At 40.1% G+C, this 207,829-nt stretch overlaps 5 protein-coding genes across 6 annotated transcripts; 3 read left to right on the plus strand and 2 right to left on the minus strand.

Moving 5' to 3' along the window:
- The first annotated feature begins 31,101 nt into the window (after positions 1-31,101).
- Positions 31,102-114,843, plus strand: doc2d (double C2-like domains, delta). The gene is made up of 11 exons (XM_061745179.1): positions 31,102-31,227; positions 33,832-34,231; positions 34,722-34,801; positions 35,308-35,382; positions 44,118-44,227; positions 62,852-62,978; positions 63,182-63,238; positions 63,853-63,977; positions 97,563-97,644; positions 97,914-98,010; positions 111,881-114,843. Exons 2-11 carry the CDS (start codon positions 33,850-33,852, stop codon positions 112,018-112,020), a joined length of 1,275 nt encoding a protein of 424 aa, XP_061601163.1. The 5' UTR covers positions 31,102-31,227; positions 33,832-33,849; the 3' UTR covers positions 112,021-114,843.
- Positions 114,844-115,416: 573 nt separating this feature from the next.
- serping1 (serpin peptidase inhibitor, clade G (C1 inhibitor), member 1) lies at positions 115,417-125,140 on the minus strand. Its single transcript, XM_061745066.1, has 11 exons — positions 125,017-125,140; positions 124,653-124,700; positions 124,391-124,499; positions 124,137-124,304; positions 123,700-123,999; positions 123,310-123,525; positions 121,395-121,538; positions 121,092-121,295; positions 120,849-120,988; positions 116,939-117,161; positions 115,417-115,880 (listed from the first exon to the last, which is right to left on the minus strand). The coding sequence occupies exons 2-11, from the start codon at positions 124,698-124,700 to the stop codon at positions 115,633-115,635; spliced, it is 1,800 nt and encodes a 599-aa protein (XP_061601050.1). The 5' UTR covers positions 125,017-125,140; the 3' UTR covers positions 115,417-115,632.
- Positions 125,141-129,981: 4,841 nt separating this feature from the next.
- On the plus strand, positions 129,982-138,929 carry tmem134 (transmembrane protein 134). 2 transcript variants are annotated; one of them, XM_061745303.1, is made up of 8 exons: positions 129,982-130,268; positions 131,373-131,632; positions 131,719-131,786; positions 131,873-131,959; positions 132,056-132,132; positions 133,322-133,366; positions 138,436-138,489; positions 138,589-138,929. In XM_061745303.1, the coding sequence occupies exons 2-8, from the start codon at positions 131,426-131,428 to the stop codon at positions 138,669-138,671; spliced, it is 621 nt and encodes a 206-aa protein (XP_061601287.1). In that variant the 5' UTR covers positions 129,982-130,268; positions 131,373-131,425; the 3' UTR covers positions 138,672-138,929. The 2 variants fall into 2 exon arrangements, with proteins under 2 accessions (XP_061601287.1, XP_061601369.1); XM_061745385.1 differs by having other exon boundaries at positions 129,982-130,190.
- A 6,565-nt stretch (positions 138,930-145,494) lies between these two features.
- On the plus strand, positions 145,495-153,850 carry aip (aryl hydrocarbon receptor interacting protein). Its single transcript, XM_061745500.1, has 7 exons — positions 145,495-145,630; positions 147,415-147,597; positions 147,681-147,869; positions 149,279-149,455; positions 149,647-149,788; positions 152,700-152,929; positions 153,029-153,850. The coding sequence occupies exons 1-7, from the start codon at positions 145,532-145,534 to the stop codon at positions 153,032-153,034; spliced, it is 1,026 nt and encodes a 341-aa protein (XP_061601484.1). The 5' UTR covers positions 145,495-145,531; the 3' UTR covers positions 153,035-153,850.
- Positions 153,851-155,741: 1,891 nt separating this feature from the next.
- Positions 155,742-166,385, minus strand: cdk2ap2 (cyclin dependent kinase 2 associated protein 2). Its single transcript, XM_061730029.1, has 5 exons — positions 166,317-166,385; positions 163,101-163,256; positions 159,120-159,211; positions 157,505-157,625; positions 155,742-156,528 (listed from the first exon to the last, which is right to left on the minus strand). Exons 2-5 carry the CDS (start codon positions 163,153-163,155, stop codon positions 156,461-156,463), a joined length of 336 nt encoding a protein of 111 aa, XP_061586013.1. The 5' UTR covers positions 163,156-163,256; positions 166,317-166,385; the 3' UTR covers positions 155,742-156,460.
- Between the last annotated feature and the right edge of the window lie 41,444 nt (positions 166,386-207,829).

The following is a 207,829-nucleotide window of genomic DNA, read 5'->3' on the forward strand; positions in this document are numbered from 1 at the left end:
ATGTTTTAATTGTTTCCCTGCATCAACACACCTGATTCTAATTAACAGTCGTCACCACCTTGTCATCAAAGTCTGGATAGTTCTGTTGATGACCAAGCTCCTTGTATCCCGGTTTGATAAAAAAAGGACACATCTAAAACATGCAGGACGGGAAACATGCAGGATGTTTTATCGTTCTTTCATCGAATCTGTTATCACTTTTTCTTTCATTTGTTGGTTTCAATCCTTGAAGGTCAAAGACAGAAATTTGCTCAATAAGGTTGTCAGTCTAAGCAGTAAAATCATCGGGTCGGCTCATCAAACCTTACAAAAACTTTATGACAAACAGCTAATCAAGAAGGCAAACTCCATGTTGTCTGACTGCTCACATCCCTTACACAAACAGTTTCCGTTTCTACCATCAGGTACACTGCTTAGACTCCCTTTTGCAAAGACTAACAGATACTGTACAAACACTCCTTTGTACTCTCCGCTATTGTTCTTTTAAATGCCGGAAGGAAAAGGTAGTGGGTGAAAAATGCCTTCCCTCTTAAGATTAGGTCTATACTATGATGTGTAACCTATTGTAATTTATTATGTATATTTTATGTATATTTAACATTGTGTGCTTCTCCTGTCGCGAAACTAATCGCCCCCTTGGGGACAAATAAAGTAATTGATTGATTGACACCGGCCCTCCAGGACCGACTTTGGACACCCATGGACTAGAAACAGGGATGGCAGAGACGTTACACGACTACACTATCATGGCATCGGGTTGGATTTAGATTGGGTTTGATTGTATTATGTTTTCCATAATTGCATAAACCATCATATTTTCAATCCTTCTTGACTTCTATCAGAAGTGAAAACACTGACTGATGAAAGCGGGCTCTGTTCAGAACTGTAGACTAGAGCAGTGGTCCTCACTCCTGGTCCTCCAGAGCCGCTGTCCTGCATGTTTTTGATGTTTCCCTGCATCAACACACCTGATTCTAATTAGTGGTCATCACCAATCTTTCCTCCAGGTCTACACAGTTCTGTTGGTGACACAGTCATCTATATCAGGGTTTACTGGAGCAGGGAAACATCAAAAACATGCAGGACAGCGGCTCTCGAGGACCAGGAGTGAGGACTACTGGACTAGAGCAATCCATCATTTCTGGTTGTTGTTCTTTTCTTTCTGGGCAACATCACAGACTAGTGCTGCCTGCATTTATGGGGACGTATTACGCCCCGCGCACGCGTAGAACGTACACTCCACTCGGCATTGGGTTGGTGTGTTTGAGAGTATTTTTTTGACCAATTTGGGCAGACAGGAGCCGAGTTTCAGACGACTGCTTTTCCCATGACGGTCCTGGCCGTAAGATTTCACGGCTGTACTGATATAGTTAACAGTGCTGCTAATAATGTATTGAAAAAGTAATGCCATCACAGAAATATATCAATGTTTGCTGTTGTATAAACCCATTTAAGACTGTCGACCTGGAACAAACAGACATAGATTTTTTTTCCCATTACAATCTGCACTTTTCTTACATTCTCATACGGACATATGGGGACAGATAATTTGTGGTAATTACAAATAATATAATATATTACAAATAATAGCACTGACCAAAACCCCCTGCAGAAATACTGCAGGAATGACATAGCAGCAGTTAAATGCAGCCTTCTGTAAGCTTTAAATATCCACTGGGCTTACATCAAATACATCAAAACACAACAATAAAAAACAGTTTTCTGAACTTATCAATATGATTTTGTCCTTCAAAGGATAAGTAAAATGGATCACTGCAAAAACTCAAAATCTTAACAAGAATATTTGTCTTATTTCTAGTTAAAATGTCTCATTTTAGTAAAAAAATCTCATACACTTAAAACAAGACTCATCACTGAAAAAAAAACAACAATTTTCACCTGTTTCAAGTAGATTTTCACTTGAAATAAGTAGAAAAATCTGCCAGTGGAACAAGATTTTTTTGCTTGTAATAAGAAGATAAATCTTGTCCCACTGGCAGATTTTCCTACTTATTTCAAGTGAAAATTTACTTGAAACAGGTGAAAATTGTCAAATAAGTTATTTTTCTGGCGTTATTTTTCTGGTGATGACTCTAAATGTTGAAATAGCAGTAAAACCACATTCATTGATGAAATGACATAAGGGATGGAAAGGGGGGATGGCAGTTTTACAGGGGGGGATGATTTTGACCGTTTTTATTTCAGGGGGGATGCCATCCCCCCTCATCCCCCCTCAACTCCAGTACTGATTACACCCAATGTGACCTCAGTGATGTGTGTCGCACTATACAGCGCTCCTGAGGGTCCCACAGCCACAGAGCCTGAGGTTGTTCATCTTGCTTTACAGTTCTGAAGCCTCTACTGATTTCCCGAGTATCCCGAGTCAGGTCTTAATGCCAGCAGTAGCCGCAGGCCAGCACGTGCACTGCAGCCATTAAAAAAAAAGGAGAAAAAAAATCCAGAACTGTTCAGGAGGGCTGGTATGTGAGACCGCAAATGTCTGCAACACTTGCTCCTCACTTATTAAGGTTTATCAGTCGGCCAGCTGTCTGCAAAGACTACTTGGAGATCAGGGAGTGCATGCATGTGTGAATGCAGAAGCAGTATGTTGCTTTCCACTTTTCATATCGTTATGAGTGCTACTGATAAACGCGACGCATTCGAGTAGAGAAACACAGTTCTCAATGTGTTGTCAACAAAACATGTCGTAATTAACGTTTGAGGCCCTTCTTTTTGAATTGTGAAGACTCAGAGATTCAACATGGCTGCATGCTGCTGATTAATTAAAAAAAGAAGAGCTTACTTTTTTCCACGGAGTAGAAAAAGCAAGAGATGGAAGAATCGAGGCTATTAGTAGTGTTTCATGGCTAATGATGTGCTCTCTGATTGGCGACTGATAATGTCAAGTCAGGAACTGATTGCCTGTACTCCTGCCTCATTAAACCCAGCATGACTTCCTAGAAGCCAAGTGAACCTCACTACCATCAAAGCTGTCACTACAACCTCAGTCCTACCTCACCTCGGTCCGCCTCGCCTCAGTCCGCCCTCGCCGCCTTCGTCTGCTGCTCATTCTGATGTTTGAAAGTGAAACATTTTCCCTCAAATCATGAAAAACCTTCTGAAAATGTCTGTTTATTGATTTCTTTGCTTTGCCGTACGAATTGCATTGATCTGAACAAGTCCTTGTTCTTTTTTTTTTATATATTCTTATTTTCCGTCAGTTTCTCTCTGTTTTTGATGCATCTTTTGTTTATTCTCTTTTTTACTTATCATTTTCTTTCCTTCATGTAAAACCCCAAACAGCACCGAACCGGTCCTCAGGTGAAAGAAGACAACACGGCTAACACAAAAGACATTTATACTATAGGTGGAGAAGGCGTGGTTTAGACTTGTCCCCTCGTCCAATCCGGTACCAGCATTTCCTGAATGAGAAGAAACTACAACCCCCAGCCTTCCATCTAATTTCACTTGGTCTCCCACATGTTCCTACAGGACTGTTTCAGAAAATTTGAATATTGTGATAAAGTTCTTTATTTTCTGTAATGCAATTAAAGAAACTAAAATGTCATACATTCTGGATTCATTACAAATCAACTGAAATATTGCAAGCCTTTTCTTATTTGAATATTGCTGATTATGGCTTACAGTTTAAGATTAAGATTCCCAGAATATTCTAATTTTTTGAGATAGGATATTTGAGTTTTCTTAAGCTGTAAGCCATGATCAGCAATATTAAAATAATAAAAGGCTTGCAATATTTCAGTTGATTTGTAATGAATCCAGAATGTATGACATTTTTGCATTACAGAAAATAAAGGACTTTATCACAATATTCTAATTTTCTGAGACAGTCCTGTATGTTCCAAACACTTGGTCAACTAAGTGAAGCTAAACAACTGGTTTGTCTACAGTTGTAAAAACGATATTTGACATGAAAAATAAAATCTAGTTTACAATAACATAACAAAGGAAGATAGCTGGCATGAAGTTAGTAATTCTGACCCTAACAGTAGCTGGTCGCTGAATGGGCATCATAGCTACCCGGCCGTCCGGTTGGCACCAGGTTATATTTATTAAAATAATGGCTGCTACCAGAGCGAGTGACCGATGAGCTCCCGGCTGTCCAGCAGGCGGAGAGATGCCTTCAGCTGGGGATAAAAGTAGCCGGCTGCTCCGCCAGAGCCACCTTTCACCTTCCAGGCCGACCCAGAGCCGGTCCGGGCAGCACGGTATAACAACTGACAGAACAAGCCGCACGATTTTTAAAAGTGCTCAGTATTTAAAATTAAATAATTTTAACTAATTAGGTGCATAAAAATTCCCCTTTTGTGCTAAAGTCATATATTGATTCACTTTTGTGTATATTTTCGTAGTTCTATTATCATTCACATCTATTACTAAAAACACTCCCGGATAGAAACACATCCCCTAAAAAGTTTGAAATAAAAAGGCATTTTAGGGCTGATTAGGTAATGAAAAGTAATAATAATGATGTTTTCTTAAGTAGATAAATGATTATCCATTATAATATTAAATACCGTTCTAGCCTTTTCTCATTTATGGCCCCTTTTTCTTTTCAACCCTGTTTCTCTTACCTTTACACTCCTAATATGGAGCAGTTGGTTTATTTATACCCTCCCTTATGGAAAGATGCAATGCTGATGGGGCACTTTACTTATATAGTTATATATATTTCCTTTTAAAATAAATAGAAGCTGCAATCGAAAAAGAGGTAAGATGGTATAAGAGTGGGCCTGTTATTTATCAGCAACTCATCATAGTTCTAAAAGGGAAAGCCATTCATCAAAAGCAGAAAGGAAATCTATTTAAAAAGAAAAAAGGAAAACAAGTGATGCAGAAATTGAAGAGTCAAAAAAGAAAGTATGTATCACAGGATCTATGCAGCGTCTAATTGGGTCAGTGGCAAATAATGCGCCTGCGTTAGTGCTGAGCTTTGCTTCAAAGCTGGAACAGCAGGCTGGTTGGAGATCAGCATCAGCAGGAGAGTAATTCAATCTCACGAGAGATGAAACAAGAAATAAGGTAACCTAGAACCTCCTGAGCTATGTTTCTAGCTCAACTCTGCACAGCAATGTGAAACCCAGAACTGAGACATGAACTGAAACGAAACACCAGTAAGACCCAGTACTCGAGTTGAGGGGGGATGAGGGGGGATGGCATCCCCCCTGAAATAAAAACGGTAAAAATCATCCCCCCTGTAAAACTGCCATCCATCCCTTATGTCATTTCATCAATGATTTTGGTATCACTGCTATTTCAACATTTAGAATCATCACCAGAAAAATAACACCAGAAAAATAACTTATTTGACAATTTTCACCGGTTTCAAGTCAATTTTCACTTGAAATAAGTAGGAAAAATCTGCCAGTGGGACAAGATTTATCTTCTCATTACAAGCAAACAAATCTTGTTCCACATGCAGATTTTTCTACTTATTTTAAGTGAAAATCTACTTGAAACAGGTGAAAATTGTTGTTTTTTCCAGTGATGAGTCTTGTTTTAAGTGTAATGAGATTTTTTTTACTAAAATGAGACATTTTAACTAGAAATAAGAAAAATATTCTTGTTAAGATTTTGAGTTTTTGCAGTGATCCATTTTACTTATCCTGTGAAGGACAGAGTCATATTGATAAGTTCAGAAAACTGTTTTTTAATTGTTGTGTTTTGATGTATTTGATGTAAGCCCAGTGGATATTTAAAGCTTACAGAAGGCTGCATTTAACTGCTGCTATGTCATTCCTGCAGTATTTCTGCAGGTGTTTTGGTCATTGCTATTATTTGTAATATATTATATTATTTGTAATCAGCACAAATTATCTGTCCCCATATGATAAAATCCACCATCCCGCCTGATTTTTTTTTACAACTCGAGTACTGGTAAGACCCATCCTGCATGTTAAGAGAAAAAAAACAAAAAAATCATTTAACTTGAGGGAATATCAGTCTCTCATTGTGTCATTTGTTAGACAGGGGTCACTCTTTCTTTAACATTGCTGGCTGGGCCTGTCAAAAAACATTAGAAAAAAATCCAACTTGTTCTGCCCTCATAGTCCATCGAGTATCAATTAAAGAGCTGTTCTTTTTACTCATGGCCATCCTTGAGTGTTGAGAGTTAGACGATAGGGTTAATGGGATCAGGGTGTGTCAAAACAACTCTCAGGCCAGGGAACAGAGGGGGAGAATGACTGATGAGATGGTGTGGGGGGGTCGATGTTGTCTTAAACTGACTGCAGCAGTAGAAGGGAGAAGTCAGAGCAAATGACAGAAGGACAAAAGAGTGGAATCAGAAGCCATTCAGCACTTTAGGATGGAGATGCAGCACGTGGTTAAAAGGAAAAATGCACCTTGACAGAACAGCATGAGCCACCCATTCCCTCCGCTTGAGGTAGAGTGATGTAAAGCTCAACCAGCACCTGTGACACCAACTGCCAGCCCAGAGGAACATCAACCACTAGCCACCTGTTAAAAAATGTACTAAAAAAACATCAAGCTGCCTTCCTGTAACTGTAACATTGATTTTGGATGTTGTGACTGCCTCTATTTATGATTCAAATGTCAGTCAAACCACTCTCGGACAGTCAAATAAAACATTTATATCTTGTTCTCATCAGGAAACATCCTGTGGCTGCTTCTTTGTAAGAAAATGATATGATGAACAATCCATCCTTTATCAATATCATGGCCAATACATCAAACCCTTACGGCACTCGGACCTTTTAATTTTTGCAAACTTTTTTCATATTATTTCTCTTATTGTAGAACTGCATAGTAATTCCAACAGCACAAACGAGTCCAAGGTAGACAATGCTACTATGTTGAGTGCTCATACAGTTTAGAGCAGCTGTCTTGAGTTACCAACCTATCGGCCAATCAGAAAATAAGATTTCTCAGCCCATCAGAAAATAGATTTTTTTGTTGCCGGGTGAGGTCTGAGTTTTACCTTCAAGCATTCCATGAATTATTTAATATATCATGAATATTGTGAAGAGAAACTACATGATTGTGAGCTGAGTGTTTGTGTGAAATAAGAGTGGAGTTATAATGGAACATTCCCCTACTTAGCACTGGAAAAGCGTAATAATCTTTAATTAGAATAGCCAGCCCAAACTCCAAACCATTTATGGAGAACTATTGAAATACTATTGATACATGAACTGGAACTTGATCCTGAACATGTGTGTAGATGTGAATAGAGACAGCTCTTGTTATTTTGGAGGACCAGATACGTTTACACATTGCTTTATACTTACACACACACAAACTCAACATAATCCCCTGCCAGAGTTCAAAAAACCAACATATCTAACTAGGCTTTCATAGTAGTGCTTTGGTGTTAACTTTCCTATGGGCTGATCTTATGAGGACATAAAACAGACTGAATGTTCTGTATGATTACCTACTTATGATGGGACTAAAACCATTCCAAAATATTTTAAGCACCATCAACAGCAACCCAGCTGATCCTACGACATGCTGCCTGGTTTTAAAGTGCTGAAATTCATGTAATTGAGTCACTTCCCTGTATAGGTAAAGTGAAGGTTAAATCAGTTACAAACTCACAGCTGGTCAGCAGTTTGAAGGAGAACCATTACAACCTGCAAAACAAACTCAAATTTAAGATTTGACTAAATTAAAAACGCGGACGTTATCTCATTAAAAGGTTGAACTCAATGTTCCCTGATTTCTGGAATACCCATCTAAAATTTTGTTTAGATTTCAAACAAAGTATATTTGCGTGGAGAGATTGCTAACAAGAACTCGATATTCCTCATGGGGTTACCAGGGCCAGGCCTGGTGGCTTCAACCATGGAGTCCAGTCAGATTAAGCACAAATGAGCTACATGGGTTCGCCCTCCTGTGGGATCAACACCTGGAGGAAGGTCTGTGCAGTGCATTTTGGGCAGCAGCCAAAAGCTTGGGCCTTTTTCATGCTGACCCCCAGTTTTCCCCAGTAGATACAGGTGATTTCCATGTGCCTTGGAGTCGGGGAATGGGCTCCAACTGTCATTTGTGCTTATGCGCCAAATGACAGTTCAGAGTACCCAGTCTTCTTGGAGTCCCTAGGGGGCGTGATGGAAAGTGTTGTTCTGTTCTTGGACTTCTGTGCTAGTCTCGGTTCGCACACCATGTTGGAAGATCGGAGTCTCCATAAGTGCACGTGGTACAAAGACACTTGGTTGCAGTTTGATGAATCACTTTATAGTTGTATCATCAGATCTACAGTCTTTTGTTCTGGCCAGTTGAGTGAAGAGAGGAGCTGAGCTGTCAATCGATCACTACCTGGTGGTGAGTTGCATCAGATGGGACGATACCAACCAGACATAGCAGCATCAAACATGTAGTGGGGGTTTGCTTGGAATGTCTGGCAGATGGAGCCATCAGAGAGATCGTCAACTTGCACCTCTGACAGAGACTCTTAAGCTTTCGGGTGGGGGAGGACTTCGGTGATGCCATGGAAAGCGACTATACTGGTCGGCTGCAAAGATAATTCTAGCAGTCAAGCAGCCTAGGCGGGGCCTAGTACGGTGAAGATGGGGAGCCGTTGACCTCGATTGGAGATGCCGCCAGGCAGTAGAAGAAATACTTTGAGGAGCTTAATCTCACCAACCAATTTTACATAGAAACAGCCATGTCTGGGGACTCAGATGGAGTCATCTATTACTGCATCTGAGGTCAGGAAAGCTGCATGGTGGCAGGACTCCAGGGAAGGATGAGATCTGCCCTTGTTCCTCAAAGGTCTAGACATTGTAGTGACACCCTGATTGATACATCTGCAACATTGTGTGGACATCCGGGGAAGTACCTCTGGAAGTTTTGTGGAGGAGTTTAAGTATGGAGCTGGACATTGACAGGCAGATTGGTGCAGCATCTGTAGTAATTAAGACCAAGAGTTGAGCCAAAAAGCAAAACTCAGTTTACCGGTCAATCTACGTTCCTACCCCATTTGCTCCATATCCTATGGTTATGAACTGTGGCTACTGACCAAAAGAATGAGATCATGGATACAACGTGACCTGGACTTGAATAAGCGGAAGTTAATGGATTTAAACAAAATTATTTTTTGGGGGAAAAAAAAATAAAAAATCATACCGGTACCTTTGTAAATCTTGCTCTTCTTTTGGGATTATACTGTTCTTTTCCCTTTCCCTAAACAAAAACAAAACCTCGTAATTATCAAAACAATTTAGAATGCTAATTCATAAATAGCAAACAGCGTTTTGCTAAAATCAAAAAAGTTAATTTTATTTGCATTAATGTACACTCAACACCCCAGCTAAAAGTACCCTTTTGAGCGAGTAAAGCCGGTCATTTTCAAATCTCTCCAGAGATGCTCAATTGGGTTTAGGTCAGGGCTCTGGCTGGGCCAGTCAAGAATGGTCCAAGAGTTGTTCCAAAGCTACTCCTTTGTTATTTCAGCTGTGTCCTTAGGGTCATTGTTTTGTTGGAAGATGATCTTTCAGCCCAGTCTGAGGTCCTGAGCACTCTGGAAGAGGTTATCTGCCAGGATATCTCTGTACTTGGCCGCATTCATCTTTCCTTCAATTGCAACCAGTCATCCTGTCCCGTACAGCTGAAAACACCCCCGTAGCATGATGCTGCCACCACCATGTTTCACTGTTGGGATTGTATTAGGCAGGTGATGAGCAGTGCCTGCTTTTGTTCACACATATCTCTTAGAATTAAGGCCAAAAAATTCAATCTTGGTCTCATGTGACCAGAGAATCTTATTTCTCATAGTCTGGGAGTCATTCATGTGTTTTTTTGGCAAACTCTGCAGGCTTTCATATGTCTTGCACTGAGGAAGGGCTTCCGTCGGGCCACTCTGCCTTAAAGCCAAGACTGGTGGAGGGCTGTAGTGATAGTTGACTTTGTGGAACTTTCTCCCGTCTCCCTACTGCATCTCTGGAGCTCAGCCACAGTGATGTGTGGATTCTTCTTTATCTCTCTCCCCAAGGCTAGACGGCCAGGTCTAGGAAGAGTTCTGGTCGTCCCAACCTTCTTCCATTTAAAGATTATGGAGGCCACTGTGCTCTTAGGAACCTCGAGTGCTGCAGACATTCTTCTGTAACCTCGGCCAAATCTGTGCCTTGCCACAATTCTGTCTCTGAGCTCCTTGGGCAGTTCCTTCGACGACATGATTCTCATTTGCTCTGACATGCACTGTGAGCTGTGAGGTCTTATATAGACAGGTGTGTGCCTTTCCTAATCAAGTCCAACCAGTTTCATTAAACACACCTGGACTCCAATGAAGGAGCAGAACCATCTCAAGGAGGATCAGAAGAAATGGACAGCATGTGAGTTAAATATGTGTCACAGCAAAGGGTGTGAACACTTATGACCATGTGCTATTTCAGTCTCTTTTTTAATAAATTTGCAAACATTTCTACATTTCTGTTTTTTGCTGTCAAGATGGGGTGCTGAGTGTACATTAATGAGAAATAAAATCAACTTTTTTTTATTTCAGCAAACGGCTGCAATAAAACAAAGAGAACAAAGATTTTAAAGGAGTTTTAATACTTTCCGTACCCACTGTAACCATTGAAAACATATACTCAAATAATACAACATGAATCTGTATGAACAGTAGAGGCAACTCAACATCTGACATATGCTAAGTATAATCCCTGAGTCACTGACAGTGCTTAGGGTGGTTAATCCAATTTTTCAGACCTATACATAGTTTAAAAGCAAAGCTTTTGTCCTCTTCCTCCCCCATCGGAACACATGCAACACAGTAGGTTTACTGCGATATAGCAGAAAAAATCTATGGTTTTGCCACAATTTACCAGAGGTTCTGATTCTGGGAACTGATAAAAAACCAGATCCAAACGACCTGCGGGGTCTGGAAGGTTCATACTGGGTCAGGAAGTCCCTGGTGTGTTTAGTCCGGGACCAGTCGGATCTTTATAGACCAGCATGAGAACTATAAAGTCTGTCCTCTGATGGACAGACAGCCAGTGTAAAGACCTCCGAGCTGGACTGATGTGGTGGAGGACTGGAGCTGCAGAGTTCTGGATGAGCTGCAGTTGTCTGACTTTTTTGGGTATCACTACACCCAGATTTCTGGCCTGGTTGGTGGTTTTTAGTTGTACAGATTGAAGCTCTGTGGTTTCTCTCTTTTTTTTAAGCTTTTTAAATAAAATAAAATAGGCAAGGCAAGGCAAGGCAAATTTATTTATATAGCACAATTCAACACAAGGTAATTCAAAGTGCTTTACATTGACATTAAAAGCGGCAAGACATAATAACAAATATAAATAAAATAATTTAATCCAGGCTTTCACGAATTCAAATATCCAACTACATGCCAACCCATGAATCAAAAATACTGAATGCTTTTCTTTTTAGAAAAGTATCACTTTTGTGGTCATTGTGGTAAATGACCACGCAGGACACTTACCGACACTGCTTCCCATTCTATATGAAATCCAATAAATATTTGTCATTTTTGTCATATGCACCTTCACGCTGAGAGAAAAACTCCCCGGTACTCCAGCACAAAACTTTTTGGTTCAATGTACTCTGTTGTAAACACACCTCTCCCTGAAGAAAAACACAAAACCAAAACATTAACATGAGCTCCACCATCTGTTAAGCAATGGACCCAATTTGTGGCTGTCTATTCAAGGATATATTTAATGAACAGTCTAAATGAAAGTTTAATCATTAACTACTCTCAACAATGTTAATGAGAAGTCCAGTGTATTTTAAATCCACTAAACACTTTCTTGGACTGTTATTGGAAAAAGCAGAACAGATTAGTGGCAGCCAGTACTAAATAGGAGCAAAACAGCCTCTAAAAAAATTCTCAAAATGGGTGTTAATTGCCAGTAGCCATGTTTCCATGACACTTTTGCAAAAGAAAATCAACTATCTGAAAGTTCAATAAAAGGAAGTGCTGCAGGGGGTCGGTGTTTCCGTTGATTGCTGTTTTTCAAATAAGTCATTCTCGTAACCATCTTGTCCTGCTAGACTTTTCCAAACAACAAAAACAGAAAGTCAACATTGAAGTAAATAGTTGGAATATTTTGTCTTTGAATTGCTGCTTTAGGTTTTCTTGCAACAGTGAGGATTTACAATAAAAACAATGCAAGTGACACTTTTTCAAGTCATCTGCATGTGGGGGCTTCAGGGGACTTACACATGCAGTTCAGAGCCATTATAAAACATTTTCAGGGGCTGTTTTACTTTTCTTACAGGTGGTTGCCATTAGTCTATGCTGTCCAAAGTTCAGAGAAATCCAATATCCCTGATTTAAAATGAACTATTCCTCTTTAATGAAATAAATTACTCTCTGTATAATAGCCTCTGATAATTTCATCTGACTTTATGAGGAACAAACTTATTTTAATTCCTCACTTTTACACTGGCCTACAACTGTAAAGTGATTGCACCAGGAGAAAAACTATAAACTGGATAAAAAAAAAACAAAAAAAAACATACCTTTATGTCAATAAACCTCCCCTCTAGGAAGACTTTATCCTCTCCCCGAATAATAAATTGGACTGCATCCTGGACAGGAGTCTTTCCCCTCCTCCTCTTCCCCTCAGTCATCCTTTCTGTAATAATGCCTATATAATAAAGCAAAAATTCAAATAAGCTTTAATAAACAGCACCTAATAACCTATTTTTCAATACAATACTATCCATCCACACATACACCAGCTCTGCAGGAGAACTGGCTTTGCCTCTCTCAAAAACACATGGCTGATTAACATACAATGGAATAGCATTTAGAGATATTTAAACACACTCTCCACAAGTTTCTCCCATTGTTATCTCGGTAAATAGAACGTTAAGGAAAAAAAATGATGACGAACACAACAACATATCACATTTACAAACTAAAACGTGTTAAACAGCATCATAACATTGCTCTTACATCCAAAATAAAGTCCCAGGAAAATCCAGAACGAGCTGCGCATGCGTGGTAGGAGGCGCTGTCCAGCGAAGGGGGCGTTACCGGCGGCAGCCAATCGGTGAGCAGGAATTCGCTGAAGCGCTCAGCCAATGAAATGTGCTCATTTTGTGTGTGAGCGGCGGGAAAACGTGTATGAATCCAAACGACACATTTTACGACATTTTACCTGTGTATGACTTTGTGTGACACACAAAAATGTCAGGTTTCCGTACTTGTCAGAACACTTCGAGAAGAAGAGGGAGCAGCTTAATTGCAGCCCCCTGAATGCGATTTATGGGGACATTGGTATGTCCTTAGTGTTGCCAACTCCCTGAAAAATAAATAGGGGACACCTCATCGGCAGCCTTCACCTTTCCTGGCGTGGTGAGTTTTTTTAGCCCCTTTTTTTTGTGAGTGAAACGATTTTTGAAGTATTTGCCTCGAAACTGAATTGATGCATATTTTTGAATGCCATGAAGACATGTGAAACAAATTATTATCCAGCAATTTACTTTAATACAAAATAACAAAAGGAACTGAACAAAAATAAATATCTTTCTTAAACAGAAACCTGTCCTGCTTAACTTAAAATTAATATAAAACAATAGAAAGAAAGCAGAACATCCATTCTGTAATAGTGCACATTTTTAGTGCAATAACAAAAGCACAAACAGAAAGTCTGTAGAAAACTCTGTAGTAAAACAGAAAAAAATAACTTGTTAACTCAAAATCTCAATGCCATTTTCCATTGGCATTGGCATTGACTATTTTTTGACTCTCACAGTAATACGGGACAAAGTGCGTCCCTTTTCAGCTCAATACGGGACATGTACTTTAGCTTATAAATACGGGACGATTCCGTTTTTCAAGGGACACACACACACACACACACACACACACACACACACACACACACACACACACACACACACACACACACACACACACACACACACACACACACACACACACACCGTACAAGGGGCTCATTTGGGCTAAATGGGCATACCTGTGAAGTCTCCCATTTTGGCCCTGAAACTACCTATTTCACCCCTCTTTCCCGCCGTCCCCCCATATTAGTATTTTCCCGTAAATTTTCCCGTTTTAAAAAATAATAATTTTTAAAAGGCATTCCTGTGCCTCTCCAAACTGAATTGTAACCGGCCTCGTGAGAACTGCCACTTACTGTAGCCTGGTTCTCGCGAGGTTAGTGGCAACAGCGGGAACAAACTCGGAACAACAACTAAGAGATGGATGGATGTAACCAGAGAGAAGGCATTTCTGCCAAAAAAGCGAAGACTTTATTTAAATATCTCTAAAAATGGGATACCAAATTTACTTCCCTAAGGAGGAGCAGGATGGGGCATAGAGCCACATGAGTTAAAATGACAAATCAAAAGAAAATGTAAATGTTTCACTTGAAGACAATCGATGTGTATAGTAACTGAAAATATACATATAAAAAAAGTGCTTTAATTCCCTTTGGTGTTTTCATTTAGACTCTATTATAGGAATAAGAATGTCAAAAGCATTTCAGTGTCAACAAAGGTAGGGCTGATTCTGAGCTTCTAATTGTAGTTTGTAAGTGGTTGACGGGTAGTTATTTTAGATTTCTTGTAAACCGGTCTTAAAAATGTAAGGGATACTGGACCTCGGTTGGACTGGACGGCTGGCAGTGGCTGACTTATTTTTAAATCCAAAACTTGACAGGTATATAAATGGGGCTTTTGTTATCATTTGTATTTTTTATTACTATTTTACATCACAAAAACAAATTGTTTAATATAGCATGAATGTTGTGAAGACACAATGGCCATTAGAGTAATTTCCTTTGTTGTAGAATCAAACAGTGTACTTATACACTTATACCCCCCAAAAAAACACTCCCTCCATGCATACTTCAAAACTTGAGGGCCCTGCTTTCAGCTATAAAACACAGATTATTAGTGTGACCACAATTTTTTTAATTTATCCTGTTTTAAAGGTTTAATGATCTTGCGAGGCTCCTATGCAAATGTTTTGTCTGTTTATCCCTCTGGTGTTTTAGCATTAGCAGCAGTGTAACCAATCGTACAGTGTAATGTGGACATTAACAGTCCAAACAAGAGTATACACTCCCTGGCCAACACTAGGCGTACCTAATAAGTGGCCTGTGAGTTTATAATCACATCATCTTGGCCATTTGAATTATTTCAATTCATAAAACAAACAAAAAAAAACATTAAGATAATAATTTGCGTAATCTGCTGACTATCCATTAATAATCCATTAATAAAAGAGAGCATTTCTTCTCATGTCAATCACGTTTGGTAAACCTATGAGCACAAGTGTACCAAGTACCCAAAAGTGGACAACCCATGCTAGGGATGGGCATTTTTAGAAATGTACTCTGTCGATCAATTATTGATTCATCTTTATTATTTTATATATAATAAATACTATAGATATTTAGATAAAACAAATTACACTTATATATAAAATAATTTCTATTTATTCTTTATTTTCATGAACAGCTACCAGACATTAACCATTTTGTTTAAACAAAGGGAAACAAACTGAACGAAGACAGCAGAGCAGTGAAAACTAAACCTCGCATGAAGATTATGATGATCCACAACATCTGCTATTTGAGCCTAAAAAAATCAGTATTTCTCTCATGATTTACGGTTTTGAGTAGTCTGTTTTCTTTGATAACTGTGTGTTTTGGGTTCCCAGCTTTGTGTCTCCTTCCCTGCTCTGTTTCTTGGCTCTGTCTGATATCCTGCTGCATTTGTGTCTGTTTGTCTTTTTTCAATAAGGGGCATTATTCCTGCTCCAGTCCTTGTGATCTTCTGTATTTGGCTCCTCCAAACACCTCCTAAACACAAACAGACCGTGATGGTATAAAGCTGCATCAGAGCCCTTGGCAAAGATAATTTATACTTCAGTGCTGGCAAAATTTATGTAAAGAAGAAACACAGAGGTTTTTGAGCAGCATATGCTCCGTCATGATGACGTTCTTTCCAGGGATGTCCTTATTGGGTTAAACTAGGAAGAATGCAAAAACACAGTCGACACACATGACACTCAGGGAAGTTTGAAGCCAGGGATACGCTTGTTGAATAGAACAATTATAGGTATACTGTATAGTCTGGACCATTAGGCACACCGGGTTTTAAGGTGCATGATAAAACATATGTAAAGCAAAACAAAACAGTCTGGTAAGTCGAACTTCAACTCATTCACATTAACTCAGAATATCGTTCAGTTGTAACTAATACAGAAAAATACACACATTTTAAATAATTTGTCTTCCAAAAATCCACCAATAAATATGGAGGAGGTAAGCGTCGAACTACGTCCTGTGATTGGTTTTAGGGGTGTGCAAACAAGGGTACCTCACGATTCGATTCGATTTCGATTATTGGAGCTTCGATTCTTCGATTCTTCGATTATAACGATTGTCGATTCGATTCGATTATTGGTGCCTCGATTCTTCGATTATTGTGATTTTTAATGCTTTTTTCCGTACAAGATTGATTTTGTCTTCATCTGTGGCTACATTTGTAAATAAATAGCCAATCAATTAACTCAGTTCCTCTAACAACACTCATTAAGTAAATAACAAGGTTTTTTGAACATTTGACATGTATTTTTCAAAGACACAAAATCATTTATTTTATGACTATGTAAACATTTGCTCTTTGACTTACTTAACTTTGACCAGGGAAAGCTGCACTTGCATGAGAGCGCCCTCTATTGGCGGAAAATACTGAAAACCGTCAAGCCCTGGATTTAATGAGTTCATTAATTCAAGTAAACTAGATATGTACTTCCATCAAATGTATTTAGTGTAAACATATCTGCCATATTTCAAGGGAACAATAAGAAATGTGCATTCTTGAAAATGAAATGATTCAGCAGCTTATTCAGTCTGGAATCTGGATAGGATAACTAATAATTAATAACTTAATTAATAATAATAACTAATTATTTTTAAGAAATCGATTCCAAATCGTCACGTGACGCATCGCGATGCATTGACACATCGATGAATTGCACCCACCTCTGATTGGTTCATCGTTGCCAACCTAACGTTGGCTTAACGTATACCGTAATTATAGTTAGGTAACATTGACTAGATGTAGGATGATGGTTGCTTGCCAGCACGACATAATCAGTTATTTAACATTGTCTGACGTTGCAACCCGTATCCAACCAAGGACCGACTTTAATACAACGTCCCTGTGTGAGCTGGGAATGGTCCGACAATCAATCAAGCGGAGCGGCTTCGTCGCTACCAAAGTCACACTAAAACATGTTGAAAGAAAGTGCCCGGGATTATAGGGCGCACTGGCGATTTCTGAGAAAAATGAAGGATTTTAGGTACGCCTTAATAGTGCAGAAAATACGGTATATGATAAGGTGAAAGAAAGCATTATGGTGTGGATTAAAATACTCTGTTTTGTGTGTGTTCTTTTTCAAAAGCATCTCCTCCGTTGTCTTAGTTATGTTTCAGTCCTACACAAGCGAGTTTTAGAAATGTAGAATTTGCACTTTCAGATATTATTGAAAATCTATACAATGAAAATAAGTGTTGATCAAAATGGAAATGTAAATTCTAGTTTCACATGAAGCTACAGCACTTACTTTACATTTCATTATGTTAAAAGTAAATCAGAAATTCAAGGTATGTCAGCCCATATACTGTACATCCAAGGGCAAGTTGATCTTTATCAGCAGAAATAATGCAATTTCTTGTTCTATATGGGGCCAAATGTTGAAACATCCAGCATGAACCAGAGCTGCAGTATGTAAATAGAAGTTTACCTAATCTCAGGACTAATAGCAGGCTGAGAGTCAAGAGAGGCTGTGACTTGCACTTAATGGAAAACCTGCTATGCTTTGTGCTTCAGTAATGGGAGGAGATTATCTTGCAATGCAGAGGGGCTGAATGAATACTTCTCCACAAATTGCTCCCAGCCTCGCCATCCTCCTCCCCATCGCTTTCTCACTCATCCTGGATGTTTATTACTTATATTACCCTCATGAACGATGTCACTGTGTTAATCATGCTGACGAGGACGCTGAGGCAGGTTATTTCACTGGGACGCATTTTTACGTGAATAAATATCAATCATTTTAATTAAGAAAAAAAAAACATTTAATTTTTTTCCAAGTTTCTGTTATATGACAGCTTGGTTTCTAATTAGTGGCTCCAATTAGTAACCCTCTATCTTTTTTCCATCATTGCCGTCTTCGGTTGTTGTTGTGTGAGCCTCACTTTTTCTTGCCATTAACTTCCCTTCACGTTTGTGCTAAACACTGAGAAACATCACTGGGTGGAATTGCACGGTTTGAATAGGTTTCTGTGTAAAGTTTCTGTGTAAAGTCTCCTCTTCTCTGAGTGGGTCTTCTAGTTTATGAAAAAAATACATAAATCAAAACAATTAAATAAACAACATGTATATTGGAATGATTGATGATTGTAAATTGACCATAGGAGTGATTATGAACATGTATGCTTTTTTTTGTCTCATCTGTTTCTTGCTTGCAAATTAACTTTTATTTCTTTGTGTGAACCGAAATTTTTTCTTTTCTTTTTTTTCATAGTTAACTTTGTTTAATTTTTTTTTATATATATCCATTTTTGCATTTTGAGGCTGCGACATCCCATATAAATGTGGATAATTTAATACTACAAAAGAATGTGAAGGAAAAAAATGATTATATTAATTCAAATGGGGAGATAACACCTTTTAAATTTGATTAGGACTCAAAAAGAACTCAGGGTGTGTTGGATCCTGCAGCCTGAATGCTCCCCCCCACTGCTCCCTGCTCACTCTGCTGGTATTGGTTAACTTTGTAAACCAGAGAGACACGTGCCACAGCGACAGAGACAATAGGAGGATGTTGCAGGGCTGACCGCGGGGACAGATGCACGGGTTGGGTAGATCTATGGTAAGATTAGAGGACCAGTCTGCAGATGCATGAGCAGAAAATCATTTTGAAGAAAAGGAAAAAAAAAAAAGGAAACTATGAAAGCGCCTGGAATGACAACACCTCCTAAAATGACGGCTAGATGACCGGAAAACCAAATTTATTCCATTTTAAAACAATTTTAACCTGCTGAAAATCCTTAAAAGAATACTATGGAATCCTAAAGTGTAACATGTATACTGGACTGCTACTCATTAAAATCTTCGACTGCCGTCTGCCAGGCACACTCTAAGTTTATTAATAGCGACTATATTGCCTTTTTGCATATTAGGTTTTTGACTTCCACATTTTTTCAAAATGAGTTATTGCTCACTTAGAGGAATAAAAGCGATGCACGTCATCTCTATTTCTGAATCAGTAAATCTACTTTAAAAAGCCAGTAATGCACATGCACCAGCTAAGTTTTACAGCTACAGCGTGTCATCCTGGCTTTGCATTTGGACCAAACTCAGTTGGATATGTTAAGACCCACTTTTCTTCGACATCCAATATTTCTTAATTGTATTTTTGTGCAACAGCCCTCTGAGCAACACTCAGATAAACTAATAACCAAACCAAGACCACGACGACAGGACATTATTAATTTAAAGTCAGAAAAAAGGAGATATTTGCTATAGGCCATGATGGTTTCCTCATCCTAACAACCTTGTTTTAATGCCTAAACCTAAAAGAGTGCATAGGCTTCACCATTATATGTGAAAGGGATGCGTCCCCCCGGACTTGGGTTCAAATAGTGATATTCAAAACAAAAGAAAAAGAAAATAACAATCGCCAAAAGAAAATTTTCTAGTAGTTCCAAACATATTTAGTTTTTTTCTTTTCTTGCTTCCTTTTTATCTCTTGTACAACTTTTTTTCTCTCACTTAAAGCATCCATCACAATTATATACAAATGGTGAATCATGCAAATGAGTTGATCATTTCTTTAGCGACTCCTAGCAACTTTTATGTCAGACAGCCACTGTTAACTGGTAAACTTATTAGTCCACCCAGCACTGTTACACCAAAAGAACACGTTCCACCTGATCGATAAGAGAATATTCAAACCATTAAAAGTCGACTCTGGATTTTCCTTGTTATCTACAATAATCCACCATACGCAAGATTGAAGAGAGGCGGTTTAACCGCCCTTCATCAACCATTTACAACTAAAGTGCACTGCTGTGAACTGCTCAAAGTGGGATGAGGCTACATCAGATCAATTATCATCTCCCAATGTCCAGCTAAAACCATGTTCTTTTGTTACACTTTCTATAAGTTACCCCCTGTTAAATTGAAGCTCTGCGTTGTTTATTTCACATTACTATAATATAGATTATGTTTTTTTGTTTTTTTTTTACTTTGATCACCAGGTTTGTGTAAACAAATGAAGAATTTGATCTGGCAATATTTCACCCAAATTCAGCAATGACATAATGTCGTTGATTTGTTTTGGACAAGAATAAGGCTCCATAAAAGTAGTTGTCTAACACCCTGTTAAAATACACAAAAATGCATTTAACTTCATTAAAAATTGTACGTGGATTGTACGTGTGGCAAACTTCCCCTGGATCTGATGCAGTCATTTTTAAACTATTAAATGTGATCATAGTTTATTTCTTTACTGACTTTACTCATCTATGAAGCATATTTCTCTGTTATTTGTATGTGTCCCAAGACAGATGTGACATTTCTAAAAATGTGTGTAGACATTATAATCCTGTCAGGACACTGCCATGTTAAATTGAGATTTTTTTTAAAAGTGTAACTAATTTTGTTAACCTACTACTACTACTACTACTACTACTACTACTACTACTACTGTCACTTAGCAGACGCTTTTATCCAATGCGACTTACATCTGAGAGAACAACACAAGCACAAAATCACATCAGAGAGTCCAGCATGGATAAGTGCTGGTCAGACTGATGTGAGTCCAGTTGGACACAGCTGCTGCCATGCCAGTACTAGAATATTTTATTTTTTTCGCCCAACCCAACAGTCCCCTTTATACAAGAAAGCTATGTTTAAAACGACACCAAATTGCGATCATTTTGTCATAAGTGCATGCAGCTTACTCAGTGCTGAGTCCTGCAAAGAGCTGGACAAATCTTCTAACTAATTTTAGTTAGAAGTTAGAGAATAAGAGAAGTTTACTAGATGCAGAAATGCTCCTTAACCCTTGTGTTGTCTTCAGGTCAAGGAAGGAAGGGAAAAAAGAAGGAAGGGAGAAAAGAAGGAAGGAAGAAAAGAAGGAAGGAAGGGAGAAAAGAAGGGAGAAAAGAAGGAAGGAAGGAAAGAAGGAAGGAAGGGAGAAAATAAGGGAGAAAAGAAGGAAGGAAGGAAGGAAGGAAGGAAGGAAGGAAGGAAGGAAGGAAGGAAGGAAGGAAGGAAGGAAGAAGGAAGGAAGGAATAAAGAAAGAAAAGAAGGATGGGAGAAAAGAAGGAAGGAAGGAAGAAAGAAAAGAAGGATCGGAGAAAATAAGGAAGGGAGGAAAGAAGGAAGGAAGGAAGAAAAGAAGGGAGAAAAGAAGGAAGGAAGGAAAGAAGGGAGGAAGGAAGGAAGGAGAAAAAGAAGGAAGGAAGGGAGAAAAGAAGGAAGGAATGAAGGAAGGAAGGAAGGAAGGAAGGAAGGAAGGAAGGAAGGAAGGAAGGAAGGAAGGGAGGAAGGGAGGAAGGGGAGAGCAGGAGGAAGTAAAGAAGGAACAGGAGAATTAGGTCATTTTGACCCGAAGACAGTACAAGGGTTAAACAGCTGTGTCTTTAGCTTGCTCCTAAAAGTAGGTACAGACCCTGTAGATCGGACAGAATTTGTTGCCAGCTCATGCGATCTGGACACTCGTCCTTGCCATGACACTCTGAAGCATCTTCCTGCGAGGTAAGACATGAACGAGGTAAGACATGAACCACAGGAGGACAGATCCTGAAATGCCAAGCGTTTAAGAGTGTGGAGAGGAGGATGTGGTGGTTGGACCGTGTCAAAGGCAGCAGACAGGTCAAGCAGTATGAGGACAGAGGATAAGACCAGCAGATCTGGCAGCCCGTAGTGACTCAGTAACTGAGAGAAGGGCAGTTTCAGTTGAGTGGCCCTGCCTAAAGCCAGACTGATGTGGATCATACAGGCAGTTGTTGTGAAGCAACTGAGACATGACTGACGTACGGCTTCGTTCTAAAATGTTAGACATGAATGGGAGGACAGTGAGACTGGCACGGTAGTGTTCAAGCGGGGTAGGGGGTGAGGGGGGGTGTGTCAGAAGGGGGGGACCCGTGCTTGTGGGAAGGCAGAGGGAAAGACGCCAGATTTTAAACCCTTGGCTGTTCACAGGGGCAGAAGGACCCGATGCCTACCTTCTGGCCTCTGCTCTCAGCCTTCTTCCCTTCCTCCTTCCTTCCTTCCTTCCTTCCTTCCTTCCTTCCTTCCTTCCTTCCTTCCTTCCTTCCTTCCTTCCTTCCTTCCTTCCTTCCTTCCTTCCTTCCTTCCTTCCTTCCTTCCTTCCTTGTTTTCTTCCTTCCTTCCTTCCTTCCTTCCTCCTGCTCTCTCCTTCCTTCTTCCCTTCCCTCTTTTCTCCCTCCCTCCCTCCCTTCCTTCCTTCCTTCCTTCCTTCCTTCCTTCCTTCCTTCCCTCCTTCCTTCCTTCCTTCCTTCCTTCCTTCCTTCCTTCCTTCCTTCCTTCCTTCCTTCCTTCCTTCCTTCCTTCCTTCCTTCCTTCCTTCCTTCCTTCCTTGTTTTCTTCCTTCCTTCCTTCCTTTCTCCCTTCCTTCCTTCCTTCCTTCCTTCCTTCCTTCCTTCCTTCCTTCCTTCCTTCCTTCCTTCCTTCCTTCCTTCCTTCCTTCCTTCCTTCCTTCCTTCCTCCTGCTCTCTCCTTCCTTCTTCCCTTCCTCTTTTCTCCCTCCCTCCCTTCCTTCCTTCCTTCCTTCCTTCCTTGTTTTCTCCTTTCCTTCCTTCCTTCCTTCCTTCCTTCCTTCCTTCCTTCCTTCCTTCCTTCCATCCTTCCCTCCAGCCTTCCTTCCTTCCTTCCTTCCTTCCTTCCTTCCCTCCTTCCTTCTTTTTTCCCTTCCTTCCTTCTTTCCTCCTGCTCTCTCCTTCCTTCTTCCCTTCCTCTTTTCTCCCTTCCTTCCTTCCTTCCTTCCTTCCTTCCTTTCTCCCTTCCTTCCTTCCTTCCTTCCTTCCTTCCTTCCTTCCTTCCTTCCTTCTTTCCTCCTGCTCTCTCCTTCCTTCTTCCCTTCCTCTTTTCTTCCTTCCTTCCTTCCTTCCTTCCTTCCTTCCTTCCTTCCTTCCTTCCTTCCTTCCTTCCTTCCTTCCTTCTTCCTTCCTTCCTTCCTTCCTTCCTTCTTTCCTTCCTTCCTTCCTTCCTTCCTTCCTTCCTTCCTTCCTTCCTTCCTACCTTCCTTCCTTCCTTTTCTTCCTTCCTTCCTTCCTTCCATCCTTCTTTTCTCTCTTCCTCCTTCTTTCTTTCCTTCTTTTCATTCTTCCTTCCTTCCTTCTTTCCTCCCTTCTTCTCTTCCTCCTTCCTTGACCCGAAGACAGCACAAGGGTTGAGAGAGGAGTTGGTAATGTGGGTTATTGCAGGTTTGATTAAGGTTTGGTAAAATGCTCTGCAGGATGTCGGTAGGAACAGGATCAAGAGGACAGGTCATTGGTTTTGAGCCGACTTGAAGTTTAGAGACTTCATCCTCATTAAGGAGGAAGGAGCAGAGAGAGGCACCAGTAGCCGGTTGGAGTGGGCTGAAATGGACAGGCTCAGAGAATAGGTTACTGATAGTAGCAGCCTTTTCAGTAAAGTAGGACGCAAACCTTTCTGCAGACAACCCAGTGGGTAGTAACAACGCTTCACCCCTCTGAGTGTGGTGAAATACCTGAAGTCGACTCAGCTGCAATCGCTAGGCTAATTGCGACTGGCTGGAACCGCCTCTTTCTGCTTCCCCCGAGCAGTTACAAAACAGTGGGTGTGGCCCGTGCCAACTACCTTAACTGCAGTCAGAGAGAGCCGCTAATGGCAGAGATTCACACTAGTGGCACTTTTCCACTAGTACCTACTCAGCCCGGCTCGGCTCGGTTTGGTGCTTTTCCACTCGGGGTCGAGGCGTGCCGAGTAGATACTTTTTCTGTAACTACTCTGCTCTCAGCTGAAGAGTGACTCTGACGGCGGCTTCTTGTTCAATTTATTCGAATGGGTGGTGCAGATGTTCATAAACCTGGTGGCTGAGGAGAGAATTAAAAAGGGATCTAGACGGGCGATAAAAAAATGACAAGATCTACCAGGAGCTCTGTCACTTCATAGCTGCTCGCAGCTACTAACAGACTTTTCAGCAGTGCCGAGACAAACTAAAAAAATGTAAAAAGCGTTGCCGTTTGAAGCTTCTCTCACTCTCATTTTTCAACTTGATATCGAACACAAGCCACAGACCCAGCAGCACATATATCATCTCCTCCATGTTCTACATCTTTAGGGTTGTATTCTTTGTTTAGATCACACAATCAAGTATGTCACAGCAGCTTCACTCTAACCCTGCCGACTCCTGCTCTGGGTACTGGATTGTAATGGAAAAGAAACCAGGCCAAGTTGAGTCGAGCTGAGCTGAGATGAGCAGAGCCGAGTAGGTACTAGTGGAAAAGTGCGATAACAAAGGCAATCAAGTGCCCAAAACCAAACCAGAAATTCACGCAGACGATCACCTAAACCTACTGATCACTCGCTAATGAAATCTGTGCTTGTAATCAACAGCAAATCTAGTCCTGTCGATATATATTAGAAGTCTGTACTTTACTGTGAATCATTTATGACATAAACATGTGACACATCTCTCTAGAGTGTCCAGCTACATGAAGAGTGTCTGAGAGTTCTGGAGGCGAGCAGGTCAGCTGTGAGAGCTCTGTAGCTGTCTTATAAATGCTATTTTCAGTGTAGCGAGCACTCATCTGTTAATGTGCATTTTAATATTCAGTAAAAGATGAGCAACTATGGAGAAAAACCTTCCACTAAACCCTGGGAAGACTCATCTCTTGGGCCATGTAAAACAGGCAAAGCTGTCCTTTAGGAGCATTTTTGTACCTATTTCAGACCAAAATAAGCATGCGGACCATGTCAAAAGCACTAATTTACAGTATAGATAGATGGGTTGGCACTAGTAAACCAAGTATTCATCTATCTTTATCTCTTTTCAGCTCATTTAGCCCATACATTGTTTTTGCGAGTGAATGAATTTTATGGTCTGTTAACACAATATTGATGAGGCACTACTGAGCTTAGGGAGAAGAAAATGTACGTGTTTACAAATGGATAAGCACACGAACCCTGCTTCAGTGCCCATTCACAGCTTGTCTATTATTTTAATTGATTAGGTTTGCTGTTGATTACAATTTCTTTTTAACATTGTAAAATTGCCTTGTTCATACGTTGTTTGTCCTTGCTCTTTGTTCTTACAGCTCAGACAAGCTTTTCTTGATGTGAATTTATGCAGGAGGTACCAAACCGAGGGGAATTAAAACCTCTATCTGGTGAGGTCAAGACATTAAAGCTGGGAAAAAGGCAAAGTTTGGGTCAAAACAGAGGATCTTTGCCATCATGGCCACAAGAATGAATGTTACACACACCTCTGTCAGAGTATTTATGATCTTCTATGATTAATTAGCATGTCCCCTTTATCTCTCTGGTGCGCTGTTTCTCTAGTGATTACATAAAGCCAAGTGAGGCAGTGTCCTGGACATCACTTATGTCTTACAGTTAAAATTCAGTAGGTTTTCTCTCCCGCCCACACACAGTCTGACCTCCTGACGACAACATCTTGTTTTCACATATCTTGGGCTTCTTTATTGGGTAAACAACCTGATGTTACATCACTTACGGTACCTTGAAGGGCCGGTTGGGGCCACGTCCAAATGCAAATCAAATCTGTCTCTGTCTCTCTTGCAGAGCCTAGGGTATATTTCTTAGAGAGCTTGTTCGTTTAATGATATCAGGGTTCACATATATGCATGATTAAGAGTAGGGCCATTTTAAATGATGTGTGAGCTATATGGTTGGTAGTCGATGCACGTATTTAGTTCCCTTCTTATTCTGACTTAGATGCAATCACTTAATGCCAAAATACTAAAATATTTTTCTAAAAAACCAATGGGGTCATCATTTTTGTTAATTTGTTCTTAACACTCTCACTTATGAGCATAGCTTCTAAAATGTGAAGAAAGTGTGTTGCTGGCACCATGTTTGCACAAGTGCACTTTGCATAATTAGGCGACATTCAGTGCCATCAGAAAAATTTCCAATGCTTTTATAAGGCTGGGAGGTTGCACTTCAAAGCCAATATGGTTATAAAGGTAATTACACTCATGCTGTTGCAGGAGGCCTGTGAATCAACCTCCTTGTGCCAAACACACACACACACACACACACACACACACACACACACACACACACACACACACACACACACACACACACACACACACACACACACACACACACATGCTTAAAGGGTTAATGATAATATGCGACTGGCTGTGGGTTGGCCTGGAAGAGTCTGAGGACGGGGCTTAGCGAAGCAGCTGACAGATAGTGATAATCACGCCTTGGCTGATTGGAGTGGTCATTTCTGATGTGGCCACTGAAATGACATGTGAATGGGAGGTCCTGCGGCAAATGTTCACCGGCTGCATGTCCTCTAGTGTAGCTTAGCTGAAGGAGCCTCGAGCCACTGTGGATAATTCCAGGACTATTTGAAGTGGAAGTCTGCTAGGACCTGCAGTTTATCAGCCTGCAATGCTGGCTGGCTTTCTTGACTGTCATGGGTCTAAGCCTCGACCGTGAGTCCCTGCAGAGCTCTGCTAGTCCTCATTTCAGCTCTGGCAGCTCTTATTTCAGATGTTGTGTCAGTAGCTACACTTGAAATTAGTCTGTTTGGACAAATCTGAATGTAAAGTAATTTCATTTACCATCATAGGTTAGCATTAGCTGAGCCAGCCAAGCTAAAAGAGCCAACTATGCCTGAACTAAGGTGGTCATGTTGCAGCTTCCCAGATCTACTTGTTATAGCCATTTATATCACAGAAAATGTTTTAGTAATGCTCGTCAAGTTCTTCTTAGTCTTTGGTTATGTTGTTTCACATAAAGTTACCGGCCACAAGAGGATATTGTCACAATTTGAAGCTACTGTTGTATTGTCTCAGGGAACTTCTTAGAGAATATGAAGTTGGTGCAGGGCAAGATGGCTGATTTAGCCTTGCGTAGCTAATACTGATTTATGATGCTAATTAACGTTACCATACATCCATTCTGATCGAGTTTATCTATCCATCCTCGTTTCAGATGCCACTACCAAAACTACATCTGAAACCAGTAGGCCTACTGTTAGACTGTTGTAGGGGACGGGGGAAGGTGGAATCCAAGTACGGACACAGTATTGGTTGAGATTATATAGATTTATTGAAGGAGATGGAGAATGGACGGAGTAGCTAAGCCAGGATGGGGAAGGATTGAAGGTCTGGAACATGAAGGAATGCTACCCAATGAGACAGTAACAGCAGTACTCAGATAGGTGCCGAGCCAGAGAGGGCAGACAGAATGGTCGTCGAACAAACAACTGTGGACAAGACAGGCAAAGGAGAAGGTTGAGCCTGAGAGTGAACGCCAATGGGAAATCAACAATCTGGCGCCCGCCAGGAGATCACTCGAGGCCTAAGTATGATGTGGAACAGGTGTGTGTGGCTCCGTGGTTGAGCCACGCCCCATGGCCTGTTGCAGCCGATGAGTGGAACAGATGTGTGTGTCAATCACAGCGGAGTAAACATTAGCCCTCAACACAGACCTGCATCGAGGATTGGTGGAGCTCCAACCAAGAACCACTGGAATCCTAGCCAGCCCTCAGTTAACCAATGATCTAAAGCTAACTAAAAAGGGCTCCATTAGAGATTTTAGACCCCTCTAGTGACTTTTTTAAAAACTTTTTCCAAAAAAATCAACCTTCAGCAAATTTAGCTACTTTTTTTCAGGTGTTATTGAAGACTTTTGGAGACTAATGTAACAGCTCATATTGTTCTCACTTCGAGTGAACAGCTAGTGCTGTACTGGCCTATTGTCAAACTAACGGAGGAGTTAACTGACTGCAGACTTGGACTCCCTGAAGCTTTATCAGATCTGGGTCTTGGTGAAAGTGCTGCTTCCAGGGCTCTAGGGTCTCTATCTGCGGGGTTAATGTGGACCTTGTGAAAGCATATACAGTAAGTAGCTAGGGGTGTACCTTGACATTAAACTGGACTGGACCAAAGATACTGACACCCTAAACAGGAAATGCCAGAGTCGTCTGTATTTTCTGAGGCAACTGAGGACCTTCAACATCTGCCACACCATGCTGCGGATATTTTATAAGTCCGTGGTGGCCAGTGCCATCCTCTATGCTGTTGTGTGCTGGGGCAGCAGACTGAGGGTTGAAAGACACCGATAGACTTAACAAACTCATCCGAATGCCAGCCCCATTGTGGGAGAGGAGTTGACTCTCTGACAGTAGTGTCGGAGAGCAAGGATGTTGTCTAGAATAAGATCCATACTGGACAACACCTCAAATCCTCTCCATGACCCGCCAAGGAAGCACCTTCAGTAAAAGACTTACTCCACCACGCTGCCCCACAAAGAGTCACAGGAAATCATTCCTGCGAGTGGACATCAAAATTTATAACTCCACACTTCATGTACAATAACCAGCTTGACATTATATTTTATATCTTTATTTTATTTTATGCTTTATGGAGAGTGCAAAAGTGGGTCATTTTGTCATTTACGTTTGTGACTCTTGTTATATATAATCTTTATCTTTGTCATTTGTGCACTGGAGCGCTGTGGTGAGATAATTTCTCGCAAGGGAAAAATAAAGTACAATCTATTATATTTTATTCTATCCTATCGACTGGTTTGCCCTCGAGCAGCGTTTGACTGTGGATGTAGGTGGCTGCTGTTGGCTAAACTTTGTCCTCAGACCCTTACAGTCCTCCTCACAGGCGGTTTCAGCAATCTGTGGGGAGGCCTCTAAGGATAGGTACAATTAACAGCACAAATAAACATATTGTCTTAAAAATAAGAATGATTATTATTACATAAGGTCAGTGCACACTGGTCATGCAATGAACTTCAATTTGTCCTACTTTTGACAAGCGTCAACCGTAGACTATAAAAACAATGGAGGAAACAATAAGTCAAGTGACCCGTGGTTTCTGAAGAGTGGATTTGAAGCCCACTTTCCTTCACACTGAGCCCAGAGTTGTTGCTCGAGAAGCTGACGGGAGCATGGCCACCGTGTGTCAATCAAAGTTAGCTTCGGCTGTCAGCTCTTCAGCTGATCCCCGTCGAAATAAAGCCACTAGCAGAAGTCTACAGTGGAATATCCTTTTTCACGTGTTGACTCGAATGGGGTCATGGGAGCAATGTTTGCTTTCGCCACTGAAACAACATCTGAAATGGAATATTCTGCTGTAAACAAACTCTGGCAGCTCTGCGGTTATTTTGGTGGGGATCGGCTGATGGAGTTGATACCCACAGCTAACTTTGATTTACATACAGTGTGTGTGTTTTTGTTGGCTTACCCAGCAACATGGCGGTGCACAATATGAGGGAAAACAGGCTTTAACACACACATCTCTTCATAAACCAATGGGTCACATGACTGATGCTTCTTCCATTGTATTCATAATTTATGGTTCTTGACAGCTATCAAAACCGGATATTGCAGCATCCAGAAATTGAATTCTGACACATTCCGTATTAGCTGACAGGAAACAGTGGCATGGATTCAGAAGACAGATAATGTTTGTGTTTCTCATAAAATGCCACTCATATCTTGACCTGCAACCTGACATGATGTACCACATTTTCTATAGATAGAGTATTTTGCAAACTTATCTCCTTTCTTCTCACTTTATCAAAGTCATCTCTAATTACCTGTTCCCTCTTCCTCTAGCTCCCAACATTGTTCTCTACTTTCACACGCAACACTTGTGTTTTTATTTGGCATGCCTTGTTTCTAACACACCCCGCTGCTGAACATGGACTAATAAATCCACCAATAAATATGGCAACCTTTTCCTCTGAAGATGGTTTCATTCAGGTATTCACATATGATGACCTAAAATTCATTCCCACATTGTGACTCAAGTTTGGACTTGACAAATGGCAGTCCTGTACAAATCCTTGTTCAACCTCTCTTATGAAACTCAAAAGAAAAAACAGAGTTGAATGGAGTAATTCAGGATTTCTTAGCTGAATAAAAAGTAATGGCAGCACCATTCTCTGAAAGTATTGATTTTAAAAATCGACCGCCTTTGTTGGGGCTCCTCATACCTTTTGAAATCTCTCATGAAAACCAGGGAAAGTCGTTATGTTTTATGTATGTTTTTATCTTTTAATCTCTGAGCAGAACAGCAGGCTTCAACACTTTCTCATCTGGCCATTCTTGCATCCACCAGTGATTTTTTCCCCCTCTGACATCCAACATAAATCCTCTCACATCGATGTGTTGTTGTCTTCTTTGATTCCTTTTTTTTAGTGTGGCAGCTGGCAGTTGTTACTCTGAAGGCTGCTACACTTGGACGGTTGCATGCAGGCAAGCAAATATGCTTGTTGGATATTAGCTGTAGTTATAGCCAGAACAAAGTCATCTGGCAATATGATATATTAGCTGGCAGTGTATTTTGCAGAGCCAAGTCAACGTAACGAATATAATTTCCCCTCTCTGTCCTTCACTTGGTGATTTCTTCTATTATTTTTTTCCTTCTTTTTCCCTGGAGCAATATTTCCAATTGTTCATGTTCAGTGTTGCAACATCTATTCTCCGGCTGATGCATTGCACGAGTCTGCCTCCCCGCGTGTTTGCTGGTGTCGCTCTGCGTTTGTCTGTGCATCTGCATGGTGTTGGTTTATCTCTTAATCTGTCCCCTCTTTCTTATGTTGCCTGTCTGTCTGTCTGTCTGTCCTCCTTTTCTTGCTGTCTCTGTGCGCCTCCCATATGCATCTCATCCACCACAAAATAAAACACATTCACCACATTTTAACCACCCACCCTTTTTTTTCCTGTTTTTCATGGGTTCTCTTGAATGTCCTTAACTGTTGAGAAATTGGGGGACAGTACTACATACTCAGGCTGAAAACAAATGACGGTGTACGTCATAACTACGGAGGGGAGGTACAGAGCCTGGGAGAAGAGGAGAGCAAATGAGAAGCAGAGACAGGGAGGGAAAGAAGGAGAGAGAGTACGGAGGGGTATATTGACTCAAAGCTGGTCTACATGCTCCACAGAGTGTGAGAGACAGAGGAGGTGTGAGCAGGCAAGATGGAGTGCTGGCACAGATGAAGACTGTCCCCGGGTAGGTTTTTGTGGATGGCTCCTATTCGTGCATGGGTGCATGTCTGTTAAGTGTGAGTGCACGTGTGCTGGCATGTTTCCTAATGCTCAGTAAGTTAGTAGGTAACATGCATGTGCTCAAATCCAATCAAGTGATGGATATGGGTGTTCTTACGTAAGAGTGATGGAGTGTCAAAGAGCTGAACAGTTCAGTTTGGGATCTTTTTCTGTTTGTAACACATGTACGTGTGTGTGAATCCCTTAGCTACAGACTACTAAGAAGGTGGAGAGCACTCTTAGAAATACAAGTTTTCAATGGAGTCTGTGCGGTGATGTGTATTTAAAGATTAGCTCAGTTTAGAAAACATACAGATGCAAATGTGTGTGAGAGGGTATGATTCTTTTTTTTTTTTAAGATGAGGTACAGCAAATACTGATGAAACAAGAAGTAATATGACAAATCTTTGCCGTATTTTCAACACTTTAGCGTTTTTGCTCTGTTGCTGACTTGTGCATGGTTTTAAGAGGATCAAGAAAAAAAATGGCATAGCCTGTCAAAAACGACAAGCAGATTGTACAGGCTTTTGGGCTGCTGCGAAAAATAAAAACACAGGTGAAACAACTAATCAGTTTATCCAAGTAGTCGCTCACAGAAAAAACAGAATCAATTTCCGTGATGTATTAATATCGCTAGTCATTTTTTCAAGCAAAAAACACATTTTTCTCTATTTGTAGCTTCTCGGTGTGAGAATTTGCTGACTCTGATTGCTATTGTTTTTTTTTTTTCATTTGTAAATTGATTATTTCTGCTCTACAGACCAGTGAACCAACAAAACAACATATCTATGTGAAGCCAATCTGAGATATAAATGGGCAGAGAAATGGAGCCCCACTTGGGATTGTCCACTGGTTCCATGTTGGCCCCATGTGAATTGGCCACTTGTGTTATATATGTGCTTGTATGGTTGGTTGGCCCAGTGGGGGGGCAAACATTTTGGAGTCATGTCCTTTCATCATCCAGGTACCTGAGCTTAAGGACTGCAGAATTTCCCATGGGACAACATAAACCCCATGGGCCCCACATATATAAATGTTTACTGGTTGTTGGTGCAATATAAGTTGAAATTGCAGAGGGCGTCAAAGAATCATAGGTGATGTAAAGTCGACAGATGTTTTGTCGCTGTGGATTCACAAATTCCCTCAGATGTTGCACAACCACGGTCTTTTGGAAAAGAGCTTGGGGTTTACATGCTGTGTGGAGCCACTTAATATAATAATTGCCTTTTTTACACAGTATAATTATCAGTTTACTTTTGTTTGGTCGGGTTTAGGCAGAAAAACTATTTGGTAAGGATTAGGGAAATGTGGTGGTTTTGGGAAGATGACCTGCAACAGTGAGCGAGTGCGAGAAGAGCGCATGAAATATTAAAGCTTTTCACAAAATTGATGGTGCCCTTATCACTTCCTGAGCAGGACTGATGACTCCATCACCATGGCAACGGAGGAGAAGCTTGTTATTTTTGTGCCTCGCCCACATTATTCAGGCATATTTCTGACACGGGGCCGAGCAACTTCACAACTTCTTACTCTTTCAATTAAACATAAACTCTTTTGGGGTAAAACAGTTCAGGTCTCGACCTGTGGCTTTTATTTGGGAGTTTTCATCCAACATTTTGTTAGTATGAAAAAAAGACAATGGAGTTCCAAGGAGGATGTTACATTTTGTACATACAAGTTGTAAGGAAATATTAATAATTAATTAATAATTAAAATTAATAAGGATCAGAGGCCACCAGTTGCCCAGAGTAATAATGATCTGATGGATAGTCTGTAAAGTCCATATACGGCCCTAATAAGCTACAGTATGACATTTTTAACTGTAAAAATTAAATGTGGGACAGTACCATGACAAACAAATAAAACTATGCTTCAGCTTGAAGAGTTTTTCTTCTTCTTCTTGCCAACACAATCAAACAAGCTTTTGATATATGAAGAAGCGCCCTGGAAGAATATGAGCAAGAACATTTCAAGTCTTTTTTTAATCACCGCAAGGAAAATGGGAAATGATTGCATTTGTTTTAACCATGATGGGGTTTGGTAAGACTTGTTATGCTTCATTTAGAGACAAATATGCAAAGGACTGCGAAAAGCTTCAAATAGTATTATGTAAATATTGCCCGGGGGGGGGGGGGGGGTTGCAAATGAGAGAGGGAGATGCGTGAAAAAGAGTGACAGGAGAGGGATTAGAGTGAAGTGCCGATACAAGTCACATCATTTGTTCGTACTTTACAGCTCTACCTTTGTCACTCAGAGGACAGATTTGGTGTGCCGACACCATGTGTGAGTCACAGTTGAAGTGTTAAAGGTGTTGGCATGTTCTATTTTGGATTTTTAAGAAGTCAGGATTGAATCATGAGATGAAAACAGTTTTGCAGTTTTCTTTTTCCAAAATGTTTCAGATGTGTCATCATTTTGATCACACTGCTGAGAGATGAAATGCCTGATGTTGCAGCTGAACAAACTGACAAAAGAAAAAAGAAGCTACAAACTCAGAGAAACTTGAGAACCTGACTGTGTTGTCTTTTTCTATCTCAACTTTGATCATTCCTTCATTTTCATCTCTCAGTCCAGTTTGACAGTCCAGATGAGTGTCTCCAAGCCACCTCCACCACCCTCTACCTCCCACCTGGCCATCCCCCCTTCCTCCACCTCCACCCCTTCTTCATCAGCGTCCTCCCCCTCGGCGACTCCCCACTCCACAGCTCCTCCACCGCCCTCGCCGGTCAAGATCTCTATGCAGGAGCACTTTGCCATTAATGTGTGCCCGGGCCCCATCCTCCCCATCCCACAGATCTCGGACTTCTTCCCACGTTTCCACGACTACCCCTGCACGCCACCGCCCCCCAGGGAGAAAAAGATCCTGAAAGAGGAGACCTTCAACGGGGAGACGGGATACAAGGATGGGGAGAGAAGAGTGGAGCTTGACGGGGAGAGGGAAGAGGCGGCCGACTCTGATGATGAAGACAGTGAGTTCTGAGGGGCGAGAGCAATGATTGTAGCCTGAAAGTCACTGTCAGTGTTCAAAGTTGCGCATGTTTATTAATATTAAATTATTAAGACGCATAGGATTGAAACCAGACTGCCAATTCTGCAACTTTGGAGTGGAGCGTCATCTCTTCTCGCTCAATTTCAGTTTGTGCGTTTTGCCTCAGAAGCGGTGCACTTGCTCGCAGAGTAATTGCGGAGTCAAGTGTTTTTCCAACACTGTTTGTCACTCCCACTTTATGTGACAAGAAAAAGCAGTTCAGATGATTTATTACACATAGTAGGGCTTTATTTTCTACTCATTCTGAAACAGTAACCAAATGGGACAGATCAATTCATACGCGGCAGCGTCATGTTTGTGAGAAGCCATCTGCTTCAAACATGACTCAGAACTTCCCAGCTTATCTGTGTTTCACTGAATGTGTCTGTGCCTCTAACTGAGAGTAATTTCTGTTCTTTCTTTTCTTTCAGCATACCTGGGAACGCTGGAGTTCACGCTGCTCTTTGATCAGGAGAACAACTGCCTTCATTGTACTATCCACAAGGCAAAGGTGCATAGGTTGTTTGAAATGAAACCCTGAAACCCTTTTTTTCCGTCTGTTGCGCAATCGGCCTCGAAATCCAATTGAAAACGGTTCTTTCACGTGTGCTCAAGACATCACTGCTGTCTCTCAGCTTTCAGAAAGAAATGTGTTCTTCTCACACATAAGCTTGTTGGCTCATAAAGCAGTTATGGCACAATTAAGTGTTAGAAAACATTAGGTCGCTTGCGCAGACACATATGACAACCACTGTTCAAGGACACAAGCCTTCTACTACATATTTCATAACGTTACATTATATTAATTATGTAAATCTTGGTGAAGAGTTCATTTGAGGACAACCCAAAAAAAATTAAGAGAGGTAGTGAAACACCCTGAAGCCAAAAGGAGGAAAAAAAAACCCAGACTAGAAGTCTTCCTGACCCTGCCAGTTGCGTGAAGTGGTTAAAGGCGATGGTGACATCACCTCTGACACTCAACTGTGTGTGTCTGTGTGTGTATCGTTGTGTCTACAGGGTCTGAAAGCCATGGACTCCAATGGGCTGGCCGATCCGTACGTCAAGCTTCATCTTCTGCCCGGGGCTAGCAAGGTCACTGCTCCAACTTTACCTCTATGGCAGTTAATGTTTCCACTGTGGGCTGTCCCACACACCAGCACTCATGATTACAGCAGTCACAACCTCATACACATATCACACTTACTGGTTTCTGTCTCCGTTCAATTTTATGCCAGTATCAGGTTGCAATGTCTTGTTTCCGTACATCCAGTACTCGAGTTGTAAAAAAAAAATCAGGGGGGATGGTGGATTTTATCATATGGGGACAGATAATAGTGCTGATTACAAATAATATAATATATTACCGGTACAAATAATAGCACTGACCAAAACACCTGGAGAAATACTCAGAAATGACATAGCAGCAGTTAAATGCAGCCTTCTGTAAGCTTTAAATATCCACTGGGCTTACATCAAATACATCAAAACACAACAATAAAAAACAGTTCTCTGAACTTATCAATATGACTCTGTCCTTCACAGGATAAGTAAAATGGATCACTGCAAAAACTCAAAATCTTAACAAGAATATTTGTCTTATTTCTAGTTAAAATGTCTCATTTTAGTAAAAAAAAAATCTCATTACACTTAAAACAAGACTCATCACTGGAAAAAACAACAATTTTCACCTGTTTCAAGTAGATTTTCACTTGAAATAAGTAGAAAAATCTGCATGTGGAACAAGATTTTTTAGCTTGTAATGAGAAGATAAATCTTGTCCCACTGGCAGATTTTTCTACTTATTTCAAGTGAAAATTTACTTGAAACAGGTGAAAATTGTCAAATAAGTTATTTTTCTGGTGTTTTTTTTCTGGTGATTACTCTAAATGTTGAAATAGCAGTAATTCCACATTCATTGATGAAATGACATAAGGGATGGAAAGGGGGGATGGCAGTTTTACAGGGGGGATGATTTTGACCGTTTTTATTTCAGAGGGGATGCCATCCCCCCTCATCCCCCCTCAACTCGAGTACTGCGTACATCCTCAGTAAAATCCCTACATGAGGGAATTCAATTATTTCCGGATGGCTGGACACTCAAACACCAACTCGTTGTTGAAGAACCATGTAAATAGAGGTGAAGAAACCTCTAGATGCCCTGCGATAAACTGGCGACCTGTCCAGGGTGTACCCCTGCCTCTCGCCTGTAATTAGCTGGGATAGGATCCAGCAGACCCCCGTAACCCTGCAAAGGATAAAGCGGTTTTAAATGGATGGAAACCTCTAGATGCCAACAGAGTTGGAAGAAAATCAGGAATAGTTGGAGATAAATGGTAGCACTTATAATATAAATTGCAAAAAAAGTCCTCTAGCCCTAAAACAGATTCAGAAGAGTTAAAGGAACTTTCACAATGTTATTATATAACTAGAGCCATCACTCGTTTTATTACCACATTATTACAAAAAAACTTTTTTCTAGGGATTCAGGCCTATTTAGTAGTATTTTTTCGGGATGAGGGATATTTTCCAGGCGGTCCCCTACTTACAAACTGGTACTGTTGCTAGACTGTTCATAAATGTATTTTGTTTGTAAGTCCAGCATTTGTAATGTACTGCTATTGTACATGTGAATAATAGTTTTAGTTTTAGGCAGCTCTAGATTTAGATACATAAAGATTGTTTTGTGGTGGTTTTGATTCAGCATCAAATGAGAGCTGAGAAGGTGCTTACCATTAATGGACGTCAATCGTGTTGGTTTAAGCCGTAGACTGTAAAGTTACCGGACAAACCCACCGTGATGTGACCCACAGGTTCTCTGAAGAGGGATGATTTTTATAGCCACATTTTCCTTATACTGTGCGGCACCGTGTATTAAATGGGGAGGACAGACAGGCCCAGAGGGCTGACTGGAACACACCCACCTTACATCAATCAAACTTTGCCATAACCTGGCGATACATGCCAGTCGCGCTGCAGAAATGCCGGCGAACACAGTGGAATATCCTGTTTCAAATGTTCTTTTTGTGGCAAAATTGAAAATGACCTCTGTTCTTACTAACTGGGTTAGGGCAAACTTTCAATTGCTTCACCAAGTTTCGTAGTATGACCAATGAGGAAGTGGTAATGTCTAGCCATTGGCTAAGCCAAGTGGTAATCAAAAGTTTATGCCCCATATAATAAATACATTATTACTTTATATAGATTTACCTGATGTGGTACAAAAAAAACTACATAAAATCCCTCTACTATTGTCACTGTTGTGACAGCTATGGAGACCATAATCCTTTTTGGACAAGGCTGAAAATATGTTTATTTCAGCTGCAAAGTTGGATATTTTAACATCGGAGTCGAGTTACTTTTGGAGGCAGCCTGCGGTGGTCAGTCAATGAACTGCAGTTTTTTTTACTTTTAGTTTGGCATCAACCGTGACATTAGATCGTTGACACTTGGTTCGAGCTCATGGCGGGTCTTCTGTCCTCATGAGCCTTCCTTTCTCTTAATATTGCAGATAAGATGGTAGAATTGCATAAGCATCATAAAAACAACACCCACCATGTGGCAGACATGCAAATCACACAAATGATCCTTAACAATGCATAAACATTTTGTTTGTATATGTGTGAAAGCTCGCAGCTCAAATGCTTGTAAGTAGGGTAGTATTGACGTTTAAAGAGACTGTACAGACTCACTATCGACAAGGTTATGCAATTGACATGCATGAAGTAGATGAGTTGACTAGTTTCTAATTAGTTAGTTTACTTAATGTTTACGATAGCTTACTCTTGTAGATTTTATAGTTTCTCTACATGAACAACAACCAGATCATCTTCAAAGACCACCTTTAAAGAAGTGGCCTGCAAAGTCATTTAATATTTCACACTTCTGAAAGACTACAGATTGGGGTGAAACAAGGTAACATAAATACAGGGCTGTACTCTATCAAATGCTGGAAAGGGTGTTGAAATATTATATTTCTGCTAGTTTCAGACAGCTGCTTTCATTCAAGTGAATAATGACTATGCAGTCATCATAACAATTAGCTCAAATAAATGCAATTATGTGAATAATTGATCATCACTATAGGTTTTTTCTTTGACTCTTGAATGAATTAAAAAAGATCTGATTCCTCCATATCTGATGAAAAGGTCCCACGATCCTTGCAGAATCAGAATCAGAAAAGGGTTTATTGCCAAGTTTGTTAAACACGCACAAGGAATTTGTTATGGTGATTGGTGCAATACAATACAATACAAATATAAAGCAAATATATAAAGAGATAAAATGTATGAACAGAAATGTACAATATGAGGTTTTTAAAGTGCCGGATATGAGTCTGTACAAAAAGTGACTTAGGATGACTTACGACAGATAAAATGTATAAACAGAAATCATGAATCGTGGCAGCGGCCCATTTAAGTAGTGCATCTTCAAGCCGTGGAGCATTTCCCTCAGCTGCCGCTTAATGCGCCTCATCCAGTCCTCTGCTTTTCCACAGTGTGTTTGTGGTCAGCTCCACCACTCTTGTCTTGTTTTCAGCTCCAGCAGTGAGAAAGATAAATCTCGCCACAACAGCAGAACCCCTCCCCGACGCCTGCAGCAATCAACCTGTTGTCAGCCATTTCGGCTCCGGGCTGACACAAAATGGGGTTACGAGAGGTGTATGTGTGGTGGTGGTGGGGTGGGGGGGGTTGCTGAGTCAACTCAGGTTGAGCAAGGCACATGTCTGAAGTCCGAGGAGCCAACTGTAAACACAGAGGTATTTTTGACCTCATGCCTTCAACTCTTATCAGCCTCCTAGCCCCAATTTTTCACCCTGATCTCCCTCTCTATCGCCACATCTGCCTGTGCCCCTCTCTGACCTTGAAATACCAACAGTGTGGAGAGAGTGAAGGGGGGGGCAACTAGGAGGGAATGGGAGAGGGAGACAGATGAGGGGAGGACAGCAGCAGGTGGTTGTCATGGAAACAGGGACGATTGTTACACGGCTCACGTCAACAGGCAAGTGTTGATGGTGTGGGAGAGGGGTGGTAAAGGTGGTGGTGATGGTTGGGTGGGTGCAGAGGAAGCATCAGCGTGTGGCTACGAGCCCGTGAACCCGTGTTGGCTAAACAGCTCCCTGAACGGGGGGGGACTCGAAAAGTAAGAGAAAAGGGATGACTGACGCACACTCTCACATGAATCTGCTATGGTCCACTCTATATGAGCGTACATTGTGATGACTAATCCAGCAGACAAAAGCTCTCAAGAAATTTCAGCGGCACACGTCTTTGAAGCCCGCGCACATTTTTCCTCCCGCTCTTTAATCAGGACATGGTCAGGACACCGTCTTGTGATGTACAACACACGGTGCAACCCATGCAGCGTATGACCTTGTGTGTCTGCAGACACATGCTAAGGATTTAGTCACAGTCACACAGAGAATCCCCCCTCCTCCGCCCCCCTCCATCCCGTCCCATCCCTCCGTCACAATCCATCACTGCCTCTCTCTTTCTCACACACATTAACATGCAGTGACACAGTAGTTCTTAGCGCGCCGGCAGTCACTCGTATTTTTCATGTACCCTTTTCCAAACTGAGATGCATGGAAGATTCTCTCCCTGCCACAGTCATCACAGCTCTGGGGAGGAGGGACTGATTGAAAGAGGGAGTGTGAGATAAGTAAAAAAAAAAAAGAAGAAAATCTTCCACACAGATGGAAAGAAAAAGAATGTAATGGGCTGTTAGAGATGAAACATTTAGCAGATGCAGAACCGGAGCCGGAGTGTTGGGAGAATAGAGGGATTGAGGGCAGACAGAGGGAAGTGGTGTTTTAAAGGTTTAGGTTTAGGCATGGTCTGTGTTCAGAAAACCAACAGAAAAGCTCTGAGGATGTTTTTGTTCAAGACAGAAGGAAGGGGGGGAGTTGGCACTCGTGGCAATGTGTTATAAGGATGCCAGTTGCGCACGACTCCTCCTTATACATTAATCAATCAGACAAACGACATGAATCGAAACACTTGTTCCCCTGATGGACCGAACTCTGAGAGGACGACTGTGATTGATAAGCACAGAGGACAGAGACGGGAGAGGTGGGAAACAGAGGAAAGGCGGTACTGACCTAAACAATTGGATGAGGGGACAAAAACAGATGGAGAGCAAAAAAAAAGATGGCAGGGAGGGTTCAGCTTCTGGCCCCGAGGCACTGTTGGAGGAGGCTGACGGTGGCAGAGAGGAGAAAAAAGGAGAAAAATAGAAACTGTGACGCTTAAATTGGAAGCTTAAGACACCAGAAGGAGTTATATTAAGAGAGGATGGTACTTTACTCACTGGACTTTCATTGTGAACACTAAATAAACGAGCATGGCGACAGTAGACTTGGTGAAAAATCCTTTACTTAAGTCCAGATTAAAAGTCCATTATTACTAAAAATGAATGCAATTCTCTGGAGCTGGAGGAGGAAGCTTTTTTGTACATGCAGACCCTGATTTTATCGGCTACACCCAAAATGTCATTTATTTTAGCAAGTTTTATTGGGAACTAGTTCATTTGACAGTGAATTTATACCCCTTTTTACTGCTCTTAAGCATACAGTATTTACAGCATGGCAACAGTAGACTTGGTGAAAAATCCTTTACCTAAATCCAGATTAAAAGTCCATTATTACTAAAAACGGATGCACTCTCTGGAGCTGGAGGAGGAAGCTTTTTGTACATGCAGACTCTGATTTTATCGGTTCCACCCAAAATGTCATTTATTTTAGCAAGTCTTATTGGGAACTAGTTCATTTGACAGTGAATTTATACCTGTTTTACTGCTCTTAAAGGTATAGTCCTTGATTTTGGAGAGCTAGCAAGATTTGAAAGTGGCACCTCCTCTAAGCTCCGCCCCCTCCTCCCCCTCCCGTCAGCGCTCCGTCCAAAGCCACGCCCCCACAAACTTTGGGCAACGCGCATTTGCAGGAGTCGAGTTTTCCAGGACATTTTGGACAGCACATTTTCAACAAAACTACCCCATGTCTCATTCACCTGTAAGTGAGAGTTTTAGGGGGGGGCAGGGGTGAGCTGTGCTCACCCAAACGTGCGTCCTGCCCACCCAATCAAAGTTATGGGGATCCTTTATTTTTTTATAATTTTATTTTTTTATAAATATAAAAAAAGGCTGAGTTACACTGGGACAGTCTGAGCCGAGGGAGACCCGTGGGAAGTGGACACGGGGGCTGGAAGCAGAGTGCGCGCATGGGACGGAGGGGGGCGTGGGCGGACTTAAAATGAAGGCATCTGATTGGTTCTTTCCCCCCTGCCAATCCTCTGGTCCTCTTAAAGGCTCAGTTATGCTTCTGCGTCAAAATGGCGCCGTGCCTACGGCGTGTGGTTTGGATCGACGCAGAGGACACGCGGTCACCTGCGCCGTCTCTGACGTGCACCTCCCGAAAATTGTAACTACGCGTCGAGGAGACGCCGACCACACGCAGACCGAGAGGGCTGTGATTGGTTCGTTTGAAAGCGAAGCATTTCCGGTTTCCGGTTTGAATCAGTAGTGAACTTCCAGGGCTCTTTTCTTCGTTTATATGTGATTTTTTTTGTTTTTGTTTTTTGCACAATAGTTGTCCTTATCTCTTTGATTTACTGTGACCGGAAAAAGTCGGATAAACCATTCAGAAAAAGATCGCTAACTAGTGGCCGCGGGGGGTACTGCACCGCGACCAAACGGAGAGACGGAGAAGTCCGAAGGGTTCAGCACGGCGTCACGGCTGCGGCGTGTGCTCTGCGTCGGTGTGACGCAGAACCATAACTGAGCCTTAACAATCCGCAAAAAACAGATTGGTCAGAGTTTTTACAGGATTAAAGCTGTCAGGGAGGTCGGATTTTTTTCTTTCCTTTTTCTGAACACATTATTATTCTACTACTCTCAGGATGGAAGGACCATTTCACCCAGTATAACAATACATTTTTTTTTGAATACGATCACAGACTATACCTTTAAGCATATTTACAGTAAAAAAAATAAAAAATCCCATATGTAAAATAGTTAGCACAGAGTGGCAATGGAGCTACATCTAAATAAATAGTTATTTTAAGCATTTGACAAGCCTCAAAAATATAATTCCTCTGAAATTGTATACAAAAAAAATGCATAATGAAAAAAAAAATGTGCAAGCATCTCCATTCCGATTTCTAACATCCTGTCACGAGTCCACACAATTCAACTAGCAATGTTGCGTAAACTACCGTTAATAGACTTCATTGCCTCTGATTATGTAGAACTGGATCGGTACTTGTATACATTATTTATGACAAAATAGGCAAGTGTTTGAAGCAGAGACAGAAAATGCCCTCCTTTTGTCACTATTGACTATCGTATACGAGACACCGGTTTGGACTTGTAAGAGCTTATAACAAAGTGGCAGCGACTGGGAGACTATAGAAACTGTTTTCATACATTTTGGAAAACATACACAGTTAAATGACCTCTGTTTGTCTATAGGGACCCTGTTCCCACTATCATTTAAGAGTAATGACATTCTGAAGTCTTGTCAGAGGTTTGAAATAGCAATTTATTTTGACGCGCCTTCATCACCCCCTGTGCTAACATAAATTGCCATTTTGTTGTAAACACATATTTCAACCCAACTGCTGTCATTCATGTTGTTTTGGTCCCTAACACAAGTTTAGACTCTTCAGCGTTGATGTCTTTTGATTCACAAAGGATTCTGGTTGTAGTCATGTAAATAGTGACCCTGCATGATCCTCAATCACAAGAAATCCTGGCTCAATAGTCGTTAGATGTGAGAGGTTGTCATACCTTAGTCTGTTAGAGATCGTTGAAAGTTTCTGTAAAGTCAACTTATGTATGACGTCAAACAGACTGTGATTAACTTTAAGCATGCAGGGTGAAGTGATTATAGAATATTGATGAGTGGATGAATTAGTCCTATATTGACACTCTCCTCAAAACATTTCTGGATGAAAATTGCTTGTGCTTTCTTCCATGTATAAATTGTTTTTCTACAGATACTCTGGCTTTTTCCACACAATCCAAATACGTGCATCTTACATTTTTTAGTGAATCTAAATCGTCTTTAGAAGTGTGAGCATGAATGGTTATCTTATTGGTTTCTGTTGGACCCTGTGATGAACCGGGGACCGATTAAGGTGCACCCTGCCTCTCGCTCGATGACAGCTGAGATAGTCTGCAGGCCCCCAGGGGGGGACTCTCAATAGCATAAAATGAGTATAGAAAATAAATGGTTGGATAGTTTTTTCAGAACTCAGCCTGAAGTCTAGAGAGATTATATAATGCGAGTCAATAAAAGTGAAATTCTAGTACGATATATTGATATGCATTAAAACATTGCAGCTGCCAAAGCCTGCAAGTAACTGAAAACTTTATTTATGAATGGCGAAGCTGTTTGGGGCTTTTGGGAATTTCCTCTCCCGGAAAGCTTAAATTTTTCATGCTGATTGTGTCACACGCTTTAATTGGCTGCCGTGCTGTGTGGTGTTTGAAATGCAGTGCTTATTTTGGTGCTCGTGGGCTCTCTTATCATGCTGGAGAGGAGACAGCCGAACAGGTGAGGCGAAACAAGCCTCGTGTCCTCTCACTCTCTAATAGCAGATGTCAGCGATTTCCGGAGGGACAAAGATAAATGATGCTCTCCCACACCCTCTCTTTTGCACTGTCCCCTTTTTTTCTTGATATGTTCTTGCTCATTTTCACTTAACATTCATGATCTTACATTCTCTCTTGAATTCAGATCTGACAAATCTCCTCCCTTGCCAGCTCTTCTTTTATTCTTTAGGTCCTTATTCTTTTAATGACTCTATGCCTCTTTTATTTTTCCCTTACAGGCAAACAAACTACGCACAAAAACCCTGAAGAATACTCTGAACCCAGTGTGGAATGAGACGCTGATATATCACGGCATCACAGGAGCCGACATGACCACCAAAACGCTCAGGTAAGTTCTCGGTGCCGGTGTCGGTGCTTTTTTTTCCCCACCTGCTTTTTTTTACTGGCTCCCCGTACGTGATGAAGTTCCGTCTTGTGATTGGCTTTTGACCGTATGTGATGACGTTCCGCACAGCAGTTACAGCCGCATTTATTTAGTAATTCCTTGTATATGTTTCTTCTCCCTTTTACCTCCACTATGATCTGCTGCTTCTGACTTTACAGAAGTGTATGTCTCTATATGTTCTCATTGTTGAATCTGTAAATGTCTAAGCAAAATAGTCATAATACATTATATAAATATAATTAAGAAAATGTAACGTCAACTAAGCGCTCACTGATTAATCCGCAATTGCCAAAAAAGACGTTTTGAATGTGAAGACATGGTGAAAAACTACCTTCCTAGCTTAACATGGCAAAAAAATACCATTGCGGGGAAAAAATGCACACTTCCGGGGAAAATATTGCAGCCCGATACAATCTGGTACCCACACCGGCTCACTCATTAGCGGCGTGCCCCAGACAGCCAAATGAGCGGTTGATTATGTGGAGTATAAAGATCCACGGTCGTTGCCCTCCAGTGAGTTGCCAGCCGCACACTCCGTGCTCCCGGTGGGCTTCTCCAGGTACCGCGATTCATTATTGCAGCCAAGCGACACCAGCCAACTGCTCCATTTGCCGTTCCTGCAGTAAGCGCTCAGGTGTTGGCGGTGCCCCGAGGCTCCGCCCCCCACTCCCTCCTTCCCACGGCGCTCCCCACGTGGACTGATTGAGGTCAAATGTAGCCATCTTGGCCCAAAAACTCTGATACACTCCTGTCATCCCGCATGGGGTCCGTTGATTCGGAGACAAGGCTTGCACGTGGGTTTTTGGGTTGTGGACGCGTGCGCCGAGTCCAATCAGTGTCAGTTTACCCGGCAGATTCCTAATAGGGTTGGATGTTTATCCTGAGGAAATACAACGCCAATGAATGCACACATGCGCACACAGAAATAGATCTCATCTACTCACACGCACCCACACACACGTCAGGTGTGTGACTTTCCTCTTGTGGGTACGTCAAGGGCAATCACTGGGAGGAAAGAACATGCGTGGCTCCTCCTCCACATGTACGCCGAACCACACATGTCCTTGAACTGCACACGTTTGGAAATAACGTTTTCGATCATCCCCAAATGCGCCAACCAAAAGAAACCCCCTCAGAATAGAGGACACCCACACAACCTCTGCAGTCACACACCAGCGCCGGGGCTCTGGGCTGCCAAAAACGGGCTGCGACCAGTGTCACACACAGGATGAAGAGAGAAAGAGAGCGGCTGCCAAGATCAACAGAGATTCTGGAGGAAAAGCGTGAATGATGTCAAGTGACATAAGGGGGTGGAAGAGGAAACTAGGGAAGCCAAAAGACTTGAGAAGAGGACAGTGTCGAGGGATGGGAAGACTCCAAGGGGTCACTTGAAAGAAAGAAAGAAAGAAAGTGAGTCCCACGTCTCATGCAAAGTGATGAATGGAGAAATTCACTTAGCTGAGATGAAAGAGAGCCTGATGGGGAGGAGTTTACTCACAGAGGAGCCAAAAAAAAAATGAAAGAATGAGGGCAGTGAGAAAAAATGCGAGACAGCGAATGTGTCGGAGTGGATGATGCGCTCGGCGACAGCAGGGAAAAAGGGGGGAAAGCAAGAAACTAGATGGGTTCACCAGCGTTGTACCTCAGCCAGCGAACAGACTTTGTTATCATCACTACTCAGGAAGGAGCAAGAGAAAGAAGAAACCCAGAGGGAGCCGTGTTTACTCGCTGGGTTGTGCCATTGTGCAGCCGACTCGACGGTCTCAGTGGGATGCAGAGGAGGGGATGTTGTACTGTTTGATCCCTGATCTCTGTACACAGGAAGACCCCAAATACCTGGGTAGTTCAAGATCTATCCTATAACTGGACCATAAAGATGTCGGATATTAAAGTCTGCATTATCAAAGATTAGGTCGGCATTGTTAAAGATATACCACCAACCAAGATATTCTACCAACTCTTGAGTAAAAATGTCCAGTTCCGGCCGTTCTTCAGCCAGCCGCTAAATGTGTCAGATTGTTATTTTGTAAGGACCAGATACTGTACAGCTGGTTATTAAATCTTTTTTCCTGCAATCACAGCTTCCAGCTGCAGTTGAAAATTAAGCTCTGGGAGGTGTGAGAATGGATCAATAGTGTCGAAGTGTGAGGTTGCCACCTAAGAAAGTCAGCTGAAACCAACAAAGCTGCATTATTGATGTGATGAGCAGCCATCTTGCCATTTTGGGCAATAATTGTTCATTTGTTCAGTCCTTCTTGTTCCCAGTTCAGCACAAATACAAGAAACACTGTCAAAAATAAATAATTGTCATGTAGGATAAACTGACAACTACAACTCTTTTTCAGGAAAATACTATATTTAGAACAGTTAGCATAAGTTGAGGTCACATCTTTGCCTTCCTTACGTCTCAGCATCCTACTGCATAAATAGAGAAGGAAGCTACTGTAACTAGTGATCTACTACAGCTGTGCTAACTTGAATTCTCTGTGTTTCTCACTGAACTGCTGCTCTGCATAAGCCCTTACAGGTTGGGGAGAAATAACATATCACTTCTGGCACATTTGCATGTTATAATCCTTATTGGTTCATAGGCAAGGCAACGCAAGTTTATTTATATAGCACATTTCAGCAACAAGGCAACTCCTGGTGCTTTACATAATACATTTATGAAAAGTGAATAGGAGAAAAAAAAAGTCACAGTGCAGTGTCAGAATAAAGATACGTTAGACTTGAACTGGATTTACAATTGAGTACTAAAATTAACATTGTTTAAAGTTAAATTCAGAATATTTTAAATACTTCCATCAAAGGCAGCTGTGAATAAATTAGTTTTTAATCTTGATTTGAAAGGAACTGAGGGTTTCATTCCTGTCGTTTTCTGGAAGTTTGTTCGAGATCTGTGGTGCTTAAAAACTGAATTCTGCTTCTCCATGTTTGGTTCTGATTCTGAGAACGCAGAGCACACCTGAACCAGAAGACCTGAAAGGTCTGGATGGTTAATATGGCAGCAACAAGTCCTCAACCATTCAGTGATTTATAAAATAACAGTACAAGTACAAGTATAGGAAGCCAGTGTAAAGATCTCAAAACTGGAGTGATGTGGTTCACTTTCTTAGTCAGGGTGAGAAGCCGGGCAGCAGCATTCTGGATCACAGAACACAATAACTACGTTTACATGCAGTCAAAATTCGGGTTATTGCTAATATTCCGGTTACTGAAACATTTGGAATATTCCGTTTCCATGCGTGAGCAAACAGGGTTATCCCTGTATACATGGTGATTAATCATTCAGGATATCTCCATCAAACCAGCGACGCGCGGAGAATGTGATGACGCAATTACCGTCATTTCCGCTTCTTCTTCCTGTATCCAAATTCAAAACAAATGCTGCTTTGCGCAACTTTTCGCTCAACTTCTTGTAAATCTCGCTATCCCCGTACTTTCTACTGTCTACAAATGCCAAAATGTTCATATCCTTCATTACATTTATAAAATGATTAGTCTCCTCCTCACTCCAAAAGTGTGGGATGGTCTTGCGTTTCTCCGTGTTTATAAGAACTTCCTGGACTCAAAAGACCAGGATTCCTTGCGAACAGAGCATGCGCAGAAAACAAATTCATGTTCCTTTTGATGGGGATATTCCTTTATACATGACCGAATATTCGGGTTAGAAAAGGAGTAACCCAGGGGTCATATTCGGGTTTTTAAAAACCCAAATATGTTTCAGGTTTTTAAAAACCCGAATATGAGCAAATTCGGGTTATTCAAAGGGGTTATTGGTGTTTACATGGCCGTGCAAAACTGGGTTATTGCTAATATTCGGGTTTTAAAAGGGTTATTGACTGCATGTAAAAGAAGTCAATGCTGCGTTTGCAGGAGGAGGAAGAAGAAGAGAAGTCCCCCTTCTAGGGAACGTGCCTGACTCTCGCCGGGTCCATGAGCGTTCAAGCCCGTTATAGACAAAAATGGAGACGTCGGCGGTGGCGACAATCGCCCCCTGTCCCTGCTCCGGGGATGGACCCAGACGCACCTCACTATGTCCCTGATCCCAAGGAGGTCCCGTACGCGCCTCAGCCTCTCCCCCCGTTCCCCTGTCTGCGCCAGGGCCCCTGCCCAGGACTCTGGCAGTGCCAAGCCACACCCCTGCCCAAGCCCCAGCCGATGACACTGCCCACACCACAGCCCAGGCCCCAGCCGAGAGCTCTGCCCAGGCCACAGCTGAGGACTTGGCCCAGAGGCCGGCCCCCTGAACTCTGTGCTGTAGTTGTCTGACTGACTTTTTAGGCAGACCTATGAACACACTAGGCTTGCCACCCGTCCCTTGAAATACGGAATTGTTCCGTATTTGGGAATTAAAAGTTGCGTTTCGTATTGAACCAATACAGACACATATTATGCTCTTATTTATTGATGTCATAATATACAGGTGAAGGTCGGAAAATTTGAATATATTGCAAAACTTCATTCGTAGTAAATTCAATTTAAGGTGAAAGAAATGTATTATTTCCCACTATATGCAAAGTGAGATATTTCAAGCCTTTATTTGTTACAATTTTGGTGATTATGGCTCACAGTTTATGAAAACCCCCCAAAAAAATCTCAAAAAATGTATTATGAAATCAATAAACAATTCAATCATCAAAATTATAACAAATAAAGGCTTAATATATCTTGCTTTGCCTGTAAGACTATGTAATGTACAGTACATGTATTAGTTTCACCTTTTAAGTTGAATTATTGAAATAAACTAACTTTTACACCATATTCTTCACCTCTAGCTATCATAGCATAGCAGCATAGGAGGCTATTTCAGTTGCTAGTATGGTTGGCTGTCTGTTCAGTCATGCAAGTTCAATGCTATTAAAGCACTTTAAACTTTAAATCAAAGCGTTTTGATTTCTTCATATAAAATAAACACATGTATATGCAGTTTAGAAGTTTTGGGGATGTCCCTTTTTTTAGCGCCTGCGCTGCTGAAATCGGGGCATCCCTTATTTCAATTTCTGAAAGGTGGCAACCCTAGAAGACACTGTTGCATTAATCAATTCGACTGAAGATAGTTCTTCAAGGTCCTGCTTTGACATTCGTCCTTTGACCCTGGAGACATTCTTCAGACCGACTGATAGTTAACACCTGAGGCAAACATGTCATCAGTGCCACTTTTATAGTTTAACACAGAGAGCTTTTTTCACTGGATACACTTTAAACCATTTTGACATTTTAATAATGTTTTAAAAAACAAGAAAGACCATAGATTTAATGACAACCTAATGAGTCTGAATTATAATAATCCTTTGAACACACACACACTCTGGATAAGTCAGTCAGACTTCTAAAACACATACTAAATGCTTGTAGTCCTGATTTCACGGTGGTGATTCCACAGACACGAGAACTCATGGGCTGCACTTACATTGATGATGGCCTTGATGGCAGCAAGCCATAAAAACAAGCACTATTTTCAGGAGATGCAGTATAGACCTATTTCCATTAGTACTGCAGTGTAAACGCAGCATTATAGAAATTCACTCTGATCAAACATGAGTTCAGAAGAAAAACAAACCTGGAGGGTAATCAATGGATGTGGTTGAGTTATTTTCACTTCAGCTTGTTAGCTGTCAAAGTGCGCAACAGATGCCAGGTATGCTCGCTTTTACTGGTTATTTGCGTCACAGTTCTGGGTTTATGTCACGGTTTTGGGTTTTTGTAGTTAGGTTCCTGTTTTATTTTGAAACCCCACGTAGAGTTTAAGTTTTGTCTTGACTTCCTTTATTCCCATCTTTCCTGATCGTTTGCATCTGGGTCTCGTCAAGCCTTCTTTGTTCATCTTGTCTTGTCTTTCCCTTTCTCCCTGGTGGTCTGTACTGTTCTTCTTGCCATGAGTTATGTCATGCTTTTGTTGTGTTTTTTTTTTGGGGTCAAGTTTAGACTTGTGTTTTTTGTAATTCGTGCTCAGCACAGCTTGTTGTTTTAAAATAAACCATGTGTCTTTTGAACTCCTGCCTCCTCCATCTCCTGCTTCTGGGTCCTACTCTTCCACACCTTGACAATTTGCTCATACTCAGTGCCAACAAGCATTAATGTTACGAATGTTTGATCAGGCCATGCCCCACAATCATTGGGATGATGGCAAATCAGACACAGAATTCAGGGTGTCCACACGGTCTTAAAAAATCTACAATATAAACGTAGGATTTTAAGCGTCATATGAAAAGTCTTGAATACATGTACAATACATATCTATACATGTAAGATATCAAAGATGTCAATAATCCGGGATCATCATTTCCACCACCCACAGTGGTCTTAAATGCTTGCCACCTCAAAACGAGTGAATAATATTGAGGTTCTTTGTCTCCGTGAGTGAGTTGTGTCTTTCAGAAGTACAATCTCAAAGACCAGCATGACATAGGCTTTCCTTCCTGTTTCAAAGTTGTTTCAGTGTTTACTTCACTGATATGCTCGCTCAGTGAGCGAGCATATCAGTGACGTTTTATTCACTGATATGAATACAACGTCACATTATTCCAACATAATTTATGACACATTCATGTACACACAGTACAACACACCACACAGTCACCATGCTGCACCCATCACTGTCTTGTCTTTTTTTTATTTCCTGTTCTTTCATGTCTTTCTGTTAGTGATTTTAGTCCTCTTTGACAGTATCAGGGTTTTAGGGGTTAATCAAATATGGTAGAATGTCAAAAAGCCTGGAGAAGGAAACGCATTCTCACACACACCCATTCACAAAGGAGAAAAATGCTTATATACAGTACAGACCAAAAGTTTGGACACACCTTCTCATTCAAACAAATGGGGAAGTGTGTCCAAACTTTTGCTCTGTATTGTATATGAATTTAAAGTCTTGTCAAATTTGGTACTAACCTTTAATATGTACATAGTCAGTGGAAATGTGGATAAATGCAAGTTTATGATGTTGGCCTGACAAATGGGCTGACAAAACTTAGTTGAAAGTGTTTGTGGGTAGCAATTAAAGTTGGCAATGATTGGCATAGGTCAGTAAAGTCTAATTCAAAATCCAACAAGTAGTCAATCGCTAGTCTTCAGCAGGCACCAAAAATCTCACCGGACTATTTAGAGAAGTCACCCACCGTTGTATATTGTAATAATTAATTGCGCTTAAAAAAAGGTAACGTTTGTGTATCATTTGGTTCATTGGATTCAATGTACTGTTTGAATCCCCAGCCCTACAACAGTAGTGAAGTTATAGATACGTTGTGTCAATATTCAAACGCAATAAATGTGATATCTTTTGGATCAGATGACTTCATAAAAAAAGACCTTCAAGATCATTTGTGTTATTGTTTGAAAGATTGAAATTAATTGGACATGCACATATATGCATCTCAGTTCAAGAAGACGCCCGATACTTGGAGTTTCAGTTCATGGAGATGTGTTAGCTCACAGTTTACTGAAACAATTGAAAGTAAACATTTTAAATGTGGGCCAAAATGCTTATGTATGAGGCTTTCAGGTTTGCCACATACGGTATTAACAATATATGCAGACAACTGGGGAAAGAAGATAAATAGTGGCATAGCTATAATATATTTAAGATGAGTCTGCTCTAGTCTTGTGTTGTAGCTGCAGCTATGACTATTGCCCCTAACACACTAAAGTTTCGACTAACTATAGGCTTTACTAAACAGAAACGTCTTGTAGATAACGTGGAGCTCGGTTGTTTTTGACTCAATATACAAACAACAGAATTTTGCATTGTAAATTTTACTGGGAGCCAGTGGAGGGAGGCTAACACAAGAGGGTTGTGATCTCTCTTGCTGATTCCTTTCAGCATTCACGCTGCTGCATTAAAAAGAGACAAGGAAAAAAATTTTAATGTGGATCTCACTCTATTTTTTTTTTTTTTTTTCTAGTACCACCTTGACATTGGTCCTACAGTATGTTTCAGTTATGACGGCCTTCAAAAGGTCTGGAAAAGTCTTAAATTTAGTCTTTTTAAACTTGCAGATACCCTGAAAGTAGGACAAGTTGTCCAGCCTTAGATACTATTGTAAGGCAAGGCAAGGTAAGGCAAATGTATTTATATAGCACAATTCAACACAAAGTAATTCAAAGTGCTTTACATTGACATTAAAAGCGGCAAGACATAATAACAAATAGGTAAGAATAAGAAAAGAAGTAAAATAATAAAAAGCACAAGCTGTTAAAAAAAAAAAAAAAAAAAAGGGCAGTAGAGTACAGCAGGTTTAATTTAAGAGTACACTTCAGTAAACAGTAATGTTTTTAACCCTGATTTGAAGGAGTTAGGTGTACCAAAATAACACTCATTTTCTTCTGTGTATATTTTTTTACCATATGCTACCGACAATGACACCGTTTTATTATTGTTTTTTATATATTTAACCCACCAAAGCACTTTGCAATAGCCACGAGCATTAGAAAACGATAAGGGATTTATTTCCTAGCTTTTACAAGATTATTTGGGTCTGGTGTGTTGTACTCCAGGAGAGTTACAGCCAGATGTCTAGAAGATGGTGTAAATTTGAAATATTATTGTTTTTATAGAGAAACAAAACCTAAACAGACATCTTTATTCTAAAATAAAAAGACAAATTGCCCTCTAATTACACTGAAGCCATTGGGATAACTCTGTCTTACATAAAACTGGAGTTGTGTAGTTTATATGTTTGACTGCTCTGTGACATAAATAATGTTCTGTTTAGTAAAGCAAACATCTGTTCTTAATCTGGTGCGGTGGCATTGAAAAACCTGCAGTACGTTCTGTAAAATCCCTTATACCAAGATTGAGCTATTTAATCCAAGGAGGCAGTGAGGCAACTCTATCTGGGGGATATTTGGTAGATTTAAATGGAAAATACCAGTTATAAAGGGTGAAATTGCAATAAAATCTGGAATATATATGAGGGAACATATGAGGCATTAAACATCTCTACTGTGGTGCTCTTTGTGTTGGAGGACAATAGCTGGGAAAATATGAGTTATTTAGTATGTAAAGTGCAGCAAGATGAGAGGTTTTATGCACAAATTATGTTTTTTTCCCCATTCATTTGCATTTATACATATATAAAGCCATCTTTATGATGAACGAAAACAGAAAGAGGGACATCTTAATAGGAGACGGTTATGAAACAGCTGGGAGTTTTAAATAAAAATCTAAGTTTCTTTTATTTAATAATTTGTATTCAAAGACCTCTGTGTGCTTATTTGATCTCTAAGGACTACTGGAAGTCCATTTTGTTATTAGGAATGAAGCAGCTGAGTAAACCAATAACTAATGTCTTCAATCCTGCCTTCACGGTTGGCCTCTTACCGGCTAATCCTTTAATTGGCGCAGCGCGGCTGCCGGAGGTGCTCTAGTCTTGAGTGAAACGTCCTGTGAACTGGAATGCACTGCATCATCTAGATGAATTATTTATATTGTTACCCAATGTTAAAATCATAATTGTTTAAACACATTTGAAATAACTCACGATCATTTAACTTGCACGCATGTTCAGCTATTTTCAAGACAGGCTTTGTAAGATGACACCAATTTCTCTAAATTAGTTTACGCGTGAGAAACTCCGTGGTGAATGTTTTTAACATCTTACTTGTCGACTCTTTGATACGGTTTGATTACAGGCGAGTGCTTGTAATGGACAGATTAGGTCCAAATTGCTTGATCAATTGCTGCATTTCGTCTTTTTTTGGGAAACCAAAACCAAATTCTTTTGAATTTTGAAACCAAATTCCGATTTCACACACAAACACATGGTTGCCATTCGGATATATTAATGCTTACCCTTGGAGAGGGGGTTTCTGGAAAAAGTCAACTTAAAGGTTTCTTGTGACTCCCAGAATGTCACTAAAACTATTAACTGGCTTAAGTAGAAAGATGGAACATGAGGAATGCCGGTATGAGAGGTGGTGTAGAGTAGGCAAGTGTGTTAAAGGAATACAAACATAATCTCAGTGCCAGGTCTAGCCTATCTTCCCTGTATCACTCCATCCTCATATACAGCATCCTAATAGACCCGACTGTCCTCGGCTGAGAGGAGATAGGAACAAATCTGGGACGGGATTTAGTATTGGATGGAGAGCAAGGCTGAGATTGCATGCCCGATGCCTGAGGTGGATTGTAGTCGTGCAGTGATATATCCAGGCAAGGAGCACAAATCTTTACTAGATGTTAGACGATGCATCCGAAGAGTTTTGCTGGAATCGTTTTAAGGATTCCTCGATTTGGTGCTGAAATTAGGTAAAGCTTTGAATTTGCAAAGTGTTAAACATTTCATTTAGTTAAGCTCATCATGGCTTCAGATTTTATATTTTTATTTTAGATTTTACCAGAGGTGTCAAGTAACAAAGTACAAATACTTTGTTACCTTACTTAAGTAGAAATTTTGGTTATCTATACTTCACTGGAGTAATTATTTTTCAGACGACTTTTTACTTTTACTCCTTACATTTTATCTGCAATTATCTGTACATTTTACTCCTTACATTTTAAAAACAGCCTTGTTACTCTATTTCATTTCGGCCTTTAAAAAAAAACTATCCAGTTAAATTGCTCCATCCGGATAGAGTGAATTTGGTTGTGGTTGTTTCAGATGTTCTTGTCCAGTTTTGTTCTTACATCCGTTCCCTCAGATTCCTGCAACTAAACTTGGATGTACATTCCAATAAAGGTTAGGATAAATGATAACATGCCTCTGAAGTTTGACTTTTTGCACCATTACAATACTTATAGGCAACTAGTCATCATATCTCCTGCTCTCTGAAACACATGTTAATGCTCAATAGTACACATATATGGTTCTTTAATATATTTGCATTATACTAAGATGCATTCATTTTCAATGGCTTTTGTCCTTAATGGCTTTTTTCCCCCTTACATTACTTTTACTTTTATACTTTAAGTAGTTTTGAAACCAGTACTTTTATACTTTTACTTGAGTAAAAAACTTGAGTTGATATTTCAACTTCTACAGGAGTATTTTTAAACTCTAGTATCTATACTTCTACCTGAGTAATGAATGTGAATACTTTTGACACCTCTGGATCTTACATACCTTTTCTTGCCGTGTTTCGACAGGACGTTCATTCCTCATCAGAAAAGTCACCTGACGGTGTGGTATGACATGTTTAATCAGCTGGCGTTATTGAGGTGTGCCTGCCCTTTGACTTTTGACAGGACACTCACGCCTCCAGCTGTCCATCCGCTCCTTCGGGATGCTGCTCCAGGTGTGTGACAGCATGGAAGCCCCCTCATCCCGGTTTATTGTCCCCGGGCCTCACTTACCAGAATCAGAATCAGAATCATCTTTATTGGCCAGGTTTGAACATTGTCCAACAAGGAATTTGACTCCGGTTATTTTTACGGACTCCTACTGCCACCATAACCCACCGCTCGCGTGGGTTTTCTCTGGCACGGATGACTTTAGCCTTGTCCCATTCCATAATGTGGTTTTCCTCCTTTGCAATGATCCATTACGGCTGACTAGGGGTTTTCATGTTCTGCCTTTTTTATTTATTGATCGTGTGAAAGGGGCTTGTGTCTGCAGGCCTGGCTTAAGCAGGTGGAGGCACTTCCAGGTTATTAAGTACGGCAGCAGGGTTTGCTGAACAGCAAGTGCCCCATGTAGTGAGAAACGTCATAATATGACATAACATGCCAATGCAGAACAGGGCTGGATCAGCAACAGAACAAAGTGCAACCCCTTACGTCCTCTGTCTCTCCAGGAAATCAGGAAAAGTGATATCGTACCAGATCAAAACATGGTTTAGATACATGTCAGCTTTGTATTTTAAACCTCTTTTCAACTGAATTGTGCTGGGAGAGTGGGAACATCAGCTGTTAAAACTATATGAAAACAACTTTCATGCTACTTCTATCAAAGTACTGAAATCAACCAACAAGATGTGGGGAATAACTTGAGAATAAAGATATTTGTGGTGAATTTAAGAGCAGGGAAACTATGTATTTTGGCCTCAATAGGTGCAGATTTGAAAAGAAAGCTGTCATGCCTTTCTGGGATGGAGAGGAGGTGAACAGATGTCTTGCGTGCATGAGCTACCACCCATGTGGCCTTCCCATTTGCCACTGTCAGCTGCTCAATTATCAGCGTTGGCCTCATTGGCCAGATAAGCGGCCGGATTCGGCCAGTATTTAACCTTCAAAAGTTATGTTTATTCGTTCAAACATGTTAGAAATGTGTAGGAAAGAAATTTTTGTCCATCCTGGCAACCAGCATTTACTCGTGTAGTCAATCGGAGATATAAACGGCCTGAAAAATGTAGGATTGTCCACTGGATCCACATTGGCCCCATGTGAATTATCCACTTGGGTTCAATTATGTTGTCCATCAAAATGGGACGAGCAGTTCACTTGGGTCCACCATCACACTGATGGACAATGCCACATGGGGCCCCATTTTCCACACATTCCCTACAAGTCCAAGTTCGCAGACAAGTCCAGGCAATTACAACAAACTGTTATGTGGGCTGCTATCGGCTCAGAATCTCACACCCTCTTGGAACAATGTTTTAAGTCATCCACACTTAATCTTTAACACCAAATTTTCAGACCACAGTCATCGCTCAGGCTGTACAGTTTACTGTCTATCTCTTACACAGCTATGATACTGTATATTTGATAAAACGAGCCAAGAAAACATCCATATTGATAAGTTTGCTGCATTATTTTGTACTTTAAAGACAAAAAGTTACTGGAAGTTTGGTGGTAAACATGTAACAAAAACACAATCCTCTGCTTTATTAGTCTTCAGCTCTTTTCCATTTCCTCTTAAGATGTACTCTAAATTGAATAGAAGCCAGCCATATCAGTATCTTCCTTTGGTATTGCAACAATACTGCTCCTCTAAAATGAATTTGGAGCGCAGTCTTCTTTCTCTGTCCTCCCTTAAACACCTTATTCCCTCCTTCTCCTCTTCCCGTCCCCTGACATTTGGACATTTGACATGCTGGTTCCAGCCTTTTAGTCATAACTGATGAGTATCTCTAGCAGAAACTTCAGGATAGCTCTGACTCATGACCACGGCTGTCGGATGATTTATTTCCCTTTGCCTTGTCATACAGTACATGCAGGGGAGTCTGTGAGGACTTGGAGGTTGCTGCGAAATGTGAAACCAGCTCTCCCCAAAGTTTCCAATGCTTCTTTGAAAAAGTCACTATATTTCCTGACAAACTCTCCCCCAGTTTTCCAGTTTTAGATTTCCTGCAAAGAAAAAAAAAAAAGAAAAGAGGAGAAAGGCGTTTAAGGAGTCTGTTCACCCTGTGGTGCCAGTTTGTTGACAAAAGCCAGCTCCTGAGTTTCTTTAGGGCTTAGTTGGAGATAAAAAACCTACTTAAACAGTAGGAGAAAACATGACTTTGTTGAAATCAACAATGACTCAGCTGTGATTGTGTTTATTTGTTTGAAAACACCTACAACATCCAAACCACTCACAGGTGAGCGAGTCAATAGTACCCATTATGTAGTTTCCATGGCACCTGCCTGGGAGCTGCTCCGCTGCCAGATAAAGAGGTTGTCATTTTTTACATTTTCAGAAAGCCACATACATGTCATATCAACGTTTGTCAGCTATCAAAACGTGTAATTGTGTGAGGGACTTTGACCAGAGAGCATGTGAAAATGAAAGGAAGAATAAAAAAAACAATGGCCTGACAAACAGGGCAGCATGGTGGCTTGGTGGTTACAACTAGGGGTGGGCAAAAATATTGATACGGCAATATATCGCGATACATAGTCTCCCGATACGATATCGATATTCAATGTATGTATCGCGATATATTGCCGTATCAATATTTTTGCCCACCCCTAGCTGCACTTTATTTTGTGATTTCAGTGTGGGTGAGACACTGCATTTTATTTTTGTCATTTTAAGTCAGGGGCAAGTAGCTGTACTGTATTTTTGTGATTTCAATTTCAGTGTGGGTGAAACACTGCATTTTATTTTGAGTATTTTGTATCTAAGAATAATGCACACACTGCACTTTTCATTGTGTTTCAGTGTGTTTTTTCATGCAAATATGTTGCATAATTAAAATGGAAAGTTTGAATTACATTGTTTTGACTCAGTCTGTCCAATGCATTAACACTATCATGTGATGTACATATATACAACTTGGATTTTAAGATGTGTAATGCATTTTTTTAATTTTTCAGTGAACTATGTACAATATCGCGATATATTGGGATATATCGCATAATCGGGATATCGCAATTTGTATCGTATCGTGGCTCAAGTATCGTGATGCGTATCGTATCGTGAGGTCCTTCCCAATACCCACCCCTAGTTACAACTGTCACCTCACAGCGGTATAGTTTCTGATTCAAATCCCAGCTGGGGTCTTTTTATGTGGAGTTTACATGTCCTCAACTGTGCTTGTGTGGGTTTCACCTGGTGCTCTGGTTTCCTCCCATGGTCCAAAAATGTGTATTAGGCTAAGTGGTGATTTAATGTGTGGTGGTTGAATGACTTTATGTGGTCCTCTGATGGACTGGCGACCCATCCAGGGATAATGGATAGTCTTACGTACCGCTCACACAACAACCCTTCATCATATCATATCAACGAACAATCAAATGTCTTCATTTTCAATCCGCAAATGAGCCGCGTACTTTGAAACTGCCCCCTGTCCAAGTACCATCTCATTGGCTAGCACTTGCTGCGTGGTCACTCGGCACAGCAACACAAGACATCACTCCACTCAAAGTGAACAGACGCTTCTGTCGGGCCTTCTGTCAGGCTGATATGGTGAGGACCCAGATGCAGGAGAGAGAGTGGGAGGCCGGAGTTCTCAAAAAACAAGGATTTATTAACAAAAAGGTAAGAACAAGCGCTGCTTGGCAGGATCAAAAAATAGAAACAGGGATCAAAACCTGGAGCAAAAACAGGAAACATGGAGGGAAGCACAGTACGGAACCACAAGGAGCAAGGGAATGACAAGACCAGATATACACAGGGGATAACGAGACACAACGAGACACAGGTGCAGACAATCAGGGCAGATGGGACTCAGGCGGGGCAAAACAGAAACTCAAAGACTGGGGGGAAGTGTCAAACCCTGACAGCTTCCAGTGCTGCTTCGAAACACAAACAACAGAGCTGCTGGGAAAAGATGTAGCAAATTTTACCTTTGTAGAAATGCTACATTCTTTTCAAGATTCAAGATTAAAAAACAAAACAAAAAAAAATATCTGCACAGCTTGTGCATCCTTTAACATGTGCTACTAATTAATTCCTTATGTACACCTATCAGCTTCATGAACAATTTAACCAAACACCAATTATCAGATATTACATCAGCTATCACCATATATATATATATATATATATATATATATATATATATATATATATATATATATATATATATATATATATACCGTATGTTCTGGACTATAAGCCGCACCTGTATATAAGCCGCATCCGCTCTATTTAAAAAAAAAAATATGCAAGCCACAGATATTTATGTTGTTAGATTAGATATTTACTACATGTACAGAAGGATTTTGAACTGTAAATGATCTACATGTATGTACCTAAATAGATCCTTTCCTAACAGTGTCTTTTAACATGGCAGCAACTTTGCTGATTAAAACGGGACAAAACCAAGAGAAAATAACCAGTATTTATTTATCTATTTATCTGTTTGAAATCTGCTTCTACCTACTTCTATCTGCTAAAGAAGAAGTAGCGTATTCTTCTTTGCATTTATTTTGTCTTAGTTTTGATTCTAAATTCCGGTTAGAGCGCCCCGAGGGGTGGAAGAAAAATCCACAGAATAGCCGCACCTTTGTATAAGCTGCATGGTCGAAAACCTATGAAAAAAGTAGCGGCTTATAGTCCAGAAAATACGGTATATATATATATATATATATATATATATATATATATATATATATATATATATATTAAGGAAGGGATTAAAAGACCCTTCTTTTTGAAAAATCTCTGGTCCATCTGCTGTCACAGCAGCATCAGGGCCTGAGATGTCAGCAGGATAAATAAAGACATCCCTGACAGGAACATTTGCTCAGTTTAGATGTTACTTCAAAGTCACTGACCGACTCAAACTGCTCTGCATCGTGGACGGAGAGAGCGGAGTTCATTCTCCGACAGTTTTATCCTTCAGCTTGCACTACCCGCTGAGTACTGTTCATTAGTAATGTTATCACATTACACAGCCACCTGCAAATAACTTTAATTATCTCCCAACCATTTCGTATCAGTTATTACTTTAACTGTCATTGCAAATTATTTTATAATTGAATTGAACATGCCGTTTTTGTACGCCTTTATCCGTCCATACAGTAAAGGCACTTGATTGGCCTTACAAAATTGAATATGCTTTTACATTAATAAAAAATAAATACCTGGGGCTTCATTTATAAAAGAGTGTGTAGGATCCATACTAAAAGTGTCAGGGTTTGACACTTCCCCCCCAGTCTTTGAGTTTCTGTTTTGCCCCGCCTGTGTCCCATCTGCCCTGATTGTCTGCACCTGTGTCTCGTCGTGTCTCGTTATCCCCTGAGTATATCTGATCTTGTTATTCCCTTGTTCCCTGTCGGTCCGCACTGGTCTGCCCTCCATGTTTCCTGCCACGGTTGTCCTCCAGGTTTGTGATCCCTGTTTCTGTTTTAGATCCTTCTCAGCAGCGCTTTGTTTATGTGGAATAAATCCTTGTTTTTTGAGAACTTCTGCCTCCCGCTCTCTCTCTCCTGCATCTGGGTCCTCACCATACACCAGCCTGACAAAAAGTGCACCTGCACCAAAAAGCAGAAAATGGCGTGCGCACAAAAAAATCCGGATTTATAAAACCGTGTGCACGCACACTTGCACGCAATGTTCGCTTTATGAATCACAGTCCAGCTGGAAGGTTGCGCAGCTGAATTCGCCTCATATCCCGCCATCTACACGCCCAGTTTATACCATAAATGGTCAATGCAAACTGTATTTTCATATGAATGAGCCTGCTGAGCATGCGCAGCGGCTTCCTGCAGCCTGTTTCTGCTGCGCGTCAGGATGAATGAGACGTGTCGAGCCGACCGTGCCACTGAATTTCACGGAGACTGAGATCGAGATGTTGTGGATGAGGTGGAGGCCAGGAAAACCACATTATTTGGTGGTCACAGTAAAAGTATAAATAGTATATAAAGTGAGTGAGTGGCAGCATGCCGTTGCTGCGCTAAACGCAGTGAGTGCCATGGACAGATCTGTGGTAGAAATAAAAAAGAAGTGGTGTGATTTGAAGGTGGAGGCCAAGAGGTACCGAGCCCCTAAAGGGACACAGATTTTTTTTTATATATAATGAGTTTTACCTGCGCGTGTGAAACCTTTAAGGCTGATTTATGGTTCTGCGTCGTTTTAACGCGGTCCTCAGTCACTCTACAGGTTCAAGCCCTGTTTTGTGCGCAAGCAAGCTTTATAAATGAGGCCCCTGGTTTGTACCCTTTGGCTTAGGAATATACATATGATTGAGTTCTGAAAATATAAAGTACCGCTAAAATCCCTGCCGACTGGACCACATTTAAATGACTCAAAACAAAAGAACAAGGGCTACTGGAGCTGAACACAGGTCGACCAGGTAAAGGCTGAAGTAAAACGGAGAGGGATAGTCATTCGTCTAGTAATTTGAGTCCAACTTTAAGACTTCTGTTTTTTTTCTGTCTTGTCTTTACTGTGACCTCTGTCTTTATGTAGATTTTCTTTACTGTAAAATAGTTATATACCAATTCGTTATGCATTAAATTGCATTAAAAACCAATACTTGGTTAAAGGTACTGTATGTAGCAATATAGTGGGACAGAATTTTGTTACAAGACATGGCAGGCCACGCCCACACATGAGTAAAGTACTGTTAGTGTCTTCTTTGTCAAGACAATATATCTACATGCCTCCAAGTGGCCATGACTGGTGTTACTACAAGTGTGGCTTTAAGACTAAGAAAACTTCAAGGTTCAAAGACACAGTAAAATACATGTTCTTACTTAAAACTACAGCAACATTTCTTCCGTTGCCCTGCATCTACTACATTTCTTGAAGGCATGCTCTGGGGCTACACTGTGTGTTCAAAACCCTCCCAGAAAACTGAGAATGTTTAGTTGTTGAAGGCAAAGTACTGGAAGAAATGAGCAAAGGGAGGGGCTTTGCCAAGGGGTGAATTATGATGATGGGAGGGCAACAGAGTCAGGACACCAGCAAGGACGTGCAAAAAATGTGGCTGATCAGTGTAAATATGACAATCCATGAATAATCCATGTAAATATGACATTCAACAATGCCGTTGAATCAACACAGTCAGTTTAACATTCATAGCAAAATAATATCTGGTGTATGTGAAGTAACTGAAATCAGCCGTGAACTCTCTGTCACAGCAATCACAGCCCATCTCATCATTTGAGAGGTTACTCACTAAAAAACCATGCAGTGTTCGCTCGCTCAGATAAGACTCGCTCAGGCGTCTTATATCGCTGGATTCATCAACTTCACTGATCCACCTGCTTCTCTTCCCTATCTGTGTGTGTATGTGCGTGTGTGTTTCTGTATGAAGGCTGTGTGTATGTGACATGGACAGACTCGGAAGAAATGAATTCATCGGCGAGGTCAGAGTGGCTCTGAAGAAGCTCAGAGAGGGCGAGAACAAGCGTTACAACATGGGCCTGGAGAGAATTGCACAGGTATGTGTCGTGTATGTTTGTCCGTGGCTTCTCACTGAGCTTTCCCGGACAAACATATCCTGCGTGTTTGTGTCCTAGATTGATGATTCCCCTGAGACTGTCAGGTTTAAATCTGAAATGCTGCATTTTTATGTGTAACAGTTCTTCGCCTGAAGGCTCGGCCACACTCACCATCTCACAGACTCCTCTCTGTATCTTTTCAGAATAAAGAAGCCAACAATCAAACGGTGGAGCCGGGAGCAGTGGTGGCAGAGGAGGAGGTACAGCGGGCCGTCAGCTTTATCGTCCTTGTCAATCTTATAACATATATCAAGTTAACATGGCGCACAGTAGTTTCCAAATGACTCCTCTTATCTTTTCAGCAGTTCTGATCAGTCATGTCACACCATCTAAAAAAGGGGTGGGGGGGGAAGTTTGATGAAACTTCTTTAAGCTTCGTCTGAGCCATGCATTTTCATACTCTGATGAGCAGTGAATGAACATCAGAAGTGTGTAAATCACATCAGTCTAGTAGCGATTTTTGCCTCTAACTGTTATAATCCCATTTCTTCTCAGAAGCTAAAAAGCTCCTGTCTCTGATTAGATTCAGTTTATGGTTAAACCTGGAGATTAAAGGGCAAACGCAGTGGTTGTCATTTTGCACAGGCCAAGATAAGACCTTTAATTACAAGCTTTAATTTGAAACTTCCAGATACGCACTATGATCTAAATGGTGAAAATACTGTAACAAATCACAAATATTCAGTTTTCAAACATTTTCTTCATTTTGTCTTGTAGCTTATTTTAGTTTTTAAAGGACGTTTTCATGGTGTTCAGTCACTATAAAGGGAAATATCAGGGGTGTTTCTGACGCAGATATGTTTCGTCTGCACAGCGCGGCCGCATCCTGGTGTCGCTGTGTTATAACATGGAGAAGAGCTGCCTGCTGGTGGGGATCATACGCTGCGCCCATCTGGCCGCCATGGACTCCAACGGCTACTCTGACCCCTTCGTCAAAATGTAAGTCACGTTTGGCGTACGGGCACATGTTGTCCTAGTGTGCAGGTTATTTCGTGCTTTTCCTAATTAGTGCAGTGATTGCTGGGATGCTGTTACGAAGCAGCAGAAATATGGAGTGTTGATGTGAGATCAGCGCGTTGGGGTCAGTGGCGTTGTCACTCTTGTAAACATGCGCAGGGAAGCGCAGCATTAACTCAGTCCATGGTCAAACCATCAGCTGCCATTTACAGGACTGTCTCAGAAAATTAGAATATTGTGAAATCCTTTATTTTCTGTAATGCAATTAAAAAAAACTAAAATGTCATACATTCTGGATTCATTACAAATCAACTGAAATATTGCAAGCCTTTTATTATTTTAATATTGCTGATTATGGCTTACAGTTTAAGATTAAGATTCCTAGAATATTCTAATTTTTTGAGATAGGATATTTGAGTTTTCTTAAGCTGTAAGCCATGATCAGCAATATTAAAATAATAAAAGGCTTGCAATATTTCAGTTGATTTTTAATGAATCCAGAGTGTATGACATTTTTGCATTACAGAAAATAAAAAACTTTATCACAATATTCTAATTTTCTGAGACAGTCTTGTAGAGGTTATGAAAAAAAGGAAGATTCGAGAATGTGTTTGTTTTGTTCTTGGTGTCCCCTGTGCCAGTACTGTACTGTAAATACGGGTTACGCATGTATCCGTGCCCACAGATAGCCGGACATGTACAAGCAGCACAAATCCAGTACAATTGGTAAAGTTACTGAAGGTCTAGGAAGTTCCTGATATCAGTCAGGATGATTTATCTGAGTAAACAGCAACGGCTGGCGAAATCCCAGCTTTTGCTGCAGAGTAGAGAGCTGTAATAAAGCCCACGCTCTGTATCTCTGCATATAACCGCCTGGATGCCTGGACATATATGAAAAAATACACAGAAAATTATAATTTTTAAGATGCAAAGTTTTTTTTTTCTTTTTAGATGTTAAAATGTAAAAGTCTTCTAATTAATATTTTTTTGTACCTATATTGATACATTAGGTAATTGTATTTTTCTATTTACTGTACCTCTTTTCTTTTTAGAATTTTTTAAATTGCTTACATTTTTTTTATTACATTTTTTGATTCTGTGGGTTCGTGCAGAAATGTCAAAAAGGTGTATATTTGACATCAGATATCAAGGGGTTAACCATGCATCCTCTGACCCGACAGCACCGGAGACCAACGGTTATGGCATCTAAAATAAATAAAACTGAAAGCAAATAAATAAATTAGTTAACATCTGGCCAACAAATAGAAATACACAGACGGTTTCAGACGAAGAACAGCGAGTCGACTAGATTTACAAAACTTCACCTTTCACATATTGAACATTTCTGAGGACGTTATAGCCGACACAACTTAAAAGGAACCGACGCAGAAAACACTAGTTTCAATACCAGCGCTCTGAAATAAGTCCGTACATTTATGACTGGACTGGAACAGGTTTGTTGACAAAACTGGCAAAGACAGAATTAGAAAGTGGACATCTTTATTGCAGGATCAAAACCAGAAACAAAAGATACTGATACATCACATAAAGTCCAGCAAGAAGATAAGTTCAGAACTGCATTTGTTCTCATAGCTCTCGCAAACAAGTAAAAACCAGTCCAATATCTGTTACCCAGGTCCGCTCCGTTGCTCGGTTGCACTCGTTTTCTCTTTTCCGCTTCCTTTGACACAAAGAGTGAAAGGAGAACAGTGATCCAACTAGTGTTTGTTTGTTTTTAAGCAAAGCAGACTGGATTGTGTTCAATACAACAAACCTCAAGATACTCATTTATTCCGGTAAGATGGAGAGTAAACACTGAAGTACGCCGTATGTATCCCAGGAGGAGGGAAAAGAGAGAAAAACAAAAGATGTACAGCTGAGTCACTGATGCTGGAGTGTGTTATGTTGACTTAATGAGAGGCTGGAAGCCGGCATCACCAGAGGGATCCAGGCCGGTTCAGGCCGGGCTACAAAGTCAGAGAAAAGGATTCCAGGACTTGTTGATGAAAAATGTCGGAAGAAATGAGATTTTTCAATTTTATGGTGGAAAAGTTGTTGCTTTAGAGGCTTATTCAGACTGAAAGCCCAAAAACACTCTTGGACGATCCAGACTGGACCCACATTCAAGGATGAAAGGACACATTTTGCTGGATTTTTGCTAAATGGATTTCAGAGCATCTTGTGGATCACAGAAAATACACTTAGTTTTCACTTTTCTATTTATACTTGCTGGAACTTTTCACAAAAGACAATTTGGTTTTACTCGACTGTCCATGTTGCCGTTATTCAGGGGTAGACTGAGGTGGATGATGAACACGTACGATTCCAGCTGGCAGAACCGTGCACGACTCCAGCTGGTCTTCACCTCATGTTTGACCTTCAGTGTCACTGAATCAAACTGGTGTTGTTGTTGTTGCTGCTGCTAGGAAATATGCTGCAAAAACTCATTTCTAAAGCCTTGTAAGAAGGAAATTAGAAGAATATTTTAGACTATTTTGCTAACTTTTAGGATTCTAGTCAAGAAGATTTTTAAAAACCCCATTGGTAAAGACATAGCTTAAAATAAAACATGTTACCTGTATTTATCCCCAAGGGAAATTCTATGATTAACTAGATTTATGCAATATGAGGCTAATTTTTAGATGGGCTGTTTTTGCACTGTAATAATAATAATGATAATGTAGAGCAGTGGTTCTCAAATGGGGTCCGGGCCCCCCCTGGGGGGGCGCCAGAGATCTCTGAGGGGGCACGAAAGTTTGTCTGCTTTGAAATTATGCAGTTGTAAAAATGATATTTGTGAATGAGTCCTTCATAAGACATTGTTAGGAATAATTTATGAATGTCTTGAATATTTTTTTTGTTTTTTATACACTGGTGACAAACACAGGAAATGATTTCATTCCTTATTATTATATCATTACTCAACATTTAATCTACTCCGACAGGTTGTTAAAGGAAAAATGTTAAAAAATGTTGGTCTCATATTAAAAGAGACATTTTTCAGAAATATTTGTATGTCCTTTTGTGCGTATTTTATACATTGATGACATTGGAGAAAAACAAAGTCATAAAAGGTTGGGAACCACTTAGGGCTGTGTGATTAATCGATTTTAAATCTAAATTCGATTTATTAATCAAGCACTGTTAAAAAAAGGAAAATCGATTTTCCTCTCTCTTTTTCATATAGCTGGAAAAGAAGAAGAGAGCTGTCTGCATTACAGACAGAGCTCGTCTAGTCATCTTTGTTTGGTCAAGAAAATTGTAAATGTTGTCACTTTACTAAACTCAAGGAGGATTTACAGTATCTTTCAATTGCACTTCATTCCCAATAGGGAAATTTGTTTGCTATTTTTCTTTAAAAATAAAGATAAAATATTTGAAACAATTTATTCCATTGTCTTTTGTAGTTTTACCAAAAAAATCAAATCGAAAATCGGGTTTTCAGAGAAAAAAATCGGGATTTTATTTTTGTCCAAAATCGCCCAGCCCTAGAACCACTGATGTAGAGAATGGAAATGTAAATGTGGCACATTGTTCTGCAGGTTGAGCTGATGTGGACACAGGTGAGTTCAGAGGGCTCAGCCTCCTCACTGAATCCGGACTTGCTTCCTTTCACACTTCCTTTGCCTTTTAACCAGCTTAACAGGGTTGAGGGGGCGAAGTCACACGCCCTGCTGTGAAAGCAGCGTGGCACGACACCCACCGGCCCTGAAAAATACACACGCATTATTCGCATTCCTAGATTTCATTGCATAAGGGAAAGGTATGCACTCAGATCAAAACACTTCAGAGCTGCTATTCAGGTTGTAATTGGGTTTCCTCCACGGCAGTCCTCAGCGCGTGAGGAAGGTATTGATCGCGTGGCAGGATGGAAGTGGATGCAGACTCCATGTCCTGATTATTCTGCACTGTTCAGTGTGATTGTATTTATGTCAGATGATGCAGGTCCTCACAGACTAAAACGCGCAGCCATGGAGAGGGAAAGTATCTTTCCCTGCATGCCTGAGCCAGCCTGCCTGTACGGATGGTGAGGGATAGAAAACCCACGCCGCTCCGTCTCTTATCTGGCCGCTATGCTTTAATATCAGCACTGCAGGACGGGAGAGCTCCCACTCAGGACATCCAACTCTGTAAACAATGCCAACTCCAGCGCAGAAGCTGAAACTACTCCCGTGATGATATTTCAAGGGCACTTCTTCTTTTTCTTTTTTTTTCCTGAGCCAGTTTTGACAGGAAGTCAAAACAACCAGTCAGCCAGAGTGACACACGAGCTGCTCGCTGCTTTTCTTCTGAGCTTCTGTTAGTGTCTCTCTGAACTTCTACACCCTCTTCCCCGTAGATCTGTAAGAATCACACAGCTGTGGCGCTCAGCCAGTCTGGATAATTTATTCTGCTCTCACTTTCAGTTGTTGTTCTTACCCTCCTTTTCACTGCTTAGAAGGGTCGGACCGATTAAAGAGGACAGGTACGATTACTGTACCAAAAGAAACGTATAATGGTTTGAAGTATTTTTTTTTAAAACCTTTTCTTGGTGCTATCACCGGTATATGAGGGAAACCAAAACTGTAGACACTCAGATCTTGATTTGTTTATCTCTTTCAAAGGAGATTTGTGTTTGTATTCTTTAAAAGTGGCTACTTTATACCGTCTAAAGTAAACCAGGGGTGTCAAACTCATTTTGCTTGGCGGGCCGGATTTGACCAATTTTTTTCTCGCGGGCCGCACGCTCAAAATAACAAAAACGGTGCGGAAAATTTTTCTCTAATTCTTTTCTTTTTACTATTGTTATCTAATCCAATATCAGTTTAGTTAATTTTAAAGGAAATATGCACTTTGTTTACACTCTAATTATGTAAAATATATTTCTTCAGGATCTTTTCTTGAAATTTCTCGTTTTTTTCAAATTATCTAAGATACTTTTAATATCATTTTACAAAGATAAACAGAAACAAGGATGTTTTTTTATATTTAGCTTTTTTATAGGAAATTAAATTAAAAGCAAAATCGTATTATCTTATTACATCTGTTTCTTTGTGATTTAGAGATTTTTCCAGTACAATTAAGTGTATTTATTTTTAAAAATTGGTGCGGATATTTACGCCAGTGTGCCGAAAAAGTCAGCACTTATTTTTTAACTGTTTTACTTTGTCACTATCCTCGTATTCAAAACTGAAATTCTCCAAATAAATATCTTCTATCATCTTTTTTAGCAGTGATATTTTTCCTGCGAAAATATATAATAGTAGCCAGTTAATAAAAATAAACGACCGTCTACAAAGAAATAAAATCAGCAAATGCATTCTAGAAAACTAAAAACATGTTGAAAACTGCTCTCTTTGTGGAATTACGATGGATTTGTAGAAGAAATATATTATCGGATATGCTGCGATTCATGGCAATCATTCATGCCTTCCTTTTTAGTAAATTAACATTTCGGTTTTTTGCATTGGAAACTTCTCGTGGGCCGCATGAAAACCTCTCTCGGGCCGCATGCAATTCAATTCAATTTTATTTATATAGCGTCTAATACAACAAAAGTTGTCTCTAGATGCTTTCCAGAGACCCATACCCAGAACATGACCCCCGAGCAGTTATTACATAAACAATGGCAGGTAAAAACTCCCCTTTAGGAGGGAAGAAACCTTGAGCAGGACCTGGATCATAAGGGGGGACCCTCCTGCCGAGGGCCAGACTGGTGGGTCAGGGACGGCAGCAGCACAGCAGGCAGGTGGAAGCAGCAACGGGATGACCAGGGGTGGGGACCGCAGGCCAGCACGCAGCTCCCGAAGCTCCGGCCCAATCATCAAGTCCCAGGTTGGGGTGCAGGGTCGGGGAAAGGTTTGAGAAGGGGCAGGGCCAGGGAGAGGAGTCTTCACGGACAAACCTCTCCCCCGCCTGCCCGGGCCGTTACCCTGCCCCTCTCACTCCCACGCTGCAGGTTCCGGTGTCTGGCAAAGGATGCTGCAACATGGACAAAAGAGAGAAAAGGGAGGAGAAGGGGGGGCCAGCACAAGAAACTACAGGAACGACTCTGGCACACTAGAGTTTACACTACCTAGAGATTTATCAACACCAGCTAGAAGATTACTAAACACTAACTATAGGCTTTACTAAACATAAATGTTTTAAGTTTAGTTTTAAAGGTGGAGGTGGTGTCAGCCTCCTTAACCCAGATTGGAAGTTGGTTCCATAGTAATGGTGCCCTCCAAATCTACATTTGGATACTCTAGGAACTACGAGTAAACCTGCACCCTGAGAACGGAGAGCTCTGCCAGGAACATAAGGTACTATCAGGTCTATGATGACTATGCAGCCTGCGGGACGCACATTTGACACCCCTGGTCTAAACTGTTGAACAGAGAAGACAAGGAAAGCACATGTGAAGTGGTCAGACAGCGGTCGGCCCCATCGCCCCCACAGGGCAGTGAGCAGGGAAGGGGGCGAGGGGCGAGAGGCGAGAGGCGATCCCAGCCCCGATCAGGACTGTTAGTCCCCAGATGTGCACGTTCCAGATGTTCATGTCTTCAGTAGAATTTGAAAAATGATTTCTAATGTTACGTTTACTCTGTTGGAGTAAATCTGACTCCCATCCAGGAGAGTTCACCTCCCCTCTCTTCACCTTCTGTTGTAGCTTCCCCTCTCCCTCCATCACCCGCTCCTTTTTCTTTCCCTTCTCTTTCCATCACTCGCTCATCTCTCTTTCCCTTCTCTCTCCATCACTCGCTCATCTCTCTTTCCCTTCTCTCTCCATCACTCGCTCATCTCTCTTCCCCTTCTCTCTTCATCACTGCTCCTTTTATCTTCCCTTCTCTCTCCGCCACCCCCTCCTTTCTCTTTACCTTCCCTCTCAATCACTCACCCTTCTCTTTCCCTTCTCTCTCCATCACTCGCTCATATGTCTTTCCCTTCTCTCTCCACCACTCGCTCCTTTCTCTTTCTCTTCTCTCTCCATCCATCACTCGCTCATGTCTTTCCCTTCTCTCTCCACCACTCGCTCCTTTCTCTATCACTTCTCTCTCAATCACTCGGTCATCTGTCTTTCACTTCTCTCTTCATCACCCGCTCCGTTTCTCTTTCTTTCTCTCTCGACAACTCGCTCCTTTCTCCCTCCCTTCTCTCTTCATCACCCACTCCTTTTATCTTTCCTTCTCTCTCATCACCCACTCTTCTCCTTCCCCTCTCTTTCCATCACCCACTCCTTTCTCTTTCCCTTAACTCTCCATCACCCGCCCTTCTCCTTACCTTCTCCTTTCTTTCTCTTTCTCTGGTCTTTACATCAGTAAGTTCTGCCACATTCTCTCCTTCCAGCAGAATGTTTACAAAGTTTGTTAGTATAAGTTTACATAAACACACACACACACACACACACACACACACACACACACACACACACACACACACACACACACACACACACACACACACACACACACACACACACACAGTGGGGTTGTCATAGATTCATAGTCTCTCTAATCACTTGTTGGCATCTTTCTCCCTCAAGTCCATTTAGATAACTCACAACCTGAAGCAAACACGCCCATCGATTAAGATAAAAGCTTTATGTTTCGATTTTATTCTCATGTTTAAAAGATGTGTCCATATCAGTCATTACTGTTAGAGTCGGAGACTGACAGCAATATTTATGAGTTCAGAACTACTAACATCAGAGTGGCGTATGAAGTCCTCACCTGAAGTCAAACATGCATTATTTTAGTCTAATGTATTGGCAGAGAATGAAACTGGCCTCTAATCAAATCTACATAAAAGAAAACAAATGCTTTGATGATGTCCAGGCATAAGAGAGAGATTTTTAAATCAAAAGTTCTCCTCTCATTACAGTAACTAACTCTCAAAGTAAAACTATAAAATGTTTATGTGTTTCCCTGCATGATGCTAATCTGCTTCTCCGTCTGAGGCTCATTACCTCTGTAACAATATGGGATCGACAAACAAACAAACAAACTAGAACAAGTCACACATAATGCAAACAAGGGACCAATAGTAAATACGAGAGTCTGTTAAATTAATGTACCTTACTTTACTGGCTATAAATCTTCTTCTAGGTTTATTTCCATTTTGCTATTTCATGGACAATTTGCTTGTTTGGTTTTAAAAGATGCATTTAAAGCAAATATCACCACTTAGGTAATTAATACTGTAGGCTGGTGTGTCAACTAAAGATATATTTGTTATATTAAGATCATTTTGGACTCCTTAAGTCAGATGGACTAGATATAATTGGATTATAAATAAAGAAAATCCATCATTACACGTCTCTCTTGACAAAATTAAACTGTTCTCTTCTGGTGTGTTTGCCGTTGAGCTCAGAACTAGAGCTCATGCTGTGAGAGAGTTCCAGCCATCTGCACCACCAACAGTATGTTAATATACAGTCTTCTTTTCTCTGCAAACGGCCTCTTATTTAGAAGTAGTCCTTCTTGTTGTTGGTGCGTTCTTTTTATCTCTGGAAAATGTGACAAGCAGTGTGGTATGAGCATCTAGTGTTAGTTTAGTTTGCTTTGTAACAGTGTTGTGGAAGCCAAATGTGATGTTTTTACGGACGAATGAACTCTTACCCCTTGTCTTCTTTTGAAATATATATATATATATATATATATATAATATAATATACACACAGTATTTTCCGCACTATAAGGCACACCGCATTATAAGGCGCACCTTCAATGAATTACGTATTTTAAAACTTTTTTCCATATATAAGGCGCATTATAAGGCGCTACAGTAGAGGCTGGGGTTACGGTTATGCATCCATTAGATCAAGGGTCAGCAACCCGTGGCTCCGGAGCCTTATACTTATACTTATACTTATACTTTCATCCTTATACTGCGGCTCCGAGTGGCTTGGGAAAATAAATTACAAAAAAAACAACTAAGAATTTAATTGAAGTGTATTTTATTGTGTTAGTTCTTTAATATTTTAGTTCTAAATTGGAAGATTATTGTGATCTTGACATATTAGAATAAATATATTTTATTATTTTTCGTCGCTCAAAATACGTATATATGTCCATGGTTGCGAGACCTGTTGGGGCTCAATATTGATCCATATATAAGGCACATCGGATTATAAGGCGCATGGTCAGCTTTTGAAAAAATTTAAGGCTTTTAGGTGCGCCTTATAGTGCGGGGAAAAAAATATATATATATATATATATATATATATATATATATATATATACACATATAGAGCTGCAATGTGTACATGTATATATATATATATATATATATATATATATATATATATATATATATATATATATATATATATATATATGCAATGTGTACATGTATACACATGTACACATTGCAGCTCATTTGGACATTATAATTAATGTGTAAACTACAATCGTATCTAACGGCTAGGTTCTTCACTGAGATCTTGCTCCATCCTCAGCTGACCTCAGGTCCGACCAGGAAGGAAGATTTCCGAAGCAGAGCGCTTCCAAGATTCTGCTTGATCAGCTGGATCCATGACATAAGGCGCCCAACCAAAGGTTTTGAGCTCACATGAGACTCAACTGTAAGCCAAAATAAACTGTATATGCACCTTTTAGTGGAGCAGAGCAGATTATTACTTCTGGGATGCTCCTAAACTGTGCTGCAGTGCCTCTGCTGGACTCGTTGACTAGAAAGGCTCGGATTCAAAGCATTGATGCAGAGTCTTTCAGTGGCAAAGATGGGGAAGACTTCATCACTCTCAAAGAGTGTAAAGGCACTGATTTCAAATAAGAATTTGTGGCTATCACCATCTGAGGACGAAGACGAATGTCAGTGGAAAAAGTTTGTTGCTGAATCCATACATGTCACCGTGAAAGGAATAAATCAAAACAGCGAAACAGCGAAAAATGGCAGAAGATACTATTATGATAAGATCCAGAAATCCTGCTGCCCTCCCTGTGCTTCAAATCATTTACGATTGGATGAAGCGAAGAGGAAAACTGTTCCGTGGTCTGACACGAGAGAGATTTCTCTTTGAAAATCGTCGCATCCTTCAGGCTAAAGATGAAAGGAAGCAGCTTATAATTAGCCCACAGTTCAAAAGCCGGCATCTTTGATGGTAGTGCTGTGCGTTATTGCATATGGAACATGTAACGTACAGAAATGTTAAGCCTCCATTCATAACTAAAAATCTATGATGGATTTTGAGAAGCTTAAGCTGCCGAGCCGATGGTCAATTTTTTCCGGGAATTTCTTGCTTATTGTACCAAGTCAAGGGCAAACCACATAGTGCATGTGTTGCAACAGCATAGCACTAGAAGTAAAAAATTAAAAGTGCTAAATTGACCCGTCTGCATCCAGATCTGCCGGCTACTGAAAATATTTGGTGCACTGTGAATTTGTTTTTCAAAAATCAATCAAAAAAGCTCTGAACTGTTGATCAGCTAAAATCCATCAAGTGGGAAGATACCCAATATCAGGAGTTAACGTCTTCACTAATTAAGGTCGGTTATATCGGTTGTACAAATTTCAAAAGGGATATCAACTTTTCCACTACATGTCTTTTTCCTCATCCCCATCGTTTCTTTTTGCTTTCTTTCTATCACTAGCAATGTGTCTATAACAGTTTTAGAACAGAATTGAAGTCCTATTTAGAAAAGCTCATAAAACTCAACAATAAAATGACACTGTTTGCATGAAGTCACGTTATGGGACAAAGCTATTTTCACCTGCAACGAACCGTTGCAGGCCAAGCCCATTAGACACGCATCCACCCACTTCTAAGGCTTTTCTGGGAGCTCATTTTCCATGATCTCACGGAGGAGCAGTGGGTTCAACGGCAGGATTGTGCCTGCATGAAAGCAAATCTTTGGGATAATACACCTGTATTCCACCACTTGTCTCTCATGCAATGTAGCAGCCGTCACTGAATATTTAAATACCACACTCACTCGCTCTGCATTTTCTCCAATACTAACTGTTTTTCCTCACTGCTGCAGCCGTCATACTTTCCTGCAGAAAGATGTGCTTAAATGCTGTGTATAATTGCAATAAAAGCTTTTAATAATAATGAAAAGAAATAGGAAAATCTCTTCCTTTTCATTGGCTGACAGAACCGACTCTAGATTCTTCAAAAGGAACCAGAGAATTTTGGTTGGTTTCTCAACTCAGGTTTTGTCAACTCTGAGTTAGTATTTCAACTCGGTTCATCGAACCTCCGTTATGAAATAGGCGTCAGTTCCCACAGAAAAGAAAATGCGAGATGCAAAAAACCTATTTCCATTGCAGTTTTTCAAAATATTCATTCTTCAAATCACCGGAAAAAACATTTCTTGCAAATGTTAAAAGTGAAATATAGGAGTTTTTGCTAAATCAATGAGTTTCCATTAGACATATTTTTATTCACAGTTCCAGTTTGTACAATTTAAATTGGAATGAAAATGCACCTTATGACTGCATCTCTGAATATGCAGCTCCATCCATCCTTCCATTTTCCTCCACTTATCCGAGGTGGCGTCATGGGGGCAGTAGCGGGAGAGCCCAGACTTTCCTCTCCATGTTAGGCTTGTCCAGCTCATCTGAAGAGATCCCGAGGTGTTCCCCGGCCAGCCGAGAGACATAGTCCCTCCAGCGTGCCCTTTTCACTCCTTCTCTAAGGGAGAACCCGGACATCCTGCTGAGGAAACTCATTTCCGCTGCTTGTATCTGTGATCTCGTTCTTTTAGTCCCTTCTGACACCTCGTGACCATAGGTGAGAGTAGAAACTTAGGAAGATCAAGAGCTTCGCCCTTTGTCTCAGCTCATGCAGAATCCACATAACTTCACACGCTACACTGATCCGCATCGATCTACCTCTCCATTCTTCCCTCACTTGTGAACAAGCCCCCAAGATACTTGAACTCCTCCACTTGGGGCAATATCTGATTCCCGACCCTGAGAGGGGGAATCCACCCTTTTCCAACTGAGGACCGGGGCAGGTTCTCAGCTAAAGCTATTTTTCTTATTTTGTCTGTGCACTTGCTTTTGTACGGAAGAGTATTAGGGCCATGCAAGGGAAAAAATGTTTGAGAGGGGAAGATTTTTTTTTTATTGTGCACTTCAAGAGAAAAGTCGAAATGTTGAGAAAAAGTCGAAATGTCGACATTAATGTTTAAATACAATTTCAAGAATAAAGTCGAAATTTCGCCTTTTTTCTCAACATTTCGACTTTTTTCTCGAAATTTTGACTTTTTCCTTGAAATTGTACTTCAACATTAATCTCGACATTTCGACTTTTTTCCCCGAAATTTTGACTTTTTTCTCGAAATTGTATTTCAACATTAATCTCGACATTTCTACTTTTTTCTCAACATCTCGACTTTTTTCTCGAAATGTTGACTTTTTTCTTGAAATTGTACTTCAACATTATTCTCAACATTTTGACTTTTTTCTCGACATTTCGACTTTTTTCTCAACATTTCGACTTTTTTCTTGAAATTTTGACTTTTTTCTCGAAATTGTACTTCAACATTATTCTCAACATTTCGACTTTTTTCTCAACATTTTGACTTTTTTCTCGAAGTGCATAATGAAAAAAAGATCTTCCTCCTCTAAAATATTATTTGTATTTTTCTCCTGCCTGGCCCTAATACTCTTCCGTACTTTTGTTTTCTTCACTGGGGCAGTTATTTCCTCGCAGTCCAGGGTTGGGATATATGGTCAGGAGTAAGGTGTCAGTTTGGTAAAGGTTTAATGTCGGAGTCAGACTGTCTACAATGTAAATGAATGTACATGTATGAGGATAAAAAGAAATGTGGCCAAAGACAGAGCACCTGCACATTGAGATGATGGTAAAGGTGAAAAGTTAACTGTTGAGAAAAGGATGCGTCCCCAGATTCTGATCAGCTGGGCGAGCCGAACGGAGAGTGGACAGGCAAGGCGGTTTACCCAAGGAGACAGATGTAATGACATTAACTTAGGGGGAATCAAAGATTTATTAAACTTCCTGCAACACCAAAATACCACTAATGTTGACAGACCAATCTGGTAATGAATGGGAGGCAGAGCGAGTAGACATCCTGAAGGATTAATGAGGAGATGGCAAGCAGGTGTGCTGGTGCTGCTGCACAGATGGGCAACCGTCCCTGCATCAAACACAGAAAACAAACTTAAGCTCCTTTCAGATGTGCGCTGCTTCATATCAATCTGGTGGAAACTGAACAGGCTGGTGTTATGTCTGACCGACCTCCCGGGTGCTTTTTACATGAGATTTGTGACAAGTTGATGGTTTCGAGAGAGCGTTTTTGTTGTTTACTCGGGGCACTTCACAAGATAGCAACAGCCCAGCTCCAAATCAGGATCTGCTCTACCTGATGATACATCAGAGGCAGCAGCGGGAAAGGATGTCTTTAATCTAATGGACGCAGTTTCACTCGTAAAGAGGCTCACGGAGTCGTCACTGCTAAGGGTTAAAGGAAAAGAGACACGCGCTGCTTTCCTATAAACTGGCTGCAACTGAACCTGCCTGTTTTATGTCTGAATAAACCCTCGGCTGGCTTTTTGTAACATTTTGCATCAGCATTCTGCTAAGGGCTGACCATTTAACTTTATTTCAGCACAACACACGTCTAAACTGCTGCAGTGATATTAACGGACAGGGATGCAGAGCAGCAGTGGATTAATTTAACATGCGATCAACTGTTGACAGGAATCTGAGAGATCACATTATAAAATACATATCCCGTCTGCCACAAATGCTTTTTTTAAAAACACATTGAAGCATGCTTGTTATGGCGAGTTCAGAGGAACAGTGATTGTAGGTAAAAAATATACCCAAATAAGCCAGAAACAGCAATAGAGTGAGAAGAAAAGTGCAGTCATGTTACAAAAATGATAACTCCTGAGATATCTATTGAGTTAGGGTGCTAAGTACCTGGGGCCTCATTTATAAAGCTTGCTTGCGCACAAAACAGGGCTTGAAAGTTGGCAAGCCACCTTCTACGCAAAGGTTGGGATTTAAAAAGAAAAAACTAACCGAAAAATGTGCGTATCTCTATGCCAACCCTGACCCTCCCGTAGGAACAGTCTTAAGATATGGGGAACTGGCGACGCAGGCGGTGAGGTGGTGAAATGAAGCCATATTCATGTCATACTCTTAATAATGTCATCACATATCAGACTTATAATATAATAGCGCTGATTGAGTCCCTCTGTGTTTGAAGCTCAGCGTCAGTCAGGACTCTGGTGCTGCTGCTCCAGCTGCGGTGCCAGGACACGCCGTGAACCTCCTCGTCACCCACCACTTCCAACCGTAGAGTGACTAAGGACAGAACAAATGAGTGCGGGGCCACTCTACGGAGCACCTAAAGGGACACAGATTTTTTTTTATATATAATGAGTTTTACGCGCGCGTGAAACCTTTACGCGCGGGCGTAAGCCTAAATTATGGTTCCGTGTTAAAACGACGCAGAGCCTACGCCGTAGGGTATGCGGCGACGCGCACCTACGCCGTAAGCTCTGCGTTGGTGTAACGCGGAACCATAAATCAGCCTTGAGCAGCACTGAGGGGAGAGGGGAGAGGAGATGGGGGAGCGGGGATGCCGTCCCGTCTTCGCATCGCCTTCTCACAGGGTGTCTTGATGATTTGCAATTACAGCCGTTTTTAAACTGTAAAAAGTGGGGGGGACAAAATCATGATTTTGAAAAGTGGGGGGGACACTGGGGACATCCCTGTCCCCAGTGGAAATTGCGTTTAGCGCAGCAACGGCGTGCTGCCACTCACTCGCTTTATTTTATACTATTTATATACTTTTTCTGCTTTTACTGTGACCACCAAATAATGTGGTTTTCCTGGCCTCCACCTCATCCACAACATCTCGATCTCAGTCTCCGTGAAATTTAGTGGCACGGTGGCTCGACACATCTCATTCATCCTGACGCCCAAACAGGCTGCAGGAAGCCGCTGCGCATGCTCAGCAGGCTCATTTATATGCAAATACAATCATCATGTAGTTTGCATTGTCCATTTATGGTAGAAAGTGGGCGTGTAGAGGGCGGGATATGAGGCAAATTCAGCTGCGCAACCTTCCAGCTGGACTGTGATTTATAAAGCGAACATTGCGTGCAAGTGTGCGTGCACATGGTTTTATAAGTCTGGATTTTTTTTTGCGCCCGCCATTTTCGGCTTTTGGGTTTACGTGCACTTTTAGTATGAATCCTACAGACTCTTTTATAAATGAGGCCCCTGGCTTTGGTCTGCCCATTCCTTTAATATCAGTTTCTGTCATTTTTGGCGGTAGTGAGCAACAGTACAACCAGTCATGTCGGTACTGCCCCCAAGTAAGCCTTTTCGATAGGTAAACAGAGACAGCAAGGATGGCTGAAAATCTCAGGAAGAAAACTTTGCAACCACCAAAACCAACCGGTACAGTGAAAAACCCTCGTTCAGAAGCCAAAAATAGAGCAGATAAAAGTGGAGCTAAAACCGGAGTAAATATCGGCAGTGCTTCCCCCCGTTGGAGACAGTTCATTGAGAGCAAATAAATGAAGTTTGATGTAGAAGTTTGATGGTAAATAAACAGGTGCTGATTTTTGTTTCGCTAAGCATTTTTGTTGGTTAAGGACCTCAAGTTCCACGGCAAATGTGACGAGCTAGACTTCTCCCCGCCTGACCGCAGTAAAGGCAGTAGATTTGACTCGTTACAGAGTTGCAACTGAGGCAGACGCGTGGAGACAGAGTTTTAGAAATGATGGCAAGAAAAGAAAAGTGTAACTGAGACCAATGAATGCACTCTGTTAGAGGTTTTGATGTGACATGTTTTGATAGAGATCTGTGTTTTGATTCTCAGATTTTGGGTTTTGAGAAGGAGGGAGGGATTGTGGGTTTTCTCGTTTCTTATGCAAGCTGGACCAACTCACTTGCGCAGCTACACTGCTCACATTTTGATTGGAGTGTAGGGTATGAATTTAATTCATGGCTTCACATGACAGCTTGCTCTTTTAAATTTATTGGGGGCAATTTGCATCATACTGTTTACTGCAATAATGTAAAATTTATAGAGAAGTGATACTTTTTACCTGGTTTACTCAACCGCCGGCCACCTGATGACAACTTTCCTGCTAAAATGGCATGATGTGAGGGGCAAATATGGAGCAAACACCTGGACTTTCAGCATGCCTGAATGTATGAAACAGAAAAGTGGCCGATGCCTCAATGACACAGTGATGAATCTCTTTAATATACTCGTGTGAAAAGGTCTGAATACACACAAGGAAAGTGGAGTGAGAGAACGCTGCGTAAGCCGTGAGGATCATAGACTAAGCTTTGTCACTTTCCTCTCTTTTGTGACTTTAATCCAGCCCTTTTTTTCCCAGCTACTCAAATCCCACAAGGTCAGAATCATCCGAGAGATTATTTTCTATCCAACGCACAGAACAAACGAGTATTTTAAACACTGAATCAGTTGACAACTTTTGAACGAGCTCTCGAGTCTTTTCTTCCCGCTGCTGACACGTCTAAAATTTGTAAAAACTAAATTATTCTGTCAGAAAGAATAACATGTTAAAGGCATCAAAAGTGCAAGGCATGTAAGAAATTTCTAGCTGACAAAGCAAACTCCCGTGCTTTCCTGTGTTTTTTTCAATTATTTATTTTTTTCTTCTTGCTGAACTCGTTTGAAGTAAAAACCATAAGTCCTTCCTGCAGGCATCCTGACTTCCTGTCTTCTTATTTCCACTCATAGTCTCTCTGTCCCTCTCGCTGTCTTTTTATTTTCTTTTTTCATGATTCTTCACATGCTGTCAGGATGGTTTTAGGGACCAAATTCTCATGACTCCAACAGTCAGAGTTGTCAGTTTGGGAGCAGGACGTGGCGCTTCAGTGGCAAAGAGGCAAATAGGAGGCAACAGGCGTGTTGTGTTTACTACATGCTTTTGCTGCTGTTGCTGTCTAAGATTGTTTGTCGACCCTGTCTCGTTCTGCATAAATAGGGAAAAAGAACTAAGCGATCATCTGAAAGAGATAATTGCATCCTCCGTGGCATCCTTAAACCTCCACTGTGTAACATTTCACATCATTTTTTTGCTATTTCTTGCTTTTAATTACAAGACAACATTTATCTTGTGTCTGATTTGAGCACTGGTTGTAAATTTTTTTTGATACTCATTTGCAAGATGCCATGTGTAAGCGGCCAGTGGAGGCAGTGTAGGGAAAAATGTGGCGATTTATCCAACATTGATCATTTTGGACCTTTAAATTCCGTATATGATAACAAAAGTTGTGTTTTGAGTAGTGGCCTTTGCATCTTTAGATCAACCGAATACACATCCTCTTTTTTGCCGTATTTATTGTTTGAAGCTTACAAATCTGGAGGTTCTTTGATTTGAGTTCACTGGTTCAGCCACGATTGGAAACCTTTGGTGGCAAATGTTGCACATAATTGTGGGAACAATTATACCCATCACCTCGGAGCCAGTTGCCTGTGCGAGTGGGTTCAGTGGGTGCGAAAGTGAAGTACTGGAGGGTTTCTTAAAGGAGCATGAAGCAGGATTTATGACAAAAAATGCGTATACGTTTTAAGTTTTCTAGTAATAATCTCAGATGAAGCGTTCCAAACCAAAAAGAATGATCCCTCTAGCGTATCTCTCCGTTGCCTTGAACAGGCTGTGTGCTGCAAAATGACTGCAATTCTGGGCCCGAATTTCCCGCGCTGTCCTGCGGATGTGACGTCACATGACGCTGCATGCGCGTTCTCGACTGCGCTCGGCTTGGATACAGGAAGAAGACGAGCGCGGTGGATCCAAACTTCTGTTTGAGTAGACATAGATTCTTCCACAGCCGGCAAACGACCCAGCGCCACTCAAAGCCCACTAAAAAGTGCTACCAAGAAGAAAACGAAGCCTTTATCAGAGACAAGTCGCGAGTCGAAAAGAAATTACAAGCAAAAACGGGCAGGCACACGAGTAAACATTGGATACGCGTTTGAGTCATGGAGGCAGCTTCAACTTGAATTGGGATTGAAAACAGATGCTGACATGGCTCATTTCCTACTGACCAGGTAAGATAACATTGTAAGTCATATTTAGACATGATGCCTGAAGAGGTCTTGCACACGTCACGTAAACACCGTAAACAACTCAGTCACATCACCTGCAGTGCTGTGAGAAGTCCGTGCGCGCTCCCGTGCCGGCTTCGCTGTTGGCTGCAGTAACCCCGACAGTCGTTGTGGCGCTAATGAGTCTCATTTCTTATTCTTGCCTCATGCTCCTTTAAGTCATTGGAAGAAAAACAACATAATAGTCACAGTTATAGTTTCATATATGTTGAAATGCATGAGAGAGGAATCGGTACGTCTATCTCAGGAGGCGCAAGATGAAAAAAGTTCCTGATCATCACTCGCCAGGCTGGTGGCAGAGACGGGGGAAAGGGTGAGTGCAGTCCAAACAAATGAGCATCTTGCCCATCCAATCAGGAGATGAAGTTGTTATCAATGTCCAAGTTCTGATTGGTTGGGCAAATTACAGCCCTCCTCTTTAGTCAACCACAAGTCCCACTACTTTAGCTGCACAGGCTCCTCTGTACTCCTCAGAAAATACCAGATGTTGTTTGCGATCGCTCCACGAAGGCTCAAAGTTGGATATTACATTTGCTATCTTTGCATTTGCATCTTTCCTGTGCTGCAGGGTGTGTGTGTGTGCGTGTGTGTGTGTGTGTGTGTGTGTGTCTTCAGCATCAAGCGAGAGAGGAACGGCGCCTGCAGAAGGAAGAAGGGTCTTTCCTCTGCTTTTTAGAGCATTGAGGTGACTTTAAACCAGGTTCCCAATAAAAAAACAACACAAATATGGACTTAAACCTGGATTAAACAATCGCTTTGATAATGAAGAATAAATAAAACACAGTTTGATTTTTGGATACCTGAATTCTATTTGTGAAGATGCACAAAGAGGATCATTTCCCTGCTTTTTTGACAGCAAGACAACAGTAGACCAGATTTAGATTAAAAACAAAAACACAATAAAACGAGTCGAGCTTGGATTAAGTTGTGATGTATAGGCCTGACTTGGGTGTGAAGTCAAATATGAAAGACATTAATAATTTGTAGGAGCAGGAGAAATATTTACAATAACAAATAAATCTTTCATCGTGTTTGAAATTCATATGATGTATTGAATGAAGATGAAGCCACTAATGAAGAGAAAATAATAAGATAAATACATCACAAACCCAAGTAACACTGTTTTAAAAGGTCAACCATGGAAGAGTTTGTAATGTGACTCATTAACAGCTACTAAATATATCAGCACACAAGCACTTATAAACCTTAACCTCACTGTTCTTCTTATGTGTGTACAGGGAGGTGTGTTTTTTTTTGTTTTTTTCCTCTTTTTTTACATTTTTCTACACTGCATGGCATTCTTCACATAAGTTTTCCTCACTTGCTCAATTTTCTTGAAATAGTAAAACAGTTTCCCTTGTTTAACAGTTGTAGATATTGTCAAGGGCAGCTTTTGTTCCCCCGTTCACCTTATCAGCCAGTGTAATTTGGTGAAAAACACGATGGTGGCGGAGGTACACAGTTGTTCATTTTTCATGTTGTTTTGCAGCTAATACCCTATTTTCTATTTTATTTCATTTTTTGAGGGAATCTCTTTGGGAAAAAAGCCGGGAGGATAATCCTCCCGTATCTCTATGGACCAGCTCCCTCTGTTATGAATTACTTCTCATATTCTCTGTATCAATTTGACCATAGCTCGGTTGCTGCTGTGTTGGCCTGTTTTTTTTTTTTATTTATGCTACCATAATTATGAATCCTGCTGTCAAGCAATGTTTTGTTAGTTTGGAAATTGCAATTCTCCAGGCGGAGCTGGCTCGGAGCTGCATGAAAAGTGTGATTTGGCACAGCTCAGACTGAGATGCCCCAGGGGTATTTACCTCACCTTCTCACATGCAGCTGGTGAAATAGACGGTTTGATTTCCCGTCTCTGTAAATTGATTATTCCTTTTTCTTCAACTTTTTATTTTTCTTTCTTGTGATTGCTATTGCGACTATTGATTAAGAGCCAGGCGTGTTAGAAAGCAAATGATTATGAAGCTGGGGATGTAAATTACATGCTGTTGACATTTAGCTGCGACCAAACGTGGACATGCGCCTGGAGACGGTGCATTGTTCGATAACTCTGAAAGAATGAATACAAAGCAGCTCAAGTACATTGTTCTTTCCTGAAGTTGTTTTACCAACCCCTTCATTTGTTATTTCCCATTACATGATCTGGCTTACCTCAGCTCAGGTTGGTTTATTCAGCTTACAAAGCCGTGCAGATAACACAAGCCATCCTATTTGTGAGCAACGTTCACCCGCGTTCGTGATTTATGACTCCGAGAGCACAGTCTATTGGTGTTGGAACTTATTTACACACGTCTTTTCTTTTTTTCTGAAAACAAAATATTCCTGGAGTTGAAACGTTTTGGCTGCATCAGGTTTTACAGATACTGTATCTACTCATCCAAACTGATACTTAGTCTTAGTGGGCTTTACTTTTTACTTTTCATCTTGTAGAACTTGCTTGCCCCTTCCTGCCTAGTTTTCCTTTCTTTCTGTGTTTCACAGCTTGGTTCTGTTTATTATTTCCCTCGTTTAGAACAAGGGGTCATATTGGTCTTGCTAATCCGCATCACCACAGGAGCTAAAAGAAATAAAAATTTGCTGTCTATCAAACTACTCCCAAAAGTGAGTCAGTCTCCACTGAGTTAAAAGATATAACTTTACAGGTGAAATAATCTTTTTCATGGCCCGGTTGAAAAACTGGTTTGTTCTCCGTAGATGGATTTCACACCCATGACGACTGCACAATTAAATTTTTATGTACTTTATCAGGTAAAATTGTATAGCCTAACTATGTTTGGCTAGAAATTCATGTCCAATTTTCTCCTTTTTTTTATACCTTGTCTGCACACATATTAATGGTTGATACCATGCCGGTAGAAACCTGAGGCATACTGTGCATTATTACTATATTTAGTATATATACATATATATATGCATACATGTGCATACATATACATATACAAACCCAGTGATTTTTTTGTTTTTTTGGGGGGGGGGGGGGGGGGGGGGTGGTGGTGACATCCACTGCCAATCCAGGAAGCAGGAACACACGGAGCCACACGTCAAGCACTGGAAATCTGCAACAAAAACCACAAACAAAACACAAAACCGACACGGAGCCGACCAAAACACGAGCGGCGATCGACCCAAATCTCGAGATCCGAATACGGTCTGAGCTAAGCTACCGCTAACTAACCCCAAAAACTACAGAGCAAGCGTGCAGGTGAACAACCCAGTGTATATATCTATGTGTGTGTATGCATGTATGTGACTATGTGTGTGTGTATGGATATGTATACGTGCGTGTGTATGTACATGTACATGTCTGTGTAGCTATTTGTGTGTGTATGTGTGTATGTATTTGTGTGTGTGTGTACGTATATGTTTGTGTGGCTGTGTATGTGTGTGTGACTATGTGTGTGTATGTGTGTGTGTATATGAATATGACTTAAGTGGCTGTATGTGTGCGTGTACATGTGTATATGTATGTGTGGCTAGGTGTGTGTGTGTGTAGCTATGTAGCTATGTCATGTCTAATTTGTCCCATTGTTTTTCTGAATGACAGCTAGCTTTGCAGTTAAGGTGTTGAACGACTAATGTCACTTTATTTGACTGAACTGGACCATTGCAAATCGCCTTTGGGTTGGTCTGGGGGTGTTTTGGGGGGTGAAGCTTAGCTTAACAGTCAGAAACAGCTACAGTCAGAAACAGCTACTTTTTCCCCTGGTTTTGAGGTGCTATCTAGGGCTAACGCAAGGACGGCCAACACAAAGGCCTCTCGCTCATCCACTGCTAACTCTTGGAGAAGGGGTCAATAGGTGAAATAGGTGAAATAGCTGAAATAGGTGAAATAGGCGGTATGTGGTAACTGGGGCAAGGTTGGCCTGTTCCAGCCAGCGGCCAAGCTTGTTTGCGTCACATGGATCAACAGGAGTTGGGAGGATTCAGCTCCTGCTAAGAGGGTGCTGTCAAGGAAAATCTGGCCTCAAACCAACTCTTCCCAAAACGTAAAGGTGACATCACAGAGGGATTGTCCAGTTCGTTTTATATAGTGTATATTTCAGAACAAGATCCTGGTACCTGTCTAATGTGGTTTAGGTTTCCTCTCTGCCTGTTGAGAGGGAATGATGTTATTTTTAATGTATTTTACATTCTTCTGACTCCATCCATCAATTCCAATGAAATTACTCTAAATACGGGTTTCAACTTAGCCGTTAGTCCTGCTGCTGAATCGAGTGAATATAAAAGGATCTTTACACACTCCGTGGATTGTAACTTTGCTGACGTAATATGGGGAGGGGGTATGACAGACGGAGTATAAGAAGGTTTATTTTCATTGAAAATCATGCGTCAGAAGACAACCAAAATGGTCCCACAATGTGTTTTGGAAACAAATATGAATTTCTGCATGGTTCTGCATGTTTCAGGCATTTTTTTCTGTCATCTGTTGTTGGCCTCAAGTGGGGGAAACGAGTGCAGAAGAAACATTTGTTCCTACCATAGTGAAAAAACAGAATGCACGGTTACTATTTATTTTTTTGTTGTTGTTAACTCTGGTTGTCAGATTCCTGACTGCTAGAGTTCTTGTTTCAGTTTGTGTTATTTATTTTAGTGTCCTTTTGTCTTTATTTGAAGGAGTATTTTGTGTTTTCACTTTCTTTTTTTATGCTTCTGTATTTTTTTTCACTGATTATTGTTCCTAGTCTACGACCTTCCTTCTGCCAATTTCATCTCTTCTTATTGTGAACCAGTTTTTTGGGTTATTGTCAGTGTTTGTTTGCTTCAAAATATTCCTTAACAATCTTACCACTGACAAAGTATGCAAATTAGATTTAAAGTCCTGTGGGCAGCTTTGGGTGAAATGTCATCACACTGGTGTCTGCACCACTACAAGACAGAAAGCTCGTCCCGGTTTGTTTGGCAAAAAACGAAAAAGCAGTTAACTTTACCAGCATCCAAAAAAAAAAAGATGGATGAAAATCATTGAGTATTGCAAGGACATCACAACTCTTTCAGCAGAACAAGATTGTGGATTTAGGAAAGCAAAAGGGCAAACGGGGCCAGCCGAGTCCCGACGGCGGCAAAGTCTTGGCAGTGTTTACTTTGTGTCTCATAATGCAAAACTCTGACCCCGTGACAAACTCTTCATCTCACAGAGACCATAAATGTCCCGTACAAACTTCTCGTTGAAAAATGTACAGCAAGAGATGCAGTTACTCGCTTGGGAATATCTGACTGTTCCTTGTCAAGGATAGTGTAGGGAGTGGATCGTTTATGACACATTTATAACACCATTATTGATCCAGTTGGCGTGTTCCAGGTGAACTATCTAATACGCTCCTATAACCGCTCCAGACTGAGCTAGCTACTGCTTTTGTCTTTTGTCTTTTTTGTTTTGTTTACAGTTGGTGTCATTTCTGTTAAATAGCCTCGCTGTAAACCTTTAATTTATAGTGGCTAGTAAAAGTATCTATACCCCCTGCTGCTGACATCTCACATTCTTCTTCTAAATCTATGAAATCGAATAAGCTTTGTCCTTATTTATCCAAAAAGAGTTTTAAAACAAAAAGACAATATATATTTCCTGCTTCAAGTCTGTCTATACTTCTTAATCTAGTTCTTCTTAAAGTGCCACTGCTGTACAAGTTAGAGTAAAAAACACTTCTAAGAGGCAAATCTGTAACAGCAGTTTTTTGTCGTTTTGTATTATTTTTGGGTAGGCTATAAGGTATATTGACGCAAAGCTCTTTATAGTTTTTTTGACAGTATTGCTGAACAATTACGTTGCTTGTATATGTTACGGTTAATGTAGAAAAACGTCTATTTTGCAAAATAGCCGGCTAATGTGCAAAATAATCGGCAGGGTGGTGAATATGTAAAATAGCCGGCCAAACGGTGAATGTGTAAAATAGCCGGCTAATTTGCAAAATAACCGGCAGGGCGGCTAATGTAGAAAAACGGCTATTTTGCAAAGTACATACATTTTTAAGCTCATGGTGCGCCGACATCACATTTTTAATCATCTCTCCAGTCTCGATGCTCCGGTGCTGACCGGAGCATGCCGTGGCAATTATAGCAATTACTCTGAGTCCAAATCCCATGCAGTATATTCCTAAATTGAGTATTCCAAAACAAATAATGCAAACTACAGATCACGTCATTGGCTCCCCAGAATAGAGCGTTGCCACCGAGGTGGCAAAGCGCAGTGGAGTGCGCTCTGAATTTGGGCACACCTCTACCAGCTTTAATGTACTCGCAAATATCCAGTGTGACAGTCTTTGTGAGGAAAGATCTATTCCCACCTTCTCTTTGCACCTCCAAAACAGACAAACAGTTGTTGTGTCTCTCTCATGGAAGGTGCGCTCCTAAACCCGAAGCGCGCGCATGATGAGATGAGGTCTCTCTTCCGCCTCCATTTGCACAAATTGATGAAACCAAAACAAACTAAGCAAACGTAATTCATTTGGTAGATAGAGTCCAGTTACTACACTACAGGAATAGCCTACAGTTCAGTTGAATGGATGAAATTCGCGCTTCAAACCGGTCACTTACAGTCGCCAATCAGTGCAGTTGGTGCGTAACGCAGCCAATGGAAGAAGCCCATATGCTGCACATGCTTGTTGTTGACAAGGCTGTTTATGGCTGTTGAAGAATCCTAATGTTACACTCCCCGAAAAAGTGTGGGGTCTGACACATCCACAGCATTAACCGGCTACTGACGTTTTTCTACATTAGCCGCCCTGACGGTTATTTTGCATATTAGCCGGCTATTTTGCAAAATAGCCATTTTTCTACATTAACCGTAACATATATAGGGTTTTTTTTTTCTGTTGTTGTTTTTTTTATCCCCCGATTTTTTACCCATTTTATCACCCAATGCTCCTACCTAAGTCAGTCCTGGGTATTGCTCCCTCTGCCAACCCCAGGAGGGCCTAACTGAGCTCAGGTGTCCTTCTTATCCTGAGGAGTGATCAGGCCGCTTCCTTTCACCAGACAGGGTGGGGATTCTCCGGCTGGACGTAGCACGTGGAAGGATCACGTTACTCCGGCCAGATCCTTTGTTTTTGTGAGTGTAGCTCACATTGGCTACCCAAGGGAACAGGGGGAGAACATGCAAACTCCACACAGAAAGGCCCTTTCGCCAACCCCACCCAGGGTGTGGTGCTGAAGTCATGGGGGAACTTAACACGCACTCAGCGCCCCAAACGGGGATTGAACCCAGGACCTTCTTGCTGTGAGACAGCTGCACTACCAGCTGGGCCACCGTGCCCCATATATTCGTTTTTTAATTTGTGTACTTTTACCATAGAAAACTCTGGTTTTGTTTCTGAGACAGAAAGTTTTGACCATAATTCATGCAAGGCATCCTGCAGACTTAAACTCAGCTGAACTGAAATGCACTGAACTGAATAATGGTTCATTAATCCTCAATAAATACACAATAAAAGATTGAAGTGAGTCAGCGAACAGTTGGTTGCTCGGAATTGAGTCAGGGTTTGAAATCAGCAGATTGTCGTGAATGCATTGAACTGGCATTTGCAACAACTGAGCTGATGATGTCACATGCAGAAAAAACACAAATGAACTAATTTCAACAGAAAACACGGACAAAAACACACAGCCAGCAGTTCAACATTCAGGATTAAAACATCTCTTGGATCGGTCTATCCTGTTTGTGGACGCTGTCTCTCAGCAGGTTGGGATCAATAATGTGTCTCTGTCATAAGTTATAGTGCTGCTGCATCTTTATCAACACTCCGAGACCTTCCATTTCATATGCCTGTGATGTCATATTCATCTATGACAACTAAGAAAATATATGGTTTAAACTTCCTTGCCCTTGCCCGTGTTCAGCATCTCTTTAACCTGTCTGCATCGGAGGTCTTAGTCACCGCTGTACTTCGGCTTTGGAAAGCTCAAGCTCCCGTTTGTAAACATCTCTCCTGTTGTCACGTTGATTCATCATCGCACATGTTGAATTATGGCCAAAAATCCTCTCAGCAGATCAAAGCAGCATAGATAAATGTTTCAAAAATGAAACAAAAACAAAGTCTTCACAAAACTTGAGAGGCTGCAAAGAAGGACACTACATCACCAATTTGATTTTTATATAATGAATTCATTTCTTTATAATAAATACTACTTACGTGCAGTATATTTTCCTTTCTGAGTTTATTACAGCAGAATAGCAATAACACATTTTCCTATTAAATGGTGTGATAAGGGTTGCAGCACCTCTCTAATCGAGTCGATCTGTTGCTCTCATCCCAAATGAGGTAATTACATGAGGCTTTACTTTCTGATTTGGCTAATGTTGTAAATATTTCTGGAAAATTAGAGTCCATGTAAACAGACTCTGTCATTATGAGCCCCAGCAGGAAACTATTTTCACGGAAAATGGGTCTTGATAAATTACCAAAGACCATTTATTTAGAACCGACTAGAAGATTGTTCGGAGGCAGCTGACTTTTTGGATTTAGAGCTGGACGCAGAGTCCGGATGGGAGCTAATGTCTGCTGTCAGTGTCTGCCGGTTGATGCGTAGTTTCTGGCATGTAGCACCCTATAATGTAATAACTTCCTGAAAATGTAATAAAATTTGCACTTAACTCAATCGAAAATGTAATAATACCCAATAATGTAATAACTTCACCAATAATGTAATAAAATATCCTGACGGATATTGTAATAACATTATTACCAATAATGTAATACCTTATTACGCTATTGGGAATTTATTACATGGTACTCAAAGTCTGCAATTTAACCCAATAGTCATTCTGGTGTTTCAAATCCAGCGTATATAACATTCTTAGATACTTAAAACAAAAAATGTAGAACTCTGGACTGAAAATGAACATATATATTAAATTTAGGGCTGTTCAATTTTGCCCAAAAATAAAATCTCGATTTTTTTTCTCTCAAAATCCGATTTTCGATTACGATTATTTTGTGAATTGACAAAAGGCAAAGAAATGATTTCAAATATGCTGTTTTTTTATTGAACATTTGCCCCAAAATGAATGAATAAAGTGCAAAACTCTGTAAGATAAGTTGAAAAAAAGTTTTAAAAAATATAATAAAATATAAAGTTTTATCTCTGAAAAAAAAATCTGCAAATCAGCACTTGCAAACATACAGTAAGTTATATTTCCAATTAAAAAAAAAAAAAAAAAAAAAATCGATTTTACGAGTTTCACGTTTTAACATCGTTCTAATTACATAATCGCGATTACGATTTAAAATCGATTCATCGAACAGCCCTAATTACATTATTTGTCAAGTATTACAATATCAGTTTTGAAAAAAAAAAAAAAAGACCCACCTGAAAATGTAATAAATTCCCAATAATGTAAAAGGTATTACATTATCGGTAAAAATGTTATTACAATATCAGTCAGGATATTTTATTACATTATTGGTGAAGTTATTACATTATTGGGTATTATTACATTTTCGATTGAGTTAAGTGCAACTAGTGCAACTAGTGAGTTAAGTGCAACTAAGTGCAAGTACATTTTCAGGAAATTATTACATTATAGGGTGCTACATGGCACCAAGTATCTATTACAACAACAAAAATATGTTACTGGTTAAACTCATCATCAAAAAATCTTTTTGAGCAACAATCAGAGACAAGTTGAATATTTTCCCTATAAATCATTAGATTGAATGTGTTTCTTGTTTACGTTGACATTGATCTGTGTTGCTTCTTACAAAACTCTTGGGATATGACATTTGTATGTCCAACATACAGTGGCTCAAATATATGGCTGCCCTCCTCCTCCTCCTCCCATTCCCTTCTCCACCTCACTCCCTTCATCCTTCACTCACTCGGGCTCTGAAGTGACAGCCCTCCAGCCCATCTCATGCTTCAGCTGTCACAGGCCAGGATTTTGTCGCTGGCAGGAGGTGAGGGGGTGGGGGACCGGGGCTGAGAGACTGAGATATCTCACCGGCTGAACATCTTGACTCGGAATTTGTGCTGATGATGACTCTTACTGCCCTTCGGGCGATCCTTCTGTTGCCTCTTCGCTGGAGCTCCTAACCTTGGCGTGATTATGATCTTGCTGTGGTCTACAGTCTCTCGGATTACAGCTCTCAGCGTCCGCTGCTTTTGTTCAAAAAACAGTTCTGGGTCACAATTATCTCATCAAGGCAGTTTTGCAAAGTTTCTCTGTCTCTCTTTGTTTCTGGTCTCCAGCAAGGTTAACTGCCTCAAGAGGACAAAGTATAAAGACAAAAAAAAGCCCCAATTGATCACTTTGATCTGGGAAACAATGAACCTGTGGTCCTGTTTGAAAGGTAATGGCAAGGTTTTATTGTACAAAGCTGTAATAGAATTTCCTGATTCGTCCCGTGCTGGAGGCCACACACACATGCGTGAGATGTTTTTTTTTGTTTTTTTTTTCACAAGGACTGTTCTTCAGTAAAGAATCAATATGTTAAAAGTTGGCCCATCCGAGGGAAGTCTTTTCTTTTCTTCTTCTTCTTTTTTTTGCTAATGTCTTCATACCTCCTGTTTCAAACCAAAACCAATGATAGTCACCACCAGTACTCGAGTTGTAAAAAAAAGATCAGGGGGGATGGTGGATTTTATCATATGGGGACAGATAATTTGTGCTGATTACAAATAATATAATATATTACAAATAATAGCACTGACCAAAACACCTGCAGAAATACTGCAGGAATGACATGGCAGCAGTTAAATGCAGCCTTCTGTAAGCTTTAAATATCCACTGGGCTTACATCAAATACATCAAAACACAACAATAAAAAACAGTTTTCTGAACTTATCAATATGACTCTGTCCTTCACAGGATAAGTAAAATGGATCACTGCAAAAACTCAAAATCTTAACAAGAATATTTGTCTTATTTCTAGTTAAAATGTCTCATTTTAATAAAAGAAATCTCATTACATTTAAAACAAGACTCATCACTGGAAAAAACAACAATTTTCACCTGTTTCAAGTAGATTTTAAGTAGAAAAATCTGCCAGTGGAACAAGATTTTTTTGCTTGTAATAAGAAGATAAATATTGTCCCACTGGCAGATTTTTCTACTTATTTCAAGTGAAAATTTACTTGAAACAGGTGAAAATTGTCAAATAAGATATTTTTCTGGTGATGACTCTAAATGTTGAAATAGCAGTAAAACCACATTCATTGATGAAATGACATAAGGGATGGAAAGGTGGAATGGCAGTTTTACAGGGGGGATGATTTAGACCGTTTTTATTTCAGGGGGATGCCATCCCCCCTCATCCCCCCTCAACTCGAGTACTGGTCACCACCAAGAATCACACCTTGAAACAAGTTGCTCTAATTCCCCAAAGTCATCATGAAATGTGCTGTGCAATGCTTTGGTCCTGATACAGCAGAGGAACAGGACGTTGGTATGCCCTCGCCTCTGTTCGTAGTATCTCGTCTTAGTGGGTCTTAGTGGGTCTTAGTGGGTCTTAGTGGGTGTGCTGAGCCACTCAAACTATCGCGTTGGCTCGTCCTGGTCATGCCGGTTATCACAGCAAGTTCCCGTGCAAGTGCAGCGGGAACGCTTGGCTGCGGGTGCAACGCTATGGGACGCCCCTTGTTCATACCTTTGTCATACCAATAGACAGAAAATAAAAGCTCCTTCTTCTAAGTATTGTATTTTTAGGACTATAAGTCGCTCCGGAGTATAAGTCGCATCAGTGAAAAAAGAGGTCATGAAGAAGAAAAAAAACATATATAAGTCACACTGGACTATAAGTCACACACACACAACGACAAGCTGAATAGGTGTCTGGTATTCTTATGTAACACTAGTTGTTCAGCTACACAATAGCATAAAGAACGTACCTGGTACCTGAATTAACGAGTGGTGATGTGCGGAGCAATACTGAAATATTGATACTTCCGATACCAGATCTGTATGCTCTAAAATATTGATACTTTTGATACTTCAGTCATTTATGGTCATGTATATCATTAACAGGAATACAGTGGAAAGTAACTAAATTATTCAGATTTTGTCTGTATCACATGCTTCTGGTAGGAACTAGTTTTTTTTAATTTTCAGTTTTAAAGTAGTTCTTATTTTTGTCTATTATACTCTTTTTTATTTTATTTTAATGGTTTTATTGCTTTACTCAGGATCTTTTTTTAGTGATGGAAACACCTTTTTCAAACAGTGGTTTTTCTGTTGTTGTAGTAGCTCGGCTATATTGTGAATGAGGCTGCTACCTCAGTATACTTCGGACTTTAAAATAAGTAGCTAAATAAGTGACTCTGATGTCTTTTTTCCTCAAGCTGTCTGAAGTAGAAAACTTTTTGCACACCGGATTTGCAGAAAGGTGCGCGAGAGGAGGAAAACTGCAGCAAAATATTATTGTTTATTAGGCCAACGTTTCGGTCATAGACCTTTTTCAAGGCATCAAAAACTTTTGCGAGTGCACGGTGAGAAGAAGGTGTGCGGAATTTTCTTTTTATATTTGGCTGCAGCTGTCAGGCTGGTGTGGTGAGGACCCAGATGCAGGAGAACGAGGCAGGAGTTCGCAACAAAACAAGGATTTATTCATTCCAACAAAAAAGGGCAAGAACCAAAAAACAAAGCGCTGCTTAGCAGGATCAAAAACTCACGGAAACAGGGATCAAGAAACTGGAGCAAAAACAGGCAGGACACATGGAGGATAACACAGTACGGAACCACAAGGAGCAAGGGAATGACAAGACCAGATATACACAGGGGATAACGAGACACAGGTGCAGACAATCAGGGCAGATGGGACACAGGCGGGGCAAAACAGAAACAAACTGCGGGAAATGTCAACCACTGACAGCAGCGATCTTCAAGCTGTCTAAAATACTAATATTTTTTTAGATTTCCCGGGAATATTAGATGTATTTGCACAATCTATTGGTATCAAATCGGTTATCGCCGATACCAGCCTGAATTTACACAATATCGGATTGGAAAATAATTCGGTGGTATCGAACATCACTACTGGCAAGTCCAACAAGCAAGTTACTGGTAAGAAAGTTTCTCCGTTGTATTTAGGTTAACTAAAGTTTAAATTACCTCATTTCCAGTGGTACAGGAGTAGCACATACCGGTCAATAGCCAAGAGCGCCCTCTCGTGGTTGTAGGTCATGTTTACTCCTTGGTCATGTCGATCAGTGTGTATGAACATTTAAGAACATGTGAAATTATCTATTTTTATATAAATAAGTCTCACCTGAGTATAAGTCGTGGGACCAGCCAAACTATGAAAAAAAGTGTGACTTATAGTCCGAAAAATACGATACAGAAGAAAGCCTGGCTGTGTCGGGTTTGACACAGTCCTGAAGTGTTGGGATGCCAGCTTGTCTTTGACACAGAGTTATCAATGACTGCGTTTACATGCACTCAGTAACCCTTTTAAAACCCGAATATTGGCAATAACCCGAATTTGCACGGCCATGTACACCAATTACCCCGTTGAATAACCCGAATTTGCTCATATTCCGGTCTTTAAAAACCCGAATTTGACCCCTGGGTTACTGAATATTCGGTCATGTAAACGCCAAACGGAATATCCCAATCAAACGGAACATGAATTTGTTTTCTGCGCATGCTCTGTTTGCAAGGAATCCTGGTCTTTTGAGTCCAGGAAGTTTTTATAAACACGGCGAAACGCAAGACCACGCCACACTTTAGGAGTGAGGAGGAGACTAATCACTTCATAAATGTAATGAATGATATGAACATTTTGGCATTTGTAGACGGTAGAAAGTACAGAGATAGCGAGATTTACAAGAAGGTGAGCGAAAAGTTGCGTGAAGCAGCATTTGTTTTGAATTTGGATACAGGAAGAAGAAGCGGAAATTACGCTAATTGCGTCATCACGTTCTCCACGCGTCGCTGGTTTGATCGGGATATCCCGAATGATTATTTACCATGTAAACAGGGATAACCCTGTTTGCTCACGCATGTAAACGGAATATTCCGAATGTTTCAGTAACCGGAATATTAGCAATAACCCGAATTTTGACTGCATGTAAACGTAGTCAATGATTCACATAGGTGATATACTATCCATCACTTTTGGGAGCGTTCCATCTGTCAGAATCGTAAGCATCAGGGAGAATATCATGGCCTTGTCTGCTTTGACAGTTTGCCTCTGAACTTGAGAAAGGTTTGGCTACTAGTTACCATAGAAACACAAATGCATCAATACCAGATTCAACCATTTCTCTCCACGCTTGATTTCTGATGTCCGTGTCATGATCACAAAGTCTGGTCAAGTAACGTATGCCAATCACACGTTTTCCTCCCTATCACCTCCCCACGTACGGTTTGACTGGCCAGCACTTTAACCATGAAGCCACAGTTTAGTTGGCTGATTTTCTCTTTTAAAGCCTGAAAAGTTTAACTTTTTCTTCGAATTCGGATGCAACACTCTCATAGGGATGCAACACTTCAGTAAAACAATACTTGACTTCGATTGTTGTCTCCGGTTAGACGAGCAGGCAGTCAAGTCCATCTACGATTGACATGTGGACGTGTGGTTGGACTGTTCTTCAGTAAAGAATCAATATGTTAAAAGTCGGCCCATCCGAGGCAAGTCTGCCTCTTCTTTTCTTCTTCTTCTTTTTTTTGCTAATGTCTTCATACCTCCCCTGGCTTAAACAAAAAACAATGATAGTCACCGCCAAGAATAACACCTTGAAACTTTGCAGCCAAATCTTCGAGTGGGTGTTGAGTGAGGTCTGAAGCACCAGGGGAGACTTCATCCGCCAAAACTTCAAAATACCCATCCTTTTTTATTGTTTTTAATTCAAGTTTCAAGATTTCAAAGCTGTTTTGCAAACGTCTGCGCCGCATTTATAAGGTTTCATACGTAGAGCACAAGCTAATACGACGGGCGGCGTGGGTGACGAACAGAAGGACTGGAGTGACAGCTTTGAAGATGTGTGAATGAAACTCTGCGTAATGAGAGCTCTGTATGTGAAGAACAAAAACTCAAATACAATATGGGGTTTTCAGAGATTGTTTTGTTGTTTTTTAAGCCTTTCAGGAAGATCTGAAGTTTCACCTATTATTTTCGGTCTCAAAAAACTCTTCAGATTTTAAATACTTCAAACCTTTTTGCCAGTTTCAAACAGTGGATTTAATCACCCAAGAACCTGAGACGGTGACCCGGTGTTGACCACAAAGACATCAGATGATCAGTTCTCCGTATCCGTCATCATCGATTGAGCAACTTTAAAAAAGCAGCTCCATTGAGTCCTGAAGTCCAGAAGCCATGAAGCAGAAACTTCACACATCAAATGATTTTCGTTGGCCAGTTTGTGCATTTGTGCAGTTGCAACAACCGTACATGAAACAGACACTCAGTCCTTCATCCATGTGTGTAATTTTTAACTTGTGATGTTGTTGGGGGTTCTTTTGCGGCACTGCTTCATCTGCTTAAACGGTTGAGCTGCCGCTGCATCCCGAGCATTAACACGGTTCTGCTGAATTCCTCTTCATTTCTTGCTCTATTTCTTCTCTTCTTCTCAGCATCTTACAGCCAGACATGGGGAAGAAGTCAAAATACAAGACCACGGTGAAGAAAAAGACTCTCAATCCTGAATTTAATGAGGTAAGACGTGTCTCTTGTTCTAAAATAACTACAGATAAAACGCCCGTCCTACTTTTTTTTGATTACCTTTTGTAGCTCCAGATGATCTGAAGTTTGAAGCATAATTCTCCCTTTCTAAAGATCCTTTCAAAACTGATCATTGATCATCTTCCCCAAGCATCATTCGAATATGTTTCCACAGAACCTTTTACTGAATTCAGGCTTTCTTTCAGTCTTTGCATTTCCAGGTGATTGATGTGAATTTTCTCTTGTGTACGCCACCTGCACAGGAGTTTTCATACGACGTAACCATGGACCAGCTGGCAAAAAAAACCCTTGAGATCTCTGTGTGGGACTACGACTTGGGAATGAGCAACGACTTCATAGGTAAGCCGGGAGACGATTAAGTGTGGAGGGGAGGAGTAGAGAGGGGAGCAGCGGCAAAGAAAGAGACTGCATTTTAATGAAAGCTGAGCAACTGCAGAAAATATAAAAAAAAAAAAAAAAAAAAAAAAGCGTGGGTTGAGAGAGGAGTGGGGGAAAAAGGAGTGCAGATATGAGGGGTAATTATGCGGCTTGAGGGAAACGATTGAGTGGACAAAGAGGAGTTTGAGAGTAACGGGAAATGGAGAGGAGAAATCAAAAAAGGGGGCTGTTTCTCTCTCTGCATCCACATCCTGAGTTTGACACTTCAGATGGTTGCAGCTTAATCAGACTGTTAAACAGCTTTCCATGTCCCGGTGTGTGTGTGTCACGGCAAAAGCAGCACACGGAAGCTTAAAGACCGATGGGAAACCGGTGCGGAGACACAGCGGGGATGGATTACCACCCTCTGAGCTCCAAGGCCTTCAGATCAAAGCTCTTTACTTGGTCCAATGTGTGTGTGTTTGTGGGCACGTGTTAGTGCGTGGTTTTTGGAAGGAGACACTTCGCTTTCGATAAGCCAAGTGAGTTACGGCCCTAGTGGGCAAAAAGGCCATCAGTATAACATATAGCCCCGGATAAGAGCCTTTCCCGTGACCGTTATCGTTACAGTCTCAGCCGCAGCAGCCTGCCAGTTACGTTAATTAGTTCTGAGAGAGAAATGACACCGAGACAAAGAAGAATGGACAAAAGCACTTGATAAAGACGACGGCTACAATCCCGCTGCACCGGTGTACAGTAAGGAAAGGAGCAATAACAAGCGGGCTAATAGGCTGAGCACAAGCGCGGAGAATGCCAAGCCAGAAGGTGATATTTCGTGGGTAGCTCAAGGAGAAAAGCTGATTGATGTGAGCGTTAATTGGAAGGCAATCAGCACACAAGAAGAGACCTCGTCTGTACTGTGAAGCACCTGAACCGCAAACCTGCAGTTGTAGGCTTTTCTTGTTTACAATGCATCTATTACCTTACTTGAAAGCTGTCAAATATTGTTGTTGCAGCTGTAAGTAAATAGAGATTTTGCAAATACAGTATCTGAAGGGGCAAAATGAGGCAACCGCTGAGGGTGTAGCTCAAGCACGGCTCCAGCATCAAGTGTGTCTGTGCTCGCTCTCACTTTACCTGATCTTGTTCATGGGTCTATTTACTAGGGATGGGCGGTATGGACCAAAAAATGTATCACGATAATTTCTGGCATTTATCCCGATAACGATAAAAATGACGATAAAAAAAATACCAATTCAACTCCATCTTTTTAACTATAAATCTATCACCACATTCAGTCTTTAGAGCCCCCAAAACACTGCTCTAAAAGAATACTAAATACTACTAAACTACACCAATTATTACACCACTCTGGTGGAGACCTCAGCAGCAGCTGTTATATATAATAATATGTTATATATAATAATATATAATATATAATGTAAAATATATAATAAATTACTTGTATTGCCATCCTTTGCACTCACTGTTTTTTTGCAGACTCTGCATATAATAGAGGATGTTTGCTCCTTGCTTTTTAAATCCAAACCAGTTCCAGATAATGGAGCTGGAGCCTCGTTTAAAAACGAGCTCCTCGCTCTCAGATCCGCCTTCCGCCATGTTTGTTAAGGCTGATTTATGGTTCTGCGTTAAATCCACGCAGAGCCTACGGCGTAGGTTCTGCGTGGATTTAACGCACAACCATAAATCAGCTTTACACAAAAACGTCATAAACGGGAATTTATTGTTTTTACCGCGAGATGACAAATTCTTACTGTGGGGAATTTTTTTGACGTTATACGGTGAACGGTAAAATATCACCCATTCCTACTATTTACAAAGCAATAGGTTATTTGTCTTTCACATAACTTCAGATGCATCTTGCCCGCAGACTTGGGCTGCGTCCCAATACTCCCCCTCGCCCTCGTTTTCTTCACTAACCCTAACTTTTGCGCGTTCCTGTGAAGGTAGTGGTGTCCCAATTCCTCTTTTCACCTAGGGGGAGGGGGCATAACGAGGGCTAGGGGCTGAGAATAGCCCCTTCAAATCAAGGGATTTCAGATGCTGACTTGGCGAGCGAGGGGGTATGAAAATTGCGGACTGAATAAAAAAAAAAAACATGGCGGAGTTAGTTATATTTTGAGTTAGTTTCTGCATAAAAATGCATTTTGATTACATTTCTCGGCGCAAACCAATATTTTACTTTCATAATATTCACTCAGTGCATGTACATAATCCCTTTTTTGTCCGTTGTTCGCTAAGATCGCGCCGGAATATGGTTACGTAACCTACGTAAGCGACGCCGTAGGTTACGTAAGCGACGCCGTAGGTTACGTAAGCTACGCCATAGGCTGCGTCTATTTAACGCGGACCTAAACTCCGGAGCCGGCAGACAGAAATCTCTAAATTTCGGAGCAAATTTCTTAACAGGCGTAGCTACAACTGTTAGATTTCATCTATTAAACCAACATCTTCCTAAATGATTTATTTCAGCCAGCGTAATTCTCAACAGAGCTGCGTCCCAGGAGAGAGTTTCTCTCCCTGGACGACGGAGCAGCTTGACCCGGCGGACACGTCTCTTCTCGGGCGGTGAGCTGAGGCTGCTCCCCGGGGCCGGCGGCTCTTCTCATCTCCGAAAACATCGGGTCAAATTTCTTAACAGGCGTTATTTGGATAAACTGAGCCCCGGTTGCGGATCTTAAGGTTACCTTTATGCCTGAAAAAATATTAAAACTTAATAAAGTGGCATATTAACAGCGCTACAGCTGAAATTAAAACAGCTTTTGGCTCTCAGCTTCCTGTTCAGGTTAGGGATGAAAACGAGGGGGAGTAGGAAAATTGGGACAGGCACCTGGGCCAAGTGCCCTAGATCTCAAGTGCCCTAAAATCTCCCCCTTCTTTTTTAGGGGTTAGGGAAGAAAAGAAGTGCGAGTGGAGAAAAGAAGGGCGAGTGAAGAAAAGTAGGGGGAGTATTGAGATTGGGCCTTGCTGTCGCTCTTGATATCCCCCCTCCGCCCCAGCTTCTCTAGAAGAGGGTTAAATTGTTAAATTGTTGATTAGATCAAATCTAGACGTCAGAACTTATGTTTTATCATTACGAAAGCATGTGTAGTCCGAATCATGAGAGATGACTAACTGAAGCGTTTTTTTGTTTAGTCCCTTGCTCGTGTGTACACATGGGTGGTGCCCTCAGTATTTCTTTCATTCACTTTGAGTCGGGGAGACTTCAATCGTTACTAACTGTATTCTGGGCTTTAAAGTCTCAGCACGATATTGAATATGGGGCTTGGACTGTTTCAAAGCACATGAAATTTGATTGGCTGTTTTTGGTATAATGATGGTGCGACAGAATTCTCCAGCGCCAGCGCTGCTGTGTGAGACTACCTTTCACGATTTTGTGACGGGTGAGTTGCCCAAGACGAGTCCTAATGTAGGAGTATTTACCAAATCAATGGCAATACACATCTTTTATGAGCATATTTGGTCTCAGCCCATATATATATATATATATATATATATATATATATATATATATATATATATATATATATATATATATATATATATATATATGTATATATATATATATATATTAGGGCCGGGCGATATGGACCAAAAGTCACATCTCGATATTTTCTAGCTGAATGGCGATACTCGATATTAGGGCTGGGCGATTTTGGACAAAAATAAAATCCCGATTTTTTTTCTCTGAAAACCCGATTTTCGATTTCGATTTCGATTTTTTTTTTGGTAAAACTACAAAAGACAATGGAATAAATTGTTTCAAATATTTTATCTTTATTTTTAAAGAAAAATAGCAAACAAATTTCCCTATTGGGAATTAAGTGCAATTGAAAGATACTGTAAATCCTCCTTGAGTTTAGTAAAGTGACAACATTTACAATTTTCTTGACCAAACAAAGATGACTAGAGGAGCTCTGTCTGTAATGCAGGCAGCTGCAAAAAAGGAAAATCGATTTTCCGATTTTCCTTTTTTTTAAATCGTCTTGATTAATAAATCCGATTTCGATTTAAAATCGATTAATCGCACAGCCCTACTCGATATATATCTCGATATTTTTTCTGTGCCTTAATTGGGGTTTCCCCCAAAGCATTATAGCATAGCATCTCTGTTAGCTTCATTTTTTTCTGAGGCAAACCCTTAAAAAAACAGTCAGTTTTAATACAAAGCCTCGTGCCAAATGTCACACAGGTACCTTTATTAACAGAGGTCTGCACAATATCAAAATGTATAAAACAAATGAAATAAAAATAAACTGCCTGCATATATAGAATAAAAATGCTTCTTGAATAAAAGAAAACAAATATCCCTTTCCTGCATAACAATTAAATTAAAATACACTGTGCAATTAATACAATGTAGACAGTAACAGGCAGACTTTTCCACTGAGGTTGACAGTTGTGCAAATAACAAAACATTTTTGCAAATCTCAAATAAAACATTCAAGTCAATTTGTCACAAAATAAGCTATATCAAAATCATAAAAAAAACAAATGTAATTTTTTTTTTTTTTTTTTTTTTTTTTTTAAATCGATATAAACGATATTGTCTCGTACCATATCGTGTTTGAAAATATATCGATATATATTAAAATCTCGATATATCGCCCAGCCCTAATATATATATATATATATATATATATATATATATATATATATATATATATATATATATATATATATATATATAATATGTAAGAGTTGAATTAATTTGCAAGCACCTGAATTTTGATGTAGAGAGTGAGCCTTAACTTCTCAGTTTGTCGTTTTCCACATTTCAGTGAAATTTTAGTACTGATGATAGTTTTGCAAGAAAGGTCTACATTGCCACAGTTAAACAAAAATAAATCTCTAAAAGTCACTCAAAAGAACTGAAAAGAAAAAACTTGTTATGTAATTAATACCAGTGAGTCCTTTTTTAATGTATTACATTGTGATATTTAGCCTCTGTAAAGTCCAAGTCCAAACCAATGACACCAGTATTTAAACTCTAAACTACTCGGCATAGAGACGGTTTAGAGACAGTTCTGATCGGGTGAATCAGCCTCACAGCAGAACGTGCATTGCTTTTTTTAAAGTCCAGACTCCGAGACCACAATATTGATTTGAAAATTGCATAATTACATAGTTTACATCCCACTTCCTCAGGACAGGAAGTCCAGAGCTATATCTTTCAGCGGGATCAATATCTGGCAACATCTCACGGCGTCGTGGCTTTGAGACTGCCGATGTAAATTTCCAACACTGCTGAGTCCGTTGATTATCATGCAGGAGATGCCAAGTTTGCATCCTTGTGATTGGTTTGGTACCATCTGTACCAGAGGAAATGGCTGGAAATGTTGAGGGGAGGGGGGTGTTAAAAGTTTTTAGTCGGGAGGCTGGCTCACTGGTTTAATTCACAGCTGCACCATTTAAATCACACTTTTAAGATGCTGGCTCTAAAGTAGAACTGCATATTCACCATTAACTGAGGAGCGCCAGAACAAACAGGCTGATTGAAGTGTTACTAACATGTGCATCAATCTCGACTCCATCTGCATCGTCTCCTCAGGCCCTCAGATCCTCATCATTCTTCTGTCTCACAACACGTGGGAACATGGTTGATCATTCATCTGTCGGCGGTATCCCGCATGCTTGTGGAGCACTCCATCGATCTATATTCAGAGGTGATGGAAGTGGCACGGAGGCAGGAAGACAAGGTGACAAAACATTGCGCATTATTATCCAGTCGAACCTGCCGACTGGTTTGGACTTTCTATAAGCTAATGGCCGTGAAATCCTCAAGGGACGCTCGTGTCCTGCTGAAATCAGTATGTCCTGGGCAAAGTTCAGTGCAAAGTATTGTTTGCTTAGTCCTGTCATTTTTTCAGGGGATTAGAAATTAGTATTGGCAAATACTCCTATGTTAAATGTGTCGTAAAAGCCGAGGGGAGGGTTTAGTGATGACGAGGGGAGGGCTTAGCGATGACCTGGATGGGACGCAGATGAACGTCACCATGATTGTTGTCTCATATCTCTCACCCACCGCTACATCATCTTTATATGTTAGAATTTTATACCTTTTAAACCCCCCTTTATTATCATTTTTCCTTATTTACTTATTTATTTATTTATTTTATTGATCCTATTTATTTATTTAGATGACCCAAACCATGTCCTAATAGGGACTGTTTAGATAACATTTGGAACTCTAGATATATTTTTCATGTGTAAGGGCCCGATTTACTAAGATCCTAAATAAAGAGTACTAAATTGCGTGTGCACTGAAAAAGTTTGCGCGTGCTGTTGTTGTGTGTTTTGCGGGTGATCAACTAAGATTGCGTGCGCAATTGATAACAGGTGCAAACAGCAGTATTTAAATGAGGTGTTGCACGTCTTACGGTTTGCATCGCAAACTTTGCGCCATGGAGAGTGTATGGAAAGCAGGATATAGTCGCAAGCGCAAAATGAAATTTAACGAGTTGGAGTTATAGAGATATTAGTGGAAGAGGCAAATTGTTGTGCCGTATTCAGCACCCCTGCCGTGAAAAGCACCCCCTCGTATATTCAATGATAAGTAGACCAAGAAAAAAAACAACACACTGACACTTCAATATATTTATATATACACACTCACACAAACACATACTTAGGAGTTTATATTATATATATTTACAAATATTATGGAAGACAACACAGTAAGCAGGCTATTAATTAATGACATCAATAACCATTTACCCGATTTTTGTTATCTGACTGTGATTGTGGGAAAGTATGACTATTGTGGAATCCATGAGCGCATTTAAACATGAATCATTAACACAAAACTGGACGCTAAACAGAACGTGACACAGAATGAGAATATCATTTTTGTCAGACGAGGGGGTGCTTTTCACGGCAGGGGTGCTGAATACGGCACAACACCGGGGTATGACAACTGCAGAACAAGGCAGGCGCACAATAAGAAACACTTTTTTCTCCATGAAAACACGTGATTTATTTATTATCACAAATAAAAAAATGAATGTGCCTCCTGTGGCAACCTTTTGCTGAATAATACTCGATTTAACATTCAAATAAAATATTTCTCCTTTTGCATGTGGAGAATAGCACCGTCCTTTCGAACGTATTAAATACAGACGCAATCACAATCCCCGCAAAAACTTTCAGGCTTGGTAAATCTCATTGCGCGTGGTAAATGGACCAATTTGCATTTTCCCCTCCCAATATTTAGCGATTTCTGGCGGGTACGCCCCATATTGATTATTCATCAGGGCAAAAGTACTAAATGAATTGCGTGTGCTATTTTGCGCATTTGAGAGACGCAGTCCTCTTTGCACGCTGTTAGTAGATCAGCTGGCACTTTGGTTTGCGGGTGCTGTCAAGTTTGCACACGTTTTTACACACGCAAACCTTTAGTAAATCAGGCCCTAAGTCTCTTATGGACATTCAAACATGAGGACTCCTGTGTTGCTTTACAATTTCACTGCTTCAAGATTTTCATTTTTAAGTATTTTGGCTTTTTATAAGTAAAAGTTATAGAATTACAGGTTAAAATGCTGTTTATAAGGTAATTTTAATTATGTTAAATGTCAAAGCGGGTCAAATTTGACCCCAACAGTATGTAACTGTTAAGTGATGATGGTCTCTACCTATATATTTGTTTCTCTCCAAGTGATTTCACTTTTTTAATCCCTTGTTGCATGTTGCTTCTGGAAATACTTCTATGCAGCGTTTCAACCATTGCATCAACAGCACTAATCTAAAAACACTTTTTCTTAGCACCAGCAGTCAGCAGTTCCCTAATTGTATTATGATTTCTGTTTGCTCTTATTCTGTTTTTCTCCAAATTTGTCACGTTTCTGAACGGGTGCGCTGATGTATTTTGGTGATTGTTTGTGTGTGTTTTATTTATGATGACACACTAAACGCTGCTGTGAGTCAGAGTCAGTTAAAGCATTACCGCTAATCATATTGGGTGGGCTAGCGGCTCGCTTTCATGCGTCAAACACATTCAGATAGACCCACCGTGGTGCTAAATTAGCGGGTTCTGCACTCTGTCTGGAGAGATATCAGTTAATTCACATAATTCATTATGTGCATCGTGTACTTTTAATGGACCATTTAGCTACCTTTCTGTTTGTGTTTTCTCTTTCTCTCTGCCTGGAGCACTGGATCTTGAATGTCAGCTTACTTCTTTCTTTTCCGCTCTTTTCAATGGCAATAAATGTTGATAGAGAACTATAGTTCATTATCGCTCACTAGATTACTGATGCTATATTTTTCATAAAGGAAACAAACTATCTCACATACATTTCCAATGTCCATGTGAACTTCTTTCCTTGGAGGTTTTTGGGAAAAGTCTTTATATTAGGTTGCACTGATGCACCCCCTTTGCATTTTGATATGTCTGGAAGAAATGATGAAAAAAACAACAGCATATTAACAAAAAAATGACCAAACGCTGTTTCTCTACCACAGGATGTGGTTAATGGCAAATAGAGATAAAATAAGATTAATTGTAAAGCGATAGATAGATACTTTATTAACCCTGAGGGAATATTTAAAGTATTCATGCCCAACAAGCAGTTAGTATCAACAACAGAAAAACTCGGTTAGTAACATATGACATACATAATAGTGCAGCGCATTAATGTAATCTCAGCTTAGAGTAGAGGATTTTTCTTAAACCACGTTATTTGATTGAGTATCATTTTAAGTTGCTACACTGGAATTTCAAATGGATGAGAAAAACATACCACTTGGTTCGGCTGAAATTGAGGGTTATTCTTCTGACTCCCCGCCATCTCTTTCCTCCTCATCTTCATCGCTTGCCTCTTCAGTATCCATCTCTTTTCCTGAACCTGACACCCTCTTGTCTTCATCCCTTGTTTGTCTTCTTCCTCACTTTGTTGCTGCTCTGTTCCTCTCTCAGTGGCTCCCACGTCTGAACCCCCTGAATGCTACACCATCTCTCTTCTTATTCTCTATCCCTTTCTTCGGCTCGCTTGTCCGGGTCACTTTTTGAATAAAATAACTTTTAATAATTCTGTTTTCAAATTTTCTTTTCATTTTGGCCTGGAAGTGACAAGATGTGAAAAGGTTGAACTCCTTGAATAATATTTCGCAGTAAGAACACAAGTGACCCATATGAAACTACAAAACGTTAACCACAGCACTACCTATTTTCACTGTACCCTCTTTATTCAACGGTTATGATGCATTTTAATTTAATTGTGCAGCTTTACTATATAAGATAAACTTTTATTATTCCCACAGTGCAGTGGAGATGTGGGCTGTGGAATTTTATTTAGCCAACGGAAGTTTGCCAACTCGCTTTCGTCTCATACACAACAGCGCTGGCAGGTGGTCCGTCACACAGATTCGCAGCACATGCAGGGGCATAACTCAGTATTTAAAGGGGACCTATTATGAAAAACAAGTTTTTTCTTGCTTTAACATATATAAAGTGGTCTCCCCTCAGCCTGCCAACTCAGAGAAGGAGGAAAGCAACCAAATTCTGTACAGCCGCCCGGATGAGCCGTCCAGTGTGATGTGGCTTCTACGAGCCGTTCAGATTCTGCTCACTTTCGTTACGTAACCAAAATGCAAACCACGCCTACAACTAAACACCGTGCCCTAACTGCATGCGAGCGTCTGACTATCGCGTCGCACTGCGTGACATCGGACGCTCTCTGTCCATCTGCCTCCCACTAAAGCTGCCACTTTATTGAGGTTTTTGTAGTGAAATGAGGAGGTATCATAGAGATAACTTCTCATTTCAACTAACTGGTGTCAGGTTGGTGTGGTGAGGACCCAGATGCAGGAGAGAGAGTGGGAGGCCGGAGGCAAGAGTTCTCAAAAAAACAAGGATTTATTAATTCCAACAAAAAGGGCAAGAACCAAAAAACAAAGCGCTGCTTAGCAGGATCAAAAACTCACGGAAACAGGGATCAAGAAACTGGAGCAAGAACAGGCAGGACACATGGAGGAAAACACAGTACAGAACCACAAGGAGCAAGGGAATGACAAGACCATATATACACAGGGGATAACGAGACAGGTGCAGACAATCAGGGCAGATGGGACACAGGCGGGGCAAAACAGAAACAAACTGGGGGAAATGTCAACCACTGACAACTGGATCAGCCGTTCCTCATCCATGACTGTTTCCTACAGCGCTTTCAACCGGCTTTCAACGCGAGCGTCAGGAAGAAAATAGAAGCATCCAACAAATGTTCAGCTCAAAATGGCGCACAGTGCTGCATCGCTGCATCGCTCACAGCCAGTTAGGACAGTCCAATAGAAAATAAAGCAATGGAATTAATTTTGTCGCTGACGCTCGCTCGCATCACATGCAGTTATGACACGGTGTAACTCCACCGGCCGGAGCGTCCGCCATTTTTTCGTAGCGGTGTATCGCGTCATTCAGGCAGCCAATCAGCACAGAGCCTCATTATCATAGCCCCGCCCCCTCAGAATCCCACATAGATAATGAGGTTAGAGACTGGGATGATAAAGACATGGCTCAGAGGCTGAATTTCTAATTTATTTAGCAAAAACAATCAAAAGCTTGTTTTTAAGACATTCAAGTCCTGTTTAAAGTAGATTAGATGCCATAATAGGTCCCCTTTAAGGGGCCAAAGATGATCTTTTATTCTTTAAAAATAAAAAGAATAATTCAGGCCTCATTTCAATGCATTGGGGGGCTTTTGAGCAGAATAGTCATTTGTTTTAGTATCTTTTTAAGAACATAAAAATGAGTGGGGGGCAAAGCTCTTGAGTGCGGGGGGGGCAGCTGGCTCCCCTTGCCCCCTGTAGATCCGCCCCTGATTTGATGCTCCTCTACACAGCTCCTCCAACACTCTGTTGCAATAAATATTGTTCTGCATTCAGCTGCCATCTCTGAGTGCTCTGGTGTGTTTCAGCTAATATGACCACACAACTGCTGAAGTTGGTTGTTTTGCCGTCATATTTTCTATGCTTTCCCCCCCATTGTGCTGAGTCTGTAAAACCACCTCGATGTCAAGTAAACAGACGGGTGCTTAATGTAACAACGTGGTGGTGACGTACGAACAAGCAGCAATCACGGACAAGCACCATTGAGACTGGAGTAATGCGATGGCAGGCAGGCAGGCAAAATGGGAGGGAGGGTCAGTTTTGCCCGGGAACAGCATGGTATCACTTAACTAGTGAGAGTGCAGCTTTTTCTAGTCAAATAAATTCCTCTTATGGCCCTTTGAAAGTAACTTGGTTAGAATTACCCACTAACACGGGTCAAATCAGCTCCATCTTGAACACTTTGAAGAGAGATAGATAGATGTAGATAGAGATAGATAGATAGATAGATGTAGTGCCTCATTTGTAGTTCAGACTTTTCTCTCTGGCCTTGATGACATCACTATTAAACAAATCCCGTCTTGAGTTTCATAGTTCAGATTGTGTGAATCCCGGTGTCCTGGCAGCCCCATTGTGTGAAACATGACAAATTGGTCTCTGTTTTGATGCATAGGTTTTATTTGAAATGTAAAAGCTGTAGAAGTAAAAGCTCTAAATTCTAAAAAGATCTTGAAATGCCTTTGGTTGAAAGTTTGCTCAACAAGCTTCAAATATCACAGCGTTTTATGAGGAATTCAAGATTTCTTCATCCATTTCAGCAAGGGAGAGAATTTAAAAAGCAGCAGCAGTTATGCATCGCAATAAGCCATATTAAACATTCCCTTTTAAAAAGAAATATATGATATGTTATAATCAAATGGCTTAAATAGCTGCTAGTATTCTGAGGTAATTAAAGCCAGGGTAAGCGATTGTGTTGATGATGTCATGTCTGTTGGAATTTCAAACATAACATCAACATAATATGAAGAACCAGCTCACGTATCAAGTACAAACCCACCTGTCAGCAATAGCTGTTTTGATTGGGCGGGCTAACTTCCCGCCACTTTTATTTTGAAAACAAAAGACATAGACATATATAAAGGCTAGATGACTCGTCCGCGCTGCTGCCAATGCAGAGCGACGTCGTCACACGGCGGCCATCTTGCCACAGGAGAGCTCGCTCACTCATAACATTGTGTTCAATGGAGCATGTACTGCTTAAACAACCAAACAAAATTATAAACATTGAAAAACGTACTTTTGTATGAAAATATTAAGAAACAGATAGCTATGACATGGTATTTATATTAAAAGAATATTTCTATAGTATTCTTAGTAATATTTATATTTACATTATAACATATATACATATATTATTACCTTATAACATGTATATATATATGTGTATATATATATATATATATATATATATATATATATATATACATATATATATTTATTATTACAGTATAACATGTTTGTATATTATTACATTATGATGTATTTATATTATGACATCATAACATGTGTATGTGTATATATATATATATATATATATATATATATATATATATATATATATATATATATATATATATATATATATATATATATATACATATGTTATAAGGTAATAATATATGTATATATGTTATAATGTAAATATAAATATTACTAAGAATACTATAGAAATATTCATTAAATATAAATACCATGTCATAGCTATCTGTTTCTTGTTATTTTCATACAAAAGTACGTTTTTCAATGTTTATAATTATTCACAAGTATGCAGTGTCATAACTACATCTCTGACGTTCATAACAAACCAAACTGTTTGAAAATCTGTTGAAAATTGAGCAAGTTAAGGTTGTTTAAGTGGTACATGCACCATTAAACACAATGTTATGAGTGAGCGAGCTCTCCTGTGGCAAGATGGCCGCCGGTGAACGACGCTGGAGACTCTGCCTTGAGTCATCTAGCTTTTATATATATCTATGACAAAAGATAACAAAGCACCTCCCGTTTTGTCAAACTTGTCCTCAAAGCTGCACCTCTGAAGTACATAGACTTGAAATAGCAACAGTCCAACAAGTCAACGGTCCAGTGGCGTTGATAGGGTAACTCACAATGACTGGGTGGCGTTTTTAGGGTTCTGTTGATATGAAAGCAGTTAGGGAAACACGGTTGCGTGCTTGTTAGCGCAGTTACCTCACAGCAGTTTCTGGTTCAGATCCCAGCTGTGGAGTTTGCATGTAATCCCCGTGGTTGCAAAGGCTAATTGGTGTTTCCTGAGCGGATGTGTGCATTTAGTCATCTCTATGTTCAGGGTGTACCCCTGCCTTTCATCCAAGGAAGGTTGGAATAGCTGCCATCAGACCCGGTGACACTAAATGTAAAAGTGGGTATAGGTGGCAGATGAAAGCTTAATCGTTAGCTATTGGTGTGTAGGAGAAAAAAAAATCCTTTAAGCAGGAAAAATGTACATAAGAATCTTGGAAGCCTGAGTGTTTCTTAGCATTTACACCATAAAACAAGAAATCAAGCAAAACAAAACACAAAATGGGAGTCAGACAAAATTACAATACACAAGAGAAAACAAAATAAAGCAGGGATTTTAAACAAGGCTAAACTGAAAGCTTTGATTATCCCCCGAGACCGTGACACCAACCTGCTGAGGCAGATGGCAGTCATCAGTGTGCTTTTGTCTCTTTCTGTAAAGAAGGGATTCATCCCCTCCACTGCTGCCTCCTTCAGGTTCAGGGTGAGGAAACTACTGAATATTCAACTTAATCCTTTGGTTTCCTCAGGTAGATAAAGTTTTATTAACTGGGATTTCTTTTAAATGAAATCATACCGACTTGGATTTGAATGGATTCAACTCAAATGTAACCAAATGAAAGGTTGGCCTGTTTGCCAGAGCATCCTTCTCGCCTCCTCTCTCTCTATTTCTGACGCTCCGTCTCTGTTTGTGCAGGTGGAGTGGAGCTGGGCATCAACGCGAACGGACAGAGACTCAGACACTGGTTCGAGTGTCTCAAAAACAAAGGGAAGAAAGTCGAATACTGGCACACGCTGACGCAGCAAGGAGCGCCGACCAGCGACAAGCCGGACTAGACCGCACTAGACATCCATGCAGACAACGATGCACGCACTTACCCATTTGTCTCACTGAACGATGGTTGATGAAAGTCCAAAGGATAAAACATGCAATAATAAGAATGAAATGAAACTCAAATCTGTCGTATTACCACTGAATACAGCACAAAGTATTAGTATATAATCATACTAATATTAGTGACGGTAATAAGGTGTAATCTGAATACAAAATTGTGATGATGTCCTCATTAAAGTGTTGACGTAAAACAAAACAGTACTCACAAAATCGTGCTCAGACCTCACTGTATCGTGGAAGTTTATTCATATTCATTCAGTCTTAACTTTTTGAACTGACTTGAGGCTAAAGTACTCAAAAAGTCGTCGAGTGAAAGTGCCCAGATGTACGCCCTTGTGACACATGATGTGGTCCGTAGTTACAGGAATGAGAATGTTGTCGTTTTATTGGCTGTCAATCTGATGCAAAATAACTGTCATACTACTGAAGCACAAAATGATCCAGTCGGTGGATTCATACCTTCTTATGTTTTCTGTTTTATGTCTCTTGATTGTCGCTGGCGGTCAGGCGGTGATGTGTCAGCATCTGTGTTCGTGTGGAGGTTATGACAATATGAGTGCCTACATTCTCTGTATGTGCAGTGTGTGTGTGTGTTATTGTCTGTATTCTTTCCATGCCCCATTTTAAGAAAGTTTCCACCCAACTGCTGAAGCACTGAGGTGTGGAGATATATTGGCAAGGGACAAAGATTAATTCAAGGGAGCACTCAGACAAACTGTCATTCATAACTGCCGGGCCTCGTGCAATCTCTCGCTCCACTTTCCAGACAGTCATAGAGCAACTTTAGGAAAGAAATCTGTCCTGACACATAATATCTGCTCTCTTTCTCAATGAAAGACCGACGCTCCGTCTGCAGCAGAAGGAGCGGATATTGCTTTTGGATGTATCGCTTGTACTTTTACTATGTTGCAGCATTAACGAAGCAGATTTCAAATTGGATTAAAGATGCGTTTCAGAACTTGAGTGACTCCAGTTCTGCTCCTGCAGAGGCACGCGGATGATGCAACGTTTTATTCCTGCAAGGCAATGATTTACATTTTTTTTAATTCATAAAAGCAGAAGCTTCACTGCTCCATTTGTGGTGTGACTTACGTGAGTCGCCCAGTGCTTGAAGCGCACTACTGCATGCCCTCCGCGTGAGGATCTAAACACACAGGCAGATGAAATGAGGTAACATTTTGCATCAACCATCAGAGGGAGTCATTGCTTTGATCAGTGCTCTGTTCATGCCATCTCTTCTTAGATATAAGATATAGCAGCACATATTTCATGCTCCGGTATAGATAACCTTGTCTGTCAAATGCATGATTTCCTGCTAAATAATTAAGAGTAGAAATACAGAGAAGAGCCCATGCAGACAGCTTAACCTCAGGTAGTAAAAAAAAGGAATCGCTCCCAGTCTGGAAACTGATTTGATACAAAACACTCAGAGACTAGAATCCAAAATGCATCTCTCTACATAAATCTGCATATTGACGATGTATAAAAACTGTCGCTGTCTTGTTCGAAACACCTTCCAGGACCTCAGATACCCTCTCCTGGTTCATCTGTCACAGCAGCTCTGGTAACACAAACGTACACCCACAGCCGCCGTCTGTGGCCTCTGGGTTTTACTTGGGTTTTTATTTTTTATTCCCAGCTGTTGAAACAATCCAGCTGCTTATATTGTGCCAAGTCCTTTGATAATCTTGTGAATGTCGACTGCCAACAAAGAAACAGAAAATTAGCTTCAGCGCTGGGTTGAGTTTATTCCAATCCCTTAAAAGGGAAGAAAAAAAAAAGAGACTCTGGCATCATAAAAGCTTTTGAAGGCTTCATCCCATTTCCAGTTAGATCTTAAATATCTTCAAAAGGGAGGTGGGTTTATTCTGTACTTTCTCTATGCACATTTTAAAATCCCAGCATGTCAGCAGTGAGATAATCAAACCAAAACAACAACACGTTGGGTGTTTTCGTTTCTCTGAGAATAATCAGTACTTTGTGTCCAGGCTGGGTGACAGTGATCAAATTTCAGTTCCCATTTCTGCCTGGATGGTTGCTTATTTCTGTCACTGGACCTGTTGTTTACAGTCTCACAGGATTTTTCTGACTCTTTGTCTATTGACCCCCACTTTGCTTATGTAATCATTTATCTGCAATACAGCTGCATGTTTCACAATTCCCTATCAGCTTGCATAAAAGAGTGTGCAGCCTTAGCTGATCGTTCCGATTGCTGATGTGTTTACAGTCTATGTCATCAGTTGTGTAATTGTTTGTGAAACACAACAATTCAGGGTCTTTTTTCGCTCAGTTGCTGTGCTTTTGACCAAGCAAGGACTTGCTTTAACGGAAAAACAAAAACCTTTACTGTCACAAACTTTTGCACTTGTCTTCCTTGAAAGTGTTATATCAGTGGTAACGATGCAGGAGGGCTGACCCGGCAACGAGATGGGAAGTCATGATTGCTGTCTGTGTATTTATCGTCAGTGTCATTCCAGCAGTGTGGCTGCCATCCTGTGGTGGGTTTGTGTAACCACTTCATTGAAATAAATGGAAGCTGTTTCAGTGGGCGTCTGGCGCTCCATGTGACCTGCTTTGACTTCATATGAATTATTCAGTAACATAAAACAGGAAGAATACAGTGTGTGTTGTGCAATTATAAATTTATTGATTAAAATGTTTGCTGGCACTCCACAAACCTATTTTGCAAAATGTGTCCCACTGGGGTTTGTTCATATTTTACTAAAACCGTATCGGATCCCCCCCCCCCCACCCCCACTCCCACTAAATCCACTTATCCAGTCCACTAGGGTTCCCCTGGGCCTCTCTTTTAATCCACATGGACTGTGCCGGCTGGGGTCATTTCTATGGAGCCAAATCAAGGCCAAAAGTTTTGCTAATTTGAAAATTTGAACCTGAACATTCTTTTTTACAGTTTTTTCAGTATCAGATCTTTTTTTCAGTTTCAGAACTTTTTATTTCAGTTTCAAATATTTTTTTCAGTTTCAGATCTTTTTTTTTCAGTTTCACATCTTTTTTTTTCAGTTTCACATCTTTTTTTTTCAGTTTCACTTCTGTTTTTTTTCAGTTTCAAATCTTTTTTTTTTCAGTTTCAATTTTTTTTCAGGTTCTGCTGTCACTCATGATGCCACGCCCCTCTCAGTTGATGCCACGCCCCCCACGCCAGATCGGGGCCAAAAGTCTGAAAAAAAAATTTGAAACTGAAAAAAAAAGATTTGAAACTGAAAAAAAACAGAAGTGAAACTGAAAAAAAAGGATCTGAAACTGAAAAAAAGATTTGAAACTGAAATAAAAAGTTCTGAAACTGAAAAAAAAATAATTGAAACTGTAAAAAAGAATTTTCAGGTTCAAATTTTATTTTCAAATTAGCAAAACTTTTGGCCTTGATTTGGCTCCATACATTTCTCACTACGGTAAATACTTGAAGCAAAATTGATCTTATCTGGTTCATTACTATTTTTTTTCTTAAAAAAAAAAAAAAAAAAAGCTGCTTTCATTAAACATGTATTGTATTTCCTCCTCATTTGCCTCTGGTAGATTTCCCTCTCCGCGCCTCACGGATCAGTCATCCTGCCGATAAAGAGAGGCACTTTGGCTTCATCGCTCCACACCAGCAGGATGAAAGGCCGCAGCGCTGAGAAGTTAGGGTGCGAGCGAGAGAATGAGAAAGAGGTGACGGCGCCGGCTTCGACTCCTTGCTCGGTCAGTGCGAGGAAAGCTTTGTGTCTGGCTTGGTCCAGCTTGGCCTCCCCCTCGGAGTCCAGGCCGCAGAGGTTGGCATCCTCGAAGAGGGAGACCAGACCTGATCGGAGAGGGAAAACAATCAGATACACAGAAATTAAATGAGAAGACAACAGTGGTGGACAGTAACAGAGTAAATTTACTTGAGTACTGTACTTAAGTACATATCCAGAGGATTTGAACTTTACTTGAGTATTAGATTTATTTGGTACTTATTACTCTTACTTGAATACATTTTCAAGACAAATATTTTTACTTTTACTCGAGTAAATTTCTAGGAAGGCTGAAAAGTACTCGTTACTTTCAGGTCTGCTCTTTTTTCTTATTCCCTAAAATCCTATTGGACACAAGCTGTTTTTGTCAAAGGAGGAGACCTATCACAGTGCACGCTCTCCACTGGGATGTACGTAAAGAGGAAATACGTCAAGCCTTCTCAAAACGATACCGCCAAAGTAGCCTGCGTTTGTCAAGACAGAGCCGCAACAATGGCTACGCCTGCGTCAGGAGAAGGAAGACAATCCGCTGAGTCGTCTGAGTCTGATAATGAGCCGGACTCGGAGCAGGGATTTTCACAAAATTCTTGGCCGTATCTTAACTCAATGTTTGAGTTCGACCGAGTAAAATACGAGGGCACAGACAAACCACAGACATTTATTTTCAAATGTTTGTGTCTGCCGAAGCAGAACTACCTCTCTGCTTTCAACAACTCAACATCGAATTCTCAGAAACAAGAGTTAAAAGATCCTTAAATTAATTTAGAAAAAAATATAGTAATTTACTGATGTGGAAAATAAGAAATGTACTCTTACTCTTACTCTTACTTTTACTTAAAGTAAATTTAAAAGCATTTACTTTTGGATACTTAAGTACCTTTAAAAGCAAGTACTTTTCTACTCTTACTCGAGTAATATTTTGACTGAGCTACTTTTACTTGTAACGGAGTAAATTTTGACCAGTAGTATTTGTACTCTTACTCAAGTACTGGGGTCGAGTACTCTGTCCACCTCTGGAAGACAAACATCACAAATGCCGCCTGATTGCTGTTCGAGGCTGAAAGCGCGGACGGCAGGGCAACATCTGAGTCTGACGGGCACGCGGGATCATGGAACATGAACAAACCTAATTTTTTGATGAGCAGGTCCATGTTTGGCTCGCATTCCAGCTTGATTTGGGGCAGAGTGACCTCGATGTGCTGCGGAGATGTCGCTGCCAGCTGTTCCACCATCCGACGCACAGCTGCGTCGGTCAGCTTCTCTTCTACCTGCTGCAGGTCAGCCAGCGTGTTTCTGTTAGGCAGCAGAACGTACAGACCGCTGTTGCCTGAGAGAGCAAACCTCGCCACCTGCCAAACACAACAAATAAATGCATGAAATAAAAGGTTTAACCAAGAGGCAACATCCTGTTTATATGAACCACCAGTCAGATTCATACACTCGCCACCAACTTAACTGGGTAAACCTAATATATCTAATAAAGTATAGAGTGTATAAAGTAATACATTTATGTATAATTAGGGGCCAGTCCTTTTTTATTTTTGAGTTGTCATCATTTCGGCCATTTAGCGACGAGCACTGTCTTCTCTTGAGTTTGAGTTTGAGTTTATTTTATTTATAACAGGGACAATACATATTAATGGACATATACATGTAAATATGCAAGATTATAGCCAACGGCTAATTTTCATCTTTACCTTCGGCAGGTTAATGTCAACAACATAAAATAATAAAATCAATAAAACAACAGTAACGACAAGTAGAACAGTTAGCTTCCATGGCCAGTAGGCAGGAGGAGCAATTACAAGAGAGAAAACGTGTCCTTAAAAACACAATAGGACAGAAAAGGAAAAGAAAAGCAAAAACAATGAAAAGTATAGTGGATCATGAAACATACAGGCCAAGGGTCGGGGGACCATATGAATTTCAGTAATATTACATGCTAAAATTAGATATCAAAGGGCTGATTAAAGTGCAGAGTGCTGAAGTGTTAAAGTGTTAGGTGCGTAATTATATTGCAGATTGCCCGATTGCACAGTAAATATAAAGTGCTATTTTAAATGCACAATACTCAATACATATTACATTAATTAAATACCAGCAATGACAGTTTTATGGTACTGGGAGTACCCATTTTAGGAATATAAAGTGCGTCTTGCCTTGCACATAGCCCTAATACTTAAAAAGTCAATGAAGATATAAAAAATAGCGAAAATATTAATGGAGGAAGAGGGAGTTGTAGTAATGATAATAGAGCAGTGATGTTTATGTATGTACTCAGTAGAAGTTGCAGATGGTACCCCAACAATTAGCTGACATTAAACAAATATACATGTTTAGGCACGGTTGTGGCAACAGTGTTGTTCTTCCAATAGCCAAGCTTTAAGATGTTTGGTAAAAGAGGACAGATTCGGGAGTTCACGTATTGTGTTTGGTATTGAATTCCAGGTGTGGGAAGCACGAACAGAAAAAGTGGCTTGGCTAAAGGCACATTCTAAAAGGAACTACACAGTCACCTCTAGAACCAGCTCTTGTTGATCTGTTTGAATTTTTTTTCACAAAATCTTGTAATGGAGGAGGTGTAATGCCATGGAGGATTTTGTAAATCAGGATAGCGTCGGTGTGTTTAACAGTGTTGTCCCAACTTAAGAGCTCATGTTTTTTTAATATCTGACAGTGATGGTACGTTTTTGGTTTTTTATCCAATACTTTCAGAGCTTGTTTATAAACTGTTTCAATCGGCTTTAGTCTCATCTTACAGGCCGATGCCCAACTTGTTACGCAATAGGACATGTGTGACATGATCATAGTATCAAAATACAATTTTGCTGATTGTTTTAATCTTGACTTCTCATAACTATTACCACTGTAAGAATAATATGTCATGTGCTGTTGAACAGCTGATACTAGGCCAAGTCTGCAACCAGACTAACCGGACTTCCATGGGGACCCAGTTCTGAAAAGCCCCAAGGACCCGCAGGCTGCGGTCAATTAACGGAAAGTCCGCTGGGTTTTGGTCTGAGTCCTCATTAAAGCTTTTGCAGTTTTTGTTTCAAATGTTGTTGCAGCAGCAACAACATAAATGTGGATGGATAGACACATTTGATCAGATTGAATGTGGGGTACTAGTTTAGCATTAGTTAGCAGGCTATAGATGGAGCCCTATGGACCCAAACACCACGTCAGTTATGATGCCACTCAAGTGGCAGGCTGTTTCCTGTCCTCATTGCCTCGTCAGACTGTGGCAGTTCTTTTTCATCATCATCATCATCATCATGATTATGCTGGTTTGGATTCAGTGTCATCTAGAGGATTTTACAATTTTTTTACAAAACTTTTTATAACGGAAGTAGCAGAAACGCTAATGAAAATAAAAAGTCCTCCAAAACCAATTAAATGAAAAATGGAAAGAATGGAAAGGAAAAGGAGGTAGTGTCAACTTTTCCCCCTCCATCATCATGGGGAGTGTGATCAGGGTTGCCACCCGTCCCTTGAAATACGGAATTGTTACGTAATTGGGAATTAAAAGTTGCGTTCCGTATTGAACCAATACGGACATATATTATGCTCTTATTTATTGATGTCATAATATACAGGTGAAGGTCTGAAAATGTGAATACATTGCAAAATTTCATTCGTAGTAAATTAAATTCAAGGTGAAACAAATATATTATTTCCCACTACATTCAAAGTGAGATATTTCAAGCCTTTATTTGTTATAATTTTGATGATTATGGCTCACAGTTTATGAAAACCCCAAATAAAAAATCTAAAAATGTTTTAATATTTTATGAAATCAATAAACAATTCAATCATTAAAATGATAACAAATAAAGGTTTAACATATCTTGATTTGCATGTAATAAGACTATGTAATATATTATTTTCACCTTGAATTATTGAAATAAATGAACTTTTACACCATATTCTTCACCTGTAGGCTATATTCTACATCTTGGCTGTTGTGGACATACAGAGCATAAGAGGCTATTTCATTTACTAGTATGGTTGGCTGTCTGTACAGTCATGAAAGTTCAATGCTATTAAAGCTCTTTAAACTTTAAATCAAAGCGTTTTGTTTTTTCATATAAAGTAAATACATTTCTATGCATTTAAGAAGTTTTGGGGATGTCCCTTTTTTTTGGTGCCTGCGCTGCTGAAATCGGGGCATCCCTTATTTCTATTTCTGAAAGGTGGCAACCATAAGTGTGATATCCCACGGAGGCGACTTGGATGAGCATGGGATGCTAATAAGAGACGGTAGGAGTGTTGTGCTGGAAAAAAGAGGTGCACACAGACTGACCGAAGTTCTTTCAGTGCTTAACAATTAGTGGTGTAATAATCCTGGACATGTGATGGTGAAGTAGGATCTCTGTATCTGCAGCGCTGCATGTGACAGAATCTTGTTGTGTTTGTCGCTCGACAACAAGCCGCACAACGTGATGAACTCTGGAGATTTCACCCGGGCCGTGCCTACCATCCAACAGTTTCTCATCTCGTTTATTTGAATCTAACCTCACACTATCTATTTACTTTCTTATATATTTTTCTCTTTTCTTTTGGGGATTAATAAAGAAACGATCAGTTCGATTCAATCCAATTAGAAGTGTGCCGGGCCATTGAGGGTCCCATTCGTGTTCTTTTTGAGTTTGCCAAGTTTGTCCACTTACTTTAATACAATCTATGAGTTTAACACAATGGTTAGTCAACCATGAAATGTGCAGACATCTATATCTAGATTAATCTCACAGAAAAAGAACATTATTCAGGAGTGTTATTAATATATTTCTTTTAAAACAAAAGTCAAAGAATATGCTTTCAGGCTGCTCTCTGCATAATAATGAGGGCTTATACTGACTGTAGAACTGAGGCTCAAGGCTTCCCATTAAAGGTAAACCTCTCAATGCATCACAGCAACAGAGTTATGAGCAGAGCTAAGAAGGGCACAGAAAACAACCCCAGAATGTCAGAGCAGTCCCCCCGAACCTACAGCCCAAGAATGGATGTGTGGATGTGTTAAGCCAGCGGTTGCTTACCCGGGCCTTCAGCTCAGTCACATGCGTCACAGTCGCCATGTACTTTGAATCATAAAGGATGGGCACCTTTACTAAATCGCCGTTGAATTTTGTGAAATGTCCTTTCTGTGACTTTTTCGTAAACTTGACTATCCACTGACCTGAAGCACATGGACACACGGGTCATTAGTGCTTACTTTTAAAGGTACACACAAATGTTCAAGCACTGACACACATGTACACACACAAATACTTTGTACTAACCAGTAAAAGAAACAGCGTTGATAAGGATCAACTGAGCATTGGGGGATATATGGTCAATCAAATTAGTGATTTTGTTTTTGGTCTGATTCGCCACCCAGTTGTTTATCATCTGAATGTTTTCCCCGCTGTCTGCAAGGAGTTTTACGGGCTCGGCTTCGTAGTACTGAATGGACTGGTTGATAAAGGACTCGCTCAGATGCATTTCTGAAGAAGAGAAAAGAAAAATGTATCAAAGAGCTAGACAGTGGTTTAGCTTCACGTCTGGATCTCTCCTCTCGGCTGTGCAGGTTGTGGTATTAATACCTGGGTTATAGTAGATTCGGGAACCCATTTGCAAGGAATGGGCCATTTCTTCCTTCATCTTCTTCATCTGGGAGTGAAGACATTGGAAGTCGTGAGGCAGGCAGATGGCCCTCTCAATGGCTCTGCGCGTGTCACCTCTCGCACCTAAAAGTACAAAACAGTAACCAAACGCAGTACAAGTTGTGTGCTTCAAAAGAGTAGAAAAAGCTGCGAGATATGTCTGAGATTTAATATAAATAATTTCTGTGACATTTTGCCATGAGCCGTCTTTTTTCTGAATCTTATCAGTCTGGTTAGGTTTGTTAGAACAAAGTATATAAATTATTGTCAATAAAATATTACTATCCCTACATTTTCCTTTTTTACACCTTTGACCAGCAGATCATTATTCATGCAAAATAAATCTATATATTACCTCTTGTTGTGATTCATCAGCTAGCTAATATCTTTTAATTTAAAGCAGCACAATGTAACTTTCAGCTTTTGTTGAGTTTGGCGGCTCCTTTGGACAAAAGCGGTAGTGCTTTACCAGAAAGAACACTACGTTTCCCATGAGCACCAGCGCATACTGCCGGAAAGGTCCTGTCCCCGTCGCGTGCATTTGTTTTGATAGCGAATGAAGACGGGACGGACTTTCAAAACTACTTTTCTGTTTCACCAAGTGAACAGACGGAACGCAAAAAAAAAAGATGTTAAACTGCTGGAAACTAAAGGAACTGGAATTTACCGGGATACCTTAAACAAGGAAGCCAGGGACTGGTATATGGAGAAAATAATGATTATTAACGGTTTGGGTTCTTATGATAATCCCTATCAAAGAGTGGAGCTCCGATGAGGATTTACTGCCGCATTTCTGCACAACCCACGTCTCTGGCTACCTTGTTTAGGAGTGTTTGGCAGCTGCTTTGGTAAATGTTTGACTCGCCATGTGTTTCAATAAATTTGTATAATAGTACAACATACAGTACATGTTTTGTATTACTCTTACTTCTCTTTTCTTTTTTTTTGACTGCTATATTATGCTGAAGAGGCTCCGAGGCGTGAGCAATATTTTTGTTTTCCTCGTGAGATTATTTTCTTTCCTTTGCAGCTACAAATAGAGTTAATATCTTTTCCTCAACAAACTAGTTTTATCTGAAGATTGGGGTTAATCGCACCGCAGAGAGCTGGCCAGCAACTGCGTTTAGCTGGAGAAGTGGGGAATAAAACCCGTGTTTTGATCAGACCCCAGTCTGTGTGAGTGTTTGTTTGTGATACTGTGTGGAAGGTTATGTTTGGTCGTCTTACAGCCGCGATCCAACCGAGCCGACGACTCTTTGTTATCTCAGATACTCGGCCTCCGTGGTTCTTCCTCCGAGCAGGAAAGCAGTGAAAAGTTAAACCATTAGCGATCTTTTCCCCACGTCTGTTATGTGTGGAGCTGCTGCAGCCACAACGCAGCAACGGGTTACCAGCTTCTCCTGTGCTCTGCGCTCCAAGCCCCACCCATTTTCGTCTCGACTACGAATCGGGAAGGAGGGGGAAGTGACATATGCCGTAAAGCAGTCAAAAAATGTGAAATGTGAAACGTAAAAAATTGTAGTTTTTTAGTGTGGCAGGGTTCCTACCATGCACCTCAAAGTTACATAGTGCCAGTGAAGGCGATACAGACCCCTCAGACCATGACAGAGGTGTCATTAAACCTGTTGGAAGTTGATGTACCATCACAATGACTCTGGAAATATTATATTAAGGTGGAAAAGTTACATAGTGCTGCTTTAAACAAAATAAAATGTATTGTGCAATGAATACTAATCAGCTGAGGTGGAGTTGGTTTTTTTTTAAAGGCAGGGTAAGCAATTCTTTGTGACACTATTTGTGAATTCGAGTCTTAATCATTTACAAAAACGTAAGCGTTTACTCATCTTTTCCCTACCTAACAGCAAATGTGAGAGAAACCCGCTGATGCTGATGGGAGAGATGAGCAAGTTTCTTGAGGGTTCTTGTGCTCGAAGGTGAGAATACAACTTCATAGAAAACTCTGTCAAGGATTCTTGCAGAAGGGGTCCGGCTGTGCGGCTGTTCTCGTCCTGGCAGGGCCCCCACACTTCATTGAAGTCCTGGCATGAGCGCGGAGGAGTCGTCGGACGAGCTAAGACACAGTAAAGACGTGACTTATGTTATGTACGGCTGATTCACTCCTTCACCTTGTAGGTGAAAATGCTCCCTTTGTTTTCTTCTTCAATGCAAAGTTATCAAATTGTAGCACTGGCGTCATATCTAAAAGCATTTCTTTTATTGAGCATGTGGGAACAGCCCAATCTACCTTCAAAGACAAGGTTGAGAGTGCTGAGCCTCTCCCCTCCAGCAGATTCACAGATGTAAACTCCAGCATCTTCCGCTGCCCCTCGTCTGAGTATGATGGTCTGCTCTGGGTCAAGTCCGTAGAGCAGCTCCACTTTCTTTTCATGTATCGAGTCATCTTCAAGATTCAGCCTTGTTTTTTTACCGTCCCCTGTTTCTTTGAACCACAGTGCGTTGGTGGTGATTCGTTGGGAAGGTGGGAAAAAACATGGGAGCGTCACATCAGAGCCCTCAGCCACCGTAATAGTGTAGCGGAGCGATCCTTCACAGGAAAACAGGAGGGAAACAGACAAACCTTTCAACCTGTACTTTGGATTCACGCTTTTTATTTTCCATTTCAAATGTGCATGAGGTTTAATGAACAACGCATGCATGTTTGATATAAGGAAAGTGTCTCACCATCAACCACAAGGTCATATATTTTGATCATCTCCTCGTTGTTCTTCTTTACCAAGCAAAGATACTTGCCATTATGGGCAGATGTTACAGGTGATAAAGAGAGGAACAAGCCATTCTTTATGACCTTCACTGAGCCAGATGACTCCCCAGTGGGATTTATGTCGTTACCTGCAGGTATAGAAAAAGAGATGAGATAGATATATCTGTATAGCTGTGTCTCTTCCAAGAACCGAAGACAAGAAGCATAATAAGACCATTGAATTTCCAGGTGATATTTCCTTCAGCGAAGTCGCTGCCTGAATGGAAACAGGGAAGCTCCACGGAGGATCCCTGCATCATCTGGATTTGTGTGCATGACGAAAGCTGCGTCAAAGGGAACAAAATATAAAACACTAGAAGAAAAGCAATCATCTGTGCGAGTTATAAAAGTTTGAGGCGTAAGTACTCATCTCAAAATCAAGGGAAGTATCGGGCTTGTGCCAGCTGCACTAAAGAGGTGTTTCTACATTCATGTACCTTAAAAGTGAGCTGCAGCAAGAGGAAGGCTATGGTCTGTCGCCTCATCTGCAAAGGCAATTAGAAGAGGAGGGTAGGTGAGGGGAGAGGAGGGGAGTTCCAAAATAAAATGGCATTGAGCCGGAGAAAAGATCAATATGTGGCGCAACCTGTGAAACAGTGATATTCTCAACCGTTGAGTGATTATTCACTCATGAAAATTAATAATAATAATAATAATTGTAATAATAACCACATCTACTATTGATTACTCCCATTAAAAGTTAGGACAAAATATTGATGTTAAAACCAATATTTACAGTAACTTATTCTTCTTTTCATTGATTGATCATTAAAAAGTATGAAAAAACGTAATAAAACTCACAGCTCCTGTATTTCCAAGTGTCCAAATTCAGTAACGGCACTTTTTGTTTTGTTGTTTTCACTCATCCAATACAGCTCATTTCACCCGCAAGCTCCAACTATCCGCGTCTCTGTGCCGCAACTGACAATGACTGATCCCTTATTGTTGGTTTAGAGATGTTTGTTTGCACAACGCAACTCTTCTGACTTGCTGGAAATCACATGATTTCACATGTTGGCAGCGTTTCCTGAGTGCAATGATTAATACTCTAGGTTTCGTTTTGAGTTAATATAATTTGCCCCTGCCTTGCTGAAATAGACAAAACACATTATTACTTCTGGTGCTTTAGCGTGGAATAAATGAACAATTATGCCCACTCAGTCATGACAAGTCAAACATAGTTATGATTAGTTGGGAGTAGATAAGCAGTTTCACTGGGGCTCATTGCAATTTGCATAATAAAATGTTTTTGCCTTTAGTTTTTTACATAATTAGATTTTGCCGAGGGATGTGCGTGGGGAGGGCTACAAACATGGGAACAACATGAGCTTGAATTAATTGGTTGAAAGCTGTTTAGTCACATTTGGGAGCTTCCCTAAAATATTATGAGCACTAAAGGAGCATTCCGGAGTTAGAAACGAGAATTGGTCTATTATTACAAGACAGTGAGTTTAAACTTTTATTAGGGGCCCGGAAAAAATACATCTTTTTTGTTTTGAGAAAGATCTGAATATTTGTTTGCAGCAAAAGGACCCTTATCATTTGGCAGTTGTCCTCCATTACATAAATTGCCTATGCAAAAATGTAATTTTGCTTAAGTGAGAGGGTGCACAGTATCCCTACAAACAAACAAAAGTAATTTTAACTTTTTAACTGTCCAGAATGTGTTTAAACAATGATTGTTTCACAGGTGGCTGCCACCTGTTATTAGTGTTACGAATAGACCACCAAATGCCACACAAACTCCCAACAGACACTAAAGGGTCATAATTCATGGTCTTTTCTTCTAACAGTTGTTTACTTAAGTATCTAAGTACTGATTCAGTTGTATGGAAGCATAGGCCATGAGCTCTCCATCTTTTGCATCTCCTAACTGTATAGTCGACTCTGTCACTCAGAGAGATATCAGCACAAATAGACAAATTATTAAACATGGTTGTTAAGGGGTAATGACTTGAGCATGTTTTGCAGCCCCAGAACCGGGGCACCTTATATTTACCAAAGTATTGTACGGACGAATATGAGGCCATCTTTGACAAATAAAGCTTGGCTGAGCTTGGTATAACAAGCATGATCCCAAATACCAGCAAATCTACAACATCTGAGGAAGAAACAAGTGAAGGAGCTCAATTGTTTGGCCCAGAAATGGTTGAGAGCTGCAGTTTTCCGTGGTCCGTAGTTTGTTGTTGCTGTTCTCTCCTCTGATCTGAAAGATCTTGCTCTTTCTTTTTCAGCTGTATATGAACTAACACACTGTCTGATAATATTTGTCATAGAGACCTCTTTGGTTCAATGGCCCTCTGATTCATCACAGGGGTTTACTGTGGATACGATGTTTGTATGAATGTTGTTTAACTGAAAACAAAGCCCCACTGCACGGATTCAAGCTTCTTCAATGTTTCTATATGCAGAGCTGCAGGGCAGTGGATAAAAATTAGGGGTCTAGTATCGTAATCACATCCTTTTAAATAGTTTTATGCACATATCATCCATAATGTTCATCAGTCTTTTTTTTAGGAACACACATAATTCATATCTAGATTAGATTAGTTTACATGTCCTTTTTTAGTCCCACAACGGGGAAATGTCCGTCATTACAGCAGCAAGAGAAAAGAAGAAAAGGGATGCTAAATCAGAATCAGAAAAAGGTTTATTGCCAAGTATGTCACTGGATATGAGGAATTTGTTTTGGTGCAGTGGGTGCAACAGATTTTTCTAAATAATATATACATGGTAAATAATATATACATTGTAAATAATATATACATTGTAAATAATATATACATGGTAAACTGATTCAGTGAGTTGAATGACAGAGCGGTCAAACAATGTGCAGATGATCACAGTGCAAGTTTCCAAAGTGCGAGCTGAGCGTTCATTTAGCGCATAGAGTGCAGACAGATGAGTGTCGTGACAGAGGTGGGGTGTGGGGGAGAGGAAGAGTGTCAGGGTGGTGGCCTGGTTAATTAGGCTAGTGGCAGATGGGAACAAACTGTTTTTGTAGCGTGAGGTTTTGGTCCTGGTGGACCGCAGCCTCCTGCCAGAGGGGAGAGTCTCAGAGAGTTTGTGACGGGGGTAGGAGGGGTCGGACAGAATCTTTCCTGCACGATTCAAAGTCCTGGAGCGACGGCAGATTGAAGCCGATCACCTTCTCAGCAGACCGAATGACACGCTGGAGTCTCCCAGATGGTGATGGAGGATGTGAAGATGGACCGAATGATGGCTGTGTAGAAGTCAACCATTGTCTTTGGCAGGCTGAATTTTTTTCAGCTGCAGCAGGAACTACATCCTCTGCTGGGCTTTCTTGGTGAGGGAGCAGATGTTCAGCTCCCACTTGAGGTCCCGGGAGATAATGGATCCCAGGAAGCGGTAAGGCTCCAAAGTGTCAATTCTGGAGACACCAAGGGTCATGGGGGCGGCCCGGGTAAGGCTGGGTTCTTCCCAAAGTCCATAACCATCTACACTTTCTTTAAAGCATTGAGCTCTAGGTTATTTTGGCTGCACCAGTTCACCAGATGGTCCACCTCCCACCTATACGCGGACTCATCACCATCAGGGTGGTGTCGTCTGCAAACTTCCGTGGAATGCACGGACACGGCTGTGACGTCAGCCACGCCCAGAAAGAGACTTTTCTTTGACTTTTCTGGCCGTTATTAAACATTTTTGACGGATATAAAGTCCATGCCTTAAAAATATAGAATACAAAGATTAGTAATTGCCGGTGATTACAGCTGGAGGTGTCCTGTGAACAGTTTTAGAGGCTTCTCTTTTACTATTGCGGTCTATGGGAAAAAAGCTTTCTGGGCCCCAATGGGATTTTTTGTTGCAGTACCGCGGCTGGCCACTGGGAAAAATCGGCGTGCCTTCTGAGCGCGAGATTCGGGGGCTGGTCCCTCCCCAGCTTCACACGCGGCTTCCTGTCAGACAGGAAGTCGGTGATCCACCTGCAGGTGGAGTCGGGCACACTTAAGCCTGAGATATACTTGCTGTTGGTGCTTGCGTTCGCGTCCGTTCGCGTGCACCACAGACCGCAACGTCGTTCGCGTAGTACGCGAGGAGAGCACGTCGTACCGGCGGTACTGATAGGGGACAGTAAGCATAGCAACAGTTGGAAAAGTGATTCAATATTTAGTAGTAGCGGTAGTAGCAGTAGCAGATTAGAACAACAAACAAGTTGCGTGACACCATTGGATGATGTAGGAGATTATAACATTGCTTTGGTTGTGATCTCGGCAAAGAAAACGGCGCCAGCGACCTCCGCGACGTCACTTGTGGCCAGCTGGTATCTGACCAGGACCAGCGCCACTCGCGGCCAGAGCTAGAACTGCAGGTCGCGTACGCGTTCAGTGTTTTTTTGAGAACGTGCACGTCGACACGTCAAATGAACGCAGGATACGCGTGGCGGCCATGATGCGTACGCGTATGCGGTCTGAACTGCAAGCATATCCCAGGCTTTAGCTGGGAGAACTTGTCCTGGAGCAGAGCTGGGATGATGGTGTTGAAGGCAGAGCTGAAATCCACAAGCGGGATCCTGGCGTAGGTTCCTGTAGAGTCCAGGTGCTGGAGGATGAAGTGCAGGGCCATGTTTACAGCATCATCTACAGATATGTTGGCTCTGTAGGCAAACTGCAGAGGGTCCAGGAGGGGGACAGATATGTCCTTCAGGCATGAAAGCACAAGGCGCTCAAAGGACTTCATAACCACAGAGGTCAGGGTGACAGGTCTGAAGTCGTTAAATCCTGTGTTCCTTGGCTTCTTGGCTTCTGTCTCCTGAAGAGTTTGTTGACGGCCCTCTCATGGATTGAAAGAGTCATCACAGAGGTGGACCACCCACCCGTCGAAGACCATGCAGTGCTTTGTAGACCAGCAGTAAGATTTTAAACTCTATCCTACCATAATCAGCAATATTAAAATAATAAAAGGCTTCCAATTTTTCAGTTGATTTGTAATGAATCCAGAATGTATGACATTTTTGTTTTTTTAATTGCATTACAGAAAATAAAGGACTTTATCACACAATATTCTAATTTTCTGAGACAGTCCTGTGTGTATATATATATATATATATATATATATATATATATATATATATATATATATATATATATATATATATATATATATATATATATATATATATATATTCCCTCCAGGAAATACGATAAATTCAACAATTTACATGCCTTGAGAGCTGTCCCACCTGGACCAAAAGAAGATAAATAAGAACCCAATGGAAAACAAATGAAAAAAAAGAAATTCCTCACTGTTCCAGGTTTTAAAAAAGGGATAAATACAACCTCAGATTAAAAAACACACAACATAGTACACCAAATTATTATTAAATGTACAAAAACTAAGACAAAACACAGAAAGACGAATAAAAAGAAAAGACACAACTTTACTTAACAGGTTTTAGGATATGTAAGACCTTTAAAGGAGGGGGTACTAACTTAAAAAAATTGGACATTTCTTTCTGTATATATATATATATATATATATATATATATATATATATATATATATATATATATATATATATATATATATATATATATATATATATATATATATATATATATATATATATATAGCATAATTCCTTTGTTATTTTTTGTAAAGAAAAATTCTAATAATGATTCAAACACGATATATTTATTTTAGCTAGACCCTACTGGGACAGAAGTCGGGTTGATCGATAAACCGACACTCGATTGAGCGGTCTGACCCGCACAGAGCCGTCTGGGCGTAATCAGTCGTGTGTAATCGAGTGCTGCTTCAGAAAAGAAGAGTTAAAAACTTCCAGACGAGCCTCGTTCGCATTTACGAGAAAACCGTTTTTATATTAGTTTTTTTCTTTTCTTTTACACATAAAAGTTCTAAATAGAGTAACACCTGACTGTTTCAGCATGTAACGCTACTTTTAAGCGGGTCCAAGCGGAGTTTCGCCTCGCTGGAGAGAAGATTGACCAAAGACAGTAGGTTTTTTTCCTGGTCATCTGATCGTTCAGCGGAAAGAGGACAAACAATGGCAGAAAACGACAACAGTTGCTGAAGTAACGGTTTATTGTGTTTTTTTTTTTTTTTTTTTTTTTACAAATTCCTTCCAATATATTTACAAAGTGTGGAAAATGTTATTTTACTACTTTTATTGGCGACACTATTTTCCTTCTTTCCTTTCTTTTTTTTTCTCCCCACAACTACTTTAATTGCGCGTGTAGGCATGTGTGCGCCCACGTTTCAGACATTAAAAATAACAAGTATAGCTAGACAGAGACAAGTATTCACATTCATTACTCAGGTAGAAGTATAGATACTAGAGTTTAAAAATACCTGTAGAAGTTGAAGTATCAACTCAAGTTTTTACTCAAGTAAAAGTATAAAAGTACTGGTTTCAAAACTACTGAAAGTATAAAAGTAAAAGTAATGTGAGGGGGGAAAAAGCCATTAAGGACAAAAGCCATTGAAAATGAATTCATCTTAGTATAATGCAAATATATTAAAGAACCATATATGTGTATTATTGAGCATTAACATGTGTTTCAGAGAGCAGCAGATATGATGACTAGTTGCCTATAAGTATTGTAATGGTGCAAAAAGTCAAACTTCAGAGGCATGTTATCATTTATCCTAACCTTTATTGGAATGTACATCCAAGTTTAGTTGCAGGAATCTGAGGGAACGGATGTAAGAACAAAACTGGACAAGAACATCTGAAACAACCACAACCAAATTCACTCTATCCGGATGGAGCAATTTAACTGGATAATTTTTTTTTTAAAGGCCGAAATGAAATAGAGTAACGAGGCTGTTTTTAAAATGTAAGGAGTAAAAAGTACAGATAATTGTGTGAAAATGTAAGGAGTAAAAGTAAAAAGTCGTCTGAAAAATAATTACTCCAGTGAAGTATAGATAACCAAAATTTCTACTTAAGTAAGGTAACGAAGTATTTGTACTTTGTTACTTGACACCTCTGTAACGAGAAAAAAACAATCAACTTTAGATCAACGCTATTTTAGTTTAGTTTTTAGTTTTTAGTTTGTGTTCTGTTTGCATTTTATAACATAAACTGGACAAACGATGAACATGTTCATAGAAATATCCCAGATTGCAGCTGTTGTCACACTGATCTGATCTGTCTGCTCATTCATTCACCACAGTGAGCATCAAACCAGAGGACCTGCAGGTGTAAGAGGCAGTTACCGCAGTGGTCATGGCAGCGTTTACCATAGATGATGCCTTTACGTTGGAGGGCGATGAGGAAGGAACTGCGTCTGACGGAGGGACGGAGGGATGGAAGTCCAGGGAAAAGGATCGAGAAGGAGAGATGACATTTGGACCTCTGACCTTCTCCAAACCTCAGACTCACTCCCTCCCTGCAGTCGCCGGCTCCTCGGACCACAGCAACCTAAAATATCAGGTGCATGTGTGTCTGTATTGAACACAACACTGTGTGAAATTAGCTGTTTTTCACACTTTTTAACTGTCATCTACTGCTTCTTTTAGAACCTGGAAAATGAAGATGCCCTGGGCAACAACAGTAACTACTCTTTCAATAACTTCTTCAAAATCAGGTAGGTTTTGGTGGCTGAAAGCCTTTTTTGATGTGGTTGTTTTTGCCTGTTTATTCTCTGAAACGTTGTTTGTGTTCTCTTCACAGTGACCCGGCGACCCTGTCTTACTGCAGCTCTCAGTGGTCCTTCAGCACGCTGAGTTCGGTCACGCAGCTCTCTGCACACTGCTGTGGGTAAGATCAAGCTCCTCGTACACTTACTCCCGTTCCCACACTCTCACACAGAGTAACTTAAATAATACAGAGATGCTTTAAAATCATGCTTCTCAGGTGGGTGTCCCATCCGCTGGTGAAGAAAAACAGAAGAGTTGTTCTCGCTTCATTCCTCCTTCTCATCACTGGAATTGGTGAGTCATAAATATCTATTTTTCCACTTATTAGATATAAAACGTAGAGTCTAAAGATCCAACATTCTTCTCATATTTTTGCCTTTTTTGTGATTTGTATCGCCTTTCTGATGTCACAATAATAAAGACGGACTAAAGGGATTTCTCAAAATATCATCGGTGCTTTGTGAATCCTAAAAATATGAATATTTTTTTTTTAAATCCCAGAATATAACAGTTTTTAAATGTAAATAAAGATGATATTGCAGGTGAAACAAATATAATTCTCGAAGTCTTTAATATATATATATATTATATGTATATATATATATATATATATATATATATATATATATATATGAACAGAAATAAATGGGAAGTGTCCAATTTTTTGAAGTTAGTACCCCCTCCTTTAAAGGTCTTACATATCCTAAAACCTGTTAAGTAAAGTTGTGTCTTTTCTTTTTATTCTTCTTTCTGTGTTTTGTCTTAGTTTTTGTACATTTAATAATAATTTGGTGTACTATGTTGTGTTTTTTTTAATATGAGGTTTTATTTATCCCTTTTTAAAACCTGGAACAGTGAGGACTCTCTTTTTTTTCTTTTTTTTCCCATTGGGTTCTTATTTATCTTCTTTTGGTCCAGGTGGGACAGCTCTCAAGGCTTCACAGAATCTGAAGCACCACTGTAAATTGTTGAATTTATCGTATTTCCTGGAGGGGCTGCAGGGGGATGTGGTTAGTGCTGTCGCCTCAGTATAAAACCTTTCTGGATTTAATCTTTGCTAGGGCCTTTCAGTGTGGAGTTTGTTGTTTTTAAGGGATGAAACATCTATAAAAACTAGGTGGATGAGTGTTATTTGTAGGAAAACAGGAGGTTGCATGTGGAGCACTACGATGTCAATTAAAATAGTTAAAAAGCACAGAAGCTGCTTCATATGAGGCTTAAATCATCCCTTTAACATTGAAAAATAAACAAACAGCTCCAGATGGTGATTAGTTTAGAGCTCACAGTTTGCTCAGCCTTGGGCCAGTCACATCCTTGGCACTCTGCTCGGTGAACTTTGTCCTTCAGATCAGCTGAATATCAACAGATCATTGCTGGATCCTCTTACTCGATTCGAGAAGATAAGTGTTGCATTCGTTAATGAATGTGCTGATTGTCCACATATCCTCACTAATTTATATTTTATGTATTTCTCTTTTTTTAGCTCTTATTTTCACAGGCATCGTCATTCAGCTGAATCCAAATGCAGGTAAGGAAGAGAGGAGGTAAACTACTTGTGAATTTGTTCTACAGAAGTTGCACAATCGGCCTGTTAGTCAAAGTTTATAATAAAACACAAAGACAACAAAAAAGGAGACTTTACCTAAAAGTTAAGCTATTGACTAAGCAATAATATATTATGTTTCCTGTGAATTTAAGAGACGCAGTTCTAAATGTTGTTACTTATAAGCTTTTCATGATTGTGTGCAGGTATAGCTTCTTTATGAGCCCATCACACAGCATGTGTTTGGTGCAGGGGAGGCTTCAACCTTTGAAAGTCAAAGTTCACCTGTTGCTCCACCTCAGAGTTTCTCAATCACTACATTTTGAAGGCTGAACTATCCTACTAGTCTCCTTTTTTTTATTCACCTGCATTTGTAGGCAAAGAACTGGAAAAACTTGCGCTGTTGTTGGTGACAATGTACAAAACAAAGTAATCATTAAAAATGAAATGAATCATCACACATGGTGTTTCTTGAGCGACAGTATAACTTACATTAGATCAATTCCATCTATTTATGTAGAAGTAATTAATAACAAAAGTAATTTCAGGGCACGATCCAAGTGTAATCCAATTTTTAGTTTTAGTTTATTGTTTTGCACAGTTTTTAAAAAAAATATACAGGAAATATCAATGATAAACACTATAGGTGCAGAAAGTAAAACTACACAAAAGTGATGGCAAACTAATAATGCAATATATAAATAATAAAGAATAAAGACAAAAAATAAGTGTGTGTGAGTGTGCATGGGATATTGTTTTTACAACTTATATTATATATATGTCACTATGAGTGAAACACAAAAAGAACATGGATACATAAACAACAATACATTGGGAAAACAGTTACAAAACAGCAGTCAGGTGGTCCTTCAAACGTCTTTTGTAATATTTCAGAGAGGACGAGCTCTTTGCCAAGTGGGAAAAATCATTCCACAATTTAGTGCCCCTAAATCTAACCGAAAATTGACCTCTGCAAGTGAGAAATTTAGGAGGATGAAGAGCTGAGGATTGACAATTCAGTCAATATTATCATAGAATCGATTCAATGTAAACGTAGCTTGTAAAAGAGACCTGCAGATCACAATGAATCACAAAGCAAAAACCTGGTAGAGAGGAAGCGTGTGTCTACTAACCCTGTGAAGAGCTGGTTCCTCAAGAGAGGATCCTGATGGCTGAAGGCTCGGCCTCCCAGTCTAGTTTTGGAGACTCTGAACCACGAGTAGGGCAGCAGTCTGAGACTGAAGGCTCTGTTGGGATAACATAGAACCTTGAAGTCTCCAGGCGCCAATGTATTAAAGTATGTTAAAGAATATTTTTATTCTGGATATTGGCAGTAAGCCAGTGGAGAGAAGCTTAACTTGGGGAAACATGATATCTCTTCATGTTCTTTTCTTTTTTGTGACATTGATTGGTGATTGGTGATGGGACATGGGTCTTTACCTGGCTGACACTTAATCTAGATCAGTGTCTCCCAACCTGGGGTCCAGGCCCCCCCTGGGGGGGCGCCTGAGATCTCTGGGGGGGGCGCGAAACTTTGTCTGCTTTCAGGATATGCAGTAAAAATTATATTTGCACATGTTAAATTAAAAAAAAAATCATAATAACACACCTAATGGAATACAGTAATCCAAGTCTGTATAAACCCACTTAGAAATATTTTGGTCATTTTAAAATACTAAGTTATTTATCAGGATAAAAACGTATTATTATATCATTATTCAACATTTAATCATACTACTACCCGACAGGTTGTTAAAGGAAAAATGTAAAAAAAAATGTTGCTCTCATATTAAAAGAGACATTTTTCAGAAATATTTTTATGTCCTTGTAATTATTTTTTGTGCGTATTTTATACATTGGTGACACAAAATGAAGGTGATAAAAACAAAGTCATATGTATACAGGGTAAACCAAAGAGAAATGTATCAAAAAAAACATAATTAATGTTCATTTTTTCAATTAAAGGTTTGTAACGAATAACTTTACTCTTTTGCTGCTAGTACGTACGGGTCGGGGGGGCCGGCTGGTCTTAGACACAAGTAGGGGGGGCTCCATTGAAAAAAGGTTGGGAACCACTGATCTAGATAAGTCACATCTGGGCCTCACCAGGGTTTTTGCTGATTAAGGCTCAGGTATGGCACTGATATGTGTTACATGGACTAGACGTAGCCCAAAGGTCACATACTGGACCAAAATACAGATTTGGTCAATATCTGGTAGCTCGTTCACTTCAGGCAGTCACCACTATTGTCCCCTTCCCACACATGTTGGTGCACCGTGGGCGAGCCTCGGTCCGCTCCAGTCTGCATTGTATCATTTCTCAGTTTAGTCTGATTTCTGTTCACAAGTGTTGTCTTCCCACTGGTCCGAATGCTGCACCAGGAGCCCCGCGACGATAGTCCGTGCTGTTATTGGTCAATATCAGTGAAGACAGAGTGTTGTGTTTCCATGACAACCAGTCTCGTCATAGCGACACACAAACTGCGCGCTTTGACCTAGATTTGGGCCCCTTTTCTGTGTTGTTCGTTTGTACCACTTCATGTCGAAGTTCATGAACAAACGAAATAGTTGATATCAGCAACTGGTTTTTTAATGAAGCGCGACTGCTGATGAAGGCCCTTTCTCCGTAATTTGTAGCGTTGCGTCTTCAAGCAAGGCTGTGTCTGACACAGCCATGAGGGGTTACTGTGTTCACACCGACACAAGTGAACAACACTCATGTCCAGGGGGCCTTGGGTTGACCTAAATGGCGTGAAAGCACCCTAAGTCAAAAAAGTACCAAAGAAAACCGCTGATGTGGACCCTGTGATTATATTTTAAGGATGCTACATTCTCTTACTAATCTTCGTAACTTGAGGAAGAAAACAGGGCTTTACAGTGGTGTTGATGGATCATTTTAGTGTAGCTTAAACACCTTTTTGGATGTGCACTTTTTTTTTTGTCTTTAACATGCCTTTAATTTGCTTTTCTGTCCTTTCTTGTCTCTGACTCTCTGGTCATTTGATGGACAAACTTTCATAGCAAAAAAGAGGAGACAACATAGAAAGCATTCTCAGATCAAATAAAGGATATTTGTCGAAAAATATGTCCGTAATTACCATAAAATCCTTCTGAGGACCCAATGAGCAAAAATTAAAAACAAATAATGAGGAAAAATAAAATAAAATAAAACAGCAATATTGGCCTCATGGAAAATGTTATGGGATACATGACATGAAGAAAGAAAGACAAGAAACGGGATAACATTCTTGATATGGAGTCCAGTCACATGTCTTTAGCATAATCCACTTTCTGTCTGGATGAAGCTGTGAGGAAGAAACTTTCAGACTCATTAAGATGATATAGCTGAGAGTGAAGGCCCATTATCCCTGATTACAGTCTAATTCAGCCAGTGAATTTTTTTGCATGTCATTTACATATTCATTGTTTTTGCTTAACACTGTGAAGATGTGTAAAATCCATTTCATTTGATTCAATCCAATGGGCTTCTGGTTCTGCATGTGTTCGGCACCATATACTGTACTTGAGCTGATTTTAGTCCTCTCAGCGGACATCAAGTCTGACTTTTGTCTTCTAAATTTACAGCCGTTGAAAATGTTGTCATACCTTTTGAACTTGTCCACATTTTGTCATGTTATGCCTATAAAGTTAAATCTGTGTTATTTGGATTTTATGTGACCAACGCCAATTAGCACATCATTGTTAATTGAAAAAAAAAGATAGATTGTGTTCAGGGGGGATGGTGGATTTTATCATATGGGAACAGATAATTTGTGCTGAATACAAATAATATAATATATTACAAATAATAGCACTGACCAAAACACCTGCAGAAATACTGCAGGAATGACATAGCAGTAGTTAAATGCAGCCTTCTGTAAGCTTTAAATATCCACTGGGCTTACATCAAATACATCAAAACACAACAATAAAAAACAGTTTTCTGAACTTATCAATATGATTCTGTCCTTCACAGGATAAGTAAAATGGATCACTGCAAAAACTCAAGATCTTAACAAGAATATTTGTCTTATTTCTAGTTAAATTGTCTCATTTTAGTAAAAAAATCTCATTACACTTAAAACAAGACTCATCACTGGAAAAAACAACAATTTTCACCTATTTCAAGTAGATTTTCACTTGAAATTAGTAGAAAAATCTGCCAGTGGAACAAGATTTTTTTGCTTGTAATGAGAAGATAAATCTTGTCCCACTGGCAGATTTTCTACTTATTTCAAGTGAAAATGTACTTGAAACAGGTGAAAATTGTCAAATAAGTTATTTTTCTGGTGTTATTTTTCTGGTGATGAATCTAAATGTTGAAATAGCAGTAAAACCACATTCATTGATGAAATGACATAAGGGATGGAAAGTTTTACAGGAGGGATGATTTTGACCGTTTTTATTTCAGGACTGATGCCATTCCCCTCATCCCCCCTCAACTCCAGTACTGGTTTTCAAACTTTAAAAAAAGAACAAAAAGTAAAATCTGAAGTGTGGCATGTGTTTGTATTCAGCCCCTCTGAGTCGATGCTTTATAGAAGCAAAGTTATGCTGCAATTACAGCTACAAGCTTTTACCAGCTTGTCACATCTAGAGACTGAAATTCTCAACTCGCAATTCGCAACTCTCTTGGTTGCTTGCCTAGTTAGTGCTTTCCTTTCCCAGCCTGTCAGTTTAGGTGGAGGCCATGTCTCGGTAGGTTTGCTGATTGATGGGCCAAACTCCTTCCATTTAGATAGATGATGATAGATGGATACTTTATTAATCCCAAAGGGAATTTAGGATATTGATTGAACAGTGCTCCCTGAGATGTTCACAGCCTGGGACATTTATCCCTGACCTGTCTGCTGTGCTCCTTTGTTTTCATGATGCTGCTTGTTCACTAATGTCCTCACCTCCAAGGCCTTCACAGAGCAGCTGAAATTATACTGAGATTACACTCAATTGAACACACAACGTCACGGTGTTACTGCAGGGAGTTCAGTGCTAAACCAAGCTGACCTTATTATGGAATCTTCTCCTGTTTATGATTAATGAAACTGTGTCCACAGGTGTTTCCAGTGCTATTTTCTTTGTACCGGGCTTTCTTCTTTTCATCCCTGGAGGTAAACTGATCATTTAATAAATTTCACTTTTCTATTTGAATTATTTTTTATCTACATTTTTTTCTCTACAGTAACAGTCAATCCTTTTTTTTCTTCCAGTTTACCATGTAATCTATATCAGCTGTGCTGTCCGCGGGAGGAGAGGCTTCAAGTTGTTCTACCTGCCTTATTTTGAAAAATAAGATTTTATAAAACACTATTTTCACTCCATTTTTGTGTTTACTACATTAAAATGAATTTTATTTTGTTACTGTAGCAAAATATGTCACATGATATTTTTTCTTGTCATTGTAATGACCACTACTAGCTGAACCACTCTGTGTCTCGACTTTTTCCACTAGATGGCATAACATGTATGCAGCAAAAGGAGATTGGTCCTGCCTGTGGTTTCTGTGATGTGTGAATAATGAAATTGCAATTAAAATGTTTCTGTATTTAAACTTGTGTCAAGTGGATTTTTAGTGAAGCTTATTAAAAAAATGTGTTGATTCAACACTACTCAGTTAGGGAGACTTCAGAAGAAGAAGAATGTGCCCGAGCATTGATTAAATTACACAGAAATCTACCGATTATATTAGAAATCACTGATTCAAACGGACAGGGTTTAATAATGGCAAAAATGTAAAACCCATCTCATAAACTTTCTAGAAGTTCCTGGCAGTGAGGGGAATATTTTATTCATATTTAACCTTATGGATGTTGCACATTTTACAGGTGCTTCAGGAACAAAAGGCAGTTTGGTATCTAGACAACATGCACAGATATGCAGTTATGAAGCAACTATTTTAACAGCTCAACATTCTGATGCAGAACAAAAAAAAAAAACTATGTATGTATGTACATATGTGTGTGTGTGTGTGTGTGTGTGTGTATGTATGTATGTATGTATGTATGTATGTATGAATTGACATAATATCAAAGAGGAATGACATCAGCAGTGATCTCATTATGAGGCCATCATTCCACAGTGAAAAAACATTTAAGAGAGTTCCCAATCTTCCACGGTGTAGATGTCCCAGAATATTCACCTCAAAGTCAAGACTGTCCAACAGTGATAGTTGAAGACACTAAACTCCTTTCATCATTCTGTTGACCACAAATACCAAATCATTCCAGGCTGAAATGTGAGGTCATCAATCTAACAGGTTCTGTAAAGGTTGAAGCTATTTAATGGCCAAGTCAAGGGGTCAGACATCAACCTGTTTTAAATGCTCCAACAGAACCTTAAGAGAACCATGCATAGATTAGAATAAATAACACAAAATAAATTAATTAGTAAATGAGATTGAATCATTTAATTACAAAAATGTAAATTCTGAAAATGATTGTTTCAAGTTATTGCAGGTGGCTTTTAAATCCTGGGGTATTGGTTTTTCATTCACTGCTACTGCATTTTGGATAAATGTTTTTGTTCAACTGTATTTTTGTTCCACTTTTACGTTGTCGTTGGGCATTATTCAAAATTGCCAGGATATTTTTGCCTCTGGTAATTTATGAGGGGGACAACCTTGGAGCTTACAGCCGTCAAGACAGGAGCTGCTACAACAGGCTCCAACTGTGGGATGCCATGATCAAACTGAAACGTGAAGTAAAAAAAATATATCATTTTTTTCCCCCTCCTGAATGTGTAACAAATGAAGATTTAAAGAATCGATCGTGATGGGTTTTTTTAATTTAAAAAAATAGACTGTAACAAAATACATCGGGCACACACAGTAGCCTATAGACAGTTTTGTGTCTTATATTTCTTATGAAAACGGATGGGGAGAACCGTCATGAAACAGCTCACAGACGGCCTGGCAAGGATCGACCAAAGCCAACTCCCAGGGAAGTACAAGATCTGGTGCTACCAATTCACGCTCTACAGAAGGGTGATGTGGCCGCTGAAAATGAGTGAGATCCCCTCATCCACCGCAAGTAAGATGGATGGAAAAGCCAACTCATTCATCCGGAAGTGGCTGGGGCTGCCACGGTGCCTCTCTGAAACGGGTCTCTTTGGAAAGAACACCCTGCAGCTGCCACTGCAGTCCATCAGACTGGGCTACATGCCAGAAAAGACCAGGTTGGTTCTCGAGCTAAGAGAGTCCACTGACCAGCTGGTGAGGAACGCAAACGCCAAGGTTCCTACTGGCCGAAAGTGGAATGCTCAGGCTGAGGTCGACCCAGCGGTTGGTAGACTGCAACACCAAGGCCGCGTTCAGACTGCAGGCAAATCTGATTCATATCTGATTCCTTCTCATATCCGATTTTCAGGGCTGACTGTCCACACTGTTTTTAGCAAGTGTCCAAATCGCATCTGGCTCTGTTCAGACTGGGCCACATCATTGACTGATCTGACGGGTTGCCGTAGCAAGGACGTCGGAGCGGAGGCGTCACCCAGCGCGTGTATTGTGTGAAGTCATGTAATTGCGACAACAAAAACAATAACAAGATGGAGCCAGCTCACCACAGATTAATGAGGCATTTCGTTTCTTCCTCTGTCCAAGGACTGCTGTTTTCGGCATCTTCCGACTGCTCCATACCTGTAACGTAGCTCCACAACTCGAAATGGGCGGGTGGTTTGGCGCATGGTCTGGTCTGGCGTTGCGTAGAGTGACGTCACGGACAGTCAAAACCGATCTGAGTGTTTGGAGCTGTTCAGACTGAGATGCATCTGCCCAAATGCGATAATGATCTGATATGAAACTACCTCCCGGAGGTGGTTTCGATCTGGTTTGCAAAAATCGGATCTCATGCGGTTTGGGACTGTTCAGACTTCAAAAGAGTCATCCCGTTTCAATCTGGATTGGCTAAAAATCGGATATTGGCTGGCAGTCTGAACGCGGCCCAAGAGATCGTGGGCAGAGTTCAGGCAGGAAGAGCAGGGCTAGGATGGGGAGAGGCGCCATGCTTCTGGTCCAAGGCCAACCGCAAGGAGAGGAAGGAGATGGTGGTGGCAGAGGTGACGAGGATGGAGGAAGAGCGTTACAAGATCAAGGCCGTGTCGCAGGGCCGACAAGGAAGCTGGACAACCTGGGAGGGAATCGCCAACCGGAACATCAGCTGGTCAGACCTGTGGAAGATTCCACAGGCAAGGCTCAGCTTCCTGATTCCCTCAACCTACGACACGCTTCCCTGTCCCCGTACCCTTCACCAGTGGTTCGGGAATGAAGAATGCTGCTCACTCTGTAATGCTCCCAACGCAAGCCTCCTTGCATATACTCTCAGGGTGTAAGATCATGCTCTCTCAGGGGCGCTACAGATGGCGCCACGACCAGTTCCTGAGAAAGCTAGCTGAGGTGCTGGAGGGGCACCGACAGGGCAACAAAGAGGCACCACCAGCAGAGAACCATACAAACTTTGTCACGGAAGGTGGGGGACGAAGATACGCCACGCCAAGAGAAACAACAAGACCCTTTTTTCCCCGACCGAGAGTGGGACATGAGGGTGGATCTTGACAGGCAGCTTCGGTTCCCCACTGACATCACCACCACATCTCTCCGTCCTGACATCGTTGTGTGGTCCACCAAGGCAAGATCGGTGCACCTCATCGAGCTGACGGTTCCACTGGAGGAGGGGATTGAGGCTGCCTTTGACCGCAAGAAGGCCTAGTACTTAGAGCTATCTGCTGAGTGCCGGGAGGCGGGCTGGAAGACCACCATCTACCCAGAGATCGGATGCCGAGGCTTTGTGGGGCTGTCAACCACACGCCTCTTGAGGGATGCAGGAGTGACCGGGGGGAAGCTGAAGAAGGCGATGAAAGAGCTGGAGGAGTTTGCTGAAAAAGGAAGCTTTTGGCTCTGGCTGAGGAGGAAGGTCAAGAACTGGGGAAAGATCCACTAACCCCAACAACAGCCGCAGGGGGGAACACCTATCAGCTGCAGGGGGTGGAAGGGAGACGTCCCTGTCACTGCCCCGCCACCAGGAGACGTTCCAGGATTAAAGGGGCGAAAAGTTGATGAAAGGTGGTTCCTGGCTGATGACCCTGCAGCTGAGCCATGGGCACCAGAGGAGCTGCGACAGGCAGCAATGCCTAGCAGGAAATTCCACCTACCTGTACATCTAACTGTGTGGCTATTTTGAAGCACTTTGTGTCTTTTAACCTGTGAAAAGTGCTATAAATATAAACCTTAACATGCTATACTATATATTGTTCGCATTTAGTGGTATACTTGTCATGGTAGTAAATAGGTGATATATAGTTTAAAAAGTTTTTTTTTAATTCCATCAACTTTCAAGAGAAATAATTCAACTTTTCTAAAACTTAATATTCATGTAAAGCATTACATTTAAACAGCAGACATGTTTTCATCCTATCTTTGGACATGTGTATATATACGGTGAACTGTACCTACCTGTAGACATGTATATCTCTTCTTCTTCCCTCCCTTCCCTTTTCCCTTCAGGGGTCGCCACAGCGAACCAGTTGCCTCCATCTGCATCCTCTTCTCTTACCCCAACTACCTTCATGGGCTCTTTCAATACATCTATATAAACCTCCTCTTTGGCCTTCCTCTGGGCCTCCTGCCTGCCTGACAAAACTCAACTCAAAACTCAAAACTCGGCATCCTTCTACCAATATATTCACACTCTCCTCTGGACATGTCCGAACCATCTCAGATACATACATACATAGCAAACTGTCAAGCTGTGTACAAAAAGGGACGCCAGCGCCTGTTTTGTCAGAGAAAACTGTCCACTTTTAACATTGCCAGCACCATGCTGATCTTGTTTTATTGTGCTTTTATAGAATCAGTTTTATCTTTCTGTCTCGCTTCATGGTTTGGAAATGTGTCCTTTAAAAACAAAAATTGTTTAAACCAAATTGTGAAAGCAAGCTGATTGGTGAGTCTCAGCTTCATCCAGAATCCCTGTATACTACCGTATTCAGTTACAGAGGATAGCTGGCTCTATTTTAAAAGACAACTCCCACCCTCTTAAAGGTGAGTTTCAGCTGCTCCATCAGGTCGGAGGTTCATGGTACCTGCATGCAAAAACCAAACGCTACAAAAACAGCTTTGTACCAGCAGCCATCAGTGCTATTAACAAGTGAGAGAAACTACAACATAACCTTGTATTTATGTTTTGTATTGATTCCTTTATCTTGTTTTTATGAAAAGGCAAATTTTTTATCCTTTGGCTTGGTTTGAATATCTTAGCGTTTTCTTTATCTACTGATGTTTTAACTTATCTTGCTTCTTATCTTCGGGCCGTCCTTTTTGTTCACTTTATTTTGTCCTGTGTTGCTGAGTGTATGGTTTTGGATTGTATGAGGAATCACTCACTGTTAACCAAATTTACCCAAGGGTACAATAAATAAATCTAATCTAAAACATATGTATGTATACATATGTATGTATACATATGTGTGTGTATGTAATAAAAATAAAAGATAAAGGATAAAAATAAATAAATGTAAAAGCCTTGGCAGGTGTTCTGCCAATCCTTGCTACCTGCCGAGGAATGCTACTTTGTGGTTCTGCGCATGCGCACAGTCGATTTTCAAAGTTTGATTGCCACGCCAATCATTTCTTGCACCATGTAAAATTGATAATATGGGATGTTGAGTATTTGATCCTTCAAAATACACTACCCATGACATGAATTGCATTACACTTTGTGAACATTATACGATAAAGAGAAAAAAAAAAACAATTATATCGCTTTATTTGATATTCATTCAGTCATTCGCCTTTATTTAACCAGGCAGGTCATTAAGAACATTCTTATTTACAATGAAGGCCTGGCAAGCGACAAGGACCACTTGGGGGGGAAAGGACGTGGGCTAGGGAGCAGAGTATCAAGTAATGAAGTACAAATACTTCGTTACCTTACTTAAGTAGAAATTTTGGTTATCTATACTTCACTGGAGTAATTATTTTTCAGACTTTTTACTTTTACTCCTTACATTTTCACGCAATTATCTGTACTTTTTACTCCTTACATTTTAAAAACAGCCTCATTACTCTATTTCATTTCGGCCTTTAAAAATAAAACTATCCAGTTAAATTGCTCCATCCGGATAGAGTGAATTTGGTTGTGGTTGTTTCAGATGTTCTTGTCCAGTTTTGTTCTTACATCCGTTCCCTCAGATTCCTGCAACTAAACTTGGATGTACATTCCAATAAAGGTTAGGATAAATGATAACATGCCTCTGAAGTTTGACTTTTTGCACCATTACAATACTTATAGGCAACTAGTAATCATATCTTCTGCTCTCTGAAACACATGTTAATGCTCAATAGTACACATATATGGTTCTTTAATATATTTGCAAATATACTAAGATGCGTTCATTTTCAATGGCTTTTGTCCTAAATGGCTTTTTTTCCCCTTACATTACTTTTACTTTCATACTTTAAGTAGTTTTGAAACCAGTACTTTTATACTTTTACTTGAGTAAAAAACTTGAGTTGATACTTCAACTTCTACAGGAGTATTTTTAAACTCTAGTATCTATACTTCTACCTACGACGGAGTATTAGGGCCAAACTAAGACAAAAAAAAAATTGGAAATTACGAGAATAAAGTCATAATGAGAATAAAGTCGTAACATTACGAGAATAAAGTCGTAACATTACGAGAATAAAGTCGTAATTAATGAGAATATAATTTATGAGAACTCTAACAGGAAGAGCTTCTTCTCCCTGTGCTAAAATGAGGAATATTGAGCATCTTGTGAAGTTCTATTTATATATTTATAATATATTTAATATTACGACTTTATTTTCGTAATATTACGACTTTATTCTCAAAATATTACGACCTTATTCTCATATTATTATGACTTTATTCTTTATTTTTTGTCTTAGTTTGGCCCTAATACTCCGTCGTATCTACCTGAGTAATGTGAATACATTTGACACCTCTGCTAGGGAGTAAAACACAGTAAAATTGTAGCTCTACAAAGGTAAAAAAAAACCCATTAGGGAGCATTTTTTGGCAAAGCAGCAAAAAATGTCAGAACCCCGGTGTGTGATGACGTCAGCAGCTCAAGGGGCGGGGCTTCCCAGGCAGAAAAAACACTTCGGAAAACATCGACATTTTCCGTAAACGGTTAAGGATGGAGGAAGAGGCACGCAAGCTTCTCCAAGAAGGAATACGAAAGAAACTGGTCAGTCCCGGTAAAGGAGAACTGTCGACCTTCCCCAATGGCACCAAGGTAAAGCCAGTGTGCCTCCGCTTCAGTTGGTTTATTACATTTCCTTCTAAACTCATCACACACTGCGACGGAGCACATTAGCTGCAGCTGCTATCAGGGGTTTTTCTGTTTGCCAAAACGGTGATCACTTCAATCCGCGTTATATCAATATTTACGAATGTGGTTTAACACTTAGGACAAGCTTATGTGTTTTGACACCTTTGACTTTAAACCACATAAACCACACATTTCCTTTCCTCTTTTTTTTTTACCTTCACTGATTGTCCATCAGATGGAAAGATAGTGGGCGGGACAGGATGGCGTGTTTCTGATCGCTGATTGGTCGGCGTATGACGTCAATCGGGTTTTCCTTGCTGTGATTGGTCAGAATGTTGGTGACGCTGACGTTCTTCAGGCCCGTCAGAGAAGTGTAGTTTTATGTTTGTGGTCAAAACAAACAGTCTGCTGCATCTTTTTCGTGTGATATCACAGTAATCAATCAATCAATTAATTTTATTTGTATAGCACCTTTCATCCAGGTATATGAAATACAAAGTTCTTAACATTTTGACTGAAAAATAAGCATTATAACAGTCAAACAATTTTAGTTTGTTTATTTTTTTATTTTAGTTTATTTTGACTATAACAGTCAAAAATAAATATTATTATTATACAAATATATAAAATGTAAATATATAAAATTAATACATTTTTATACATTTTGTTTTATATACTATAAAACAAAAATAAAAACTGGGAGACCAATGCACACTGACATACAATATACAGGACTGTCTCAGAAAATTAGAATATTGTGATAAAGTTCTTTTTTTTCTGTAATGCAATTTAAAAAAAAAACAAAAATGTCATACATTCTGGATTCATTACAAATCTTTTTAGATAGGATATTTGAGTTTTCTTAAGCTGTAAGCCATGATCAGCAATATTAAAATAATAAAAGGCTTGCAATATTTCAGTTGATTTGTAATGAATCCAGAATGTATGAAGTTTTTGCATTACAGAAAATAAAGGACTTTATCACAATATTCTAATTTTCTGAGACAGTCCTGTACAATATAGTTAATTAAAATGAAATAATCAGTCCACAACAATAACATATAATAATAATAATAATAAAAACATTACAAGAAATAGATAAATAAATAAAACAAATACCTCTTAAAAAAAAAAATGTTAAACAGAATAAAACTATAAATTTTGATGCTACATAAAAGCCAGACCAAAGAGATGAGTTTTTAGTCTACGTTTAAAAATGTATTAATGGAAACTCATGTTTGAGATGACTACAGCAAGAATTAATATTAAAAAGAGATGTAGATCAATTAAGGCTAGAGAAATTTGGAATAGTTGTGATAACGACCTAAAAATGTGTAGTTCTATCTTTAAGTTTAAGGAAATGTTTAAAGAAAATACTGTAAATAAATATAAAACACTATAATTATAAAGTATACTATCAAAAACATTCTAGAATGTGAAACGTCAATTTTATATTTTGTCTTACTTATTTTTGTCTTCTTTATGTATTGTTTGTTTCCACGGAGTAATGCTAATGTCTCATATTTAAGCTGATCATAAGACGAAAAAGGTCGGCACTATAAGCTACGGCTTCAGCTACACCTTTTCGGCAAAAGAAATGTTTATTTTACCTTTTTCATCTTGTTTTGTAAAAAAGTGTGTACAAGCCAAAATAAAGATTCATTCATTAATTCATTCATGTAATGAAATGTAATGATTTTAACTGATCTGGTATTCCCTTTTGCTACATTTTATTCTCTTAATATCAGGTTGTGTTTCACTACCGCACCAGCCTGTGTGATGGCACAGTGCTGGATGACTCCAGAACCATGGGGGGCCGAAACAAACCTATGGAGCTCATCCTGGGCAAGAAGTTTAAGCTGGCTGCGTGGGAGAGAGTAGTCATCACCATGAAACAAGGAGAAATAGCAGAATTTACCTGCGACACTAAGGTTAGAATGGTGGTAATACTGGATATACTGCGATGTTGGTCCCTCTCAATCCTGACTGCTGCTGTCATCATCTCCATCCTCAGCACACAGCGCTGTACGCACTCGTGTCCCAGTCCCTGAGAAACATAAGTGTGGGTAAAGACCCTCTGGAGGGCCAGCGGCACTGCTGCGGCATCGCTCAGATCCACTCGCATCACTCTCTAGGACACAAAGATCTGGACAAGCTTCAGGCCGATCCGCAGCCTCTTGTCTTCACTATTGAGCTGCTGGAGGTGAGTAGGCGGGAGAACACTACCAGGTTTTAACACATTTAAAGGGTTTTTAGTCTTGCACATTTAGTTGTGATTAGGAATGGGCAATATTTTACCGTTCACGAAACACCGTCAAAATAATTCCCCACGGTAAGAATTTGTCATCTCGCGGTAAAAACGATAAATTCCCGTTGATGACGTTTTTGTGTAACAAACATGGCGGATCTGAGAGCGAGGAGCTCGTGGTTAAACGAGGCTCCAGCTCCGTTATCTGGAACTGGTTTGGATTTAAAAAGAGTGACGAGGAACAAACATCATCTATTATGTGCAGAGTCTGCAAAAACAGAAGGAAATGGTTGTTACATTTTGATATAACGTTTGACTATTAGGAAAAAAATTGCAATAGTATCTAATTTGTGGCATGTTACAACCACAGGTTAATTTGCACATTTTATTTATATTAGAAGAGGTCATCACTGATAGGATTTTATTTTCAGGGAACTTTTATTTATTTGTCCTGTTTCTTTATTTATCAGGTTGTAACTTTTTCTACTTTGTGATTTTTAAGCTAAGAAAACTTGAACAACGATGGTACTTTTGCCGTTTGCACTGTTATCCCACTGTTTAAGCCATACAGTTTGAATAAATGTTGAATCTGTTCTTACATTTCAAACTTGTTTCATTTGAGTCATTACAATTTTGCAGTACAGGTGTACTAATTTAATTGGTTTTTATTAATTCAATTTAATTGGTGTAGTTAAGTAGCATTTAGTATTCTTTTAGAGCAGTGTTTTGGGGGCTCCACAGACTGAATGTGGTCATAGATTTATAGTTAAAAAGATGGAGTTGAATTGGTATTTCTTTTATCGTTATCGGGATAAATGCCAGAAATTATCGTGATTAATTTTTTTGTCTATACCGCCCATCCCTAGTTGTGATGCTTATACAGTTTCGTGAAAGAGAGCACGACCTCTTATGAAACGACCACAGGGAATCACCGGTCCTTGTCTCCACAGTTTATGCTGCTCGTGGTGTGTGAAGACTTTCACGACATGCTTAGTGCTCCCTTTGTGCAGCTACCACAATCTACCGGCACATGGTTGCTAATCGTGTCCACTTCTTAATAACATCAGTGAAGTTATCTAGTGATAGACACTAGTCGCAAAGCTTAAATCAACTCAAACCATATTTTTTCACCAGATCTCACACTACCTTTGGGATATTTACCAGCTCTCTTGCTGCTACTTTTCTATGATCACTCTACTCCTTTGGTTAAAAAAAAAAGCTGAAAAGGATGTTTAAAAACAAAGGTTATACATTTATGAGATGACTGGCTTCTCTTTACGTCAGTTGAGCAAATGAAAAGATTTCCTGGATGCACAAAAAAAGATGAATTGACCTGTTGATGTGCTGTTGCTCTGTCTGCTCAGGTTCTTCCTCCAGGGTCGTTCCAGCTGGATATGTGGGCTATGACGGACAAAGAGAAGCTCGAGCTTGTGCCTCATGTCCACGAGGAGGGAAACACGCTCTTTAAACAAGGCAAAATTAAGGAGGCATCAGAGAAGTACTACAACGGCATCGCTTGCCTCAAAAATTTACAGATGAAGGTTAGGAAACATTTGGTCTTTTGTAGTTCTAGTTCTAGTTTGCAAACTTGAATGTTTTTTTGTCTTTGATTTGAATCCACTCGAAATACAGAATTGTGACTTCACGAAAAGATCACATCTTTGTGTTTCTGATCAGCCAGAATGCAGTAAAGTGATTCTGAATGCTTTGTGGTTTTTGACTCTTCATTCAGGAGCATCCTGGGGATGAAACCTGGATAAAGATGGACCAAAAGATCACGCCACTGCTTCTCAACTACTGTCAGTGCCTGCTACTGCAGGGCCAGTACTACGAAGTCATCGAACACTGCTCCTCCTTGGTCTTCAAATATGAGGGTACGGCTGTAATGTTGCTGTTCAGAAGTAGGCAGTTATTTATTGATTTAGTCCCTTTATTGCCACTGTAGTGCCAGTAAAAAACAATAACACTAGATAAAACTAGTCCAGCATTCCTAAAAATGAAACCTATACTCATATTTAACATGAAAAAGCTTATTTGCGCTGCTTTAAGTGTTTTCATTTACTGTTATCATCATTAGGAATGAAAATTGATAAGATTGTATCCCTATTGATGACATTATCGATCCGCTCATTGACTCCTTCTTTTTCAAGCTCAGATCAAGTTTTAATGAGGAAACAAATATACCGTACTGTATTTACACCAGCTCTAGTCCTCCACACAACTGCTTTACTTACGAGTTGTTCTGATCCCAGTAACAGTATCCAATGCTCCTGGTGCTGAAAATAATGATGTTGGCATCCGTGAATATCTACGAAGAAGATTCCCAGCTCTTCCTTGTTGCTCTGAATGCCAGCAGAGGAAGTTAGTCATTACCGCCTTGCAGTTCCCCCCTAGGAAAACTAGACCATGCTCATTATGCAAGGCTGCGGCTTCCACAAGTGGCAGAAATGTTGCTAAACATAACAAGCAAACCATATTAACCATTTCAGAAACCGTCACATTAAAAATGATTTTTAATAAATCAGGTCTGAACATTTTGCTTTTTAGATACAAAAGAAAGTCCAGAAAGGTGGAAGGGTGGAATAAATGGTGCTTTGATGATCAGATCCTGTTGGTTGTCTAAAAATGTTTATTTGCTGCATAATTTGTAACAGATTCGTAGGGGCTCTGAAACGACCAGCTTTACAACAGACATTTGGTCCTCCAATGTGTTCAAATGTCTTTTTATTTTACATATGTGTGGCAGCACTAAGTTTAATTCTTCTTTATTTAATACAGGGGTGTCAAATGTGCGGCTCGAGAGAGATTTTCATGCGGCCCGCGAGAAGTTTCCAATGCAAAAAACCGAAATGTTAATTTACTAAAAAGGAAGGCATAAATAATTGCCATGAATCGCAGCATATCCGATAATATATTTCTTCTACAAATCCATCGTTATTCCACAAAGAGAGCAGTTTTCAACATTTTTTTTAGTTTTCTAGAATGCATTTGCCGATTTTATTTCTTTGTAGACGGTCGTTTATTTTTATTAACTGACTACTATTATATATTTTCGCAGGAAAAATATCACTGCTAAAAAAGATGATAGAAGATATTTATTTGGAGAATTTCAGTTTTGAATACGAGGATAGTGACAAAGTAAAACAGTTAAAAAAGAAGTGCTGACTCTCGGCACACTGGCGTAAATATCCGCGCCAATTTTTAAAAATAAATACCGGTACACTTAATTGTACTGGAAAAATCTGTAAATCACAAAGAAACACTCTCGGATGTAATAAGAAAGATTTTGCTTTTAATTAAAATTCCTATAAAAGAAACATACTTGTTTATCTTTTAATTATAAAAAATTATTTTTATTATTTTTAAAATTATATTAAAAGTATCTTACATAATTTGAAAAAAAAACGAGAAATTTCAAGAAAAGACCCTGAAGAAATATATTTTACATAATTAGAGTGTAAACAAAGTGCATATTTCCTTTAAAATTAACTAAACTGATATTGGATTAGATAACAATAGTAAAAAAAAAAAAAGAATTAGAGAAAACATTTTCCGCACCGTTTTTGTTATTTTGAGCGTGCGGCCCGCGAGAAAAGAATTGGTCAAATCCGGCCCGCCAAGCAAAATTAGTTTGACACCCCTGGTTTAATAGATACGTATCTTTATTTGATATTCATTTAAAAGGGACTCTTTTTTTTCTCCACAAAATGAATAAAACACTGGTATTGGATCCGTGCTCTCTGAGTACTCTGAACCGTCCAAAGCCTGAGTATCGGAGGGAAAAAGAAACTGTGTCAACATTTGTACTTTACTGTGTCAGAGCTACACGCAACCGTGACACATCAAAATAAATGTCTTAAGTCACGTTGTTGATTCGGTACATTTTCAGCACCAGGTGGCTTCGATAAAAGTTTAGACGCTGACCGCATCATCCTGGGGTTTCCTTTGCAGGGAATTTTCTACCAGATTAAACCTCACTTGGCCATAAATCATCTAGATGCCTTCAAAGTTGTTTTAAAGTAGATATTTGCTGGATATGCAATGAATTCAGAGCTTGGACCAGTTTTCAATTAATTTGACCCATTTTGGAATGAAATGTGCAAAACTGAGAAACTAAAATGATCTTTGTGTCTCTAAAGTTGTTCACTAATTGAATTAATCTGTCTCAGGGCAGATGTATATCTGTTTTAGGAGTAAAACTGTGGAACTCATTAGATAATGACCTTAAACTAGCAAATTCAATAAAAGCATACAATATATTACTCAAAGCAAAGGTAATGGACACATATATAGAAACACGATAAGCAAACAAAGTAGAATGCACACATGCATGAGATAAAATGACAACTTAAATTGGTTTTGTCGGTTTCCTTAGCATCTTTTCACTTTCTGTTTTCAGAGCTATCATTATTATTATTATCATTATTATTGCTATTATTATTATTATTATTATTATTATCATCATTTTTGTTATTATTATTATTTTGTGTAGACTTATGATACTTCATTTGTTCTTTTTGTATTATATTTTTTTGTATTATATTCAATACAGCTTCAAGCCCAGACCTTTTCAGTCAAATAATCACAATGTTGACCAGGGAAAAACCTGTATCATCTTGTTTGTTGATTTTTGTTTGTGATTGACCGAAATAAATATTAACTAACTAACTAAAACTAACCTCTCGGAAGACAAAAAGAACATAATCAAACATCCGCCATTGGTATGTTTTTGTTTGAACTGAGACTAGACGGTTTCTATTGAACGTTTTTAACCCTCCCCTCCAGATAACGTGAAGGCCTACTACAAGCGGGCCAAAGCTCACGCTGCCGTTTGGAACGAGACGGAGGCTCGAGCAGATTTCAACAAGGTGCTGGAGCTGGACCCGTCCCTGGAGCAGTCCGTGAGCAAGGAGCTGAAGGCCATGGAGGAGAGGATCCGCTCCAAGCAGAAGGAGGACAAGGGCCGTTACAAGGGCCTGTTTGACTACAACACACGGCCGGCCACCGCCACGACAGTGAGTCCAAACACTTAACCAAAGGAGACGCTCGTGCATTAATGAGTGTTTTAGAGTGTGTTTTAAAGTGCTACCTTCTGTCCTCTTCTTCCTTTGCAGGGATGAATCTCATAACAGATTGGATTCATGGATGCCAATGAATTTCAAGATGGAGAAGAAACAGAAGACACTCCTGGTGTTTTAGTTTGATCAACGCACCCAAGTGCAACGTGTTGCCAACCTGCTCTTCATCACACATACATGCAAACGCAATTTGCATTCCTGCCACTCTTCTGAGAAAACGTTCTAAATTTAGATGTGGGGCTCTGATGAAAACTTCTGCACTCGCCTGCAAGACCCCTTCATTCTGTGCATTATATCTGTAATGCAACTTACATTTGATTTTCATTTAGTTATTGGTCTCCTAAGGTTTCAAAAATATAAAAAAAAAAAATGTGAGCAGCTTACTAAGTGAGCAGTGAGTTTACCTTAGCAAGAGGTTTTTTAATTTTCCTTTGCCCTTCACACCACAAACACCAGTTCACAGAGGAATACAATTCCAGAGACACCCTCCCTTAGGAAAATACTATTATTCTACTTGTTTTGTACAAGGACACATGATGTACTCCTATGTGGACCTTAGCCGTCCCGTCACAGTCGAGGCACCGTCACCACGTGAAAGCTGGAACCATGAAACCAAACCATTCTGTGACAATCACTGAATAAAACACACAGATTGTGTTTTCTTCGCTTTTTTTTCTCCTATGTGCTTATGTCATATTTAAAAAAAAATACTACAATTATTTTGTTTTGTTCTTGAGATGTATTCAGCTAAAACTCATAACAGCAAGAGCTACTCATTTCTCTACATGTTGTGAAGCAATGAGTCATTAACCGAGGTTGTGATTATGTAACTGAAAATAAACTTGCTTATTCCCAGCTTGTCTTTGTTTTGGATACATGTACTTCAAATTCCCTTTTAGATTAATTAGGAGCGTCTTTGGGTCACAATTATGTGCAGGTGTCTGTAAATCTAAGTCGGTGGTTTGATTCCTTGATGGTCTGTAAGACATTGACGCCCACGTCGCCCCCAGCGACCTGTGTAAAATAGTCCAAGCACAGCCTTAACTCTTAACCCTTAACCCTTGTGCTGTCTTTGGGTCAAAAGGACCCAATTCTTATATCCTTCTTTCCTCCTGCCATGCTCTCTCCTTCCTTCTTCCTTTCCTCTTTTCCGCCTTTACTCCTTTTTCTTCCTACCTCCCTTTCGTCATTCTTTCCTTTATTACCTTCTTTGCTTTTCCTTCCTTCTTTCCTTATTTTCTCCCTTCCTCCCTTTTCTTTCCTTTTCTCCATTCCTTCCTCCCTCCCATCTTTCATTTCTTTCTCCCTTCCTTCCATCTTTTCTCCCTTTCCTACATCCTTCTTTTCTCCTTTCTTCCCTTCCTTCCATCTTTCGTCCCTTCCATCTTTTCTCCCTTCCTTCTTTTCTCCCTTTCCTACTTCCTTTCTTTTTTCCCCTTCCTTCCTTCTTCTCCCTTCTTTCATTTTCTCCCTTCCTTACTTCCTTCCTCCTTTCTTCCTTCTTTCCTCCCTTCCATCTTTTCTCCCTTTCCTACTTCCTTCCTTTTTTCCCTTCCTTACTTTTCTCCCTTCCTTACTTCTTTCCTTCTTTTTTCCCTTCCTTACTTCTTTTCTCCCTTCCTTACTTCCTTTTCTCCCTTCCTTACTTCCTTCCGTCTTTTCTCCCTTTCCTACTTCCTTCCTTCTTTTCTCCCTTCCTTCTTTTCTCCCTTTCCTACTTCCTTACTTCTTTTCTCCCTTCCTTACTTCCTTCTTTTCTCCCTTCCTTCTTTCCTCCCTTCCATCTTTTCTCCCTTTCCTACTTCCTTCCATCTTTTCTCCCTGCCTTACTTCCTTCCTTCTTTCCTCCCTTCCATCTTTTCTCCTTCTTTCCTTCATTCCTTTTCTCCCTTCACCCTCCCTTGACCCAAAGACAGCACAAGGGTTAAGATATTTGTATAAACTTCTTAACACGAGTGCAGCGTAAACGTGTAGTGCTTTAAGTGATTAAGAGCAGCGTTTCCTAAGTGGAGCTGCATCAAGGACCTCTTATGGAGATGAATGGCTGGAGAGATGAGGTCAGACAGGACTGTGATGTTTTCAGATAGTGTAATCTGCAGTGAGAGAAGGTAACACATGAAAGAAAACTTAGAATACGTGTGAATAAAAGGAAAGCAGGTGGAATGGTGAAGAAGGTGATGGGAGTTTAAATACTCGGGGTCAACTATGGAGAGTATGGAAAGAAGGTGCAGGAAGGAAGGAAGGAATGGGAGATTATTTCCTGGAGAGATCTGTAACAGAGAGCAGGAAAAGGAAAGGTTTACACGAGTCCAGCTCTGCTCTATGGACTGGAGATGGTTGTACAGACCAAGACACAGGTGGCAGAATAGGAAATGTTAACATTTTGTTTGGGAGTGATGAGGACGGACGGGATTAGAAATGAAGACACCAGAGGGCCATGGTTGAACATGACGGAGAGAAAGAGATGCCAAATTGAAATGCAGAGAAGAGAGATAGAGAAAGATGCTGCAAATGATGCAAGAGCTTTCTGAATGTAGCGAAAGAGGACAAGGAGTCGGTTGGTGAGACGGAGGAAGATGCAAAAGACGGGGCGAGACAGGAACAGGTGATCCGCGTAGGCGACTCACAAAGAGAAAAGCTCAAAGACGTCCTTCCTTTGAATGGAGCACAGATTTCAGATGTGACCTTCGGTCTCAGATGCGATGTACTCGGTGAGTTTATTGCCAGAAAAAGTTTCCAAAAAGCTGACTTGGTGTGTACAGTTTTATTTGGCAATAATAATAAAAAAAAAAAAATTGAGGCTTAATTAGAAACATTTTATCAAAATGTGGCTAGCCTCTTTGTCCTCAGAAGTTATAGGGGGAAAAAAAACTCATTCCTTTTTTCTTTTTTTTTTGTTTTCTGTTATTTAATCAAGATAAACATACTGAACTGCAAAAATCTGATTTACAAAATTTCCAGAGTAACAAACTGACTTGATGTACAGGAATCTAAATGTGTGCTTACTCTGCAAAATGTCAACACAGCAAGGGTGAACTAAAGAAAAAGGTGCATCTTGAAAAGATTTAAATCAAGAGGGAACATTCAGTGGCTGCAGAATGATTAACAAAATATAAATAAGAGGTCCAGCGCAATCAATGACTTAATTGACAAAAATGCCAACTTTCAAAGTCAACTGCCGTTACTGAACAAAATAAACTTTGTGTGTTCACATTAGTTTTCCACACACTCCTTAAATAGATTCTTTTTTTTGCATCTGCTCCATATGTTGGAGAAAATTTGACATCAGCAATGTAAGTTTAGGAAAAAGCCGTGAACAATAAACACAGGAAAACATATATACCTATAAAAGCCAACAAAGTAAGCAGAAAGTTGGAGGATGAAGACTGGTTGTAAAATATCCAACGAGGGATGATGACGATGTCGAGGGCAGGTTTCTACAAGGAGAGGTGAAGGGATGCTTCGAGGTTATGTGCGGGCGCTTCTCTCCGTTTCTGCAAGACATTCCCTGACCAGTGCACGGGCATGGATTATACCTGGATGAGAGGAACACGAGGTCCATTAGGAAAAGTTGAAAGTGACATACAGGGTCTAATACTTCAGCTTAGGGGTGTAACAATATATCGTGCCACGAAATTTCGCGATACAAAAACGTCACAATACGTGTTGTGGAGGTGACAAACTGTATCGCGATATTGGGTTATTAATATTAATCTATTGTGTTGACTAGTAACGTGCATCCGACCACGTCGACCACAGATAAACTGACTAGTGTCGTCATAGTCCCTAATTTACATCAGAATATAAAGAATATATTTATAAAATAATGAACCCTGAATTACCAAAATAACCTTCTTAACAAAAATAAATCTCCTCTTACACTTATAAGGTGAGCATGAATTAATATTTTTTATGATGTAAAATTGTATGTATTTACTTTTATTTATTTATTTATTTAATTTTAGTTGTTAAATTTCTGGAAAAGAAAAAAGTCAAATCATTCATGAGAGAAACTATTCAGATTGTGGCAAAATATTTTTACTTGTATGAAACTGAAGATGCATAATGCAAACCTGACATTTACTTTTAGTTCAGTTTGTGGAAAATGGTTTGCCTGGCTTTCGTATCGTGCGATTAGTGTATCGTTACACCCCTACTTCAGCTACAGCAGAACTAAGGACTGTCAGTTTTTTTTAAATAACAATAACAAGAAAATTGTGGGAAAAAAAAATTCCATCTAATTCTAACTGGACATCTTTCACTCAACTGTGGCCACTTTGGTTTTATTGCTGCAGCATTTGTACTGCAAACATGGAAACAGCACTGTGTTTGGACCAAAAACTGGCCGGGCCTTGCATCGGGCAAAGCTCAAGAAAAGTTTTCTTTTCCATCATTTGATGACAGAGTTACCACCTTCCCTGAAAACTTGGACCTCACATGATTTAAATAAGCAATTCATGACACAAATCAGTGCTCACGAAAAATTATAACTTGTACTGGCGACAAAAATACCTCTCTTTAGCCTCTCCATCGCGCTCTTGCTCCCGGCGTACGTCGGCCTGATCTCGCGGCTCATCTCCTCGATGACGGACAGAAGCTCGCTGTAAGTGGATCCTTGGGACACTTTGACAGGCTGAACATTTGCACAGATGTAGAAAGTTTGGGGAAATAGGAAACAAAAAAAAAAAATCCATCAGAACTTGTCACAGCTGAAAATGTATATCAGACAGCAAAACTCTTGTGATTACATGCCTCCGCTGACAAGTTATACCGCAAAGGAATATGTTGACACTTGTGTAGATTGTGAAGGGAATGGAAACGATGTTTTCTCATTTGTGAAACATTACATTGATTAAACTTAAGTTTGTTGAGTCGTTTTGTACCATTAGTTCTGCTTCATGCCTACTGCAGGAGATATAAGACACATTACAGCTGCCAGATACGCCTTCCTTGTATGTGTCCACGTGCTTGGACAAACAAGCAAAGTTGCAGCAAGGATGATAATTTGGTTTCCATAAATGCTCTTTTATTTATTTGCTGTTTAAAAGTAGAAACAATTAATGAAAGAGCAACATTTCTTTTAAGTGAAAACATCTGTTTCCATTACTCTTTTGCACAAAAGATTAGATCTGTGAATTTGCGATAAAGGTGGCGCTGCAGGGGGTCGTGTTTCCATTGAACAGTGTTTTTTGAATGAGCGTATTTTTCTTAATGTGAGAATTCTCCACAAAGCAACAAAAAAGAAAATCCCAACATTAAAGCAGATAAACAAAAGTGTCTTTAATTTGACAAATTATTGCAATTGCTGCTACCCCTGTTGAGAAAATAGTCAGATGATGAAGGCAGCTGATCATTCAAAAGATTATTCAAAGGCAAAGCCCTGATGTAATGCGTGATGATTAAGTAGTGTTACAGCACAACTACACAGCTCCGCCCTCTCAACCCACCAAGATGAAGAAGGTCAACAAGTCAAGAAAAATGTTCCAATCAAATCTTCCTTTCCGCTGTGTCTAATTAACGCAAACAAATCTCGACTTTTTGGATCGATACCCACTTCAATCAGGCCCAGATTCAGCTTCCCCTCTCAGTATTTCACCCCTTCCCACATGGTGCACAAGCCTGCGGCTGACTAACAGCAACAACCCTCAAGCACATGGAAGAATAATTAGTACAGAAAGAGCCGTTTCTCTGGTGCCACTTTAAAAGTCTGGAAATCTCTGATTGTGAATTAACTAAAACACATTCTGTTTGCGACAATGTTGCTGAACTGATGACTGAATCTTCAAGCTTCTCAGTCTTTTGTTTCTTATAGTGAAACTCTGATAAAAATAACATATACTAACATTTGTAGTGGTGAAAGATAAGGAGATCTTTCACAAAAATTATTTAATTTCAAATGATAAACTACAGTGATGCATTTTGTCCAAAATGAGCTGGAACATTTGATTAGAACAAGTATTAAATGTTATATATAAATGTGTGAGACATTTTGCAATAGCTTACTGTCAAATATTTTATATATTTTGCCATATTAAGGACACATGCAAAGTGGAAAACAAATGTCATACAATGCCAAAAATGCCTTGAGCGAGGAGTATTGTGAGTATGAATGTATCGCAGACGTTACCTGAACGAAGCCCATAGAGGGCGGGCCAAAGTCACTGAAAGCTGGCCTAAAGTTGGATGACGAGGGAAGAGACGGGGAAGGCACCGAAGAACCTGAGCAGAAATATAAAAAAAAAGATATGCAACATGAAAACCTGAGCAGATGAGGCGAAATACTGACAAGAAACCTTTGTTTTCATATCTTACAAACCGGTTACATTTTTTAAATGGCACCACTTTTTAGGACTAAAAGTACTGAGAATCTCACATTACAAACTGACAGCGTTTACATGCATCAATAACCCTTTTAAAACCGGAATATTAGCAATAACCCAGTTTTGCACGGCCATGTAAACACCAATAACCCCTTTGAATAACCGGAATTTGCTCATATTCTGGTTTTTAAAAACCCGAATATGACCCCTGGGTTACTCCTTTTCTAACCCGAATATTTGGTCATGTAAACGCCTAACGGGATATCCCCATCAAACGGAACATGAATTTGTTTTCTGCGCATGTTCTTTTCGCAAGGAATCCTGGTCTTTTGAGTCCAGGAAATACTTATAAACATGGCGAAACGCAAGACCACGCCACACTTTTGGAGTGAGGAAGAGACTTATCACTTCATAATGAAAGATATGAAGATTTTGGCATTTGTAGACGGTAGAAAGTACCGGGATAGCGAGATTTACAAGAAGGTGAGAGAAAAGTTGCGCAAAGCAGCATTTGTACGAATGCCAGACCAGATCAAGCTCCGCTGGAAGACACTGAAAAAGGCGAACTACAGGGCAGAGAAACAAAACGAGTTCTACTGGGCTGCTCATTATCCGCCGTGCTGCAGTTATTGTTGTCGTTTTTGAATTTGGATACAGGAAGAAGAAGCAGAAATGACGGGAATTGCGTCATCACGTTCTCCTCGCGTCGCTGGTTTGATGGAGATATCCCAAATGATTAATTACCATGTAAACAGGGTTTGCCCTGTTTGCTCACGCATGTAAACGGAATATTCCGAATGTTTCAGTAACCGGAATATTAGCAATAACCTGAATTTTGACTGCATGTAAACGTAGTCTCTGTTAGTGGATCTGTGATTGGAAGTCATACTGCAGAAGTCCTGGGGGGTGCCGTAAAGTCTTGTATATATGCGCAAAGCTCGATTTCTCCACCTTGCTGTAGTTTGGGAATTTTCTAGATATAGTAAACTGTCTAAGAGTTATGATTACAAGACGTAAAAATACTTACTAAATGCTAAAATACAACATGTCATGTCCAGACTTTTGAAGCACAGTGTATACCTTTACATACCGGTAGTTTGTTTTTTATAGTCTCAAATGAGCAAAATTTGCTCATCACACATATTTTTGACTGACGCAACCATTTTCAATTTCTTCTAGTGACTTGGCACATGCCTTAAACAACTTTTGTTTAATGTTGTTACACATAATAGCTAAAAAAAATGCTTTAAGGTATTTTACAATTCATAATCCGATAAGTCGATTAATCGTTTCAATAATCAATAGATTCACTGACCAATAAGACCAATAAGTTTATTACCTATTTTGAGTAAAATAATGGAGAGAATTGTGTTTGAAGAAATTCAGTTTTATTTTTCAAAGAATAATTTATTTACTGATTTCCAGCACGCATACAGGGAAAAATACTCCACAGCAACAGCCTTAACTCAGATGGACGACTGGTATAATAATCTCAAACAAAAGAAAATTATTGGAGCTATTTTTCTTGATTTTTCTGCAGCGTTTGATATTGATATCATGAGTTAATATTAGAAAAACTAAAACGTTATGGTTTTTCTTCTTCTGTATTGTTAACAATTAAGAGTTATTTGAGCGAGAGACAGCAATTGGTTTATTTTAATGGAAGTGAGTCAGATATAAGGTATGTTAAACATGGAGTACCTCAAGGAAGTTGCCTTGGGCCTCTTTTATTTTCTATTTTTACTAATGTTTTCCCTTTGGTATTACATAAAGCACACATGGCATTGTATGCGGATGATAGTACAATTTATTTAACAGAAGAAACAATTAGTGATTTAAATACAAATTTAAGAGAGGAAATTAAATTAGTTATGGATTTGATTAATAGCAATAAACTTATTTTGAATGTGTCGAAGACCACTGGGATGATTGTTGGAACAAACCACACATTGAGTACGAATCCAAGGCTTGACCTTACCATTAATATTGAAACAATCAAACAAGTTAATGAAGTTAAACTGTTGGGGATTATTATTGATAATACATTAACATGGCACAAACACATACAGAGAATAGTAACAAAAATTGGAAATATTTTATCAATGATCAGGAGATGCAAAAAATATCTTACGCCACAAACGACTAATCAAGTAATTCAAGCCTTGGTTTTGTCACATCTGAATTATTGTACTGTTGTCTGGTCAAACACATCATTGGGAAATATAAGAAAGCTGCAACTGGCTCAGAATAAAGAATAAAGCAGCACGTGTTGCTCTTTCATGTGGAAGAAGGACAAATGTTGCTAAAATGCATGACAGTCTCTGTTGGATAGATGTAAGAAATAGATTTTTGTACTTGTTGATGGTTTTTATAAGAAATGTTATTATTACAAAAATGCCAAGACTTTTGTATAGAAAAATTAACCTTCAGTTCAGAAACACATAACTATTCAACAAGACATGCTGCTAGAGGTTGCTTTACCTTACCAAAATCTAACATCTGCTGGCACAGTGATATACAGAGCAATGAAGGAGTGGAATTCACTTCCTGATTATGTAACGCAACAGAAAAATGTGCTAAGTTTTAAAATGAAACTAAAGGATTATTATTAAACACAAAATTTTAAGGATTAATATTTAATAATTAATTAATTAATTAAATAATTAAATATTTAACTCATATTGATGGGTCATGGCATCTTTGCAATGTAACAAAGTATTCGTGATGATTCAATGTAGGAGCTTGTCTTGTATGTTTTCCTGTTTATATGTTTTTTTTGTGTGAACTTTGTGTTTCTGTATATATTTGTGATTATGAATGAGTATTTTTTCTGTTTGGTTTGTATTTGAATTCATCTTTATTTCGGCTTGTACAGAACAAGATGAAAAGGAAAGAAGAAAAAAAAAAAAAACATTTCTTTTGCCGAAAAGGTGTAGGCTGAAGCCGTAGCTTATAGTGCCTACCCTTTTTTCTTATGATCAGCAAAAATATGAGACATTAGCTTTTACTTAGTGGAAACAAACAATACATAAAGAAGAAAAAAATAAGTAAGACAAAATATAAAATTGACGTTTCACATCCTAGAATGTTTTTGATAGTATACTTTATAATTATAGTGTTTTATATTTATTTACAGTATTTTCTTTAAACAATTTCTTAAACTTGACGATAGAGCGACACATTTTTAGGTTGTTATTACAACTATTCTAAATTTCTCTAGCCTTAATTGATGTACATTTCTTTTTAATATTAGTTCTTGCTGTCGTCATCTCAAACATGAGTTTCCCCCTCAGGTCATAGCGGGTTTCTTTTATCTGGAACAGGTCCTGAATGCAGTTTGGAAGCAGTTTCTGCTGGGCTTTAAAAGCAAATAAAACCGTTTTCTGCTCTACTACATCATGGAATTTTAAGTTATTATATTTAATAAAAATATTATTTGTTGTTTTATAATAGTCAGATCTATTAATTATCTTTAAAGCTCTTTTCTGTAATAGAAAAATAGGGTTTGTATTTGTTTTATAGGTGTTACCCCATGTCTCCACACAATAAGTCATGTATGGAACAATGAGTAAGTTATTGTGTGTACACTGTATTGTCACTCATGAGATTATGAAGACCCCAGGAAGAATAGCTGCTGCTTTGCAAAAGCTAATGGGGATCTTAATAAAACAAACAAACAAACAAACTGACTGTGAAAACAGCCACTGTAGAACTGGTAAGCCAAATATTGATTCATGATATTATGCCCGAGAGCTGATACCGGCCCTAACAAGACCGTCTCAGAGTACCTGGTGGGGTGTGGTTGGAGCCGGATGGAGCTGGTGCGATGGGTTTGTAACTCATGGCGATTTCAGCTGGCAGCTCCACGTACAACGCGCTGCTTCCTCCGGCCCCGTCAACCCGGTGCTTATACAGCTTTACTGGTGGTGATGAGCTCCTAAGAGCTGTTTCAAAACAAACACAGATGCAAAATGACATACATTTTATGATTTTTACATTTCACTGGTAATTATTTATATGCAAAAGAGTGGACTGCGAGTGGGTATATGAACTGAACTTGAATGTAGCAAGAGATCAGTAGAGGGAGCAATGCATTGTATGCAGTAGCGGTAACTCTGTTAAATTATGTTATGATTAAGAGACCATTAAATCAAAAGCCAAGCCTATTTATTGGTTGATTTACATTTCTACCATCACCTATGGTTATCACTTGTGGGTAAAGGCTGAAAGAACAAAATCACAAATACAAGCAGTTGAAAAGAGTTTCCTCTGCAGGGATGCTGGACTCTCCCTTAGACATAAGGAAAGAAGTTCAAATATCCAGAAGGGACTCGGAGCAGAGCTGCTGCTCCTCATCACTGAGAGGAGCCTTTTGAGTTAACTGTTGGACGACTCGGGGAGGTGTTTCAGGCAACTGAGAGCAGACCTTGAAGACCCAGCACGGGAAGGTTATACCTCTCTATGTTCCTCAGCGTCCTCCTGGAGGTGCTAGAGGAGATGGGCAAGGAAAGAGAGGTCTAAGCCCTCTGCTTGGGCTGCTAACCCCATGACCTGAACCCGGTCATTGGAAGATAATTGATAGATCTTTGCCTCATCATATCTCCTTTAAACACATTTCAGTAATTATTTTACAACTAATACACAAAGCAAGCCCAGATGGGACTTTGAATCTAACTTTTGGTTAGTCCAACTGAGGATGCAGTGACTCCACGGACACTAGGAATGGGCGATGTTTTACCGTTCACGATATACCGTCAAAATAATTCCCCACGGTAAGAATTTGTCATCTCGCGGTAAAAATGATAAATTCCCGTTGATGACGTTTTTGTGTAAAGCCGGATTTATGGTTCTGCGTTAAATCGGCGCACAACGTACGTGTGCGGGAGGGAGGGAAGGAGGGAGGGAGGGAGGGAGGGAGGAAGGAAGGAAGGAAGGAAGGAAGGAAGGAAGGAAGGAAGGAAGGAAGGAAGGAAGGAAGGAAGGAAGGAAGGAAGGAAGGAAGGAAGGAAGGAAGGAAGGAAGGAAAAATTCCTGTTGATGACGTTTTTGTGTAACAAACATGGCGGGTCTGAGAGCAAGGAGCTTGAGTCATTACAGTTTTGCAGTACAGGTGGACTCATTTAATTGGTTTTTATTAATTCAATTTAATTGGTGTAGTTTAGTAGCATTTAGTATCTTTTAGAGCAGTGTTTTGGGGGCTCCAAAGACTTAATGTGGTGATAGATTTATAGTTACAAAGGTGGAGTTGAATTGGTATATTTTTTTTTGTTTTAATCGTCATTTTTATCGTTATCGGGATAAATGCCAGAAATTATCGTGATTCCATTTTTAGTCCATACCGGCCATCCCTAACGGACACTCACACCACGTGTATTTAAACTTGTTTGTTCATATATTTGATGCACTTATATAGAGTACAGATTGCGACTAAGAAAAAGACATTGTGCAGATAAGTAGGGAGCCTCATCCACCTTTTTCTAATTTCTGCAGCATATTTGGGAATCATATTGAGCCTCAGAATGTTGCATCCAGCAACATTATATGTAATATGTAATATATATATATATATATATATATATATATATATATATATATTAAAGATTCTGGGGTCAATGTGTCAGAATCAGAAGTGGCTTCACATGATTTGTTTTTGACTACAGCTCAAGACTGAAACTAATAAATAAAACCTCCCTACTTCTACCACAATAGGACATGAATAAATAAATATATGACTGGAACAGAAACGGAGGATCTTACTTCGGATCAAAAACAAAACAAAAAAAGATGCAGGGTCTAAAAAACCCAGATATTTGTCAGAAAAATGATCAGTCTTGAAAATAACTGAAGGTTTTCAATTCTTCTAAATATAATCATCTATTCTGTAAATAACTATAACTTCTGACTGTTAACTACTTCATAAGTTCAAAACTCCCAGACCCCTGAGGTTCATCTGGATCTGGTTTGTTGTGTGTCCCAAGAACCAGAACCAAGCAAGGTGAGGCAGCGTTCAGTTATTCTGCTCCTCACCGGTGGAACAAACTTCCTGTAGACCTGAGGTCTGCTCCAACTGTAGATCCTTTAAATCAGGCCTAAAAACATTACTGTTTACTGAAACGTACTCTTAAATTAAATACTTACCTGCTGTATTCTACTGCCCTTATTTTTAACAGCTTGTGCTTTTTATTATTGTACTTCTTTTCTTATCATCTTATTCTTAATTCTTTCAATCTTATTTGTTATTTACTGTTTAATTATGTCTTGCTGCTTTTAATGTTGATGTAAAGCACTTTGAATTACCTTGTGTTGAATTGTGCTATATAAATAAACTTGCCTTGCTTTGTCATAAACCCCTCTCTTACCACTATATGAAACACAGAATTCCGCTTTAAATCCAATTCAGGTTATTTGTGCAGCACTAACTCACAACACGTGTTTTGTTTCCCAGGGCACTTTATGAACTAAACAAGTTATCAATGTCTAACTAAGTGCACTCCAATTCAATAAAGTTACTATTCACTCACTCATTCATTAGAGTGAAATATAATTGTATTTGGCATTGTAAAAAAATACATTTAAAACACATTTAAACCATAATAACAGCTTTCAGTTTCTCATTCAGGTCGATGTTGTTGACGGCGTACCCTACGGCGTTAGGTACGCGGCGACGCCGTAGGCTCTGCGACGATTTAACGCGGAACCATAAATCAGCCTTGAGAGACACACAAGGAAGGTGCAGAACTAACTACTTCTCAATAAAAAAATAAATTAAAAATCATTAGTATCATAATGATTAGATAAATACATTAATGAATTAAGACAACAAAACTAGTATTTGATAAGGTTTTTTTGGGATTAGCTAGCTTTTGCCGGTTAGCATAACAGAGGTAAGACCCGGAAAGGGAACAAAATGGTTGTTTATGGTCGTTTATTTTTGTCAGATCGTAGAGCAATCCTTACTACACCTTAAAAATTCAAAAAAGATGCAGATAATTGTTACTTTGTACCTTTGTAGAGAGCTTTAATCTTCCGTGGGACGAGAGTCTCTTCCTCTGTGTGTGAGCATGCGCACAACGGACACTCGACTGTTTTTTTTGTTTTTTTAAATTCCCGTCGATATGATTGGTTGTTGGAGATCCCCACTGTGACGTAGGTTCATTACTATAAACCGCTGCAAGGAAGTTCATCAGAATATCTAACAGATCTTATTTTTCTCATAAATCAAGATCAAAACAAAGTGATTACTCATATCTTTCTACAAGAACTTAAAAGTAAAACCGCAGGTTTATCTTACTGGTCATATTTGATAGCGGAAGTGTCAATTGAGAGAAAGTTTGCACCAATACATTTTTCTTGATAAATTAGGTCAGTTGAAGTATCTTTGAAAATTATGCATAGACTTTATGAAATTATTATAATCCTTGAAGACTAAAACAGAGGTTAGTGTAGATTGTATTTTTTGTCACTCACGCAAAATTTTATAAAAATGCTTTATCCTTTGTTTTATTGAACCTATTTTTAAAATGTTTATGATCTGTGACATCACATTTCCTCAATAATAAAAACAGAAATGGTCTTATCAACTTGTTTCCTCAATCATGATACTCCTACCTGCGTTTCTGTTCATCCTGCAATTAAAATAATTGAATCTGTTTATTTGTTTGCTAACAGAACAGGAAGTCAAATGTAAAAACAACTGCAAATATGATACTTCTTTAAGATGAAAGAGTAAAAGCTTAGTCTGCCGCCCATTAAAACACCCTTTTTTGTATGAATGTGGTTAGCTTGCATTCCAAACTATATGAGTCAAAAGCAATTTGTCATCTCTTTTGCCAAATTGAATGGGGGGATGAAAAAAACAAAAATAATTTCTGCTAATTGCATATTACTGTTGCAATAATTAGACAAAATGGTATGGGATGACAAATGTTTAAAATAAATTACAAACTATACTTTGATTTTGATTTCATTGCAGTGAGCAAGAAGTCAATATAATTCATAATTCATAGCTTGTTAGCTCTGCAGCCCAGTCAAGTTAAGTTGGGATGGTGAAGATTTTACCTCTTAGTTATGTTGACATTCCTCTTCATAACTCTAAAAAAAACTCTAAAAAAATATGCCATGGTATTGAAGATAGCATAAGCACACTTTTTTTCCCCCCGTGTCACGACCTGGCTCAGGAAAAAAAGGGAGACATGCAGATTGTAAGCCAATTCTTAAGTATTTTTTTTCCAACAAGACATAAGCACAATGAAAACAAATGACAAAACCAAGTTGTAGCAATCAGTACCATCAGTAATGAAGGTTACCATGTATGGATGAGTAAGGAATGGAAGTGAGCACTCTTACCCTGGTCTTCCTCAGTCTTGTGACGTTTGCAGAATGTGGTGTTGTGTTCTCTAGTAGGAAAATGTATGGACATCCCTGGGGGGAAGAAAATGTAGTAGACAACACATATTGGTCTAAAATAGTAGGCTCTGTATTATGAAACAGAGATGCCAATAAGCAAACATACCCAGTTTTAATGCATGCAAAAGTTTTCTCTGTTGTATGACAGGTAGTAAGTCTCCAATGTCCTCTTGTGTCACATATTTGAGGTCTCCTGTTGACTCTAAACCAGAGCTTATTAGCCTGTCTATCACAAGCTGTTGAACAGCTTCAGAAATAGATGGCAAGGCCCTAAGGAGGATCTCCTTCAGCTGCTCCACCAAGGTCTTCATCGTTCTCTGTTGAGAGGAAAGAGTGGTGTGGAACAATTATTGGCATGTCACACAATGCATACTCTGGTAAAGGGTAAAAGTCAACTAGGTCATTCTGTTTAACACAACAGTAGCATCCCTGAATTGGTGTGAAGCCATAAACACCTATATCATGGAGAAGCAGAGCCTTGCATTTTTCAGTGATAAAATACACTGCTGAATCGTTGTGGATAAGTACCACAATGATCTTTCCAATCACAAGGCCCTCAGAACTCTCATCTATAACAACAAGCATGTTTTTTTTTGTGCCTTTCACAGTTGTGTCATGAGAAATTAAAGTATTGTCAGGCCCAAAATCAAAGCTTGATACCGATTCCCTGATGCTATGATTGTAGTCCCTAGGAAAAAACTCTGTTGCCTTTTCCACTACACAGTGGGTGGGAAGAGATTGCCAGCATTAAGATACGCCTGGAGGAGCTGATGCCTCTCTGCAAGAGTTAAGCACACGTTTTTGAAATTGTGCAGTTTCCTTGCACACTGTTTGAAGTAAGTGTGCTTGCTCTCGAATCGTAGTGTCCACAAACTAATGAGTGGCCCAAAGCGGATTATTGAGCTCTGGATAGTGGCTGACATAATGATGCTTTGGCTTCAGTGGTTTATCAGGGAAAGCTTGCTTTCTGAAATACAAATATTCATCAATAAGCCCTCTCAAATATGCTATTTGTCCAGTTGAAATGGCTGGTGCACAAATAAGAGAAACAATTTCTCTTAATTGTAAAATCAGTTGCCAAGCTTGATTTTCACCTGGAGAATCCATTTTCTCTCCAATGAGCACTGGTAGCATTCGTAACACGCACCAGTTTTGGACAGCATGGCCACCCAGCTTATCCCTTCCTGGAGTCACTTCACAAGGTCTGTCATGGGCATCGTTCCCTAGATACTTAAATTGATGAATCCATCGGTTCAACTCAAGATAAGTTAACTGTTTGTCGACCTTCACCAGATGTTGGATGTACAACGCGAGATCAGAGGCTACAATGCCTTCAAACAAATCATGGCCAATACATGGAGGCAGTCCAGGCTGACATACATGAAAGAAGGACAGTTCATTGAACAAGGAGTCAAATTTGATACCTCCACTTTGGACTAAACCACCTTCAAGTCTCTGAACATGCTCTCTGTATGATTGCACTGTGCGATTAGTGGCCCTGCAAAGAGGAAACTGTCCAATTCCGTGTGACCCTAAGTTGTCACCAGCAATAGCATGCAGTACTCCTTTACAGACCTGTCCATCAGGTAAGACTACACCATTGCTCTTGAGGTCTTTCAGATCTTTTACCAGGCGACCCAAGACCAATTCCTGACCAAAATGCTTGAAATCTTGTTCTTTGCAGAGAAGAACAAGTTGCATCTTGTCAATACTTGACCTGTGGTGTGGTATTAAGTCTGCCAGTGTGAGATACACTGCAAGTACTTTGTGTTTATTTTTTCCTGACGCAAGTGGGTTTACCAATTCAAAAGCATCCTGATAAAGGATCAAGTGTAAAGACCCCTCTGTTTGGTGTGAGCTCTTACTGGTAGTAATATTTTCCCCATCCCACACATCTTGAAAAGCTTCCTTAGTTTGGGTACGGGTGTGGACTTCATTGTATTGCTCTCTTACAGACTTGCACCGAAAAAGAGCTTCAAGTGTTTGTTTGATGGGGACATATTGAGCAAAGCACTCTTTGCCTGCTTCATTTTGCCCCAGACAAATAGGAACTGGTTCAACATGATTAAATTGTTTCTTGAAAACAGTCTTCCTCCGTTGATCTGTTTTCAGTGTGTGGGTATTGTGAGTCCGGAAAAGATCTTTTACTTTCAAATCATCAATAAGAGTCCTAATGGCATCATCGGAATCCCAAGCACACGCAACTTTTCATTCAGTTTAAAAAGTAATTGTGACTGGCTGATGTCATGTATTGACTGCAAATCTTCGATGATTGTCTGAATAGTGGAGGATGGAAGCAGCAACTTTGCTTGTAGCTTAAGATAAAAGAGAGCAAGATTCTTCAAGAACAGTGTATCATCAATATTTTCAGGTCTAACCTCCAAATGCTCAGTATCAGCAGCAGCATCCAGCTGCATGTCACAGGGCAAATCACAACCATCATGAATGCCACTAGTTCCACTTACACCTGCTGGAGTAATGATAGACTCTATCATTCCCTCTCCACTTTCTTTGTGGTTTCTGGTGTGATGCCCCAGTCTAGGGGTGCCTAGGGCACAACATTATAAGGCTCCATCTTCCCCAAGTCCCAAGTAGCCACAGATGAGATGTAAATGTAGAGATATCACAGTAAATGTCTTATCACATTGCTTCAAAGGACATGCAACTATCCGTACTTCTTTGATGTGCCCTTTAAGATGAGAATAGAACTCAGTCAAGGAATCACATTTGGCAGTGCAGAAGTCAACATGGCACGCCAGGTCCACTGACATACTCAAGCTGGGCTTAATCACACATTTTTTATGATTTCTGTATAGATGTGCTTTCAGACCTGCACATTTTCTAAAGGTCCTTTTGCAATTAGGCATGCGACAATGTAGTAGTATATTAGGTATATTGCTGTGAATTTTCATATGTCTCACATAGGCCACTGAGGTGCTAGACTGATGTCCACAGGTCTGACAAGAAAACATCATTGCAAGCCAAATTTGTAGCTTTTGTAAAAAAAAGTTTGTAGCTTTGTATATCCAATGTTGCACACAGACGAATTAATTCCACAGCTACAAATATTTTTTGCACATGCACAAAATATTTCTACAAGTACAAATATTTTTTGCACACGCACAAAATATTTCTACAAGTACAACATTTATTTACAGATACAAAATATTTATGGATTTAATTTGAGCCCATACTTTCACCAGTTCACATGCTAGTTGCCTATTTCAGTGTTTGAGGTCTGAAAAATTAACTGATCAATTGTGACATGTGATGAACAGGCAAGTACTTACTATGATCAGGGCAGCGCTAAAATAGTCTACTGCATCTGTAATATCAGAGAAACATGTCAAAAATCAACACAAATGAACAGTCAATTGAAATGATGCAAAAAACACTATCGTGTAACTAATACACCCACAGCTGCTCTATGGCCTGAACTACACTATCAACATGCCATCACACAGACTCATGTCAATGCAATTAGTTTAATACAAGATGGAGGAACAATCACAGTTACAGAAAAGCAGAACTTCTGCACTTAATTTGTGATTCCACAATTATCTAGACTAGAAAATAATATTGCCTTGACTTTGAATCTGCACTGCTACACCCAATAATCAGTGTGCACTGTAGTCCTAATATTAGCCTACTTCAACTGTTGAAGTGACTTACACAAGACTATCATAAAACTTCATGAATTCACAGGCAAAATACAGGTGTCCACACACATTAACTTAGAGTAGATGTAGAAATTAAAATGAACTCCTAGTGTTTTTTTTAATTAATTTTCAATAATCTTTGAAATTTTAGCTAGCTGCTAAATCCTGCTACATGATGTGCACTTAGTGTAATAATCTTCAATGCAAACCAACTGGAAACGTCACTTAGCCTACAGTAGTAGACTTTGCGCCAATTTTTACATGAAATGCAATTGCTACTCACCAAATAATTAGTACGATGGCGATGGATGAGGAAAAGCAAGGATCCAGCTTCACATGTGCAGCTCAGGAGATGTTCCTCCCATAATGCAACAAATACTGCATGATACTGTTACTAGATGATTTATTAGCGGTAAAGTGCTGTATTTAGCGGTAAAGTGCTGTATTTTGGAGCTACATTATAGTTCTGTTAAAAAAAACAGTAAATGGAGCGTAATTTATGGAGGATTTTTTGTGCCAAAATTAAATAAATAAATACATCATTAATTAATTAAATTGGGAATGAAATATATCATTAATTAATTAAATGTGTCATTAATTAATTAAAATTAGAATGAAATATGTCATTAATTAATTAAAATACAATTCATTTTAAGTAAAAATATATATTTATTGTTTCAGCATTTAATTAATTAATGACACATTTAATTAATGATTTCGTGTTGCGTGAAAATCATGAAATGTAAAACTGCATTTAATTAATTAATGACACATTTAATTAATGATTTTGTGTTGCTGAATCATGAAATGTAAATGTAAAACTGTCAGTTTCACTCGTCAAACTCAGTGGGCGGGGCTAACGCAAATCTAGTGGAATCCACTGCTTTGGTCTGAAACTGGAGGTAGAAGAGGAGCCTTTCTAAACATGATAGCTGTGAGTTGCGTGTTGTAGAGAGTTGCGTGATGCAGCAGCAGGTATCTGCTGTGACGGAGCCGCTGGAGCCGGAGGAGTTCTGCTCAGAGCTTCTTCAATTAAACTCGCTGCTTCTCTCAGGAGCTCTGGGCAGGATTTTCACATTTTGTAGGCTATGTACAATCTCTGATGTCACGTCAAAAACTATTATTTGTAGTTTAAGTGTTGCAAATTCACATTACAAATCATGTTTTAATAGCAGAAAAAAGGGCCGCACCATGTACGGTGCGGGTCGTGTACCCTACGCCGTAGGCTCTGCGTTGGTGTAACGCGGAACCATAAATCAGCCTTCAGTCGCGCTGTGAGCCTGAACCTGCAGCCCGTCAGCTCAGGAGGAGAGGCTGCCAGTTGTTCATTGCTGGTTCGTTTTGTTAACTCTGAGCTTTGTTGGTTGGTTGGTTTGTTAGTTTGCTGGTGGTTTTGTTCTGAACACCTTTCTCTGTTTGTCATTTTGCTGGGACGCCGGGTCCCTCCGCCGAGACACAACTTTTGCGGTATGCGTTCATTTTTATGTCTAAAAATGATGCGCAGTGCCGACCCAATCAGAAACGGTACAGATATTTTGGGATTTTTTTATATATATTTTTATATTTTTATATATATATATATTTATATTTTTTTATATATATAAAAAAATACATGACTTCACACAATACACGCGCTGGGTGACGCCTCCGCTCCGACGTCGTTGCTACGGCAACCCGTCAGATCAGTCAATGACGTGGCCCAGTCTGAACAGAGCCAGATCCGATATGGACACTTGCTAAACACAGTGTGGACAGTCAGCCCTGAAAATCGGATATGAGAAGGAATCAGATATGAATCAGATTTGCCTGCAGTCTGAACGCGGCCCTAGTTTATCGGAATGTGTCCCGAAGCCCTGCAACAATCCATTATGTGGATTCGATTTGCCTTGACTTGATGTTCAGGGGAACCAATGAGGTGTTTGGAATCCGCCCACTGAGTTTGACGAGTGAAACTGACAGTTTTACATTTACATTTCATTATTCAGCAACACGAAATCATTAATTAAATGTGTCATTAATTAATTAAATGCAGTTTTACATTTCATGATTCACACGCAACACGAAATCATTAATTAAATGTGTCATTAATTAATTAAATGCTGAAATAATAAATATATATTTTTACTTAAAATGAATTGTATTTTAATTAATTAATTTCATATTTCATTCTAATTTTAATCAATTAATGACACATTTAATTAATTAATGATATATTTAATTCCCATTTTAATTAATTAATAATGTATTTATTTATTTAATTTTGGCACAAAAAATCCTCCATAGTAATTTAACAGATTTTCTTTAGTATTAACGGTAAAGCACTGTATTTTTAAAAAACTGGTTAATACTGTTGAAATCTTGCTGTAAATTTACAGCAATCATTTACAGTGTATCTTTTCAAAAAAGCATTTTATTAATCTTATCTTGCCTGTTTTTATCCTATTATTTATTTTATGCGCTAATATCTTCTTTTAACAGAAGGGTTTTTACTTTCAATTTATCTGTGTACTCTTTAAAACTTTTTTATTCTTCTTACTCCATGCATTGCTCCTGTTGCTTGTTTTTATTGATTTTATGTAGCACTTTGAACTATAACTCTTGTATGAAATGTGCTAGATAAATAAATAAATAAATAAATAAAGTCTTATTTACTTTGCCCTGGCTTTTGCACTTGTTGCCCATAACCATCTGGATAGACTTTTTAGTCTTTGGCAGCATATTCTCTCAATTTCATACAGAGTTTCTAGAATACTAATTTTTTGGACAACAATGTACACACTCAAATGTCAAGTGCAGAAACTCTGCACTGTGCTGTCTTTGAATTAATTCAACTGAAAACATCTTTTTTGCACAGCAAAGTTTAAACTGATTTTTTTTTTAATAATTCACATGAGCCACTTAGTATTTCAGTGATTGACAACAGTTTTTTCAAAGTAACATTCTGACTGTCATTATATCAGCTATTAATAAATGATGATTCATGATGGAGCTCCGTCCGAGGGATCCGAGATGTCTGGTCTACAACTTTCTTTAGTAATCAGGCCCTTTACACCCTGAATTACTCCACATTCATTTAATTGTTTCATGATATTATTGACTTCAAAGGGAGAAAAATGCAATTCTCCTCCAGTGTATTACAATTTGTACATTTAATTAACATATTTTTGCATTTGGGTAAGGTGGATCTGAGTCAGAACTAATATATGACACATACACATACATGTATGTGTGTGTGTGACATTGCATTAATGTGCAGGATTAGATTAGATTAGATATTCCTTTATTTATCCCCAAGAGGGGAAATTCAAATTGAGCAGCAACAGTACACACAACACACAAACATGCATACACATACAGAAAAAAAAGAATACAAAATTAAAAAATATATCATTAAAAAATATGAACAGTATATACAGAAGAAGAAAATAGTGCATGTTAGATATAACCAAAATTATTATAACCATACTGAATATAACCAAGTTGATATAACCACACTGAATATGTAAACTGCATGTGCTCACTAATTGAATCTGTGTATGTGTTAAAACTAATAATCATAATTACACTGAACATATATAAACTGCATATACTGATTAACTAAATGTGTCTATGTGTTAAAAACTAATGTGAGTGTGATGAACCAGTGTGTGTATTCTGAGTTGTCTCTGAGTGGAGAATTCTGTACCAAGCGCGAGATAAGACCTGGGGTCCTCCCTCCCCCTGAAAAACAATAAAAGTGATCACACCCATAGAGCCAGATCTGAGCAGGACAGGGCAGACTGAGGAGTCTGTTTGAGTCTGGATCTCACTCTGCAGAGGTTGGTTAATTATATTCAAGTCTAATGTCTTTCTTTCAATTCCTAGCTCGATCAACGGATTCGGGGTGACCGAGGTTTCGATCACAACATGCAGTATGAGATCAAATAAGAGATAAGATAAAATAAGATAATCCTTTATCATTCCCTCAATAGGGGAAACTCCTGTGTTAGCAGCAGTACACTTAACATATACACACACACACACACACACACACACACACACACACACACACACACACACACACACACACACACACACACACACACACACACACACACACACACACACATGCATGCGGGGAAGGGGGTAAAAATTTAAAAAGTAAAAGATATATATATAATTAAAAAATATGGACAGTATATACACAATACACAATATACACAATGCAGTGGAGATATAAAGATAAAAAATATAAGATAAAAAAATAGTGCAAAGGAAGAAAAACTGTGCAAAAAGCAGGTAAAATGAGTGTGAGGTAGACAGATATTGCATGGATATTGCACATATGATTATTGCACATATGGTTATTGCACGTTATTATTGTCCGTTAGCTACAGTGATCAGCCTGGTTGTACAGTCTGATGGCAGCGGGGAGGAAGGACCTGCGATGCCTCTCAGTGGTGCATCGGGGTGACGAAGCCGGTCACTGATGGAGCTCTCCAGGGCTCTGACAGTCTCATGAAGGGGGTGGGAGACATTGTCCATGATGGAGGACAGCTTAACCACCATCCTCCTCTCCCCCACCACCTCCACCGGGTCGAGACTGCAGCCCAGGACAGAGCCGGCTTTCTTCACCATAGAGTGCAAAAACAGGTATATGTATGAAAAAATAGAAAGGTATTGCGCATCATTACTGTTCGTTTACTACTAAGGATAAAGGAAGGTGAAGAGGTTGAAAACACTTGATCTTAAAATGAATGACACGTATTACACAAACAGGCATGTTGACCGCTTTGGCATTTGACTCTGGGTCACCCTGACATCATGTCATGTTGTGCACCCAAATATCACCTTGTGAAGTCTTGACTGACTCAACAGATCTGATGGAACAAAAAACCCATTCACCTCTCAGTGTCATTTAATTTTTGATTAGGGAATGTGGGTTCAGGCTTTACTTATACTTTGCATAAAAAGAAACCAATTATCTCAAACCTAACGATCAAGAGTAATTATCATTACACTGATAATGTTCTCGTTTGTAGTCAGGGAAGGCGTAATAATTAAATTTGCAAGACAGTGTTAATGATGTTGAAGAGGGAGACAGTGGCAAGACAAACATCACTTACTAGAGATCGGGCTTATATAACAAACAAGTAAAAAGGTTTTGTTTATTGTGTGAGTTATCTTGAATTTGGCCAAAAATTCAACAATTCTTTTTCTTCTCAGTTCAGATGAGAAAGAGCAAAAGCAATCAAAAGCAGATTTATAACTTTTAATCTTGAATTTCTAATGTTTTTGCTGAGAAATAAAAAACTTCATTTGATTCAGGGTATTAAATGTGTCCCTGCTGCACAGGTATTTTGACTATTTTGAATGATGCTTCTCCAGTGACAACCAAAATGTTTCATAAATAATGTATTTTTTTATTCAATTGTCCTTTCAAATTTGTGAAAAGTGAAAAGAGAAAGACTTAGGTATTTTAGAGAAGTTTAACGTGAAAAACAGAACATATACAACCGTCGGAGGTCACGTCTTTACTCTGATGCAAATTTTTCTTGATCGGCTGTAAATCACTCTGCACCTGTTTACCCGCTTGTCTCGGTCATGGTGTTGTTATGTGCTTATTTACTGCCTAATTTTATTACCGTACGCTCAGAGATATGGCATCTCTGCTTGGTGCACCTCCGTCAGTACATTTGGCCACGTGGCTGCCAACTCTGAGTTCTTGTCCTTCTTTCCCTCAAAGGCAGCCGGCTCCGTCCTCTCGCAGGAGGGTCAGCTCAACCACGATGACAGTAGACCAGAGCACTATGTCAGGTTTAAGGAGGTCTGTGCGATTACCGAGGGAACCTGAGCACCCAGTACAGGCCAGTCCTTAACCCTTGTGCTGTCTTCAGGTCAAGGAAAGAGGAAAGAAGGAAGGAAGGAAGGAAGGAAGGAAGAATGAAAAGAAGGAAAGAAAGAAGGAAGGAAGGGAGAAAAGAAGGATGGAAGGAAGGGAGAAAATAAGGAAGGGAGGATGGGAGAAAAGGAAGGGAGAAAAGAAAGAAGGGAGGAAGGAAGGAAGGAAGGAAGGAAGGAAGGAAGGAAGGAAGGAAGGAAGGAAGGAAGGAAGGAAGGAAGGAAGGAAGGAAGGAAGGAAGGAAGGAAGGGAGAAAACAAGGAATGGAGAAAACAAGGAAGGGAAGAAGGAAGGAAGGAAGGAAGGAAGGAAGGAAGGAAGGAAGGAAGGAAGGAAGGAAGGAAGGAAGGAAGGAAGGAAGGAAGGAAGGAAGGAAGGAAGGAAGGAAAGAAGGAAGGAGAGAGCAGGAGGAAAGAAGGAAGGAAGGAAGGAAGGAAGGAAGGAAGGAAGGAAGGAAGGAAAGAAGGAAGGAAGGAAGGAAGGAAGGAAGGAAGGAAGGAAGGAAGGAAGGAAGGAAGGAAGGAAGGAAGGAAGGAAGAAAGGAAGGAAGGAAGGAAGGAAGGAAGAGAGAAAAGAGGAAGGGAAGAAGGAAGGAGAGAGCAGGAAGAAAGAAGGAAGGGAAGAAGGAAGGAAGGGAGAAAACAAGGAATGGAGAAAACAAGGAAGGAAGGAAGGAAGGAAGGAAGGAAGGAAGGAAGGAAGGAAGGAAGGAAGGAAGGAAGGAAGGAAGGAAGGAAGGAAGGAAGGAAGGAAGGAAGGAAGGAAGGGAAAAAGGAAGGAGAGAGCAGGAGGAAAGAAGGAAGAAAGGGAGAAAACAAGGAATGGAGAAAACAAGGAAGGAAGGAAGGAAGGAAGGAAGGAAGGAAGGAAGGAAGGAAGGAAGGAAGGAAGGAAGGAAGGAAGGAAGGAAGGAAGGAAGGAAGGGAAAAAGGAAGGAGAGAGCAGGAGGGAAGAAGGAAGGAAGGGAACAAAGAAGGAAGGAAGGAAGGAAGGAAGGAAGGAAGGAAGGAAGGAAGGAAGGAAGGAAGGAAGGAAGGAAGGAAGGAAGGAAGGAAGGAAGGAAGGAAGGAAGGAAGGAAGGAAGGAAGGAGAGAGCAGGAGGAAAGAATGAAGGGAGGAAGGAAACAAGGAAGGGAAGAAGGAAGGAGAGAGCAGGAGGAAGGAAGGAAGGAAGGAAGAAAGGAAGGAAGGAAGGAAGAAAAGAGGAAGGGAAGAAGGAAGGAGAGAGCAGGAGGAAAGAAGGAAGGAATGGAAAAAAGAAGGAAGGAAGGAAGGAAGGAAGGAAGGAAGGAAGGAAGGAAGGAAGGAAGGAAGGAAGGAAGGAAGGAAGGAAGGAAGGAAGGAAGGAAGGGAGAAAAGAGGAAGGGAGAAGGAAGGAGAGAGCAGGAGGAAAGAAGGACAGGAGAATTAGGTCATTTGCACTCCACTGCCGGCGACAGGAGGGAACTCGCCCCAGTGCCATCCGACACTGCCTGTTCTCCCTGTTTAACGATAAGGATCCATCTCTACGAGTGGCCTTATTTGCCCACGTGCCTCCAGGATTTCAGCCATCTTACACGGACCCGGTCATGTTGCCACCTATACCGGCCCTGATTAATGCTGTCTTGTGTTTCAGCCTTGGGTTCTGGGAGAAGCAAAGATGGCAGTTCTCCTCAGGGCTTTGCCAGATGTTGATGTTCTAGGGGCTTGGAAGGGTGTCGTATGTTGCATTGATCAAGCATCTAAGTGGTGCTTGGGGTATCCTCCACTTGTTGCCCCGGGTGATTGTCCTGTTTATCACGGCCTCTCAGGTTGTCCCCTTCCCTTCCTGATGCCGGCCAACTGCTTTGATCTTATATGACTCCTCTTCCCTCCTTACCACCTCGGAGATTACCAGGTCCTGCCTCTCCTTTACATTGGTTTTTCACCACATCTTGGGCCCTGCCTGTTTGCTAAGCTCCCATGACCTCTTGGTGCTGCTTCAGATGGCTAATGGCTAGCTCCCTGCTTGCCCTTCATTCCAATAACGCCTTGTTTGGAGCAGGACATTGGTGTTTCAAGTCTTGTTTGGAACACTATTCTCACCTTCTATGGTTTGTAGCCTAAGATGGATTTCAGTGGTAGCTTGAGCATGTTCCTGCCAAACAGTGCCACGTTGGAAAGGCACCGTGGGAGGCCAAGCGATTTGCGGATAAAGATGTGGATAAGAAGAAATCTGTCAGATATTAAATTGTAGGTGAGTCATGCGTAACAACAAATAGGTGCCCATGGGTGGGAAAAGAACAAAGGGTATTTCTGAAACCACATGCTGCCTACTGGCACATACAAAACAGTATGTGGTATGTACTCCATACTTTTACAATAGTCATTGTTAATACAACCGTGTGAAGTCTGTGATCAGAGGATTTCTCAAGAAAAAGAGAAAGGACAGGATTGAAAAAGTAATAAAAGCACAGATAGTTAATTACATATTCCAGACAGATAATTGAAGCCACTAAATAGCGCTAAAGTGGGTTTTTTGTATGTGCTCATGACATGCTTGTTGACAATACTTATCTAACTACATTCAAAGGTACTGAGCTAGTTTGTGTCGAAAAATATATTCTCCCTTGATCTAGTTTTTCCGAACATTTTTACTGCGTATTTCAATTCCCTGCAAATCATGTGTTGAAAAACAACTGGATTCAAAAGCTGAGTCCAAAGATCTGCACTGTAATTACAGGAAATTTGGCATCTAAGCTGTTTCAACTTTATTTGCAACATTAACAGGTTTGGCTGAGAGCTGCCAATCAATGCCCCGACCACAGATGCTCCCTGTTTTTTCTTGTCTTGTTTGTTTTACTCAGCAGATGGAACCCAGCTGTTCGAGATCTCTCAATTTTAGAAATAATCAAGATACATAATGATTCATGTGTGGCATACCGGTCCGTAATACATTTTTCTATTATGTTACTTAAGCATAATCCATTTCTAATGCTGCTTATTGGACCACACTGGAAAATAACATTAAAAAGCATAACAAAACGCATGTATCCCACTCCCTGAAAAAATGTTATGAATAAATTTAACAACAAATTATGCAATGCAATATATACAGTACATACAGATACCTACTGTATAAATATCTAGGCTGATAATATAACTGGGACTGGGAAAAATATATAGATGTCTTTGTCTCTGTCTTTATCAATTCTAACGTGTTCAGGTGGCAGGGCTGTATCCTTTCCCTACTGGCAGTGAGCGAGAGGGAAAAGTGCATCTTGAACAGGTCAATGGTTCCTCAATCATAGCAATTTAGACCTACTAATTTTTGTAATATCCTGCTCTTTGGACTGCGGGAGAAACGTAGGACCTCCAGACAAACCCATAAAAGCACTAAGATTACTCTAATTACATCACACTCCGACCCGAATTCATTATGCGGTGGCTCAATAATTTACAGTGTATTATTTCCTCCTTTCCATTACTGCAGAAGCCACTCCAAGAAAAGAAATGTCTCAGCAAATGCAGTGACTTGTGGTAGGAACAGTGTAGAAGTGGAAGTAACACTAAAGTTATTCTTTAGTGTGCCATATGAGTGAAGCACATGAGCTGACACCTGAAAGCTCTGAAGGCAGAGTCCTTTGTCTTGAAATAATGTGTCTTGCTGTGTTTAAAACAGAGTCACAAGAGTACATTCATTTGCAAAAAGCTCAAAAACCTTTTAGGTGGCTTTGCTATATATATATATATATATATATATATATATATATATATATATATATATATATATATATATATATATATATATATATCCCAACTTTATCCCTAGCTGTGTGTCACCATGCTTGAGTTGCTGTTCACACTTATTCCCCACTTGTCAGTAGATCACGACACTCCTGCCAGACTGGGAGCATGATGTGACTCTTTAGTAAAAAGTAGTTCCACTGAAAAGAAAACTGGTTTAAGTTATAAAGTAAATTCCTGACTGGCCAGAAAATAAAGCATGTAGACCAGAGCAGAGCGCTTCGCTCTCAGACGGCAGGTTTACTTGTCGTTTCTAGAGTTTCTAGACGTAGATCGGGAGGTAGAACCTTCTGTTATCCTCTGGAACCAGCTGCCAGTTTATGTGTGGGCAGTGGTGGACAGTAACGGAGTAAATTTACTTGAGTACTGTACTTAAGTACATATCCAGAGGATTTGTACTTTACTTGAGTATTAGATTTCTTTGGTACTTATTACTCTTACTTGAATACATTTCCAAGACAAATATTTTTACTTTTACTCGAGTAAATTTCTAGGAAGGCTGAAAAGTACTCGTTACTTTCAGGTCTGCTCTTTTTTCTTCTTCCCTAAAATCCTATTGGACACAAGCTGTTTTTGTCAAAGGAGGAGACCTATCACAGTGCACGCTCTCCACTGGGATGTACGTGAAGCGGAAATACGTCAAGCCTCCTCAAAACGATACCGCCAAAGTAGCCTGCGTTTGTCAAGACAGAGCTGCAACAAGTCAAGACAGAGCCGCAACAATGGCTACGCCTGCGTCAGGAGAAGAAAGACAATCCGCTGAGTCGTCTGAGTCTGATAATGAGCCGGACTCGGAGCAGGGACTTTCACAAAATCCTTGGCCGTATCTTAACTCAATGTTTGAGTTCGACCGAGTAAAAAACGAGGGCACAGAAAAACCACAGACATTTATTTTCAAATGTTTATTGTGTTTATTGTGTCTGCCGAAGCTTTAAAAGCAAGTACTTTTCTACTCTTACTCGAGTAATATTTTGACTGAGCTACTTTTACTTGTAACGGAGTAAATTTTGACCAGTAGTATTTGTACTCTTACTCAAGTACTGGGGTCGAGTACTCTGTCCACCTCTGTGTGTGGGTTATAGATCAAGCCTAACTCATTCCTTTTTGATAAAGCTTATAGTTAGGGATGGATCAGGTACCCTTATACTGCTAGGGGGCTTCACATGATACACCTCTCCTCACACTTTTCTCTTCTATTCCAACACTATCAATGGCACTATTGTTGTTATTAACCAGGTCCTGCTGATCTGTTGCTGTCGCAGGTCTTTCCTGCCCTCTCAAGCCACGTTTATTAACTTTAACCCTCGTGGTGTTAACATGGAAAATATCATTGAAAAAAATAAAGATATCAAATAAAAGCACCTCAAAAACATGAAGCAAAAATATAACCCTTCTGTAAAATAGATTTATTTTCAGTATTAGGGCCTGGCATGTGCAAACCCCACTTCATTAATTTCATTTGACCTTTAACCTAAAGGTATGTCTTAAAAAAAACTGAATATATTGATGAGCCGTACACGGAGTCTCTGCATAAACGTGTTGAATATCAAATTGTCCATCTTTAACATTAACTGTAGACAGAAATGTGTGAAATCCAAAAAGTCATCAGGCCTGAACTTGTGCCTAATGGAGGACAACAAAAACAAGCTGACTCCACTTCCATATGGGCAGGAGATGGGGAAGTAGAAAAACAGTAGCTGAGGATGTGAGAAAATGTAATTCTATAAGAAAGTGCCACTTTTTATAATTAAAATACATAATCAGGGTTTACACATAGGGCCCGATTTACTAAAGGTTTGCGTGTGTAAAAATGTGTGCAAACTTGACATCACCCGCAAACCAAAGTGCCAGCTGATCTACTAACAGCGTGCAAAGAGGACTGCGTCTCTCAAATGCGCAAAATTGCACACGCTGTTCATTTAGTACTTTTGCCCTGATGAATAATCAATATGGGACGTACCCGCCAGAAATCGCTAAATACTGGGAGGGGAAAATGCAAATTGGTCCATTTACCACGCGCAATGAGATTTACCAAGCCTGAAAGTTTTTGCGTGGATTGTGATTGCGTCTGTATTTAATACGTTCGAAAGGAAGGCGCTAATCTCCACATGGAAAGGAAAAATATTTTATTTGAATGTTAAATCGAGTATTATTCCGCAAAAGGTTGCCACAGGAGGCACATTCATTTTTTTATTTGTGGTAATAAATAAATCACGTGTTTTCATGGAGAAAAAAGTGTTTCTTATTGTGCGCCTGTTCTGCAGTTGTCATACCCCGGTGTTGTGCCGTATTCAGCACCCCTGCCGTGAAAAGCACCCCCTCGTCTGACAAAAATGATATTGTCATTCCGTGTCACGTTCTGTTTAGTGTCCAGTTTTGTGTTAATGATTCATGTTTAAATGCGCTCATGGATTCGGGTAAAAAAAAAAAATCGGGTAAATGGTTATTGATGTCATTAATTAATAGCCTGCTTACTGTGTTGTCTTCCATAATATTTGTAAATATATATAATATAAACTCCTAAGTATGTGTTTGTGTGAGTGTGTATATATAAATATATTGAAGTGTCAGTGTGTTGTTTTTTTTCTTGGTCTACTTATCATTGAATATACGAGGGGGTGCTTTTCACGGCAGGGGTGCTGAATACGGCACAACAATTTGCCTCTTCCACTAATATCTCTAACTCCAACTCGTCAAATTTCATTTTGTGCTTGCGACTATATCCTGCTTTCCATCCAGACTCTCCATGGTGCAAAGTTTGCGCCGCAAACCGCAAGACGCGCAACACCTCATTTAAATACTGAGGTTTGCACCTGTTACCAATTGCGCACGCAATCTTAGTTGATCCCCCGCAAAACACACAACAACAGCACGCGCAAACTTTTTCAGTGCACACGCAATTTAGTACTCTTTATTTAGGATCTTAGTAAATCGGGCCCATACAGTATAATGTAAAAAACCTTTGAATATGAATCCATACTCTTAAAAAAGTAGTCTGCACCTACAAAATAAGAAAATGGGGATGACCTACATTAGAAGAAAGATATCAGCTAACTCAAAAAAGGCTGCATCAGGTCCCTGGGTTCAGCTTTGCTTGATTAGTTTGGAGCTTCACAAGCGCTCTCATCAGCCGATCTTCTTCCCTTTGCCGGCCATGACCTGACAGACCTGCGTGGGTTGAACCGCTCAAATTACATTTAATAAAAATCAGGATTGAAAGCCTGCTTATATCAAGGGAGTTCCTATCGGCAGAAAGAACATCTTTAATGCTGCTGAAGGCTCACGCTCACCGGTGGCAGCAGCAGGCTCCTGAAAAGAAGCGTCAATGTAAGCTTGCGGTGCCCGAGGCCTCATTTTCTGGCGCGTGAAGGACTGTTTAACAGAGCGACTGTCATCATTCAACTCTGCTCCAGATCGTGTCCTCTTTGGGCCTTTTAGGAGCCAGGTCAACGTCACAGTCGTGATTGTTTCCCATCACTTTTCCTCTCATCTGAAACACCTACGACCACTTGAACATGTACGGACTGTGAAGTCCGCCATGACGTGGACGGCAAGCGTTGCATCAAAACAAAGTGTTTCTTAGAACAGAGTTGCTCTTGCCAGTGCTTTCATCAGCTAATGAAAATGACCTGCAGCGGGACACTTCCTTGACCAGTTGTGGTCAGTTTTCCCCTAATTTCCATGACTGTATCAAGTTTTCATGTAACTTTAGCTGCATTTTTCTTCTTCTTCTTCAATTCTTGGACTTTATGATTATTTTTTGGATGGCTAACATGAGCGTTTTTAGCTCTGTGCTTGGTTTCAAAGTCCTTCACTGTTACTCTTGGCGGTAAAGGATTATATTAACCAGAATGAAGCTGCGTGTTATGCCTTGATTAGCAAAGCTACACACAGATCTTAAATGAGGACAGCTTTCACCAAAGTCCCGTCATAAGCAGCTGCAGCTCTGACAAACATCTCAATGGATCTATTTAGGGCTTTCTCAGCAGACACGTTTCAAACACCCTATTATACTAAAAGAGAATAATTTAAAACACTGATTTCTAAAATATTCCAATTTTCAAAATATGGTTTATCTAATCATGCAACAAAGAAAAGAAAATGCCTGTTGAATACTAAGAATATATTTAAAGCAGCACAACGTAACTTTTCCACCTTAATATAATATTTCCAGAGTCATTGTGATGGAACATCAACTTCCAACAGGTTTAATGAACCTCTGTCATGGTCTGAGGGGTCTGTATCACCTTCACTGGCACTATGTAACTTTGAGGAGCATGGTAGGAACCCTGCCACACTAAAAAACTACACATTTTTACGGCTTTGACTGCATTACGGCATACGTCACTTCCCCCTTCTTCCCGATTCGTAGTAGAGACGAAAATGGGCGGGGCGTGGAGCACAGCTCCGCAGAAGCTGGTAACCCGTTGCTGCGTTGTGGCTGCAGCAGCTCCACATAACAGACGTGGGGAAAAGATCGCTAATGGTTTAACTTTTTACCGCTTTCCTGCTCGGAGGCAGAACCACGCAGGCCAAGTATCTGATATAACAGAGTAAAAGAGTGAAAGAGTCGTCGGCTCGGTTGGATCGCGGCTGTAACGACCAAACATAACGTTCCACAGTAAACAAACTAACACGCACACAGACGGGCGTCGGATCAAAACACGGGTTTATTAAACCACAAACAAACAAACACACAGACCGTGGTCGGATCGGGTTTATTCCCCACTTCTCCAGCTAAACGCAGTTGCTGGCCAGCTCTCTGCGCTGCGATTAACCCCAATCTTCAGATAAAACTAGTTTGTTGAGGAAAAGATATTAACTATTTGTAGCTGCAGAGGAAAAAAATAATCTCACGAGGAAAACAAAAATATTGCTCACGCCTCGGAGCCTCTTCAGCATAATATAGCAGTCAAAAAAAAAGAAAAGAGAAGTGAGTAATACAAAACATGTACTGTATGTATACTATTATACAAATTTATTGAAACACATGGCGAGTCAAACATTTACCAAAGCAGCTGCCAAACACTCCTAAACAAGGTAGCCGGAGACGGTGGTTCTGCAGAACTGCGGCAGTAAATCCTCATCGGAGCTGCACTCTTTGATAAGGATTTCATATGAACCCAAACCGTTAATAATCATTATTTTCTCCATATACTGCTCCCTTGTTTAAGGTATCCCGGTAAATTCCAGTTCCTTTCAGTTTAACATCTTTTTTTTTGCATTCCGTCTGCTCACTTGGTGAAACAGAAAAGTAGTTTTGAAAGTCCGTCCCGTCTTCATTTACTATCAAAACAAATGCACGCGACGAGACAGGATCTTTCCGGCAGTATGCGCTGGTGCTCATGGGAAACGCAGTGTTCTTTCTGGTAAAGCACTAACGCTTTTGTCCAAAAGATGCCGCCAAACTCAACAAAAGCTGAAAGTTACGTTGTGCTGCTTTAAATATAGAAAGAAATATGTTTCTATGTCATAGAGCCCTTTCAACCTGCACGATTTGCAGTAATTTCAAAAGGCTGGTCTTCAAGATGCATATCAACTTGATGCATATCAAATTTCAGGCAAGTCTCTTGATAAAAACTTCAGAGGTTTAATCTTAATCACAAAGCACTCTTTTTCCAACCAATCCCTACTTTTATGCTCACATAGAAATACTGGGGGTGCTGACCCTTAATTCCCTTGTCCCTCAAATCATAGTTTTCAAGTGGAGCTGGGGACAAAGTGGGATTCTGAGAGCAGCAGTGAGCTGGACAACCAAGAAAAATCAGGAGGCCCGTAAGTGGCGAGGAACTCTTGTTTCTTGGCTTGACCTATGAGGTGGACTTGTTGGAATAAACCACACAGAGGGGTGAGGGCGGGAATAAAAAGCAGCTCGAGACGTCTGCTTGGAGTAGCTCTTATGACTCGCCTCATTACCGTCACCCTTACCTGCACTTATTCACACTTACTCCCCACTTGTCAGTGGATCACCACCTTCCCCTCAGACTGGAGTGTGATTCATCAGTCCCACTGGAAACTGGCTGAATCTGTGAAATATAAAACCTGGTTAATATTAGGAAACAAATACATGCCTTTGTGTGGAATGAAAACCCCTCTAGCCAAGAAATAAGGCACTCACATGCCTTTGTAAGTCCCACACATTATATGCATTTCTAGATCCCAGAAATATAAAACGATGATATGATTACCTGGAGACTCGACTGATGTCTTAAGCTGGTATTGAGGTGGTAAACAAGAACTTCAGTTTTCATTATCTACACAAGGACACTGTCAACTTGCATCTTACCTTTTAACAAACATTTAAAAAAAAAATTGTATTTTCAGTGCCAAAAAACTTTTTGCATGTAAAAGAGAAAAAAAATGAAAAGTGTAATTAATTCAGTCATTGTGCTGTTGGTGTGATTCTTTTTCTCAAAGGTACTGCTCTACAGTTATATTTGATTCCCTCTTTACTTGTTTCAAACTTTTCTCTTTATTATAAGCTTTTGGTCCCTCATCATCCTTCGGGCCCGACCGACAGGATAGAGAGGACACGGAGTTTAGTGCAGAACCCTTTATTTGTCACCAGACACCAACACACGTGCTTCAGCTCCAGCAGCTTCAGTCTGACCACCAGTCTCAGCAGCAGCTTCTCCTCTTATAAGGCTGGCAGGGTGGAGAAGTTGACGGGCCACAGCTGTGTCCCGTCAGCCTGAGTGGCTGCAGCTCCTCCACTCTGCCACACACCCCCAACGCCAAACTCGCGCCGGGGTCTGTCCGGCTGAGCCTACTCCCCCCCCCGCCCCCATCGGAGCGGGAGAGGAAGCCCGGAACCGCCGTCTGCGCCCCCGGGCCTTCCTGGTTCAGACGGCCGCCGAGCCCCGTCGGGAGGTCGCCCTCGGCGTCGGGCCGACCGCCGAGAACGCCGCTCTTGGTACCGGGCCCATGGTGGCCTCGGGCCAGACGGCATCCGCGGCCGGGGTGTGTCCAGGACCCTCCCCTCCCCGACGCAGCACTGCTCCGGCCGCTGGTCTGTCTCCACCTCGCCGACCTCAGTCTCCGCCTCCGACGCCCCCGGGACCGCGTCCTCCGGGACCGCATCCTCCGGGACCGCATCCTCCGGGACCGCATCCTCCGGGACCGCATCCTCCGGGACCGCCATGGCGAACCTCAGGCGTGGCGCTGGGGTGGGTCGCTCCGCGGGTCCCGCAGCCTCTGCCTCCCGGCCTGCAGGCTGCGGCGACAGCAGCGCTTCCAGCGCCGCGAGCTGCCGCTCACCATGGCCCTGAAGCACGGCTGCCAGGTCTGCCATTGCTCGGGCCAGCGCCTCCAGGGCCCGCTCCGTGCCTCCCTTCTCCATCCTTTTGGGCCCCACGTTGGGCGCCAGTGTAGCAGAGCGAGTGCTACGGGGGCCCGACCGACAGGATAGAGGAGGACACAGAGTTTAGTGCAGAACCCTTTATTACCAGACACCAACACACGCGCTTCAGCTCCAGCACAGCAGAACACAGATCACCAGCAGCTTCAGCTTCTCCTCTTATAAGGCTGGCAGGGTGGAGAAGTTGACGGGCCACAGCTGTGTCCCGTCAGCTTGAGTGGCTGCAGCTCCTCCACTCTGCCACAATCCTGTTTTAGTCTAATGTTCCCCACATTATATGACAATAAGAAACACAGCTTTGTTGTCACAACTCCCCATCAGAAAAAACAGAGTTTATAAGGGAAGCTTTTAAAAATTCAGACCCTGTCTTTGGCTTTTAATGACTGAAATCGAGCTACTAGAGCCAGATGATGAGGTTCTAATTCAAGCTATTCCGGTGTTGTGCCAAAAATTGATTGCCTGACAGAATCTGATTTCTTCTGATTTGTGGCCGCGGGAGCGCGCACAGCAGCCCGTTGAACGATAGCGCTAAAAAGTCAGATTTTCAGATTATGAAGCTCAAGAATGAGATCAAGTCATATTTAGGCAGAAACAACTTTTCATTAACTGTATTTGGCCTTCAATCAATTTTTGGCAGGTGAAAATGCCTATTTTGTGTTGTAACGGTCCTTTAAAAGAGTTAAAAGCAATCATGTGAGCTCTAGTGTTTATATTGTGAAGCTCAAGGATGAGATCAAATCATATTTAGGTAGAAACAACCTTTCATTAATTGTATTTGGACTTCAATCCATTTTGGCAGGTAAAAAGACCCATTTTCAGGGGAGAAATCAGATTCTGGCAGGCAATCACTTTTTGGCACGACACCGGCATGTAAACGCAAACCAGGGTTGGCCGAGCTATTGACCGACCAGGGACTCCGTCTCCCGGAAGTGACGAGACCGTGGAGCGGGAAAAATAACAGTCACGGCATCACAACAGCACAGTAGCAGAAGCAGATGGAAGGACGAGGAACAACGTAATTGTTGAGTGGATCCTGAGCGCGGATAAGCAGGGTCTCCTAGTAGGAAGACGTTGAAGATGTTTGTTAAGTAACTGTTCTAACTAACCGGAAGAATTCCAACATGAAAGGGCAAGTAGCGCCACCTAGTGTCGCGGATTCGCTAGCAGCTCACTCAATAATTCGATTCTCTTCCCACGCATGGATAATTGGATTTCACGCAAACTCCAGTTAAATCCTTAGCTCAGTCATTGCTTAACTCAATTTAGATGTGCATGTAACCGTACGGACTGAGGCCCTTTCATTTCTTGTGAGGGATGGATGTCACTTACTGATGTGAGTTAAGACCTTGACATGACAGAAACAGAGAAAACTTTTATTTTGGATTCAGGTTTTGGCAATCATTTTAGGGACTAATATATGTGGAAAAATTAGGCTAATTATGATTTGCTTCATTGTTTATTTGTAAATTAAGTGCTCAAATCCCTCCTCACTTGAGGAAATTAAGCGGAACACATTTTGGCGACACATGCATATTAGGTCAATTTTGCTTTTAGTAACATGTGTGCAACATGACGTATGCAGCTTTTTAGTGGGTGCCTACCATTAGTTCATGAGGCCCCTGATCATCCGCAAGAAACAGAAATTAAATCCTGAGACAGCCATACTGGCTCCTGCTGCGCACAGATTCTTTCCATGACAGTTATAATCAGAATAGGTAGGAAATGGCAGCGACTGTTGTTTTTTTTCCCCACTTATACCTGATATTCACCCTAAATCAACCCACAAAACGCATCCAATCCACTTCAGCTCCGGTTTAAATTCACCAACTATCTTGCGGTCTAATGTGGATGAACAAAACCAAAAGGAACAATGACACACGTGAGCCGATTCACATCATGATTGACTCTTTTGGGTCAGTAGTTCCTAGTGAACAAAGAAATGGAGACACAACAGCCGGCTCTGCTCACTTTATTGTCCTTGATAGCAGCAGTTATGCAGCCAAATTCTACATCTAATAACACTGCAGCTGCCTACATGTGTGGCAGCAAACCGTAAGAGAAATCTGCAGCTGATGATGTTTTCAGGGAAGTTTTCAGCCCATTCTCACTTGCACTCATGCCCGGTGAGCGTGGACGCCTCTGATACGCAGTTAGAGCAGCGTTAATAAGAATGGCACTTTTCTGACACAGAGTGACAATATGGAATTAGATTAGTTGCATTTTAAAACGATGTTTTAGAGAAGATGGATGACTGTGGAAGAAGTGAAGAGTGTGTGGGCAGGCTTGAAACGACAATTCCTCTCCTGCTTCTCCTTCACACGAGTGCTTCATCAGTTGATCCTCTCCGGCTTGCAGGTTTCTGCTTGATAATTCTGCCTTTTCACTGTTGTAGTAGCTTCAGAGATAGCAAAGCGTTACTGTCCAAAACTCTGTGAATATCTGCAGTGTTCTCTGGCCCACGTTTAGCTTTGACTGACTGACTCTGGTGTAGCTCCCTAAGCTCAGCCAGCGCTATGTTGTTAAAGTACAAATACTTCCTTACCTTACTTAAGTAGAAATTTTGGTTATCTATACTTCACTGGAGTGATTATTTTTCAGACGACTTTTTACTTTTACCTCTTACATTTTCACGCAATTATCTGTACTTTTAAACTTACATTTTAAAAACAGCCTCGTTACTCTATTTCATTTCAGCCTTTAAAAAAAAACTATCCAGTTAAATTGCTCCATCCGGATAGAGTGAATTTGGTTGTGGTTGTTTCAGATGTTCTTGTCCAGTTTTGTTCTTACATCCGTTCCCTCAGATTCCTGCAACTAAACTTGGATGTACATTCCAATATAGGTTAGGATAAATGATAACATGCCTCTGAAGTTTGACTTTTTGCACCATTACAATACTTATAGGCAACTAGTCATCATATCTTCTGCTCTCTGAAACACATGTTAATGCTCAATAGTACACATATATGGTTCTTTAATATATTTGCATTATACTAAGATGCATTCATTTTCAATGGCTTTTGTCCTTAATGGCTTTTTTCCCCCTTACATTACTTTTACTTTTATACTTTAAGTAGTTTTGAAACCAGTACTTTTATACTTTTACTTGAGTAAAAAACTTGAGTTGATACTTCAACTTCTACAGGAGTATTTTTAAACTCTAGTATCTATACTTCTACCTGAGTAATGAATGTGAATACTTTTGACACCTCTGGTCTTGATTGCCTCTCTCGTCATACATGTACAACCATACGGTCCCTAAGGCTAAACTCACCTCTTCCCATAGTGCCAGAGACCAGGATTCATGCAACAGTTAAACGTGAAATGGAGCAGTCACACCACTTAAACAGGGCCGGCTTCAGCGGAAAATCCTGCTTTGTTACGGTGCAGATAGTCTCTGTGAGCGCATCATCAGACAGCTATAAACAAAGTGAAACAAAAATGTCACTTTTTCCCTCCTTCTTCTTATTAAGCTTGACTCCTTTCACTGCTATTCTTTGAGCATCATCACATGCTATCATTTTCTGTCAATAATCCTGTCATTCCCTGCCAGCCTCGTGGCAGAAGATGGCAGAATTACTGAAGAAAAATGCAGCAGGAGGTGTCATGTCCTGCCAGCTCCTGCCAGTTTTTACTCTTCAGCTCAGCGGCACAATGCTGCAATGCAGACTTAACCTCTACCTGAAACTGCATTCCCACCAAAACTGGTTTCAACAGTCCACAACAACGGACCCCTATTAGCACAGATGGTAGCATTTGAATTTAAAGCAGTGAATTAGTGGAGAAAAAAAACATTTGGTGGGGAATATCAGCACCTCAGCCACTGAAGGGGTAAAACAAGGACAGATCCAGCGGCTCAGCGGGTAATCCTTTAATCACAGGGCTGACTGATGCCTCGCTCTCCCACATGCTGAAGTGTTTCAGGTAACAAACCAAAGTCTGCAGACAAGCAAAATGCATGCACGCCAATTAAGCCACCGTCAATCTGCATGTGCAAATGAGTTCATGAGAAATAAAGTATTCTAAAGTCCGTATAACACTGCAACATTATACAGTTAAAGTATATAAAAGCACAAGATTAGGACGGATCAGTCGGAATTAAGTAAGCTCTCAGCATGCTGACATTTTGTTGTTCTTTCAATTTGCAGTTGCTTTTTGTTGATGAAAGATCTTTAGAATGACCTTTAGAAAAGTGCTTTTGAACATACTTGAGGATGGTAATCATTTGGGGAAAATTGCATTCAAATTAGAGGCTGTTTCTCAGGTGCAGCTTGACGAACTCAACTAATTGCTTCCTGTGCAGCTTCCCCTCTCTGCCCCCCGGCTCAATGCCCCACTTTGAGTTCAATATCTACCTCATAAGTGAAGCAGTTTCTGGTAAAGTTTAGGGACCATATTCCATCTGTTCATGTTATATAGGCGTTCATAGGGAGGACCTTATTTAGGGGACTGCAGAAAGTGTATGTCGGATGTTGAAACCGTACCTGAAGTGCCGTACCTGAAGTGTGACGGCACATGAAGTGCCATGACTATAAGCTCAAGTGTTGTCAGAGGGGCTGCATGGTGTCGTTCTGATTTTCCTGTGAAAAATGTTTATTGCTGTCTCCAAATACGCTTCGGGTCAGCTCAGGCACGACCAGGTGAAGACACACTCATCCAGGAAGCATCCTGTTCTTTTGGCTCGTCTTTGCTCCGTTAGCATGCAGCCCACTGTAACAATAACGCCCCTCAACTGCTTCTACGTTAACACAACATGACCTTTGAGGGCTGGCAAGCTATTACACTTGAGATCTGTTCATATTTCCAATTTAACCCAAGGAATGTGAGATTTTTAATTTGCACAGTGGACTTGTGTGGCTCTTATCATCCATCCATCCATCTTCTATACAGGTTTATCCTTTGCAGGGTCACGGGGGTCTGCTGGAGCCTATCCCAGCTCATTACAGGCGAGAGGCAGGTGATCAGAGGGCCACATATACAGACACTCACACCTACGGGCAATTTAGGATCATCAATTAACCTAGTATGCATGTTTTTTTGACTGTGGGATGAAGCCTGAGTAACCGGAGGGAACCCATGCAAGCACGGGGAGAACATGCAAACTCCACACAGAAAGGCTCCCGCCGGGCCAGGGATTCGAACCGGGAACCTTCTTGCTGTGAGGCAACAGTGCTAAACACCAAGCCACGTGCTGCCATGAAGCAATATTTTATACTTAAAATAAAATGAAATCCAATTCTGCTTTCTTACAGACTTGAGTTGTGTTTAGGAGTAAAAACATTCAGTACTCCAACAATTTGACCATTTATTCTTTGTCCCAGTATAGATGCACATAAAGGGAACCAGTTTATCAACGTCGGTTAGCCTCCGCCACAACAGGCGGATATATATATATTTCTTAACCAATAAACTACTTTCTTAACCAATAAACTACCTCATACTGTGCAATATTTTCTATTTTCTATTTTCTAACCATAATATTCCAATATTCTATGTGCAATACTCTTCCATCCTTTCAAGTGCAATATTCTTCCACCTAGAAAATGTACATTTTTATCCTCCCATTCACTCTTTTTTATAGTGTATATATATATTTATGTTTCCTGTTTTTCATTTTGTTGTTTACAGTACTTGTTTACATAGTCTTTGCATGTGTGCACCTTTACGGAGCTGCTGCTTAATTTCATTGTACCAGTATAATGATAATAAAGGCTTTCTATTCTATTCTATTCTATTCTATTCTATTCTATTCTATTCTATTCTATTCTATTCTATTCTATTCTATTCTATTCTATTCTATTCTATTTTATTCTATTCTAATGTCAGCTTTCACCTCTTACACCATGCACCAAAACAACAGATACATCTTTGGTTTAGTTGGTGGCACCAAAATGGAAAATTGGTGAATTGGACTGACTTACACCTCTGTCTCATTCGCAAATGTCCTGTATACTTGGTTTTGTTTTGTTTTTTGTATCGCTTTCTATCGGGGTCTTCTGGTTCTTCTGGATTGAAGCCCAGGTTGAGAACTGTGGCAGCACGAGTACTGACAGGAATCAGCAGGAGAGACCACGTCTCTCCAATGTTAGCATCGCTCCATTGGCTACCTGTAAAATTCAGAATCCAATTTAAAATTTTATTACTTGCATATAAAGCCCAAAACGGCTCAGCTCCGCAGTATTTACAAGACCTGATAGTGCCTTATGTTCCTGGCAGAGCTCTCCGCTCTCAGAGTGCAGGTTTACTCGTAGTTCCTAGAGTATCTAAATGTAGATTTAGGGCGGGCGTTCTGCTATCGGGCACCACTACTATGGAACCAACTTCCAATCTGGGTTAAGGAGGCTGACACCACCTCCACCTTTAAAACTAAACTTAAAACCTCTAGCTGGTGTTGGTAAATCTCTAGGTAGTGTAAACTCTAGTGTGTTAGAGTCACTAGTCATAGTTGCAGCTATAGAACAAAACTATAATAGTTAGTCTCAAATATAGCTTCGCGGTAGATATGCTGCTATAGACTTATGCTGCAGGGGGGCACCGACATGATCCGCTGGGCGGTGCCTCTCACCCTTCTTCTTCTCTCCCTTTCCCTTCCTCTCTTCTCCATTTCCATTTTTATAAATGTCTCATAGCTATCATTTTGTCCATCACTCCTGTAGTTTCTTGTGCTGGCCCCCTTTTTCTCTTTTTTGTGCATGTTTGCAGGCCGGAGCCTCGGGAGCCGCGTTCTGGCCTGCGGTCCCGGCCCCCCCCCCCATCCCCGGTCATCCTGTTGCTGCTTCCACCTGCCTACGTGGATGTCTGCTGTGTGCTGCTGTGTGCTGCTAACGCATCCCGCTGCTGCTTCCACATGACTGCTGTGCTGCTGACGTCCCCGACTCCCCCAGTCTGGCCTTCGGCAGGAGGGTCCCCCCTTATGAGCCTGGTCCTGCTCAAGGTTTCTTCGCTCCTAAAGGGGAGTTTTTCCTTGCCACTGTTTGGCTTAAGGTTTTTCTCCCACTATGGGAGTTTTTACCTGCCATTGTTTATGTAATAATTGCTTGGGGGATTATATTTATAATTATATTTATGTTTATGTTCATGTTCTGGATCTCCGGAAAGCGTCTAGAGACAACATCTGTTGTATTAGACGCTATATAAATAAAATTGAATTGAAAATTTAATTGAATTGAATTGAACTGTGGAGCATGAGAGTGCGTTAACTGGTTTCAGTGCAGTTGACCCTTTGCATTTAGGGATTTGTTTAATTCCTTTTTTGTGTGTGTGTGTGTGTGTGTTTGAATGTATGTTTGGACATGTGTCCCTGTTTTATGCAAACTGGATCTGAGTACTGCAGGTCAAAATTCAGTTGGTTACAATATGCAACTCCACCACTAGATGTCACTTTTTCCCTTAAAGAAATGCATTCTTGTTTATTCTCATAAACTAAACCTTTGACCAAGAGAAAAACAAAACAATCTATTTGTTTTTCGTTTGACTGCGAGCACAGGACTCTGGAGTACAAAAGTATTACTATATTTTCCCATCCTTAGTCCTACATAAAAGGGCTGAATCCCCAAAGGTGTCCCTAAAAGATTAGCTCTGTTTATCTGAATCATAAGGATGAATCATTATTTATGATTTAAAATCTTTAAACTCCCCTTTGTTCATTGTCATTCCTGCATCGGGACGCCTGATGTATGTTCTGGACTATTTTTATGCAAATGCTTGATTAAATCTACTGAAATCTGGTTTACCTCTCAAGTCTTATTCTTGGTTACTTACATACTCTCAGTTTCAGTCCTGATCTTCACCTCGTTGGAAACAACATATTAAAGAGCATTAAATATGTTTTTCCACAACAGATTGCTTTTTCGATTTCCAGTGATCCTCAGAAAGCAGCGGTATTGTTCAGAGTTACAGGCTTTCTGGAGCACCATCCCATAAAAGCTGTGAAATCACTGGATTTGTAGGTAGTTTTGTTGCAAAGGTGAAGAGCATTAGGGCTGTGATTGAATCAGACAGATAATTATTGTCTCCCACCTCTCCCAACCATGTACAATGTAGACTCAATTACAGAAAATGTCCCTCTGAGTACTACAAAAGCATCCTCTTTGATGTTAAATGTTGGTCCTAACAGGATATTATTATCTCCTGATGCTTTTAAGACCCATGAATAATGAATATCCTGAATTTCATTATGAGTCGCTCCTGTTTTCTTTTTCACTTTAAAGGTGCAACAGTTGAAACAATTTTGAAGAAAATTAAATTTGCTGCAGTCAATGTCTCCAATTACCTCTATTTCTGAAAGATTTCCTGTGTAAAGGGCTGAAGAAAATGATTCCCTTTCATGTGGCTGCTCGAGCACAGACAGCGTTTTCAATAAATTTCACATCTAAAGTTACTGAGATGGATTTTAAGGTGGCAAATTACCCGGCCCTTACTCCAGATGAAGTTAAAAAACATAGATTGTCGTTTGACCTGGATGAGCCTCTCAGACAGACACTACTCCATCCTTTTACTGTCTTGAAACGTGGACTTGTTTCTAAGGGTCTCGTACTTTCCCTCTGCCAGATCTTGCTGCCATTGCTTGAAATTCTCGATCTTTAGTCTTCCATTTAAAGTGTCAGTTCATCTATATGTGTATATTGTATTAAAGGAGTGCACTTCTACGTGGTTATAACAAGGTAGCGGCAACCACAAGGAGATGCCGGCACAATCCTGATCATACTCTTTATGTACACTTACAAAATTACACTCGTAAGGACCCGATTCACACAGTCACTGTGGTCGGATGACATTTTTTTAGTCCAGTTGGAGCCTTAAAAGAGCAGTTTGTTTTGATCATTTTGCCAAAGTGCAAACCTTAAATGCCATTTTTCTGCAAACACATATTGCATTCTCACTCAAAACTGCTCTGACTCACATCATTATGGTCCATAAAGAAGAGTTACACCTCACACCAGCTGATATGAAAAAAAAACAGCTTTTACTCCAAATTTTATTTCGATGCAGACCAAAAGGCCAAATCCTTTTTCAGAGATCCCCAGTCGGACACTCATTTCTAAAAGGGCCTCAGCGTGTAACACCACCAATATTTTTACATCCCGACTCACAAACAAACCCTGTGAAGTCGTTGAAAGGCTCAGCACGCTCCTCGTGTGGAGACAAATGAGCTTTGCCTTTGTATATTGTTTAGGGGGCTTTTAACAGTCTAAGAAGTCAGCGCACCTTTTCCAGCTTCCACTATCAATCTAAATTGTTTCTTAAATGTCCCGAGAATACACTGCTCCAATGCACTAGCTGAATTTTAGCTTTAGAGCCAGAAAACAAATGGACCATCTTTAAATGACTATTGATTTGTAAAGCGCGACAAAACCTTCAAGACATATTTGTAATTGACAACACATTTTACAAAAGCTACTTTAAAATAGTGTTTATAAATAAGTGTCAGATACGGTCAGAACTTGACATCATTAAGTATAAACCCGTGTCACTGATGCAGGACTCTCACTGCATTCAATATGTAGTTACTTGTTTGATTCTGGGGTGAAAGAGTGGATCCATTCATCCGTTCTAAGTACCGGTTTCCTCCTGTTCCAGGTCTCGGGAGATGAATAGTATTCCACCTGTCATAAGGTGAGAAGGTAATATTGCTTTTTGTAAATGATGGCGTTTTTTTAACTGAGCTTTAGAAAAGCAAAAGGAATTCTTTTGGAAGTACAGCAGCAAATACCCCTAATGAGAACACTAGGTTTGGTATTATAAAATAATCAAGTTGGGATTTTTCAAAACATTATTAAAATAACTATATGCAAAAGTTAGTATCTTGACTTTTAATACCGTGTTGCTTTTTTTGTGTTAATAATAAATAAATTTAACATCTGATCATTTCAGCATTAGGTAAATATTAAGATGAATGACAAAATATAACATTCTTCATCATTGAATATATATAATAAAAAATATTTAATTCACAAAAATGAAGCCAGGGAAAAAACACGTTTCTTTTTCTTTCTTTTCTTTTTTAAGAGAGAGTAATACTAAATACCCCCTTACTGCTTTGACGAGATTTAAATGAGAAAGTTGCTGCCAGGTGCTGCTTATTGTCACCCTTCATTGAATGGCCATGAGCAGGGCTGCAGACTTCAATACAAGAAGATGTCTTTACAGTTTCCTGAGAAATGAGACCAAAGTGGAGTCGCCTGGCCTTACCGCCCAATGTCACGTCCGGCAAAAACCTAACCAAGAATTTCAGCAGAAAGGCTTAGAGTCTGTCTTGTGTCCTTGGACAGGAACTAGGAACCTTGTAGTCAGTTTTGTAGAGGCAAATGTGACGATATTTTCTGAAAATTAAAGCTTGAATGGCTTAGTCGCTGTGCACACCTCAACCCAAGAGAAGTGTGCATGGCTGAAAGCCCAAAAACCTCAATAAACTGGAGCAACGTTGTATGGAAGGACAGACTCAAAGTCCTCCACAATATGAGAGAACCAAAATCCTGCAGGAAACAATTTAACGGCCAAAAAGTGGATCTGCACACTACTGAATCATAGGAGTATAGGGACAAAAGTTATATGCTGTATTTTGGGTCTGATGTTGCATTTGCCTACTACAAGTCCCACCACAATAAGGTTCTTATTGTGTTGATAAAAAGATTAAAAGATGGCTGCTAACCTTTACATGTTACTGTATTATGAGCAGGTCCATTACATTAACTGTACATTCATGTTAAACCTTTGATACAAAGAGACATAAAGTTGCAAAGGTTTTATTTTCTCATTTTGATCACTTTAGTTGTTGCTCATAAAGCAGCAGACAAACAAACAAAGCAAGGAATTCATTAAGCACAAGAAGAAAAGCAACGGACAACATTCAGTTTTTCTTTTCCATAACACATGTACAATCACATGCTTGAATACACACTTGTTAGTTTCATTAAGCTCACAAATTAAGCTTCACAGTGAACTCAGTGAACATGGACGACAACGTTTGCAGTGTGTTCCACCGTCTCTTGTCGTGTAAAGCTATGTTATGTTGTACTATGAGCAGGAGCCTGAGAGACAAACTGAGGTGCCCCACATCATTTCATACAACAGTGCTGGTAATCAAAGTTAATTACACAATACATGTTTGCAATACAGATTTTCACATCACAAAAAAAATAAGTCATTTGTTTTTGATGGATTCTGTCATTGCAGTAAAGTTTCAGAGCTTTATACTTCTTGCACAGACTGAAACGTCTTGATGCATGAGATATAAACCGTGTCATCTCCTCTGTAGATCCCACGCAACGATTTGGCATCCAAAGAAGAAAACTTTGCTGTTGTCCTCGCTTTCTTTCTTTTTTTTTATTCATTTTTTTCCCCTCTATTGAGTGTAAAAAGTACATATGGTGCCAGTCTTTCTTGTAGGTGACATAGGCAGTAGCTTAGGGTGAAATCTGCTGCCATCGAAGATTTTTTTTCATTTTTCCTTTTTCTCAGCTGGTGTAAAAACAGAACACAATGTTCTCAGTAACTTCACTCACATCAACATGATGAAATCAGAGGTATTGAAAATGACCAACAACAAATATAATCAACATTAAGGTAGCAATTTATTCCAGTATGTAGTGTTTTTATTTTATTTCTTCTTGTTTTTATCACTGCCACACCGTACTGGAAGCTACAAAATTACCCTGCCAGCCTAATGTGCTGTTGCCTGCTTTATTTTGTTATAGGTTTAAAAAGCACACAGGAACTTTAGCAATGTTTAGCTCAGAGACTCCCTGTATAAGCATGGAGGTTACGTTATATTTATGATACTGTCCAAAAATCAGTGTTTCTATGGGTTGGGGTCCAGGGGGAAACCTAGAAGGATGGACGTGTATCAGACACAGTGTCCTCCTTGGTCCTTTCAACTGCTGTGTCTCAATTACAGTGATGAACCAGGTAGGATTCACTGATTTATCAAACTACCACTCCATACCACTTGGTGGCAGCAGTCCCGGGTTGTTGTTTTTTTTTGTTTGTTTGTTTTTTAATCACAAAAAATAAATGGAAATAAATATAATTAAAGCTGCAAGCAGCGATGAACGGGCCCTCGCTCGTGCAATTTTCACCAATAAAAGTCAAGGACTCAAAACCGAGTCAGATGACACCACCCATGACTCTTTATGTCAAACCATTCAAAAGTTATTGCAGAAATTAGGAACTATCACTTATCGACCAATCAGAAGAAGGGGCGGGGCTAATTTGCACCAATTTTGTTCAAGGACTCAAAACCGAGTCCGATGACACCACCCACGAGTCTTTATGTCAAACCATTCAATTGCAGAAAGTAGGAACTATCAAATATGGACCAATCAGATGAAGGGGGGGGGGCACGCTTTTTCACGTCTAGCGTCGCCACGGTAACGCTTTTGACTGAGAAAAGTAATGCGCATCGTCGCAGGATCGAGACGTACATTTTGATGTATAACACCTGGGTGCACGTTACGGTTCGGGCGAAGAAACGGCCGAAGAAATGGCATAAATTGCGCCAAAATTACACGATTAATTCAAAATGGCCGACTTCCTGTTCGGTGTCGGCCATGGCGCCAAGAGACTTTTCTTTAAGTTGTGACATGATAGAGGTGTGTACCGATTTTCGTGCATGTACGTCAAACCGTATTGTGGGGCTTGAGGCACAAAGTTTTCTAGGGGGCGCTGTTGAGCCATTAGGCCACGATCATTAATGCAAACCATTAAATATCAAATTTTTCGCCAGGGCTGGCTTGTGTGCAAAATTTGGTGACTTTTGGGGCAGGTTTAGGGGGAAAAAAGGCCCTCATTTTGTCGGAAAAATAAAAAAACGAGGATAAAAATAAAAACGAGAACATCTCCTACAGATACAATAGGGTCAGTGCTCGGGCCCTAATAAGTTGACACTCTATTTCTGACTACTGTTTGAATTCATGGTGATGGTGGTGATGACGGAGAATAGATGACTCAGACTCAAATGGCTGAACAATGTTCTCTCCTGACCATGGCATATCTAATCAGCCCCAGGTCAACAGCCCACCAGTTTTTCAAGGCCTCGCTGGAGTACCTGTTCCCAGTGTCTGGTTCTGCTCCGAGTCACCTCATTTATTTGACTCAGCCACCTTCAGCTTGTCACCAAAGAATGCACAAGTCTCTTAATGACCCCTCATTATTTCTGTTAATGACAGATGCGACTGAATGGCATTCAGATCAATTCTCACTTTGCGCAGCTAAATATTGGACCCAAGCCACATATTTTCTAAAACATCTCGCTAAGCTGACAACAAGCAAATAATTTAGGTTCATGTAATCGATTTTTACTTAGCAAGTGATGTGGATTGAACTTCCTTCATTTGATGTTACTTATTAATGCATTACGGTGGTAAGCAGTTACTTTTATTCAAAGTTGCATTTTTACAGCATTAGACTATTAACACTAAATTTAGATGACTTTAAACTTTGATCTGAGATTGATAAAAATGTCAGTGTTAAGGAGGCTTTAGAGCAACTAAGGTGAGACAGGAAATCACTGTGAATTGTGATCAAAGCCATGAAGATAGCTAAGATTTGAAGGAAATAAAACAGCTAAATGACAGCAAAAAAGAAGATAAGCAGGAAAGAGAGTATGAAGACAAGGGTGGAATTCCAATGACCTGGGTAGAGATATGAAGATAATTTCATTCTCAACAGGTCCCCCTGCGAATCAATCCCTGTGTGCAAATTGGAAAATAAATGCTATAAAAAGACATTATTTCTGAGGGAACTGTGACAACAATGGGTTTATTTTATTTTCACACCTCAACAGACATTAAAAGAATTGAATAAAGCTCAAAACTGCTCTTCACACAGGTCTGTGAAGGCTTTTGAACGTTGAGACGGGCAAACACAAAGAAATAAGACTTTCAAGTGTTTGAAAGGGAGATGATGTAATGCCTTTCTCCATTAATGTATAAGTAGAAACACCACAACATTATTAGACTAAGATAAACCTCATCAAAAGCTTTAAAACTACACGTATGCCCATGACAGGATTGTGAACTTAATCAGTTATTAAATGTCGGACAATCTAGCAACTTGTAGAATTAAAGTTCAGTACAAAAGCCAGGTGCATAGGCATACGACCTGCACATTAACTGACTGATGAAATATCAAATGAAAATTATTGTGTGAGTCATGAGTCATGACCTTATGGTTATGGTGTTATTAGCTTATTGGTGGTGTTTTTTTTAATCAGGTGTTTAAGAGCTGGGAAGCATCTAAAACATGCAAGAAAGTGGACCAGAATTTAAAACCTCTGATCTAGAGTTTTGGTTAATTTGGGTCTTCCTGTGTTCTTTGACTTTTAAGGCGTGTTTTCCGTCTTGTTTTGTTTTTTTGTGATATTTTCAAGGTTTCAAGGTTCATGTTCAGGATTTTCTAGATTTATTTTTATTATGCTGCTCTTATCAACTCTCTATCCTAAGCTTAGTTTTATCTTTATCTTCTGCTTTGTGTTCCCCCTGCAAGTCCCCAGGTTTAGTTTGGGTTTTTCTGCAAAAAGAGCCCTGTGACTTGGCATTTCTTTCTGACAGCAGTAGATTGTCCTCAGGACCGTCACAGTCGTCCAGCAAGCTAAACTGTTAGGCATTATTGTTAGAATGATCATTTTTGTTCGTGTCCATTTTTCAACACTGTGTCATAATCGTACTGATTAAATGATGCACTATTCATATAATTTAGACACAATGCGCTACACAAGCCTTAATGGAGATGAACATTAAGAAAAATCGTATTTATGGCAAGATAAATGTCTCCTTGTGTTAAAGAAATTACTTAAAACTTAAAACAAGTAATCAGGGTTATGTAAACACTCAGGAAAAAAGAAACTGTTGTGACACTTTTGTTGAGATAAAGCTAAACTTCAGCTGCAGATTAAACCCATAGTTTGTTTAAGAATAAGTGGACAGAGCCACTGTGACATCAGCCAAATGCTTTTCTTAAGACTGCTTTTGAAAGGTCTTATTTGTTGTAATGCAGGGCAGCATGTTGTAAATGGGTGGAACAAGCGACCCTGGAAGCCTGGAAACCAACTGGGTCACGCCCACGTCACTTCAGCTACTGAAAGTTAGCCGTTTTAACTCATAAAAACCTATGATGTCATTCCAAATTTGTTTTTCATCTTGCCAACAAACAGCATTTGGAACAATTAATGTTGGCGTTAAAAGATGCGACTGAGCGAGACCCTCATTAAGCTTCGTCACAGCTGACGTCCAGACCTCAAGCGGTGTCTGGGCAAAGTTTGTCAATCCTGAAGGAAAGCCTATAGAATGGATCGGCTGGAGAAGCCTGGACCTGGGGGGTTGAAGGCTGCAATTTCTGTCAAAGCACAGTTGCCCCAGGATGCCTGCTACCTAGCTAAGCTTCATCCACGGACCCTCACAGCAACCTACAGTTAGTCATGTGATATGTCATGCAATTAACAGCACAACAAAAAACATATTCAATTTAAAGGGGACCTATTATGGCATCTAATCCCTATTTTAAACAGGCTTGTCTTACAGGAATGTCTTAAAAACAAGCTTTTGATTGTTTTTGCTAAATAAATGAGAAATTCAGCCTCTAAACCATATCTTTATCTTCCCATTCTCTAACCTCATTATCTATGAGGGATTCTGAGTGGGCGGGGCTATGATAATGAGGCTCTGTGCTGATTGGCTGCCTGAATGATGCGATACACTACTACGAAAAAATGGCGGAAGCTCCGGCTGGCGGAGTTACAACGTGTCATAACTATATGCGATGCGAGCGAGTGTCAGCGACAAAATCAATTCCATTGCTTTATTTTCTATTGCACTGTCCTAACTGGCCACAGCAACGCGCAGCGCTGTGCGCCATTTTGAGCTGAACACAGGGACGGACTGGGACTAAAAAACGGCCCTGGACTTTGACTAGGCCCGGCCCAAAGCAATCGGCGCGTGGAAACTCAACAACAATAACGCCTGGCATGAGTGTCACAATACTTAATTGTGGCTCATGATACTATACCATCCAAATTATAGCAATAGCACTGATTTGACTAGATGTTGTGTTAAGAGCATAGTATTCTAGTTTAACTTGAATACTCTCTCACGGTTGAACCAATACAAAACAGGTATCTGAAATACACAACACTGTATGAGTTATGATAAATCACAATGTAATGAGGGTGTAAATATACAGTTTAACTTTACATACTCACATAGAAATGACGGTTGAATGTTAACCTAAAAAAACAAACCAGCAATGCCATTTTTCTCAATGTTTGGGGATAAGGAGTTTCTTCAACAGGTCACTTTTTTCTGCAACTCTGTCATTGTCAAGGGACATGAGGATCTTTCTCTGTAGTCATATGCATGAACGCTTCCAGGTGTTCTTGTGACTGTGTGCTCCCCCCTCACAAAAGAAAAACAGAGAAACATATTTTCTCATGAACAAATTTAATTGTCTGAAAGAGGGTTCAAATGTTATTTCATTGCCCGAAAAATATACTATTTTGTTACTTGGAAAATTTTAAATATGTTTTGTTGGTGAGAAAATATGTTTCTCTATTTTTCTTATTTTTGTGAGGGGGGATATATATTGTTTTTCGGCACTACCTTGTTCTCTATAGCTGATATAACATGAATTATTCCTATGTGGAATCAATAAAGTTCTTATTTTTGCCATCTGAGAAAATTAAATATATTATATTTGGTGCCTAACTGTTTCCAACAATCTTTTTCATGTGGGAAGTCAGAATGACATTCCCTTCATCCAAATGCACTTTTGTTCTTATTCTACCAAAGTCCATGTTGTGCACCTTTCCAAAAAGACACATGTTTACAGCACCAATAATTTCTGTATTAATTCTGATTTTTGATCGATTTCTTTTTATGTTTTGAAGGTAATTTAAAAAATAAAACCGGGTTCAACTTTAGCCAAAACGAGGAGCAGTTTAATAGAAAAACACAGAAAAACTCCCACAGGGAACTCAGAACTTCTTCACAAATAACTTAAAAATCACAGAGAGGAAAAAAAAAACACCAGCAAACTAACAAACAAAGCAACAAAGCTCAGAGTTAACAAAACGAACCAGCAATGAACAACTCGCAGCCCTGCTCTTAAATTCTCCTCCTGATGAGCTGACGGGCTGCAGGTGGTTTAAGGATGATTTATGGTTCCGCGTTAAATCCACGCGTAACCTACGGCGTAGGCTCTGCGTCGATTTAACGCGGAACCATAAATCAGGCTTCACAGCGCGACTCACTGTCCGCCGCGCAGCTCCTCGCCACGCCGACTCCGCGCTCATATATCTAATAAATTTATAAAGCCCATATATTTATAAAGCCCTGCCTGGCCGAGCCCTAACACTGTGGCCGGCCACCGGCCGTCCTGGAGTACCGGCCGTTCTGTGATTCTCCAGATCACACAGATGGCCAGTCCGCCCCTGGCTGAACATTTGTCGGACGCCATGCTTCTATTTTCTTCCTTCTTCCTTTCGCTCGCGTTGAAAGCCGGTTGAAAGCGCTGTAGGAAACAGTCATGGATGAGGAATGGCTGATCCAGTTAGTTGAAATGAGAAGTTATCTCTATGATTCCTCCTCATTTCACTACAAAAACCTCAATAAAGTGGCAGCTGCTGGAGGGAGCATGCAGTTACATGGTTTTATAGTTGTGGGCGTGGTTTGCATTTTGGTTACGTAACGAAAATGCGCAGAATCTGAACGGCTCGTAGAAGCCACATCACACTGGATGGCTCATCCGGGTGGCTGTACAGATGTAACAGAGTTTTGTTGTTGACTCCACTTGCCACCTATTACTTTTTAGATAGTACCAGTATCGTGAGAGTTCATTGGTTGGCGTTACTTTCCTCCGTCTATAAGTACTGGCAGTGACGTTGACGCAGTACCAGTATGAGAGGATTGAGCTAGGTTACACGAAGCACAGCGTTACGTTAACTGATATTATGATATTGATATTATGTCTGACTACATTACAGAAAGTGGCGACTGCATTGTAGGCTACTGTACTTGGTGCAACAAATTGGTTCAATTCGTCACTGTTTATATCGTAGTTAGCTTCCTTAGCTTCTAAGCTAAGCTAACTTTTCTATCTTCTCTGTAGGGCTGTGCCGTGTGTGTGTGCACGTGCTTACGTGACTGACCAGTGAATTCTCACGCTGTATGCAGGCAATAAATGTCAGGTGAAAAATCCAAGGAGTGTCTGTCCCTTACTAACACAACGCAGACGAAAGGAAGCTGAACAACTGTTACACAGACACTGCAGAATTTGGTTGCTTTCCTTCTTCTCTTAGTTGGCAGGCTGAGGGGAGACCACTTTATATATGTTAAAGCAAGAGAAAACGTGTTTTTCATAATAGATCCCCTTTAAAGTAAGAATGCACGGTCAGGTTTTTATTCAGAGCTCATAAATCAAGTGCCCTGGTGTTAATTAGCCATTACCTGAGTTTTTTTGTTTTTTATTTTGCCTGATACAAGCAAAACATTTGTTTTAAACTAGGCTATAAATACCTTTACTCCGGGTGTTGTACATTTTAAACATGAGGTCAATGGAGGCTGACTTGTTTTTGGAGCCAGCCCCTAGTGGTCTGTGGTCAGGTATGTGCCACGCCGTCCACACCTATTAGTACGGTATAATCAGTGGCTGTTTTGCCAACCCAGCAGATGTCCCATACGGTCAGAAGTAGTCTTGCTGCATATACGTGACTGCCTTATATTATGCAGGGGTTCAATATAGGATTAAACTCTACATCTCAGCTGAGCTAGCAACAGGGCAACTGGCCAATGAAACTTATTCAAGATCCTGGTTTGCCCCAGATTGTGTTAAACTCAGACTACGATAAGGGAGGGGTACTTAAAGTTATCAGGGGTCGTGTTTCCATTACCCCTAGATTTGCGCAAAACCCAAATATTGAAGAAGAAATCCTGTAATGGAAACAGCTCTAATTTGAAAACACTCCCAAATATCACAAAAACCTTTGTGCGCTTCCAGAAGGGGGGTTTTCAGGCGATAATAATAATAGATTTTATCGCAAAAGTCTAATGAAAACACTTTTTGTGCATTTCCACGTCTCTGGCCGCGCTGGATGGGTAAGAGGCCAATCCAAAGTCATCAACATCTAGTTTCCAGCTATTTTTGACACTACTTAATAATTATGCATTACATAAGGGCTTTGCCGCTGAATAATCGTTGGAATGATCATCCGCTGCCTTCATCATCTGAATATTTTGTCGTAATCGCTATAATTTGTCAAAGTCTAAAGATGTCTTTCTTCATCTTCTTCCTACGTTGAGATTTCCTTTTCCGTTTTATTGATGAAAAAGTCTCACAGCACGAGATCACAGAGAGTTACAGAATTACACGTATTCGAAAAACACCATTCAAAGGAAACACCGACCCCCCGCAGCACAAATTCTTTATCGCATATTCAGAGATTCGATTTTTTTTCACGCA

Source organism: Cololabis saira, chromosome 1 (assembly GCF_033807715.1).
Source record: "Cololabis saira isolate AMF1-May2022 chromosome 1, fColSai1.1, whole genome shotgun sequence".
In the NCBI taxonomy this organism is placed as follows: domain Eukaryota; kingdom Metazoa; phylum Chordata; class Actinopteri; order Beloniformes; family Belonidae; genus Cololabis; species Cololabis saira.

Coding starts and splice junctions, on each gene's coding strand:
- tmem134 (XM_061745303.1), top strand. CDS start 131,426: ATGGCAGCGTTTACCATAGATGATGCCTTTACGTTGGAGGGCGATGAG. Junction 132,133..133,321: donor CCTTCTCATCACTGGAATTG/GTGAGTCATAAA, acceptor CTCTTTTTTTAG/CTCTTATTTTCACAGGCATC. Junction 138,490..138,588: donor TCTTCTTTTCATCCCTGGAG/GTAAACTGATCA, acceptor TTTTTCTTCCAG/TTTACCATGTAATCTATATC.
- aip (XM_061745500.1), top strand. CDS start 145,532: ATGGAGGAAGAGGCACGCAAGCTTCTCCAAGAAGGAATACGAAAGAAA. Junction 147,598..147,680: donor AATTTACCTGCGACACTAAG/GTTAGAATGGTG, acceptor CTCCATCCTCAG/CACACAGCGCTGTACGCACT. Junction 149,456..149,646: donor TCAAAAATTTACAGATGAAG/GTTAGGAAACAT, acceptor CTCTTCATTCAG/GAGCATCCTGGGGATGAAAC.
- doc2d (XM_061745179.1), top strand. CDS start 33,850: ATGAGTGTCTCCAAGCCACCTCCACCACCCTCTACCTCCCACCTGGCC. Junction 34,232..34,721: donor CGACTCTGATGATGAAGACA/GTGAGTTCTGAG, acceptor CTTTTCTTTCAG/CATACCTGGGAACGCTGGAG. Junction 62,979..63,181: donor GCCTGGAGAGAATTGCACAG/GTATGTGTCGTG, acceptor GTATCTTTTCAG/AATAAAGAAGCCAACAATCA.
- serping1 (XM_061745066.1), bottom strand. CDS start 124,700: ATGAGGCGACAGACCATAGCCTTCCTCTTGCTGCAGCTCACTTTTAAG. Junction 121,539..123,309: donor TCTCTCACATTTGCTGTTAG/GTAGGGAAAAGA, acceptor TTGTACTTTTAG/GTGCGAGAGGTGACACGCGC. Junction 120,989..121,091: donor CAACGCTGTTTCTTTTACTG/GTTAGTACAAAG, acceptor CATGTGCTTCAG/GTCAGTGGATAGTCAAGTTT.
- cdk2ap2 (XM_061730029.1), bottom strand. CDS start 163,155: ATGAGTTACAAACCCATCGCACCAGCTCCATCCGGCTCCAACCACACC. Junction 159,212..163,100: donor CTCCAACCACACCCCACCAG/GTACTCTGAGAC, acceptor ATTTCTGCTCAG/GTTCTTCGGTGCCTTCCCCG. Junction 157,626..159,119: donor CCTCTATGGGCTTCGTTCAG/GTAACGTCTGCG, acceptor GCAAATGTTCAG/CCTGTCAAAGTGTCCCAAGG.